Below are 243,166 nucleotides of genomic sequence, written 5' to 3'. Positions count from 1 at the left end.
TGGGTCATATAGCTAAGCTATTTAAAAATCCTAAAGGATGATGCTGTTAAAGTGCTGCACTCAATATTTCAGCAAATTTGGAAAACTCAGCAGTGGCCACAGGACTGGAAAAGGTGTTTTTATTCCAATCCCAAAGAAAGGCAACGCCAAAGAATGTTCAAACTATCATACAATTATGCTCATTTCACATACTAGCAAGGTAGTGATCAAAATACTTCAAGCTAGGCTTCAGCAGTACGTGAACTGAGAACTTCCATATGTACAAGGTGGATTTAGAAAAGGCAGAGGAATGAGAGATCAAATTGCCAACATCCGTTAGATCATAGAGAAAGCAAGAGAATTCCAGAAAAACATCTACTTCTGCTTCTTTGACTACACTAAAGCCTTCAACTGTGGATTACAGCTTCCCAGGTGGTGTTAGTGGTTTAAAAAAAAAAAAAACCCACCTGCCAATGCAGGAGACATAACAGATCTGGGTTCGATCCTTGGGTCGGGAAGGTCCCTTGGAGGAGGAAATGGCAATCCACTCTAGTATTCCTGCCTGGAGAATTCTGGCAATATTCCTGTCTGGAGAATGGACATTCAGTCCACTGGAGAATGGACAGTCCATATGTCCAATGGACATGTCCGCAAAGAGTCGGACATGACTGAAGCGAATTAGCGTGCACATGGAAAATTCTTAAAGGGATGGGAATACCAGATCACCTTACTTGTCTCCTAATAAACCTGTATGCAGGTAAAGAAGCAACAATCAAAACTGGACATGGAACAACAGACTGGTTCAAAATTGAAAAAGCAATATGTCAAGGCTGTATGTCGCCACCCTGCTTCTCTAGCTTATATGCAAAATACATCATATGAAATGCTGAGCTGGATGAATCACAAGCTGGAATCAAAATTGCTGGGAGAGATATCAACAACCTCAGGTATGTAGAATGACACCACTCTAATGGCAGAAAGTGAAGAAGAACTAAAGAGCCTCTTGATGCGGGTGAAAGAGAAGAGTGAAAAAGCTGGTTTAAACTCAGCATTCAGAAAACTAAGATCATGGCATCTGGACCCATTACTTCATGGCAAATAGATGTGGGGAAAGGGAAAATAACAATAGATTTTGTTTTCTTGGGCTCCAAAATAACTGCAGATGGTGAATGCATCCATAAAATTAAAAGACGCTTGCTCCTTGAAAGAAAAGCTATGACAAACTTAGATAGTATATTAAAAAGCAGAGGCTTCACTTTGACACCTAAGGTTTGTGTAGTCAAACCTATGGTTTTTCCAGTAGTCATGTAGGGGTGAGAGATCTGGACAATAAAAAAGGTTGAGTACCAAAGAATTAATGCCTTCTAACTGTGGTGCTGGAGAAGACTCTTGAGAGTCCCCTTGGACTGCAAGGAGATCAAACTAGTCCATCCTAAAGGAAGTCAGCCCTGAATATTTATCAGAAGGACTGGTGATGAAGCTTAAGCTCCAATACTTTGGCTACCTGATGTGAACAGTGGACTCACTGGAAAAGACCCTGATGCTGGGAAAGACTGAGGGCAGGAGGAGATGGCAGGATGGCATCATGGGCCCAATGGACATGAGTTGGAGCAAACTCCCAGAGATAGTGAAGGACAGGCATGCTTCAGTCCACGGGGTCACAGAGTTGGAGGGGATTTAGGGACTGAATAAAAACAAACTGTAGAATAAGTCAATGAACACGTATTTAATACTCTTTAAAAACATAAATCTGTGGAAAATTCTTCAAGAGATGGGAACACCAGACCACCTTACCTGCCTCCTGAGAAATCTGTATGCAGGTCAAGAAGCAACAGTTAGAACTGGACATGGAACAACAGACTGGTTCCAAATTGGGAAAGAAGTACGTCAAGGCTGTATGATTGCCACCCTGTTTATTTAACTTCTATGCAGAGTACATCATGTGAAATGCCAGGCTGGATGAAGCACAAGCTGGAATCAAGATTGGTGGGAGAAATATCAATAACCTCAGATATGCAGATGATACCACCCTTATGGCAGAAAGTGAAGAACTAAAGAGCCTGTTGATGAAAGTGAAAGACAGTGAAAAAGTTGGCTTAAAACTTAACATTCAGAAAACTAAGATCATGGCATCCGGTCCCATCACTTCATGGCAAATAGACGGGGAAACAATGGAAACAGTGACTGGCTTTATTTTGGGGGGCTCTAAATCACTGCAGATGGTGACTGCAGCCATGAAATTAAGATGCTTGCTCTTTGGAAGAAATGCTATGACCAACCTAGACAGCATTAAAAAGCAGAGACATAACTTTGCCAACAAAGGTCCATCTAGTCAAAGCTATGGTTTTTCCAGTAGTCACGTATGGATGTGAGAGTTGGACTATAAGGAAAGCTGAGCACCAAAGAATTGATGCTTTTGAACTGTGGTGTTGGAGAAGACTCTTGAGAGTTCCTTGGACTGCAAGAAGATCCAACCAGTCCATCCTAAAGGAAATCAGTCCTGAATAGTCATTGGAAGGACTGATGCTGAAGCTTGGCTACCTGATGTGAAGAACTGACTCATTGGAAAAGACCCTGATGCTGGAAAAGACCCTGATGCTGGGAAAGACTGAAGGCGGGAGAAGGGGATGTCAGAGGATGAGATGGTTGGATGGTATTACCGACTCCATGGACATGATTTTGAGTAAATTCCAGTAGTTAGTGATGGTCAGGGAGGCCTGGCTTGCTGCAATTCAGTTCAGTTCAGTTCAGTCGCTCAGTCGTGTCTGACTCTTTGCAACCCCATGAATCGCAGCACGCCAGGCCTCCCTGTCCATCACCAACTCCTGGAGTTCACCCAGACTCACGTCTATCGAGTCAGTGATGCCATCCAGCCATCTCATCCTCTGTCGTCCCCTTCTCCTCCTGCCCCCAATCCCTCCCAGCATCAGAGTCTTTTCCAATGAGTCAACTCTTCGCATGAGGTGGCCAAAGTACTGGAGTTTCAGCTTTAGCATCATTCCTTCCAAAGAAATTCCAGGGCTGATCTCCTTCAGAATGGACTGGTTGTATCTCCTTGCAGTCCAAGGGACTCTCAAGCAAATAGTCGGACACGACTGAGCGACTGAACTGAACTGAAGCATTTAAAACATAGACATGAGTGAAACAAACGTCTTTTAAATCTCGTTCACAATCCTAGGACGACAATTGCCTTCACCTTTCTTCTTTCAGGAGCATTTCGTTCTCTGGGTGATTTACAGTTCACCTACTACCGTCTGAGACGTCGCCCAACCCTTTGAGGCGAGGTTGAGACGCCCTGCTTGCCGTCGTCCCGGCCCCATTTCGCCGCAAGGCCTCCTGGGAGTGGTAGTCCCCAGTCTGGCCGCTCCGACGATAGTAGCGAGGTGCGCCGGTCCGCGGAACTACAGGGGGCGGTACGCAGGTCCAGGCTCTTCCGACTCGCCTTTCCCTCCCCGCCTGCGCGCCCGCCCCAGCTATCATGGCGGCTCCCTTGGCCTTGGTACTGGTGGTGGCCGTGACCGTGCGGGCGGCCTTGTTCCGCTCCAGTCTGGCCGAGTTCATCTCGGAGCGGGTGGAGGTGGTGTCCCCACTGAGCTCTTGGAAGAGAGGTGAGGCCACCGGCTCGAGTAGGCGGTCAGGTCCCGCCTGTGCGCTCCTGGCCTCTGTGAATGGAAGGCTGGGGGCATTGGCCGCAAGCTCGATTCTGAGGGAACTGACCCACTCAAGCGTACTTAGAGAAGGCGGGAGAGCGGGGCTGCTGGGAGGAGGGAGCGTGGGGCAATGGTGAGGTTGGGGCCCTACAGGCCGGTCACTTGCGGGGTGGGGATCTGAGGGGGTGTGTCCCACACGGGTTTTGCGCTGAGAGGCGTGATCTGAGGAAGGGTCAGGATGAGGGAAGTGCATGCTGGCTGGAGTGGGATTTGGCGGGAGATTCGCACATGATGCTCCCTGGGGTGTGGGGTGGCTGTGAGGGGAGCCCAGTGCGGGGACCAATCCTGCCTAAGCGAGGAAAGGGTGTGAGTGAGTGTGCTTAGAAGCCTGTTCTCCGTCTGGGACTTGCAGTGCAGTTTTTCCTACTGTGTCTTCCTAGGTCTTGCAGTTCTTCATAGAACAGTGTTTTATATTAAAGGGACAGAATTTGGGCCAAAGGATCCACAGGCTAATGGGAGAAATAGATAATTATAAGCATTTGTGGAAAGTGTACTTCCTGTGTACATCCAGTTCCTTCCTTGGAGTTCTGATCTTGAAGAAAGCATCCCCTCCTTTTCCAGTTTCTTAAGGCTATGGAATTTGAGCTAACTCTTGAAGGAAGCAGAGTTTGGAAAGGGAGATTAGAGAAAGGGAAGTTCCAGGTAGAAGATAAACAGGATCAAGAAATGTTGAAGGAAGTGAACATATCCAAAGTAGGTGAGTAATGGGATGGGGGTGAGGTTAGGGCCAGAGTTTGAAGATTTTTCTAAAAAACTTTCTTCCTAAAGTATAATAAACTTAGAGCTCAAGAAATTTTTTACAAACTGTCTACATCCATGTAGGCAGCACCCAGATCAACAAACAGAACAGCACCACAGAAGTCCCCTTTCATGTTCTCAAACTTTAAATGCTAGAGTTTTAATATTATCCCATAGCTTCCCTGTTGACTCAGATGGTAAGGAATCCACCTGCAATGCAGGAGACCCAGATTCGATTCCTGGTTCAGGAAGATCCCCTGGAGAAGGAAATGGCAGTGTACTCCATTCTTGCCTGGAAAATCCCATGGACTGAGGAGCCTGGCAAGCTACAGTCTATGGGGTCACAACAGTCAGACATGACTTAGCAACTGAATCACCACTACCACCCTTTACCCAGCTTCTTGTCCTGCTAATATCCTACATAATCATAGTACAATGACCTAAACCAGAAAATTAACATTGATACAATACCATTAACTAACCTACAGAATTTTTACCAGTTGTTCCACAGATGTCCTTTCTCTGGTCCAAGATCCCATCATGATCCCATATTGCATTTAATCGTTGTCTATCCTTAGTCTCTTCCTATCTGGGATGCTTCCTCCTTCATGTTGTTGTTCAGTCACTCAGTTGTGTCTGACTCTTTGCAACCCCATGGACTGTAGCAGGCCAGGCTTCCCTGTCCTTCACCATCACCTGGAGCTTGCTCAAACTCATGTCCATTGAGTCAGTGATGCCATCCAGTCATCTTGTCCTCTGTCACCCCCTTCTCCTCCTGCCTTCAATCTTTCCTAGGATCAGAGTCTTTTCCAGTGAGTCGGCCAGTTATTTTGTCTCTCAGTTTAGGTTTTCTTGATGTTTCCTCATGATGAGATTGAAGTTAGGTTTTTTGGGTAAGAACCACATTTTTGGCATAAACACCACAGAAGTTTTTTTATCTCCATCATTATGAATCATGTCAGGAGGAACTTGATATTGATAATGTTAACTGGTCAGCATATTACTGGTGATATTAAGGTAGGTCACTTGAGAAAGATAGTGAATGCCAGGTTTACCCACATAAGTTTTTATTTTTCTCCTTGGAAATACTGTTTCCAGTCATATTTTTACCCACTAATTTTTAGTATCCATTATTGACACTTGCCTTTCATGATTATTACTGTGGGATCTGCCAAATGGTGATTATCTATTTTCATCTTTCCTCTACATTTGACATTTACACTTCTCTATAAGGAAGAGTTTTCTTTTCTCTTTTACCTGTTTATTCAATTATTAATAGCGAAGTATGATTTCTAACTATAAAGTGCTTTTCTCTATCCACCCATACATATATGTATAAAGGAAAGGAAAGGAGAGCAAAGTCGCTCAGTCGTGTCTGACTTTTTGTGATCCCATGGACTGTAGCCTATTAGGCTCCTCCATCCATGGGATTTTCCAGGCAAGAGTGCTGGAGTGGATTGCCATTTCTTTCTCCAGGGGATATTCCTGACCTAGGAATCGAACCCAGATCTCCTGCATTGCGGGCAGACGCTTTACCGTCTGAGCCACCAGGGAAGCCTACATATATGTATACACTTCTTAATTCATTTACATACATATCCATTAATGAAACATTAATGAAATATTAATTTTTAATATTTTAGTACTCTGAGCATAATAAGGAACATATTTCTCTGGGCACTTGTCCAGTTATTTCCCCCGATAAACTACCCTAAGAACAATCGTTTCTGGATCAAGAGGCACACACTTGAAAATACATGTTGCTTGTAGAAAAGTTAATAACAAATGTCACTCAAACAGTCAGCATATGAGAACAACTGCCCATTTTCCTATTCCACATTTCTCACAGCTTCTAATTTGTTATTTGGCTGTTTTTTGCAATGGAGCAGAATATGTAGAAGTGAAACACTTGTTATTATTTATTTATTTGGCAGGGGCTTGCAGAATCTTAGTTTTCTGCCCAGGGATTGAACCTGGGCCTCTGGCAGGAAAGTGCCAAGTCCATACCACCGGACCACCAGGGAATTTGCAAACAAAACCCTTTTTAGCATGGGTGGAAGTTAGAAGAAGATTGAAGGAATGTTAAGGTTTAATATAAAATTTTTTCATAATGAGTGTTGCCCCACAATGAAAAGAGTTGCTCTGTAGGGAAGAAGGTTCACCATCATCTGAAATCAAGACTTAAAATCACTTGCTGGGAATGAGGTAAAATGGGGTTAAACAAATTGGGAAGCCCTTCTTGTTCTTGGGAGTTATCTAGCACTTTGGTTTATGGCCAGTCTGCATATGTCTCTAAAGTAAGAGTGAATTTGGATGTCTTACTTTTCAGTGGTTGAAGGCCTCTCACTGTTGGACTTGGGAGTGTCTCCTTATTCTGGAGCAGTATTTCATGAAGTAAGTGTTTTTGCTTTCTTTTCTGGGTACTAAGAGTAGTTTATAGTCACAGATGCCAAACCTAACCTCTGTTTTGTACAAACATTTAAAAAGATCTATTTTTGAAAATCATATTTAGAAACAGCCCCTTTTTTTAGATGTCTTCTGCTTAAGAAGAGGGTTTCACAATTGCAGTGGAAATGATCCAGATTTAGATTGTAATTTGGGGAAGCAGATGAGACTTCTGTGGAAGTTACCATTTTTGTTGGCAGATAAGTTGTAAACAGTTCGTAGTTCACGAATAGGTTATATGCTAATTGGCATGTAATTTGTTCTTTGGAACATGCTTTCCTGTGAAAACTGTGTCAGCAGTGTTGGTTTCTTAGAAAGCCCACCAAAGCCATTTAACCCATAAAGTTTGTTCTTAAGAATAGTAAAATCACTCTTAGGTCACTATCATCTCTTATTTGGGTTACTACAACAGCTTCCTGACAAGTCCTTCTGCATTCAGTCTTGCTCCTTTTTATTTTATCCTGTAGTCAGAGCCATCTTCCTGAAATGTGAATCTGATTTTGTCACTGTCCTGCTTGGCACTGATTTCAGGATAAAATCCAAGCACCTTAGGGTGCATACAAAGCCCTGTGGGTCCTGCTCACTCCCTCAACCACATGTCTTTCCACTTCTTCCTCCCCATTTTTTTTTTTTTTAATTTAATGTTTGGCTCTGCTGGGTCTTCACTGTTGCGTGGGCTTTCTGTCTTGGCGAGCAGGGGCTACTCTTGGTTGTAGTACTCGGGCTTCTCATCGTGATGGCTTCTTTTGCTGTGGAGCATGGGCTGTAGGCCCGAGGGCTTCAGTAGTTATAGCGCCTGGGCCCAGTAGTTGTGGCTCCTGGGCTCTAGAGCACAGGCCCTTTAGTTGTAGTGCACAGGCTTAGTTGCCCCGCAGCATGTGATCTTCTAGGACCAGAGATTGAACCCATGTCCTTGCATTGGCAGGCAAATTCCTTACCACTGAGCCACCAGGAAAGCCCCAGACCTTTTTTATTGGCTTTATCATTTAGACGTCTTCTAATTAGGCAATTTAGCCCTTAATTTTTACAACTATCTCCCTCATACCTACTTTGAGAACAGTTTTTTTGGTTCTCCTATCTAGTCTTTTTAAAGCATTCAACTTGGTTCTCATGGAGATAACAACTCTTTTGTATTCATACTTCGTTATCTTTGTATTACTGTCTAATTGAACCACAATAATAAGAACTGCTAGCAGAAACAGGTTAGGAAAAATTTGAGACTCTTTGAAAGTGAAAGTGAGGTCGCTCAGTCGTGTCCCACTCTTTGGGACCCCATGGACTGTAGCCTACGAAACTCCTCCGTCCATGGGATTTTCCAGGCAAGAATACTAGAGTGGGTCGCCATTTCCTTCTCCAAGGGAACTTCCCGACCCAGGGATCGAACCCCGGTCTCCCACATTGTAGGCAGACGCTTTTACCATCTGAGCCACCAGGGAAGTCTCTATGAGACTATGAGCACACAATTCAGAAATTGGGAACAGAAATATACAAACATAGCCTAGTAGCCAGGAGACCTCAGTGTGCTGTGTGCCTTAGGCAGTATGTTTTCTACAGAATAGGAACCCCTGACAGAGTTCTGACATGGTTTTATTATGCTTCAGTACCATATTCTCTCTTGCCTATGTCTTTGTTCGTGCTGTTGTCTTTTTATAGAGGGCCATTCTTCTCTCTTTTTGTGGTTGACCCTGCTGTTCAGATACTAGCTTAGGTTTTGCCTCCTCCAGGAAGCCATCCCTCATCACCTTAGACTAAGTTAGATGTTTCTCCTGTATCTTTCAAAGCATCTTGTGCTTATCCTTTTCATGACTCGTATCATACTCTTGAAACTGCCTCTGTACTTGTTTTACCCATTATGATATGTGCTGCTTAGAACGTGTTCTGGCATCTTTTGATCACTTATTCCTAGTGCCTCGCTCTGTATCTGCATATGTATTCCAACCCCTTCTTCCCTTCTCTCTTTCCTTTAACAAAGAGTTATTAAGTACACACCAAATGCCAGCGACCCTGCTAGATGCTAGGGGTATAAAACAAGACACAGTCCTTGGCATTATTATTCTCATATTTTTGAGAGAAACAGACAATAAGTTAGTAAAAAGAGCAAAGAATATTGCCAAGGATAAAGAAAATAATTTCATCATGATGAAAGGGTCAGTTTATCAAGAAGACATAACAGTCCTGATGCTTACGCACCTAATAGAGTTTCAGAGTACATGAAGATGGATAGAACTGCAAGGAGAAATCGACAGATCTCCAGTTATAGTCTGAGATTTCAGTATCGCTCTGTAAGTGATTGATAGAACAAGCAGACAGAGTCAACAAGGATAGAGAAAACTTGAACAATACACCAACCATTTTGACTTCATTGACATTTACAGAACATTCCATCCAGTAACAGCAAAATACATAATCCCTTCAAGTGTGTATTTGCAAGATAGATCATATTCTGAGAAATAAAACAGGCTCAATAAATTTAATAAAAGGATTGACGTCATACAAAGTATATTCTCTGACCACAGTGGAATCAAATGAAAAATTAATACCAGAAAGATACCTGGAAATCCCCGAGTATTTGCAAGCTAAGTAACATATTCCTCAATAACCCATGATCAAAGAAGAAATCAGAAGGGAAATTAGTATTTTGAATGAATGAAAATGAAAACGCAGCCTATCAAAATATGTGGGAAATTTATGATGTAAAATGCCTATATTAAAAAAGAAGAAAGTCTCAAATCATTGACCTCGGTTTCTATCTTAAGAAACTAGAAAAAGAAGATAACTCAAAAGTAAGCAGAATAAAAGGAATAATAACTACCTGAATGGAAACAAATGAAACAGAAAACAGAAAGTATGGAAAGGCATAGAAATACAGTTGGTCCTTTGGAATGAACAGTAAAATAGGTGAACATTTGGGAATGGTAGATATGTTCACCATCTTGATTGTGGTAATGCTTTCATGGGTGTATACATAGGTCAGAACATGTCAAGTTGTATATCTTTTTTATACCAACTATACCTCCATAACGGAGAAGGCAATGGCACCCCACTCCAGTACTCTTGCCTGGAAAATCCCATGGATGGAGGAGCCTGGTAGGTTGCAGTCCATGGGGTCGCTAAGAGTCGGACACGACTGAGCAACTTCACTGTCACTTTTCACTTTCATGCATTGGAGAAGGAAATGGCAACCCACTCCAGTGTTCCTGCCTGGAGAATCCCAGGGATGGGGGAGCCTGGTGGGCTGCCGTCTATGGGGTCACACAGAGTCGGACACGACTGAAGCGACTTAGCAGCAGCAGCAGCATACCTCCATAAAGTTAAATTTTTTTAAATGTGATTTCACTTTAATGGTAAGTTCAGTTCACTTCAGTTCAGTCACTCAGTTGTGTCCGACTCTTTGCTACCCCAGGAACCCCAGCACGCCAGTCCTCCCTGTCCATCACCAACTCCCGGAGTCCACCCAAACCCATGTCCATTGAGTCGGTGATGCCATCCAACCATCTCATCCTCTGTTGTCCCCTTCTCCTCCTGCCCTCAGTCTTTCCCAGTATCAGGGTCTTTTCAAATCAGTCAGCTCTTCGCATCAGGTGGCCAAAGTATTGGAGTTTCAGCTTCAACATCAGTCCTTCCAATGAACACCCAGGACTGATCTTTAGGATGGACTGGTTGGATCTCCTTGCAGTCCAAGGAACTCTCAAGAGTCTTCTCCAACACCACTGTTCAAAAGCATCAATTCTTCGGCGCTCAGCTTTCTTTATAGTCCAACTCTCACATCCATACATGACCATTGGAAAAACTATAACCTTGACTAGATGGACCTTTGTTGGCAAAGTAATGTCTCTGCTTTTGAATATGCTGTCTAGGTTGGTCATAACTTTCCTTATAAGGAGTAAGCGTCTTTTAATTTCATGGCAGCAGTCACCATCTGCAGTGATTTTGGAGCCCAGAAAAATAAAGTCAGCTGTTGTTTCCACTGTTTCCCCATCTATTTGCCATGAAGTGATGGGACCAGATGCCATGATCTTAGTTTTCTGAATGTTGAGCTTTAAGCCAACTTTTTCACTCTCCTCTTTCACTTTCATCAAGACGCTCTTTAGTTTTTCTTCGCTTTCTGCCATAAGGGTGATATCATCTGCATATCTGAGGTTATTGGTATTTCTCCCAGCAATCTTGATTCCAGCTTGTGCTTCCTCCAGCCCAGCGTTTCTCATGATGTACTCTGCATAGAAGTTAAATAAGCAGGGTGACAATATACAGCCTTGACGTACTCCTTTTCCTACTTGGAACGAGTCTGTTGTCCCATGTCCAGTCCTAACTGTTGCTTCCTGACCTGCATATAGGTTTCTCAAGAGGCAGGTCAGGTGGTCTAGTATTCCTATCTCTTTCAGAATTTTCCACAGTTGATTGTGATCCACACAGTCAAAGGCTTTGGCATAGTCAATAAAGCAGAAATATATATTTTTCTGGAACTCTTGCTTTTTCGATGATCCAGAGGACGTTGGCAATTTGATCTCTGGTTCCTCTGCCTTTTCTAAAACAAGTTTGAACCTCTGGAAGTTCATAGTTCACATATTGCCAAAGCCTGGCTTGGAGAATTTTAAGCATTACTTTACTACCATGTGAGATGAGTGCAATTGTGCGGTAGTTTGATGTTAAGTTTGATGTGGTAGTTAAATGGTAAGTATATATAGAAAAATAAAGCTGAGTAAAAGGATAAAGCGGAGAAGGCAATGGCACCCCACTCCAGTACTCTTGCCTGGAAAATCCCATGGATGGAGGAGCCTGGTAGGCTGCAGTCCATGGGGTCGCTAAGAGTTGGGCACGACGGAGTGACTTCACTTTCACTTTTCACTTTCATGCATTGGAGAAGGAAATGGCAACCCACTCCAGTGTTCTTGCCTGGAGAATCCCAGGGACGGGGGAGCCTGGTGGGCTGCCGTCTACAGGATCGCACAGAGTCGGACACAACTGAAGCGACTTAGCAGCAGCAGCAGCAGCAAAAGGATAAAGAGTGGTGGTCATATATATGACTATTTTAGTGTGTTCAGGGAAGGCACTTGAGGAAGTGAAATTTGAATAAGAGATCTAAATGAATCAAGCAAGCCATATGATGGCCCTGATTTGGGAATGAGTTTGGCATTTGTGAGTTGCAGAAAGATGATCAGTGTTGCTAAGGCAGAATGAGCAAAGGAGAATAATAGAGATAAGTTGTAAGAAATTAGGGGCCTGATGATACAGGACTTTTTGTAGACATGGTTAGAAGTTTGGATTTTCTTTCAATCTCTATATCTCCCTATCTGTCTTGGTATCTTTTCTTTTCCACTTTTATTGAGATGTAATTGACATACAACACTGTGTAAGTTTTATACAGCATGATTTAACTTTTATCCATTATGAAATGATGACCACAGTAGATACATTAATGAAATAGAAATGGTTTTTCCCTTGTGATGCAAACTCTTAGGATTTACTTTCTTAACAACTTTCATTTATAACTATAGAAGTGCTACCTATATTTATCATTTATTGTACATTACATCCTTAGATAGAACTTATTTATTTTATAACTGAAAATTTGTACCTTTTGACTATCTTTATCCAGTTTTCCCTCCTACTCTGATCTCTCTTTTCTTTTTGAAGTATATTTTACGTGCAACACTGTGTTAGTTCCCAGTGTATGACATAGTGACTACATATTTGTATACATTTTTAAGTGCTCACCATAAGTCTAGTTGTCATTTATCAATATACAAGGAGATTCAGTTCAGTTCAGTCACTTAGTTGTGTCTGACTCTTTGTGACCTCATGGATTGCAGCACGCCAGGCTTCCCTGTCCATCACCAGCTCCTGGAGCTTGCTCAGGCTTATGTACCATTGAGTCGGTGGTGCCATCCAACCATCTTATCCTCTGTCGTCCCCTTCTCCTGCTTTCGATCTTTCCCAGCATCAGGGTCTTTTTCCATTGAGTCAGTTCTTTGCATCAGGTGGTCAAAGTATTGGAGCTTCAGCTTCAGCATCAGTCCTTCCAATGAATATTCAGGACTAATTTCCTTTAGGATTGACTGGTTTGATCTCCAAGGTACTCTCGGGAGTCTTCTCCAATACCACATTACATGATTACTAATCATGTTCCCCATGCTGTACATTTCAGACCTGTGACTCATTTATTTTTCAACTGAAAGTTTGTGCTTCTTAATCTCCCTCACCTATTTCTCTCCTCCTTTACCCCTCGTCTTTATCTATCTTTTAATAAAATTGTTTTATTTAATTTTTTGTTTGTTTGTTTTTAATGTCCAGTGTTTGTAAGATGAGCGCCTGAGCTTCCTCCTGTATAAGATAAATTGGGCTACTTCTTGTCTAATTTGGTTTCTGGAAAAACTTCATTCACATTCTTAATGGTTACTGATCAAATGGAACCGTGTTCATCATCTTCTCTAGCTGTCTCCTATTCCTTAGTCCTGGCCTTTGAGAGAAACAACTCAGAACAGTATTTGCATCTTTTTCTTTAGCCTCCAACTGAATAGTATATTTATGCTGTGACATGGGAACCTGTAAGGAATTAAACTTCTTTCCAAAGTCATCTGCCACGCCAGCCTTCACATTGGTCTTGTAGTAAGCCCAGTCAGAGCAGGTGGATTCTCAGGTAGAGTAGCCAACCTGGAGGTGAGGGTCTCAATCCAGGATTTCAGGGAGGTAGCAGTGGCCTTGTGATTTTGGGGTATGATCTCCCCAGTTAACAGCTTCCATTGTAGACTTTCTCTGGGGGAAGCCATGTCATGACCAACCTTAAGGAAGCCTTTGTGTTGTGGAACTGAATCTTGTTGTCAACACCCATATGAGTAAGCTTGGAGCAGATACTTAAGCTCTTTTAGATACTGCAGCCCTAGCTGACAGCTTGGCTTCAATCTCACGAGAGACTCTGTGCCAGAACCACCCAGTTAAGCCATTCCTGGATTCCTGACTCTTAGGCACTGTGTGAGGTAATAAATGTGTACTGTTTTAAGCTATTAAGTTTTTGGATAATTTGTTACACAGAAATAGATAACAGATATCTAGAGAGTGAATTTACATAAAGAAGAATTAGAGGACCTGGAGCTATCCAGTACATCAAGGTTGGGAAGGGAAAGAGGTACTAGCAAATAGAGCTGAAAGGGTGGAAAATCAAGAGAATGTAGTTCATGGAAGCTAAATGCTTTAAGGAAGGAGTAAAAACTATGTCAGAACTTACTAGGTGGCTCAGTGGTATAGAATCTGCCTGCCAAGCAGGAGACGTGGGTTTGATCCCTGAGTTGGGAATGATCCCCTGGAGAAGGAAATGGCAAACCACTCCAGTATCTTTCCTGCAAAATCCCATGGACAGAGGGGCCTACTGGGCTACAGTCCATGGAGTAGCAAAGAGTTGGACATGACTTAGCTACTAAACAACAACAAAAACGATGTCAAATGCTATTTCAAGGTTGAGAAAATTTAGACTAAAAATTGATGATTAATTTGCCAAAATTGAGATCTTTGGCAGCAATAATTTCAGTGGAGTATAGGGACAAGCGACTTACTGACATACATTGAGGGAAAGATGGAAAGACACAGTAGAGACAACCTTTTTGAGGAGTTTCAGTCTAAAGGAGGGCAGAGAAATGGTATGGAAGCTGGATAGAGATGTCTAGTGAAGATTTTTAAAATATGAAGATCTGCATATTGAATGCTGATGGGAAGAATTCTGTGGATACGAAGTTGAGAATGTAAGAAAGATCAAATGAGCAGTGTCTTTGAGGAGGTCAGAAGGAATGGGATCCAGTTGACAGGTGAAGGATTTGGTTTTAAATAGGAAGAATGGAACTTCCTCCATTGTTAATATAAGAAAAGTAGAGAGTATAAGTATAGATAGAGGAAATTGATCAACTGGGTAGTGGGAAAATAAGGTGGTTCTCATGTAATTGCTTCTCTTTTCTCAGTGAAATAAGAAATGTTGGCTATAAGTGAGAATGGGGGAGGGGAGTTGGACTATGCAGTTAAACTAACTGCTATGTACTTGTTAGTTCATTGAGGAAACAAGCCCCGGTGCTGATAGACTTTTTGAGAACAGTTTGTTCTGTTCTATTTAGTGCCATTCTAAACTATCTGAAGCATCAAAACATTTCAAAAGTAGGCTATTGGTAATATAAATATCAAGTTGCTACCTCTTACAGACAAAGATAAATGCGAAAAAGAATCCATTAGTAGATAGTTGTAAAAGTTTAATTCTTTGAGAACTTTGAAAGGCAAGGCTGAGGCCCCTATTTTCAAAAGGAGGTAAAAAGTTGATCTCAGGTAGCTAACATATTGAGGTTTACTGTGTGCTAGGCACTATGCTGAGTACTTTGTGAATGTTACCAGTTAATTCTCCCAAGAACTATGTGAAATAGGTCACTATATGTGTTTTATGGCTGAAGAAACTAGAAACTAATGCTCAGAGGGCAAACAACCTGCCCAGAGTGGAACCTGGTAGAACATTTTAAGACAAAAAAACATTGTTAGAGGCAAAGAGAATTATTTTTAATAATTGATCAACACCCAGATGATACAGTAATTCTACACTTAAATTCATCTAACTACATAGCTTCAAAATCTATAAAAGTGACATGACTAAAAGAAGAAATAGACAAACCCACAGTCATAGAGGGATATTTTAACATATGTGTCTCAGTCTCTGATATAACAAACAGACCAGAAAATCATAGTAGATTTGAACAAATGCTTAACAAACAACCTAGAGGTCATCCATAAAATGTCACACCAAAAAATGTTAATATGCACATTCTTTTCAATTGTGTGTGGAACACTTATAAAATTGACCATATGATGGAACACAAAGCAGGTCACAACACATTTTAAGTGATTGAAATCATTGAAAATACATAGTATTTTCTATGACTATAATAATAAATACATTACAAAAATATAAAAAGGAAAGTTTAAAATAATTGGAAATTAAACACTATACACTTTAGTCTCAAAGAAAAAAATCTCAGCGGAAATTTGAGTATTTTAAACTGAAGGTGATAAAACAACATATCAAAATTTGTATGATACAGCTAAAGCCATACCCAAAGGAAAATTGATTGCTTTGACCCTTGAACAACATAAGTTTGAACTGCATAGGTAGGTTCACTTATATACAGATTTTTTTTTTCTAATAAATATGTACTGCAGTACTGCACAATCTGAGGTTGGTTAAATTTGAGGCTGGAGAACCATGGGTATGGAGGGCCAACTATAAAATTATACTCAGATTTTTTTACTGCATGGGAGCCAGTACTACTAACCCCCATGTTGTTGGAGGGTTGGCCATGTTAGGAAGGCAGAAGATCTAATATCAGTGATCTGGGTATCATTAGAAAAAGATAAAGTGATTATCCCCATAAAAGTTTGAAGAAAGAATTGTATAAAGTTTAGAGATTAGTGAAGTCCACTTCAGTTCAGTCATGTCTGACTCTTTGTGACCTCATGAACTGCAGCACGCCGGGCCTCCCTATCCATCACCAACTCCCGGAGTCCACCCAAACCCATGTCCATTGAGTCGGTGATGCCATCCAACCATCTCATCCTCTGTTGTCCCCTTCTCCTCCTGCCCTCAATCTTTCCCAGCATCAGGGTCTTTTCAAATGAGTCAGCTCTTCGCATCAGGTGGCCAAAGTATTGGAGTTTCAGCTTCAAAATCAGTCCTTCCAATGAACACCCAGGACTGATCTCCTTTAGCATGGACTGGTTGGATCTCCTTGCAGTCCAAGGGACTCTCAAGAGCCTTCTCCAACACCACAGTTCAAAAGCATCAATTCTTCAGCGCTCAGCTTTCTTTATAGTCCCAACTCTCACATCCATACATGACCACTGAAAAAACCATAGCCTTGATTAGATGGAACTTGTTGACAAAGTAATGTCTCTGGTTTTTAATATGCTGTCTAGGTTGGTCATAACTTTCCTTCCAAGGAGTAAGCGTCTTTTAATTTCATGGCTGCAATCACCACCTGCAGTGATTTTGGAGCCCAGAAAAATAAAGTCTGACACTGTTTCCACTGTTTCCCCATCTATTTACCATGAAGTGATGGGACCAGATGCCATGATCTTAGTTTTCTGAATGTTGAGCTTTAAGCCAACTTTTTCACTCTCCTCTTTCACTTTCATCAAGACGCTTTTTAGTTCCTCTTCACTTTCTGCCATAAGGGTGGTGTCATCTGCATATCTGAGGTTATTGATATTTCTCCTGGCAGTCTTGATTCCAGCTTGTGCTTCCTCCAGCCCAGGATTTCTCATGATGTACTCTGCATAGAAGTTAAATAAGCAGGGTGACAATATACAGCCTTGACATACTCCTTTTCCTATTTGGAACCAGTCTGTTGTCCCATGTCCAGTTCTAACTGTTGCTTCCTGACCTGCATACAGACTTCTCAAGAGGCAGGTCAGGTAGTACTAGGGAAGCATATTTAAAATGTACTCGATTTTGTTTATTCTCTTTAGTCATTTCAGCAGATAGTTAGTACAGTGGCACAAAATGATTCAAGTGATACTAAATAATTCTCCCTTATATGTATGTTGGCAAACTAGCATAGAACATTATTCAAAGAAGAGATTTTTCTTGACAGAATAGCCTCTTTCCTATCCCCTACTCTGGAAACTGACAATAGTAAGATTTAATTTCTTTGTTTTTCTCCTGCAGACTCCATTAATAATATACCTCTTTCATTTTCTGATTGACTATGCTGAATTGGTATTTATGGTAAGTAACTTTCTACATAAAATCAATATGTATGTGTTTTTTTTTATGTATGTGTTTTTAAAATCCTTTATCCTCTTGCTTTTAAGAAAAAAAATCTATTTCAGGAGCTCAGAAATTTCTCAGAACATAAAAGCAAAAAGCTATTTTAAATGTGGATTCACGAGATTGTGATAGTATAATGGATGTGTGAGGAGTCGTCTCTGACATCTGACCAGTTCTAATTCATTCTACTTTAAAATTTTCATTTCTGGACTTTGTAGTCTTGAATTTCTAGCTTCAAGATTCTATGATTATCTTTAATCATGGCGCCAGTGGAGAGGGCATCCTGAATTTCCTAAGCATTCTGCCAAGGGATTTTGTGAAGAGGACATAGGCCAGATGAGACTTTCAGGGTGAGAACCTTAAAATTAAGACAATGGGGCTGTGTTTTGAGTGCAGTGGTTTGAAACACTTGCCTGATCTAGAGTTGAAAATCTGGGTCAAGTAAGAGGTCTACTGAGGTCTTCCTTTATAATTATAATGGCTGTGGCTTATTGAGGACATACTGTATACTAAGCACTTGACCTGGGTCAGCCCTGCAAAGCAATGGGTATTATTCTCCTTTCATAGAAAACTAAAATACCTTGCAATTACAGAACAGATATGGGACGCCAAACTTGATGTAAGCCTGGGTCCTAATCCTCAGAATTTTCTGGTCAGATCTCCCTGAAAAGGCTTTATCTTTGTGGTCAAAGTGAGGGTTGACTTTCTGCCTGATTATAAGAATTTAGTACTAGATAGTCTACCGCCATCCAATAACTCCAGACTCTGGTGGCATTCCATTACTCCTACACTTAGTAGGTTCATTTCCTCTTATTTCTCTTTCTTCTGACAGATCACTGATGCACTCACTGCCATTGCCCTGTATTTTGCAATCCAGGACTTCAATAAAGTTGTGGTGAGTAGTCAGTGGGTGGGACAAAGGTCGTGTACTGAAAGATCAACTGCCTTAAAATCCTAAGAAGTGGGAGTGAAGCTTCTGTCTTGTTCAACCATCCCTGGAATGGCCAAACCCAAACCAACATCTTACTTACAGAAAGGTCAGCTTAATCTTTGTGGCTTAGTATTCACTTACATATCCAAGTTCAGACTTTCTGGAGCAAATGCAGTTGAGTTGCTGTTACATTATTTAAGACCCTTAAAAATCCTCCATTGCTTTCACCAGTATTTCTTTCTAAAGGGAAATGAGTATAGCTTTTAACTCACTGTCTTATGCCTGTCCAAGGTAAAACTGGATTCTCAATATAGTTTCTGTTACCCTGCATAGAACAATCTTAATTGGAAAATTTGACATGTATTAAATGCCTGTTAAAAGCCATATGTAATAGCCCAGGGGAATTGTGTATTGGGTTCATTCTCATTTTCCTAGGTTCTGAGAGAGTTAACAGATTAACCATGTATACTATTCATGCAGTTATTTTAAAAATTGGCTGCAGTCCTCATTGACTGGCTGGGAGCCACTGAGAGGATTTAGACTGTAGTGAGTGAAGGCTGCATCCCATTGGTATTGTCTGTTTATGCTTCATTTTCACTTTGGTTATCAAGCCATAGAGTCAGAATTAGCTGTTTGCATTTCTGTGCACTGGTCATCAATAACATAAACTTGTTGAATTCTGGAATTTAAGACCTTAAAGAGATTTTTAAAATATCTAAACTGAGGGTTCTTACTTGGAGTCCATTTTCAGGTTTAATGGGTCTACACACATCCTTAAAATGTGAAAAATTGTGTGTGTGTGTACTATGCCTTTTTTTTTCCAAGAAGAAAGTCCATATTTGTTACTAGCGCTCAAGGAGTCCTTGATTTCACTGCTTAAAGAATTAAGAAATACGTTCTAGAAACTAAATATCACTAAGACCAGGGAGTATATATCTTAAACTAATGGAGCATTTGTGACAACATGGATGAACCTTGAGGACATTTTGCTAAATAAAATAAATCAGAGAAAAACAAATACTGTGTGATCTCATTTATATGTGGAATCTAAAAAAGTCGAATTCGTAGGATAGAATATATTGGTGGTTGCCAGGGGCTGGGGGTGGGGAAAATGGAGAGATGTTGGTCAAAGGGTACAAATTTCCAGATACAAGATAATTATGTTCCAGAGATCTACTATGCAGCATAGTAACTCCAATTAACAATATCATACTGTTACTTGAAAGTTGCTAAGAGAATAGACCTTAAATGTACTCTCATTCCCCTCCAGCCACACACATAATTATGCAAGGTGATAGACGTGTTAACTAACCTTATTGTAATAATCATTTTGCAATATGCATGTATAGCCTTAAGCTTATACCATCATGTATACCTTAAGTTTATATAATGTTATGTGTCAATTATATATCAAGAAAGCTGGAAGAGAACAGAAAAAATTTGGGGGCTAATGTAGAGTGCTTTAGGGTTTCCCAGGTGACTCAGTGGTAAAGAATTCACCTGCCAATGCAGGAGACTGGGGTTCTCTCATTCCCAAAGACTTGGGAAGATCCTTTGGAGGAGGAAATAGCAACCCACTCCAGTCTTCTTGCCTGGAAAATTCCATGGACAGAGGAGCCTGGAGAACTACACTCCATGAGATCTCAAAGAGTCGGACACGACAGCACACACACACACACAGAATGCTTTAACAGGATTCCCTGGAAGGCCAGTGGTGAAATGACTGGGTGTGAGATTTCTAAGCAGAGGAATTCAAAGATAAAATAGCAGTAGTTATTTTCTTCTCCCAAGATAGATTGTGTATGTAAACTCCAATCTTTGTTCTTTGAAGTTACATGCTAAAATATTTAGGGGTGAAGGGCCATGATATCTGTGACTTAATTTAAAATGGTTTTGGAAAAAAATGCATCTGGTGTGTGTTTTTGTCTGTGTGTGTAGAGATAAAATGTGGAAGTGTTAACAGTTGGTGGATCTAGGTGTTTTATTGAATTGTTCTTTCAACTTTTCTATAGTTTGAAAGTTTTTAAGATAAAACACTGGAGGAAAAAATAGAAAATAGATCCATGTCTATACTCACCAGTGTGTGTGTATGTTTGTATGTATATGGGATATATGTAAATATCTAAGGGAGGGTTGGTAGCTTTCATCTAAGAACACAATCAACCATATCTGTGTTCTTAGATGAAACAGATGTTCATCTGTGTTCTTGTGTTTTAATGAAAGCTGATTAGAGATACTAACATCATATGTATTCCTTTTTTTTCCCCTGATCAATTGTCATATACTCCAGTTAAAATAATTTTTAATGGGAGGAGAAGCTTATAGGGAAATAAACTAGATTTCAGTGAGTTTCCTAACAAGTCATGCTTTAGTGTCAGTAAAAGAGATACTTTTAATTTAGAGGGCCAATAATTTCAATTCAGTCTTGCTGGAATTTGAGACTTTTTATCCCTGGTAATGAAGCTGTAGTAGTAGTAGTAGTAGTAGTAGTAGTGTTAGTTGCTCAGTTGGGTCCAACTCTTTGCCACCCCGTGGACTGTAACCCACCAGGCTCCTCTAGAGTGGTAGCCATTCCCTTCTCCAGGGAGAAGTCTTCTCAGGAAGACCCAGGGCTTGAACCCAGATCTCCTGCATTGCCGGCAGATTCTGTAACGTCTGAGCCACCAGGGAAGCCCATCTGCACCCAAATGCATCCTGGAAAACTACGGTAGAGAGGGAAGACTGCATCCCCACCCCCATCTCCAGCTTCAGCATGTGAAATATGGGTGCTGATTGATTGTGACCAGTTGATTCACATGATATTTTACGTCTGCTTTGCTTGACAAAAGCAAAATTGGTCTAGCCTGTCCTCTGCTGAGATTGTGCTCATTTGGAATTCAGAATTCATGTTAGAAAGCTGCAGGTGGTTTGATAGGTAGTGATAAAAACCTCCATCCTCTGATATGCTTAGAGGGTTGTGAATTTGGAGGGTAGCTTCCTGAATTTGAAAGGTGTTGAGGCTAACAGTTGAAGGTGTAGTGAGTGTGGACGATTCATTCCCTACCCTCCACCCTAGGTTTTGGGGATGCAAACGTGTGTAGACACAGCTTCAGTGATTAGAAAAAGCTCTTTATTTGGAGTAGGGGAATTATGTCCTTGAAAAAACCAATTTTCCAAGGGACAAGGAAATGGCTGCATGGAGTAGTGGGTGAAAGGGAAGGAAAACTCCACCCTGGAGATTTTTTAATTCAGAAAAATATAATTTTTAATTATATTAAAATTCAGCAGAATATTTAATTCTGCTGAAGTATATAGAAAAGCTGATTCATGATTATAAAGGTAACACATCCAGGCAATTAATTTTTAGGTCACTTTTAATCTCTCCTGTGATAGCTGTATATCTCATTGTTGTGGCTGTTGAATATATCTAGAAATACATTGATACTTATCTTTGGATTTTAAATTGTACTCCTTAACCCCATTTATTTTTATACTTCTGATATTTTCTTGGTGTGCGTTTAGTTTTCCTCATATTCTTAGACACTCTTCTTTCTCTAACTGGGATGCATGGGGATGTTTTAAAGGAATTTTGTCTGTGCGTCAGAGCTCTGAGTCAATATTGAGCCTCTGAGGCCAGGCATAATGGCAGCTGTGCTGATGAGATTAGGGGAGACGAAGAGAGAGCCAGCAGAGTGTCTGGGGACTGGTGAGCTGACTACCCTTCTCTAGTGGAGACTCTCCTTGCATAAAATCTTTCTGTTTTAAAGTAGTTTGGAAGGTTGGGGTTACACGGAAATATTCTTTCCTTTTTGGCACTTGTCACCTTTGCCCAGGACCTCCACATCCCTGTTTAACTGCCTCCTCACTTTAGCTGTTCTGCTGGCTGGCTTCCAGCCTGGGGAGTGGGCCTGCATTCCCACCTGTCTCTCCGGCTGCTCCTGGGTGAACTCCCTGTTTCCTTTTAATAGCCTGTCTTTGTGGCGCTCTTGCCCTCCAGGTGGCCTTCTTTTTGCAGTTGAACTCCAGAACCCCAGCTAGTGGGGCCTCCGTCCTTCCACCCCTGCTGCAGCTGTCTTCATGAAATGCTTTGTTTGCTGAGCCAGCCCCCTTCTCTGATAAAAGCACCTTAGTTTATATTTTGCCCTTTTAATTAAATAACCCCAGCTGTGAATGGCAGCATAAATCCTACTGATGATAATTCCTACCACTTAACTTGGACTCCCAGAGATGATCAAAGGGAGGCTTTTGAAGTTTGTTCAGGTTTTCTGATTAAGCCTCAGCCTGAACCTGTGCAGGAAATCTGGGGTTACCTGTGTTCCTGTGATGATCCTGAGATTTTCTTTTGAACTGAAAGATGGCTCTTAAAATTTTTTTTTTAATTTTAAAATTTAAATATCCAATACATGAAAAAACATGTAAAAAAATATTACGTACTCTGAACCTATTTCAGCTTAAAATGTAAAATGTTTCACATGTAGTTGACTCTCTTGATACTTTCATCTCCTTACTCCCCTTCTCACCAGTTACCACTGTTCTGATTTTGGTGTTTATCAAACACATGGTCCTAACTTTTTCTGCATTTGTAAATATCCCTAAATAGTATATAGTATTTTTTGCATGCTTGTAACTTTATGTAAGTAGTATAACGCAATATATATTCTGTTGCCATCTGTGTTTTCATCCTTAAATCTTTAATGACACACTACTTTAGCTTCTCTGAATTACTGTTTTATAACAGGTTACAGCATTGATTTTATACTAAGATCATTAAGTCAGTAGGGGTACCCATTTGGGGTTCAGAGGCTTTTTTCTTTTTAATATTTATTTACTTAATTGCCTGCACCAGGTCTTCGTTGCAGTATGTGGGATCTAGTTCCCTGACCAGGGATCGAACTTGGGCCCTCTGCATTGGGAGCTCAGAATCTTAGCCACTGGACCACCAGGGAAGTCCCTCAGAGGCTTTTTCTATCTTTAGTTTGACCCATGTTTGCTTATAGGGTTGCCTAACATTTTTTCGTTCTAGAACACACCCATGAACTTGTTGGGATACACACAAGGGAAGGCGAGAGCTTTCCACCTCCATCTCACTGCCTCTTAACTATCCAGCTGCCCAGCCATACCCAGCCCTTCTCCTCTTCATCATGGTCATTTCCCACTTCCTCTGTGGAAGTCAAAAACTTCATGGGACTTTGCTGGTGGTCCAGTGGCTAAGACTGTGAGCTCACAATGCAGGGGGCGCAAGTTCAGTCCCTGGTTGGGGAACTAGTTCCCACACACCACAACTAAGAGTTCGGATGCTGCAATGAAAATCAAAGAGCATGTATGCCAGCCAAAAGATACATATATATATATACATATATACACATAAATATATATAAACAACTTCAAATAGGATAGCACAGAAGAAAACCCAGGACACTGTGACATTCAGGGGGGTCATTCCACTTTGCATGAAAATTGTTCACTTTGATGAAACTTTGAAATCCTTGGGCAACTGATGATATCTTTTAAAAATGACTAAAAATTGACTTGCCATTCAATCATTCAGTCAGCCATTCAATAGTTATTGTTAGCTCACTGTGCCAGGTATTGGCAAATAAACATGGTCCCTGCCTTCATGGAACTTACAGTCTGCTGAAGGAGAAAGATGTTAGTCACATAAATAAATAAAAAAGTTCTAACCGTAAACACTGTTAGGAGATTTTTACAGTTAGGGCGGTGGAGAGTGTGCCTTCCTGAGGAAGTGATGATTTAACTGGGAGCTCAAAGACTGTGTGGGAGTTAACTGGGAAGAGAGAAGAGGTCGTTCAGGTTAAATACAGAGGCCTGGGAACAGGAGAAGGGTGGCATGTTCATGGTGCTTGAACCCAGAAAGTGAGAGGTGTGGGGAGTGGGTGTGAGCTGAGCCTGGAGAAGTAGGGCCAGGCAAGGCAGGCCACGTGGGGGAAGGACTTTTGTCTTCAATCTAAAATCAGTGGGAAGTTACTACTTATTTCATGTTTTGTTTTTTTTTCAGTTTAAAAAGCAGAAACTCCTTCTAGAACTAGACCAGTATGCCCCCGATGTGGCCGAACTCATCCGAACCCCTATGGAAATGCGTTACATCCCTCTGAAAGTGGCCATGTTGTAAGTATCCTCTGACCAAACGGGGCTCAGAGCCAACAAACGCAAGGAAAATCTGATGAGACTTTCTCATGTTGTTTGTTGTATTTTTGGAGATTTGGAGTCTTAGTCATCAAGTGTTTGCTATAGTTCTGTTGCACAGCTGGGGTTCTGGCCAGGAAAAGAGACAGAGCCATTCTGTCTCTTTTGGGACAAAGCCTCACACAGGCACACGCACAATCAACCCTTCACAGATGCTTTTTCACTCGATGCTGATCTGGGTTCCAGCCTCCATGTAACCAGTATTTCTAAAAACAATAACAACAAAAAATTTTTCAGTTGTAATATATGGGTTGCAGAAAATTCTGGTCTTTATGCAGCTGTTATTCCAAGCAACTCCTATGTCTCATGTAGAATTTACTCCCTCATTTGTAGTTCAGAAAACTGAATTGAAGTGCCAAACAGACCCATCCCAGCTGGGTAACGAGCGTGGGCGAGTAGAACTTACTGAACTGAGGTTCTATGGAAGAATTCTCTAGGGGTACCAGTGCTGCCTGTAACTTTAATTCTTTCAGGTTATTCCTGTTTATGTTGCTGAGATAGGCAAATAGGAATAATTATTCAGTCAACTGATAGTAAATGTTAATAATACACTTGTTCCTAAGGATACACAGTAAACAAGGCAGACCAGTTTCCTCATGGAAAGATATGACCTTAGAACGTCAGATTTAGAAGGGGTCTTATGAGGACAGTTTATTCAACCCTCTGCCTTGTGTGTGACTCTCCCATTCAGTATTCCAGATAGGTGGCTGTGTAGCTGCTTCTTGAACATCACCTGCTATTTAGAAATGGCATTTTTCCCCCTTCCCACCAAGCACATTTGAGGTGTCAGTTCATATCTATGTATTTCAGAAATATTGGTGGGAACTACCTAATAGAAACAGAGGTTTGGCAGCATTACGAATGCCTTATAGACTCGGGGTAGTTTTGTAATAGCAGCAGTCATTTTCTTAAAGGTTGTGTAACAAATCTGTCTATAATTGCTAGAAAAAAAATTAACAATTTCTGGGCTGTTGGCTTTAGAACTGATAATCTTACAGCTCTGAGAGGTATTGGATTTAAGGTCTTTATTTGTGAATAATAATTATAATCTCTTCCTGAGACACTGGCATGTTTCTTCCCATCTGATAATCAGAATTATGTAACTGTTCTCCCTTTTCACTGTGTCTGCCAGGAAACTCCTCAGAGCCAGATTTAAAGCTGATTATTACAATGCTGTAGAAGACCTATTTGTTCTTCTTTCCCTGATCTTGGCTTTTTCCTTTTATTTATGTTTTCCCTGGTCTTAATTCTTTATTTTAATTTTGCTCTCACTTCTATCATCTGTTCTCATTTGAGCTACTTCAGATCTTTTGTGGAAGCAAGATAAAAATAAATAAAAATACAGTTATGACTGTTAAGATTTCCCTGTTCATTGTTACAAATTCATTTTTTTCAGTTCATTCCTTCCCACCTCAGGAAAAGACTGTTTCAGTTAATTCCTTGCCAGTGGAAGTTCAAGCCGTCCTGTGAAGTTCAGTGGCCACTAGCTTGTGTGCGACTCTCCTATTCTCCTGTTGTTGAATTCAGCAGACACTTATTATTCTGTCCTTTGGGTCTGGCTTGGTGGATGTAGCTTGACTGTCAAGAGGACTAACCTTAAATCACTCTCACCTCTTGAATGGGGGTAACCTATGTTAGAGTTTAGGAACCTGATTGAGGAAAAAGTAGTTTCCTATTTTTCAGAGACAAGTATAGCCATTCCTAAAATATATGGCTCTGTGGGAATTAGTAGAATTTTTATAATTTTTGAAGCCTGAAGTAATAGAAAATGTAGACTTTAGAGCCAGAAAGATGTGATTTTGAATGTATTTATTAGCTTGTAAAACCTTAACCTTGTTACTTAACCACTGAGTTTTGGTTTTCTCATCTGCAAAATGGGAATAATGTTATTGCTGGTTTCTAGAATCTATGTGATGATGAAATATGATGGTTTTCATATAAAACACACGGCAAAGAATAAGCAGTAAACGTTCAGTGCCTTTTATTCACTGGCCACAACCCCACTCCATCCTCTTTTACTTAGGAGAACTCATTTCTAAGATGTTGCCTTCCTTTCAGTATGCTTTTAGTAAGCCTCAAGAACTTTCTGTCTATGGTGGCCAGGACTCCCTGGTCCTTTGACCAGGATTACTAATGTCAGATATGTGTGTTTTTCTCCAGCTATCTTTTAAATCCCTACACGGTCTTGTCTTGTGTTGCCAAGTCTACCTGCGCCATCAACAACACCCTCATTGCTTTCTTCATTTTGGCTACAATGAAAGGTAAGGCCCCAAAGGAAAGAACAAACCTCAGTTCCGGATTTGTGCAGGGCTTTTTGTAACACTTATGCAGTGGATTAAAAACAAAAAACAGCATTCAAAAAGATTTTTTAAAACTATACAAGTAGTATAATATTATTGTAGAAATTTCAGATAAGCCAAGAGAAAAAATTAAAACATCCTGATTCTACCACTCAGAGAGTCACCGTTAACATAGTTTGAACAAAAACAAGAAAATTCTAAAAGGCTTACAGTGAGAACAGCGGCACTATGCCTCCTTCTTCCTATCCCTAGTTCAAGTTCTTTGAAGGAGCTAATTTTTTTTTGCTTGTATCTATTTCCATGTTTGTAAATAAGACCTAGTATTGCTGTTTGGTAAATTATGAATTTTAGACATTATCTATTGTTGATTCTCATTATGGGAGATAACAATTTAGCTCTTTGATACCTGTTTCTTTGCTGGTGCTCCCTGCAGTGGAAAAGTGGAATCTTAACCGCTGGACCACCAGGGAAGTCCCTCACAGCTTTGATTAAATCAGTAGTTAGTACCTATGTTTTATGACAGTATAGGTATTATTCACTACTGGGAAAAGTAGTAACCATGGTTATTTTTTCTATCTTGTACAACCTTTTTATTTTTTTTTAATTGTGGAATTTTTGCTTGTTTTTGTTGTGCTTAATCCTTTTGTACCAATCACTGTTTTTTCCCCCAGTTGCTCTGCTAGATCTTTCAAGTGCCTAATAATACAGACATGCCTCAGAGATATTGTGGGTTTGGTTCCAGATCACAGCAATAAAGCAAATATTGCAATCAAGTGAGTCAGGAATTTTTTGGTTTCCTAGTACCTATAAAAGTTATGTCTACATTATACTATATTCTGTTAAGTATGCAATAACATTATATCTAAAACAATGTACATAGCTTAATTTAAACATAGTTTATTGGTTAAAAAAAAAAAAATTAGCCCCACACAAGAGAATCAGCTTGTCCTTTGAAGCCAAGCATTGACTTCCCCTCTCTAGCTCTGAAAGTCTCGATGGCATCTTCTTCTGAAAGAAGACTGCTTCCTCTATGTTGAGAATCTATTGTTTGTTTTTTTAATTGCTTTTATTTATTTATTTAGTTGTAGCATGCAGGATCATCCATCTTCGTTGCAGCATGTGAAGTCTTCAATTGTGGCATGTGAGGTCTTACAGCATGTGGGATCTTAGTTCCTGATCAGGGATGGAACCCAGGCCTCCTGCTTTGATCTGATTTGCATGTTTTATTTTCTGTTGATTTTTTCCATCATTTTTACTTCCTTTTTCTGGAATACTTCCTTGTTTTTATCTTTTGACTCTTATATGGAATTTTTGATTGTTATTTTATACTTTCAAGTTCTTTGTTGGTCTCCAGTTGTTTCTCTGAGGCATCATTCTTATTTTGTCACACAGTGTCCTTTCTAAGCTGAGTTTTCTTGTTTTGTTTTTGTTTTTAGTTTCTGTTTGTTCTAAGCATGATCCCTTTGTCTTCCTGGACTCCCCCACTTCCCCCCCAATCCATGGCTGCCTATTTTTTTTTACTGTTTATCTGAGGTCTATCTTTCATGTGGGGAGATTTTCTCTTATTTATAGTGATCCTTAGCTGTCTGCTTATTATTTAAGGATATTATACTAACTTGTTGATTTGAGATTGTGTACATGGGCAAGACTTGTTGATGGATCATTCTCACTGTAGCAAGATCAGACAGCTGGCTGACTTTTTTTGATGGAGGGATCCCTAAATGTCATCATTTATAGGTTTTCTTTTCCTCTGAATGTATTTAGTTTTTCCACAGAGGAATCTTCCAGTTCCCTGCATAAGGGTAGCAGGGTTAGAGTTGCAGTAGGGTAGGGGGTTCATGTGATCAACTGTCTGGAGTTGTGAGAGCAGTAGCAGGGGAGGTGGCTGGTTGAAATACATAAATTTTTTTAAATTGAAGGATAATTGCTTTACAGTGTTGTTTCTACTCTACAATAACATGAATCAGCTATGTGTGTGCTCAGTCACTCAGTCATGTCCGACTCTTTGCGACCCCATGGACTGTAGCCAGCCAGGCTCCTCTGTCCATGGGGTACTCCAGGCAAGAATACTAGAGTGGGTTGCCATTTCCTACTCCAGGGATGCATCAGCTATAAGTATGCATGTATCCCCTCCCTCTTGAGGCTCCCTCCTACCCACCCCTCTACGTCATCACACAGCACCAAGCTGAGCTCCCTGTGTTATACAGAAGCTTCCCACTAGCCATCTGTTTTACACATGGTATTGGATATATGTCAGTTACTCTCTCAGTTTGTCCCACCCTCTCCTTCCGCTGCTGTGTGCACAAGTCTATTCTCCATGTTTTCCTGCCTTGTAAAATAGGTTCATCAGTACCGTTTTTTCTAAATCCCATATGTATGTGTTAATATACAGTATTTGTTTTTCTCTTTCTGACTTATATTTTTGTGTAATCTCATTACTACTTTTTAGTCCACACTTCTCTTTAGCCTATTACTGTGCTTAATATCCCTTGACCTGTGCCTCTTTAGTTAATTTTCTCCAGAACTATAGTCTCTAGGGGTGGAGTAGAATGAAGGATGAGGGTGTGTAGAGGTAGTCAACTGACTGATTGCACATAGTTGAGATGAGACCTGGGGTTCTGGCTGGTCTGTACAAAACCTTTCAGTTTGATTTTCATCTCTGTAACTTAGCCCACCTGCCAGGGTATCTGATACCTTCAAGGTGCATTTCTCAGAATGGGGTGAATTGGCCTGATTTTTATTGGTATTCATCTCTGCAGGCCATTAAGTTGTAAACTCTTCCATATTGCTCATTTATCCCTCTTCCTCCTCCTTTTTAAAAACAATAGTTTTTGTTAATGCATCTTAATATTGTTTCATTTTTAAAAATATTTGTTTGACTGCATCAGGTTTTAGTTGCGGCATGTGGGATGTTTTTTGTTTCACGTGGGACCTTCTGTTGCCGCACCCAGGTTCTCTAGTTGTGGTGTGAGGGCTCAGGAGCACGCAGGCTCAGTAGTTGTGGCCCACAGGCTTAATCGCTCTGCCACATGTGGGATCTTAGTTCCCTGACCAGGATGGAACCCAAATCTCCTGCATTGCAAGGCAAATTCCTAACCACTGGACCATCAGGGATGTCCCCTCTTCTTCCTGCTTTTATTTATTTATTTTTTTCTCTTTTTTTTTTTCCTTTTTTTTTTTCTCTCTCTTTTTTTTTTTTCTTCTTCCTGCTTTTAATGTTTCCACTATTACATGAAAATTTGTTTTACTATAACCTCTTCTCCAGTTTTTTGTGATTTAAGACAATTTTTAGTGCTTTATTGTCATTTCAGTGAGGTTTTTGGAGGGAACAATGATATACATGTGATTTGTTGTTGTTGTGCAGTCCCTAAGTCATGTTCGACTCTTTGCAACCCCATGGACTGCAGCACGCCAGGCTTCCCTGTCCTTCACTGTCTCACAGAGTTTGCTCAAACTCATGTTCACTGAGTCGGTGATGCCATCCAGCCATCTCATCCTCTGTTGATTAGCATTAGAGGTATATATTTCCAGATTTTCCCCCCATTTTCCTTTTAGACTTTTAAATATATCAATTAACTGTTGCCACAAAAATGTTATTTGACAAAGCACTCCAAAACTCAGTGGCTTAAAATAACAGTACACATTTACTTCACTCGTCTGTCTGTAAGTCAGCTAGGTGTCAGCTGACCTAGGTTGGATGTGGCTAGACAGTCTGTTGGTTTCATTGGGGCTCATTCATGCATCAACAGCTGGCTGTAGTCGGCTAATCTAGGCTGGGCTTTTCTCCACATGTCTGTCATCCTCATGGACCAGGGGACTAATTTAAGTATATTCTTCTCATACTGATGTCAGAGACACAACTGTTGAGGCTTGAGCTTTTGACGTTTCTGGTTGTATCACATGATGCAGACATATATGTCTGAGGTCAGGGGTAGATACTTCCCCATTCACAGTGGGAGTGCCCTGCAAAGTTATATGGCAAAGAGCCTGGACATAGGGAGGGGTAAAGAATTGGCACCAAAAATACAGCCTGCCGCAAACGTCAATAAACATTTAGTCTGTCATTTTTCATGGCTGCTTACTGTTCCATTGTGTTGACCAATAAATAGAAATTCTTTAACCAACTTCTACTATTAAATGTCTAGTTAACAGTTTTCAGTTTTCAGCTGTTTAAATAGTATTACAGTTAATTTTCCTTCTTTTTTTTAATTAAAAAAATTTTTTTGGCTTCATCACCAGGCATAGTTCCCCAACCAGGGATCAAACCCTGCCCCCAGCAGTGAAAGTGCTGAGTCTTAACCACTGGACCGCCAGGGAATTCCCATACAGTTAATTCTATAATGTAATTTCTAATAGTAATTTTCACACCCATGTACAATTATTTTCTTACCACAGAAATAGAGTCCTAGAAATAGAACTTCTGTGTCACAGGCTGTATACCTTCTTTAGGATTTCTGAAATTTATCACTAAATTGCCTTCAAGAGTTTTACCAACTTATACTGCCATAAGAAGTGTATGAGAGCCCTTGTTTCCCTACATTATTGCTGAATAGTTTACACACTTAGGGAACAAAGACTCAAAAGTAACACATAGAGCCTTTTACTTAGAGTTTACTTATGGAAAGTACTTGTGTCTTTTTAAGACATTGCTTCTCTTGGAGTGGTTGTGGTGGTTTTTCTGTAGGTTATTTAGTTTAACTTACTGTCAGATTACTTGAAATGACTCTTTGCTGTCTGTGAACACTCCCTACCTTAGTTCCTGTTTCCGAGTGTCTTATCTCACACAGATTCATTTATCAAGGTGCTTGGTGTCCATTAAAGTAAGAACTATCACCTGGCAGAAGGGATTGAACACTGGCCTTTGGAAATGTCACCTTTAAAATAGCTGAGGAATTTCCCTGTCAGTCCAGTGCTTAAGACTCCTTGCTTCTAATGCAGGGGGTGAAAGTTCTATACCTGGTCAGGGAAATAAGATCTCACATGCCACATGGTATGCCCAGAACATTAAAAAAAAAAATAGCCAAGCACAAAGGTAGAAAGGCTGAAGCCATGCCCTCTGAGGTATGTACAATAGGAGTCTCACACAAAAATGTGAAGTATATCATTTGAAGAACACCTTTCGTAAGACGTCTTAGGTCAATGAAAAGATTTTGAGGGGGGAAAAATCATATTAAAAAGTTATATATAACTCTTTGGCAGCCACACTGTTTTTGATTCCACAGAAAAAATTTATTATGTCACTCCAGATTTCTGTCAAGTGAATTTTATAAACTTTTTTGTGATACTGTATGCACAATTTTGTTTTACTTTTATTATTTGTTTCATATGAATCATGTATGATATTGGTCACATATTTGTTAGTTTCTTTAAATCTAAATTTAAGTTTTTTAAGTTTTAGGAGTAGTTCAAGTACTTGGTAAAAATAAAAGAAGTTCAAACATATAAAATGAGAAGTAAAAGTCTTTTATCATCCCACCCTACCCAACCTCCTCTTCCACTCCTCAGGTATACTTGTCATGGGATCCCAGGCCTTCCCTTTTGCTAGACACCTAAGTTATTTTCCATTGTTGGTGGCTATAAATAGAGACCGTCACAAGTAACATTTCTAATCTGTTAAAATATTTCCAGAATTTTATTTTAGTTAGGTCTCCGAACTATTCTAACTCTTTGAGTATATTAGTAATCTCTATTAACAGTATACACAAAGTTAGTTCATTTATAAAATTTGCAACTCTTATTTCTACATTTCACATTTGTACCACATAATTAGATATTTAATGAAATTAATGATGGAATAATTCATTAAAGATGAAAACAGTTGGGAGAATTCACAAAAGAAGGGATATAAATGACTAAAAACGATGAAATACTCAGCTCCATAGATAACTAATCAGTTCAGTTCAGTTCAGTCACTCAGTCATGTCCGACTCTTTGTGATCCCATGGACTGCAGCACGCCAGGCTTCCCTGTCTGTCACCAACTCCCGAAGCTTACTCAAAATCATGTCCATTGAGTCAGTGATGCCATGCAACCATCTCATCCTCTGTCATCCCCTTCTCCTCCCTCCTTCAGTCCTTCACAGCATCAGGGTCTTTTTCCAATGAGTCAGTCCTTTGCATCAGGTGGCCAAAATATTGGAGCTTCAACTTCAGCATCAGTCCTTCCAATGAATATTCAGGACTGATTTTCTTTAGGATAGACTGGTCGGTTGTAGTTCAAGGGACTCTCAAGAGTCTTCTCCAACACCACGGTTCAAAAGCATCAGTTCTTTGGCGCTCAGCTTTCTTTATGGTCCAACTCTCACATCCATACATGACTACTGGAAAAACCATAGCTTTGACTAGACAGACCTTTGTTGGCAAAGTAATGTCTCTGCTTTTTTTGTTTATTTATTTTTTTTTAAATTTTATTTTATTTTTAAACTTTACAATATTGTATTAGTTTTGCCAAATATTGAAATGAATCCGCCACAGGTATACATGTGTTCCCCATCCTCCCTTCTCCCTCCCCATACCATCCCTCTGGGTCGTCCCAGTGCACCAGCCGTAAGCATCCAGTATCGTGCATTGAACCTGGACTGGCGACTCGTTTCATATATGATATTATACATGTTTCAATGTCATTCTCCTAGATCTTCCCAACCTCTCCCTCTCCCACAGAGTCCATAAGACTGTTCTATACATCAGTGTCTCTTTCGCTGTCTCGTATACAGGGTTATTGTTACTGTCTTTCTAAATTCCATATATATGCGTTAGTATACTGTATTGGTGTTTTTCTTTCTGGCTTACTTCACTCTATATAATAGGCTCCAGTTTCATCCACCGGGAAAACTGGTCAACCACTTGTAAAAGAATGAAACTGGAACACTTTCTAACACCATACACAAAAATAAACTCAAAATGGATTAAAGATCTAAACATAAGACCAGAAACTATAAAACCCCTAGAGGAGAACATAGGCAAAACACTCTCTGACATACATCACAGCAGGATCCTCTATGACCCACCTCCCAGAATATTGGAAATAAAAGCAAAAATAAACAAATGGGACCTAATTAAACTTAAAAGCTTCTGCACAACAAAGTCTCTGCTTTTTAATATGCTGTCTAGGTTGGTCGTAGCTTTTCTTCCAAGGAGCAAGTGTCTTTTAATTTCATGGCTGTAGTCACCATCTGCAGTGATTTTGTGATACCGTTCAATATCACAGTAATTCAACTCTGTGCCTCAGCCAGTAATGCTGAAGAATCTGAAGTTGAATGGTTCTATGAAGACCTACAAGACCTTCTAGAAGTAACACTCAAAAAAGATGTCATTTTCATTATAGGGGACTGGAATGTAAAGGTAGGAAGTCAAGAGATACCTGGAGTAACAGGGAAATTTGGCCTTGGGGTACAGAATGAACCAGGGCAAAGGCTTAACAGAGTTTTGCAAGGAGAATGCACTGGTCATAGCAAACACCCTCTTCCACAAACACAAGAGAAGACTCTACATATGGACATCACCAGATGGTCAATACCAAAATCAGATTGATTATATTCTTTGCAGCCAAAGATGGAGAAGCTCTATACAATCAGCAAAACAAGACTGGGAGCTGACTGTGGCTCAGATCATGAACTCCTTATTGCCAAATTCAGACTTAAATTGAAGAAAATAGGGAAAACCACTGGACCATTCAGGTATGACCTAAATCACATCCCTTAATGATTATACAGTGGAAGTGACAAATAGATTCAAGGGATTAGATCTGATAGAGTGCCTGAAGAACTATGAACGGAGGTTAGTGACCTTATACAGGAGGCAGGGATCAAGACCATCCCCAAGAAAAAGAAATGCAAAAAGACAAAATGGTTATCTGAGGAGGCCTTACAAATAGCTGAGAAAAGAAGAGAAGCTAAAGGCAAAGGAGAAAAAGAAAGATATATCCATTTGAATGCAGAGTTCCAAAGAATAGCAAGGAGAGATAAGAAAGCCTTCCTCAGTGATCAATGCAAGAAAAACAATAGAAAAACAATAGAATGGGAAAGACCAGAGCTCTCGTCAGAAAATTAGAGATACCAAGGGAATATTTCACAATATGGGCACAATAAAGGACAGAAATGGTAAGGACCTAACAGAAGCAGAAGATATTAAGAAAAGGTGGCAAGAATACACAGAAGAACTATACAAAAAAGATTTTCATGACCCAGATAACCACGATGGTGTGATCACTCAACTAGAGCCAGACATCCTGTAGTGTGAAGTCAAGCGGGCCTTAGCAAGCATTGTTACGAACAAAGCTAGTGGAGGTGATGGAATTCCAGTTGAGCTGTGTCAAATCCTAAAAGATGATGCTGTGAAAGTGCTGCACTCAATTATGCCAGCAAAGTTGGAAAACTCAGCAGTATCCACAGGACTGGAAAAGGTCAGTTTTCATTCCAATCCCAAAGAAAGGCAATTCCAAAGAATGTTCAAACTATCGCACAATTGCACTCATCTCACATTCTAGCAAAGTAATGCTCAAAATCCTCCAAGCCAGGCTTCAATAATACGTGAACTGTGAACTTCCAGATGTTCAAGCTGGATTTAGAAAAGGCAGAGGAACCAGAAATCAAATTGCCAACATCCATTGGATCATCAAAAAAGCAAGAGAGTTCCAGAAAAAATATCTACTTCTGCTTTATTGACTATGCCAAAGCCTTTGACTGTGTGGATCACAACAAACTGTGAAAAATTCTGAAAGAGATGGGACTACCAGACCATCTGACCTGCCTCCTGAGAAATCTGTATGCAAGTCAAGAAGCAACAGTTAGGACTAGACATAGACTGGTTCCAGATTGGGAAAGGAGTACATCAAGGTTGTATATTGTCACCCTGCTTATTTAACTTCTATGCAGAGTACATCCTGTGAAATGCTGGACTGGATGAAGCACAAACTGGAATCAGGGTTGCAGGGAGAAATCAATAACCTCAGATATTAATTATTAGATAACTAATAAAGCAAAGCAAATTGAAAACACAGAGAGAGAAGTGGCTTTTTTTATTCCCTTTCAAATTGGCAAAGATTTTAGAAGATAATTCTCAGTGCTGGCAAAGTGCTGTCAAATTGGCATTTTCCCACATCTCAAGTTGACTTATAAATTGGTACAACCCTCTTGAGAAGCAATTTGGCAGTAAAATGTTTGTACTTTAATGAATTTTAGTTTTGATAACCTAATTCCAAAATAATGCAGAATTATAGACCAGGCTTTATGATACAAAGTCATTAATTAAGGATTATTTATAATAGAAAAATTGGAAACTACTTCAAAATAGAGGAATGACTGAGTAAAACATATTTGCCCATGTAATTAAAGAAAATACAATTTACCCATGCACATATTTAATAATAATTCTAAATTATGTGAGAGTACATTTATTTTTTAAAACTGAGTACAAAATTATATATTTTAATAAAATATAGTCTCAACTATGTGAAAACCACAGCACAAATAGAAAACAGATTCCAAAAGAGTAGTACTTGTTTCTAGTAGAGTAAGTTCATGAGTAATTTTTGTTTCTTCCTCCAAGTTTCTTTAATGAGCACATAATTTAAAATAAAGTAACTTAATTGACGAGGGACCGTGGAAGTTAACTTAGTATCTGTCTTCCCAGACTTTGATGGAGCAGGTGTCCCCTCAGAAGGGAGTGGCCTCATTTGCTTTGTCCCCTTGACTCCTTCTTGCCCTCCCTTGACTTCCTGTGTGTCAGGCCAGGGTTGTCTGGGATACGTCAAGAGCCACAGGCCACGACAAGGTCCAGGCCAGTGTATTGTGATGTCCTTGTTGGGGTGTTGGCCTGGAAACTCAGGTCTGTAGGCAGGGTTGATATTAGTTTAGTGAAGTGGCTTTGGTTTCAGTTCAGAGGTTGGAGCTTTGGTGAAGGAGTACTCTGCCTATCTGTGAGCTAGTTAAAATACTCCATCCCTCTGAAGTTGTCTTCATTAGGTTTTCACAAGGAAAACATACAGATGTTAATAGGTATCCTGCCTGTTCACTGTGGTTGTTTGTCCACAGTGAGATGCTCCAGACTGGAAATTCCTGAGGTTTGCCGCCTAAGGACCCTTCCAACTGTCCTTATTCCACCAAAAGAGGCCTGGATGACAGCACTTGCTTCCCAAGGGAAAAGAAAGATCAGTACTACCAGAGGTAGTCCAGAGTAAGAGCTCAGGCTCTTCTGATGTCAGACAGATGTCAACAAAAAATGTTGCCTTCAAAATCAGAAAATAAAGGGTGTTGCAGCCCTCAAGCCATCACATTCCAGCTGCCCTGAAAGTGAATCCAGAAAGAACTCAGGATAGAAACAGGATGACCCATCTGGTGGCCAGTGCTGCAGCCACTCTCCCCCTTTTCCCCCCTTACCCCCAGACAGTGTACCCTGAGGAGACTCAGGGTGAGAATGTCCCCACCCAGGTAGCTGAGGTGCATATCAAAGGAATGATTTCAGTGAGACTCTTGCATCTGCTTTTTTTAAGAAAAGTGCTAAATTCCTTAACTTGAGGTATATAGTTTTCTTTCATTAACAGGAGACTTTTGATGTTCAAATTACCTGGTCTTTGTTTCAAAAACTACTATAGGGTACATGTATATTCATGTCTGAGTCCCTTCACTGTTCACCTGAGACTATCACAACATTGTTAATCAGCTATACCCTAATACAAAATAAAGTTTAAAACAAAAAAACTGCTATATATCCTGGCTCTTCCCTTACTTCTTCGGAAGCAGTCTCTGAGAGCTATCTGAGATGGTTTGTCTCAAGCTTAAGTCCTCAGTCTTGTCCACCAAATAAAATATAAATCTCAACTTTTTAGGTTGTGCATTTTTTTTAGTGAGACAGACCTGGTGGCTAATTGTAGCTCCAGCCCTTCCTGACAGTATCACCTCAAGTAAGTGACTTAACTGTTTGGGGCCTCAGTTTCCTTGTCTATAACATGGGGACTGAAACAATCTCTACTGTGTAAAGGGAACATAAAGAATGAATGAGATGGTAATGTGAAACAGTGTAGTATAGGGGCAGGTACTGGATGCTCAGTAAGTAGTGGTGCTGATTGTTACTCTTAATATTATCTTCCTATTTAAAAGACCCCTCAGGATAGACAGGGTCTCCTTGAGTCTTCTGGAAAGGACTGGGAGAAGGTTAAAAGGAGAGGGTCTCTTCCTGGAGCCCTGGAAGAACATGGCAGAGTGGTGATCCTGAGCCCTGATGAACCCATCACTTCCGTATGCGGTTCCTCTCGGTAACCTTTTCACAGGCCCAAGGACCCTAGGATGAACCAGCCTGGGATTTTGTCAGATCAACCCAACTTCGAAACCTGTTTGTGCTGAGGCCTTACCAGTGCTGAGGCCTCAGGCAAATCACACAGCCTCTAGAGCTTCGGTTTGATCACACAGATAAGATCAGCCTCATGGATTAGTGGAGGAATAAACAAGAAACTTCACTGGAGCTTTAGGACTTCCCTGGTAAAGCATCTGTCTACAGTGCGGGAGACCTGGGTTCAATCTCTGGGTTGGGAAGATCCTCTGGAGAAGGAAATGGCAACCCACTCCAGTACTATTGCCTGGAAAATCCCATGGACAGAGGAGCCTGGTAGGCTACAGTCCGTGGAGTCCCAAAGAGTCAGACACGACTGAGCGACTTCACTTTCACTTTAAGTTTCAAACAAGAAACAAAAACCCAATAGTTGCCTATTGTGATGTTAGTTGCCTGTTGCTCTGTTGTAATGTTAATAATACAGTCATGGACTGAGGTCAAGAAGGTAGCATAGTGATGCAGTTAAAAGACTAGGGGCTCTGGAATGCGACTGTCTTGGTTCATATTCTGTTACTGTTCACCAGTTTGGGACCCCTTGGCCAATAACATCTCTGTCCTTCAGTTGACTTATGTGTAGAATGGGGATAGAAATAGTACCCACTTCATGGAATTATTGGAAGGACTAAATGACTTAATAGGTTTAAAGTGCTTATAGTTGTGGCTGGAACAGAATATATGCTCAGTGAATTATCGTCGTCATCATCACCAATATGGATGGACCACTCTGAGAAAGCCTGCACTGTCGAAAGAATACTGGGCGGGGAGGCTGGAACGTTGAGCCAGGCCCCAGTCCCTCCTCCTGCCCAGTTGTCTCGCTTGCTGTTCAGGTCCTAGTGCAACTTCCTCTTCTGAATGTCCTTGGGACCTCAGTCCTTTTGACCACATTCCAGTCTGTCCCATTGCCTATTCTAGTACAGAATAGAATATTCTATTCTGTTTGTGTCACCTGCTTCTGTTTGTGTCCCAGTCTCTCTCTCTTTTTTTTTTTTAATTCAGTCTTCTTGGTATAGTTTGTCCTGGTTAGATGAGCAGTATGCCCTAGCTCTTGCCCAAATGAGGCTGCCACTTCATTATTATTTGAAATACCATGCCCAGGCTTGTAGACATGTTCTTGAATGATTGTGCAAGCTAAGCCTTCCTTGATTTGACCCCTACCTACTTGCTTGCTGAGACTGTTTTTGGCCACACTGCGTGGCATGTGGGGTCTTAGTTCTCCGACTAGGGATTGAATCCCTGCCTCTTGCACTGGAAGCACAGTCTTAAGCACTGGACCACCAGGGAAGTCCCTTGCTGAGACTTCTTAGATTATAACTTTTTGTTGAAGTACAACATACAGAAAAGAGCACAAATCATTAGTGTACAGTTGAATGAATTTTCATAAGATGATGAGTAACCAACATATTAAGAAACAGGATGTTACCAACATTCACAAAAGTCCCTTTTGCACCCTCTTCCAGCCACTCCTTCCAACTCTGTTTTGCCATGTTGAGCTAATTACGATCCTCATCCCTCCACCCCCAGTATACCATTCTTCCCCTACCCTCCTGCCTGTGTAATTGCTGTTCCCTTGGACTGCCAGGCCTCACCTACTCATTGTTTAAAACTCAGGTGTCATCTTCTCCTAATGGATTCTGAATACTTGCACTGTACTTTCCTCCCATATTTTGTCATTGTTTACTGGGAGCTCCCTCAGGACAGAAACTGTCTGAGTCATCAGTCTTCTGCACTCAGCACAGGCTTGGCATAGAACTGGCAGTCCAGAAACGTTTGCATATTGTATTGTTGTTGTTCTGTCTCTGAGTTGTGTCCGACTCTTTGTGACCCCATGGACTGCAGCACGCTAGCCTTCCTTGTCCTTTACTGTCTCTCAGAGTTTGCTCAAACTCATGTCTGTTGAGTCAGTGATGCCATCCAACCATCTCACTTTCTTCAGCCCTCTTCTCCTGCCCTCAGTCTTTCCCAGCATCAGGGTCTTTTCCAGTGAGTTGGCTCTTTGCATCAGGTGGCCAAAAGATTGTAGCTTCAGCATCAGTCCTTCCAATGAATATTCAGGGTTGATTTCCTTTAGGATTGACTGGTTTGATCTCCTGCCAGTCCAAAGGACTCTCAAGAGTGTCTAAAATATTTGAAGACACCTTTTATTTTTATCTTTCCTGACCCTGTCCCAAGCACATACCATCCTCCTGCCTTCCTAATTCACTCTTCTTGCCTCTTCTAGTTTTTTTAAAAAACCATGTCAGCCCTGTCTGAGTCTCTCGTGTGCCTCCACTCTCCCCCCTCACTGTTGCTCAGACTGTGCGTGTGCCCCATCCACACATGCCCTAGCCTCCCACACACCAGGCTCCTGACTATTGCAGGACCACGTTTCTGCCCCCAGACCAGAGGCCTCAGTCTTATAATAGTTTGCTCCACATCCTCTGTGCTGGCCGCCTGCCACAGGTCCTCAACTGCTATTCTGCAGGGTCTGTTTTATTTAAAAGTCAGAATCTATGGTAAGTGGCTTATGGCTTAGATGGTAAAGAATCTGCCTGTAATGCAGGAGACCTGGGTTCAATCCCTGGGTTGGGAAGATCCCCTAGAGAAGGGAATGGCAACCCACTCCAGTATTCTTGCCTGGAGAATTCTGTGGACAGAAGAGCCTGGAGGGCTACAGTCCATGGGATCGCAAGGAGTCAGATATGACTGAATGACTAACACTAGATGTTTCATTACTCTGTATTCTATACTTCATAAGTTTTCCTTTCTCAAGAACATTGGTCTCAATTAGACTTAAGGTGATCATTTCACAATATGTAGAAATATCAAATCATTATGTTGTACATCTAAAACTTATGTAATGTTATATGTCAATTAAATCTCAATTAAAAAAAAAAGGAAATTGATTTTCTCCTAAGATTTTAAAAAAAGTTTTCAGGGGAACTTCCTGGTGGTCCAATGATTAGGACTTTGCCCTTTCACTTTGGAGGGTGTGGGTTTGATCTCTGGTCCAGGAGCTAAAATCCCACAAGCTGCACAGTGCAGCCAAATAAAAACAAGATAATTACAAAAATAAAAAGGATTTCACATGTATCACTGAATGATATTCATTCATTCACCATGTGGGTGAGGTATTGTACTAAGATGCTAGAGATTCTAAGTTAAGAGAGGTTTATTGTCTTTGATTAACTCACAGACACATGAGAGAAAAATATTAGCAAATTATTAGAAGAGTGTCAGTACTGAATGAGAGTGTTGAATGAGTAAGAAAATGGGCACTGGAATCAGCTGAGTGATCCCATTACTTAACGTGATACATTATCTTTGTTTCTGTACCTTGGTTTCTTCACCTAAAGAGCTTTGACATACAGAGGATAGGTGCCTAGCCCCTAGTAAGTGATGGGTAAATGGTAGCTATACTTGACTGTCATTAGCATCTCTGCTTAGGCCTCATAGAGGAAGTAACATTTCAACTGGTCACTACAGGATGGGTCTGTACTAGAAGGAGGACAGAGAAGGACAGCTAAGAAATAGCCTGAGAATGGACACAGAAGAATGAAAGGGCATGATGTTTTTAGACACTGGGGAATGATCCAGTGTAGCTGAAGAACAGAGGATGTGTAGGGATGGTGAGAGATGAAGCTCGGGAAATAAGACCCAGATAGTGAAGGGTCTTTTTAAAAATTAATTAATTAATTATTTGGCTGAGCCAGGACTTAGTTGTGGTGCACAGGATCTTCTATCTTCATAGCTACATGTGGGATCTTTACTTGCAGCATGGGAACTTCTAGTTGGGGCATGTGGGATCTAGTTCTCTGACCAGGGATCAAACCCGGGCCCCCTGCATTAGGAGTATGGAGTCTTAGCCACGGGACCTCCAGGGAAGTTCTCGTTGAAGGGTCTTGTTTGCTGCTGTTTGGACATAATCTGATAGATGAAATAGAACCCTGAGAAGTCTTTTAAGAGGGGCTTGTCACAATCTAAACTGTCTTTTAGATGTTTCCTTCTGGTACTTCTGTACCAGGATGGATTGGATGGGAGGGAGGTGGGGAGACCCCTGAGAAGGAAGAAGAACCTGCTAAAAACTGGTGAGAGAAGATAAGAGTGCGAATTGCAGTGATGGCTATTCCAGAGGTGGGTCAGTGGGGCGTGGTGACTGGTGGTAAGATTGTGAGAGCAGGAGGGTTGAAGAAGAGCTGCAATGTCCAGAGAGCTGCTGATGCCGCATACTGGTAGAGGGACTAGCGGAAGGAACAGATTTTTCCTTCCTAATTATTTCATCAAAGGAGAAAGACTGCTTCTTCCTGATCTTGGAAGCAAGTATTCTAAAACTCACAAATCCATTCTTTAGCTTGGGGCAGTTTCTTCTCTATTGGGCCTTATAAATAGTTAGCTGCTCCAGACAAATAATTACTGATCTCGGGTGCTTAGGGCAGATGGTGGCTTTGTTTCTTTCACTCCCTGGAGTCTCTTGGGAGAGAGGGGGTGAAAGCCATGTGTTTGTTTTCACCACATTTGTAAGAATGAATGGAGTTGAAACATTACCCCTCCTCTGTTAACAGACCCTTGGGCCTCTTCTCACTCCCAGGGCCATTAATCTCTGTAGAAAACAGTGTTAAATTTAAAAGTTCTTGGGACTTCCTTGGTGCTCCAGTGGTTAAGAATACACCTTCCAGTGCAGGGGACACAGGTTCTATCCCTGATCAGGGAACTAAGATCCCATGTGCCGAGGGGCAACTAAGCCCATGCCACCGCAACTACTGAGCCGACAATGCTCTGCAGCTAGAGAGAAGCCTGTTTGCCACAATGAAAGATCCTGCATGCTGCAACTAAGACCTGACACAGCTAAATTTTTTTTTTTTCCCCAAAAGTTCATTCCAGCTTTTCCCCTTTCTTTGCTGGTTTCCCACAAAATATCATTCACCTTTTTGCCCTGGTCAAGGAATTCTGAGTCCCCCTAGCTGTTGGACTCCAGAATAGGACCTTGCCCACCACTACCATCTCCCTATCTTAGAATTGACCCAGTTCTGGTTCTAGCTGTGTGGGGGCCTCTGCTGGTAACATAGCTTGGCTGGGCACGATCTGTCCCTGCTCAGTCATAATTATAAGTACCGTGGATATAGGCCGTCATGCTGGCATTAGTCAACAATAGCCCATTCTGTTGGAGAAGGCAATGGCACCCCACTCCAGTACTCTTGCCTGGAAAATCCCATGGATGGAGGAGCCTGGTAGGCTGCAGTCCATGGGATCGGCTAAGAGTCGGACACAACTGAGCGACTTCACTTTGACTTTTCACTTTCATGCATTGGAGAAGGAAATGGCAACCCACTCCAGTATTCTTGCCTAGAGAATCCCAGGGATGGGGGAGCCTGGTGGGCTGCCGTCTATGGGGTCGCACAGAGTCAGACACAACTGAAGCGACTTAGCAGCAGCAGCAGCAGCCCATTCTATAGGGTTCTGTCCCTGGTCTTTTACTTCCAGCTTCCTCTTTTCTTTCCACTTTCTTTCAACGAGGAATTGTTTTCAGCTGGTGAATTTCATTGGCTTGAAGTGTGGAGCACCCAAAGTTATTTTCTCCATCACTCTCCAGTGAAGTAGTCGCTTTCATAACCCTCCCTCTTCCAAGGTGGCTCTCAGATGTTCCAAGTATAGATCTTCCTTGATTTATAATGAAGTTATGTCCCAGTAAACCCATCACAGGTTGAACATATCCTAAGTCAAAGCTACATTGAGTACACCTCACCTACTGAACATTGTAGCTTAGTTTAACCTAGCCTACCTTACATGTGCTCAGGACACCTACATGAGCCTACAGTTGGGTGGGCAAAATCATCCAACACAAAGCCTATTTTATAATAAAGTGTTGAATATTCATGCAATTTATTGAATCTGTGCTGAAAGTGAAAAGCAGAATAGTTGAATGGATGCAAGTGTGTTGATTGTTTAACCTCGAGATTGACTGGTTGACTGGGAGCTGCGGCTGCTGCTGCTCACCATCACTAGTCTGGGGAAAAATAATATTCAAAATTAGAAGTATGGTTTCTGCTGAATGTTTATCACTTTTGTACCATAAAAAAAAAACCGCAAGTCAAACCACTATGCGTAGACCACATTAGTGGGCAGAAAAGTCCTATGGAACAGCTCCTTCTGTTTATTTCTGGAGCTGAGTTGGGAGAGGGTAAAATTCCCTAGACTGAGTGGAGTGAATAGTTCCTTCTTTTATGAAACACCTTTGAGAGGATGTCTGTTTTCTTTTCAGTAAAAGTTGACCCCACACTAATAAGAGTGACCACGAGCAACATTATTTGATGAAATATTACCGTTATAGATACCAGCCTTGGACCATCATTTGATCTCTACTGATTTCTGGGCCACTCTCGAATCTCTGTGGTAAACTAGGTATCTCTAGCTTTGATTTTAGGGTACTCCTTTATCTTAAACCATCTGAAAGGCAATAGCTACTTGGTTTTTAAAAATATATATCAGTTTTTTCTTACATCCATCTAGTTTTTTTAAACTGAAGTATAATTGATTTACAATGTTGTAGTTTGTATCTGCTAATCTCAAAGTCCTAACTTAACCCTCTGTCATCCCTTTTCCCTCTTTGGTAACAGTAAGTTAGTTTTCTGTGTCTGTGTGTCTTTCTGTTTCATAAATAAGTTCATTCGTGTCATATTTTAGATTCCACATATAAATGATATCGTATGGTATTCATCTTTCTAACTTAGATGATCATCTCTTGGTCCATCCATGTTGCTGCAAATGGCGTTATTTCATTCTTATGGCTCAGTAGTATTCTGTTGAGTGTATATACCACATCTTCTTTCCTTATTTATCTGTTGGTGGACATTTAGGTTGTTTCAATGTCTTGTAAATAGTGCTGCTGTTAATATTGGAGTGCATGTATCTTTTTGAATTAGAGTTTTCTCCAGATACACACCCAGAAGTGGGATTTTTGGATTATATGGCAACTCTATTTTTAGCTTTTTAAGGAACCTCCATACATGTGTTTGTTGGTCATTTGTATGTCTTCTTTGGAGAAATATCTGTATAAGTCTTCTGCTCATTTTTTGATTGGTTTTTTTTTTTTGTTATTAAATTGTGTGAGCTGTTTATATATTTTGGAAATTAATCCCTTGTCAATTGTATCATTTAGAAATATTTTCTCCCAGTCCGTAGGTTGTCTTTTTGTTTTGTTTATGATTTCCTTTGCTGTACAAAAGCTTATAAATTTGATTAGGTTCTATTTGTTTATTTTTGCTTTCTTTTCTATTACCTTGGGAGACAAGATATCTGTTTTTTTTTCTGAATACAAAAACAAAGGATCCTTCTAGGAAGTTTAGAAAATACAGAGAAGCAAAAATGAAAAATCACCATAATCCAACCACCCAGAGGAAAACACTGAAATTTGTGGCCTAACCACTTAGGTTTTTTAAAAATATATTTATGTATATTTTTTAAAGAGGTTATAGCATGTATCTCTTTTATGATCTTCAATTAATAGAATGGTATAAGTATATCTCCATGTCATTGAAAATTCTTTATAACATCATATTTAGTAATTCCATAGTGGCCCATTTTATGCAGAGAATAGAGAATAGCGGCCCATTTTATGTAGAATATTAATAAAGATAAATATATTTTAATCTGAAAAAATAAAAAGCATATACAAAAGGAAAGGATATTATAAAAATAGTGATGGAGTGTTGCAACAATCAAAAGTATAGGTTTCAGGGACTTCCCTGGTGATTCAGTGGTTAGGGCTCTATGCTTCCACTGAGGGGGTCCAGGTTTGATCCCTGGTTGGGGAACAAAGGTCCTGCATGCTGCCCATTGCGACCCCCCAAAAAAGTATAGGTTTCACAGCTCTGAATCTCATAAGCAATAACTGTAAGCTTAATAAACTGTTTAGTTAAATAGGACATGGGTGTTAACAGACTAGATCTTTTTATTCATCTTTGGGCTGAAGTTTTGTAAAATCTTTCTGGGTCTGAAAATTTTACAAGAAATATACCTGTGGTGTTGTTAAAGGTAAGTGGTTTTGAGTTTCTTGGTTTCCTTTTATTAGAAATTAAGCCAAGAAGTTCTCACTCTTGTGAGTTTGCATACATCTTAGGCACCAAGGAGACATTTGACAGATTATTTGACAGCAGTTATTGGAAGTTTCTTGTTTGGGGGGACTGGTTGAATTGAATCCTAATCGATGTGCCTGGATTAGTCCATGTATTTATTTCTTTTTACAGGTAGTGCCCTCCTCAGTGCTATCTTTCTTGCCTTAGCAACGTACCAGTCTCTGTACCCACTCACCTTGTTTGTCCCAGGACTCCTCTATCTCCTCCAGGTAAGCACTTGCTGGTCAGAAGCCAACACTCAGGTGACCTTTAATACACAGCATGGTCCTTGCTTAGGGGAAAGAAGGGCATGGCACAATAAAGGCTGTGGGACTGCGTCCCCAGTTCACATTTGCTTGCTTCTCCTTGAAAACACAAAGAAACTTGACTAACTTTAAACAAAGTGAACCCTTGGGTAGCCATTTCCTTCTCCAGGGGATCTTCCTGATCCAGGGATCGAACCCAGGTCTCCTGCATTGCAGGCAGGTTCTTTATCTGAGCTACCAGGGAACCCCCAATGATCATTATGTTCTAATTATACATATCATTGCAAATGTATCAGTGCATTTCATTTTTATGTTTGTAATTGGGATCCTTGCATTCTTTTTTTTTTTTTTTGCCTAATATTCACAGATCCTTCTCTGAGCCCATTTCTTTAACTTTTTTTTTGTATAACAACACTGCCTTTGTAAGGTTCTTATGAATTTAATGTTGTGCGTGTACCTGATGCAATGCCTGGACCATAGTGGGAGATCAGTAGTTTAGTTGAAGAATGCAAACTGCTAATATTTACTGAGAACTTACTACTTGTTGGTCACTATGCTGAGCACTCTCCAGGCTTCATCTCATTTCAACCACAGAAGAACTTTAACAGGTCGGTCATATTATAAGCTGTGTATTAATCTACTAGTAATGATATTAGACACATACATTGCAGCTAGAATGTATGGCAGTTTAATCACTTGCCTGAGGTCACATGGCCAGCAAGTGACTGCTGAGATGTGAGCTTGGGCAGAGCCTGCTCTTAAGCATCTGTCTTTTCTACTCAAGTAAGAATATACACATCTCCTCAAGAGCAAGTAGCTGCTTACAGGTCCTGCATGGTTCCAAATCCATTCTTAGAAGGAAACATTTCATGAAAGGGTATGGAGGGCAATGCCATGATTCAAACCAAGAAATGTCTGTTTTCAGAACCCTTGTTCTTAATTATAAAATTTCTGTGCAACTGTTGCTGAAACTGAGTGTGTACCTCTGTTTACTGAAATAGGCCATGTGTGCTTGTCCTTTTAAGTGACTTCCTCATGTATCTTTTGGCTGATGTGTACAGTGGCACATGGTTAGCTTAGTCTTTCTCCTATTTGGGGAATTTGAGAGCTGCCCTAGTTGTCACTAATATAAGTAGTATAGACATTTAATTTCCTTAAGGTGTGTTCTTCCAGCTAAATTTTTAGCACCAAAAGTGTGAGAAATTTTATAGTTTTTTTATGCAAGACCACACTGCTCACCAGAAATCTGGAGCCAATCTGTGGGGCCACCATCAGCGTCTAAAGTGAACCACTTCCTCCCAGGCCACCAGCACTGGCTTTTCAAATTTGATTTATGATTGTTAGTTTAATAGCTATATCATCATCCTGTGAAGTTATTTTACTTTGACTTGCTTTCTAGCTTCTTGTAGAAAGCAGACATCTTACATAACAGTATGTTGTTGGTTATTTCCTTTCTTGCTTCATATTTACAGTTTATTCTTTAGAAGATCTGAGCACCACAAAGAATGCATTGCAACCAGAATTTCTGTACAACTATTTATCAAATTAATACTATAAAAGTATATTTACTGACACACATGAACTGACCAAAAAATTTTAAGTGGCTTGTTAAGCCAAATACTAAATACTATGTTACGTAAAATAGCTCTTATTTAAAACTTAAGGAAATTCTGTCCTGACAACAGTGGACAGTGTGGCTGAGTCATGGAGTCTAGCTACTCAAGTGGTCACTTTGTTCAGCTCCTCCCTCCACAAATATGGACTGAGCATCCGGAGTCAGTATGCTAGACACTCTGGGAGACTCTGCAGATAAAAAGCCTTTAATAAAGGTTGCTGAGCAGGAAGTCCTAAAGGAAGACAGCTCTGGCAGCAGCCTGGGTTGGATTGGAGTGAGGAGGAGCTGAGGTTGGGAAGAGTTTGGCCATCGTATTAGGTCGAGTCAGAGGACTTGACTAGGGGCCCAGATCAGTGTCACGGGAAATGGAGAGATGAGGGACTAGATGCAGAATTCTAGGAGGTAGAATTGGCTGTGTGGCAGCTCTGTATATGTGGTGAACAGGACTGGAAAGAGTGAGATAAACTACAGGACCCATTTATGTAGAAATTACACATACTATATTTATGTGTTTTTATCTAAGTGTATGAAGTGGCCTTGAAAGGCAGTAGGGCCTTGTGAGGCACAGTAGTACATTTGGAAAATCAATCCAATGACATCCGGGAAATAAACCCACTTGTTTAAATATGAGGAAGGGTGGGAACCATAAGCAGCCCAGGATAAGGCAGGTCCAGGACAGCCTGGGATGCCTCAAGTGAGTTGAGTTCCTGTGGATCACTGTGTTTAGGCTACATACTGAATGGCCACCTAGTGGGGAGCTGTAGCAAAGCTGTAAGCATCATATGGGTAGTTAGACCTGATAGTCTTAAAAATCCTTTCATCCCCCTAATTGAATTGGATTTGATAACCACAGGAAAATGATACATCTGCTCTTGAGGTTATATTTTTCTAGAGTTTTTAAAGCCCTCTATAGACACATACATCCATCTAGGAGAGATTATGTCATTTATGTGAGAGCACAGGCTCGACTGGTACATCTTAATGGATGGAGAGCAAAATAGTATTGAAGACTAATGGGGAACTTCCTTTGGTGGTCCAGTGGTTAAGACTTTACACTTCCAATGCAGGGGACCCAGGTTCAGTCCCTCATCAGGGAACTAGATCCCACACGCTGCAACTAAGATCCATGCAGCCAAATAAATAAAAATAATATTATTTATTTATTTTTAATTGGAGGATAATTGCTTTGCAATGTTGTGTTGGTTTCTGCCATGCATCGACATGAATCAGCCATCGGTATACACATGTCTCTTCCCTCTTGAACCTCTCTCCCATCTCCCACCTGATCCTACCCCCTCTTGATTGTCACAGAGCAAGGGTTTGAGCTCCCTGCATTATACAGCAAATTCCCACTGGCTGTCTATTTTACATATGGTAATGTATATGTTACCAAATACAGGCTCTTGGTTCATCCACCTCACTGGAACTGACTCAAATCTATTCATTTTTATGGCTGGGTAATATTCCATTGTATATATGTACCACAACTTCTTTATCCATTCATTCGATGATGGACATCTAGGTTGCTTTCATGGCCTGGCTATTGTAAATAGTACTACAGTGAACACTGGGGTACATGTGTCTTTAAGAATGGTTTTCTCAGGGTATATGCCCAGTACTGGGATTGCTGGGTCATATGATAGTTTTATTTCTAGTTTCTTTAAAGAACTCTCCATACTGTTCTCCATAGTGACTCTTATCAATTTACATTCCCACCAGCAGTGCAAGAGGATTCCCTTTTCTCCACATCCTCTCCAGCATTTATTGTTTGTAGATGTTTTGATGATGGCCATTCTGACCGGTGTGAGGTCATGGTCATCATTGTAGTTTTGATTTGCATTGCTCTAATAGTGAGCAGTGTTGAGCACCTTTTCATGTGTTGATCAGCCATCTGTACATCTTCTTTGAGGAGATGTCTGTTTAGGTCTTCTGCCCAGTTTTTGATTGAGTTGTTTGTTTTAATAATAATTTTTAAAATGTGACTAAATTTATTATATTCTGAGTATCAAAAGAATAATTACTGCAAGTAATTGTAAAACACTGAAGAAAAGTCTCTGTGTCTATAGTGATGCTCAGAAAAGGGGGGAAGAGAGAAAAATGCACATGCCATCATTAAATATGGCTCTTTTATCAATTTTTTTTACTCTGAAAATCAGTACTTAGAAGAAAAAAACTAAGCAATTACCCTTTCTTCTTAAAATGAGCTATAATTCTTCCCTAGTTAATGAAGGAAAGTTCTTTACAGAAAACTGCCAGCTTATAACTGCAGAAGGAAGGCTAGAATGGGTAATCATCAGTGAAATGATTAAATCTAGCAAAGATCATCATTGGATGCTAAAATCATTAGATGAAAGATTTTTTGGAGAACAGAGTATTTGCATCCTCATGGTGCCATAATAGTACCCCCTCCTACCTCTAAATTATTGGCTAAAAGCAAAGGGAAAATTGAATCTTTACAAAGGAGTGCTGTGGCAGTCACCACCTTAACCAGGTAATCCAGCTCAGTATCACTTATGGTGAAATGCCTTGACATGATGTGCTTCATGATGTCATCAGTTCAGAGCACACAGCATCACCTCCAAGGTATTTTTACCCAGAATGTTTACTTCGATTAAGCCTTTAGATATGACTTCTGATTTTTAGGAAGTACAAGAGCAGAAAAGCGAAAGAAAGCGAAGTCGCTCAGTCGTGTCCGACTCTGCGACCCCATGGACTGTAGCCTACCAGGCTCCTCAGTCCATGGAATTTTCCAGGCAAGAGTACTGGAGTGGGTTGCCATTTCCTTCTCCAGGGGATCTTCCTGACCCAGGGATCGAACCCGGGTCTCCCACATTGCAGGCAGATGCTTTACCGTCTGAGCCACAAGAGCAGAAGCACAAGTTAAATGATACTATCATTTAAACAATGGAAGGAAATACTCGACCAACCAAAATATAGGACAATCAAAATATAGAGATATAGACAGCTGGTCTACATCTCTTCAAAAAGTCAATGTCATAAAAAAGAAAAAGTGAAGGGACTGTTCTAGATGAAAGAGACAGTAATTGACTGAAATGGGTGAGTCTTGATTGAACTCTGGTTTGGAAAAAATAGTTATAAAAGATGTTTGGAGGATATTCAGAATATTTTTGAAGATAGATATTAGATGATTATAGGAAATTGTTGATTTCTTGGATTGAGAAGAGTATTATAGTATATAGGAGCATGTCCTTATTTTTAGAAGCTATATGCAGGAATATTTGGGGGAGAAATGTCATGTGTAGGAAATTCATACACACAGAAAAGTTTATATATAGCAGGGTATTAATATTTAATCTAGATGACAGCCATCTGGTTGATTATTGTATTATTTTTTCAACTTTTCTATGTGAGAATTTTATAATGCAAAGGAGAGACATTAGAATACAGGCTCTGAAGTTGGCTTGGCTTGGCTTCTGATAAGCTCTGTGACCCTGGGAAGTGACTACTTAACTTCTGTATGTCTCAGTTTCCTCGTCTGTAAAATGCAGATAATACAGTAGTAGCTACTGCAAAGGGTTAATACATGTCTAGTATGTAGAACAGAGTATGACATGAGTTCAATAGATATTAGTTATGGTTATTAGTATTTAAATGTTCTTAAAAAGGACATGGTCACCAGTGTGGAGATATGTGAGGTGATAGGGAGAAGAGAGGGCTTCCCTGGTAGCTCAGGAATCTGCCTGCAATGCAGGAGACCCCAGTTTGATTCCTGGGTCGGGAAGATCCCCTGGAGAAAGGATAGGCCACCCACTGCAGTATTCTTGGGCTTCCCTGGTGGCTCAGACAGTAAGAATCCACCTGCAATGAGGGAGACCTGGGTTCGATCCCTGGGTTGGGAGGATCCCCTGGAGGAGTGGGCAACCCACTCCAGTATTCTTGCCTAGAGAATCCCCACGGGCAGAGGAGCATGGCAGGCTACAGTCTATGGGGTCGCAAGGAGTCAGACATGATTGAGCGACTAAGCACAGCACAGGGAGAGGAGAAAATAATTCATTTTTTAGAGTCAAAAGAACTATAAGCATTAGTTTGAAATTACACCTTTGACACTGCAGATCTGCCTCCATCCTGCTGGTCGTATTTCTAGAGGGTACAAGAGGCAGGTGGTGGACATGCTCATGTCTGATCAGCGCCAGAGGCAAAGCTGTTTTTCCCTTTCCTACATGAGATGCAGAGAGGCTTCATGATCAAAGGCAGGGGATGCTGCAGCTGGCTCCCTGGTGAGTCACTTCTGAGAATGGTAGTTTGAGCCCATCTGGTCCCTTCCCCCAACTTTACTCTTCTCTGACCTTGGCTTAGGGCCTAGTTTCCAAATTAGAGAAAAGCTTAAAATGTTATGCTCTGATCACATGCAGAAGAAAACAGCCCTAGAGCGCCCAGGACCAAGAGGCTGCAGTGAAGGATGGGCCAAGTGCACAGGACCTCAAGGCTGAAGCTGTGAAGCCGACAGAGGGAGGTTCCTGGTGCAGTCAGGAAAGTTTCTATTCCCTTCCTTCTTTTTGCTTGGGATTCCTTAGAGCGTTTGAGGTCCTTATTTTCTTTGAAAGGGTATAACAGAAACCAGGGTGAAATAACCTTCTGAGTGTTCTTATGGTTTTTGCTTTAATCTGATCTGACCCCTGGAGGCAGAAATGGCAACCCCACTCCAGTATTCTTGCTTGAAAAATCCCATGGACAGAGGATCCTGGCGGGCTACAGTTCATGGAGATGCAAAGAGTTGGACACGACAGAGCCACTGAGCATGCACGCATGCAATCTGACCTCTCTTGTCTTTGAAAAATTAACCCTGTGATTTCTGTATTTCTGGAGCTTGGAGCAGATCACGTGGCACTGGCTTGTACTAAAGAAGCCAAATCCAACCAGGTCTTTCTTGATAACAGGGCACTTCCCCAGGATTTCTGCAGGGCCTTGTTTTGAATTTTCGCCTCTTACTCCTCCTTTCCCAGCCAGTTTCTGTTCATTCTCCTGCTTCCAGGAGAGTGACCAAGGTAGAGGTGGCAGTGTTCTTAGCTTCCTTTCTTTTTGGAACAGGTGAAAATGAGGGTAAGGGGTTGATCATGCATTTGCAATAAACTTTTTTACCAGTTCTATTGCCTCAAATATACCTAATCATGTAAAATATATCTTCTGGGTCTCAGCCTGAGATTTCAATAGCTTAGATATAAAGACTTTTGTTAGATTTCAGTTCTCTTTGAGAGTTTTGTTTTTTCTGATTACTGATTTTTTCCTTTTTTCACCATGTCCTAGAAAGAAAATAGTTTCTGTATAGAAAAATGCCTTTCTCCCTGTACTTTAGAGAGTTAATGGGGAGGGCAATAATTATACATTTCTCCCCTTCCTTATTATAGTTTGGCTTTTCCTGAAGCAATCTGAGAATTCTCTTACTTCTCTAAATATTTTTACGTGTTAGCAACGGTGTGACTTCTGGGATATAATGACACACTGGTTTAATTTTTCAGGTTAAAGGTACACATAGCCCATGGACCACATCTGTCCCACAGATGTGTTTTATGTAACCTTAGTGTTTAATTCGATTATTCGTTGTCATTATTTTTAAAATTCATGTTAAAATGTATATTTCTGGCTTCTTTTGAAAAATTGGAAGATCTGGCTTTTAGTTTAGCGCCTTAGTTTTCCACAGTCCATATGCTTCATCTCTGTTACACTTCACTCATTTGTTACATGCCTGGCTTCTCTAGGTATTTGAGTATGTGTGTTTATATTCACTGAAAGATCTAGAAACAATGACCAACCCAGTATCAGTGATTATCCTTGACGCTCAGATTGTAATCTTTACTATTTTTAGCCCCTGAAAGAAACTAGGGTTTCTTAGAGTAATGGCTGACTTTAGGTTGAGGGCAGGAAGTGTGCAGGATAATCCTGGAACACTGTGTTATCAGAAAACAAGGGAACTGCCAAAGACTCTTGTGGAATCTAAAAAAATAGTACAAATAAATGTATATGCAAAACAGAAACAGACCCACAGATAACAGAAGACAAACTTGAGGTTACTAAAGGGGTAGAGGGAAGTGGGGAGGGACAAATTAAGGGCATGAGATTAACAGATGTGAACTACTACATTTAAAATAGATAAGCAATAAAGATATACTGTATAGCACAGGGACTTATACTTAATATCTTGTAATAACCTATAGTGGAATGTAATCTGCAGGAATACTGAATCACTATGATGTACACCTAAAACCAGCACAATATTGTAAATAACTGTACTTAAATTTAAAAATCTGATACAAATGTTTTTTTAATGAGCAAGGTTAAAGTATAAAAGCATGCATATTTAGATGGAAAGCTGTTAAGAAATACAAGGAAGTGAGTACTATAAAAACCAGGAAAAATTGTTACTTTGAGGGAAGAGGGGATTCTGGTTGGGACAGGGCACAGAGAGAAACTTAGGGAGTGACATGAAGTCTCTGTCTCTCTCGACCTCATGAACGTTTGCTTGATAATCATTCACTAAGTTTTATATTGGTTTTATGTATTTTGTATTTTACTTTTACAGTGAAAAGTTTTAAAAAGTTGATGAGAATGTTTAGGTCATCACCCTTTCAACCCTTCCTACTTACGTACTTTTCACTTTAAGGTAGCATTTGCTACTGAGCAAGATAGGTGAGCAAAAGGAATGCTCATTTGTTCACTGAGAAATTTGTAGTGTGGACCTCTAGATTAAGTTTGGCTGGAGTATTTATAAATAACAAGCTATCAAAGGATTGCCTGAGTTTCTTTTTTCAAAAATTTTAGGTATGCCTTGCTTTAATGTAACAGAAGTAGTTCTAAAAGATGACTTAATCTTTAAGCAAGGCAAGTTTTTATAAATAGACTCGGTAAATATTCCACATTATATTTTCAGAGCTCTGTTCACTAAAGCAAACCCGATTCCAAGACCAAGTCTTAAAAATTATACCTAAAATTTAATACACATAATCACAGATTTGCCAGGGGCAAGGAGGGGATCATTTCCTACTCCTAACAACAATAGCACTTTAGGTCCAATAAAGCACTGAGAATATGGTAGCAAGCAAAAAAAGGAAAGAATTTATTACCTTAAGGGTCTAAAGTTACTAACACCAAGGCCACTACTTATTTTTTCTACATACCCACTATTAATTAATACATATTCAAGGATACAATTCAGGGGATGTGAAAACTTGGCAACAAACATTGACTCATCAGTGAAATCCTTTACTAGTTTATTCTGACAGTTTCTAACTCTCTGAGAGGCTCTAAGCTATTTGAATATCTTAAGCTTCCCGTGCCTCTCGAGGCTGGGAGACTGTAAACAATCGTATGCATAGCTGCAGGAGTCCGGGTAAACTTGTCAGGCGAGTTAGAGAGCCATCAGAGGGGTTTGGATTTAAACACTCCTAATTGCCCAGGAACTTTATTAATTGGAGCTGTAAGTTAACTCTTTGACAGAGAGAGCGAGATGGTGGTAGGGGACAGCCCCCAGTAAAGTCAGAGGTGAGAGCACAAAGCAATAAAGTAGGCAGACTCTGGTTTTTTGGGGGGTAGATGCTCGAGAATATCCGGGCGGACTCCTGAGGCTCGATCCCGCCTTTGCGTATGCCGAGCCTCCTTCCTCATGACCTTTGTCACGAGTGGAATGCCTCACCGGCTCCCGGCACCAAGTCTTAAAAATTATACCTAAAATTTAATACACATAATCACAGATTTGCCAGGGGCAAGGAGGGGATCATTTCCTACTCCTAACAACAATAGCACTTTAGGTCCAATAAAGCACTGAGAATATGATAGCAAGCAAAAACTGGGAGGCTCTCACGGGATTCGCCAAGTTAGAAAAGCCTCATATGTTGGGTATATGCTTCAGAGGTCTACAAAGAGACCACTTTGAACAGTCTACCTGATTCAGTTCTTCATGGCATTCTCACTTCCCAGCTTATTTCTTTTTAAATGTCATTTAGCAGGTAGGAAGGGTTTTTGTTTGTTTTGTTTTGTTTTTCTTCCATGGGTTGTGGTTTCTTCCCTCCCTCCCTTTCTTCCTTCTAGGCTAGATGGCAGTATTTTTCAGGAAGAAGAGAAGATAAAAATTATCAAAGGCAGGTAGAAGTCTAGAAGGGAACTCAGAACCTAGGCGGCTTACTCTTTAAATGTGTCTATGAATGCCTCTTCTTTGTTGAATTATTTTCCATCCCCAGAAATGTACTATTTTCTGAAAACTTTGTTCTTTTGGTGCAGCATTGTCAATAGAACCTTTTGTGATGATGAATATATTGTATATCTGTATACTGTCGACATAGTAGTCAGGAGCCTCATGTGGCAGTTGAACACCTGCAGTGTGCTAGTGAGACTGAGAAACTGAATTTTTAATTTTAATTAATTTCCATTAATTTAAATTTAAATAATCACATGTGACTAGGAGACAGCACAGTTTGAAGGTAAGAGTAACCCAGTGGTTAGGACTCTGAGTTCCCATTGCAGGGGACACAGGGATTTGATACCTGGCAGGGGTGGGGGACTAATATCCAAAATATCATGTATGAAACGAGATGCCAGTCCAGGTTCAATGCACGATACTGGATGCATGGGGCTAGAGCACTGGGACGACCCAGAGGGATGGTATGGGGAGGGAGGAGGGAGGAGGGTTCAGGATGGGAAACACATGTATACCTGTGGTGGATTCATTTTGATATTTGGCAAAACTAATACAATTATGTAAAGTTTAAAAATAAAACAAAAAAAAAAAAAGAGGAGCGCTAAGTATGTGCAAGCTTAGAGAGCAGCCATAGGGTTGATCCGTTTCCTTTCCTCTCATGTTTGTTAACACTAATGTTATCTCTGTTCTCTTGACTGACTTCCCACTCTCCTTAAAGTCATTACCATGGAGTTATATATAATGTCTTTATAACTTGTCTTAAAATACTTGTGCATAGGCCATCTGACATTATACATGTGCCAGTTAGTTTCAGCCTCAACTTTAGGGGCAGTGAGTTACTTTGAAGAAGCATCCATGCACTGTGGTACTCAACTAGCTTTGCATCAGAAAGGCCGTGCTCCACAAGTGGCTGCCATCCCTGCTTCCATAGCTTGAGCTGCACCTTCGCTGACTACGGCACAGTTAATGTCAGAGCAGATTGGATTTTTGTTGGTGAGATTAGTTGAATATCAGAAGTAGGCACTCATAGGTGAAATCGAAATATTCAAAAGAAGTGGAATGAACTAAAACATTTTAGATACTTCCTATATTTGCATGAGGAGGAAATAAGAATCTAGGAAAATCTGTAACTTCTTCCATTGGAGATGGTGCCTGAGGCTTAGTTCCTAACTGATCCTGTGTCTAGCTTTCTCTAGGTAACATTTCTGGTTACCTAATGCGACCCTAAGGGCAACAGAAGCTTATCTCTGGGATATTGTCACTTCTGCCTTGAGTGAACCTTCCTTGCAAGTGGTGATTGCAACAACTGATAGGGGAGAGAGCTGGGACTTAATCAGCCTTCTGCAGTGGTTTGTGTAAACTGTTGTGTGCTTGCTTGCTAATGGATATTTGTTTAATAAATGTTGCTAAGGGTGCCAGAATCTAGACTGAAACTTGCTTTCTTTGTGGTAAGATCCTAGAGGAGGAGCTAACCCTTACACATCTGAAACTTTTTTCAAGGCAACTGTCAAGAACCTATGAGTAATAACCAAAATGGCCGCTGAATTGCATGCTTGAAGTAGTTAAACGTGTAGCACCATATGTTTAAGGTATACAGTACAGAGATTGAATCGCATACGTCATGAAATGATTACCATAATACGTTTAGTAAACATCATCATCTCATACAGATACAAAAGAAAAAAATTTTTTTCCCTTGTGATGAGAACTTTTAGGATTTACTCCCTTAACAACTTTATTATACAACATCCAGCAGTGTTAATTATATTTATCGTGTTGTACATTACATCCCTAGGACTTATTTATCTTATAACCGGAAGTTTGTACCTTTGACTATCTTCATCCAGTTCTCCCTTCCCTATTCCCCACTCTGGTGACCACAAATCTGATCTCTTTTGCTATGAGTTTGTTTTTTGTTTGTTTTTGAAGTATAATTGACCTACAACACTATGTTAGTCCCTGGCCCACAGCATAGTGTTTCAATATTTCTATACATTACAAAATGATTATCATGGCCGTTTGTTTGTTAGCTGTATACCCTGCTAACTTCACTGAATTATCTTATTGTTTGTTATTTTTATCATGAGTAGTTGTTGCATGTATCTAGATACTGATCTTAGTTATTTAAGCTGTTTGTGATACACTATCAATAGCTTTCGTTATCTTAACTAACCTTACATTTTTGTAATAAACCCAACCTAGTACTCTTGCCTGGAAAATCCCATGGATGGAGGAGCCTGGTAGGCTGCAGTCCATGGGGTCGCTAAGAGTCGGACACGACTGAGAGACTTCACTTTCACTTTTCCCTTTCATGCATTGGAGGAGGAAATGGCAACCCACTCCAGTGTTCTTGCCTGGAGAATCCCAGGGACGGCGGGGCCTTGTGGGCTGCCGTCTGTGGGGTCGCACAGAGTCGGACACGACTGAAGCGACTTAGCAGCAGCAGCAGCAGTCATAATACAACGTTATGGTAATCGTTTTCTTATATTGCTGAATTAGACAATATTGCACCTAGCATTTTTGCTTTTGTGTTGGTAGTTGATTTTAGTAGCAAGGTTATATTTGCTGTGAAAATGTTAATGTAAGATTAGAATCACCTGCTTCTTGAATGTTGGTAGAATTTTCCTGTAAAACTGGCTTGGCCTGCTCTTTTTTTTTTAATGGGAAAAAATTTCATTGCTAATCCATTTTCTTAAATGGTTATGCTGCTGTTATTCTTTACGGCATCTTCACCAGGAGTAGATTCAGTCTCGAGAAACCACTTTCTTTGCTCATCCATGAGAAACAGCTCCTCATCTGATCAAGTTTTATCATGAGATTGCAGCAGTTCAGTCTCATCTTCAGGCTCCACTTCTAGTTGTCTTGCTATTTCTACCACCTCTGCAGTTACTTTCTCTACTGAAGACCTGAAGGCCTCTAAGTCCTCCATGAGGGTTGGAGTCAGCTTCTTCCAGACTCCTATCAATTTTAATATTTTGACCTCCCCATGAATCTTGAATATTCTTACTGATCTAGAATCCTTTCCAGATGGTTTTCAATTCACTTTGCCCAGATCCAAAAGAGAAGTCACTATCTGTGGCAGTTATAGACTTACAAAATGTTTTTCTTTTTTTAAAAGTAATTTTAGTTACTTATTTTAATTTTTGGCTAAGCTGGGTCTTCATTGCTATGTGGATATTTCTCTAGTTGCAGCTAGCGGATCTCTCTCTAATTGCGGTACTCAGGCTTCTTACTGGGCGCTCAGGCTTCTTCTCTTCTCTTCACCTAGAGCCTGCAGAGCACAGGCTCTGCATGGCATGTGGCATCTTTCCCGACCAGAGATTGAACCCATGTGTCTCCTGCATTGGCAGGCAGATTCTTTGCCACTGAGTCACCAGGGAAGCCCCCAAAATGTATTTCTTATATAATAAGATTTGAAAGTTGAAATGACTCCTTGATCCATGGGATGCAAAATGAATGTGTGGTGAAAGTGAAAGTCACTCAGTCGTGTCCAGCTCTTTGCGACCCATGGACTATACAGTCCAAGAAATTCTCCAGGCCAGAATACTGGAGTGGGTAGCCATTCCCTTCTCCAGGGGATCTTTCCAACCCAGGTCTCCCACATTGCGGGCAGATTCTTTACTGGCTGAGCCACGAGGGAAGCCCAAGGATACTGGAGTGAGTAGCCTATCCCTTCTCCAGTGGATCTTCCCAACCCAGGAATCGAACCGGGATCTCCTGCATTGCAGGCAGATTCTTTACCAACTACCAGGAAAGCCCCATGCATGTGTGTTAGCAGGTATGAAAAGAACATTAATCTCATTGTTCATCTCCATCAGAGCTCTTGGATGACCAGGTACATTGTCAATGAGCAGTAATATTTTGAAAGGAAACCCTTTTTTTTTTTTTCAGAGCAATAGGTCTCAACATTTTAAGTAGGCTTAAAATATTCAGTAAACCATGTTGTAGAGATGTGCTGTCATCCAGTCTTTGTGTTTCCATTAGTAGAAAGAGTGTTTGCAAAGTCAATTTAGAATCATTTTTAAGGGCCCTAGGATTTGAGGAATGGTAGATGAACATTGGCTTCAACTTAGTCACCAGCTGCATTGGCCCCTAATAAGAGAGCTGGCCTGATCTTTGAAGCTTTGGAGCCAGGCATTGACTTCTCCTCTCTGAATGTCCTAGATGGCATCTTCCTGCAGTGTAAGTCTGTTTCGTCTACGTTGAAAATCTGTTGTTCAGTGTAGCCACCTTCGTTAATTCTCTTAGGTAGATCTTCTGGATGACTTGTTGGAACTTCTACATCAACACTTATGGCTTCACCTTGCACTTCTGTGTTACAGAGATGGACTTCTTTTCTTAAACTTCATGAACCAATCTCTGCTAGCTTCAAACTTTTCTTCTACAGGTTTGACTCCTCTCTAAGCCTTCATAGGATTAAAGAGAGTTGGGCCTTGCTCTGGATAACACTTTGGCTTAAGGCAATGTTGTGGCTGGTCTCCACATCAGCAGTAAGGCTGTTTTGCATTCTTATAATTCATGTATTCACTGGAGTAGTGCTTTTCATTCCTTTCAAGAACTGTACCTTTGGATACACAGCTTGGCTAACTGTTCGGTGCAAAAGGCCTAGCTTTCACCCTATCCCAGCTTTTGATGTACCTTCCTTAATTATTTGTCCCTTTTGATTGTGGCTCAGCTGGTAAAGAATCCGCCTGCAGTGCAAGAGACCTGGGTTCAATCCCTGGGTTGGGAAGATCCCATGGAGAAGGGAAAGGCTACCCATTTCAGTATTCTGGCCTAGAGAATTCCATGGACTATACAGTCCATGGATTGCAAAGAGTTGGACAAGACTGAGCAACTTTCACTTTTGATTTTAAGTAAGAAACCTGCAGTGCTTCCTTTGACTTGAACACTTAAAGGCCATCGTAGGGTTATTAGTTGGCTTAATTTTGATATTATTATGTCTCAGGGGAATAGGGAGGCCTGAGAAGAGGGAGAGAAGCGGGAACAGTTGGTGAGCGGAGCAATCAGAATACACACAACGTTTATCAGTTAAGTTAGCCTCTTGTATGAGTGTGTAGTTCATTGTTCACCTCGACAATTACAATAGTAACATCAAAGACCCCTGATCACAGATCTCTATAACAAACATAATAATGATGAAAAAGTTTGAAATTTTGCAAGAATTGCCGAATGTGACACAGAGACACAAAGTGAGCAAATGCTTTTGGATAAATGGTGCCCATAGGGTTGCCACAGACCTTCAGTTTGTGATAAACAGTATCTGTGAAATCTATGAAGTGCAGTAAGCCAAAGCACAATAAAGAAAATGAAGTATGCCTGTGTCGTAACTTTGTTTTCTGTTTCCACAGATTCTACTCTTACCTTTATTATTTCCTTCCTTCTTTTGAAGTTTATTCTGTTCTTTTTATAAAATCTTAAAATGGATGTTTGTTTATTTTCAGCCTTGTATTCAATAAGTTTATATGGGGATTTCCCTGGTGGTCCAGTGGCTAGGACTTCATGCTTCCACTGCAGGGGGACACAGGTTCAATCCCTGGTCAGGGAACTGAGATCTTATAAGCCACGCTGTGCAACCACACACACACACACAAAGTTTATATGGTTGTGTTTCCCTCAGAGTACTGTTTTACCTACATAAGATATTTTCATAACCATTAATTTCTAATATCAAAGCTTTCTATTATCATTCCTTCTTTGACTCCTGAGTTATTTACAAAAGTGTTTAAAATTTTCCTAATGTGTTTTTAGATTACCTTTTTATTAATGATTTTGACCAGTTACATTATGGTCAGAGAATGGGATCTGTATGGTATAGATTCTTTATTTAAAGTTTGTTGATATTGCTTTGGGGCCTGATTAAGCTATGTGGTCTTTTTTTTTAGCTGTGTCAGGTCTTAGTTGCGGCATGTGGGGCATTTGTTGTGCTGTGCAGGATCTTCCATTGCCGCACATGGACTCTCTAGTTGTGCCTCACAGGCCCAGTAGTTGCAGTACTTGGGCTTAGATGCTCTGTGGCGTGTGGAATCTTAGCTCTGTGACCAGGGATTGAACCCGCATCCCCTGCATTGCAAGGTGGATTCTTAACCACTGGACCACCAGGGAAGTCCTTGTGGTCAGTTTTTACTAATCCCCCAAAATGTTTTATGGGCAATGGCACCCCACTCCAGTACTCTTGCCTAGAAAATCTCATGGATGGAGGAACCTGGTAGGCTGCAGTCCATGGGGTCTCTAAGAGTCGGACACGACTGAGCGACTTCACTTTGACTTTTCACTTTTATACATTGGAGGAGGAAATGGCAACCCACTCCACTGTTCTTGCCTGGAGAATCCCAGGGGCAGGGGAGCCTGGTGGGCTGCCGTCTATGGGGTCGCACAGAGTCGGACACAACTGAAGCGACTTAGCAGCAGCAACAGCAAAATATTTTAAATGAATGTGAATTCTCTAAGCACGTTGTTTTATATAAATGTATTTTTTTAATACCTCTTTGTTTATTTGGATTTTTAATGTCCATCAGCAATATTTTATAGTTTATATATTACATATTTTATAGTGTGCATACCTTGTACTTAATATTTGTTAATTTTATTTTTAAGTATTTTTTCTCTTTTACACTATAGTGAATGGAATTGTCTGCTTAATTTCAATTTTGAATTGCTCGTTAAAGTATATAGAAATGCAGTTGATCTGGGTATACTAATCTGTTAGTATGGGATGTTACATTAATTGATTTTTCAGGTGTTAAATCAACTGTGGTGGACATAATCTTAATGTGGCCTCCATGATCTCTACATACTAATGTTAATCACAATCCCTTTGAGTATGAACAAAACCAGTGACTTGCTTCTGATAAATAGAATACTGTAAATATGACTCAATGTAAGGAATTATAAATTTGTTTTGTAAGATCTTAGGTGAACAAGTTCATGAAGTATGCTATTCATATTTCTATTTCATTATGATTTTTGTCTATTAGATCTACCAGTTATCCGCTGATGGTGGATTTGTGTATTTTTCCTCTGTAACTCTGTCCATGTTTGTTCTATATATTTTGAGATTGTGTTATTAGGTACATACAAGTTTAGAATGGTAATATCTTTCTGATGGCACTTTTATCATGATAGAACATCTTTATCTCTACAATACTTTTTATGTTAAAGTCTATTTTATCTGGTAACAATAACCAAACTAATTTTCTTTTGGTTAGTGTTTACCTGGGCTCAGAAGCTAAAGAATCTGCCTGCAAGTTGGGAAACCTGGGTTCTATCCCAGTTTCAGGAAGATCCCCTGGAGAAGGGAATGGCTACCCACTCCAGTATTCTTGCCTGGAGAATTCCATGGACAGAGGAGCCTGGCAGACTACAGTCCATGGGGTTGCAAAGAGTCAGACATGACTGAGTGACTAACATTTTCACTTTACCTAACATATCTTTTCAGTCCTTAGATTTTTCACCTATTCTGTATCCTGTGTTTTTTTGCGGGAAGGATCTTAAAGTTGACTCATAACTGCTCTTTGTCTTTGAGATCCTTAAGTGTACCTTTCTGCCTTCTCTCCTAGCGGCAGTACATACCTGTGAAAGTGAAGAGCAAAGCCTTTTGGATCTTCTTTTGGGAGTACGCCATGATGTATATGGGAAGTCTAGTGGTAGTCGTTTGCCTCTCCTTCTTCCTTCTTAGTTCCTGGGATTTCATTCCTGCAGTCTATGGCTTCATGTAAGTAATGCCCCCATTAGAAAACTCTGGAAGCTGATTTAGTTTTCACAGCTCCATCTGGAATCAGAGGGAGAACAAGCAGAGGCCACATCTAGAGCAGTGGTCCTCACATTGGTGTGTACCATAATCACCGCAGGGCTTGAACACCCAGGATGCTGGGCCCCACCTCCATAGGTTCTGATTAAGTAAATCTAGGGTAAGTGAAAGGTTGTTGCTGAGCCGTGAAAGACGTCAGGATTCTTGGCCTCCAGAGGAGAGGAATTCAATCCGGGGCCAGTGATGAGGCTTGATCGCTCAGAGCTCTTGTGTAATAAAGTTTTATTAAAGTATAAAAGAGATAGAGAAAGCTTCTGACATAGACGTCAGAAGGGGGCAGAAAGAGTGCCTCCCTGCTAGCCTTTAGCACTCTTGCCTGGAAAATCCCATGGACGGAGGAGCCTAGTGGGCTACAGTCCATGGGGTCGCTAAGAGTCGGACACGACTGAGTGACTTCACTTTCACTTTTATGCATTGGAGAAGGAAATGGCAACCCACTCCAGTGTTCTTGCCTGGAGAATCCCAGGGACGGGGGAGCCTTGTGGGCTGCCGTCTCTGGGGTCACACAGAGTCAGACACGACTGAAGCGACTTAGCAGCAGCAGCAGCATATACCTATCAGCAAGCTGTTAATTAGAGAAAGGAGATGTCTCAAAACTCAGAGTGGCACCAGGCCCCTCACCCACAACATCCATTTTGAGATAACATTGGCACCAGGTGAGTCATCCTGTGCCACAGAACGATTGACATGAATCTTGAAGAAAGGCAGGTTTCCAGGTAAATAGATTCATTAACATAGATTAGGAGAACAATTTTATGAGTAAAACATACTGGTTTGTCAAGTTGGTTCTGAGTCTTAGGCGGAACCAACTTGAAGACAGATTCTAGGGTAAATACATAGTTCACTAACATAGCTTAAGAAAAATATTTCCATAAGAAATACACATTGGTTAGCTCAAGGTTTGAGAAAAGTTAAGTTCAGGAGGAACCAAGTGTCGTCATGGCAACACAGAATTTTAAGAGAAACTTCCTTTTAATTTTGTATAGAGAAGGGGAAAAAGCTGACACTTGTAGTTTGTTTCCTCCTGCCGGTTAAGACAGAAATAAAAACACGTCTGACACTTGCAGCCTGTTTCCTCTGCTTGGAGACCCCTGGCCTTCCTGCCTGTTACACTCTCATTAGGACCCCAGAATTTGCATATCTATATATATAAATTTTCAGGTGGTACGATGCTGCCAATCTGAGGAACACACTTCAAGAACCACTGGTTTAATCTAAGTCAATTAAAGAACACTCTCTGGGAACATCCAAAGCACTTATCAGCCTCGAACTAGAAGGTTTCGATTCAGTCCCAAACAGGAATGGATGTATTTATTCCTCTATTGGAAAAGGGTCTCCAACAGTTTTAAAATAAAGCCACCTTCCATATGTCAAGGGACTTCCGTGGTGGCTTAGATGGTAAAGAATCCACCTGCAAAGTAGGAGACCTAGGTTTGATCTCTGGATAGGGAAGATCCCCTGGAGAAGAAGAATACCACTCCAATATTCTTGCCTAGAGAATTCCATGGACAGAGGAGGGGTGGGCTGCAGTCCGTGGGGTCACAGAGAGTTGGACATGACTGAGTGACTTAGCACTTTCAATATGTCAAACTTATAGAGAAAATCAAAATGGGTTTGCAAGATGAATTCTGCAGATATTTCCAAATATCCTCTCTGTGGTCTGCTGAGGAGGATACCTGCTCAGGCCTGAAGGAACTCACAGCCCAGAGGGTCATGGACACTTAACCCCACCAGGGTGGGAAGGAGGTCTGTGGCTGGCTTCCCTTTGGGATTCTGAGCTGCTTATTTATGTTCAATCCTGGCTGAGCCTAACAGTGACTTAATAACCTTCAGTTTCTCATGCTCTGCCTCCCAGAAGAGTTTGTAATGCCTGATGAAAAACTTTTCCTAGTTTTCTGCTGGTGTACAGATTGTGTTCATTACCTTATTTCACAGAAAAGGAAATATAGTTACAGCAAGAAGCAAAGACTTGCCAGGTGGAGGCCTTCTTCAGTGAAATCTGACCATGAATCATGGTCTTGTCTGAAAGCTGACCATGAACCATAGCCTCTGTCTTCCTTTCCATGCTTCCCTTGTGCTTTTAAAACTGAATTCTGAAAGAGATGGGAATACCACTCCACCTGAGCTGCCTCTTGAGAAATCTGTATGCAGGTTAGGAAGCAACAGGTAGAACTGGACATGGAACAACAGACTGGTTCCAAATAGGAAAAGGAGTACGTCAAGGCTGTATATTGTCACCCTGCTTATTTAACTTATATGCAGAGTACACCATGAGAAACGCTGGACTGGAAGAAACACAAGCTGGAATCAAGATTGCCGGGAGAAATATCAATAACCTCAGATATGCAGATGACACCACCCTTATGGCAGAAAGTGAAGAGGAACTAAAAAGCCTCTTGATGAAAGTGAAAGAGGAGAGTGAAAAAGTTGGCTTAAAGCTCAACATTAAGAAAACGAAGATCATGGCATCTGGTCCCATCACTTCATGGCAAATAGATGGGAAAACAGTGGAAACAGTGTCAGACTTTATTTTTGGGGGGCTCCAAAATTACTGCAGATGGTGACTGAGCCATGAAATTAAAAGACACTTACTCCTTGGAAGGAAAGTTATGACCGACCTAGATAGCATATTCAAAAGCAGAGACATTACTTTGCCAACAAAGGTTCGTCTAGTCAAGGCTATGGTTTTTCCTGTGGTCATGTATGGATGTGAGAGTTGGACTGTGAAGAAGGCTGAGTGCCAAAGAACTGATGCTTTTGAAGTGTGGTGTTGGAGAAGACACTTGAGAGTCCCTTGGACTGCAAGGAGATCCAACCAGTCCATTCTGAAGGAGATCAGCCAGCGCTGGGATTTCTTTGGAAGGAATGATACTAAAGCTGAAACTCCAGTACTTTGGCTACCTCATGCGAAGAGTTGACTCATTGGAAAAGACCCTGATGCTGGGAGGGATTGGGGGCAGGAGGAGAAGGGGACGACAGAGGATGAGATGGCTGGATGGCATCACTGACTCAATGGACGTGAGTCTGAGTGAACTCCGAGAGTTCGTGATGGACAGGGAGGGAGGCCTGGCGTGCTGCGATTCATGGGGTCGCAAAGAGTTGGACACGACTGAGCGACTGAACTGAATTGACATCCGTTTCAACCCCATATGTATGTTTTTAATGTTATGTAAGATTTTTAGAACAGCCAGAATTGTAACCCATCTTTATCTTATATCATCAGACAAAAAGTTTTCCAGCTAAACCCCATTTCTCCAGCAAGGTCTGGGATCATTGCTAGAACCTGGCAGTGGTTCCTTGGACCCCTGGAAGTCTCACTTCTGTGTGAGGAACTCAGTCTTCTGGCTCCTGCTGTATGCATCTGGAGAAAGAATGGGCAGTAACAGGATCTTTGAGCTTTTCCCCTAGACAAATCCTTAGAATGCTCAAAATAGGTTAGAGGAACATATTTCAAACCCATTCCTCTTTTGTGACAGTGCTAGGTATCTCCTGGTTTTGAGCATACGTATCTGGGGCAGGAAAAGAAGGGGCTGGTCTTTTGATTTCTAGCATGAATTCCTGCCTTGTTTCAGATCTCTGCTGCATGCCAGAGTTTGGCTCAGGTGATCCTTTTTATGGGTTATTTGTCTCTGGGTCTCTGCCCCTTGCTTTTGTTAATTACCTATATCCGGGGTGCCCAGAGAGCCCCTCACATCCTGATCTCTTTGGAGACAGAGTCTTCCTTGACTGCCTAGCAGTGACCAAAACCTTCAGGAGAAAAGCAGGTCAAAGCAGGTTGTTTCTAACTTGGTTCTGTTTTTTCTCTCCCTTTGTTTTCTTCATTCCAGACTTTCTGTTCCAGATCTCACCCCGAACATTGGCCTCTTCTGGTACTTTTTTGCAGAGATGTTTGAGCACTTCAGCCTCTTCTTTGTGTGTGTGTTTCAGATCAACGTCTTCTTCTACACCATCCCTTTAGCTATAAAGCTAAAGTAAGTAGTTGGACCTACTGAGTTTTTGTCCCCGGAGTCATTTGTAGCTTTATAGATGTCCTTCTCACTCGGGCATCTGCTATTGGGTTTGAGGCATTTATGCCCAGGGAACCTCACCCTGAGTTGCTTCAGTGACTGTGCCCTGCAGCAGAGTGACACACACGGTGCCAGCTGTAGGGGCAGTGCTTTGGAGCCCCATATGCCCCTGGCCTCACTTTGGGGTACTTGAACCCACATTGCCACTGAGCCCAGTTACTGTTTTATTTGTGTGTATATATCACAATTTATTTTATTCTATATCTTTTTTCATTTTTAAAAAATATATTTTAATTGAAAGGTATTTGCTTTATGATATTGTGTTGGTTTCTGCCATACATCAACATTAATCAGCCATAGGTATACATATGTGCCCTCACTATTGAACCTCCCGGCCACCTCCCCAGTCACTGTTTTAGACAAGAGCAGGATTGGGGTGGGGACGATATCCTTGGAAAAAGAGGATCTTGCTGGGAGTCCTCTAGCTGTGTCCCAGGGGGCTCAGGAGGTGTTAGTTGGGGGGCTGGTCACCTGCAGCTCTGATCAACTTCCCTCCAATGGATTGCCTATGGCATACCCTTCTGCAGAGTAAGAGAGCTAACATGTGTTGTCCATCCCACCTTTTTGAGTTATATTCATGCCTAACCCTTCAAGCAACTCTTGGAGGTAGGCGTTATGTTACTGTCACTTCCGTTTGCTAGTCGAGGAAATTGCTGTTTAGAGAGGTGAAATTATTTTCCCAGAGTCACACAGCCAGTTAGCAATGGAGCTGGGGTTACCAGGTTTGTTCGGCCCCAGAATTTATGCTCAGACCTCTGCACCTTGCCAAGCTCCTGAGATCACACATAGTATTAAATAGCTCCTGGAAATAGTTCTGTTATCCTAGCTTCAGAGAGGGGCAAACAGGCACCAGTCAGCATAGATACAGCTGGGTGGTCCAGGGAGGTAGAGGGCTGGATTTAGATTTCAAGAGCTTGAGTTCTTTGCTCTGACCTTCCATTCATTCTCCATGGCAGTGAACCAAGGCACACGGTTCCCTGTCTGTAAAGCTCAGAGCTGATGTTCCCTTCTTATAACATGGCCTTGGCCTGGCATCCGACAGAAAAAGCCTTCTTTCTTGGCCTGACAGGCTCCAGAATTCTGGCAGCCTTCCTCAGCCAGGCTCTCCAGCTGTCTGTGGTCCATATGTCCTACCCGCGTTCTGGTCAGGCCTGGGTCTGGGCTGAAAGAAGCAGGGAACCCGGCACACCTGTCCTCACGCGTGTAGCCTGTTCTCCAGCACCTCCTATTGTCGGCGTGTGAAAGGCCACAGATAGCTCCTGGGGGCCACCGCCATCTTGTGACACCCCCCCCAACCCCCACCAAGGGCCACAGAGCTGTGGGAACAGAAGGTGTGAAGATACCTGACCTCCCTCTCGGCTGCCCTCTTGTGTCTGGATCCAGTTCCACTCCAGCCCCTGCAGTGCCAGCTTTGTGAGAACAGGGCCACCGGTCACCGCTCCCCAGGGGCTCTTGCAGGAGGTTCTGGTGTCCGTATTTGTTTTTATATATTTATGTATTTATTACTTTTGCCTCTGCTGGGTCTCTGTTGCTGTACAGGCTTTTCTTTATTTCTGGCGAGTGGGGGCTACACTCCAGTTAGGATGCGCTAGCTTGTCATTGCGGTGGTCTCTTGCTGCGGAGCACAGGCTCTAGGCACACGGGCTTCAATAGTTGTGGCTGGGGGGATCAGTAGTTGCGGCTCTCTGGCTTTAGAGTGTGGACTCAGTAGTTGTGTCGCACGGGCTTAGGTGCGCTGCAGCATGTGGAATCATCCTAGACAAGGGATTGAACCCCTGTCCCCTGTGTTGGCAGGTGGATCCTTTACCACTGAGCTACCAGGGAAGTCTCAATGTTGTGTGGGTTTTGTTTTGTTTTGTTTTTTAAAGAAACTCTTTATTTGGTATTGGAGTAGAGCCAACTAACAATTTTGCGATAGTTTCAGGTGAACAGCAAAGGGACTCAGCCATACATTCACCATGTCTTTTGGTACCACCTTGTCATTAGCCTTTTCCTGGAAATGGTGCAGCTGTTACCAGCTACCTAAAAAGCCCAAACCAACGACTTGGATGAGCCGTAGGAAAATGCTCACTGAGATAGCCACACCCTTCCTAGAGATTACAAGACTGCGTGAGTTTGCAGTCAGAAACTTTGACTCAGAAACTTTTTTTTAGTTTCTGAGTCATTTGCCTCATAGTAGTATTTGGGTGTGTACAAATTTGTCTCCACATCTCAGATTTACATCCATTGAGTGACCTGACCTTGGATCTACAAGGCAAGAATGCCGTTAACCTGAAGACACCCTCCTGAGCTGGGCGTTAACCTGAAGACACCCTTCTGGGTCCTGTGCAGAAGTGGGCCATGTGCGCGTTGCTCAGACCTGAGGAGGCTGCACATCTGGCTTCTTCCTGGCAGATTCTCTTCTGCACTCAGTCAGCTCTTGGAGGAGCACTGGAGGCTGAGTTCTGTCTCAGCCTTCCTGATCAGAGCTGGTCCTGCTGGGCACTCGGGAGAATAGCACCGGTGGTGCTTAGGCGCTCTGGAGACAAGCCACTCCATCACTTTCGAACTCTCTTATGTTCTCTGAACCTGATTTCCTCATCCACAAAGTGCAGTGACAGCATTGCCTCCTTCCAGGTGCGAGGTAGTGAGGATCGTGTGTGATGATGCAGGAAAAGATGCCTAGCACAGAACTGAGCACAAGTGAAGGTTCAGGAAATGGCAGCCAGTCTTACTGGTTTAAGGGGACTAGAGCTCTAGTTCCAGCCCCTCCCTCCCCAATTAAATTTCATTTTTATTTATTTGGCTGCATTAGGTCTTAGTTGCAGCATGCAAACTCTTAGTCATGGCTTGTGGGATCTAGTTTGGGAGCACAGAGCCTTAGCACTGGACCGCCAGAAAATTCCCCAGTTCCAGCCTTTAAGAGCAAAAAGTTGCATGCAGCCATTTCTGGAAAGGAGCTCATCACAGCTAAAGATCTGTAGTCCCCACTGACCCTGTTGTCAGAGAAAACAAGCATCAGCCAGGAGGTACTTCCTGCCCTGGTCCAGTGTCAGGGGCCTCTGGCAAGGGTGCTGCCTAATTACTCTGACAACAGTCATTTAAACCCAGTAATAGAGGCCGCTGACTTCATTTGTTTTCCTCCTCTGGGCTCCTGGGGGAAGGCCCGGAGCTGCGGGGGGTGGGGGTTGATGGGAAGTGTCTCTGTGGGCTGTGTCTCTAGTGTGTGCTAGGTTCTTCTCACTACCTGTGGGTATCTTTGGGTCCCTGCAGTTTTTTGCCCTCCTGCTGGGCCTGGCCCTGTGTTTTGTGGGTGGTGGAGCCTGCCCTGCGTAAAGTCCCCTGGAGAGTGTATTTGGGTTTCAGGGCTGGGGTGAGGAGACTCTGGGGTGGGCCTGGTCCCTGACTGACCTCTGCATCTCTCTCTCTCTGCCCCGCCTCGCCCCAGGGAGCACCCTATCTTCTTCATGTTCATCCAGATCGCCATCATCGCCATCTTCAAGTCCTACCCGACGGTGGGGGATGTGGCGCTCTACATGGCCTTCTTCCCCGTGTGGAACCATCTCTACAGATGTGAGTACCCCCACCTCGCACCCTCTGGCACAGGTTTGTGTCATCTCGCCCTGGATGAAAATAGCTGGTGGTTAGGAATGGACAGGCATTTTTTGGACACCTGCTGTGCCAGCAGTGACATGAAGCACAATATCTGCCCCTCGGTACTACACACAAATGGTAATAATAAAAAGAACCAGCATTTATTGAGCACTGACTGTACCTGGTTGCTGTGGTTCTAAGAATGTTACGTGCATCAGCTCATTTTATCTTCACACCAGACTTTGAGGAAAAGTATCCCCGTTTGCAGATGAGAAAACTAGGGCACAGAAAGATAGCGTCGCTTGTTCAAGGGCGCAAGACTGGTAAGTAGAAGGGCTGGCATTGGCATCCAAATGCAGGAGCCTCCAGCCAGCACTGCCCAGTAGGGCTTTCTGTGATGGTAGACATGCCCTGTATCTGCCCAGTCCGATAGAGTAACCACGAGTGTGACTGGGGAGCTGAATTTTTAATCTAATTTAAAGAAGCCACACATGGCTAGTGCTGTCATCTGGACAGTGTGGCTTTCAGCCATTTCCCCGTGCTGCACCGTAGACGTCCTGCCTGCTGCGAGACCCGTTCAAGCTCTTCCTCCGAAGTCGGCCTAGTGCCGACCAGTTGTTCTTTCTAGTATTTCCTGCTGTTGCCCTGAGTCAGGCTCTGTGTCCTCTGGGTTCTTTACACTGTTTGTGGGCTCCCTAAGAGTAGCCTCATGACTCACCCCTGTGTCCCCAGCACCCAGGATTACACCTGATGACACACAGAACAACATAACAAATGTTCAAATGTTTGTGGATGGGGTTTTTTTTTAATAGTTTTTATTGGAGTTTAGTTGATTTATAATATTGTGTTAGTTTCAGGTATATAGCAAAGTGGATCAATTATACATACACATACATCCACTCCTTTTTTAGATTCTTTTCCTATACAGGCTATTAGAGAGCTCCCGGTGCTGTACAGTAGGTCCTTATTAGTTATCTATTTTATATATGGTAGTGTTATGTATCGGAGAAGGCAATGGCACCCCACTCCAGTACTCTTGCCTGGAAAATCCCATGGACGGAGGAGCCTGGTAGGTTGCAGTCCATGGGGTCGCGAAGAGTCGGACATGACTGAGCGACTTCACTTTCACTTTTCACTTTCATGCACTGGAGAAGGAAATGGCAACCCACTCCAGTGTTCTTGCCTGGAGAGTCCCAGGGACGGGGGAGCCTGTTCGGCTGCCATCTCTGGGGTCTCGAAGAGTCGGACATGACTGAAGCGACTTAGCAGTAGTAGTAGTGTTGTGTATATGTCAGTCCCAATCTCTGTGTATGGGATTTTTGGACCTCCCTAATAAAGAGGCAGTGCCAGTGGCCCAACACCACCTGATTCTCTAAAACAGGAAGGGAGCTGCAGAACTTTCCTTGCACAGCAATAAACCTGGGGAGGACAGGCCTCAGAGGAAATGTCTTTATTGTTGTTTTGGGGCTGCTGAGTATCAAGCAGGAAGTGAAACTGACCAGCTGCTGGAAAGAAACCTGTCTATAGGAGTGGGCCTCTGAGCAAAGGTAAACAGGTGAGTGGGCAGGACAAGCAGGACTGCTCCTCCAGGTGGGGCAGTGACCAGTGAAGCAGATCAGAAGCAGGAAGTAGCATCTTCTGCTTGTGGCATCCTCATTGAACAGACAAGAATCACCCAGTTCACCCAGTAGAGGGGTCTCAGAGTCAGCCTGGGGCCCCTTGGCAAGTCCCAAAGGCACAGAACATGTGAACATACCCTAGTTTGTGATGGGATGAGTCTGGGGACGTTGGTCCTCTTTCCCCTAAGATGGAGTTGCTCTGGCAGGCTCTCCCACAGAGGGTGTCTCCCTCAGGTGAGATCTTTCATCCCATATTGCTAAACAGAGTCTGGAGCCAGACAGTCTTGAGTCTGAATTCTGGCTTTCCCATTACTAGCAAGTCGTTTAACTTTTCTGAGTCTCCCGTTTTTTCATCTGTCAGAATATCTTTCAGGGGTGTTTGAGGTCTGAGAAAGAATAAATGTAAATAGCCCCACTGTTGTTATTAGTAGTATTAATTACACAGGGAGGTCTCCTGCATAGTTTCATGATCAAAGCTTCAGGCTTGATAACCAGAGTTACTCAGAGTCATTGAAATAAACATATTTTTCAAAACTTGAACTATTTTATGCCCTCTGGGGTGATGATGCACAAAAAATAAGGATGGGGTTTCCGGAAACCTGGATGAGCTAATAGATGCTGTTGTTGGCTCACTGGGCGAGTTGAGCTTGTCTGAAGGGCCCGCAGACAGCGTTGGCTGCCAGGCGCAGCTCCTGCAGTAGAGAACGCTCAGACTTGGCGTGTCTGTTTTGGGCAAGACAACTATGAGTCATTCTGTTTGTCCAGGGCATCTTCAGCCTGGTCGTGTGGATGTGCGAGTGGAGACCTTGTGAGGTCTTTACACCTAGGTTGAATATACTCAGACTTCTAATGTGTTTAAGAATTCGGTTTAGACATGAGTTACCAGTGTCAGCATGCCTGCTCACACATTCGCTGTTTTGTTTTCCTATCCTGCTTAGTAGGGAAGAGAGGCACATGGGCCCTCCCCCGAGTGCAGGTCCCAGATGCTGGGACTCTGCGGAACTTGGGGCCAGGATGAGTCACACAGACACACAAGCGTGGTGTTAGGGAACAGCCTGCTGGCAGGGCCCATGCCAGCCTGCAGTGGTCGAGCTCAAAGAGCCAGTTACCAAAGGGCTGGATTTTGTGTGTATGTGTCCTTCATGTTTTCTTTTTTAGTATTAATTATTATATACAGATAAAGGAATATTGATTTTAAAATATGCATTTGTTATTTAAAAAATATACAATAAATTTCCATGTGCCCAGCACCTAGTTTAAGAAAAGAAACAGCACCATGAGCTTTGAAGTCCCTAAGTCCCTTCTGTGCCCCTCCTGATGGGACTGGATTCTTCCAGTGGAATTTTATTTCTCAATACCTGAGGCTCAGAGAGGGAAAGTGACTTGCCTGAGGTTTCGGTTTGTCAGTGATGGAGCCAGAGATCAGAGGAAGTCACCCAGGGAACTTGGTGGGAAATCTGATTCCATCTGGCCCAGCACGGCGGATGAAGGGTCACCTGGTCACCTCTGACATCTCCAACACACCGTGGTGCTGGAACAGGCTGTCCTGTGCCCTGGGTCCCTGGCTCTATCTGCTCTGGCGTATAGCTGGAATCCTCAGGCCAGTCAGCCAGCAAGAGTGAGTAGCAGCTCCGAAGTCCTGCAAAGGTCACCACAGGCCAGAAGCCAGTTGGATGTGGTGACCGTTCCTCGGGGCACAGGGGAAGCATTGTCACAGCTTTTTGCGATTGCCCCCAGGAGGCGCGTGTGAACCTCTCTCAGTCTACGCACTTGGTCACCTCCTTGTCACCCGTTCTAAAATACAGAGTGACTGGAGACATGGAGCAAAGACCCACCTGGACTGTCAGACCACAGGAGTTTTATTTTAGGAATACTGTGTATTCTTTTCAGCAAAATAATTACCCAGAAATCAGAAAGAACCACTGAAGGACTTCCCTAGTGATCCATTAGCTATGAATCCAGCTTCCAGTGCAAGGGACAGAGGTTTGATTCTTGGTAGGGGAACTAGGATCCACATACCTCAGGCCTACTGAGCCCAAGCACCTCAACTAGAGAGAAACGTATTTGCTGCAGTGAAGACCCAATGAAGAAAAAGAAATAATTAAAAAAAAAAAACCTCTGAAAGTATTAAGAGTGTTTTGTTTTATTTTTTAAAGAAAGAACCATTGAGAAAAGTATGTAAATAGTGATGAAGTGGAGGAATGGTAAATAGACGTATCCTGGGCTTCCCTTTACCAGGCTCAGCTGGTAAAGAATCCACCTACAATGCTGGACACCTGGGTTCAATCCCTGTGTTGGGAAGATCCCCTGGAAAAGGAAAAGGCTCCCCACTCCAGTATTCTGGTCTGGAGAATTCCATGGACTGTCTAGTCCATAGGATTGCAAAGAGTCAGACACAACTGCGTGATCTTCACTCACTTCATCTCTTTTCTTGAGGTTGTAACTTTGTTTAATAATAACTCTCAGTGCAGACATCTTTCTCCCCAGACTTCTGTTTCTGGGAGTAAGACTGAGGCCTCTTAGAGTTCTCCAAGAGGCTTGAGTCAGGGCTTTGATTTCTCAGCTTTGAAAACCCAGAAATGTGGAAATTGTAGATCAGAAGAGGGCACCTTGCAAGCCCTCCAAGCCAGTGTTTCCAAATCATGGGATTTCAGGGACTACTAGCATTTAAAAAAAAATCCTGGTGACAGAGTTCCCAACTTTTTATTTTACTGAAGACACTAAAACAGTCAACTACTGGCCATTTGTCTCGATTTTATAAAAGAAAGGACTTTTTAAACAGCAGCCAGCAGCAAGACACCTGTAATTACTCAATAAAGAATGAAGCTTAAGTTGAAAACATTCAGCTCTAACAAGATCTCTGAACTACCTTGGCCTGGTTATTCTCACTGTGACACTGACAAGTGAAGTCTCTGCTGCAGACCAGCACAGGCCTCTTATGGGGCAGAGGTCTGCCACTGTAACCCAGTGGCTCACAGCTTTGGCTGCATATTGGAATCACCAGGGAAGCTTGTAGAAACAGATATGGATGCCTGGGCCCCACCCCTGGGGCTCCCTAGGTGAGCTCATTTTACAACCAGAATTGAGAACCTTGGCTGTAATCCAGTCCCCTTTCCAACGCCTGAACCCCCAGTATAGCATTTCAGCCAAGTCATTGTACAGCTGAGATAAGAGGCCTTAAGGTTCAGGAGTTTCCCCATCTCTTAAATATCTCTGAACTCTGACTTTGGAGAAGGGATTTCCTGAAGGTCAGGATCAGAGAGAGGAGGGGAACCTCTATTGACTGAGTGCCTGCGGAGAATCAGACCTAAGCTTTTATTAATCACTCAGTTTTTTTTTTAAGGTATTCTAGTTAATTAATTTTAAATATTTATTTTATTTAAAAATACAATAAAATAGGACTCTCTCTCCGCGTGCGTCGTTCTTTTCTTTTTCTCTCTCTCTCACTTTCCTGCTATCTTCTAAATAAAATAGAGCTGTAACACTGAAAAAAAATACAATAAAATATAAAGAAACAAAAATGGCATATAATCCTGCTGTCAGATATCTACTGTTGAATTAAAAGGGGGAAAATCACAATGGTAGGTCAGTGGCCCCAGCTTTTTGGCACTAGGGACTGGTTTCATGGAAGACAATTTTTCCATAGATGGAGTGGGGAGGGATGGTTTAGGTTATATAATATAATATAGAATATATATATATAATATAATATAGAATATATAAGATATGTATTCTGTATTATATATAGAATATATAAATTGCATATTATATAAATAAATATAATAATGCATTACATTATTGTGCACTTTATTTCTATTATATCAGCTCCACCTCAGCTCATCAGGCATTAGATCCCAGAGTCTGGAGACCCCTGTGTTAGACAGAATAATGCCCCCTCCTTGCTCCCGACAAATATGTCACCTCATCATCCCCAGAACTTGTGACTAGATCACCTTACATGACAGATGGCCTGCAGATGGGGAGAGTATCCTAGATTATCCAGGTGGGCCCAATGTAATCACAGGTGCTCTTAAGAGCAGAAGTAGGCAGTCGGGTACATGGGCGGTCTCTACGCACCACTCAGCTTTGCTGTGAACCTAAAACTGCTCTAAAAACTAAAGTCCGTTAAAAAAAAAAAAAAGCGGAAGAGGGAGGCAGAAGAGGAGGTCATAATGATACGACATGAGAAGGACTCAATCCGACATTGCTGGTTGAGGATGGGAGTCCTGAGCCAGAAATGCCGACAGCCTCCGGGTGCTGCGAAGGCCAGCAAGTGGATTCTCCCCTAGAGCCACCAGAGCCTGTGGACTTCCGTCCTCCCAGACTGTAAGACAATGCATTATATTGTTTAAGCCACTAAATTTGTGATCATTTGTTACCATAGCAATAGAAAACACACAGTAATACATCCTTGCTAGCTTTTCCACAACTTGTTTAATTCATGGAACACTCCATGAAGTAGGCATTTTAGCCCTATTTTAGAGATGGGGAAGCTGAGATTCTGAGAAACTTGCTGGCAGAGCAGGAATTGTTTTTAAAATTATTTATTTGGCTTCATTGGTCTCACTGCAGCTTGCCGGATTTTCATGTGGTGCATGGGGGGCTTCTAAAAGCAGTGCGCGGGCTTGTGGGATCCTAGTTCCCCAGCCATGGAGTGAATATGCATTCCCTGTATTGCAGGGCATATTCCTAACCACTGGACCACCAGGAAAGTCCCTAGGAATTTTAACCCAGGTCTCTCTGAGGCCTGTGCCCCACTCTCAGGCTGCCTTACCCCAGTGGAACTCTGCCTGCTGGCCTGCCCGCAGACCACTGTGTGTAGCCGGTCCTCCCAGGGGCTTCGGGGGAGCTTCTCCCTGGTGAGATTCTGGTTCCCTCAGGGAGTAGGGGGATGATGGTAAAGAGGGAGGGTATCAAAGAGAGATCATCTAAGGAAGAGTGAGGGACATTTGAAAAGCAAGGCAGGGGACCTAAGATATGAACTGAGGAGAATGGAAAATGTGTTTCCTAAGACCTGGGCTGTGGCACCCTAGAGACACTGAGGGGTTGGTGCTGCCATTCGTATCTATGATCCACAGAGGTCAGAAAGCACCCTGCTTGGGGCCAGGAGAGGAGTTACTCACGGACACCCTGGGATTGGGGGTTTAAGGGCAGTGTCTTGCTGAAGTTCCCCCGCCTCTTGCAGTGCCCAGAGGCATTCACAGCATTACTGACTGTAGCCAGTTGAGCCCAGAGTTGGAGGTAGAGTCCAAGTCTAGTACCTCCCATGGAAGGAGGCAGAAGGAGCCATTGCCAAGGATCTGAGGTTGTGTCTTGTGTGTGTGTGTTGGGGTGGGGAAGCAGGGGCATTCTGCCTTTGAGCTCCACCAAGCTTTTCCTGGGCCTCTCTGTGCTGGGGGCCATCACCGCAAGGGACCCAAAGAGAGTCAGTGCCAGGCTAATGGTGACCATGTGTCTTTGCAGTCCTGCTAATGGTGACCATCTTCTTTGCAGTTCTGCGAAACATATTTGTCCTCGCCTGTATCATCATCATCTGCTCCCTGCTCTTCCCTGTCCTGTGGCATCTCTGGATTTACGCAGGAAGTGCCAACTCCAACTTCTTTTATGCCATCACACTGACCTTCAACATTGGGCAGGTAAGAGTTAAGGACAGCCCAGCAACAGGGATTCATTTTGCAGCCTCAAACATTCTACCTGGGCCCTGGGTTCTGCCAACAGGTGTTTGGACGTGAACGAGGGGCAGTTCTTCCCCTCAAGTAGCTCGAGGTTCTGTAGAGAAGGTAGGGCAGTAAGAGCAGTGGGGGAAGCTGAACTTGGCTAACGTTTATTGCATTGAATTCTCACAGCAAGCCTGTGAGACAGTGATCCCTGTTTTACAAATGGGAACCAAGGCTCACAGAGATTGTCGATTGCCCAAGGTCATTGGAGGAGCCAGGAACCAAGTTCGGGGAAGGCTTGGTATATTGCTGATCCTGCTCACGGCACCAGTTGTCTCGCTGTATCTCACTGTGCAAACTATTAGTTGAACCCAGGATAGGCAAGGCGCAAGCTAAGAGGGTGGAAGAAGACGCGAGGAGCCGTAGGAACTGCAGACACATTTATTCTCTTCTGGCTGGTGCAGCAGACTCAGCAGCAGCCATAACATCACATAACCCACTGGCTTTCCAGGTGGGGCTTATATGTAGTTACAGAACAGAAGGAGCCCATGGCCACGCAAGTACCTCGTGATGCACATGAGCAGGGCTCTCAGTGATCTCAGCTGTTACATCATCATTGTTTACAAAACGTGGGGCAAGAACGAGAGACCATGGGGTGAGAGCCTGACCGCACCATCCTGGCTAGTGTGCTCTTCCCCTATGCTCTGCTTTCCTTCGCTTCCTGGACTGCGGTCCCCAGGGTGAGAGCGGTTTGTGAGGGTGGGGAGGGGAGACTTTGCGGACTTTGGAGCAGCAGGAGCAAAGGCAGAGTCCTTAGGAGAGAAGTAGTTTAGCCAGAGAGGAGGCCGAGAGGCCATCCTAGAATGAGAAGGACCAGCATGGAACTCCGACCTGGAGACAGCCTCTCCCTTGGGGCCATGGAGCAGTGGTTCTCTGCATCAGAGTCACTGCAGGAAGCTTGTTAAAAAAAAATGCAGATTCCTTGTTAAGGTGTTTTTAAGTCCTGTGTTTATGCTACAGCTGTCACAATTACATGGCTTTGATTTTTTTAAAGCAGATTCCCTGATCCCACTCCCAGAGGTGTTGATTGGATTTTGTTTTTTTAAAATATCTATTTGGCTGCACCAGGATCTTTAGTTGTGGCACTCAGGATCTAGTTCCCTGATCAGGGATCGCACCTAGGCCCCTTGCATTGATTGGGAGCGTGGAGTCTTAGCCACCGGACTGCCAGGAAGTCCTTGGATTTTGTATTTTTAACAAGTTCTCCAGCGATTCTGTTGCAGGTTGTCCTAGCACACTTCTCTGAGGGTCCCTCGTTCACCATGCTGTGTTCCCTCAGATCAGCTGTGTCCTAATTGTCAAGGTCTTATGAGAATCACTTGTGCCGTTCACCATTTCAATTGCAATTGGCACAGCCTGGCATTTCCTGTGCATAATGGACGAATGGGAAGCACGGCTCGCTAGAGAGACCAGTGATGCCAGTGAATAATCCCCACGGAGACTTTTTGTCTCCAAGGTTAGCTGCTGGGAAAGAAGAAGGGAGTTAGGGCTCTTGCAATGAGTGATGGGTCTGGTATTTCCTGCATGGATGTTTTTGGACAACTCATGTCCAGCCTGGCTATTTATCTTAGTTTGTGCACAGCAGGAAGAGAGATGGAGAGCCCTGTAGGCTGGGTGGGAGCAAGCCAGGGAATCTGTTCTGCCTGTCACACACGCAGGTTACTGTTGGTGGATACTCAGCATCTCCTGCCTCTGTCCACACAAACAGAAATCTGCAGGCTGCAAATTTCTTGAAGTACCTTGAAGAAATTCAAAAAGTTGTTCTGGCTCTTCTCTCTTGCTAAAATCTCCTTCCTTTTCCTTTGAAAGTGATGACTGGCATGGGGCCTGCCCTGGGCCTCTGGGGGGCTTGGCAAGCTCCACTGAAATAGTCCACAGCTTGTTGTCAGGTCTTCAGGTCACTGTGGGTCAGGAATACAGTTGCAGTGGTATGAAGTATCCATGGAACTTTCCAGATAACAGCTTTCTGTCCTGTGGCTGTCTTTATGAGAAAACGGTGTCTGAAAATGTTATGGGAAATGTCTACAAGTCGTCAGGTGCCGCGAAGCCAGGAGAAACTGAATTGTTGGAAAAAGGAGGAAGTGGTTAGAGGTAGGAACCAAGGCCAGCTGGATGAAGAGTGTTAGAGGCTGAGCTATGGAGAAACACTGGGTTGATCTCTTGGCATTGAACTTTATCTTAAAAAAAAAAAAAAAACTCTTTAAAATGCATTTTTAATCATATGAGTGAATTCATTACTGCCGGGGAAAAGAAGACAAAATAGAAGCATATGAGATGTAAAGTAAAGCCTGCGTCTCCTCTTGTCCTGTGGCAGATGTGATTGTTAGAATCAGTTTGGTGTGTGTCTTTGCAAGCTTCCTCTGTGTGGTAAGAGACTTATAGCTCTAAGTCCACATGCAAACGTAAAGACATCCCACGCTGAGTACTGTTCTTTAACTGGCTGTTTTTCCACTTGATAATTTTACCTTGAGATCACTTTTTTTTTTTTACGGCTCCGTGATAACCCATTCTGTGGCAGGATGTCCTGTGATTTATGTGACTAATAGGCCGCTACTGATGGACATTGACGTTGCTTCTGGTGACTCGATGTTATAAATGGAAGAACCCTGCGTATCTCCTCACATCCTCTTGCGCACACATGCCAGTATTTTCTAGGATGGATTCCAGGTGATGGGATTTACTGGGTCAGAGGGCGTAAGCATTATATGTTTTGGCAGATTTTGCCAAGTTGCCCTTCAGACAGGTCATGCCAGCCTCCAGGCCTCCTGGCAGTGGGCCAGGTGTCTTGAAGCTGGCCGTTTGTTCAGGCATCCAGCATGCCTGTTTCGTCGACCTCCTTGGTCTGGGCTTTGTGCTCTGAGCCAGAGACAGGTCTGTTGGGTCAAATGCTTCCTGGGACTGCTGGCTCCGGGTTTTGTTGTTGCTGCCGCCACTGGATCACTCAAGGGGCATATCAGAGGGGGCACTTACTCACCAAGGCAGTCCTTAGAGTCACATTCTTGTCCCAGAGCATGAACTGAGCTACAAGAGCGCCCCTTGTTGTGAGGGTCTGCCTCCCCTGCCCTCCAGCCTGTTGGGAGCCGCAAAGTGCAAATGGACATTTAGAAGTTCATAGCAGTTAATGGTCACCTCCCCAGAGAGATCTTCTGTGAGGTTTCCCTGCCCCGCGGTCTCTGTCTTGGCATTCTGCGTGTTCCCTTCATAGCACTTACCCAGTTTATAACTCTACATAATTTACCTGCTTCTCCCTCTGCCTCTCCCACCAGCCTGTGAGCTTCACGAAGGCAGAAATCCACCTCCTACCCACTGCAGGGTCCCCAGCTACCCAGTCAGTGCTTGGCACAGGGCAGTTGTTTAGCAGATGTTTGTGGGATGATTGAACCAAAGAGAGCCAGGGAGAACATCATGTGATTAATGGCCAGATGTGCAGAGTATAACCACTGTAGGAATCCAAAGAGAGCAAGATCAACTTTCCTGTTGAGTGGTCAGGGAAAGCCTTAGGGGACAAGAGTGGGGGCTGGGCCTTCCAGACTCAGAAGGAAGGGGAGGTGGGCGGAGTGGGGGCCAGGTCACCCCCACTGGCTAAGGTCGAGGGGTGGCAGCTCTGTCCCGCTCTTGCCAGATCCTGGTCTCAATGGCCGGTGAAGCCCCTTCATGTTGTCCACAGCCCTAGCCAGTGCAGCCTCTGTCTGACCTACAGTTAGTGCTTCTGGTGAGCTGTGTGGCATTCGGAGGGTGTCCTCAGTCCCTCAGCCTGCTCTTCCCAGCTCTTCTACCTGCAGCAGTGCCTGATAGTCACCTGGTCTTTATTCTCCCCTCCCTGGGCAAGACAGAGCAAAGCTGTCGTGGGAACCAGATGAGTACGGATTTTCAGCAGGTGAAAATCCATTGCTGAGTCTGGAGCTGAATGTAGAGCGCATCTCAGCCTGAAGATTTTAAATCCTGCTCTGTTTGAGTTGGTCAGTTCCATGTTTCATAATAGAACAAATCATCAGTAATTATTAATGATACTAGCAGGTAAACCAGTGACTTAGGCCCCATCCTTTCCTCGGAACCATGAAGTATTTTTTAGCCTGTGGCACAGAACATTTGCTGATTATAATTGTGCCTGAGAGTCAGTAACCAGGAAATGACAACGGGAAACCATCCATAGGTACGTAAGAGGTGTGTCTGTTCTTACATGTACACGTGCCAGAGAGAAGGAGGGATTAGATGGATAGATTGACTGAGGTCCCCCACTCTGCCACTGTATGACCTTCAGCAAGTGACCTCCGGGTCACAGGTGATAACCTCACCTCTGGTGGGGCAGGGTGAGAGGATTTGTATGTTGACACGTGTTGACATGGGAGCTAGGATGAGCAAGGTGCTCTTCAAATACCCAGAGCAAATCCCTAAGAAAGCACTCAGACCTAGAAACCAAGGGAAAGAGAGCAATCTTTCTCTCTCTCTTTTTTTAAAAAATAAAAAAAAACCCTTTTTTTCTGCAATTCAGAGACGAGCAGAAGGAAAATGTTGTCATCTAGGATTTGTTGTCTAGTTGCTTCAGTCGTGTTTGACTCTTTTGCAACCCCACAGACTGTCGCCCACCAGGCTCCTCTATCCATGGGATTTCCCAGGCAAGAATACAGGAGTGGGTTGCTGTTTCCTTCTCCATGGGATCTTCCTGACCCAGGGATCAAACCCGAGTCTTCTGCATTGGCAGGTGGATTCTTTACCGCTGAGCCAGATTATGTGTAAACAAAAAGGAATGTTTAAATTTAGCTGTTTTAAGAGGAAGGTAAGGTGTCCCACTTGCCCTAATTCAACTTAAAAACAGGTAACATAAGGAAATCTTCCCCTAGAGTTATGATTAATAGTGGCTCATGTTGAAAGAGCTCTTACTGGGGAGCAAGCCCAAGTGATCCCTTTAATCTTCTGGATCACATGCTTGTCCAGCCTCCTGGACCTTTCCCTGTGTGTTGAAATGACCTCGTCTGCTCGTGGAGGAGTTTTATTTGTGTGTGTGTGTTTTATTGTTGGAGAAGGAAACGGCAACCCACTCCAGTACTCTTGCCTGGAAAATCCCATGGACGGAGAAGCCTGGTAGGCTTGGGGTCATGGACAGTAGTCCATGGGGTCGCAAAGAGTCGGACACGACTGAGCGACTTTACTTACTCGTGTTTATTGTTGGCAGCATGATGAAAGTATGACTTTTTTTTTTCTTTTTAATGAAACCTCTCCATGATCTTTCCTTGTTCACTCATGTGGAAGCTCATTCAGTCCTGTGTGTCCTTCTGGGAAAGGGAATCTGCCTTCCCCAGTGAGAAAAAATGTGGGGCAGGTTGTGCAGGTCACCAGCGGTCCAGTGGTGTGGAGCCTGTGTTTATGGACAGGGGACTGCCAGGTTCATTCTTGTGGTGGTATATGGCCCTGGCTGGGAGGCCTGCTCCTCCTGACGTGAGGCGCCAGTGGCCCAGGCGGGAGCCCTCATCCTTGTCCAGCCGTGTGTGCGTGGGTGCTCTCTCTCCTCAGCTGCTAGCGTTTTGTCCACATCTTAGCTCATTCTTTTGTCCCTCCCATCCTCAGACTTAACACTCAGCATCCCAGACTTGTCTTTCACAGGCCCTTTCCCTCTCTCTTACCCTCACAACCAGAGAGACAGAAAAAGCCTGGACTGAGTACAGGGGTGTCAAGGCCAACAGGAACTCCACAGTGCCTCCCAGCCCCCTCCCTGCCCAGCTCACTGGCCCTGGGCAAGTCACATAACTTCGTGTCTAGTTGATTGATTTGTAAATATTAACTAGGTGCCAGGCACCCTGCTAGGGGTATGTGAGACACAGCCCTGCTTCCCAGAAGCTCTGCTGTCTGTGGGAGAGAAAGAAAAGGAAATGGGCGGGACCAGGGCAGGGTGACTGTGCTGGGAGCTCAGAGCTGGTGGTTAAGGATGCTTCTGCGAGGACGCCGCCTCTAAGTGGAGTCCTGCAGGACGTGCCAGGTTCAAACCAGGTTCTGAGAGGTGAGGCCTGGGGGTGAGAGCCCGTGAGGGAGCTGGTGTGGAATGCAGTTCTGTAGGACCAGCACGTGCCACCTAATAGGGAATGAGGCCATTTCAAGACAGCTGTGGTCAGAGCCAGAAGTTATGCTGAGGACCAGGCTGAGCTGTCAGTCTGAAGTGAAGACACTTGAGACCAGACTTGTGCTCTGAAAACCTCCCTCTGCCAGGAAGGGAAGAGATCAGGAGTGTGAGCTGGAATCTGGAGCACAGGGAGGGGGCTGTTGAGACCTGGTAAGAGCAGCTGGTAGCCTCAGTGTCCCCAGCCTGGAACAGGGTCGTGAGTGGAGAGTATGGAAGTGAGTGGGGAAAACTTGGATGAATTGGAAAGTGCCGCCTAGATGATAACTGCCTTCATAACCAGCTATGGTCTACCTTCGTGACCTTCCCGACCCTGAAGCTGAGATCCAGTGATTTCCCTACTGTTTTGCATCTTTAGAACTTCAGAGGGTGGGGCCGCTTCCCCACCATCTCTTCCCACGCCTGTCCACTCAGGCCTGAGTTGCCTGGTCACACCTAAGCCCTGTCCAGCTCCACAAGTCTGCCCTTGGCCCTTCCTGCCCCCATTAAATCCCCGTTTCCTAGATCCCAGGCAGCAAGCGTGGGGGCTGAGGCACTGTGATTGTCAGTGATGACAGCCACGGGAGTTCTCCCAGTCGTGGCTGTCAGGTATCAGCATCCCCAACACAATGAGACCTGGGGAACCAGCACATGCCTGGGGTTCCCTGCCTCTCCAGGACACTGCAGCCCAGGGCTGTTGGCCATGACTGCAATCCTGAGCCCCATGGCTTCTAGATGTGCTGCCTTAATTGCTGACTCTCATGTCTCATATGCTCGTTTTGTCTTTTCTCAAGAAACTGTCTCCTTGGCTCAGTGACACAGTTGTGAACTGGGAGCACAGCTCTGGGCCTAGTGGATATGAAGCGTGAGCACAGGGCCACAGCAGGACCCAGCATATGTGGGTGCAGACCCCTGAGAAGGGTTGTGGGGGCCAGGATGGACTAGCATTTGGGCCTCAGGCAGGCAGGATAGACACTGCAGCCCCAACGTGTCACTTACTCCCTAGTGATCCTGGGCAAGACCCTTGACCTCTGAGTCTGCTCATCTCTGAGGCTTATAAGCCCTGCCCAGGGTATTGTGACAGTTCCTGAGTGTGTGTATTAGTTGCTCAGTCGTGTCCGATTCTTGCAACCCCATAGACTAGCCCGCCAGGCTGCTCTGCCCATGGGATTTCCCAGCAAGAATACTGGAGTGGGTTGCCATTTCCTCTTCCAGGGGATCTTCCCAACCCAAGAATTGAACCCGCATCCCCTGGGTCTCCTGCATTGCAGGCAGGTTCTCCAACTGCTGAGCCACTGATGTGCTAATTGTTAAAGGACCCGGCCCAGGGCAGAGACTCAGGAGTTGGTTTCCTGGTCTCTCCTCACTCCCACCCTGTGGTGGAGCGTGTTCTGACCATTTCATACCACTTCTGATCTACCCACTCTGTCCTCGGCCGCCTTTTATCAGCTGCTCCATTAAATCTTCATCTTCTGGGACATCCCTGGTGGTCCAGTGGTTAGGACTCGGTGCTTTCACTGCCAGGGCCTGGATTTGATCCCTGGTCAGGAAACTAGTATCCTACAAGCCACTCAGCACGACTGTCTCTCTGTCTGTCTGTCTGTATCTTCATCATGACCCAGAGCTGCCAGTGAGAGGAATGTGGTCTGACTGAGCCCTCACGGGGGCAGGATGCCAACCACATGCTGGGTCTGGGGTCCCACAGCTGGAGCAGATGCCACCCTGTTTAGGGGGGAGGCAATGGGAAGTGACTTCACTTCAGGGATCAAGGAACTAAGCGTGGGGGTTGGGGGAAGACTCTGGGGGTGGGAGATGGAGACATTGCCTCTCCAGGGATGAGAAGGAGCCCTTTGGGAGAAAGATCATCCTAGCCCAGGGGTGGGGCTTGCACAGAAGCACCAAGGTGTGGCCCCGGCTGTGTTTGGGGCTTTGGGGACACGCAGGTGCAGCACAGGGAGAGGGGAGCACTGGAGGCTTCTGAGCGGGCAAGTGAGAGGCTTTCATGGTGTGTGTGTGTGTATGAGAGAGAGTCTGAGTGAGTGTGTGTGTGTGTGACCCCTAAGGGGCCAGGAGGATGAGGGAGGGCTTCAAGCAAGAGGGGGCTGAGTTGGAATTCTGAGGGAAATTGGTGGCAACTGGTGGTTGATGGCAAGTGAGGCCAAGGGGCTCAGCTGTGGTCGCTGAGGGCAGCTTTAACAGGCTGCTCCATTAGAGCAGAGCAGCTCCAGCAGCGTGGGTCAGCGTGTGGTGTATGATGCCTGACGGTCTGGGTTTGGAGCCTGTCTCTGACACTTGCTGGTTGTACGACTTTGGTCAAGTTACTTGAAGAACCTTTTGTTTCTTTGTTCTAAGATAGGATAATTATGTACCTACAATGAAGGTTTATTGCAAGACGTAACTGTTTTAACACGAGTGAAGTGCTTAAATGAATGCCTGAGTATTATCAGCATTCTTATTAATGAGAATAAAATACTGTAATGGCAGCGTTTATCAGCACTGGTGCTTTTCTCCTCCCGGACACTGACCTTTGCAGTTCTAACCACTAACTACCTTAGAAAGCATTCAGTTCCTACATCATGTAATTCTCACTTTCATGTAATAAACTGGAAATCCTGCAACTCGGTTTTTGGGGGTTTTTGTGGCCGTGCTGCTTGGCTTGTGGGATCTCAGTTCTCCTGACCAGGGGTTAAACTCAGGCCACCGCTAGGTCACCAGGGAACTCCCCACAACCAGGTTTTCATACTCCATAAAAACATTTTTCACTTTTGTTTTCACATTAAAGCCATTAAAACATTTTAAAAAACCAGAAGAATGGGTTGCTCTTCAGGTCTCTGGAAGCACAGAGGGACAGAGCAGGGACCAGGGGGCCACGACTGTGAGGAATAAACTAGAGTTATCATTCATTGTACGGACGTGGACAGTGCTGCACAGGGAGGGAGGGGGCAGTGGCTCACACAGGTTCACACAGCCGCCGACTTGGCCAGGCTCCTCTCCCGACTTGCCCTGCTCAGATGGGGCAAAGGGGCGCTGGGTCTGCAGGTACGATGTCAGCTGAATCCCAGGGCCTCAGGGAAATCCCTTCTCCTCAGCCCACATGGAAAGCCTTGAGGTCAAACGAGGCTTTCTCAGCCAGCCTGTGACGGCTGGGGGCTTCCCTCAGAGAGCGCAGAGCCTCTAGGCCAGTGTGTCCCCGACATGCCCTCTCCCTGGGGGCAGAGGCAGGGCACCCACTGAGGACTTCGATCCCAGAAAACCAAGCCAACACGCAGGACTCTGTCCCTCACACCACACTCCCCTGTTGCTTTATTATGAAAAGTTTCACACATACAAACAAAGTTGAAAGATTTAACCTTGAACACCTGTATATCTACCACCTGGACCTCAGCATTACCATTTTCTTATACTTGGGTGATCACAAATGATCCATTTCTCAATCCATCTTATTTCTGTAATGTATTCAAAGTGAAATACAGACATCAGTACATTTCCTGCCAAATATTTCAGCATGTGTATTGTTAACCAGAGCTCAAAACTTATATTTTTCTTATGTGAAATTTACATACAGTGAAAAACACAAATCTTTAAAAAAAACTTTATATTGACATATAGTTGATTTATAATATTGTGTTAATTTCTGCTGTACAGCAAAGTGATTCAGTTATACACATATACATTTTTTTTTCTCGGCTGCTCTGTGGCATGCGGAATCTTAGTTCCCTGACCAGGGATTGAACCCGTGCCCCTGCAATGGAAGTGTGAAGTCTCAGCTGCTGGACCACCAAAGAAGTCCCTATCTTTCTTAATGTTCTTTTCCATTGGGCTTATCACAGGATATCGAGTGCAGCTCCCTGTGCTGTGTAGTAGAACCTTGTCATTCCATTCTGTATGGAACAGTTTGCCTCTGCTGGCCGCAAACTCCCACCCAGCTCCTCCCCGCCACTCTCTTGCCAGCGCGAGTCTGCTCTCTGTGTGTGTTTCTGTTTTGTAGATAAGTCCATATTATCATATTTTAGATTCCACATATAAATGATACATGATACTTGTCTTCTGACTTACTTCATTTAGTATAATGACCTCTAGTTCCATCCGTGTTGCTACAAACGGGCATCATTTAGTTCTTTTTGTTTTGGCCAAGTAGTGTTCTGTTGACTGTGTGTGTTCTGTACCTGTTCATCTACCGATGGCATTTAGGTTTCCACGTCTCGGCTGTTGGGAACGGTGCTGCTGTGGACGTGTATAGTTTTTGAATTATGGTTTTTATTTCTGGATATGTGCCCAGGAGCACAACTGCTGGCTCATATGGCAGCTCTGTTTTTAAGTTTTCTGAGGAAGCTCCATATTGTTTTCCATAGTGGCTGCACCAACTTCCATTTCCACCGACAGTATAGGAGGGTTCTCTTTTCTCCACACCCTCTTCAGAACATTTGTTATTTGTGGACTTCTTAATGGTGGCCATTCTGACCAGTGTGAGGTGATATCTCATGGTAGTTTTGACTTTCTTTTCTCTAATAGCGACGTTGAGCATCTTTTCATGTGCCTGTTGGCCATCTGTATGTCGTCTTTGGAGAAATGTCTATTTAGTCCTCCTGCTCATTTTTCGGTTGGGTTGCTTTTTGTTGTTGAACTGTATAAGCTGTATATTTTGGAAATTAAGCTGTTGTCAGTCACATCATTGGCAACTGTTTTCTCCCGTTCTGTAGGTTGTCTCCATTTTGTTTGTGGTTTCCTTTGCTGTACAGAAACCTGTAAGCTTGATTAGGTCCCATTTGTCTGTCTTTGCTTTTATTTCTATTCCCTTGGGAGACTGACCTAAGAAAACATTGGCACAATTTATGTCAGAGAATGTTGCCTGTGTTCCAGTTTTATGGTGTCATGTCTGATGTTTAAGTCTTGAAGCTGTTTTGAGTTTATTTTTGTGTATGGTGGGAGGATGTGTTCTTCCTGCTGACTTCATGCAGCTGTCCAGCTTTCCCAACACCCCTTGCTGAAGAGGTTGTCTTTCCCCATTGTATATTCTCACCTCCTGTGTTGAAAATTAATTGACTGTAGGTGTGTGGATTTACTTCTCGGCTTTCTTTTCTGTTGATCCATATCTTCTTTTGTGATAGTATCATGACACTTTGATTACTGTAGCTTTTGTAGTATTATCTGAAGTCTGGGACGGTTATGCCTCCTGCTTTGTTCTCTTTCCTCAAAATTGCTTTGGCAGTTCTGGGTCTTGCATGGTTCCATATAAGTTTTAGGATTATTTGTTCTAGTTCTGTGAAAAATGTCATGGGTAACTTGATAAGGGATCACATTATATCTGTAGATTGTTTTGGGTAGCATGCCATTTTAACAATATTAATTCTTCCAGTTCAACAGCATGAGATATTTTTCCATTTCATCGAGTCATCTTCAATTTCCTTTATTAATGGTAAAACACAAATCTTCATGTACATTTCCTGAAGCCTTCTTTCAGTCAGCAAGATATTTTTGAGGCTCATTCATGTTGTTGCATATAACAATAATACATTGCTTTTTAAAATGTGTAAATGTTGGAATAATTTTATAGTGCAGAGAATTTCCATATGCCCCCCACCTAGTCTCCCATGTTAACATAGTGCCACAGTGCGCGCATGCTCAGTTGCTTCAGTCCTGTCCAGCCCTTTGCAACCCTATGCACTGAGCCCACCAGGCTCCTCTGTCCGTGGGGATTCTCTAGGCAAGAATACTGGAGTGGGTTGCCATGCCCTCCTCTGGGGGATCTTCCCCACCCAGGGATCAAACCCATGACTCTTATGTCTCTGGCATTGGCAGGCAGGTTCTTTACTGCTGAGCCACTGGTGAAGCCCCAGTACCGTGGTATGTTTGTCCAAACCAAGAAACTGACCCTGGTCTGTTACGACGAAGCAAACCCCAGATCTGATGTGAATTTCCCCAGTTTTCCCTTGATGTCTTCATTTTCCCCCAGGATCAGGCCCGGTACCACACTGCATTAGTAGTCACGTCTCCCCTGTGTCCTCCGCTCATGCTCTCTTTCCTCATTTCCCTTGACACGGACAGTCTTGAGGTATCCTGGCCAGGTATCCCAGAAGAGTGTCCCCTCTGGGTTTGTCTGATGCTTTTCTCATCATGAGGCCACATTTAAGGTTTTTGGAAAGCTCAGGCAGTATACACTGGCCACACTTCATGCTGTTTACCCTTCATCATTTGGTTAGGATAGTGTTTGCCAGGCTTCTCCAGTGCGGAGTTGCTATTTTCTCTTTTCCCTGTTCTTTGGAAGTGAGTCACGAAGTCTAGCCTAAGCTCAGGGGCAGGGGGTGGCGAGTGAGCAAGAATTGAATTCCTCCTCCTAAGGGGAGAGTCTCTATGTATATTATTTGGAATTCTCTTGAAAGGTCCAAAAAGAATTCTCCATTTATTTATTTATTCAGTCATTTATTGACTGATTGTTTTTAATTGGATTTTAATTTTTATCACCATAACTTGAATATATAATTTACAAAGTTTAGGCTTATAAGGAAAAAGAATAGCTCCTTAAGGTCTTACAGTTATTTGCTCTGGTACTTCTAGATTACTACTCTTTCTTTTCTTCCAGTTTATATTAAGTTGAATCATATCAAATTGTTAATACTCAACCATTTTTGATCTGCATAAATGGCAGTTTCATATGGTTCAAACTAATAACCTAGTATTTTGACTTCCTATTTGGCCAGTTGATTATGTGTGACATTGGAGTTCTTTTGTTATGAACTGTGACTCTGCACCTGCCGTCATCTGACCTGGCTCAGGGATCAGTCCCCACCAGCTCCAGGCTCTCTTCCCCAGGCACTTGGACCTGGGTGAGAAAGCAACTGCTGGGGGTGAGGACCGCCCTTGCTGTGGTAACTGTGCCCCACAGGCAGTTATGGGACAAGGCCTCAGGGCCTCTGCCCTGACAGCCTCAGCGGCAGGCTTCTGGGCCTTTTACACACTGGGCCCCAGATGTATCGCCTTGCAGGGTGATGACCACCAGTCCAGCTCTCCCAGTACAGCCTTAGGCCAACTAACTCTTGGTGCCTCAGTTTCCTCGTCTGTAAGATGGGTTCCATCAGCCTTCTAGATGAGTTCCTGCGGTGACAGAATGGCAGGTCGTGGTCCTGAGGCCATTGATGGTGTGGGTTCCGAGGGCCTCCCCCAGACCCCTCTGTGCTCTCTTTCTTGCCCACATGTGAGGGAGGCTTTCCAGGACAGGGGCCTGGGGGGTCTGAGGCTGAGACCCCAGGCTCCACCGCCCACCTCTGACTTGCCTTTAGACCCTAGCCAGGTGCTCCTCCAGCTCCAGGCTTACATCTCCCCATCTGTGTTGAGGTGGTTGGTGTGGATAGCCTGAAAAGCTTTTAAGTGCGTGAGAACTGGTGGTGTCTGCAGAGGTGAGCCCCTCTCCCCACATCCATCCTGTTTCAGGCAGCAGAGGTCCTGGGGGCTTAGGATGAATGGAATTGTTAAGACTGCAGGTCCAGGGTTCGGGGGCCTTGGCAAATCCCTGTTCACTTCAGGGCATCAGGGAGAGGAGGTGGTGGACTGAGCTGCTAGGGCCCTCTCAGTTCTGGGGCTGAGAGAGGACAGACAGACCAAGCCAGGCACAGACACCATGATGGCAGAATCACTCTGGACTCTGCCCAGGCCAGAGGAGGAGCTGTGGTCATCAGGCAGTCCCACAGATGAAGGCAGAACTGCAATTTGGATGGGTCTGTGCTACCATAGAAGTGAATGGTTTCAAGACCCAATCTGGGGTGTGAGGGAGGCTTCCCTGAAGAAGTGATCCTTTCTGAGCCTGAAGGGCAAGCAGGTGTTGACGAGATGAAAGGGAAAGAGAACATTTCAGGCAGAGGAAACAGCAAAGATCCGGCACTGGGAGGGAAGAAGCCAGTGTGGCTGGAGCTGGGTGAGATGGAGCACGGGAGAGGCTGAAGCAGACACGCCAGGTGCAAGGCCTTGGCCCCAGAGAGTTTGATCTTCACCCGAAGAGCCATGGAGCGCCTTTACAAGGCCTTAAGCTGGAAAGTAGCATGACCAGATTTGTGTTTTGAAAAGCAACCTCTGCTGCTAGGGTGGGGCAGGCGGGAGGTTTGAGGTCAGGAAGCCCAGAGAGGAGACTACTGTTGTTCGTATGACAGTGGCTTTGTCTGGGGTGATATCTGTGGGGACAGACAGAAACAGAACCAATAGGCTTGGGGGCTTGGTGTGGGGAAGAGACGAGTCTGCTGATTCTGTGGCCTGAATACCTGGATGGAAGATGGGGGATATAGGTTCCCAGTGGGAGAAGCAGGTTTGACAGGGGACACGGCTGGGGTGAAAGGGCCAGTGGGCACCCAGGTGAGATGGAAGGGCACCAGTGTAGAGCTAAGGCCAGGGCTTGGGTTGGAAGACCATGGTGGAGGAGGTAGGGCAACTTCTGAGGGGCCAGTGAGACCCTGCAGGTTCAAGTGTATGCCCTGAGATGGGGGGGTTCCTTGGGCAGCATCTCCCCAACACCTACCTGGCCCCTCAGTGACCCAAGGTTCAGGGGCAGGTATCATGAAACTTCTCACAACCTCTCTCTCCCCCTAGATCCTACTCATCTCCGATTATTTCTACGCCTTCCTGCGGCGCGAATACTACCTCACACACGGCCTCTACCTGACCGCCAAGGACGGCACGGAGGCCATGCTTGTGCTCAAGTAGGCCTGGCTGGGCACAAGGCTGCACAGACTTCTGGGGTGAAAGGGCCAGCAGCTGGGCCAAGCCCTCTAACCAGAGTTGCCAGTAGGCAAGACCAAGGGCAGATGAGGTTTGAGTCCAAGGTGACGACTACCAGTGAGGAGCCAAGGCCAGTAGCAAGGTCTGTGGGGAAGTCACCAGGAGCATCTCCCCTTGGATCGCCCACTTTGTGGCTCTGCATACCAAGGAGCCCTCCCTCCCAAGCAGGAAAGGGGATGAAGCAGGTGAGCAGGGTTTGTTAGGTTGTGGCTACTTAATAAATGTTTTTTGTTACAAACACATCTACCTGGAACCACACTGCACTCTTGGAAGGGGTGGGCATGACCCATAATACTGCCGTGGGGCACTACACACAGGTGTGGGTTTCCTGAGAGCGCTGAGTCCACAGAACATAGGTCTGTGTGCGGGCCAGCCAAAAATGGTGTGGGGCAGTCCTCTCCCCACCCCCCAGCCCTTCCCAGTCCCCAAGCAGCTGGAGGCAGAGGGCCAGGCAGGCCTGAGCAATCTTTATTCTGCAGAGGGACAGTGACCACAGATCCATACACCACATCAAGACCAGGTGAGCCCGGGGCCAGTCCTTTAGGGGTGGGCAGGTCCAGGCAGGGGCAGCGCCTCAGGTCGGGGAGGGGCAGATGGGCAGACAGGCAGGGGCCTAAAAAAAAAAGACAAACCACACAGAGCAGGGGTGCTGGGGGCTGCTCCCCACTCTCCCCAATCCCAGCCAGCACCCAGAAGAGCAACCCCCTAACATGACTGGGCCAGGATCCACCCAGGGGCAGAGGAGGTGCAGTTGGTACCCCCTGGCTAGGAGGTGGCACCTCTGCCCCACCCACCAGGGGCAGGAGCAGAGGCAGCTCAGTTCAGGTGTGAGGAGCTCCCTGGGCAGAGCCTGACAGGGCCCCCCCATGCCCAAGCCAACCCCCCCCTACTGCTGGCTCAGAAGCCGAAGGTTTCCTGGGAGGCGTAGACCATGTAGAGGAAGCCATCCTCGTCCTTCTCCTGCTCGTAGATGTCCGCGATGGGCGTGGACACGCTCACCATGCTGTGCTGGTTCACCAGCAGGAAGAAGGCCTGAGTGGGGTTGAGCTGCAGGCGGCGCCTGAGGGGGGCGGGAGGCAAGCACACTGTGAGGGGCCTGGATGTTGGGGAGCACAGCCTGAACCCCTCCCCAAAATGACCCTGATCCTCCATTTCACACCCATCCCAGGCCCTTCTAGAGGCAGTTACCTCTGACTGGACACTGACCCCAGCCTTGACCTTGACCTTTCCCAACCTCCCCAGAACAGGGACCCAGCTCCCGGTCCCATACCCCACCTCCACCCCTTCCTTCGCCGAAAGACCCAGCGCCCTGCCTGATCCCAGCAGAACCCAAGTCCCCCCTCTGACAGCTGCTGCCCGCGCACCGGATGATTTTGACCAACTCGCTCATGTTGACATGGTCCGGGACCAGGAACTTGGTCTTGTCCAGGACCGGCAGCTGCTTCTCACCCTTGTAGCGCTCGATTATCACCTAGGAGCCGGGTGGGACGGGGGACGCGTAAGCCCGAGTTGGGGCCTGGGTCGGGCCGGAATGGGAGGGGGCGGAGGGACTCACCGGGATTTTGCTGGGGTGCTGCTCGCGGATCTGCTGCACCTCTTTACAGCGGTCGGCTACGGACAACGGGCGGGTATGAGGCCGGGCCGAGGTTCCGCCCCGCGGGTACCCGAGGGGCGGCCCCGACCCCGCCCCGCCTCCTCGAAGCTCCCGCCCCCGAGGGCCGTCGGGCCCCGCGGCCCAGGCACAACACAGAGATGGGAGGCAGAGGCCCCGGCCCAGGCCCGAGCCGGCTTCCCAGCCCGGGGGTCCAGCCCGCGCCTGACGTCACGGAGCTGACGTCACCTGTGGCAGTCGGGTCTGTCGGCCAACACCCCCAACCCCCACACCCCAACCCGCGCTCGCAGATCGCCCGCTGGGCCTCACCAAAGCTTCGCCGCTGCTTGAAAGGCCGGTCTGAGGGCATCGCGCCGGCCCGGCGGGGCGCGCAGGCCGGACCTCCGGGGCGCGCGACGCAGGGATGTGGCTGCGGTCCGGGGGCTCCGGGGGCTCCGCGCCTCGCGCACAAGGGCTCCGGGGCTCGCGCTGAGCCCGGCGGCGTCGGCTCGGGGAGGTAACTCGCCCGGGTGACGTCAGGTCACAACATTCCTTAAAGGGGAGGCCGGCGCGCCGCTCCCATTGGGCCGACGCAAAATCTACCCGCCCGGACCCGTGACGTCACGGCGCAGAGAGCCTGTATTCCCGGCCCCGCGCCGCGAAGGGGCGGGGGCTCCCAGGGCGCGTCACAGTCCTGTGACGTCACAGCCTGCGCAGGGGCGGGCGCGGAGGGGCGCCGTCTCCCTAAGGCCGGGTCTGAGGGGAGGCTGCAAATCCTGCGAGGCCAACGCGGTTGGGGGAGCAGACTCGGAGCTCCGCCGGCGGGAGGGGCGGGGCCGGGCTGCGGCACAGCATCCTTCTGCTGTCCCCACCGTCACTGTGTCATCTGACAGCGCTCACAGCCTGTTCCGTCCTGGGACGGTAGGAGGCACTGGGGATGACAGCACTAAAACACACGGCCTTGGCTTTGTGGCGTTCTCGGTTAGAGAAAGATAAAGGTGGTCGGGGTGGGGGATTGACACATGAGACACTTGGAGCAAGACACTACAAAGGAGCTTGAAAGTTTTACATGGAATTTCTAGAATTGAAAAACAGCGCTATTAAAGTCAAGTTCTCAAAGGATGAGGCAAGAAAGCCTATTAGATACAGCAGAAGAGAAAATCACTGAACTGGATGGAAGAGCAGAAGCAATGAGGAGAAAACAAGCCAGATGGAACATATAAAAGAGGAAGGGACAGGAATGGTAAAGTGAGAACTCGGGTCCAGTCAGCATTCCAGGAGAGAAGAGAATGTGCGAGAGGCAATTCCTGAACAACTTCCAAAATTGATTAAAGATGAGGAGCCTCACCTAAAATCCGGAACAGAATAAATAAAAATAAATCTCATCTAAACACTTTGTTCCATCCCTGGGTCAGGAAGATCCAATGGAGAAGGAAATGGCAATCCATTCCAGTACTGTTGCCTGGAAAATCCCATGGACAGAGGAGCCTGGTAGGCTACAGTCCATGGGGTCGCAAAGAGTCAGACACGACTGAGCGACTTCACTTTAAATACTTTGTAGTGAATTTGCAGAACTCTAAAGGGAAGAAATTAGAAAAATGGCAAGTAACTAAACTGATAAGCATGGAAGTCTATCTGAACAAGCACTTGCCATAGAACATGAATGGTGACAGTTTGTGGAGAGCAGAGCAAGGAGCAGGACATGATCACAGGTAGGACTGGAGAGGGTGGTCAGAATTTAAGTGTTCTGAGAAGCTTCATTTATTTGAGAAGAGGAGGATAAAGATAATTAGTAATTACCTGGCTTTGTAAAGTCAAGTATGTATTTCCAAACACTTCAGAAGGTAAATAGTATTTCCAAACACTAAAATAGAAAGTAACGAAATATAGAAATGATCCCTGAAAGTATAGTCTTAAGACTAAAGACATTATTAGTGATGAAGAGGGTCAACACATAATGATGGAAAGAATAATTTTCTAAGGAGATAGAACAATTCCAAACGTGTGTTAGAGGTTAAAAAAAAAAGGCTGAAAGAATATGAAGCAAAAGTGACAGGATACAAAGAGATATGGCCATATCCTTCATCACAGTGGGCGATTTAAGACCTTGTTCAGTAACTGATAGACCAGTCGAAGAAGGATACAGAAGATTTTAATACTATTAATAATTCTGGTAGAAACTTGAACCCAATATATTACTTTCAGGCACACAGGAATCATTTATCTTAAAAAATGACCTGATTACTAGGCCCCAAGACAAATCTCAATAGATATCAAATAATCAATTTTATACAGACCATGTTCTCTGACCACAAACAAGAGCAGAGTAAACTCTAGGTCTTCAGATATTTAAAACACTTATAGAAAACTCTTAAAGATGAAATCATATGGAAATGAAAACTACTTGGGTCAAAATAAAAATGAGAATACATATAAAAACTCCAGGTTGAGGGTATGGGGAACTAAAGCAGAATTTAAAAGATCTTTATTAGTGATATTAGGTAAAAAGAAATACGGAAAATTTATGAGCAGAGTGTCAAAGAATTTTAGAATGCAGTAAGTGTAAACCCAAAGAAAGTGGAAGATAATGAAGAGCAGAAATTGAAGAAATAGAAAACAGAAACACTAATATGGGCCACAAAACAAAGCTGGATCCTTCAAAAGACCAATAAAATAATGTGCAAAAGGGCTTCCCAGTAGTTCAGACGGTAAAGAATCTGCCTGCGATGCAGGAAACCCAGGTTCGATCCCTGGGTTGGGATGATCCCCTGGAGAAGGGAATGGCAACCCACTCCAGTATTCTTGCCTGGAGAATTCCATGGACAGACCATGAGGTCGAAAAGAGTCGGACACGACTGAGCAACTAACAAAATGTACAAAAGGGATATAACAGCAGAAATGACAAAATAAGATTATAAACTTTATACCAATACATTAAAAAATTAGAATAAATGGACAGTTTTCTAGAAAAAAGATAGTTTGCCAATACCAATTTAAAAAGAAGTAGACAACCAAGTAGCCATATACAAAAAATGAGTCCAGATGGTTTTCTAGTTCTCCCAACATAAAAATAAAAAAACTCAAACTTGTGTCAAATATTATACTTAACGGTAAAACACCATGCTCCATGGTAAATGTTAAGCATTATTCTCTTTAGAGACAGGAACAAAATTTTGAATCATATCATTGAACAAAATGTAATATTGCTTGGAGGGCCCAGCCAGAGCATCAAGACAAGAAAGGAGCAAAACTATCATCCATAGCCAGAAAACCCAAAGGAATCTACAAACAATGAAAGACTGCTAATTACTATAGTCTAAAAACATACAATAGTAAGTTTTAGGGTAGTACAGGAAAATGAGAGCTCTTTACACTGCTGATGAGAAGTGTAAATCATTTCCGCTTCACTGGAGAGCAATTTGACAAAATCTGCCCACACTGAAGATGCTCATATCCTGCAGTCCAGATGTACACGTGAGCCCAAAGAAACACAGTTAGGTGTGTTTGTTGGAACATTCTCCTAATGGCTAAAAAAGGGGGCAGGCACCTGAATGTCTAATCATTAAGTATCCTGTGTAACAGAACAACAGAATGTTCCTGTAGTGAAAGAGGGAGAGACAGGGTCAGCCATCAGATATTTTCAACTTTGCAGGCCGTATGGTCTCTGGAAGCCATGCGGTTCTGTTGGAGTGCAGAAACAGGCCTAAACAATCTGAATGGCCATGGCTGTGTCCCAGTAATGTTTATTTGCTAAAACAGACAAATTTGGCCTGAGGGCTGTAGTTTGCTGACTCTTGATCTAGAGCTGTGTGTCAAAGTGGACACATCCCACATACACAAAGTTGCAGGAGATTGTGATGAGAACCACTAAGAGCAGCTGGAAGAATTAGGTCAGCCATGGCCTTGAGGAAGTGGCTACACCTTTCTTTTGTCAGGCTAAGCCTTTGGGATAACCCATTCTCAAATCCCAAGGTCTCTGCTCCATCTTCCTCCTACCTGGCCAGTCAGCAGCAGGCTGACACCCCCTCCACCAGTCCTCTGGTCACTCTCCTCACTGCTTGTCTCTGCATCTTCCCTGAAGCCAAAGGCCTGGCATGTGTTATGTCTCTAGATGGAAGTCTAGCAGACATCTCAGACTTGACCTACTCAAGATGAACCCATCATCTTCCCCAAAATAGACTCTAATTGTGATCTTCCCTGACTCCATCTGTCATCTTTGACTCCTTTCTTTCCCACACCTCCTCATCCTATCTATGCCCACAACCTTGTAGTTCTACATTCAGAGTAGCTCCAGAATCTTAGCACTTCTTTCCGCTTCCACTCCTGCCACTCAGGTCAGAGCCATCATCACCTCTTGCCTGTCTTCTTCCATGTTTCCTCCCTGGTCTCCTTGCTTTGGCCTTGCCCACTTGAGACTGGTCTCACTACAATGACAAGAATCCTCATGGGCACACAGGTGTTGGATCAGGTTATTCCTACACCCCAATCGTTAGAAATCAAAGGCTGAACAGTTAGCCCGTGAGGCCTGTAGGATCTTCCTCCCTGTTGCTTCTCTAGGTTTATCTACCTCACTCTTGCCCTCTTGGCCTCAACTGCACTGGCGGCCTTCTATCACAATTCTGGGAATCCCCCAGGACATTTCTGCACTTACTGGTCTCTGCCTGGAGCGCTCATTTCCAAGGTCTCCTCAAGGGAAGCCTTCCTGAATGATCTTACTGAATATTGCAGTTCCCACCCCAGTGACTATACTCCCTCCTAGTACTTGCTTAATTTTCCCCAGAGCAGTTATCACCTTCTAATATATGTTTTCCTAACCATTTTATGATGAAAAATTTCAAGCAAATAGAACACCTGAAATAACTGTTCAATGACCTCCCATATTCTCACCAGGTACATTCTACATCTAACACTTAGTTCATTACTATCTGTCCATCCATCCATTTTTCTTTTTTTTTTTTAATTTTATCTTTTTGATGTATTTCAGTAAGTTGCAATTCAACATCCATTGATGATAAAAATCTCAACCAAGTGGGTACAGAGGGACCATACCTCAGTGTAATAAAGATCATATATGACTAGCCCTTAGCTAACATCATACTCAAAGCTGAAAACTTTTCCTCTAAAATCAGGAACAAGACAAGCACATTCCCACTCTCACTGCATTTATTCAACATAGTATTGGAAGTCCTAGCCAGAGATTATGCAATAAAAATAAATGAAAGCTATTCAAATCACAAAGAAAAAAGTAAAACTGTCACTCTTTGGAGATGACATGGTATTATACATACAAAATACGAAAGATGCCACCAAAAAACTGTTAGAAAGAATAAACAAATTCAGTAAAGTTGCAGGATACAAAATCAATATATAAAAATCTGTTGCATTTCTAATATACTAAAATGAATTATCAGAAAGAGAAATTAAGAATAAAAAAACAGTTCCATTTAAACTTGCATCAAAAAGGATGAATTACATTGGCGTTAAATTTAAGGAGGTGAAAGACCTGTACCCTGAAAATTAGAAGACACTAATGAAGGAAACTGAAGACCCAATAAATGGAAAGACATGCTGTGCTCATTAGGACTGGGAGAGTTAATACTGTTAAAATGTGTATACTACCCAAAGCAATCTACAGACTCAATGCAAGCCCTATTAAAACTACCATGGCCTTTTTCACAGAAATAGAACAAAAGACTATGAATAGCCAAAGCAATTTGAAAAAGAAAATGGGACGCATCACACTCCTTGATTTCAAACTACATTACAAAGCTATAATAAAATAGTATCACATAAATCAATGGAACAAAATAGCCCAGAAATAAACCAATGCTTACTTATCTAGTCAACTTACCTACAAAGAAACCAAGAATACACAGTGGACAAAGGACAGTCTTCCTGGGGCAACTGGACAGCCACGTGCACAAGAATGACACCAGACACAAAAATCAACTCAGAATAAAGACTGGACTGTAATTCCTGAAACCATAAAACTCCTAGAAGACAACATAGATGGTAAGGTCCTTGACATCAGTTTTGGTGATGATTTTCTTTTTTGGCTATGCTGCATGGCATGTGGGATCTTAGTTCCCCTACCAGGGACTGAGTCCACGCCCTCTGCACTGGAAACATGGAGTCTTAGCCGCAGGACAGCCAGAGAAGTCCCCGTGGCAATGATTTTTTGGAATTGACACCAAAAGCAAAGTCGACAGAAGCAAAAATAAACAGCTGGAACTATATCAAACTTAAAAGCACTGTACATCAACAAAATGAAAAGAAACCTACCAAATAGGAGAAAATTTATACAATAAATTTTAGGTGTTTTGGATATAAAGGGTTTCTATCCAAAATATGTACATAATTCCTATGACTCAACAGTAACAAGCAATCCAATTAAAAAAATGGGCAGAGGACCTGAGTAGACATTTTTTTCCAAAAAAGATGTACAGATGGCCAACACATACATGATAAGGTGCTTGTATCACTAATCATCTGCTGCTGCTGCTAAGTCACTTCAGTCGTGTCCGACTCTGTGTGACTCCATAGACGGCAACCCACCAGGCCCCTGTCCCTGGGATTCTCCAGGCAAGAACACTGGAGTGGGTTGCCATTTCCTTCTTCAATGCATGAAAGTGAAAAGTGAAAGTGAAGTCTCTCAGTCGTGTCCGACCCTCAGCGACCCCACGGACTGCAGCCTACCAGGCTCCTCCGTCCATGGGATTTCCCAGGCAGGAGTACTGGAGTGGGGTGCCATCGCCTTCTTCGCACTAATCATCAGGGAAATGCAAATCAAAACCATGGAGATGGCAGCTCACAACTGTTAGAACGGCTATTCTCAAGATAAGAATTAACAAGTGTTGGTGAGGATGTGAAAAAAAGAGAAGCCTTGTGCACTGTTGGTGGGAAAGTAAATTGGTCCCAACAACTATGGAAAACACCGTGGAGGCTCCTCAAAAAACAAAAAGTAGAACTATCACATGATCCAGCAATTCCACTTCTGAGTATTTATCCAAAGAAAGTAGAATCACTATCTTGAAAAGATAAAAGTACCCCTTATGTTCACTGCAGGCTTCCCAGGGGGCTCGGTGGTAAAGAATCTGCTTGCCAAGTAGGAGACACGGGTTCAATCCCTGGGTTGGGAAAATCCCCTGAGAAGGAAATGGCAACCCACTCCATTATTCTTGCCTGGGAAATCCCATGGATAGAGGATCCTGGTGGGCTACAGGCCATGGGGTCGCCCCAGAGTTGGACACGACTGAACGACCAAACAACAACAGCGCTCACTGCAGCACTGTTTACAGTAGCCAAGATATGGATACACCTAAGTGTCCATCAACAGATACAGATAAAGAAAGTATGGCATCTATACATACGCACAAAAAATGGAAAATATTCCATTATTCAGTCATAAAAAAGGAAGGAAATCTTGTCATTTTTGACAACATGGATGGACCATAATTTCACTTCTGTGTGAAATCCAAAAGCAAGAAAGGGGCTTCCCTGGTGGTCCAGTGGTTAGGAATCCACCTAGCACCGCAGGGGACACACGCTCAATCCCTGGTAGGGGAACTAAGATCCCACTTGCCGAGGAGCCACTAAGCCCATGTGCCACAAGTACTGCGCCCACGCACCACAACTAGAGAGCTTATGCACCACAAGGAAAGATTCTCCTGACCCAAGGAAGATCCTGCATGCCACAGCTGAGACCGGAAGCAGCCAAATAAACTTTTTTTTTTTTTTTAATGAAAAGCAAGGAAATAAAGGGAATTCCCTGGCAGTCCAGTGGCAAGGACTCTGCGCTCTCACTGCTAAGGGCCCAGCTTTGATCCCTGGTCAGGAAACTAAAATCCTGCAAGCCATGAGGTGTGGAGGAAAAAAAAACACCAAGTAAATAAAACAAAAAAACAGATTCACAGATACTGAGAACAGAGCAGATAGGTGGTAGCCAGAGGTTAGGGATGGTTAAAATAAACATAAAAGTCATGGGGATATAATGTACAGCGTGGTGACTATTGAAGGCAGGAGAAGGGGCAGCAGAGGATGAGATGGTTGGATGGCATCACTGACTGGATGGACATCAAACACTGACTCAAGCAAACTCCTGAAGATAGTGAAGGACAGGGAAGCCTGGGGTGCAACAGTCCAGCAGAGTCAGACACGACTGAGCGACGGAACAACAATGGAGACTGTGGTTAATAATACTGTATACTTGAAATTTCCTCAAAGAGTAGACCTTAAAGTTCCCGTGACAAGAAAAAAAATTCTGTAACTATGTATGGTGATAGATGTTAACTCGACTGTGCTGATCATTCCCAATGTACAAATATTGAATCAGGCTGCACACCTGGAACTAACACAGTGTCCCATTTTAGATTCCTGTCAATGAAATGTGAGAGTTCCAATCGCTCTGCTTCCTTCTTGATATCTGGTGTTGCCAGTTTTTTAAATTTTGCCATTATGATGGTCATGTAGTAATAGCTCATTGTGGGCTTAAATTTAATATGCTATATAATTTTACAAATGTATTTTATTTCTCTTTCCCACTAATATGTAAGCCCCTTAAGGGCAGCATTTCCTACATATTTGGCCCCTGCTCTCTCCTGGCCCCTAGACAGAATATAGCATGTGGCACATGCTTAGTAAATACCTGTTGGGTGGGGACCTCTCCTCTGAGCACCCACTGTGTCATCTCTCAGAGACACGTCCTATCTAAGGGGTGGTCTCCCACCCACACCAGGAGCAGAGCCTGAGTCTGGGCTGAGCACTGATGCTGGGCACTCAGGGCTCAGAGAAGACTGGTGAGCAAACAGTGTCAGCTCTGGGCAGTGCCTCTTCTGTGCTGTCGTGTCGTTTCTGCCTGGGACTCATGGGCCTGAGGAACGGCAGAGCTGGCCTTGGCTGTCACGTGAGGGTGGAACAACCCCTGGTCTGGTTGGCCACCAGTTACGTTATGACCCGGCAGGTTCCTTCTCTGAGCCTCTGTTTGTTCCTTTACTCAACAGCAGACAGATCTGGGTTTAAAGTAGTTTTATTACTTATAGCATAACTTGGAACAAAATCTTTTTTTCTTTTTTCCCTCTTTTGGGAGATCTTAACTTAATCTTGCAACTCTTCTGTTGCATTTATTCCCTTCATATTTTTTTTATCTTTCTAAAGTTCTTATGATATTTTTGTTTTAGCCTCCTATACTCTTAACCAGGGCATGAAGGACTATGCCAGAGGTTCTCAACCCTAGCTGTATGTCACAAAAACCCAAGGAGCTTTTACAAACTGAGCTTACTCTCAGGGATTATGATTAAATTGGCCTAGGGTGGGGCCCAAGCATAGCTTGGTTTTTGTTTTGCAATTGGCCGTCTCATCTTCACTAGAAATAAGCTCTTGCCACTGTCTCCTTTATGTCTAGACTGGGACCTAGTGCATAGCAGGCATTCACTAGTAACTGAATGAACAAAGCACTCTTTTGCAAAGGGAGTTTGCAAAATAAAAACAAGTTTTAGGTAGTCTGCTGTTTTTGCTCATGATATTTTTCCTAAATATATATGAAAACCTATTACCTGAAAGCCAAAAAACAATCTTGAGTGTCAAAACAGTGCTTAAGCCCAGAGAATTAAAAATGATGAAATTCCCTATTCCATCTCACCTTTAGGCAAGTCTTCAACAACATACATCTTGTGAACGAGGATGTTAAAATGGGATTATTTTCATCTCAGTTTCTGCTGAGACCCCAAGGCAATACTTGCCATATGCCAGGAGGGGAACAGGACGAACGCAGGACTGCAAGACAAAGCAGCCCACAGTGAATTCACACTTCCGCCTGATCTTATCCCACCAAAGAGCTAGAAATCCGAGGACAATTTTTAGAAGCTGTGGAATTTGCTGGAGTCTCACCACGGATGGAGGGAGGTGGGAGGGTGATTCTGCTTAACCTTGAATCAACAGAGGGGGCGTGTGCGGAGAGGACCCTGAGAACCAGGAGTCTAAAGGAAAGTTACAGGGGGCCAGCCAGAGAGAATGCATTATCCAAGTAAGGGAATGGAAGGTTGGGCCTGCAGGATGGAAGGTAACGGGGCTGGGGGGACAAGAGCCAGAGTTTTGAAAACATGTTAATGTACGGCAAAACCAATACAATATTGTAAAGTAAAAAAAAAAAAACAAAACCGAGTAGAATGCACCGGAAGCACAAGCATCAGCTTTGAACACACACCAGGCTCCGAGAGGAAGAAGCCAGTTCACAATACTGATAAAGCATGAACTTTCCTCATCTCACTCCCCTCTTTGCAAATAAGACAGTACAAGGTGGGGAAATAGGCCAGTCAAGCACTTGCTGTTCCCTCCACTGCCAGGGGCAAGGCTGGCAGCGCACCCAGCCTGAGGAAGGGGCAGCTTCTATCCCAAACACCTTTTAGTCATTTTGTTACACTGGACCGGACACATCATCTGCTGACGGGGGAAGCCCAGGACTTGCCCTATGTTCCATCCAGGGGCCGGGGAAGAGCAAGCCCCAGGGAATAAAGTTAAAGGCCTGGGAGACCCAGGTAAAGGTGCCCGTTGATCCAGCTGGGCTTGTTTAACATAATGGTAGGCCCAGTTCTTTGAATGTGTTTGTGTTATTTTCTTAATTGAATATGATTCATCAGTTTAAGCTCACCCTGGATTTCGTCTACCAATTTGATGTACCTGCCAATTTAATGATTTCTACCTATCGAATGACTTCTATAAAATCTTCAAATTTAATGATTTGATCTTTGCTGCAATGATCCAATTCATGAGATCTCCATTTCTTTGTTCTTTTTTGGGTAATTCATGAGAACTTGGATTTGGTGCAGAAAGATGATTTAGGATTCTCAATGAAAAAATGCACAAAAAGAACAGTTGGGTTTGAGTCAAATATACGAAAGGGGAGAAAACCTGTAATTCCTGGAGTGTTTTTAGGACTCATTTCTGAAGAAAAGGCAATACCAGCTCAGAGAGAAATATCCGAATTCCAGAACAGCAGCAGGGGCTGAGGAAAGATAAATGGTGAAGGGAGGCCACCACTTACCTGAACTGCAGGCCCCGTTTGGGGAGCCCAGCGACAGCATGGAGGGTGAAGATCACACCTGAAGGCAATCAGACAGGGGCCGCCTCTGGTGAGCAGAGGTGGAGATGGCCTGGGCAGCAGCAGGAGAGAGCTTTTAGGGTGGAAGTGATCTCGAAGGGCTTGGGGGCGGGCGCTGGACTGACAGGTGCAAGCATTTGTTACTTCAGTGGTAAACTTGAGGTCTCTGCATTTCACTGTACGCAAATCTTACCGACTCTCCAAAAAGGGCAAACACACTAGTTAATGACACGCATGTGTAGTGTTCAGGAGCGTGCACTGCCTGCAGCTGTACTTCAAAATCTGGAGAAGGCGATGGCACCCAACTCCAGCACTCTTGCCTGGAGAATCCTGCGGATGGAGGAGCCTGGTGGGCTGCAGTCCATGGGGTCCGAAAGAGTTGGACACGACTGAGCGACTTCACTTTGACTTTTCACTTTCATGCATTGGAGAAGGAAATGGCAACCCACTCCAGTGTTCTTGCCTGGAGAGTCCCAGGGACAGGGGAGCCTGGTGGGCTGCCGTCTATGGGGTCGCACAGAGTCGGACACGACTGAAGTGACTTAGCAGCAGCAGCAGTACTTCGAAATGCACCCAAAAACTCAACAGATGGATGGATAGAGGGAGCAATGGCTGGTTATGTGATAAACACAGCAAAATGTTACTTGTAGCAATTATAGAATTAAATAGAGAATATAAAATTATTTCAACTTCTCTAAGAATATTCAGGACTTCCTTCATGGTCCAGTGGTTAAGAGTCTGTGCTCCCACTGCAGGAGGTGTGGGTTCGATCCCTGGTTGGGGAACTAAGATCCTGCATGCTGCTTCATGCAGTCAAAAAACAGTTTTTTCTTCCCCATAATGCTGGGAATAGAAACACCCTGTTATTTGGGCAAATATACTTCTGAAACCCAGAAGCCATGCTCCTCCAGTGTCAGTTTCTAACCTTAGCGGTTATTTTATTCCCGTACACTTACTACTTTTAAGTACAGAAAACACTAGGATACTCGCATGTGTTATAGCATTATTTAGTGGAATGAATCCAAGGCAAGCTTCCCAGGTGGGTTCCACTGCCCAGGGGATTAGGAGGTGGAGCATCATTATGTTCATAGACCATCTGGTTTTCCACAAAGCCAGAGGGAGCCCAAACTTTCCTCGGAGCCTGGAGGGAAGTTTTATGATGGTGAATTTTAAGGCAAACAAGAGGGAGCGGTCGGGGAACTAAATGCAGGGAGGAGGGCCAGGTCCCCAAACCATTTCCAAACTCCTGCCCTGGAGCCAGACCTCCTATAATCCTGTAATAGAAACCTGGCCTCCCCTCTGGGGTAATTTGTCAATCAGACCATCTTCCCCTGCTACTCTTTTTGAAGAAACTCAAGATAGAAGGACAGGAGAACCTTAGATTTGAATCCAAGTCTCAATAGCCTCTGAGAACAAAGACAATGGTGGTCACATCGCACTTCCTCTCGAGCCCTGATCAGTGTCGTCTGTGATCACTGCCTCCCGGCCCACAGTGACAGGGCGAGCACGCAGTGACTGCCCAGAGGATCAGGTGTGCTTGAAGATTTGGGGGAAAGTATTTAAAAGGATTATTCCTATACTAAGACAAACAGATTATGAAGTGCAAAGTTCTTATGACCTTCCACTAGAACAGATTTTGAAGAAATTTTGCTGAGCCCTTATAAACTACACCTCCAGGCTCCCAAGGGTACACTCCCCTGGGAGTGCTCTGTGACGGAAACTTCACTGGAAAATTTAGCAAAGCATTTTTGTTGGATGGACACACACTGGAGATGGAGGTTACTGCTGGGGAAGGGAGCAGGACAAGGAGGGGGAAAGCTTTATAGTTGAAACCTTTTACTTCTGTCAGCCAGTGGTAGTCATCTTAGTCGTGTTTGACTCTCTGTGACCCCATGGGCGGTAGCCCACCATCCTTTGTAGATGGAATTCTCCAGGCAAGAATACTGGAGTGGGTTGCCATTCCCTTCTCTCAGGGGATCTTCCCCACCTAGGGATCCAACCCACGTCTCCTGCATTGCAGGGGGATTTTTATCATCTGAGCCACCAGGGAAGCCCTTTTCCTCTGTAACAAGAAACAAAGACAAAAACAAACCCTAACAAAAATACAGTTTCTGGAGGGAAAAACCCCAGAGTGCTGCTGGGTGACCAGTGGCCTACAGCTTGGCTTCATTGAGTGGTGAACGCACCCCCAACCCCATTCCGCGCCTTAAGGGAAGGCAGATGCTTACTCAGGGTGAGCACATGGGTGAACCAGACCACTTAGGATTTCTAGGGAAGGCAATATGGAAACAGCAGAGCTGCTGGAGTCAGAGGCCTGTGCTCCGTCCATGAGATCTCAGGCAAGCCATTCCAGAGAACCCAACTTCCTCACCGTTAAGATGCTGTACCACCCCATCTGCAGCAAACTGCAAAGGTGACATGGGCCACACCTGGCACTCAACAGATTTCGCTCTCCTTTCCCTAGTGAAGCGCAGTCGGAAAAAAAATCTTTCAAAACACTGATGGGCGTGGGAAACGATAAAAGGGATGGCGAGGGACAAGAGGCCCAGAAACCAGGACACCAGTTATAAACCGTGTCCGGCTCAGCAAGTGTGGCCACAGGTGCTGAAGGAGCACAGAGCACCCCCAGGCTGCGGGCGGCGCGGGTTCAGCCTCCAGACCATGTGATCACACAGGAAGCAAGACCTTTTCAACCCCGTGTTTAAAGACACACAGCCAGCCGGGTAAGCATTCTGGTTATTTTTAGTTAAAGAAAAACAGCCTTTTCCAAGGGCGACAAAGTCAGAAGGAAACGGGGCGTGGGCTTCTCACAAGCTCTTGCTCCAAAACCTGGACGTGATTCTCCTCCCGGAAAATCAGAGGCAGCTGGCCAGGAATGATGCTGGGGGGAGGGGCTGCAGCCCACCGGGTCACGGACCAGCCTGGGAGGGCTCCAACGTGCCTTCCACGTGCCCGTCAATGGACATGATTAACGCTATTATTCTTGAGGGGCATTAAATTAAGGAATGACGCAGGGAGCCAAGAAAGCAGCTTATTCAGTTGGATTCTGAATCACAATCAGGAAATAGTCTTTATCTGCAAGAGAGGAAACATGAGAAAAAGAATCACTAACTGTAAAATGGGAGAAAAACACACCACAAAGCCAATAAATCATTCAATCACCAACTGTAAAATGCTGGTGGGGTGAAGAGGGATAAAAAGCATCAACGCTCAGGCTGCTTGCTGTGGCTGGGGAAACAAGATGAACCCGCATGTTTCCTGTGCAGGCTTCTGCACACGCTATAGGGAAGCAGGCTCCTTACCCTGCCCAGCAGTGGCGCTTGGCAGACCATCCTCATTTCTAATCTTCCCAGTACCAACAGGGAGGTAGGGTTATCAAGTTTTTTGCATTGGGAAATTCAGGTTCAGAGTTTAAATGAACTGCCTACAGTACTGGTTCTCCAACTACAGAGTGCTGGAATAACCTGGTGGGCTGTTTAAAACAACACAGATGGCCCCACTCCAAGGGCTTCGGACTCACTGGGCCTGGGGTCCGTGGGTCCGAAATGTAAAAATCTGCATTTTAACAAGCTCCAGGTGATGCTGATGCTCCAGGTCCTGGGAGAGCCACTTGTTTAAGGTTACCAGGACAGTTAGTATCCAAGATGGAATTCTAACCTCAACCCTGCTAGTCTTGGGTTAATGTCAGTTCTGTCACAACTTCAGTTGCTGGCCTTCCAGAACCTTCTGGACTAGAAAATTTCAAAGGCACCTGAGTTCCAGCTCTGGGGATTGAGCCAGTCAGAAGGAATGTCCGTTATGAAATCATAGCAAGTCCAAGTCCTCTGGGGTGAGCCTGACTGCCTCTCATTTTACAGAAGAGGAAATGGGAGAAGCAGGGTGTTTAAACCTTGCCCACTTAATAATCACACTCAAACATTTACCAAGGCTTCCCTATGCTGGCTCTGGGTTGATCCCTTCTCAAACAGCATCTCAGTGAATCCTCGAATTACTCTATGAGGCAGGGACCGGTGTTTTCTTATTTTTACTACTGAGAACACTAAGGCTCAGAGAATTAAATGACTTGGCCAAGCCAAGGCTAATATGCCAGGTGGGAGAGCTGAGTTTGACTCAGGTGCTGGGCACCTCTGGTCTGCCTCTTGCTGAACACGTGAAAACCTTGGCCATGTCTGCTTTGTGTCTGTTCAGATTCAAGCCTAAACCTTGCTTCTTCCCTTGACGATGGACATCTCGGAAGGAGCAGCTATTATATGACCAAGTCTCATGGCTAAGCAATCTGTGTAAGTGAAAAATCACAAATAAAAATAGAAATAACAAGCTACCAACAAAACTAATGAATAGATACTATTAGCAATACCCATGTCTTTTCTTTCAAATAACCAGGCTCCACATTCAGTAACAGCACTCCAGTGCTTTGTGGGAAGTCGTGTGTTAAGGCTTGACTGCCCTGTTCCAAGCAGACATTCTTAGAAGCTTTAAGCCAGGAAATGCTGTCTATGGAGAGTCTGGCGATTTGGAGACATCTGTCCTTGCTTCACACTGTGGGCTCCCAGGTGGGGCATGAGGTCTGCTCCGACTTGGAGGGTTGGCAGCCTGACTTTTAGGGGAGGGGAGGTTTGTCTGTAACCACGCAGCATGAAGTCTTGAGAGGGATTTGAGTTTAAATCTGATCTCAAGCTTTTCTGCTGACCTCGTGCCAACATATTCAACCAGATGAGGCATCTCCGAATACCAGAGCAGGACCGTCCCCTGCCAGACATTTTACAGAGATGGAAACAGGTTCACTGGTGCTCTGTTATTTGCTTAAGGTTGGACTCGTAAGAGGTGAAGCTGGGAAAATAGCTGGCATGCCCGCTGCGGTCTATTTTCTGACAGAATCAGAGACCTCATCATTGGTTGGCCTGAGACCCATTAGAGAATGATTATGTTGATAAACAATGTATGTATGTCTTTGGAATAAATGACTCTGAAGTTATTCTATGTTTTCACTTGTGACTGACCTGCTCTGTCCCCAGCCCTCTAGGGAGAGTCCCCAGGAGACCGGGGGCCCCCGTGACTGGCTCTATGGGGCTCTCCTTCACAGCCTTCCAAACAGCTCCACTGGGCCTGGACAGGCCTGGGGACAGGAGTGGTGATGCTCTGCCACAAGGAGGGGCTGGCCCCTCTCAAATGACCTCAGAATTCTGCAGCCAGCCTCCTCGCCGCCTGTGTGGCAAGCCCAGGGCCAGTCACTGTGCCAGCCCTCCCCCTGCCCTCCTTCGTCCAGGCCCCCAATCACAATCCTATTACTGACTGCCTTGAAGAAACCTCCGCTCACTAAGTCCAGTCCAGACAGCTGAGTTTGGCACCTGAGGCCTTCTAAATCGGACCATACACATCACCTCCCCTCCTTCCTACACACATCCTGCTGCTCTAGACAGGCTGCACTGCAGCCATCTCCAACACCTCATGCACACTCACCTCGGGGCTCAGCCACCAAGGGGATGGTGAGAGAGGAGTAACTGCAAACAGTGCTGGAGGATCCGTCTACCACAGCAGGCCGTGCATGAGAGTGAAGTGGGGCAGGGCAGGTGGCCCTGCTGACCCCTCCTGTGGCCCCAGTGCTTAGGGGCACCTCCCAGGGTGAGCATCTCGTCACCCTGAGAACAGATGCTAAGACACAGTCCCCAGGTACTTCATGTGAAAACAAAGCAATCCCTTCCCATGCTGGAGGAAAGACTGTCTGCATGGGGACCACAGAAACAGGACTGTATTTAAGAAGTGGGCAAATTAATGTTTTTTTGTTTTTTTTTTTTAGAATGAATGAGTGCATGGTGGTTTTGCCTCACACTTTGGTTTAGAATCACTGCATTCTTTTTTCTTTGGGCACAGCTCCAACTCCACCCCCCCAACTCCCACCCCACTCGCTTCCCCTTCACCTGTGCCCTCCTCTGGGAAGCCTTTGCTGACTGCCACAAGCAAGCCTAATCACGCCCTCCTCCATGTGCCCAAATGCTCCTTGAGTTCCCCCAAATCATGACTGAACCACACACACACACACACACACTTAGATGTCTATCTCCCCCATGACACCATAATTCCCTACTAGGGCCCAGAACCCAGGACAGGGTCTGCCTAGAGTCACTGTGAATGAGGACTTGCTGGGGATGCCAGCTGGGCCAGGCCAGCCGATGAGACACTCAAATCTGTGCCTTCTGCTCTCAGGCCTTTCTGTGGAACCCATGGACACACCCACACCCGAAGCCTTCCCGATAGCTACCAAGCATGGAATGAGGGTCTGCTCTCAAGTGGGGGTGGGGAAGACCCCTTACCTGGTGCAACCATAATTTCATTTTTCTTGGAGCGAATTCGAAGGAAAGTGAGGTCATTCTGGGGGTCAATTTCGCGCACGGTGCTCCGGGCCTTCAAGATGAAGTTGTGCATGAGGTTGGCGTACTGTGTGGTGGTGGGATTGTCCATGGTGCTCTTGATGGGAATGCCTGCGGGGAGAGCAGAGACTGAGCAGAACCCTGGGAGTGCCTTTCTGCCCTGCTCCCAGCCCCACGCCCAGAAGTCCAGAGCCTAGACTGGCAGTTAACAGCCATCGCCCAGTGTTCACTGAGGACTTGACAGGCAAGTGCTGGGCACTTGAAGGATGCTAGCTCCAGTTCCCAGAAATGCTCTAAGGATGGTGTCACCATCTTTACTTGTCAACCAGGCAACAGAAACTCTGAGCAATGAGGTAGCCTGCTGAGGTCTCACAGCAGATGAACACAAGCAGTGGGGCCAGGATTCCAGTGAAGGCCTGCTGGCTTCACTGCTGGGCTCCCTTCACAGGGCCACATACTGACTGGTTTCCAGCAACAGAAGGATAGACTATCACTCATAACACTGAGAATATGAACAAAGAGAACAGTTCCTACCAATCTGTAAATACTGAAAAGTACAAGAAGGAAGGTCAGCCTGTGCCAAGACAGAACCATCACTAGTGTGTTGCTCCAGTTCCTAACAAGGAAGGCTTAGGCTCAGGCATAAACACACTGTCTACACACAAGACGGTGCCCCACGTTAAAGCCTGTTTCTCTGTCTGTACACACCCTTGTAAACAGCGTTGCTACTACTTTCAAAGAGCCCACAAGTGGCCATTCCACAGGGTTAATCATTCCCCTCTTGCTGGGGACTCAGGCTGCATTTTTTACTTAATCACCTCGTACTGAACAACATCCTGCACCAAGCCTTTTCTGTTTTGAGGACTGCTTCCTTGCGATGAACTATTAAATGGCCCGCCTCACTGGACGGTACCTGTTGTCATGGAGGTGAGGAATGGGGCTTAGCTTGAGACACCTCAGGCCACAGCTAGGTCATCAGGTGCCTATGAATCACTGTAACATGTCAGCCAGAGGCTCCATCGATGGCCCCGAGTGCTCACAGTGCACAGGCTCTTGTTCCCAGCGTGGCCCAAGTCGCTCCCCACACACCAGTGGCTGGATTTCGGCTCTAGGACCCTGCCATCTGGCCTATAACTGACCAGCCAAAGGCACAGCCAAAGACAGTCAACCGCAGACCTACCCATGGGTGGCAAAGAAGCTGACCAAACCTTGTCTTATTATGGCACAGTGAGTGTAGGCAGAAGAGGGCATGGGAGCAAGAGAAGCTGTGAGTCAGAGGCTGCTCTGAGCCAAGTGGAGTCATGAGGACAGGTTGCAGTGATCACTTGCCTCTAAAGGAGAAGATGACCAGGTCACCAGGGCAGATGTTGTGTCCTGGGTGGCAACCAGGTGCCCACCAGGGCCCCACGAGGCCTCATTCAGTGGTGGAACCTTCCTCGGGACAGCAGTATAAGCAGTTGAGGGGATGACCAGTAGGAACTCTGAAGTCGAGGACCTGGGCTTCTCCCCTGGCTCTGCCCCTTCCTGGCTAGGTGACCTTACACAAGTGATCTAACCTAGGCCTCCACTTCCTTATCTGTAAAATAATGCCTGTGCTTCACCGTGCTGCTGGGAGGGCTAAATGTGTCTTAATTCATCTGGAAATATTGAGCAAAAGCATGCACAGAGTAGCACAGAGTAAGTGCTGATTTATTACTGACATTACCCATGCTATAAACCCCATCCCCAGGTAACCTGAGGGGCCAGTCTTGAGGCATGGCAAAGTCTGGGGGTGGGTGGGGGCAAAGCTCTTGGCTTTCTTTTTGTATTCCATCAGGCCACCTTCTCTCAGGCGCCTCTGCCTGGAACTGTCTTTCCCTTCCCTGCTCTCTCCTGACTCCCGCTGTCCCTCACGTCTCCCTCCACCCCCGGACATGGTCAGCGCCCCCATTCTATAGTCCCAGCACCATGCCACTGTCCTGCAGGGCAGTTACTCGAGTCTGAGATCATGCCTGCACGGGAGTGATCCTGACGCCTGTCCCCAGCAGACTGGACGCTCCCGAAGGGCCAGAGGCAGATCTGATGTGCTCACCAGTGTCTTTGGGGAGACTGCATCAAATATTTATGACTGTTGTTAAAAAATGAGTAGACACAGGTGTGCTTTTAGTAGTTCAAATATACTGACATGAGTGTGATCACATGTCTACCAAGTGAGAAGGCGTGTAAGGGAGAAAAGAAACTAAGCTCTTGTTGGCTCACTGTAAAAACGAAAGAAAACATGGAGCCGGCAGGGTGGGAGCCGGGGGCAGGGACCAACATGGGGGACAGTTTCAAACAAGCACAAGAGAGAAGTCCAGACTCACAGGATGCCAGAGCTGGGAAGCACCTCAAAGACAGCCTAGTGAGTAGCTGGCCGACTGCAGGCCGTGGCCTCCACAAACGGGGGCTGAGCGCCTGCAGTGGTGGCTGGCGCCTCAAAGCCGTGATTTTGAATCTGGGGCTCAGATCTGTCAGGTTGTATAGCCAGGTCCGCCCACCAACCCCCCTCATCAATCAACAATTAAAACACATTAATAAAACTTAACAGGTATTTATTGAGAACCAACTTTGTGTCAGCATTACTGCGGGTGCTGGGGATACAGAAATGATCACAAGAGATAAAGCTCTGCCCTCAGGGATTTACACATTTGAGACTTTTATTTTGCCCTGTGTGGGTAGCAGCAGATGGCAGGGGTCTGGAGGGTACAAATAGGATGTTCCTTACATTCCATTCTTGGTTAAGTCTGCTTAAAGGTACATTTTTATTATGAAACATCATTTAAATCTGGCCAAGGGTGAGACATCACCAGGCAGTGGCAGGTGGTTGGTAAATGACTGGGACAAGAGCATGTCCTGATTTCAGGGGTGGGGAACAATCCCTCCGGGCTGAGCTGGTCAGGGAGGACATCCTGCTGGAAGAGGCAGCTGAACTGAATCACGGAGATGGAAAGCTCCAGAGGAGTATCAGAGATCCCTAATACAATCACCCTGACTGAACACCTCTAATGCAAGCCTTCAGAGGGGCTAAGGGCCCCCCAGAGCAGTGAGTTCTGACCACCTCCATCTGTGGCTGGGTGATCCAGGGCAGGTCAACCTGATTGCTCTCAGCTTCTGGTTTGTCATCTGAAAAATGGGCAAATGTCCCTACTTTGCAGAAATGTGTGAAATGTAAATGAGAATCTGAAGTGGGAGATCTATGAATGGACCACAAATTAAAAAACACACAGGGAATTTCCAGGTGGTCCAGTGGTTAGGACACTACACTTCCACTGCAGAGAGCATAGGTTCGATCCCTGGTCAGGGAACTAAGATCCTGCATGCTGTGTGGCTCGGCCATCAAAAAAACAAGCAAACAAATAGACGGATAAATAAATAAACACAAATGCAAGGATTTTTGACATTCATGTGGCATTTACTATACATCAGGCACTGTTCTAAAAGCTTCCCTCAGAAAAAGACAGTGTGGCTGTCCACATTTTACAGATGAGGAAACAAGCTGAGAGGCTAAGAGACTTGTCTAGGATCACATAGTTGATAAGAAAGTAGAGTCAGGATTCATGCCCAGGCAGTCTGGTTCCACATTCCGTATTCTTAGCTACTGTGCCATACTGCCACATTAGTATACAAAAAATAAGTGCTCATCAGTATCAAAAAGGTAAGAAGTTGGGGCTCTATTTTCCTAATGAAAAAGCTCAACTTTGGGGGCAGTTTTACACAAGAATGAAGGCTTGTGGTCTGGAATACTGGTGGAAGTCTAGGGGGTCCCAGCTGGGGAGTCAGCCCCTGGGGCTGTTTCTCCCCAGCTGGGGTCAAAAATGTCTATTTACAGAAGAGTCTCATACCAAGTCTTCTGGGTCTTAGAGCAAGAAGCTCCTTGGAGCAAGGACCAAGGAAGCAGCTCGAGGCTGCTAGGTTCTGAAGAGGGGAAGGGAAAGCCCTGGCCACCCAGCTGATTAGTGGTGGACCTGAGACGCCTCCCATAGTGTCCTCAGGCTCCCCACCCCGCTGCCTCCTTTGAGTGCAGTGAGCACACGGTTTAATGAGAGCCTGACAAAGCTGGGGCACACATCCTACCTAGCTATGCGCTGGCCGGGGTCTGACGACTTGGAAAACAACATTCTAACTGAGGACACGCCACCTTCAATTTGTCACCCTTGGTGACTTTCATTCTGCTCTATTTAAGCAGGCACTGTTGAGAATTCTGCCGTTCCAAAATAAGGCCCAGAATGACAATGCAAATACACAGAGACTCTCGAGGCGCGTCAAACAAAGCCAAGTTGGCTGGATGCATTGCGTTAGAGAACGGGGCAGGGGGGCCCAGTTGGGTGACCCTGGACATAGCCTGGGACTGAGTCCAGCAGCCACTCTCTGGTCCTTCATGGAACCCTGTGGGAGAAAGAGCCCAAGTGCGCTCGGACAGACTTGGGATGAAATCTTGGCTCCATAATGGCAGGAAAATGGAATTTCTAGACTCACTTTTCTCCACTGGAAAATGGAGACAACAGAGCCGCTTCAAGGAATGACAGAAACGATCTGTCTGTGAAGCACCAGCCCGTGGCCTGGCAGAGAACAGGTGTGTGATAATATCGGTCTCCTTCTTCATCACGTCTACTGCGGTTTGGGAAAAATTAGCATCTGTACACTTTAACAGTTGTTGAAATAATGTCCCAGAAGAGGAAGGAAAACTATAGGCCCAAAGCAGTTGACAGCAGTGAGAGACAGCAAAAGAGAAGCAGAGACAACATAAACGGGGGATGGAGAATGAACACGGGACTTGAGCTAAAAAGTCTGCGTATGTAAACCACGGAGCAAAATCAAAACCCCGAACAGAAACTCATGAGTAAACAGAGGCAAGAGAGTGACAACTGTAATTATGACCAAGAGAAAAGGCACTGGACAAGGGCTGACTGAAGAAGTGTGGCACTCTGAAAAGAATGACGTGTCAGGGCAGTGGGGTAGGGAGGATTTTTCCTTTTTTTAAATTTAGAATTCTAGTAATAGTGCTCGGAAACTGGAGGTGATTTAAAAAATAAATAAATAAAAGGATGAGAACTAGATCAGGTACATGAGAGGTTTAGTAAAAAGCAACTGTTATGCCGTGTTAGGCTCTTTTCTGGGGGCCGGCCTGCACTCAGCTCATGGCTGGAAGGAGGGTGTACCTTCTGTGTTTACCACGATGATTCCCTGCACGCCCTTCTGGCTCTGGAGTCGCTTCAGGGTCTCCTCCACCTCTGCCTGCCAGAGAGAATAAGACCAAGGTTAGAGTGGTCAGGAAGCCTGGATCAACTCCCTTGTACCCCCAGCAGATGAATCACACTTCCCAACAACAGACAGGTAACACCCAGGCACGTGGCACCTCCTGCAAGCTCCCCGGGACTACCTAGAACAGCCCCGAGGCCACCACCAGCATCAAAACCAACACATTCCCGGTGTGGGGCGGGGCTGCTCCCTCTGCCCACCAGGGGCTCTCTGCCCCCCACTTAGGGAGCAGAACTCAAATACTATTCCCAGGAGTATAGGCACATCCATGACTCAGCTATTTGGTACAGCTGGGGGACAAACCAGAGGAAACTCATGATTTGAAAAATTCCAAATGGAGGTGTCTAACAGGAAGGAGATACACTGTCATTTGTCACCCGGAGGTGGTCTGGGTGGGCTACTCTGGCACATGCGACTTGTAAACCGAGTGGACAATCAGACTGTGAGTCCTCACCTCGCCAGGCAAGACCTTCTCCGTAATTACTCCCATCTCTTCCACCCTTCCCTCCACTCTCCACCTGTATGTCCATATCTCCCTGCCTCCACAGCTTTTACCAAACAAGGCCTCTTCTTCGCTGAAATCCAACAAATTCTTCAGGATCATCTTAGATATCACGTCACGTCCTCCAAGCCTTTACTGATTCCAATGCAGTGGCCTTTGGCCATTTCCAACGGACTCCCTGAACTCTTGACTGTATCTCTCTGGGAATCAGTAGGTGCTGTTTGACTTAAAGTCTCTCTAATGGTCTGCAGAGCAGGGGCTCAATGAACAACTGTTAAACTGAACTAGGCCTAACTCCCCCTGTGGATGGAAACTGGCCTTCAAGTGTGTTTGTTCTCAGGAGGTCCCTTCTAGACCCATCCAGAATCTAGTGCAAAGCTCCTCACAGGCTGAGGGTCAGACACAGAGGCTCTGTTCACCAAGAGAGTGGTACCCCGCCCTCACAGGCTGATGAGCTGGCCCAGAGGAGGAGCTTCTCAACAGAGGATGGAGACAGCACAAAGAAAGATTGTTTTTCTAGTAGGCCCGAGCCTCACAATCCAGTCACTGCCACCCACTCTCCACTGACGTGTGAATACTCTCAGATGCTGAAGGAAGGGCAAACAAGTTCCTCCTACAAAATGGCAAAGAGCCGGACGCCTCTGTAATCTGGAGCCTTGGTAAAAGGACACGGCTAGCTATGTGGACTGAAAGCACAATGCAGTGGGTTGTGCGTGGATGAGATCTTAATTCATTCATCGGACTTTCACTGAGCTCCGACCACACGCTATTCTGGAGAGGAGTGATAAAGTATTATATGATAGTGGTCAATACTACACAGCACTCAACCTGCCCTGGTAACCCTCCTGGAAATTCATCCTAAGGAAACGATCCGAGAAAACTAAGGGCAAGATGTTTGCTGCAATGACACCTTCAATAACAAAAAGCAGGAAGAGCCAAAACTGCCCAACATTTAGGGAAAACATCAAGGGGATTACGAATGTCCATTCACAGGAATGTAACACATTAACAATGGTGACCAAAATATTTATAACACCTTAAAAAGAAAGTACTTGGGAAATGGTATCCACATGAAAACAAGAAGAGGGCTAGAAGGATCATGAATGAAATAAAAAGCCACACTAAGAGTAGAGAATTATAGATAAGGTTTTTTTTTTTTTTTTAACAGCCTCTTTTACTCTACTATATTATTTTTATTTAAAAACATTTTTTAACCCATCTCTCTGTGTATCCAAGAGATCACAGATCTCTGACTTGGGACTATAGAGCTCTGACATTCTCAACATTGTAAGAATAAGAATACATAAGAATAACTAGGATGGCAGTTTAGGACATTTCAATCAACGTGCAATCAAACTAGGGATGGGGAAAGCTAAAGATGGAAGAATTGAAGTCCAAAATACCCCTAGAGGTTGGAAAGTGAGGCTGAAATGAAAAAGATGAAATTTTGTAAGACAAGTTAATCATCAATAACTGTATGGGAATCTTCTATGTGTCAGATGTTGTTTGAGGTCTAGGGGTGTTGTGCTGGACAAAATACAACAAAAACCCTGTCCTCATGAAGCTGATTTTGGGGGTGGAGTGGGGGGAGGAATCGGACATTAAGCAAAAGCATAAATAAAATACAAATGTCAGATTCAGTAGGGATGGGGGATCTGGAAAGCAAGGGGCTGATGGCAATTTTAAACAAGGTGGTCAGAGAAGGCCTCACTAAGGTGATAGTTGAGTAGAGACCTGAAAGGAAACAAAGGAGCTAACCAGGTGGATTTCCAGGGAGAGTGTTCCAGAAAAAATGCAAAGGGGCCACTGTGGCTGAGGGCAGTGAGTGGCAGGCAGCCAGAGGAGAGGGAGGCAGGATCAGACAAGATTTCAGTGGTGTTGTAGACCAGAGTGATGACTTTGGTTTTTAAAGGCAGGGGGTGTGAGGAGCTGCTAGCAGGTTTCTGGGTGAGCAATGACATGATCTGTTTCATAAGGATGTCCTGGCTGCTGTGTGGAGAACGGACTGCAGGGGGCAAGCACAGCCCGCCTGAGCCCAGCCTGGCTTGGTGAGTGCAGCTTCTTCTGAAAGCAGGCAACCTCCTCTCCCTTACTCACCACTAGATGTAACTAACTCCCAAGTCTCTGGACTCCGCTCATGAGCCTCCTGTGGGAGGCCTGCTCTGGACACCTGCCCCTCTTCTAGGTACCCAAGGCACCCTGACTCCACGGCACTTATCAGCAATGAGTGTAACTGTCTGTTCTGCTTATCTCCTCCTGCTGCTGCTGCTAAGTCGCTTCAGTCGTGTCCGACTCTGTGCGACCCCATTCTCCAGGCAAGAGTACTAGAGTGGGGTGCCATTGCCTTCTCCGATCTCTTCCTCCAGACCCAAGGAAACCTGGGAGCAGGAACCCAGCCTTTGTAATACCAGTACCTGGTACAGCTCAACAGATACTGGAGGAACAAATAAAAACCATTTCCTCAACTGTGTTTTACAAAATCAACCTTTTTAAGTATAGTACCCTGGGCTTACAGTACCCAGCATGATGACTGAGGGTTTATATGATCCTAAATTTAATGAGACCCAATCACTGAGATCTAGCTGCTTAAAAGGTAAACATGCTTACCAAGAAAGAGAGGACACACAAGTATACCTGACCTACTCAGTATCTGCTACAGGTCAGATATTAGGATGAATGTCTTCAGACACATCTCATCATCTGAACCTTACATGGTTAGTATGAGATCCATTTTACAAGGAGGAAACCAAGGTTCAGAAAGGAGAAGCATTTTGCCCAAGGACACACAGCAGGTCAAGAGAAGAGTTGAATACGCCACTAACCACAAATGAAGATGTCCCCATCCTCACGAGTTCAGATTTTGGTACAAGAGACTTTCAAAAACAAGTGGCAATATTCTTGCAGCGTACAGGGACGGGGGAGGGGGGGCCGGGGTGGGCAGGGGGATGTTTCTTGGATGAGTGTGGTCAGGAACACCCGAGGATGTAATCCTTAAGCCAAGAACTAAACGATGGGAAAGAAAAGTACTCCAGAAAGCAGCATGAAAACTAACACAGTGAAATCGGAAGCAGTTCGGCACGTTCGAGGAGTAGAGAATCGGTGTTGGAAGGTTTGATTCTCTGCTAATCTGACAGGCAAAACCCAAATAACAGAAAGTCAACCTTTCTTTAATTTTTAAGAATTATCAGCGAGGGGACTCCCTGATGGTCCAGTGGTTAAGAATCTGCCTTGCAATGCAGGCGATGTGAGTTTGATCCTCAGACAGGGAACTAAGATCCCACGTGCCATGGAACCATGACTATTACGCCCCCTGGCCTGGAGAGTCTGTGCCCTGCAACGAAGTTCCCACATGCCACAACTAAGACCCAACACAGCCAAATAAATAAATATATGTTAAAAAAAAAAGAATTATCAATGAGGCTGGTTAAAACAAAACAAAACAAAACAAAACTTATCAGTGAAGTTAAGCTAGAATTTGACTGTCTGCATCTCTCCTTTTTCAAGTCTTTTGCTTTTTCTACTAATTTTATTGATTTTCAAAAACTCTTAAGTTAGAAATTTTAGATTTCTGCCCATCATATAAATTACACTTCCCCCACTTTTCTAATTTAAGTTTACATTGTTTTTCAATAATCAGAGGTTCTGAATTTTTAAGTAATCAAACTTAATAAAAACTTTTCCCTGGAAGACTAGAGAATTCATTTCTCCAACCTGACCACAGCTAGTAGGGTGGGGTTAGGCCTGGGGGAGTGGGGGTCATGAGGTCTACAGGAGGCAGTAGGCACCTGCCTTCAGGAGAAACTGCTTAAAACAAATGTCAGGTTCAGCCCTGAAGGAGCTACGAGACAGCAAAAGAGACACTGATATACAGAACAGTCTTATGGACTCTGTGGGAGAGGGAGAGGGTGGGAAGATTTGGGAGAATGGCATTGAAACATGTATAATATCATGTATGAAACGAGTTGCCAGTCCAGGTTCGATGCACGGTACTGGATGCTTGGGGCTGGTGCACTGGGACGACCCAGAGGGATGGTATGGGGAGGGAGGAGGGTTCAGGATGGGGAACACGTGTATACCTGTGGCGGATTCATTTCGATATTTGGCAAAACCAATACAATATTGTAAAGTTTAAAAATAAAATTAAATTAAAAAAAAAAAAAGAAAGAAAGAAAACAAATGATGCCAAAAAGACAGGAGCAGCCACAGCAACATTAGCAGACGCAAGAGGAATCCCAGCCAGGCATTCAAGTCATGCCACCTTTGTCTCTAAAGTCTGTTATCCCTGCAGTGCTAGCCGACTGGTACCAGATATATCTAAGTGAATATGTAGCCCCTCGGGGTTGGCTCACATCTCCAAATTCCTGCCTTGCTCCTAGAAAGAGCCTGGCTGGGATCCTCAGCACCCGAGTCTTTATTTGTATTAACATGGGAGTCTGCACCAGAGAAGGGACCAGGCTCCTGGGTTCTCTAATTTCTAGGTGCATGCTGCTGACAGACCAAAAAACACTCCAAACAAATAAAAAAACAAGTAGCAGTAAAACTCCAGGATTATTCGTTGGTTTGGCACGGGAGGGATAACCATTGAAGCAAATGATTCACAAAGAAACTGTGACCAATGTGATGACCAAGTATAAAAAAGTTTTACTTTCTATTAAACAAAAACAAATTACAAGGAGGGGACAACATCTGCATCAAATACAACAGACAAAAGAGTAATTTCAAAACATCACACAGAATGATTAAGAAAAACAGCAAGTCTCCAAAAATTAAGTGGGCAAAAAGGATAAGAGGAGAAAATATACCTCAGAGAAACCACAAACACAAGAAAAATGTTCAACGTTCCCTGTAAATAAAGACATGAAAATTACAGCAATGCCGAGGTTATGTTTTTGAACGTTGGCAGTTATTACGGCAAAACTGGTACAAAGGCAGTAAGACCTTTTGGGAAAGCTACAGGACAACACTATTATGAGAACCGTATGTGCTGAGCCCCTTGCTTCAAATTCTTTGAGAATTTCTCCTAAGGAAATAATCTAATAAATGTGGGGGAAAAAAAGAAAGAAAAACAAACTACACATTCAGAGACATTCATCACAGCGCTATCTCTATTAGTGAAGAACTAGACGCAACCCAAATGTATACTGGGGGAATGCTTTGGCAAATTATGATAAAAATATTTCATTGATTATTATGTAGTCACTAAAAATCATTCATTACAAAGAGAGATAGCAACAAAGTTATATGTCTTTGGGTATTAAAACAAACAGAAACAAAAAACTAGCAGGTATATCTTGAATGTGAATACATGAACAAAGAGGAAGGAGAATGTACGAAGATGAAAATACTTGTGTGGCGGAGTAAAACTGGGTGCTAATTACAGCCGATTTTTATATCACCAGCGTAAAGGGCAATTTGTCATTTTCTACCAAAATGTTCATGGGGTCGCAAAGAGTCGGACATGACGGAGCGACTCACACACACCCCCAAAATGTTAAAATGCGCACGCCAGAGTATCACTGCTACAGAACGCTACATAAACACGAGCATGAGTGGGACAAAAAAAAAAAAACAGTACTGCAGCATTGTCTGGAGTGAAAAACTGTTCACCATCTAAATGGATATAATGCAACGGAATAGGAAAACTGCCCTATAAAAGGATAAAATAGACTTGTATGTATCAACATGAAAAATATTTGGCATTTTTTAATGAACAAAGTTAAAAAATGAGATTATACATATAACCTAAAGTAAGCTTGTGTGTGTGCTTGCTTAGTCATGTCCAACTCTTTCCGACCCCACGGACTGTAGCCCGCCAGGCTCCTCTGTCCATGAAATTGCTACTCCGAGGGATCCTCCCAACCCAGGAATCGAATCCTTGTCTCTTGCACTGGCTTAATATGTATAAATACACAAGTTCCAATTTCATGTAATAAACATGTTATATACAAATGTGCTTATGCACTAAACAAATCTGGAAGAAGACGTATCCAACTGTCAACAGTGATCAGCAAAGGGGAGTGAGATGGGGACTACATACACTTTTCTAAGTTACATATTTCGGTAATGCTTGAATTTGTTAAAACATGCATCTAAAGTATGTTTTGCTTTTATGAATATAAATACACAATAGCATGGTATAGGTTGCAGGAAGCTCTGATTCGTGTAAGAAAAAGGTGTCTCATATATATATATATATGAAAAGCTATGACAAACCTAGAGAAAGCTATGACATAGTTAGAAAACCTAGACGTTGCTAGAAAAGCTGACAAACCTAGACAGCATGTTAAAAAGCAGAGACACTACTTTGCCAACAAAGGTCCATCTACTCAAAACTATGGTTTTTCCAGTAGTCATGTATGGATGTGAGAGTTGGACTATAAGGAAAGCTGAGCACCGAATAATTGATGCTTTTGAACTGTGGTGCTGGAAAAGACTCTTGAGAGTCCCTTGGACTGCAAGAAGATCAAACAAGTCAATCCTGAAGGAAATCAGTCCTGAATATTCATTGGGAGGACTGATGCTGAAGCTGAAACTCCAATACTTTGGCCACCTGATGCAAAGAACTGACTCTTTGGAAAAGACCCTGATGCTGGCAAAGATTGAAGGCAGGAGGAGAGGGGGACAACAGAGGATGAAATGGTTGGATGGCATCACCGACTCAATGGACATGAGTTTGAGCAAGCTCCAGGAGTTGGTGATGGACAGAGAAGCCTGGTGTGCTACAGTCCATGGGGTCACAAAGAGTCCGACACGACTGAGCAACTGAACTGATATATACATAAAGATATAATAAAACAAACTAACAGTGTTTGTTTCTGAAGGAGACCTAGGTTGGGGGGTCACAGTCGGGTGGGAAATCTATTTTTCACTTATATCTTCTCAGATTTTCTTTCTAACTGTGTGTAAGATCTATCTGTTAAAAGTTAATTTATTTTTTTACAGTTTACAAAGTGATGTGAAAGATGAAGTTACTTCCTCTATACTATAAACTAGCTAACTTTATAAAGCAAAGTACATTGCTAAACTATATAGAGGAAAAACTGAAGAGAAAAAGACTAATGGTAATATACCTAATCATAAGTCGTTACTTAACTCCAGATCATGGCATTGTTTCTTATTCCTTTTCCATTTTTCTTATAGTCTTTAAATACTTATATAAGATTTTTAAAAACCATTCACAGGTTTTAATGTGGGAACGGTTTTAAACCTGATTTAAAGGACTTCTCAAAGTTGGGAGGATTAAAAACACAAGAAAACAAACCTGTAAAGTCGTAATGAGCCCACAGTTCCAGCCAGTAGGGCAAGAACCCCAAGGGTGGATCCCGCTCGTTTCTGACTCATGCATCATGTCCCAGCGGCTCGAAAGAATCACGGGGACACAAAGGCAGCAATCAAGACTCTAGGGTTCAAATCCACCTCCGCCATTTCCTGGGGCAAGACACTTAGCTTCACTGGGTTTTAGATTCCAAGTATGTAAAACGGAGATAATCGGTGTACCCACTTATCTATGTAGGTACACCTACATAGTTATGGGGTGTACCTACATGTAGGTATGGGGAGGCGTTTAGCAGAGCCAGACACGAATTAAGCTTCCTGTAAATGTAATCATTACAGTTATAGTCGCGCAACAAGGTCCAGGATGCTAGGATGCAGGGGTTTGTGGGCAGGCCTCTCCACCTCCGTCCACCCTGAGCCTAGGCCTAAACAATTGCTTCCGGTCAAGGGACTGCCGGATCCGGTGGCCCCGCCTCAGTCCCTTCTGAGTCTGAAGGCCCGCACCGCCCCAGTTCCGCCCTCCAAACTGCTCGGGCCCGGCCCCGCCCAGCCCCACGGATGCCCAGCCAGGCGCTCAGAGCCGTCCCCGGAGGATGGAAGGGCAGTCTCAGGGTGGTGGAAAGTCGTGCTCGGCCACCTCCCGGGCGCCTGCCACAAGCTCCCGGCGGACACTCACCATCTCGAACCGATCCGGTAGCTCCGCGTCGCCGGCCCTCAGCCCGGTCCCGCAGCCTTTCTGCGCCTGCGCACAACTCCCTGTCAAGGCGGACAGCCTCGGTAGCCTATCAGAAACCAGCGTAGGACGGCGGGGTAGGCGGGTCTTAGTCAGCTCCCTCAGGGCTCGAGGGGAATTTGCCTTATGCAGTCAGAAAGTGAACGGCAAGAGCGCAAAGGAGAAAATTCCGAACTCCCACTGTGCCGAAAAGACGCTGGTTCGCGTTGTTGGAAGAGGCTTTCAACCCTCAACCGAAGTCTTGAGTTGGCTCTGGGTGGAGGGTGATTAGCGATTCTGAAGGCGAGGACTGGGGGTGCTGAGGCCTGTGCTCTCAGGTTGAGGCAAAAACAAGGCGCGAAGCCCAGATGCTCTAAAAACGCTAGAAAACCTGGAGTTCGGTCTGGAGTCAAGCGTCCTTGGGGGTCTCCAGAGCGACTCACTTGGGAATATTCCATGCAGGCTCTGAGAAGTGATCAAGGCTAGCCTGGCAGTCTGCATACTTTGAATCCCCGTGTTCCCTTGGAGAAGCCATTTTACATTTCTGTGCTCCCTCACCTTCCTGGAGCCCTGTGTTGTTCCCTCCGTCACAAAACTGTGTTCTCTTGCAGGAAATGATTTACTAATTAGAGAACCTCGTGCCACGTTACTGGGCTGACACCCTCCCTAACTCCAGTAGACTCAGTTTAGTGTCTTCTCGTCACTGGAGCTTGCTGGGTTTCAACACAGATGATCTAGCTCCCAAATTTCTTTTCACCGTAGCCTCAGTTGGGGAGGACTTGGTTCTCTTTCCATGGGCGTCTGCACGTTAACAGGACTAAATGTAGTTGACTTTACAATGAGTAAACCTGGCAGCCACCGTGTTAATCAGAGTGTCCAGGTTAACATAGCTGGAAACAGGACATATTCATACGTGCCCTTTGATACCATGCACCAAGGGCACGCCACCTCCGGTTTTGTTTTTTTTTCCACAAAAACCCATGGCCTTAACTATGAGAAAATATTAAACTTGAGGGGCATTCTACAATGTGCCCGGAAATACTCTTCAAAAAAAACCAAGGTCATGAAAGACTAGGAACGAATGAGGAACTGTCACAGATTGGACGAGACTGAGAAAAACACTGGTGGAAAAACTGGTGACAGCTGTATAAAGGTTTGAAAAGTTTAGTATAAAAGTTGTGTTATTTTATTGATGGTCAAGTTTTTATAATTGTACCAAGTTATATGGGATGTTAACATTAGGGAAAGCCTGGGTGAAGGGTTGTGCAGGAGTTCTCTGTACTGTTTTTGCAACAGTTCTGTAAATCTGAAATCATTTCAATGTAAAGTTTTTTTAAAAAAGGATTGGACACAAAGAAATGGTTATTGAATGCGGGAAACATTAGAAAATTGTTTAGCAAGGGGAAGAAAGATACAGTGACTGGACCCCAAGATAAGCACAGGAGTATCATCATCTTACATATGGTGAACCAGACTGAAGGGTGAATGAATTGAACAAGATCATAATCATAAAAGCAGAAAAAAAAAAAAAAGAGTATGGCCTATAGTTCATGTGACTGGCTGGAGCCAGAGTAAGAATTGAGGAGGCGTTGGAAGGAACTGGAAGGAGTTAAGGCTTTGAGTGATAGGCTTTGAGTTTTGGAATTAATATTCTGTGGAATGGAGGAACCACTGCGGAGAACTACTTGAGACTTGAGTCTTCCACAGATCTTTCTGAGGCAGCACAAACGGACTGGGAGAATGAAATGACAAGTTGCTACAGTCAATGAGGGTAGGGATGAAGGATGTGGGCTGTGGCAATGGGGGCAGCTCTGAAAGAAATGATTCTCAAGTTTTGGAGATGGACTTAACAGGATTTGAAGACCAATTAGATGGAACTAGTTATGGAAGACTCCCAGACTTGCTGTTAAGTAGAAGTATAGCAAAATGTTTAAGCACACAGTCTTTGGAGTCAGACAGTCCTGGATTCCAACTTGTACTCTTGCCATGTAACAGCTAAGGACACTTGTAGCTTCTCAATCATCTTGAACCTATTTTCTGTAAAACAGAGATGATCATTCGTCTATGAAAGTGACCAGGAACACTAAATGACAGTGCATGTTACATATCTGAGTGTTTGGGATATAGTAATAAATGCTGAGAGTTGTCCTGGAGTAAGTGAATAGAGGTGTGATACTGGTTGCTAGGACAGACAAGACAAACAGAAGAGGTCTGAATTAGAAATGAGGAAAGTAACAGCATGGTTGTTTTCACTTATCTGCAGGAGTAACTAAAAATTTTCAAGGTCCCTTCCTTGTGCGTTGCTTTGAGGAAACCCTGATGCTCACAGCATCTTTGCCCAATGGGCATGGGGGACCAATACTGTCCTTCCTAGGTCTCCACTTAAGACCTGAAAGATTCCCATGGATCCTCCCCTTCAGTGTCCTGACCACAAAGAAGCTTTACAGACACATGGAAACTGACCAATGAAATGAGCTGGGAGTGACAGCAGTTTCTGTTCTGGAGTTCTACAACATGAGATCCTCTTCCTAGAAGTCCAGAGACTAGCAGCCAGTCAGCCACAGCTGAGTCCCAGTTTGATGCTTTGAAGAGTTTGGTGCTGGAAAGCCAAATGTTCAGTAAAAATAACTACTTATTTTCCCAGGGAGGATTTCCTCATGCTGGGGGAAACACATCTTCCCTCTTTACCTTAGCAACGGCGAAACTAGAGCTTCCTAGCTGCTTATATAGGACAGATTAAAGACGATAAGGTCTACTTTGAAGGATTTCCAAGGAACCTGTCTTTCAGTCACTGCTAGATCACCATATTAAAAAAAAAAAAAAAAACCCACTTCCCTTAGCGTCTTTCCACTGGGTCAATTTTAAATCACAGAATGACCACTTGGTTTCCTAATAAGAAAAAGTCTTGTTAGCTAGCTGGTGATTCTCTATTGAGCACCCATGGCTGAGATCCTGTCTTAGGGCACCCTTAGTTGTGCCAGAAAAGTAGACATCTTCATCTTGGTTCTCTTCAACACAGGCACCAAATCCAGTCTCACCCGAGTCTTTCTAGTTTTTCTCCCATCTACTTCAAGCACAGACAGGCAGTAACTTGCCCATGTACAAAAGCAGAGGGGGAGAAATCTATACATCCTGGTCACATAAAAGGCCTCCCTGCAGGTGGGAAAAACTTTATTCAAGACTAATATCAAAGTGTACAAAGGAAGGACCAGAAAGTTTAATTGTAAACAGTCTTACATCTTTTAGGAAACACAAGTGAGGGAGCCCACTGCAGGACCTCTGTAACAGCACTTGACTCCCTATATGGTACTTGTAGAGTTACCTGAGTATTTGAAATTACAATTTAAGAAAACAAAGGAACTCCAATACAATAATATACAATCCAGTGCTGCTATTCCATTTTTGGTTAACAAAAGCATAGCATATATACAAATAATTCTGAAAGCAACTAAAAAAAAAAAATGCGGGGGGGCTGGAGATGCCAACAATATTAAATAGATGTAGTTAACTTAAAGGAATTTAAAAGGATGGATTTACATCCAAAACAAGGAGGGATATAAAAACAGAAGTCTAATTCCATAAGTCATCCCTAGTAACATTTCAAGTTATTAACCAGGTAAATAAAAAATTGGCAGAGTGGGCCTAATTGACATAGTTGATTTAGGATGAACCTCTATGAGCTGGTGAGTCATGTTTCACTAAAATTTCTGATGAAATGACACTGGTATGTCAATCTCTTGATGAAAAATTAGTACCCGAACTTTTAAATAGAGTTATTGTAAGTCTTATGAAATTAAAATTCTCCTGCACTCTGATTTAAGATCATAAAAGCCAGAGCAAGAATTCATTATTATGAGCTGCTGGACCAGTTTTAAATCAATCTATTTGATAAAACAAGTAAGGTCCTTCCCTCCTCACCCAGGCTATGTGAAACGCTGCCTTCCCCAACCTCCCAAAAGAGCAGAAGAATAATAATAAGGCAATTGCTCATTTTACTTTGTTTTTATTTCAACATAACATGCAGTAAAAAAATTAACAGGATTTATTAGCATTTACAATGCTTACAAAGAAAAAGGACTCTAAAAGCAATTTAGTTCAGATTTAAGAAATCACTCTAATTAAACACTTACAATAAATCTATTTCCAAATGATCAGTTTGGACCAAAATTTAAGATAGCATTTGGTAGATATTTATGTCTGCTGTCTATCTGCAGTATTTTTATATAACCTCTGATTCTTGGGATATCCAGCCCCCATTTTCCTAACACAGCAGGGAAAGACATATACAGGTGGCCATTTAAATTAAAGGAAGAAATGGAGTAAGGGAGATCCCAGGCTGCAAAAATATATACAAGCATTTACCTTTTCCAGAACTAAACATTTCTTCCATAAAAATATTAATAGCCAAGCCCTATAGAACTAGGGCCGGGACTACTTCATATATAACTATTCTGTATTTTAAAAATATAGGGCAGAAAGCCTTTTGGATGATATTTATACATTTTCGCACAATATTTCTAGGTCCCTAAATGAATCATCAAGCATGTAGAACAAAAAAGTCTACTTTCTTACATTATCTCTTAATTTAATCTCATAAATCTCTAGTAAATATTGTAGGTAACTACATTTCAATATGAGCATTCACCTCAATAGGAAGTCTTTATAGAAGGTTTAATCTCCATAGCCATATATTACCAAAGTTCAGACATGTAACGAATGGGTAGTTGGCAGACATTCGCTCTGTAAGACAAAGCAATAGTGTTTTTTGCCCCCTACCAACAAAAAGGCAGAGTCACTTTGAAAACTAGGGCTTTTAGAGACCATAGTACATTTCCTAGACTATGTAGAATAAAATCAAAATTAAGATAGGACTGGGGGTAGCCCAATCTCTCCCTTCACACTAACGACTTCTGGATGAGGCAACCCTTTCACTCACATGTCTGCTTTATGATGGCAGTGTTTTAGAATACAGATATACAAGTTAAAAAATGTTTTTGTCGTTATTTCAAGATAAGAGTAGTTAGGGACAAAACCCCCCATTTCCTTTCCAAATAGAACAGGGGTTTGCTATTTGCTTATTTTTGGCTCAATGCTACTTTTTCATGCTATGCTACTGAAACCTGCCAAAGTCCCTATTTCATGAGAATTAGGTTATGAGTTCAGTTATGATAGGCACTCAGCTGGCTTAGGCTTTCTCCCACTGTCCTCTGACAGCAGTCATCTTGCTAAGTCTAAGCAGGCTAAGTTAAAAAAAATTACCACAGAGAAGGTCAAAGTGCATTAATCAGTTACTAACAGAGCAATCTAATGTTAAATAGTCATGGGAAAAACCTGTTAAAATTGTTAGACGTGAACAGAAAATTCAAATCAGGACAAGACAGAATGGAAGTAACTATTATAACATTTGTCAGATAAATTGTCAATCTGTGAAGTTTTAATTCACACAGACAATACATTTCTGTGGTTACTAGAAATGTATTGCTGTAAATGCATTTACTCACTTTTTTAACCAGTACCACAGCTCTTCCTCCCTAATGAAAATGAAAATGATTTTATAGATATTTTCATTGACCTCTACTTGGATTAGAAAGCACTCTAATTTGAACTCCTTAGCAGGAGTTAAATGTAACTGGAATTGTTGGATTATGATAAAATTTAAAGATGGAATTGATATACAGGAACACACAAAAACTGTCAATGGCCTTCGATAAAGTCACCCAAATTAATTTCAAAAATTGGCTAACTTTTTTTTTTCCTCTACAGTGAAGGCAGCATAGTGTCAGTATTGTTTGTCAAGTTTAGTATTTGCGAGGCAATTAAAACAATCAAATTTCTAAGTGAAGTCATTTGCAGACCGGGACCAACTTCTCCACAAAACTACTTTGTGGAGAGATACAAGAGTCTAGCATCTCTTTTCTAGGGATAACATCAAATGATGCATGGATTTCATGCTCCGAAAAGGAAAAACAACAGTCAGGCCAGGCTGAAAGAAGAGGGAGAGCACAAGCCGGAAGTTTGCTCACAACCCCAGAAGCTGGGCTGTTTTAAACAAATACCTCTTTCCATGAGGCTTAATAGGTAGATCCTACATATTTTAGTTACCATGGAAATTCCCTGCATATTTTCAGAATCTCTAAAAGAAAAAAAACCTAAGTGAGACTTCTGAGACACAAATTTTTTGTTAAGGAAACAATCTAGTGGAATAAGACAAGGCAGATTTCATTGCTGTGTTAATCTCATGGTAAGTAAGGTTTATGACTAAGTCATTTGCAGATCTGATTTCTGAAAACACTGAGAAGAAACCCAGAATCACTGGGAGATAAATCTCAATGATAACATTAATTTACTTACACTCAAGATAACTCTCTAAACAGTCACAGTCCAATTTTACAAGTGTGCAATAGGCAAAGAAGGAAAAGGACAAACGTTGCAAATAAATTCTTGTCCTTTGGTGGTGCAGGCTCTCAGAATTCACTCTTGTCCAAAGCCTTCTGTTTCTTCAATAGCAAATAACAGCTTTTCCTTCAGTTGCTCATAGCTCTTGTAGGGTGGCAGGTCCAGGCGGTTAAAACTAAAAGTAAGAATTGTTACCTTGAGAAAAGGATATATACTAACAATGGTTTCAAAGCCAGGCAAAATTAGGTTGAAATCTCAGCTCCATCACTGGGCCCTTGGGCACCTGTTTTATTTTTTTACTTTTCCAAGTCTGTTTTTTTTCTTTGGTAAAATGAAAGTTAACAGTACTTACCTCTCAGGATTCAATAAAGAAGAAATAAGCATATATAGCATAGTACCAGATGCTCAATAGGTACGCAGTAAAATGCCAGACCTCTTAAACTTTCCCATTTACTCTATAATCAAACATGGTCAGCAAACGTTTGCTGTTTGGGCTAGATGGTAAATATTAATACTTTAGGCTTTGTGGGTCATAGGTCTCTTATCAAAAGGTTTTAAATATACCCCATTAACAATAAAAATATTTTCTGCTCTCATATCTAATATGCTGGTCCTACTGACTTTCTTTTATTCTTAACTATGAATTTTAAAAGGTATCTTCTAATTTGGGGGCATATTAAGGACACTTTCACAAGGTAACAGGCAGTGAATCTGCCCTAAAGCCTTGGCCTTCTGCTATAGTTTTAGGATAAGGTGCAGGTGGACACTTGGCGGGCTTCCCAGGTGGCTCAGTTGCAAAAAAGCTGCCTGCCAATGCAGGAGACACAGGAGACACAGGTTCGATCCCTGGGTGGGTCGGGAAGATACCCTGGAGGAGGAAATGGCAACCCACTCTAGTATTCTTCCTGGGAAAATTTCATGAACAAAAGAGGCTAGAAGGCTACAGTAAATCCATGGGATCACAAAGTGTCAGTCATGACTGAGCACTCACTCAACAGATATTTGGTAACAGAAGAAATAATGTTTCCACAAAGGGAAAATAAATTTAGTTATAGAAATGAACAAATAAAAACATGGAACTTGAAAAAGTAATGAGACTAGTTTTCATGCATGACTGAGATAAGCTGTTCACAATAATGTAATGGCACAGTGTGTTCCAAGTTTAAAAAAAGTGACAAAAGGTCAAATCAAAATACATGTGTACAAGATGAGTATAAGACAATCAACTGTATCTCGATATACTAGCAATGAATAATCTTAAGTGAAATTAAGAAAATAATTCCATTTATAATAGTTTCTTAAAGAATAAAATACTTAGGAATAAATTTTTCAGAAGAAAAGCAGGACTTACGTAATAAAAACTACAAAACACTGTTGAAATACATCAGACATCTAAATAAAGGGAAAGACACCTGATATTCATGAGTCAGAAGACAATACTGTTAGGATGGCAATACTCCCCCAAACTAACTAATCAATTTGTATCAAAATCCCAGCTGATCTCTTTGCAGAATTGGACAAGCTGATCCTACAATTCATATGGAAATCCAAAGGACCCAGAAGAGCAGAAACAATCTTGAAAAAAGTTGGAGAATGCATATCTAATATCAAAACTTACTGAAAAGATATAATAATCAACAAAATGTTACTGTCACTGTGAACAAATATTATAGATCAATGGAAAAGAAGTGAGAATTCAAAAATAAACCCGTGTATTTATGGTCAACTGATTCTTCAACAAACATGCCAAGCTGTTTTAAAAAGTCGTATTAATGAAAATACAGAAGAGCACACAAGAGAGCATAAAAAGGGCAGATAGGAAAAATACACAAATGTCCGGCAAGGTCTATATATGACTACTGAAAGTCTCACAAAATAAAGTGCAGATATTGTTGGCATTACATTGAATTCCAACATTTTGTATTTAAGATTAGGGTTTTTAGTTTTGTACATTTTTGGTAATGTGGTTAAACTACATTTATAATAAGAAAACATTATTTCTGTCACTGTGCTAAGAGTCTCTCTCTATAGCTACCTAGATTTGATTTCTTCCTCTGCCTACAGAGAAATGTTAAAGTGTTTTCTAAATATCACATTTCAAAAAAAAAAATGCAGTGGTGAGAAAAGGGATTAACTGTAAATTGGTAACAGAGATTGTTTTGGGGTGACAGAAATACTCTAAAACTGGATTGTAGTGATGGTTACTTCTTTGAAAATCTACTAAATATTACTAGATTAAAATGGGTAATTTTTTTGTTACATAAATTATGTCACTAAAGCTGTTAAAAATAATTCAATACCATGGAGAAAATATTTCATTTCTAATTTGTAACATGCTTTAGTATATACAAGATAAGTGAGAAAAGGATATTTTCTACACTTTTTAAAATTTTTATTTTGGAGAAGAGTTGATTAACATTGTTGTGTTAGTTTCAGGTGAATAGTAAAGAGTTTCAGTTATACACAAACACTCTTTCTGATTTTACTTACCAGGTATGACTTCTAGGCAACCAATTTTCTTTCCCGACTTTTTCAATGCAGAACTTCTGTGGCCCATTGCTCCCTAAAATATAGTGAAATCATCAACAGCTTGATAGTGTAATGGTTCTCAAATTGCTATCCCCAATTCAGCTGTATCAGCATCACCAGGGAACTTAACGAATCACAAATACACAGGCCCCAACTGAACTGAATCAAAAATTCTAGGGGTGAGGCTCAGCAACAATATTTTAACAAGCTTCCAGATGATTCTGATGAGTACTCAATTTGAGAACCATATTGTTAATGCATGCTAAGGAGGAGAAAATGCAGTTTCATCTACACCCCTTAGCTAGAACACCAGAATGCTGTAATTAATAATATCTCACATTACAAGGCATAAAAAGTTTAATTTCAATTTTAAACAGGGAAACTAAAACTCACTGTCTTATAAAATTTGATTTAAATAGAAAACTGTGAAAACTTTAGAAAATGTAAACTACCTAATGAATTCAATAGGTCCTGTAGGGTGTGCCCTGACACACTTTTTACCCAATTCTTGCCTCTCATTTATCTCGAGTCGGCTGTTAATGGTTATCTTTTAGTACTGGTTTTCTCAAAACATCACTGCTGCCCCTCAGCAGCATTTATTGGTGGTCACAATTGGAAGTACTACTGGACTTCTGAATAAGACAGCGCCAGGCACACTTAATGTTCTGCCATGTGTAAAATAAGTCAAGCCAAAGAATTTTCTCATGTTCCACCTGACTAAACACAATACAAATATAAATTGGTAGTACTTTTGCATCTACTAACACTGAAGTGTTTTCTTAAGTAGTTATGTGAAAAGCCCAGTATGGTCATTATGAAACAGGATAGCTAAAATAATAATTAAGCTTGAAATTATTAGTTTATGTACTGCACATTCTCTCAATATATTATAACATTTCTAGCCACACAGATGACAAGTTTAATAGTGCTAATTAGTATATAACAGTAGAGTCTGGATTTTTTTTTTTTTTTTTTTGATGATCTCATGAATCTTTATTTATAAAATTGGGAGGAATACTGGATTTGATCCACAGCTGCAGTATGCCAGACCTGTTTAAGGAGTTCATAATTCTTTTGGTTTCTTATTATTCAGTATATATACCTATTAGCTTCCCTGGAAATAATTTCTGCAGGTCAATGAATATCTACTATAACATGATTAGAAAGCAAAATGATATATCAGTTCAGTTCAGTCACTCAGTCGTGTCCGACTGTCTGCAACTCCATGGACTGCAGCATGCCAGGCTTCCCTGTCCACCGCCAACTGCCAGAGCCCGCCCAAACTCATGTCCATTGAGTCAGTGATGCCCTCCAACCATTGCATCCTTTATCATCCACCTCTCCTCCTGCCTTCAGTCCTTCCCAATATCAGGATATTTTCCAGTGAGGCAGTTCTTTGCATTTCTTTTGGATTTCTTTTAATAGACTGAATCAAATATCAAAATAGAGAAATATGAAATGAAGGATTCACAGTGAATTTCAATGATAAAGGCTATTTGACAAATAATACCAGTTACCCTGGATGTTTTCTAAAATTTTATGGACTTGTAAGACATCATTTGTAAACATAAACTGAAATTTTAGGCTGTCAATGGTTTCAATCTTACTGACAACTACCCCTAAACCAAACAACCTTCATGTAGACTCCGCACGTTTATTCCTATTTTTCAACCTATTTCAACTTTAAAAAGGTCTGAGGTCTTTTAAATATCAGAGCCTTGGCTTATACTGGAATTCCATGATTAGACATTATACTTTAAGTTCTACCTCATTTTTCCTCTACTTTAATCAGCTATATTTTGGCAGGTATATTATCCTTATTTCATTTAGGCTATTTCCCTCTTTCTCTTACACGTATTTTTTTTGTCTATTATTTTTTACCTTTTCTATCTGTTCTTTCATATTTCAGTAATTCTTATATACAAAGAGCTTCTGACCTTCTCTTAGATCAGCTCATTTAAACAGGAACAACTTTTTGTGTCTTCTAACAGTTTCCCAGATATACATGTACTGAAATAAATATAATTTCTTCATAAATCACTTAAAAACTTCTAGATATTACAGTTAGTGTTATGTTCATGTATTTTTGGGAGGTTGTAGATACATTTCATATCTACCAACTTCATTATATAATATTAAAGATATGTTACAAAAATGGGATATTAGACCTGTTAAGGTCAAGATCCACCAGATTTAATTATTATATACTTTACTCTTACAACTTTATTTTCCTATACTGGGTGGAAGGGAGGTTAAACTAATTGTCCTCTAAAATTTGATGAATCACAATTTCACTGTCTTCCAAAAGTATCCTTCTGTATTGCTTCAGACTACTCCACCCAATCCTAATATTATTTCTAAGAGCAGACCTAGTTCTTATTTTTTTAATAATCAAGTTCCCAGTTTTTATTGAGAAACTTGTAGCAATTTTTTTCTTCCTTTTAGTCACTATTCCTTAACCTCTCCAAACCCCAACATGGTCTCTCTCTTTCAAACTAGAGAGCATTCTCAAAGGTGCCCCTCTCCAAAAATGTACTTAGAAATTATCCTTTTTGAGACTTCTTTCTCTGGAGCACTAGATAAAAACTTCCCTTCTATATTGCTTCGGAGAGACTAAAATATTTTTCTTTTTTACTCCCTGGCCTCTCCTCTGCCTCTAGGGTAGTTCTATCTCAACCCTAAATACAGATGTTTTTAAGCATCAGCTCTCTATTCTTTGTATTCTATTTCTGCACAAGCCCATCCATTCTCACAGCTTCACTGCTCTTATGAGCCTACTTTCTCTAACTCTTACCTCTAAACTCAACACCTATAAAACTGTCCTCTCATTGAAATTTTCTACTTGGTTGTCTGACAGTCACCTTACACTTAGCAGATTCCTTACACTTCACAACTTCTCCATGTTGCATAAAATGTAAGCATTCTTCCTTTATATTTAATCTTCTAATCAAGTCTTATTTCTACCTTTGGAACTCCTCTTATTTCTACTTTTTCCATCCCTATTTTCTCTCTTAAGATCAGTTTTTTATCATAGCTCTAATGGTTTCTTCCTATTTCCACGCTTTTCTATTTGCATGCTATACTATCAAGTCTTCTAAAATGCAGCTTCAACAAATTCTATCTTCAAAAAGCTCCCAGAGCTTCCAAAACCCTAAGTAATGTCCAAATTCTTTTGGTCTGGTTTTTAAAGTCTTGAACTGGTTCAACATACTATCCAAAATCGTCTACTTGATCTACTTATGTCTTTACCTTTTGGCCATGCCACAGGGCACGTGGGCTCCTAGTCCCCCGGACAGTGATCGTACCCGCGTCCCTTGTGTGGGCAGTGCTGAGTCTTCACCACTGGACTGCCAGGGAGTCACCTACTTGATTCTTTAATTCTGACTCTCTTTTTCCAGCAGACTTAAGGATTCCAACTTCTATCCTCCCATGCTACTTGCATATTGTTAGTGTTAAATAAAGACCTGAATTTACTTATTATTTAATCACAAAATATTCTTATAGTCATTCATTTCTAAACAACATATAATTTAATCAGTGACTATTATGTGACAGGTAATAGAAATAAAAAGATGGAAGATATGGATCTATATCTCAAGCAGCTCCAGGTATAACAGGGAAGAGTGGTAAATAAGTCATTAAAATATAATACAAACAATAGTGCCTGGCTCACAGGAAACACTGAAATGTTTGCCAAATGAATGAAAAATGTGGAGTCTAGGCTAAGAATTAAACATTTTTGAGAGAAGGATTACAAAGTGATTTAAAAGTTGACACAAATCCTGGTTAACTATATCTAATTAAGAAAATAGCTATACTTTGTTATTTCTGATATACTGTATACACATTAGGGTAACAGCAGCGTGATCCTGTAGACATACCCATGAGGTCAGCAAATCCTCCAACTGGCAGTCGGCAGGTCCCAGTAACAAACTGCAAAAGTCGCATTCTCTTCTCATTATCGATTTCTTTAACAAACTGTTAAAAGCACATTTAAAGAGATACATAGGTCATATGCGTTTAGAATACTAAAAAGGAAAAAAAGATCATTTCATATCTTAGTTGAACTGCGAGGGTTAGATGCACCAGAAAATGCACCTATCACCGTGGGTGGTAGGCCTTCTCCCTGCTTGTCAAAAGCCCCACTCATCAGCCCCCTCCACCAACACCAATCCTAGTACCACAAGCTTATAGGTAAAGAGAAGAGTGCCCTGGGCTCGAGAGCACCCTACTCGTGCAGCCTCAAGATCAGCTCTTCTAGGGCACCCCTCCTTTTACCCCTAGATCTGCCTGTCCAACAGACATACATGTGGTTACAAAGGATGCAGAGTTTGAGTTAGAACAGACTTTTTGGTTTTATGAACAAACGAAATTAAGCTCACAAATTCTGACCTGGATATATCCCAGGAATGTTCTTCTTTCAATGTTCTTTATGTTTTGGTGTAGCTATGTGTTGCCAGAATTATGTGGTTTTTAACTCCTACAACCCTGACTCAAAGCATTAAGTTTCTAGAGAATGCTTTCTAGCCTGCAGCACAAGAATTTTGGCTCAGCCAAATTTTTTGTAAAGAATTTTTATCTTACTGTACTAACTTATAGAAGCTTGGTCATTTCAGCTTGAGTTTTTTTCTAATTTATTTTTAATTGAAGGATAATTACAATATTGTATTGGTTTCTGGCATACATCAACATGGGTCATCCAGAAGTATACAAATGTCCCTTCCCTTCTTATGAGGTTCTTTACATAAAAAGCAGGCATTAAAAAAAAACTTTTTTTTACTGTGGTTAAATATATATAAAATAAAAATTTACCATTTTAAGTATACAATTCAATGACACTAAACATATTCACACTGTTGTGTAACCATTGCCACCATTTCCAGAACTTTAGTTTACCAAACAAAAACTCATTTCTTTAAACTTACCTCCTTGCTTCTGCCTTCTCCCCTGTCCTTGGTAAACTCTATTCTACTTTCTGTCTCTATAAATTTGCTTATTCTAGATACTTCATGTAAGTGGAATCATACAATATTTGTCCTTTTGTGGCTGTCTTATTTCACTTAGCATTATATCCTTAAGGTTCACCCATGCTATAGCCTGTGTTAGAATTTCCTTTCTAACGTTGGACAATATTGCATTGTATGTACATACCACATTTTGTTTATCCAATCATCTGTTGATGGACATTTTAAGTTGCTTCCACCTTTTGGCTAATATAGATAATGCTGATTATGAACATAGTTATATGATAAGTATCTGAGTTCCTGCCTTAAATTCTTTTGGGTATGACCAAAAGAATATATTGTTGAACCATAAGGTAATTCTATGTTTAACATTTTGAGGACCCACCAAACTGTTTTCCATAGTGGTATACCATTTTATATTGTCACCAGCAATGTAGGAGGAATCCCAATTTCTCCACATCCTTACCAAGGATGAATAACTTTTTTTTTTAATAACACCTTAAATGGGTGTTATTAAACACCTTAATGGGTGTACATCTCACTTTCATTTTGATTTGCACTTTTCTAATGATTAGTGAGCAATTTTTCAGATACTTATAGAAGAAATTTTTGAGGAGACACCATTATGATTCCAAACCAAGGGCCTCTAAGTTCTAAACATTAAATAATTCTTAATGAGATACGAATAATTAATGAAAATCATAGTTCAGACAATTCTATACAATCCTCAAAGCATTTAGATCAAATACAGGGGAATGTTATTATCTGGCGTTATCTTATTCTCTAGGCGAAGGTGCAAGGCGTGTGTTGCTTACTTGGCAATAGTCAAAGAATGCTGTATTCACTTATTACAATGCATAGAATGGAATGAGGACCCTGAACATACTGGTACATTTTATTCTATGACTCATTTCCATATGTGGTAAGCATTTTCTACAAAGTTATGGTTTATCTTCCAAAAGAAAGAAACTGAGACAAACCTGCCAAAACCACATGATTTGTTTACTTGTCCTGGTATAGTGACGGTAGATGGCATGTCTTTGCCAATCATTCAAATCAATCTCTTGCATCCCACATAAAAGAACCTTTAGGGATAAAAAAGACAAATAGTTTCTTTAGGTAAATGTACAACCTATATAAAAATACTAAACATAGATAAGACTAATATTAAACGATTTTCAAAAATTAATCAGGAGGCTTTAGCTAAAAATGTGTGTGTCAAGAATTTCATCAAAATTTTAGCTATATTACTTATAAAAGTTGAGTTTCCATGTTTGGTACAATATATACACATATTCAGGTGAATAAGTTCCTCACTGGGCAGAGGTTCTAATATCTTTGGCAAAATTTTATATTTTTGGATAAATTATAGACTTTTAACTACTGGGGATTCTTCAGAAACATACTGCCAGAACAAAAAAATATTACTGCCATTGGAAAGATAGTGAAGTGAGTTGAAAACAGATACGTGAAAGCGTTATTTACCAGCATGCTTCAGAGGAAAGGAGAACTCATTACCTCTAATTCCTTTGCATCGAAGTACTGTAAATACTGCTGGGGAAGAATTTCATTAAAGCCCTCAAAGAAAGCTTGCGTCTGTTCTTCAACACCACGAGACAATCTCCATTCAGCTACCATTCTGGTAAATAATTATAAAAAAAGATGATGAGGAAGTTTAGATTTTACCTTTAAATTTTGAGTATAAAAATAATTTTTAAAAACTTTATTATGAAGAGTGTCAAATACATATGAGTAAAATAAATGAACCCTATGTACAGATATCTCAGCTTCAAGACAATACCAATCTTATTTCATTATGCTTCTATCCATACCCTAGACAGCATGTAATTTCATCTGAAACAAGTATTTGAGTATATATTTCTATTAGTCTTTTTTTAAAAAACAAACTATATTTCTATCATCACACAAAAAAGGTAACAATAATTCCTTTACATCAAATATTCAATGCTCAACTTCTACTGATTGACTCAAATTTTTGGACATACTGACTGTATCAGATTCAATTTTCTTCAAATTTTCATCTACAAAGACACATATCAATATGAACAGTCAAAATCACACCAAATAAAAAACTTTCTGCTTTGTTACAGAATGATTTTAATGAGCAAACAAACATATTTTAGGCATTTGATTACTTGATGACAATTTCAGACAACACAAGTTCTAAAGTTTATTAAACTCTGAAATTTTGGAAAATAGCAATGTTGGTTGTATTGGACTAATCTCCCTGGTGATTATAATTACAAACACTGGGCAAATTATAGATATCAAATGTCTGAAGGCATCAGAGAGAAACCAAAGGCAGGCAGAAACTGGTGGGGACAAGATTCTTGAAGGAGGCTGGCACTCTGGAGCAGAGCCACATTTACTACACTTTTCCTCTGAGGGCACTGACCAGTTTACAAAGAGCACAGGAAAATGAAACTCAAATTAAAAGCAACGGTATCACTGGGCTGTGGAGATATAAGGTTAACAGCTTAAAGCTGCCAAAGCAGCTACAGAAAAATCCCTGAAAGAAAAAAGACAGAGGGTGTTCTGAAATCTGTACTTCAAATACACTTCAAATCCTTAACTGACTCCTAAATACACATGTGCAAAATGATGAGATGCCAGGGAACCCTGTCCAGTGAACAACTGGAGAGTCAAAGACCCAATCAGAAATTTTGGTAGTCACCTAGTGCTGTAGAGACAGAATTTAAATTTAATTCTCACAAGTTATATGGAAAATACCTGGGCTTTCCACTGTAAGGACTATGGAACCATATTCTAAGGAATAAAGAATATGTTTTAGGATTAAAAGCAAAATGGAAATACAGGAGCTCTAGCAAGCATCCACAAAATGAATGTGATCTGTCCTTAACTTTTTGTCAAAACAAAACTCAATATACTTCAAAGAAAAAAAAAAGAATTCAGAGTCTCTACCATGTATTATCCATAATGAAAAAATGACTGCATGTGCAAAGAAGCTGAAAAATGTGACTCAAAAGAGAAAAAAGTCCATAAATAGTAACTGGGAAAACTGATAGCTCAAATGTTTAAGTTAGTAAATACTTTAAAAAAACTAGTAAAATGTGTTAAATAATTTAGAGGACAAGATGGACAAACTGTATGAAGAGATGAAGATTCTCAACACAGAAACTCTTGAAAGAACCAAATGGAAATTTAAGAATATCTGAAATGAAAATTTAATTGGATGAGTTTAAGAGCACTGTATTCAAAGACAAATCAATCAAAATGGCCCAAACTGAATCACAGAGAAAATGAAAAAAATACAACCACCACCTGGGATAATATCAAAGGTTAAATATACATGTAACTGAAGTCTCTGAAGTATGAAAGAAGGAACCAAAGGAAAAGGAACATCTATAGAAAGAACAAAAATTTTCCGTAACTGCTAAAATGGCATCAATCACAAGAAGCTTACAAAATGCCAGAAAGAATAAATATAAAAGCAATCACAATTAGATACATCAGAATAAAAATGCTTAAAAAACAAAATCTTTTAAAAGCCAGAGAAGAAAGCATATACTTCATCCAGAAAATAAAAACAATGGCTCACATCAACAAAAACAGAAGCCAATAATGGAATAACACCATTGAAAGAAAGTGCTAAAAAAACCACAAAACTACAAACCTAGAATTCTAAATCGAGTGCAAATATCCTTCAAATATTGAAGGTGACATACAAGTATTTTCGGATAAAAGCTGAGACAATTCACTGCCAGCAAGCACACATTAACAGAAATGGTGAAGGAAGTTTTTAAAGCTGAAGGGAAATGATCCCAGGTGAAAAAAAATGTAACTGCAGAAAGAAATGAAGAAAACTAGAAATGGTAATGTGAGTAAATATAAAAGACTACTATTCCTTAATTTCTTTTAAAATATATTGATTTCTTAAAGCAAGAAAATAGTATTACGGGGTTATAAACATCAGAAATACAATGATAAAAATAGCACAAATGGCTGAAGTGAGATAAAATTATACTATTATGAGCCTCTTATATTAGTATATTAGTACAATGTTACACATATGAATATAGCAGTATAAAATTAATTAAAAAGTGGCAAGTTAAGGATGTATATTTTCATTAGAACAATCATTAAAAAATTAAAGAGGTATAGTGAAGAAAAACACCAAAGATATACGAAAAGAAAACTAGAAATTATTAATACAAAGGACGGCAGGAAAGGAGGAACAAAAGAAATTGGGAAAAAGAAGAAACAAATAGCAAGGTGGCAAACTTAAGTCCAATCATGTCAGTAACAACATTCAACTTAAATGTACTAATTGCAATTAAAAATAAAGATTATCAGACTGGATAAAAATAATAAGACCTAAGAATATTCTGCTTATAAGAAACATACTTTAAACAGAAAGACAAAGGATTGAAAATAAAGCATAGAGGAAGATATGTCATGCAAATATTAATCACAAGAAAGCTGGAGAGGATATTTTAATATTTGAAAAGTAGAAAAACAGGCAAGAGATCCAGAAGCAGGAATTCAAACAGCAGCAGTTATATGAAATCTCACCCATATCTGACAGAACTGTTGCTGAGAATATGTGAGTGAACTAATAACTCGAGACTAAAAGTATGAAAGCAAAGCATAAGAGAATACACTAAGAAAATCATTTTACTTAAAAATTTTACCTGATCTTTCAATATTCCCCACAAAAACATCTGCATATAAAATTGAGATTGTTTTCAATGCCATGATGTTAGACAGCATAGTAGTTACAGAACTGGTATTTAAAAGGGTGAGCCAACACTGCTTCTACCCTTCAAACTTTCACTTCTGGAGAAAAACTGAAAGGTCTATCTGTTCAAATTTCTTTTCTGTTACTTTATAAATCTTCATATTTCTGGTTACACTGAAAAATACCATAAAGGGGAGATGAAACTCGTCAACATCCACTAGACTAATTCTTTGGAAGGCTTACAGTTTGAATTAACCTTCATGGTAGTCCCTCTACCCTGCTGCCTCCTCAAGAATCCATCCTACCTTTCACGTGCTTTACTGTCAGACTTGTTACAAAGAAATTTATACTGTCTATTGAACTTAGTCCTTAATTTCTTGTCACCTGGCTTCTATATCTACCACTGGGCTATAGTTCTAACTGTTATAAGGATTATCGTAACTTACTAGCCACCACATTGTGTAAAGGTTCATTTTCCTTGACTTCTGAAGTACAGGACATGGCAAAGGGGCTACTAATCCTGAGCTTCCTGACGGAACCACACACTATGGCAACTCTATTCACCATTTGTGACTTGTGCTTTCCATCCTGTACATTGCTTCCAAGAACTTTTGCTCTATTTCTACATAACTGAATGCTTCCCAAACATCAAGTCTCAAATTAACTATCATCAGATTCCAGTTCCATGATTATAACGAGATAAAGCAATGTCTCCTATAGTATTTGTTCCTCTCAATGTACTTACAAGATAGGAAGTGGTGAATTGTGTCCTTAATAACATACAATCAGGTCTGATAATAATTAGTATAAAGACAAATAATACTTTTTGAAATACTGTATACTAGTACATATATAGTCCAACAGAAAGGCTAAAAACCATGCCAAAAAGAGCATTCTCTCTTACCTGATATATTCCTCTTTATTTTCTTCTGTTACAAGAATATTGCCACCATTGGGTTTCAAATCATGACTCTTGATTTCACCTAAGATTTCTTTATCAACGGAGAAATACATTTCCAAACCACACTCCTCAATATTGTTTTCTCTGCCCAAATGAAAGTAACACTGTTACACTAATTTAATCATTTAAGGTTCTTTTTTAAAACTAAAGGACTATGTTCTTCAGTAATTAATGTTTTAGTCACTAAGTCTTGTCCAACTCTTCTGCGACATCATGGATTACAGCCTGCCAGTCTCCTCTATCCATGGGATTCTCCAGGCAAGAATACTGGAGTGGGGTGCCAATTCATTCTCCAGGGGATCTTCCCAACTCAGGGGTCAAATCCTTGTCTTCCTGCATAGGCAGGTGGATTCTTTACCACTGAGCCACCTGGGAAGCAATATGTTCTTCAACAATTATTGTTAAACTGTAACATCAGAATAACAAAGCTGGAACATGATGCTCTAATAGTCATATTTTGCCTAACATTTTTGGGTATATTTCTATAAAAATAATCAATCATACTGAATAATGAGACAGATATAACGTAAATCATGTAAATTCAGTAAACCAATTACATGCTTACAGTCTGAATACATTGCCAACACTATAATGAAAGCATACAGACTAGAGACTTCCCTGGTGGTCCAGTGGCTAAGACTTCAATGGAGAGGGCCCAGGTTCAATCCCTGGTCCGGGGAACTAGATCCCACATGCTGCAACTAAAAGATCCCGCATGCCCCAAAGAAGACCAAAGATCCCGTGTGCCACAACTGAGACCCAGCAAAGCCAAAGAAATACTTTTTTAAAAAGAAAACATATAGATTATATTTTGATAATTAAAAGGAAACAAACTTACTTAACCCAGATGAGAGAATTGTAAAATTCTGGATCAATCGATTCTAAATCCTTCAGTCCAACTGGTTTATTCAAGATACGCTTATAGAATGGCAAAGAAAAACCTGTGTCTATGAATTTCCCATGGAACAGAGCCTATGCAAGAAGAAAACAATCCATAATTTTATAACAGTCAGTACTTCAGAATGTTAAGATGAGTTCTTCAGTTAAAAGACAAATAAAACAAACTCCCCATCATACAATCTATTATGGAATATTTCTAGGAAAAGGGAAGATATAAGAACCCAATCTTAAGACATGTCAGTGATGAGAAAATTTCAAACGAGAAAGTTAAAGGCACAATGCTTTATTTAGTATTGCTGAATTAGCAAAGTAAATACAGCTCTCCACTTGCACTTACCATAGCAATAAACCTGCCAATAAAACGAAAATATTTCAGGTGATCTGGATTGATGTAAGAAGCGGGGTTTATCTGCAAGCAGTAGTTATCCTTCCCTGCATATTCAAACAGGCAATACATTGGGTTCAACACCTCATGTGACAAAAGAAAGAACCATTCTCTGAAACCAAAAGAAAATTTAGGGTGAAAAATCTTGTAAGTAACCATACCAATAAATCAAAGAGAAGTGCTATAAAGCTCTCAGGAATCTATACTCCTCACGTGGTGATATTTCTCTAGTCTCACACTGATTTTTACAGCTTCTGTACAAACCACCATCTATTTTGCAAAGATATTTACACATTGCTTATTTCAAAGAATCTAAGACATCGTTGACTTTAAAGACAACATTTGATGAACCACTAAAAAAAATTTCCAACTGTAATACACATCTCAGTTTCAGAGATGTTAAAATATGAAAACTTTAGTCTTAGAATCAGTGAAATACTCAACATAGGCAGGTTTAAACTTCACTGTTGACCCATGTGGTTAGAGTAGCTGAAACAAGTCTAACATTATTCCATTCATGTCCAAGCCCCTCAGTGATGCTCATTAAGTGCTACCGCTCTCTTAAATATGAAAAAACTTCCAATATCACAGAGGCAATAAAACACTTAATTCAAGCTATTCATTCATTAGAAAAATACACTGAGAAGCTCTAATTCAAATGCTGTGAAAGTATCAACCAACACTAACGTAAGATTATAGTTACTAACTATGTAACAGGGGTGAGGATCTGGCAGAACAGTAGGCAGAGTGAATCTGGGGCAATTTATCAGTTCATGCCCAAGATTTCTTTTTTTGTTGATTTATGGCCTCTGCTGGTAATCCTGCTTATACTTAATACTACTAGTTAATTTTCTAGCTAGGAATGGATGATTACCCTCCTCCTGAATTATCTTTAAACAAAATTAAATGTTTCTACTCATATTTTTATTTACCTGTGATTACTTCATACATTTTGAAATATGAACTTTGAAACAAAACCTAAGTAAAAACAACTAAAATGCAGTGACCAGTTAGTGACTCCACAAAGACTCAGGGTCTGAAGTAGGGTATTAATAAACTATATTTCTATACAGCAATCCCAGAGAAGCAGTTATGATCACTCTTATTATACAGATGAAGGTAGTTGCCCCAAGTCATACTACTAAGTACAGAAAAAGGATTCAAACGCAATCTTGACTTCAAAATCCTTGGCTTTTTGTAAGGCCACTGATATGCAAATTTTTAACCCTGTATAATATATCGTTATGGAATAAGCAAAGCAACTTGCTGCTTGAGTCCGTCTTCCAGGGTTTGATTAGAAGCTTCAACATTAAGAAAAGAGAATTTAAAATTTCAAGTCCTATTTTACATAGCCTTCTATACTCTCAAAACAGATATATATATATATATTAAACTCAGTTGGGAACTGAATGACTATTATTTCTATCAAGAGTCTGTGTTGGGGAACGTGACCTGAACACTCTAGGGCCTTGTATGTTTTACGGAACAGATATGATGCAGTCAACTGAACACTGGCTTCTAGTTCGAAGATGTGAAACTTACATCCAGGCTCTACAACTTAGTTATGTGTCTCTGGTGACTCTCTATACCTCATTATTACCTGGAAAATTCTCTCACAGAATTATCCTGATGAATAAATGAGTGATGTGGGTGAAATCAACTAGCAGTACCTTAGAGAGAGAAGTATTGAATTAATGGTTTTTGAAGTTTTATAACTGCAACATTTAATAAAGGTACAAAAATTTGCTACATTTCATTTTCCTGAAATAGAAAATTGAGAAAATACTTGCAAGCAAAGTGTAATGATACCTTTGGAGGAAAGGAACTAAGTTCTGAGTATTCATATTATCACTACCTTGCTACACCTCCATAATCTAAACCTTCTTCTCCTGGAAAAATCACCCACAAACGTCTTCGCAGATCTTGAGGACTGAAGCTCATTATCTACCAAAAAATAAAGGTATAAGAATTGGTAAAAGTAGAAACACCTTAATCATTTACTTCCGGGTTAGAAATCTCCTTCAGTATAAGTAACTGAAATTCCTCAGGACATAGAATAGTGTTTGTAGTTTGGTCAATTTCACACATACAGAAAATAAAGTTTCATAGTATTTTATAAATTACACATATCTATATTTCTGTATACTTTATATATAATTTTCTTTTAAATGATCCTACCACTGACAAAATTCTTCTTCTCAATTGCTTAGAGCAGAGTAACTGTGACCACGATCAGAGGTTAGGTCCTTATTTGGTTTGGGCCAGGTTTCAGTTTATTTTATACCCAAAAGGTACACATAATAGCTAATTGGCTAACTTGGAAATGAAAAACAGTGGCTGTGACAGAACAGTTACCTTGGAAACTCATTCTCAGTGGAAAACTGGAAAAACTGCTCAAAGTTTGTACTCTACTACAGTAGTTAATATGATCATCTTCATATTTTTAGGACAGTGCCATTACTGAGCGACAGTGGAGAGGTCAGTCAGGTTCTTCCTTTTTAAAAGTATTTAAATACTTACCCAAAATTGGGCATGTAGATTACAAACATTACTCTTAGGGGAAAAAAATGACATGGAGAGAAGAAAGTCCATACAGTGATTCTATTTTATGAAGGGACAATGAACAATTTTAAGAATGAACAATCAAATTTAAATATCTAGAGAGGCCCAGGAAGTGACCTGCTTATTCTAAGGATCTCTCAGTTTCTATACTTTCATGAATTCATATCCCACATGAAACAAATAATTTGATGCTTATGACAAATGTTCTACAAATACTATAGGCTAGAAATATACCAATGGAAATGAGATATAAGTTAAAATTATCTTGTTCATTTCTTGTTCCTTCTGGTTATTCTTTGTCCCTGTGGCTGCTCCCCAAACCGTAGGATAGTCCCTGATCTTGTTTGCGGTTCCCCTTTAAATAATACCCTTTAACAAATGTCTAATATGAAGGAGGGCTTTGCAGATGGTGCTAGTGGTAAAGAACCCGACTACCAATGCAGGAGATGTAAGAGACACAGGTTCAACCCCTGGGTAGGGAATATCCCCTTGAGGAAGGCATGGAAACCCACTCTAGTATTCTTGCCTGGAGAATCCCATGGGCAGAGAAGCCTGGCAGGGTCGCAAAGAGTCAGACATGACTGAAGTGACTTAGCACACCCAGCACACAAGATGAAGGAAAAAAAATGTTTCTCCTGCCATTTCCCCCATAAACAGTTCTGCTGTGTCAAAAAACACACCACCTTAAACAACTTTATCCAAACATTATGAAGAAAATCTGATGTTAATTTTGTTATATGTCACTCTTCCAAACACATTTTTAAGTTATTTCACATTTATTGGATGGGTGTACAATCTAGGGTAAGAATTTTTAAAAACTGTTTTAGCACCACCTGGTCTGTCATTCTGCAAAAGTCTCCACGTGTCAAATGCTAAAGGGACATTTACTCATGTCTGCATCTTTTCAGCACTGCTATCATCAAGTCATGCTCCAAGAAACTGGCTCACCAGGGACTGACCACTCAGTGACTACATACTGGTTATGAACATGAAAAGAAGAAACAGTCAACAGTGGGACAGAGAATGGCCTTGGAGCTTTGCTTACATCAGACCAAGAGAAGGACTCATAATTCCCTAAAGTGGCCTTAGTCAAGCTCTGTTCCTAAAAAACTATCTGCTCCTGCTTAGCAGGATGCCAACCGGCATTTCCCTTCAATGTTAATAACTGAGGTTCCATAAGTAAAGAATATAATTGTTTCTGAAAGTAAGCAGACAGCCATTGTCAACTATCTCAGTCTTTTTTCTGTTTGCATGCAGTTTGGCACTTCGTAATGCTGTAGCTACCAAAATTATCATAAAGGTTTGATAATAAAGAATCACATCCACATCTGTCCATAAAACAAGAATGAACTGGAAGTTTTCATATTAAGATATTTTTCATACAACAATCACTTAATGTTTGAGTGCGTACTCAGGTTGCTTCAGTCATGTCCAACTCTTTGCAACCCTATGGACTGTAGCCTGCCAAGCTTCTCTGTCCATGGGATTCTCAAGGCAGGAATTCTCAAGGCAAGAATTCTCAAGTGGGTTGCCATGCTCTCCTCCAGGAGATCTTTCCAACCCAGGATTCGAACCCATGTCTCCTGAGACTCCTGTATTGCAGGTAGATTCTTTATGGGCTGAACTACCAGGGAAGCCCAATCACTTAATACTTAACTGCACTGGTTGGTAAACAAAGTTGTAAAATAGACCAAGCAGTAAATTAACTCAGGTTCTAAGGACAACTAAAACATTTGAGACTACTCCTGAGAACATTATTTTTAGATACTGTCATCAATGACCAATTACACTTTTTACTACATAAATAAACTCTTAAAATTATAAGAATAAATATGCTTATTGTAAAAATGCAAGTAATACAGAAGTATAAATATAAATTCTCCCTCTCTTTCTCTATCTGGAGCCAACAATGTTCATATGAACTTTGTTCATATGGAACTTTGGTAGACATTTATCTACCTATTTTCTTACTTAAATATCTATTTCAAATCAAATACTGAATTTAGAAATGGAAACATGAAACTAGTATTAAATTAATATGACATTTCAAAAGCACAGAACATACACATACACAAAACACACACACACAAAGCTATCTGTATTTTCCTAAATTTTAAATACTAAGGAATCTGATGATGAAATTAGACTTAAAAAATTCAAGGACTTCATCTCAAAAAATTGCAGAGTTCAGATTAAACTGCCAGCACCAAAAGGTTTTGGGTTAGAAGCCAGGGGGCAAACCATTAAGTGAATAAAACAGTACCTGCTGAAAGGAATCCTCAAACAATGTTTTTCTTGTCACTGTAATCTTTATGTGCTGTGGCATGGCCAGTTGCTGAAATATAAGAATGTCTTAAGTCAACTCTCACCATTAAAATGGCCTATCAAAAAACCAAAAGAATAAAGTTTTACTTACTTTTTTTCATTTATAGTAACAAGTAGACTATGAATATGAATTTTTATTTAATAATGTTTAACCGTACATTTGTGAGTATTCATGCTAACTACAGATCATCTGATATATAAAAAACAGAAGAAAGCAAGATGTTGTACACACCAGTGATTACTTAATGAGTCAAATTTTTACTTAAATTTTCAAATTTCCTTCTCCAGGGGATCTTCCCAACCCAGGGATCGAACCTGGGTCTCCCGCATTGTAGGCAGACACTTTACCATCTGAGCTACCAGGAGAGATCTAAATTTTCAAAAAGCTAATTCAAATTGTTTTGGGTTACATGGGCCCAATTAATTATAAGAGTTTGAAGTTTAAAAACATTCATCACAGTCACACTTGGACTAGTGCATTAATTTTACTGAGAACCCATAAAGAAACCACTAATTCACTAAACATTTATATTAAAAATAACTGATCATGTCTGTTAAAAATATTCTGAATATAATCACATATGTGTAATAATGTATCTATCAAAGTAACACATACATATGGATCTATTAAAGTCATATCAAATGCTAGATACGAAAGGAGCTGGTTACAATTTAAACACCAGAAAACGTTGTAACTCATTTGAAGATTTCTCCAACTTGAAAATAATGAGTACTGAAATGAGCAGCAAGGCTTCCTTATTGAAATGGTTTCAAATTTATTCTTCTGGACAAGAGAAGTCATAAATTATCTAAGTGATAAATCTATTTCTTGAATCTAAAAATAGAAAAATTCTAACCCTTCCATATTTTACCTGTTTGTCCATACGTTAATTAATTCTACAATCACTGATTGTGTAAGCAACATAATAAAAGGAGTACAGAAATACAGTACTGGTACTAACCTGACACCAGAAACGGAAATATTGAACCTTTGCCTTGAAGTCCCGTACATAGGCTATCTGGGGTCCATTGTCTCTGAGGAAGAATGTTAATATGACATAAATCTGATTGTAAGATAAAATACTGAAGGAAAACACAATATCACACTCCCTAAGTACTTAGTAGTTAAATACAAAAATGTCCCAGTACAACATACTCCTAAAACCACCTTAAAAATGAAATATTCCCCATGACTACTTTTAAAGAAGAAAACAGAAATACACTTTGATCTTTTTAAAGCTGCTGTTTCTGAGATTCTCTCTTCTATTCAGCCAAATATAAACAGGGCTAGGTAAAGGAGGTTTTGTCCGAGAAGGGCATCTATTCCCAAATTCACTCCCCTTTCTCCTTAATAGAATCTTGAGATTTACTTGGGCAGACTGCTACCTAGGATAAAAACACTTCCCAGTGTGGCTGTGTGACTTAACTATGGCTAGTGATCTTAAGTGGAAGTGCTATTGAATAGGACTTCCAGGAAGGAAGGCTCTTTTAAAGAGAGCTGGGATAGCTGGAAAGGGATTTTCTTCCCCCTTTCCAATTTGTTCTTCTTCCATATCCCAGCTTGGAGTGGGACTATGACAGCTGAAGCTTCAAGCAGCTATCACAAACTATTAGGTGACTCTCATAAAGATGATAGTCTGGCATGGCAGGACAGAAAGAAAGAAGCTCAGATCACTGATGACACTGTGGGCTTTCAAACGGCCTGGACTTCACACCACAAGATTATTTGCTTTTTCCCTGAGCTACTGTTAACTTCATTTTCTTAATGTTTAATGTAGAAATACAATTGATTTTATATATTGACTTTGTATCTGGCAACACTTAAATTCACTTGCTAGTTCTAGTAGTTTTCCTAGATTCCATATGATTTTTATACAGACAATTGTGTTACCTGTGATCTGCGTGAAAAGAGTTTTACTTCTTTCCTTTCAATTTTATTTCTTTCACATCTCACAGGACTACCAACACAATGTTGAATTTGGAAGTAGTGACAGAAGAAATACTTGTCCTATTCCTGATCGTAAGAGGTATTTTGCCATTAATCTTATACAGATACTGTTTTTCAGATAAGAAAGTTTCTAAGGCAGCTGAAAGTTCATAGTAAACTAGCACTGTATTTTGTATACTCTGTACATTGCTTTTTCTCCTTTAATCTTTAATGTGCTGAATTAAATTGGTTTAATATACAAATAAATAAATTTGTTTAATATACAAAATTCAATCAATCTTGCATGGGGAGGAGGGACTCCACATGACGATAGTGTAATATCCCTCCTGTATTTCGCTGGACTTAATTTGCCATTATTTTGGTAAAGATGCTTACATCTATGTTCATAAAAATATTACTCAATAATTTTCATATACGGTTTTTGGCTGATTATGGTATCATACGATGAGATACCACTTCATACTAACTAGGATGGCATTATACACACCATGTACAGATGTGAGAGTTGGACCATAAAGAAGGCTGAGCAGCAAAGAACTGATGCTTTCAAATCGTGCTGGAGAAGACTCTTGAGAGTCCCTTGAACAGCAAGGAGGTCAAACCAGTCAATCCTAAAGAAAATCAACCCTAAATATTCACTGGAAGGGCTGAAGCTGAAGTTCCAATACTTCGGCCACCTGATATAAAGAGCCGATTCACTGGAAAAGACCCTGATGCTGGGAAAGATTGAAGGCAAAGAAGGTGGGAGAGGATGAGATGGTTAGATAGCATCACAGATTCAATGGACATGGATGTGAGCAAACTCCAGGAGATGGTGAAGGACAGGGAAGCCTGTCATGCTGCAGTCTATGGGGTCGCAGAGTTGGACACGACTTAACAACTGAACACCACCACCACACATACACATACACACAGAGTAACAACGGTTGGCACTGATGTGGAAAACCTGGAACCCCATCTGCTCTACCAGTAAGAACCTTAGAACAGTATGCCCACTGTGGAAAAGTCTGGCAATGCCTCAAAAAACCACAGAATTATCATTTGATTCAACAATTCTGAGTATATACACAAAAGAACTGAAAGCAAGGACTTAAAGAGATATTTGTACACTCATGTTCACAGTATCATTCACAATAGCCAAAAGGTGGAAATAACTCAAATGTCCATGAGCCACGTGTATACACGAAATACAGTAACACATAAAATGGATTATTATTCAGCCTTAAAAAGGAATGACGAAGAAAGCAATGGCAACCCACTCCAGTACTCTTGCCTGGCAAATCCCATGGACAGAGGAGCCTGGTGGGCTGCAGTCCATGGGGTCGCTAGGAGTCAGACACGACTGAGTGACTTCAATTTCACTTTCATGCATTGGAGAAGGCAATGGCAACCCACTCCAGTGTTCTTGCCTGGAGAATCCCAGGGACAGGGGAGCCTGGTGGGCTGCTGTTTCTGGGACTGCACAGAGTCGGACACAACTGAAGTGACTTAGCAACAGCAAAAAGGAATGAAATTCCGATAAGAGCTAAAACATGGATGAACCTTGGGAACATGATGCTAAGTGAAAGAAGCCAGTTCCAAAGGACAAATTATATGATTAGTCAAATCACAGGGACAGAAGGTAGAATGGTATTTATCAGGGACTGGGGGAGAACAAGATTGAAGACTTTACTGAGTACAGAATATCAGTACAGGATGATAAAAAAAAGTATTAGAGATGGACGGTGGTGATGGTTGCACAACAATTAGTGTACTTAATGCCACTAAGATGTACACCTAAAATGTTCAACTTTGTTATGTCTATTTGATCACACACACACAAAAAACCCAAACAAAACACATTAAACAAACATAGTTACTTTTCAAAAATGAAAAAGAAAAATAAAGGAGCCTTCAAGTTAAAAGGTGATAGAAATGAAAGAAAGCGGATATCAGAAATCAGGTATTAATTGGTGAGCAGTACTGTATTGATAATTTCTAAACACTTTCATTTAGTGCTGTGTTAACAGATAAAAATAGTAAGAACTGCATTTTTCAGCAATTGATATCTTTACATCAAAATCTTAGGAATCAGTTTTACTTTTAATCAAAACATTTAGAAAACTTACAAGGCAGATTTTCCGGTGCGGGGATCTATATAGGTGGTTGTTCTTCTATTGTGGTCCACAAAATACGGAATTCCGTCTACCGTGAATCTCATTTCCCAGCCTTCAGGTAAGGGCTTTTCATTTAATTGACTATATAAAACAGAAAAATATATAAATAAATAAAAAATGTTTAAGAGTTCCTTGTTTGCCAAGTACAGAAACTAAACATACCCATAAATGCAGTAGGCATCTTCTAGAAAACCAGTTAGTCTAGCATTTTCCAGCGGTTTACTAAAATCCTACAGGCATGTTAAACACGTGAACAGATCTATCAACCAGTCTTCTCTCATCTACGCTGCCTGGATTATCTACCTGCCTAAACATCTCAGGGTAACCAAGCTCCACCAACTCTGCCTTACAACTTTCATGTTCATTCGTCACAGCTTTCAATCCCTAGTACCATCCTTGTTGTGGTTCTGTTGTTTAGTTGCTAAGCTGTGTCTGACTCTGCAACCCCATGGACTGTAGCACACCAGGCTTCCCTGTCTTTTACTATCTCCCAGAGTTTGCTAACTCATATCCACTGGGTTGGTGATGCTATCTAACCATCTCATCCTCTGCCGCCTTCAGTCCTTCTAATGCATATTTAGGGTTGATTTCCTTACTCTGGCTCTATTTATCTTTTAAACTTTCAAAATAGCCACTTAAAAGGTTTTCCTGCTTTGAGTCTCACTCTGGTCCTTGACTCATTTCATATTGCTGACAGAATACCAAAACAGAGATCTGAACAAATCTATTCTCTTCTAAAGTGGTATCATTATTCATCACTAACCAAATACAAGATCTAAACTCCTCCCTTTGGCCCTCACTTGGCCCCTATGCTGCACCCTCTATGCTCCATTGCAGTTTTACCTCTGCATTCTATCTCAAGTCCCTTCCATGAGCCCTGTGTAGTAGACGGCTACTCACCATTTCCCAAGACATTCTGCCAAACCTCCAAGTGAAGACTTTTCCCTTGTCCAGAATCTCTATTATTCCTGTTAAGGCAACTCAAATCTTTCTAAGGGAGTATGCCTACCCACTTACTTAATACCTGTCTTAAGATCTTGCTTAAGCTCTTTAAACTTCAACGTTTCAAGTTTTATTCATATTTTCCAATTCATTTTTGTCTATTCTCCAGTTTCAATTTTCTCATCTGGTGGGTTTGGTGAGATGATGGAACAATGGAAATGTTCAAGTTCACATCAGAAAGGAAGAAAAGGAGGGGTTGGTAGCATTTAATCTCATTGTTTTAGAGAGCACTATTGCTGACAGGGGTGTCACTTTCCACAAGTTTACTTCAGAAGAACAAAAGGCTTAGAATCACCGCCTACAACAATATTTTGTGAACCACACCAAAAAGTTAACATTTAACTGTATTCACAGAACTACATGCAAACGTCAGACAGACTATCTAAAACTTTTAAGAAGATAACACTTCTCATTTGTTGTAATCATATTTGCAAGACAGCATCAGTAATAAGTTGACTTGAAAACAAATTGGATAGAACTGGCTCATTGGTATTATTTGTAAAAATATGATTCTTATTTCCACTCTGAAACTTTAAAAGGTTCAAGGGGGAATGAAAAATGATAGCAAATTAGAGAAAGGTGATGTGGTCTAGTCTATCCTTAGTGATAGAATTTTAAAATTAAAAATGTTACCTATGAAATTCTTAATTATTACTTTTTAAGAAACTGAAAATACATATTTTTAAAGTTGAAAGTTAAGTACTGTATTTATTTAGGCTGCTCTCTGTTGCTGCACATGGGCTTTCTCTAACTGTGTTGAGCGGGAGCTATTCTCTAGTTGCAGTCTAAAGGCCTCTTGTTCTGGTGGCTTCTGTTACTGTGGAACACGGGCTCTAGGCACACGGGTTTCAATAGTTCTGGTGCACAAACTTAGCTGCTCTGCATCATGTGGGATCTTCCCAGACCAGGGACTGAACCCATGTCCCCTGGCACTGGCAGATGGATTCTATCCACTGGACCACCAGGGAAGTCCCCCAAATATTTAAAGTTAAATACTATAAATATATAAAATGTGATCTGCTGGTACCCAGAAATAGATTTTAAATTTAAAGCATACCTTTAAAATAGAGGTTCTTAAAACTCTGACCTATGTGAGACATGAAGATTTAATCACACCCAAATAGAGATCAGACCTCTGCCCTCAGCTACTGGGAAAAGATCTCTACGCCTCTGGAATATCCTGCCTGTCAAGAGTATCTCTGAAGATACTTTGAAGCCCCTTTGAAGCTTAGGGTCTTCAAACATCAGACCGCCAATCAGGTGGTTTATAAAGGAGGCTTTGGGATATATGCCATTATTAGCTCTGACCTCTGGAATAAACTAGACACTAAAAAGTATTAGCCCATCTTTGGGGAAGAACTGGAAACTGAAGGTTAGCTTTGCAGGCAGTACATGATGGAGCCCCAATAAAATACTCTGGTACTAGAAAGGTGAGATTCCCTGGTTGGTAATATTCAACACATACTATATTCCACATCAATTCTGGGTATCTGGAACCCTTCTCAGGCTCTGCCCTAAACACCTCTTCCTTCTATTGTTCTAATTTATATCCTTTACCAGTAACAAATGTGGCTGTGAGTATAAAAGGTTTCAATGAGTTCAAGTCTCTCTAGTGAGGTATTAAACCTGAAAGTCGTTGGGGAGATGCCCTAAATTTGTAGTCAGTCTCAAGTGAAAGTACCCCTGGAGACCTCCCCGCTTGTTGCTAATATCTTGCATGCTAAGTCACTTCGGTCATGTCCAACTGCTTGTGACCCCACAGACTGCAGCCCACCAGGGTCCTCCAGGCAAGAATACTAGAGTGGGTTGCAGTGCCCTCCTCCAGAGGGTATTCCTGACCCAGGGACAGAGCCAGTGTTTCTTACGTCTCCTATATTTTAGGCAGATTCTTTACCACTAGTACCACCTGGGAAGCCCCACCAGTTGGTGTGCCTATATAAATATTTCTTTTAAAAACGTAAGATTTTAAAGCAGCATAAAATGATATAAAATCTTATGTTTCTATGTATAAGACAAATTTCTGTTGTTCAAGTCACTCCATATGTAGTACTGTTAAAGCAGCTCTAGCAAACTAATACAGTATCCCAACGTCACAAAGACAATTCTACATACATAGTAAATATTAAAAAGACAAGCTTGTAATAATGTATCCCTTTAGTGACACATTAACCAGCAAGTTCTTGTAATGATGTATGTAAACAATATTTTGAAATATCTGCAACAACTGCAGAATGGTATGTAAAAATATCTGGGATTTCTACTGGTGGCAAAGTCCTAGGATTGTTAATTCTACTATAGATGTGACCTACAATCATAATGGAAAGAACACTCAGTTTCAGGTAAAGGTTTGGACCTTGGTCCTGCACACACGAACATGTCTTTCCCCCCTCTAAGTCATAGACACCCTGAATTCTACTGAGAGATCTCAGCTTGCAAAACCCTGCTTTAGAATTAGTAAGCTGGTCTTATAACAAACAGGTAATTTTGGGGGGGGGATGTAACAGTATATTTTTTTCTCTTTCTAAAATATGTGGGTGATTAAGACCTTTGGGGAAAGAATATGTAAGTCTGATCTTTTTCATAAATGAGTTGGAAATACGGTATAATCTTTAAGAGGTTATCTGTATACTAATAACTACGAGTTCTTACCCTTGATTTCTGGGGTCTTCCCATTGTGTAATACGAGTGTTGTGGTTGACAAAATATACTCTACCATTGCTGTCCGTTCTCTTCTCTTTAAAACAGAAAGAAAAAAAAAAGGCAAAGTGTTATCGAGTTGGCATAGTCTTCTTCCTCAAATTAAGATGAGCTGATTTTGCTATTTTTCACTGCACTGTTGATTTTGTGGTTTTTAAATCATAACTTTAAAAGCTTTAATTTATTCTTTCGCTACTAAATCTACATACTTACTCAAGTTATACAAATATCGTTATATCCTAGAAACTAAACAGATATAATTCACAATATCCTGCCCACAGAATCTTTCTGTTCAACCTAATCAACAGCAAGAATAATTAACTGTTTTAAATTTGCATACATGACCTTATATTAACCTTAACAGTCCCACAGAGTAGGTAGTTTTAATTTATCTTAAAGATAAGGATTTTCAGATAGGCTAAATGATCTGCCCCTAATCTCAGAATTAAGTAGTAGCTAGACTCTAGCTGATGCAGGATGGAAACTGACATCTCCATTCAGAGATTTTTTTTTTCATATCGTACCATCTCACTTCTGAAAATATAATGGGGTATGTAACTTAACTGCTTCTTTGTTATGTGCTGAGTCACTGAGTTGTGTCTGACTTTTTGTGACCCCATGGACTATAGCCCGCCAAGCTCCTCTGTCCATAGCATTCTTCAGGCAAAAATACTTAAGAGGGTAGCTATTCCCTTCTCCTGACCCAGGGATCAAACCTGGGTCTTCTGCATTGCGGGTGAATTCTTTACCATCTGAGTCACCAGGGAAACCTGTTTCTTTGCTATACGCTAGGTATTACTTAACTAGAGAAGACACTATTTCAAAATACATCCTGTTTCTTAAAACAACCAGTTTCCTATCCTAAATATCTACAGTAACGTTTTACAACAGAGTTGGGCAGCAGGGCTCAACTCTTTAATTTACTGTATCTGTATCTGAAGCAGTGTGTTTCCCCACCTTCATCTTGTTTTAGGATTCCCCTAGTTCTCTTATACCCATTCTACACAATTGTTCTGCTTCTCTGAGCTTTCTCACTAAGTTTAGAAGATGCGTAGATGTAATTTTCTTTTAATAACCAAGTAGCTTTGAAATTTTAATATTAACATTAGTTCTGCTGTTTTGAATTACTGTTTTCTCTGCTCCATTACAAATTAATTATTAAAAGATAGGTCTCTTCCAGTGTCTAAATCTTTTAAATTTGGCCAAGATGTCTCAAAATGAACACTTAAGTAATCAATATTATAAAATGGATTCCCACTTTTTAAAAAGCATGGTTACCTTAAAATTAGACATTAAAAAAAAAATTAAGCTTAACTCCATGGTGAGAAAACCAATTTTTATTCCTATGGTTTGAAAGTTCATGTCTATTTACCAAACAACACTTAAGTAAAACTTCTGGACTTTTCTTTAAGCAAGATATTGCAGAATGAGTCTTAGGCTAAATTATATAGCCTTGTCAAGGTAGTGTTTGGTAACTTTGAACTTCTCTCCAGCACTGAATCCATGATCTCAAGAAGCAGTGATGATACTGGGGTAGGGGGTGGAAGGTGGGGGTAAGGCTGGTGCTGGGAAAGAAGGGATATATTGGTGAGTATCATGAATCTGCTCCTGACAGCTCTGCTACTTTCTCTACCAGCTAGCCTAAAACGGAAACAAAACTTCTGGAATATATAAAATATAAGAAATGGACTCTGCATCTTGTGACACAGCTTAAATACAGAAAATGGACTCTGCATCTTGTGAAACACCCTAGATAGTAACAATGGCTTTGCTGGTCAAGACACCTAGAGTGTGGAAACATGTAACCAACTTTAAGAACTGTCTCTGAGGCAAAAAGAAGCATCCACAGTACTATAGCTAGCTACATAATAAATAAAAAAGTAAGTCAATGTTCCAGATAGTTTAAATTTAAATCTTAAATACACTTACAGAATTTATAAATTTCTTATACACCAACAATCTTAAGTAACTTTTGTAATCTAAAATTAACATCATAAGTGCCTAGCTGAGTATATATTTATCTATTAACTGCCATATAAGTTCAGATTTCAGGGCCAGAGATTCTCTCAAAAACCTAACATGAACAGAGTCACTGCCTGGGTTCTCCTAGGGGTCTGAGGTCTGAGAACCCTGGTGAGTTACTAACCTCAGCTAAGGACACCCTCATCTTACCCATAGTCATTGTTTATTGAATGGTGGCATGAAGCTAGGGATGGCATGGAGATTTCCCATTTTTTTCTTTTCAGATAAACAGATTTAAGGCTTTGGAGTAGTTTTGTCTTATTCCAAAACTTTTTTTGGGCGTGCTTTGGTTTTTATCATTTTTAAATGTCTTATCCAAACAATTTCTCTTTTCAATGAAAAATTTGAATAATACTTTTTTGACATTTTAAATATTTAGTTTGTGCACTTAGATTACACCTCACACATTTGTAGTTCTGTGACTTTACTAGGTAGGCTTTCTAAATAAAAGCTTAAAAACATTTCAAAACAAAAACAAAACTCCATCAAAAGCTAACATGAGGTAAGATAAAGTGGATAGAAAACTTAAAAGAATAAGGAAACCATACAAATCACTAGTCAAGTGGTTTTTAAAGTAGTGTATTCCTAACGTAGTTATTCTTCTGTTGTTATAAAACTATAGGTCTTTGATGTTGGTCTTTTAGTTAGCAATAAACTTAAACTTAGCTTAAATAGACTGTACAGTTGTATAAAGTCATAAAAAGTATTGTATGAACAATGAGTGAGGTTTCAAACTCCTATAATGGTAGTTGAATATTCATTGTATTTTCTTGTGAACCATGTTTAATGGTTGTACCTCAAATCAGAAAACAAAATGAAGTGCTTAGGTAGGTTAACAAAATGGTTTTACCCAGGGAAAAAAAAAGAAAACTTATTTCTATGTTTGTTCTAAGTATATAGTGCTGATACCAGCATTTCTTGGAATAGGCTGTAAAGACCAAAACTTCAAAGATGGGACCTCAAACTTGCAAACTGAAGGTTCATGTGCTTAATGAGATGTGCTGTGATTACAGAGCTGATTTCTTACTTTGTTGAAAAATCACATGGTAAACAATTCTGAAATGACTGAACACCAAACCTGAATACACATCAAACCATTTCCTGACCTGATGAATAAGGCACTGAACAACAGAAGCTTCCTGATGTTCTATGTATTCTTTCATAGGAACTCTGAAAATGAGAAGACAGCTTTGTACTTGATGGGTAAACCAGCTATAAAAAGCCCTATTAGACTATATTGTTGAACCAAAAGCATTCTTTGTTCTCCAGCCTCTATAGTTTCCATGTGTTATAAATTCTTCACTGTCAGTTTCTAAGATAGTAATGTCTAGTCCAAGCGTACAAAAGTCTAAAAGGGTGAGGAAGTGGGATTTAAAAATACATGGCATCACAAAAATAATGCTGACAATTTCAGAACATCAACATAGGCTATAAACTGGGATTTTATTTCCTGGATCAATGATGAGGGTCTATCAGGTGCTTCTCATTTAATATCAGAGCCATCCCTGGTTCCACAAGGACTAGCTCTGCAGGAAAGGCTTTTCAAATAAAGGCAACACAGACTGCAATTCATGCTTCTATGAACATGAAACAATTTTTCTTAACAGCTACCCTAGAGAAGGTACAAACTAGTTTGTGTTTCTAACAAAAGCCAATCAGGTCAAGGTTTTTCTGCAATACAATCAAGAGGATTAATATACAACCTACAGATGTTTCAGTCCAACAGCTTCTCTTCTGTAACATGAATGTAAAACAACTCCTGAAATAAAGCTGAGAAGACCATTCATGTCAGGGAATGCAACCAAACAGCTCTAGTTCGGTATGTCTAAGAACATTTTTTTCTAAAGTACTTCATAACAATCATACACTGTCCATTATAAGGTCCCACAGAGCCAAAAGACCCCTTACATCAAACTACCAGACACTGGTGAATAAAGACCTTCACCACTTTCATATGCCTTCCTTTTGTTTTATAAGCTAGTAACAATAATAGTTATAACTATGAACTATTGCATTTTTTATCTCTGATTCACAGGAATGTTAAGGATAAATTACTTAAAGGGCAATTGTTGTTCAGCTGCTCAGTCGTGTCTGACTCTCTGCAACCACATGGACTGCAGCATGCCAGGCTTCCCTGTCCTTTACTATCTCCCTGAGTCTGCCCAAACTTGTTCATTGACTCAATGATGACATCCAGTCATCTCATCCTCTATCGCCTTCCTTCTCCTCCTACCCTCAATCTTTCTCAGCATCAGGGTCTTTTCCAATGAGTCAGCTCTTCACAACAGGTGGCCAAAGTACTGGAGCTTCAGCTTCAGCAAAGTCCTTCCAACAAATATTCAGAGTTGATATCCTTTAGGACTGGTTTGATCTCCTTGCTGTCCAAGGGACTCTCAAGAGTCTTCTCCAGCACCAATTTGAAAGCATCAATTCCTTGGCACTCAGCCTTCTTTATGGTCCAACACTCACATCCATACATGACTACTGGAAAAACCATTGCTTTGACTACATGGACCTTTGTCAGCAAAATGACGTCTCTGCTTTTTAATAGGCAGTCTAGGTTGGTCATAGCTTTTCTTCCAAGGAGCAAATGTCTTTTAATTTCATGGCTGCAGTCACCATCTGTAGTGATTTTGGAAACCAAGAAAATAAAGTCTGTCACTGTTTCCATTTTTTTCCCATCTACTTGCCATGGGACCAGATGCCATGATCTTAGTTTTCTGAATGCTGAGTTTAAAACCAGCTTTTTCACTCACTCTTTCACTTTCAAGAGGCTCTTCAATTCCTCTCCCTTTCTGCCATTAGGGTAGTGTCATCTGTATATCTGAGGTTATTGGTACTTCTCCTGGCAATCTTGATTCTAGCTTGAGCTTCATCCAGCCTGTTCACATGATGTACTCTGAATATAAGTTAAATAAGCAGGGTGACAATATACAGTCTTTACAGATTCCTTTCCCAATTTTCAACCAGTTTGTTGTTTTCATGTCCAGTTCTAATTATTGCTTCTTGACCTGCATACAGGTTTCTCAGGAGGCAGGTGAGGTGGTCTGATATTCCTATCTCTTGAAGAATTTTCCACAGTTTGTTGTGATCCACACAGTCAAAGGCTTTATTTAGTGTAGTCAGTGAAGCAGAAGTAAATGCTTTTCTGGAATTTCTTGCTTTTTCTATGATCCAATGGATGTTGGCAATTTGATCTCTGGTTTATCTGCCTTTTCTAAATCTAGCTTGTACATCTCGAAGTTCTTGGTTCACATGATGTTGAAGGCTAGCTTGAAGGATTTTGAGCATGACCTTCTTACACACAAAATGAATGCAATGGTGTGGTACTTTGAACATTCTTTGGCATTGCCCTTCATTGACCTTTTCCAGTGCAGTGGTCCAAATTTGCTGATATAGTGAGTGTAGCACTTTAACAGCACCATCTTTTAGGATTTGAAATAGCTCAGCTAGAATTCCATCACGTCCACTAGCTTTGTTGGTAGTAATGCCTCCTAAGGCCCACTTGACTTCACAGTCTAGGATGTCCAGCTTTAGGTGTATGGTCACACCATCATGGTTATCTGGGTCATTAAGACCTTTTTTGCACAGTTCTTCTGTGTATTCTGTGGTAAGTGAAAGTCGCTCAGTCCGACTCTTTGCGACCCCATGGACTATACAGTTCCATAGAATTCTCTAGGCCAGAATACTGGAGTGGGTAGCCTTTCCCTCCTCCAGGGGATCTTCCCAACCCAGGGATTGAACCCAGGTCTCCGGTATTGCAGGTGGACTCTTTATCAGCTGAGCCGTAACTCAAAGGCAGGCTTAAACAGCCAATTTCATTTATTGCCCAGATTCATGTGACCTTGACATCAATTTTTTCCCCTCCATTCCTAAAACAATGCTAGAGCAATCTATCAAACTGGTGTTTCCCAACAAGACTACCTAGAATTATTACTTTCTGAAATATCTGCAGCTCTTGAAGACAGAACTTCAACTGGTTCCATAAATGGTTCTACTCTGCTGTTTTCCACTTTCTATTGATATATAGTCTTTCTCTTCCATGCAGAACTGTTTCTATATTGTCATGTTTATTCTAGAAATGTACTATAGCTCTATGACTTATATAACACATATGATATAATCTGGTAGGGCAGGCTCATCTTAAGGTCTAATAACAAAGGTTTAATAACTAAGGCACTTGATAACAGAGCTTACTCAGGTACTGCACGGTGCAGGACACAGTCAGTACCCTACCACACTCCCTCTTCCACTGTTCTTTCAGATAACATTGACTCTATCAACCTCTGAACTGTGTTTTAAAAGCACAAATATGATCAAAATCATCTTTAAAGCTTTCTATTTTGAAATAAGTATTATAGTATGAAGCAAAAAGTGTTCAAGAATCTCACATACCCGTCAATCAGTTTACCCCAATGATGACATCTTATGTCATCAATGATAGCAGAGTATCAAAATCAGGAAACTGACACTGATACATAACTGTTGACTATAAACTTAACTCAGTCTTTATTAATTTTTAAAGTTTGAATTCATTTCTGTAATATATAGTTCTATACACTTTTATTCCATGTACAGATCTGTATGATCACCACCATAGTCAAGGGACAGAACTATTCCACCACTATGTAAGAACCACTCATGTTAACTCCTGTATTTGGAACCACCTACCAGTCAGTGGCTATCTCCTGGCAACTACTAATCTATTTCTCATCTCTATAGTTTTGTCATTTTAAGAATGTTATATAAGTTGAATCATATTTAGAACATAATCTTTTGAAATGAATTTTTTTCACTAAGCATAATGCTCTAGAGGTCCATCCAGATTTTCCTAGGTATCATAATCCAGTCCTTCTTATGCTGAGTGGGCAAAATACTTTTAAATTTTATAAGAGTAACTTAGAACATTTGGGGAATTTAATGCCTATTTGGCACTCCAAATTAAACAAAGACACCCAAAAAGCTTCTCAGATATCCACTCAAGCAAGAGCAAGGTTTATCATCCATTCATAAATACGTAATTGTTAAAATGACTGAATTTAATTAAAAAAAAAAATCCATGTGACTTACCCCAACCAGGCGGCAGGGGACCCAGGGGATCAAATTCTTTATTTTGTGATGTAGCAAACAAATCTTGATTCTAAAAAGAACCATCCCCAAAATGGTTAAATAACTAACAGATAATTGGAAAGCAAGCTTATGAATTCTGATAAGCCTTTCCCTGGCCATGTGCAACATAACATACTCTTAAACAGTCCACATCTTAGAGAAGTATGAATGAAAGTCAAGAACGAAAGTCAATGCATTCTCATGAAAAAAAAAAAAATAATAATAATCTGTCAATATTTGAACCTATCTGATATTTAAGTATTACAAGTAATTTTACACCCAAATTGACCACTGTTCCCCTTACTTAGCTTTAAATCAGTAAATTAGAGAAATATATAAACCTTACAAAAGTCACTTAAGAATAATAGTACTCAGTCATCAGCTGGCTGAGAAAAATCTTATATTTCTAACCCCAAAATCGTGAGAAGAGAGTTGGAGGAATATGAAGAATAGGCTATCAGATGAGCAAAAGGAAAGAATTTCAGTTTGGAAGGCATTGATAAGCCTAGAACTGTAGAGAAGATTTCAAAAATTCATTTGAAATTATCACACTGGTGGAGAGAGAGGTCTGGCTAGATAAAAGGAAAATAGGAGTCAACCACTGGAAAAAGAGAAGCAAAAGTCATACTGAGTGTGTAGGATGAAGGGTTAATGAGTGTGTTTCAGTTTAAATATGTAATAAAGTGGGGGATACTTTGTGGTCTCTCAGTAAGATGCGGTTAAACCCTTTCTTCTGTTAAGGCAAATAAATAATAGACTAATTGCTTTAAAAATTATGGGGAAAAATACATAAGTAAAATAAGATAGTATACCCCATGTACCCAGCAACAAGATTCAACAGTAACCAAAACTGCTAACATTTATTTTTCTTTCATATTCTTTGCTGCATCATTTCACTATTTTAGTATGCCTAAAATTTGTGAACATTTTCTTATACAATCACAGTATCATTATTACACCTACCAAAGAATCTATGTTAATTTTATCATCTAATACACAATCTGTAATTAAATGCCTCTGGCTACTTACTGGATTGAATCAGAATCCAAAATCATCATATTGCATATTGGTCTAGTCTCTTAAGTCTAAATTTATGGCAGTTTCCTCTACTGTTGGTCTTTTTCGCTCCATATCATTGATTTATTATGGAAACTGAGTTAACTGACTAAAAAGTTTTAAAAGCATATGAGAGATACTCTATTTCTCATAAAAGCTCACAGAAGATAGACTGGTCAAGGACTGGCCCTGCTCCTGACAGACAACAGTAACTAAAAAATAGGGAATAGGGAAGCCAAGGAGAAACACTATACAAGGTTTGAACCTTGTTAACAGTTTGGAGCAGTTTAGCATATGACAAACTGCTCTGATAATTTTTCTAAGACCTAAGCCTATCGCACTGACTTTCCCTGGACAGATAAGCTAAGAACAGGCACAATGAAGCCATGGGCCAGAGCCATTATACAATGACCCATCATCAACCATATCCATTCTGAGCTTAAAAATACTGAGTTTATGAGCATCTGCTGCCCTATAACCAGGGTCAGAACAAAGGCCACTTCACCTACCAAATAAACAGATTTTCTTAACAACACCTCACCACTTTTTAAGTAGCTAGCATTAAGAATGTTAAATTCAGTTCATAACTAAAACAGGCTGTTTAAGTTCTTTGTAATTTAGAACCACTCTATAACAAGAGTGAAGAGTAGGAATGTAGACAGGAGAAAAGAAAAAATGGTTCAGGAATAAAAGCTGCAATTCAAGAAAAGTTTGTTAGAGTATCAAATCGGTTAAGTTACAACGAAGCAATACACAATGTGGGTGCTTTAGGAATTTTCTAACTGTCTTTAAAAAGAGGATTTTAAAAGATCATATACTAGACACAAAAGGCCAATAGGCACATGAAAAATGCTCAACACCACTAATCAAAACCACAATGAGAGATAACCTCACACCCATCAGAATGCTTATTATCACAAATGTCACAAATAACAAATGTGGCAAGGATGTACAGAAAAAGGGAATCCTGTATATTACTGGCAGAAATGTAAACTGATGCAGCTACTTTGAAATACAGTATGGAGATTCCTCAGAAGATTAAAAATAGGAAGTTCTCTGGTGGTTCAATGGTTAAGATTTCATGCTTCCACTGCAGAGGGCCTGGGTTCAATCCTTGACTGGAGAACTAAGTGCATGGCACGGCCAAAAAAACCCTAAAAACAACAAAAAGACTAAAAGAGACCTACCATATGATAGAACAACTCAACTCATGGATATACATATATATATCTGAATTTAAAAAAATATATGCACCCCATGTTCACAGTAGCATTATTTATAATAGCCAAGAAAGATATAGAAGCAATATTAAGTGTTTCATCAACAGATGAATAACTGAAGACTATATAGCACATATATACAATGGAATACTATTCGGCCCCCCACAAAAAATGGCATTTTTCCATCTGCAACAAAGTGGATGAACCTGGAGGGTATGATGTTTAGTGAAGTAAGTCAGAGAAAGACAAATACTGTATGTTATCACCTCTATATATGGAATCTAAAACTACAAAAACTAAAACAAATGAATAATCAAAATAGAAACAGATTCATAGGGAGAACAAGCTAATGGTTACCAGTGGGAAGAGGGAAGCAGGACACTGGTGGATTAAAAGGTAAAAAACTACTACATATAAAATAAATAAGCTTCAAGAATATATTATATAGCACAGGAAATAGAGCCAATACAGTAATTTTAAATGTTACATAATCTATACAAATTTGAATAACTATGTTGTGTACCTGAAACTAATAAAATGTTGTAAACCAACCATACTTCAATAAAAATAAAAGATCATGTATTCTAAAATGCACATCTGCATTTGTGGATAGAAATGCAGGGAGAGAAAAGAGAGAAAAGATTTAAAAAAAAGATGAACACTGACATTTCTATGCATTTAATATGTACCCCCAAAATTTGGAACTTTATCTTACAGAATCCTCAAAAACAAAAAAACCTGAGGTAATTTTATCTATGGATCTACTGTATAGATAAAGTAAATGAGTCTTGATGAGGTTAAGGAACTTACTCAAAATCAAACAGAGAAAGTAACTGTGGAACCAGGATTCGAACCCAGATGTGTCTGACTCCAAAGCCCATGCTCTTTCTCATGTGGAAACTAGCTTTAAAGAAGGCAAGCCAGCTAGACATTCAAACCTAAAAGAAATTTGGCCAAGTATACCGAAGATGATTATAATTTAGAAAGAAAGGAAGATGTAAAACATGGAAAAAAAAAGAAAACTCTAACAGACGAGACAAAAATTAATTTCACTTCTAAAACCACCAGGAAGGGAAAACATTGACAACTGTCTACAGAAGTTGGCAGGAAAAACTGTTACATGAAAGAAAGTTATCTTAGTCATAATCAGGTGGTAAAGCGAAAGCTGCTCAGCAAGGTGCAAATTTATCTACATTGGTGAGTGGTAACTATTCTGATGACAAAGTCCAAGAAACAGAAATATGGAGAAAAGGCAAAATGGTAATGCCTAATGAAAACAAGAATTTATTTTGATAGATTCTAACAGAGATGATACTGATGGCAGTAGAAGGGGAGAGAGGGGAATGGAGAGGGTCAGCTTCTCTTGAACTCTTGGTGAGTTGGTTTATGTAAATTTAAAAGATTTCCAGAAAGGAGACATTTTGATACCAAAGATAATATGGCTTCCAAGTCATAATATATTTAACATAATTTTATAAGGAATCAAACTTCTTTAATCTTCTCAAGCACTAAATAATGTATTGTATAAATTTTACCTTTACATGTTACAAAATGATTCAATTCTATCATGAGTTTCACTTGAGTCAGGTGCTGTTAGACCCAAACAGTCTAATGTTCTGCTAAGCTAGGCAGTATCCAATTCAGAACTGTTTGAATTCTTTTTACACTGCTTGGATTTATTTTTTATTATTCCTTTGTAAACAAATTTTAAGTTGTCGGAAAACTTCTTTTCTGCCAGTAACAAAGCAAAGGAAGTTGAATTTTAGGAAATTTTAAAAAGAAAAGAATAAATCACCTACATAGTCTGTGGGAAACAAGGTCGAAAAATAATAATATCATCAATAGCAACAACTGGGTTGCCATCCTATTTGTACTTTCTTTTTAGTGCTTTACATTTTATATGTAAGAAAACGTTAAAACTCCACCCTCATTAAGGTTATAAAGCCAAGTACATATGCTCACCCCATAAATGAACCTCTGGTTAAACTGCTGCATAGCTCCCTGAAGTTGACTACGCTGGAGCTGCCATTGTTCATAGTTCCGGACTGATTCCAGTGTTGGCCTCTGCCACGTTGTTGTTCTTGTGAAATGGTCAACATAATAAATACGTCCCATGTTGTCAACCCGCCGCTCCCAGCTATATCAGGATAAAAACAACTGAATTCAACAAATATTTATGAAACAGTTAAGAATTAAGTGGGACTTCATTTTAGCCCTGGTACAGATCTGGTAAGATTTTACCTTGCACAACTACTTTTCAATTACCTGAAGTCTTTTATATGTATGTACTTTACAGTTTTTAAAAACTTATTTACTTATTATTTTTTGGTTGCACTAGGTCTTTGTTGCTGTGTAGGTTTTCTCTAGGTGCAGAGTGGGGGCTACTCTCCAATTGCAATGCATGGGCTTCTCCTGTTGTGGAACACGGGCTCTAGAGCATACGAGCTCAGCAGAGCTCAGGAGTTGCAACATGTAGGCTCAGTAGCTACGGCTTGTAGGGTTCTACAGCACGGGCTCGGTAGTTGTAGCACATGAGCTTAACTGCTCCAAAGCATGTGGAATCTTCCTGGGCCACGGATTGAACCCATATACCCAATGTTTGTGACGCTATAGACCATAGCCTGCCAGTTCCTCTGTCCAGGGGATTCTTCAGGCAAGAATACTAGAGTGGGTTGCCATGCCCTTCTCTAGGGGATCTCCCTGACCTGGGGCTCGAACCCATGTCTCTTATGTCTCCTGCACTGGCAGGTGGGTTCTTTACCACTAGCGCCACCTGGGAAGCCCCATAGATGTAGTCTATAGTTCTTAATACTTTTTTTTTCCAATTCAGACACTTACCCAGGAGGTAGAGGTTCTGGTCTATCCCACGTTGTTCTTTTTTCAATATGATCTACATAGTAAACTCGCCCATGCTGGTCCACTCTCTGCTCCCAACTTAAACACAAAATTTAAAAAGGCTGATAAGCTACATGTATGAGTTGCCTGGTTGTTTAATCCCAGAGTTGAGACAAATGACCATTTCAGTACATAAAGCAGATACCAAAAGAATTTAGGAATAAAGTCAAGAAATGTTATCCTGAGGGTAACAGAGGATGAGATTTCTCTTGCTTAAGTGTCTGCTCGAGGAGATGTCTTCTATTTCTAAAGAGGCTGAGGCAATGCACTGAGGTGACAAAATCTGTTTCAATCTGATCAGAGTATACACAGAACTTGAGTGGAAAAGAAAACTGTAATTATTGTTACAAAATCTGAAGAAAGACTGAGAGCTGTTAAATGAAGGGCAAAGGACAGTTTGGGTTCTAGAAAAGTTGAAATCAAAGAATAAGACTATCAGATGTGCTCCTGCAGGCTTAAGGACAAAGGCAACCTGGGTATTCTAGTTTCCTTGGTAGGTTTATCCAAAGTAAAAAAGACAGGAATAAACCAATAAGAGTTTAGAAAAACCAATTACTTCTAAGAGAACTGACCCAGATTCTCTTCACTAATCCCCGACACAAAGAATTTTCTAATCTGGCTTTCAAAAATGAAAATGGCCTAACTACCCACATAAATAATATAGTCTCTTCTAGCAATTAAAATCCTCATCATGAGTTTCTTAATTTATCACCTAGTTAATTTTGATTAGCATTCTGAACTGCCACAATGTATCTGTGTATAACTATTCAGTATTATTAATTTTAAAAATAAGTAGAGATGTACATGAGATTGAGTTGCAGTTTTTCAGTTTCCTAAATTCAACTCTGCCATGATTTTACAATGGCAAAGAAATAAAATATAAGTGATATTTTCCCTTCAAAGAAAAGGCAACCTGAATTAGGCAACTATTTTATTACTTGGCCTTGGTAAGTTCCTAAGGCTCAGTCCTTCTTTAAAAAAATTTTTTTTTGCTTCCAGTTGGCTTTAAAATGAGGGAGTAATTTCAAATATGGCAAGCTATTTTGTTCAGTTTGACTCTAGACTTCCCAACACACATGCATAACCACAGTGATATTTTTTTTAAAAGAATCGAATTCAGTACTATTTTCCTTATTAGTAAGTCTATGCAGAAGCCTAAAGAAAACGTTAACCAAAAACAATTACTCACCCAGGTGGGAGGGGAGCTTGAGGTACAGGATTTAATGGTCTAGGGCCTGCACCTCCAGATATAGTAAGAGGAATTATTAATCCAGATGTTGCTCCTTCAGATGTACTTGAATTTGTATTTGTTGGTGGCAGAGAGCCTGTACTAGAGCCATCACTTTCAGAAGTGGTAGATGGTGAGCCATTGACAGATGCTTTAAGATTTGAGGAAAACAGAAAAACAATTTTTAGAAATTTAAAATCAGGATAGAATTTTAAATAAAAAGGTAGACAATAGATGTTTCTATTTCTAACATCTAATTATAGATGTTTCTATTTTTACTACATGAAATGTTGACTTGCATGATTTTTGCTTTAAAAATCCAAGTATCATTTACCATTGTTAGGTTATTTGCCAATTACTGATTGTCTTTTTTAAAAGCATATAATAAGAATAAGCAAACAGATCCTTGACTCTATGAAATGCTTATGTCAACACAGGTACACACACACAGAGAAAGGTACAATCTTATCTGTACTGCCTATACTTTTTATAACACACGTGTGATTTCTGCCCCCCTCCTGCTTTTAGGCACACTTAGAATCTCAGTTTCCTAAACCCAGGCCACAACGGTGAAAGCCCCGAATCCTAACTACTAGGCCACCAGGGAACTCACAGCACACACGTGATTTTCATTCTTAGCAGAGCATCTGCCTCAACCCTGGTGGAAAAGCTTAGGGAACAGGCCATATCTTAATTAACTATAGAAAGACTATTCTTGGCCAAAAACTTAAATGTAAAAATTTAGCTTGAAAATCAACCTACCAGTGTCTCTTAACACTTATCTGAGGATCAATTCCCAAATAGAATTTTATAATAAACAGTACTGAGATCTATATCCCTAGTGTACGGCTGGAATACACACCTGGTCTACGTGGGGTAGGTGGAGGTGGTCGTGAAGGTCTTGGAGGCCTAGAAGGTTTAAAACCGCCATTTGAGAGTGATGGAGAATTATTCCCATTGATCCTCCTATTTTCACCAGACCCTGCATCCTCAGGGTCATCTGATCCACTTGCGTTCGCTCTGGGTAAAAAGGCAGGGAAGGGAATAAGAATGTTCTTTAAAATTAACAGAAAACCAACAGGAGGACCACAACTTTTAGAGCTTGAGAAAAGCTTCCTAATTTCTGGCCAGCCCTACCAAATGCATAAACAGCTCTTATGGCAGACGTACATACAGCTTCTCAGAGCACATCTAAAAAGAGAGTGAGGAGTTACTGAAGGGTACAGAGATAGTTAGGAGACTATTCCGATCCCAAAGAAAGGCAATGCCAAAGAATGCTCAAACTACCACACAATTGCACTCATCTCACACGCTAGTAAAGTAATGCTCAAAATTCTCCAAGCCAGGCTTTAGCAATACGTGAACCCTGAACTTCCTGATGTTTAAGCTGGTTTTAAAAAGGCAGAGGAATCAGAGATCAAATTGCCAACATCCGCTGGATCATGGAAAAAGCAAAAGAGTTCCAAAAAAACATCTATTTCTGCTTTATTGACTATGCCAAAGCCTCTGACTGTGTGGATCACAATAAACTGTGGAAAATTCTGAAAGAGATGGGAATACCAGACCACCTGACCTGCCTCTTGAGAAATCTGTATGCAGGTCAGGAAGCAACAGTTAGAACTGGACATGGAACAACAGACTGGTTCCAAATAGGAAAGGGAGTACATCAAGGCTGTATATTATCACCCTGTTTATTTAACTTATATGTAGAGTACATCATGAGAAACGCTGGGCTGGAAGAACCACAAGCTGGAATCAAGATTGCTGGGAGAAATATCAATAACCTCAGATATGCAGATGATACCACCCTTAAGGCAGAAAGTGAAGAGGAATTAAAAAGCCTCTTGATGAAAGTGAAAGTGGGGAGTGAAAAAGTTGGCTTAAAGCTCAACATTCAGAAAACGAAGATCGTGGCATCTGGTCCCATCACTTCATGGGAAATAGATGGGGAAACAGTGGAAACAGTGTCAGACCTTATTTTTTGGGGCTCCAAAATCACTGCAGATGGTGACTGCAGCCATGAAATTAAAAGACGCTTACTCCTTGGAAGGAAAGTTATGACCAACCTAGATAGCATATTCAAAAGCAGAGACATTACTTCGCCAACAAAGGTCCGTCTAGTCAAGGCTATGGTTTTTCCAGTGGTCATGTATGGATGTGAGAGTTGGACTGTGAAGAGGGCTGAGTGCCGAAGAATTGATGCTTTTGAACTGTGGTGCTGGAGAAGACTCTTGAGAGTCCCTCAGACTGCAAGGAGATCCAACCAATCCATTCTGAAGGAGATCAGCCCTGGGATTTCTTTGGAAGGATTGATGCTGAGGCTGAAACTCCAGTACTTTGGCCACCTCATGCGAAGAGTTGACTCATTGGAAAAGACCCTGATGCTGGGAGGGATTGGGGGCAGGAGGAGAAGGGGACGACAGAGGATGAGATGGCTGGATGGCATCACTGACTCGATGGACGTGAGTATGAGTGAACTCTGGGAGTTGGTGATGGACAGGGAGGCCTAGCGTGCTGCGATTCCTGGGGTCGTAAAGAGTCAGACACGACTGAGCGACTGAACTGAATTGATTCAGAACGGTAAGGTATGCTGGTTCAGATTTCAAATAACTCTTCAGAAAGGGCACTATTTTATCACAACCACAGATAACCTTGTCATCATTTTCTTGGTTTTCATTAGCTCTTTAATATTTAGGTCTGGAACAAGGCTGACTGTTCCACAGCAGGAGAAGGAAGTACACTTACTTCCAAGAGCTAGGTGCTCTCCTTCTACCCCAGAAAATGTTATACAAAATGTTCCAAGTGATCTAGAACAGAGGTGTCCACAGACTTTTTTTTCTTTTTTTTTTTAGTTTAATTTTATTTTTAAACTTTACAATATTGTATTGGTTTCGCCAAATATTGAAATGAATCTGCCACAGGTATACATGTGTTCCCCATCCTGAACCCTCCTCCCTCCCCATACCATCCCTCTGGGTCGTCCCAGTGCACCAGCCCCAAGCATCCAGTATCGCATCGAACCTGGACTGGCGACTCGTTCCATATATGATATTATACATATTTCAATGCCATTCTCCCAAATCATCCCACCCTCTCCCTCTCCCACAGAGTCCAAAAGACTGTTCTATACATCAGTGTCTCTTTTGCTATCTCATATACAGGGTTATTGTTACCATTGGTGGGAATGCAAACTAGTATAGCCACTATGGAGAACAGTGTGGAGATTCCTTAAAAAACTGGAAATAGAACTGCCTTATGATCCAGCAATCCCACTGCTGGGCATACATACTGAGGAAACCAGAATTGAAAGAGACACGTGTACCCCAATGTTCATCGCAGCACTGTTTATAATAGCCAGGACATGGAAGCAACCTAGATGTCCATCAACAGATGAATGGATAAGAAAGCTGTGGTACATATACCCAATGGAGTATTACTCAGCCATTCAAAAGAATACATTTGAATCAGTTCTAATGAGGTGGATGAAACTGGAGCCTATTATACAGAGTGAAGTAAGCCAGAAAGAAAAACACCAATACAGTATACTAACACAGACTTTTTTTAAAGGAACTATCATTTCTTCTGAGCAATGTCTTCAGTTGGAGAGAAAGAAAGGGGGGAGAACACGAACAGGAATGTCAGATATAAAGTTACTGCTGTTGCTACTGCTAAGTTGCTTCAGTGTCCGACTCTGTGTGACCCCATAGACGGCAGCCCACCAGGCTCCCCCGTCCCTCGGATTCTCCAGGTAAGAACACTGGAGTGGGGTGCCATACAAAGTTACTACTGTTGGTTAAATATAGCCAATTCCTTTTCCCAGGGGAATCATTGATTACAAGGCAGAGCATGAATTAGCTAGTTTGGAGATGATTCAGCTAAAGCTCTGATAACCTACTACCTGGTAAGTGGAAACCACTACACTGCACTAATTCATACCCTGGACCTTGTGGCAATCCTGAATAAAATTTAATAGATTCAAGAAACCAAAACAAAGGCAGTACCATGTATTAAATCATCTTCACATTATGGTCCCCAGAAATCAAAGAACGATATTTGGACCAGAGGCAAGCACAGTTCACAGGAGCCTGTTAGAAACACACAATCTTGGACTTCACTCCTGATGCACTATATAAGAGAGAGTGTTTTAACAAGATCTCCAGATGATCTGTGTGAACAGTAGGGCATGACACATACTGCTGTGGGCATTCCTCAAATGGTTATTCTGAATGAACAGAAAAGCTCAGTCACCAATTAGGTGCTGACTGCCTGTAGGAAGACCAAGCAACCTCAGAACATGAACAGAATGCAGTAAGAGTCAGCTCTGACACACTGCTTCCCCTCCCCTAGATGATGAGTCTTAAACTCCTTTCGAGTTGTACACCTTTTTGAGACTCTGAGTATTGCCTCTCTACACTACTTTAAGATGGGAATGGGTGAATTTAATTCAGATGACCGTTGTATCTACTAATGTGGGCAAGAATCCCTTAGAAGAAATGAAGTAGCCTTCACAGTCAACAAAAGAGTTCAAAATGCAGTACTTGAGTGTAATCTCTGAAACGACAGAGCAATCTTGGTTCGTTTTCAAGACAAACCATTCAATAACACAGTAATCCAAGTCTATGCCCCAACCACTAATGCCAAAGAAGTTGAACGGTTCTATGAAGACCTACAAGACTTTACAGAACACACACCAAAAAAAGACATCCTTTTTACCATAGGGTAGTGAAATGCTAAAATAGGAACTTAAGAGACACCTGGAGTAACAAGCAAATTTGGCCTTAGAGTACAAAATGAAGCAAGGCAAAGGCTAACGGTGTTTTGCCAAGAGAATGCACTAGTCAGAGCAAACAACCTCTTTCAACAACACAAGAGATGACTCTACATGTGGACATCACCAGATGGTCAATACCAAAATCAGATTGATCATATTTTTGCAGCCAAAGATGGAGAAGCTCTATACAGTCAGCAAAACAAGACTGGTAGCTGACTGTGGCTCAGATCATGAAAGCCTTATTGCAAAATTCAGACTTAAATTGAAGAAAATAGGGAAAACCACTAGACCATTCAAGTATGACCTAAATCAACTCCCTTATGATTATACACTGGGAATAACAAATAGATTCATGGGAGTAAATCTGATATAGTACCTGAAGAACTACAGACAGAAGTTCGTGACATTGAACAGGAAGCAGTGATCAAGACCATCTCACCAAGAAAAAGAAATGCAAAAAGGCAAAATGCTTGTTTGAGGAGACCTTACAAATAGCTGAGAAAAGAAGAGAAGCTAAAGGCAAAGCAGAAAAGGAAAGATACACCCATCTGAATGCAGAGTTCCAAATAATAGCAAGGAGAGATAAGAAAGGCTTCCTCAGTGATCAATGCAAAGAAATAGAGGAAAATAATAGAATGGGAAAGACTAGAGAACTTTTCAAGAAAACTAGAGATACCAAGGGAACATTTCAAGCAAAGATGGGCACAATAAAGGACAGAAGTGGTATGGACCTAACAGAAGCACAAGCCAGAAGTACACAAAAAAGTTCTAATGACCAGGAAAACCAAGATGGTGTGATAGCTCACCTAGAGACAGACATCCTGGAATGCGAAGTCAAGTGGGCCTTAGGAAGCATCACTACGAACAAAGCTGGTAGATGTGACTGAATTCCAGCTAAGCTATTTGAAACTAAAAGATGACACTGTTAAAGTGTTGCATACACTCTATCAGCAAATTTGGAAAGCTCAGCTGTGGCCACAGGACAGAAAAAGGTCAGTTTTCCTTTCAATCCCAAAGAAGGGCAACACCAAAGAATGTTCAAACTACTGCACAACTGCATTCATTTCACATGCTAGCAAGGTAATGCTCAAAATCCTCCAAGCTAGGTTTCAACAATACATTAACCAAGAACTTCCAGATATACAAGCTGGATTTAGAAAAGGCAGAGGAACCAGAGATCAAATTGTCAACACCCACTGGATCATGGGAAAAGCAAGGGAATTCCAGAAAAACATCTAATTCTGCTTCACTGACTATGCTAAAGTCTCTGACTGTGTGAATCACAACAAACTGGAAAATTCCTAACGAGATGGTAATACCAGACCACCTTACCTGCCTCCTGAGAAATCTGTATGGAGGTCAAGAAGCATCAATTTGAACTGGACATGGAACAACAGACTAGTTCAAAATTGGTAAAGTAGTACGTCAAGGCTGTATATTGTCACCCTGCTTATTTAACTTATATACAGAATACATCAAGTGAAATGCTGGGCTGGATAAAGCACAAGCTGGAATCAAGATTGCTGGGAGAAGTATCAGTAACCTCAGATATGCAGATGACATCACCCTTATGGCAGAAAGTGAAGAGGAACTAAAGGGCCTCTTGAAGAAGGTGAAAGAGAGTGAAAAAGTTGGCTCAAAACTCAACATTCATAAAACTAAGATCATGGCATTGGCCCCATCACTTCATAGCAAATAGATGGGGAAACAGTAGAAACAGTGACAGACTTTATTTTCTTGGTCTCCAAAATCACTACAGATGGTGACTGGAGCCATGAAATTAAAGACATTTGCTCCCTGGAAGAAAAGCTATGATAAACGTAGACAGCATATTAAAAAGCAGAGATATTACTTTGGTGACAAAGTTCTGTATAGTCAAAGCTACGGTTTTTCCAGTAGTCATGTATGGATGTGAGAATTTCACCATAAAGAAGGCTGAGCACCAAAGAATTGATGCTTTCAAACTGTGGTGCTGGAGAAGACTCTTGAGAGTCCCTTGGACTGAGAGGAGAGCCAATCAGTCAATCCTAAAGGAAATCAACCCTGATATTCATTGGAAGGACTGATGCTGAAGCTGAAACTGCAATACTTTGGCCACCTGATGTGAAGAGCTGACTTACTGGAAAAAGACTCTGATGCTGGAAAGATTGAGGGCATGAGAAGGGGACAAAGAGATGGTTGAATGGCATCACCAACTCAATGGACATGAGCTTGAGCAAACTCTGAGAGACAGTGAAGGCCAGAGAAGCCTGGCATGCTGCAGTCCATGGGGTCACAAAGAGTTGAACACAACTGAATGACTGAACAACAACAATATACTATACAAAGTTGTCAATGTGAACTTATCACCATTATATTGAAAAGCAATTAGCTACAAATTTAGTGCTACCATGGCTTTGCTCTTTGCTTGTCTTACAAGTCTATTTATCTCACCATACATATTTACCTGATCTATTAGTATATGTAAGTTTAGATGTTTAGGAACAAGATAAAGAATCCTGAGAACCCAGATGCTAATACATTCTAAGGTTATAATATGCAAATCAATGATTAACAATCAGGAAGGCACTTTGAAAAACAAAATCTTGAACATTAAGCATCAGTCACCTTGGTAATTCATAAAAGTGACAGAAGACAACACTGAGAAATACAAAATATCCAGACATGCTATGGGGGAAAGGAGACCATCAGAACTATGTTGATGATACATGTAGTGCTTGATTTAAACAAAAAAGTAGAAAAACCTAAAGCTGTTTAGTAAACTTCTTAAATGTCTGGCGGGGGGAGGTTTTTGCCTTTTTCACTGGACACATGCCCAAGTGATGAAGTCAGCAAACAAAAGCAAAGGGTTCACTGCCATGATTCCTGTAGAGCAACATTTAAACAGCATGTGACAAACAAACCCATCATCTAAGAGGCATGCTCTCTGGAAAACGCTAATGCAAAGGAATTCATGCTTAACACAAAGACATGCTCAAAGATCAGTCTGGCAATCTCATAAACCCAGAAGACATTGTCCCTCAGGTTATTTGTAACAATGACTCACTTGGGAAAACATAAAGCATTAAATGAATAAATAGCATGAAGCCAGGGCTCTAGCAATGCCTTTGCAAGAAATTTACAGCTGTCTAGAGTGGTTTCATAAAGTATTTTAAGAAAGATTCACAAAAATGAAATAGAGTGGTGTAACACAACCTTTCAACACACTACAAAATTGTATCACATTCTCGCTAATGTAAAAGTATGGGTTTATTATGCAAAAGAGGACCAAAGAACACTGAAATATTAAAACATCTTTATGAGGGACATTTCATGACTTCAAAAAAAAACTTAAGAAAAAAATAAAACTAAAAAGAAACACAAAAACATAGGATGTCTTCTGGTCTACCGAGAGAGTTATTAATTTTTAAAACCTTTTCTATCTTTAATCACAGTGAGAAAATTAGAGCCCAGCTTTCCTGGAAAAGGAAACAGTCCAACAATGACCTTAGGATTCTAAACTTCCCTACCTTTGGGAAAGTGCCAATATATTCACTTTGTATAAGCTGAAGAACTATTAGTGTTTGGGTACCTCTGGCCTACATTACAGAACTGCAGTCATATAAGCTAAGGCTCTTGAATTTTCCATGAATATTTCCTTTCTTACCTAGAGCTCTGAAATTTGACACATTTTTATATCAATTTGAACTTGAAGTTTTGACAAAAATGAAATTTATTCATTCTCCCTTGTTTCTCTCTGCATTCTATGATATGTAATAAGTGAACTCTTACCTTGTTTCATCCTTGGGCCTGGAGCCATCATCATTGTGTGAAGCACCTTTAACAACATTAAAAGTTAGACAGAAAATGAATTTCAAGAAGTCGTACGTACATTTTACCTAAAGATGCTTTGTAAACAAAACCCTTCATTGTATCTTTCTAGTAACAAAGATTGGGTTCGATCCCTGGGTTGGGAAGATAATCCTGGAGGAGAGCATGGCAACCCATTCCAGTATTCTTGCCAGGAAAATCCCACGGACAGAGGAGCCTGGCAGGCTACGGTCTATGATGTCGTGAAGCATCGGAGATGACTGAAGAGACTGAGCATGCATGTAGTAAAGAACATGCTGGAATGGAGTTAAAGTCCAACATGATATTTAAAAGGAAAATAAGATAAATGTTCACATGACTGAGAAGTTTTATCAAAATTGAGCAAATGATTATTTTTTGTCTGTGTGCAAATGATCGTTTTGTATAAGAGATGGTAATGAGTCAAGGTATATTACTCACGTGCTACTTCTGCCTAAATGTCTTATTTATTTACTTACTTATTTAGCTAGCTAGTTGGCTGCACCAGGTCTTAGTTGCAGTACACAGGAAAGTTGAAGATTTTCGTTGTGGCATACAGGATCTCTAGTTGTGGCATACAAACTCTTAGTTGTGGCTTTGTTGCCCTGTGGTATGTGGGATCTAGTTCCCTGACCAAGGATGGAACCTGGGGCCTCTACTGGGAGTGTGGAGTACTAGCCAATGAACCACCAGAGAAGTCCCCATTTGCTTGATTCTAATTCAAATGTATTTTAGTCATCTTTTGTATTCCAATTACCTCCCTCTAAAAGTGCAGGATAATGAGAAGATTTTGAAAATAGAAAAATCAGTAATATCTTTCTTACGCAAAGGCCCTGAAAATAGCTTCAAGAATAGAAAAGGCACAAATGGGTCTCAAAGTGGCCAAAACAAATGCTACAACAGTCATACTTTCTTCAAGTTTTATTCATGAAATATCCTTAGGATTCAGTAAGGAACTGTGATACAGAGGGAGAATACTATAGGTAGGCACAGACTGCAGCAAAAGTAGTATACAGAGAAGTTTAAAAAACTATGAAATGCAAAAAGAACAAGTTTAACAGCCTAGGTCCACTGAGTTAAAGAACAACAGTCCCTGAATACAGTCCCAACTTTCAAAGAGTGAAATCATCACTATACTACTCCAAAGAAGTAATGGATTACTTCATTAAAAAGATGCTGAGTCACCACTATATTATTACTATATCATACTCAGCAAGGTGGGCAAGTGTCTCAAGATTTTATTTTAAAAAATGGTACAGGTGGATAGATAAAATGTGGTACATCTGTGCAATTTAAAACTATGCAGTAATAAAAAGCAACAGACTACTGAAACATTCTACATCACTGATAAACCTGAAATGACATTATCTATGCTAAGTGAAAGAAGCCTGACACAAAGACTACCTATTGTTATGATTCCATCTATATGAATGTGTCAACTCTGAACCAGTATAACCAATTCAGAAATTTCTTTCTACCCTCATTAACCCCAAAGAACCAATATGGAAGATATAACCAGGACTATCTTGAAGGTTCTGCTATTAAAAAAAGGTCATGAATTAGAAAGGAAGTAGGAAGTCTTCCAAAGTAGAAACAGAAGTATAACAGCACCTGATCACTGCAAAATGCTCCATAATACAGTTTCTAGGTAAACAGAGAGCTCTGTCAGACTAACCAAGGAGACCATTAACCTGTGCTTTGTCTTGACAATCTGTGTTCCAGGTGAAAATACACTTATTGGCAAATAAGGGATGGAAATATCTAAAGGAAATCCACTGAGAGGTGGTTTTATTAAGCATGCTACATCTCATATTTATTCCCTTTAACACTAGTAAACCATAAACTGTAAAATACATCAACATAAAACAAATCACAAAAATGGTTTTGTCATTATTTCAACTCAAAGACAGCTCAGTAAACGTAGCCTACAAAAATGGAAGAGGAATGGCTAACGATTCCAGCTTGTACTGGCCTGTCTGGTATAGTACTAAGGATTTTGAGTCAAATTTAAACTAAATCAGACACTGCTACAGACAGTAAACTATGTCTGCCACCGGCACTGGAGAAGGTGTAGCATCAAATGTGCCATATTAACTGCCACTGTTGGCCTACAGAATGGCTACTTTATAAATCAATTTATCACTCTCAGAGACAACAATGATTTGGCTTATATTTGGCTAGCTTTTCAACTCTTAGTTCCTAATAGAAACAATGTACTGAAAGTTTAAAATGAAAAATGTCTCTTTATAAAATGGAAATAAAATCATTTCTTTATGTGGAAAAGAATGGCAATAATTACAACATACTTTACAGTCACTAGTTTAAGAAGAAAAGACCCTATATATTTCCCTGGTGGTCCAGTGGCTAAGACTCTGTGCTCCCAATGCAGGGGGCCTGGGTTCAATCGCTAGTTAGGGGAACTAGATCCCATATGCTACAACTAAAGATCCTGCATGCCACAATGAAGATGGAAGATCCTGTGTGCTACAGCTGGTACTCAGCACAGCCAAATAAATAAAAATGAATTTTTTTTTTAAGTGATTACTTACTTTCTGAACATGCAGTTTCACCATTGGCAACAACTTCAGACTCTAGTTGCAGCCCATCAAGACAGACTGACAAATCTCCTATTGTCTCTGCTGGTTCTTTGTCACCTACAAGCTGTAAAGTCACAACTACTTCCTCAACTGGAAGAGAATAAAATTACAGAAAATGGTCACTTTTTTTTTAAGTCATAACTGTTAAAAACATAACTGTCAGAAAATTTATATTTATATGTAGACATATTGTTTTAATACACTTCACCCAAGGTTTCAGGCCTTTTCATGCCAAAAACATTTTTAAAAATAGAACAAAATTTCCTAGTGCTTAATATCCACAATGTAAGATACTAAATGGGGCTTCTCAGGTGGCTCAGTGAGTGGTAAAGAATCCGCCTGCCAATGCAGTAGATGTCTGATCCCTGCATTGAGAAGATCCCCTGGAAAAGGAAATGGCAACTCACTCCAGTATTCCTTCCTGGGAAATCCCATGGAGAGAGGAGCCAAGCAGGCTATAGTCCATGGAATCACAAGAGAGTTGGACACAAGAGCTTAGTAACGAAACAACAAACAAAAACACTAAATAGCTCAATCATCTCACTTATTATATTCATTCTCTTCTTCAAAATGAGCCATCAGGACAACTAAGACTACTCAGCAAGGTATGTCTGAATTATATGGAGTGAAAACATAATTTAAGAATGAATTTTTTCTTATAAATCCTAAATGAAGAAATAAAATTCTTAGAAGTATGCTTTAGATACTCAAGGGATTAAAAGTCTGTTTTAAAATCATGATATATTAATTAAAATAAGTATGTTGCAAGTTTTTATGTATCTATAGAAAACAAAGATCATGGCATCTGGTCCCATCACTTCATGGGAAATAGATGGGGAAACAGTGGAAACAGTGTCAGACTTTTATTTTTGGGGGCTCCAAAATCACTGCAGATGGTGATTGTACCCATGAAATTAAAAGATCTTACTCCTTGGAAGGAAAGTTATGACCAACCTAGATAGCATATTCAAAAGCAGAGACATTACTTTGCCAACAAAGGTCTGTCTAGTCAAGGCTATGGTTTTTCCAGCGGTCACGTATGGATGTGAGAGTTGGACTGTGAAGAGGGCTGAGTGCCGAAGAATTGATGCTTTTGAACTGTGGTGTTGGAGAAGACTCTTGAGAGTCCCTTGGACTGCAAGGAGATCCAACCAGTCCATTCTGAAGGAGATCAGCCCTGGGATTTCTTTGGAGGGAATGATGCTAAAGCTGAAAACTCCAGTACTTTGGCCACCTCATGCAAAGAGTTGACTCATTGGAAAAGACTCTGATGCTGGGAGGGATTAGGGGCAGGAGGAGAAGGGGACGACAGAGGATGAGATGGCTGGATGGCATCACTGACTCGATGGACGTGAGTCTGAGTGAACTCTGGGAGTTGGTGATGGACACGGAAGCCTGGTGTGCTGAGATTCCTGGGGTCGCAAAGAGTCGGACATGACTGAGCGACTGAACTGAACTGATCTATCAAAAGAGAGGTATACACATATAAATAAAACCATCTAAAATAAAATCATCTCTGCTCTATTTCTTTTCCATAATTGAGTACAGCCTTCAATAAATATCTATCTACTAAATTTATTATTTAAATAAATTTAAATAATATTTATTTAAAATACTGGATCCAAAATGAATGGCCAAACCAGATATTAAGAATGCATTAAAGAGTTCAAGCTTTATCTCTGTAGTAATGTTACAACCATGTAAACTTAAAAACAAATAGTGAACAGTCATTTTCTCCACATTTAGCACATGAATTTCTTGCAAAATAACAAAAGCTGAGCTTATTCTTATTTTCACATACATACGTTTCATATTGTTTGACTTTAATGTTTCATAGATATCCAATCCAGCAGTTCCCAACAAAACATCAGATTTCAGTGTCTGGTGACTCCACACACGAAAATGTAATTTACTCACAGGGGTGACAATACTACAAATGAAAAAAAAAAAAGGTGAAAAAAGTATTTCCTTTAATATCACAATGGAATTCTAAATAAATTACAATTAAAATATCACCACGTATCTTACAGTTTACAACCAATATTGCCTGTATTCTATAATCTTATGAAAAACATATCTGAATGCTACAGGTTTGCATGGTCATCTTCATGCACTGGTGACCTATAGGAACGATTACACGTATGTATTATCAACAAAAGTAAAAGTGCTCATCATGCTACAAACTGTTGAAAAATAATTTTATTTTAGTAGTACAAAAAGCTGAAGCTGAAGCTCCAATACTTTGGCCACCTGGTGCAAAGAACTGACTCATTAGAAAAGACCCTGATGCTGGGAAAGATTGAAGGCAGGAGGAGAAGGGGACGACAGAGGATGAGATGGTTGGATGGCATCACCAATGCGATGGACGTGAGTTTGAGCAAGCTCTGGGAGTTGGTGATAGACAGGGAGGCCTGGCATGCTATTCACAGGGTCACAAAGAGACACGACTGAGAGACTGAAACGAACTGAGTACAAAAAAGTGATTTATACAAAAAATTAAATTCTTATTTTATGTCAGGTAGTGTGCTGAGCTTAGGATTATTTCATTTAATCTTCACAGTAACCCTGAGGTGAGAATATCACTTCATCTTCACATACAGAAGCTGATATTCAGAGAATAAGCAAATTGCCAACTATCACACAGCCAGTTGGTGATGGACTGTAATCTGAACAAAAATCTATCATTAAAATTTGTATTAAGAATGTTCTCAGTAAGCTACTTAAGGATTTCAGGATTATATTATCCCATGTTTCACACTGCTAGAGGCAAAGTGTCCAGGACAACTGTCAAATAAGGCCAGACCTTGCTAAATGCCAATACAGAATAGAAATTTGAATTTGCAATAAGCTGTATAAACACTATTTCAATTAGAAAAACAGAACACTATATAACCTATGATAGTCCTATGGTTCAAGGCTGTAAGATTTTCCTGACCAGGGACAGAACTCATGCCCCCCGCAGTGGAAGTGCAGAGTCCTAACCACTAGACCACCAAGGAATTCCCAGTGGCTGCTGCTGCTGCTGCTAAGTCGCTTCAGTCGTGTCCGACTCTGTGCGACCCCATAGACGGCAGCCCACCAGGCTCCCGCATCCCTGGGATTCTCCAGGCAAGAACCCTGGAGTGGGTTGCCATTTCCTTCTCCAATGCAGGAAAGTGAAAAGTGAAAGGGAAGTCACTCAGTCATGTCCGACTCTTCGCGACCCCATGGACTGCACCCCACCAGGCCCCTCCGTCCATGGGATTTTCCAGGCAAGAGTGCTGGAGTGGGGTGCCACTGCCTTCTCCCAGTGGCAGATACTGTAACCAAACTAAGAAACTTTCACCTAATCATTGCCCCTCTTTGGTACAATGTATTCATTCTCTTTCAAAACTTTCAAAAATTGCAGGTTACTTTCAGGAGAACATATATTAAATATTAAGAGAACATTTCTCTGTTAGTCATCTGAGTAATTATAATGGGGATGGAATAAAAGTTAATAAATTTAATTTTATTAAATTTGAAAGATAAACTCTGCCATCAAAGATGGCAGATTATTTCAGTTCAATTCTTGAGACAAGTACGGAAAGCATGATACCTAACAATGGAAGCTGTGTTAAAATTGCAGGCCAATCTCCTGCAACTTAAAAATTCAGAAGTAAGTGTTTCCCTCCAAATATGGCTGAAGAGCACTACCATATAGGGCTACAAGGAGAGCTTTTTTTCTTAACTTTTAAACCACTAAGTTCATGTTGCTATCAGCTCAAGAGCCTGAAAGCATATTTATAGTAAGCACAGTTAGCAGTTGGTAGAAAATAGATGAGTATTCAGCCTATTATTCTGAACATCTCCAGTCGTTATTGGAGCCTGTGGCCTTTTGAAGGTTTGTTTTTAAAAAAATGTTACTCACACACAGTTTTCATCTAGATCAAATCTCTAATGTGGCACTAATTAAAAATGAAGTCTAAGAAACATTAATGTTGAAATAAATACAGATGAGAAACATTAGAATGATACTTCTGAAAATAGGTGTCAAGATGATCTTTGGAAAATTCTTAAGTTTCATTTATTTGTTCAAAATCATTGTTAAATACAAGATGCCCTAGAACTTCAAAAATCCATGTTAAAGATTAATGTAGGTATATCCAATTTGTTTTGTCATTTATTAGAAATATTGTTCACAGAGGCATGCATCATGTGAAGAGAAGAGCTTATCACTTCAGGTGTCTCATCTCACCATTTAAAAATAAAACATTTTTAGTAACAGGTTTGTTTTTCTAAGAGAAAAAAATGAACAATTTCAAATGTTAGGGAATGAAAGCAATTTGTCTACATTTGATAAAATAACAACTGGTTATATTTTGAACTATGCTTTAATATATAACATACTGTATTATTTTAAAAATATATTGTATTATTTTAAAATCTATTTGTTGATAAATCATACATTTTCTTCCATTTTAGTAGAAAAAGTTTAAAAATTAACCTATAATTCCCTTCAACCTATTATGCTTTTCTTACCAACATTTAGGGCTTTGTCAATTAGTGCTGAAATTGAGCTATGTCCCACGTCTATGAATTTAAATGACAGATAAAAACACCAACACACAGATATATGCACAGGAATGTATACTGCACTGTCTAACAGCATGTTAGAAATCAACTGTATAGGGAACTAGTAAAATTAATCACAGTCCATCCACATTAAACAGTATTATATAGTTATATTAGGGATGTTAGACCTGTACATACTCAAAAAAAAAGGATGTAAAATATCATGTAGGAAACGAGTTGCCAGTCCAGGTTCGATGCACGATGCTGGATGCTTGGGGCTGGTGCACTGGACAGCCCAGAGGGTTGGTATGGGGAGGGAGGAGGGAGGAGGGTTCAGGATGGGGAACACATGTATACCTGTGGCGGATTCATTTTGATTTTTGGCAAAACTAATACAATTATGTAAAGATTAAAAATAAAATAAAATTAGAAAAAAAAATGTATGTTTAACATAAAAATAGGGTGATAGAACAAAATGTATAATTTTTCTAAAGAAAAAAAAAAGTGGGTAGGTTTTGTGTGGGCACTGTAATTAAAAAAAACACAAAATTAAATTTTGTTTAAAACTAAAATTTAAAATAAAAATTAAATAATAAAAAATGAAGTGAGTTCCTGATATCCCTCTATTTCCAACCTAAATTAAGGAAAGAGCTGCTAATATTTCTGGGCCCATAACCCTGGGATCCAGAGAAGGCAATGGCAACCCACTCCAGTACTCTTGCCTGGAAAATCCCATGGGCAGAGGAGCCTGGTAGGCTACGGTCCATGGGGTCACTAAGAGTCGGACACGACTGAGCGATTTCACTTTCATGCACTGGAGAAGGAAATGGCAACCCACTCCAGTGTTCTTGCCTGGAGAATCCCAGGGACGGGGGAGCCTGGTGGGCTGCCATCTATGGAGTAGCACAAAGTCGGACACAACTGAAGCAACTTAGCAGCAGCAGCAAACCTGGGATCTCTCAGCTACTATTTAGTGGCAACAGAGATACCATCAACAACTAAACAAGAATGCAATGAAAAGGAGAAACTGGGAAAAAAAATAATTAAAGAGAAACAAGACTAAAAGAACAAGGAGGGTAAAATTAAGAGGAAGGAGGAACAAAAAAAAAGTGAAAAACTTTCTAAAAGCTGCATTTCTGCTGACCTATTAAACAAAATATACCACAGAAAATACTTTCAAACCTACACTGTAAGAGGCTGCTTCCATTTGGGACTGTTCGTATTGTTGCATTTTTCTGTCTTCTTTGACTGTCCATCTACTGTGACTTCCACATAAGGACTTGGCCCAAACCAATTCTTTTTATTTTCTTTAAGTTTTGCTGAAATGACTAAATAAAAGAGAAAATATTTCAGTATTCAAGATGTTAGTCCATCCTTCAAATCAATTTAATTTCACAAAGATTAAACAGAGCATTATTTTTACTCAAGAGAAACAAAGCCATTTGCTCTAAAATATTCACAAATTTTATTCACAGATGACCTGTGTATTTCTTACCATCTTATTAAAAAATATAGGACTTCTCACCCATCCACCCAAATTCCCATCAGTAGTATCACTAGTCTCAGAGATCTTGAGGTCAATAAAAAGTACATTGACAAACTTGGTAAACAAATATGTGAATGCCTACCATCTATCAGATATTACTGCTCTAAACCCTGGACAGAACAGTTTATAATTAGAGATAAGTCCTTGTGATGAAAAACAGCCTAAGGTGGCAGAATATGAGTTGGTAGTAAAGAAGTTTTCTAAGGATATGGTACTTTCAAGCAACCATCTAAGGGACAAGGAGCTATCTATCCATGTCAAGATCAAAGGTAGGAAGAAGGGAACATTAAGAAAACAGTACAAAAGCTTTGATCTAAGAAAAGTAGAGCAAACAGAGAAAAATGGTAAATAAAGTGAGATCACATTTGGCTTTGCAAGCCAAGATAAGGAATTTGGATTTTATTCTAAGCATGCTAGAAAGCCACTGAAGGAAGAGTTACAAACTAAGATTATGTCTAGCATCTCATATATCTCTCATTACCTTAGCAAGAGCTTCTTACATCCTGAGCCTAAGTTAGTCACCACTGCCATAAAACATAAAACAGCCTTGTCCCAGCCTTGTGTGGAAGGAAGGCACCAAGAGTAGATTCGAATCTAGAACACCCCACAGCTTCCACAGGAGACAACTCACTGGTCCCCTATAAATGAGATGACCACAGCCAAAGAATTATTTTACTACCTGGATATCTACTCTAACAGCAAAGTTCAGAGATGCCAGTGCCTATCAAGACTAACAGGCCCTTGCGAGTTGCTAGGAAAGTTTATACAGGAGCTACGCAAGAAGTGCAGTATACAGTCCAACACATAGACAATCTGGGCACTCTAGCAGGCACAGTCCCAAGTGGTGGCCCTGAATCCCCCAACTTCACTTTGATCTAATATTTTACTTCTGTCCTTTTACACTTAAGAGACTGCTACAGCCATCTAAGAAACAGTAGGTTAGACTAGGGTGGTGAACATGGATATGGGGAGGAATAAATATTTTCTAATGAGAATCAACAGGATTAGGTTACATTAGTGAGCTACGGAAAAGAAGCAAGGATATCTCCTGTGTTTCTGGCATGAGTAACTGGATAGAAGGTGGTATCATTGAATAAGATGGAAAAGATCTAGGAAAGAACAAGTTTGAGGAGGGTGGCATGGGCAGGAAATCAAGTGTATTATAACGGATGTATAAATTTGAGATGCTCATGAGACATCAAAGTGGAAACACTAAGCAAAATGTCTTTTTCAGAACAGAAAATGCTTAAGTGGGGATCAGACCTATCTCTGACTAATATGTACTATAAAGCCCTACTACTTAATACAAAACCTAATTTAATCACAGGATTGCCCCAGAAAAATCCCTATTTTTAATACATTTGTGGTCTGAGAAAAGGTGAAACAGCCCATACAGTCATGCATAAGTTCATTTTGTTTCAGGGGCTCTTGTGATCCTCTAAAACTGATTAAGCCTAGAACAAAGAGCAATGCAGCTATCCTGAGTGGCTTTTTAGGATTCAAACTTTGGAAAGCTATTTACCACATAATCCCACTCAACCCCACGAGAGCCATTTTAGGAAACTTTAAATGGGAAAATAAAAAGAGTAAGGGAAACTAACACCAACTGTTAGTGTTTTACTGTGTCTGGCACCTAAATATTATGATTTTGACTCTCACAACTGTTCTGCAAGACAGGTATTATCATCTTAATTTTTACACATAAAAAAAGAACAAGATCAACAGAATTTAAAAGTTTATCCAACAGTCACAGCAAAGCTTGGACAGGAGAAATTATGTTAAGTGTTCAAATCTCAAAGTTTAGATTGCACAAAACTTTCATTACAGTCCTAACATTGTAAAATAGATCAATGTACTACTTCCTAAAATTTAAATTCCCAAGGTAAATTAAAAGATTATGAATTATAAACTAGAAGAAAATTAATCAGAAAAATGTCAGTATCATCCGTCACCTGGGCTACACCTAAAGGCCTCTAACAACTGTCTATTTTTACTCTCACTTCTCCAGCCCAATTCCTCATAGCTACTAGAATTGTGAACAGATGTGACCGTGTCAATACTTTTCAATGATTCCCTAACGCCTGAAAAATGAAGTTTAAATTCTTCTGGGGCATTTTATGTTGCTTACTATGTACTTTTACAGCCTCTTCCTATACAAAATCCCACACAGGCCCCTAGTGTTCTAACCACTCTTACCTGTTTGCTGTCCCTCATAAGGACCATGTACTTTGACTGCTCATATGTGCTACTTCCCTCCACTCATAATGATCCTTTTTCCTTTTCATCCAACACAATTCTACTTCCTGAGTTGTCTTTAATCTCTTCTCTTTGAAGGGTTCTTTAAATCTAACAAGTCAAAATTGTTCTATGCTTGCACAGCATTTTCTTATCTATATATGGCTCCTGTTGCTTTTCATTCAGTCTTAGTTCTTAGTAGGTTTATTAGTTTTTACTTATTTAACTCAACCTGCAATCCCCTTCATGGCAAGGTATAGCAAGTGTGTATATTTAATAACTTCCTCTTCAATATGAAATAAAAGTTTTGACAATTTAAATATAAAGACAGTAAAAATAAATGAATAAATGTAAAGAAAGTAAAAGTGAATCCTTGGCTTATTCAACTTATTTTGGGAATCAGAAGGCTGTAAGGAACAAGGTAAAACAAATAAGGGTGGGGAGATCACCACACTTAAGTTAAGGGTGCTAAGTTATGATTAGCAACATGATGAACTGATAGGAGATAAAACCAGTTATGCAAGGATTACCCTCTGTGGTCAGAAGTCATGAGAGGCCAAAAGAGGCCTCTGTAGCAGAACCATGGCTTGTCTGGGCAGAACTGGATATAAACTCTTGACTTTAAATTTAAAGTATGAAGGACCCTCCTGGTCTCTAAGCATTGGGAGCTAAATATATGGTGTTCTAGTAAATCTGGAAAAATACAGTAAGGTTTAATTTCAGTTTGTAAGAACTGAAATAAGATGGTTTCTCTTCCTCAAATGATGAGCTCTGAGTCAGGACTGAGACTAAGAAATTTCTAGGAAATACCAAAGTACTTGTTCTGCCCATGTAAGTATAATACTAGCATACAGTAAGCATCAAAACACAGATAAGCTTAGTATAATAGCTGAAGTTAGGTGCAGAACATAATTAAACAGGAAATGGCTAAAGACAGGGAAGGATGTAAGAAAACAGACTTATGTCCAAGGTAAAGGAACAGGCCACAGAATTAGAGATAAAGACTAAAGAATGATCCAGGAAATCAACTTATTCTGGGAATCAGAAGGCTATAAGGAACAAGGTTAAAACAAACAAGGGTGCTGAGATCAAGTTATGATTAGCAATATGATGAACTCTCAAAAACATTTAAGAGTAAGTAGGCATTTCTGATTTCCTGCTATAATTTTTGTAACTATCTGATAAGTTACAAAAGGATCTGCCCAACACAAGAATCAATACAGGTACATTCAATACTCAACAAAAGTGTTAAGAAATCACTTCAATGCCAAGAGAAGTTCCCAAGGGGATGCTTCATATAGTACCTTGATCAATGAAAGCATAGCACAAAAGACCACCTTTCTACTCCAGTTCAAATTGGAACAGCAAAATGGCTATTCATGTTATTTCTATAAATTAAGAGTCAAATCATAGAAAGTGTGACTAATGAACTGGCATGATTTTAAAGTTTAAGGTGTAAATGTGTAAATATAAGACATCAGGAAATAATTATCAATTAAGTTTAGTGAACATTCATCACCTCATATAGATACAAAATTAAAGAACTAGAAAAGGAATTTTTTTCCTTGTGAGAACTCAATCACTTGTGATGAGGTATACTTTATTTTATGTAAATTCTGAAAAAGAAAAGCAAGGCTGCCTTTCCCTTGATGTTCCTATAAAGAATTATGTGAAATTAAAACACATCAAGTTCTCTAAACAATCTATTTATCAACACAGTATCAATTTATGAATTAATTTTTTAAAACTCTTGCTACAACTTATATAAGTTTTTATTAAAACTTATTATAAGGTATCATTTATCTGAAATAAATTTTCTACTTGCCATCATCTGGTAAGGAAAAGCAATTAGCAAATGTATATACCGTAAACAAACTATGTACATGCACATGTAATGTATGTATGACAGAAAGAGTTAAAGAAATAAATTTGAGCAGGACCACAGAGTAACATTTTAACTTTTGACACTAAATTTCCCCATCAGTCTTTTACAGTAACTTTCTAAAACACCAATCCAGTTTACTGCTCTTTGTTAAAAACTCTGCTTACTTCCCAGGTCCCTTAGCAATGACTTTTTTTTTCTTTTGGCAGCTTTGACTCATGTGAAGGAGATGGCCCATTCCTGTGAATTCTCACAGGTCCCTACTCTGCAGCAGTGGCTTTTAGGGATGTCGAGGGAAGCCTCGGCATTTCCCTCCTTCAGGCCATTTGCTCTGTCATGTTCATTGCTGAAAGATCCTTTTATACCTTTCTACTTTTTAAATAGTAGCAATGCTTCAAGCACCACTTTCTTCCACAGCAACTCTAGTCAAATACTACCCCTTTTTCCTGACCAAAGTCATTATCTCTTGCCATTACCATATACCAGGGCATATATTTTATACTTGCATATTTATGCCTTTCTTGAATTTTAGAAGTGTTGAGGCAGCTTACCAAAATAAAATAAAAAAACAAAAAATTCAAATACTGTAGCTAATCCATTAATACAGAGTAAAAAATACAACGTCAATTAAAGTGACTTGTGGGAAAAAACACTTTGTTCTGAGGTTTCTAGCACCAAAAGCAAAGTAAACAGTGAATTACAAAGGACACTTGATTGTAGTCAATTTGGCACTCTACTGTTTATTATCTGTTGTTCTCCATATCTGCCATATCTAATGATGTCTTTGCTAAATATATAACTTTTATCCATAATTCACGATGGCTGTTTTTGTTAAAAATGCTTTTGCCCTATACTTGTACATTCTCAGAATTTTTAGACTCAAGATTAAAAGCTTATAAATGGCTAAGAATTATGTCTTCTTGAGGTGCATTTAGGCATTAAGTGTTTTTCTTCCCGTGACGGTCACAATAGCAAAGATAGTTAGCTTATGCAAAGAAAAGTCGAAAGGAATATAACTTAAATCTCGTTGCTCAGATGATAAAGAATCTGCCTACAATGCAGGAGACCCAGCCAGGCTCGATCCCTGGGTCAGGAAGATCCCCTGGAGAAGGGAATGACTACTCACTCCAGTATTCTTGCCTGGAGAATTCCATGAACAGAGGAGCCTGGTGGGCTGTAGTCCAAGGGATCGAAAAGAGTAGGACACGACTGAGAAGCTAACACTTTCACTTTTTCTTTCCTCACATTACTATTTTAAATTGCTGACTTTTTAAAAATAAAAAGCATGTATATTGCTTACATAACTTGAAAAGCTGACACTAATAAATTCTTTAAATCAAAAATTTTAACTTAAGCTGTCCCCTAAAAAAAAGTCTTAAGAAGCCTGGCCCAATGTAAAACAGCTACACAGACTAGACTGAAGATGGGGAGAAAGTCAAAGTGTTAGTTGCTCAGTCGTGTCCGATTCTTTGCAATCCCATGGACTATAGCCTTCCAGACTCTTCTGTATATGAAATTTTCCAGGCAAGAATACTAAAGTGGTAGCCATTCCCTTCTCCAAAGGATTTTCCTGACCCAGGGATTGAACCAAGGTCCCCTGCACTGCAGGCAGATTCTTTATCATCTGAGCCACCAGGGATGGGGAAGGGAGAAACAACTAGAATCTGGCTTTGGCAAAGAAATATTAGAATCTTTCATTGAAAATCAGACATCACTAAGAAGAGACTGGAGTCAGTGAAAAGAATTCCCAAGAATAAATTCTAGCATGCTTTCAACTTAAGAAGGTGTTACTTTTATATAACTCAAATACTTTTAGGTTTCTAGAAAGATAATAATACAGTTTATAACTTTATATTCATACTCTAGAGCTGGATGTAAGCCAGGTACAGTATTAACAGAAACTAATATAATCAATAAATGCCATTAAATTAAAAGGAGAAAGACTAAGTTTCCATTGTGTAATAGACACATGCTTGTCTAAAGAAAAATCCAGTGCCTCACTTTGGCTAGTACAAATGGTTTCTATAAAAAGACCCTACAAAGAGATCATATGGAGCCTGACTGTGAAAGGTCTTAGCCCAGTTTTAAAGAAATTCACTAACATAGCCAAGGAGAAGCACTGAAGGTTTTTGAGCAGGTACAAATTAGGTGGCATTTAAGAAACATGAATTTGAAAGTGATCCACTTGGTTAGTATGGTTAGAGGAAAAAAACAGGTATTAGGAAAGTAATAAGAGCAACCAAAAAATTTAAATAGGCATTTCTCAAAAAAAGATATACAAATGTCTAATAATAAGCACATGAAAAAAATGCTCATCATCACTAACCATCAGGGAAATGAATTCAAACTCTTGAGATACTATGTCACATCCATTACAATGTCTCTAACCAAAAAGATAAGCATTCCAAGGATGTTTACAAAACTGTAACCCTCATACATGACTGCTGGGAATACAAATTGGTCTGATGCTTTGAAAATTAATTTGGAATTCCTCACAATGCTAAATGTGGGTATTACATGACCCAGTCACTCTACTCCCAGGAACACACTCAAGAAAACTGAAAACATACAACTTCACAAACAGTTATACACAAATGTTCATAGCATTATTCCTAATAGCCAAAAAGTGGAACCAACCCAAACACCCATCAACTGATAAATGGATAAAGTATTTCCACATATGGAATAGTATTTGGCAATAAAAAGAAATTAAACACTAATGCATGCTACAACAGGGATGAATCTTGAAAACAATATAAATGAAAAAAGTCAAGAGACAAAGGCCACACATTTTGAGTCTATTTCTATGAAACCAAAGTAGGCAAAGCTATAGAGAAAAATAATTAAGCTAGGGCTGAAGGTGGCTGGGGAATATGGGGCAGGGGTTTCTTTCTGGAATGGTGAAAATGTTCTAAAATTGACTGGTGATGGTTGCACAACTCTGAGAATGTATTAACAATCACTGACCTCTAAATGAGTAAACTGTATAGTATGTGAATTAGCTCTCAACAAAGCTAAAAAAATCCAAATCAAAATAAAAAACAATAGCAACTGCCCAAGCATGTTTAACAAACCCAAATTGTATACCATACCCAATAACAACCTGAAATTAAAATGTTATTTTTTATATATCTACACATTATGTTCATTTATTCATTCAGCAAATACTAATTCAACACCTGATATGTAACAGCCACTAAAGGTTTTCTTCTCAGAAGATTTTTTATTGATGGTGAAAGTGAAGTTAAAGTCACTCAGTCGTATCCGACTCTTTGCGACCCCATGGACTACACAGTCACAGAAATTCTCCAGGATTCTGGAGTGGGTGGCGGGGTAGGGGTGGGGGGACACAAAGAGAATGAGGGAAGTAATGCAGTAGATCTTTTTAAGACTTACCAGTGATCTGAAGTTGTGATTTCATGGTCAAACTACCCATTGAACCAAGCTGTGATCCACTGTCAGACATATCACCAACAGGAAGGCAAACCTGAACAGGGCAAAGGAAACACTGTGAACGTCAAAAATTCCCACTTGAAAAATATGTAAATGCTAACCAGGCCATTTCCACGTCCCACTGAAGACCACAAAATAACCAGTGGCCTTCACACTGCTAAAATTCTAGTATCCATCCTGCACTAAACTATCAGCAAAATCTGAAATGGTTGAATTTCTTTCTTCTGTGGTTTACTTTCTTCTTTTAGTTCCCAAGACACATTCTCGAGGTTTATGTCCTACCTTACTGATTATTCCATCTTAATCTTCTTTGATGATTCCTTCTGGTCTCTCTACCCTCTTAATACTGGAATGTCCTAGGGCTCAGTTATTGGTTCCCTCTTCTCTCATATCTTCATATTCATTTCCTCAAGGATATCAACCAGTGTTATGGCTTTAAATATCATCTATATACCAACAAGTCCCAACTTTACATTTCTATCCCAGATTTCACTCCTGAATTATAAACAGCAACTTCACTTGGTATCTAAAAGATATTCTAAACTAATACGTCAAAAACGGAACCCCTGATGTCCTCTGTGAACTATCTCAGTTGAAGGCAATTTCATCCTTTCAGATGCTCAAGCTAAAAACAATGGAGTTATTCTTGACTCCTTTGTTCATATGTCCCTTCCCATCTGCTGACAAATTCTAATGTCTCTATTTGCAAAATACACCTAGAATCCAGCCATTTCTCATCACCTCTATCATCAATCTATTCATAGCCACCTGACAGCTATCTTCTTCCTAAATTATGCCCCTCTCCTAGATTAACCTAAAGTGACCCCATGGACCGTACAGTCCATGGAATTCTCCAGGCCAGAATACTGGAGTGGGTAGCCTTTCCCTTCTCCAGATGATCTTCCCAACCCAGGGATCGAACCCACGTCTCCCACATTGCAGGCAGATTCTTTACCAGCTAGAGCCACAAGGGAAACCCAGATTAACCTAAAAGGTCTCCCGTTTTCCATCCTTGTCCAGCCTCAGTACCTATTCTTAACACAACCTGGATGACTTTAAGATGTTAAAAAGTTCTTCAAATTTTCCCATTTTACTCGAGTGAAAGACCCTATATGATACATGCTTCCACTGCTCCCTACCTTCTGATCTTATTTCCCCTCTACTTTCCGCCCCTACTCAGGCACCTACCTATTATTTTTCAAACATGCCAGCACATTCTCGCCTTAAGACCTTTGTTCTACTTGTTTTCTTCACAATATTAACAGTCTGTTCCACCTATCCTGATCATTTTTTTTCTTCTACAGACAATGTGATCTTTTGACATACCACATAATTGACTTGGTTATTATGTTTATTGGTTTTGACTCTCTGGGCTAGAATATAAACTCCATGTGAGCAGGAATCATTTTTTTGGTTCACTGATAAAACCCAGAATCCCAAAACAGTGCCTGACACATTGCAAACACTTAAACATCTGATCTGTGAAAGGAACAAAGATGGCTCCTGAATTATACTAAAATAAACAACCCTAACATATCTTCTTCAGTCCATAGTCTCAGAAGAGTTAATCCTCATGTGGTAAGGCATGCTCTACATAACAGAGATTTTATAACAAAATCAGGACACTTGGGCTTGATTCCTGGCTACAACACTTATTGTATGATACTATATGAGTTATGTAACCTCTCTAGGTCTCAGTTTCCTGTCAGAGAAACGGGGATAACACCATCTCTACCTCACAAGGTTGTTGAAAGACTGAATGATTATGTATGTGGGGGGAAAATGCTACGAATGTTAATTATTCATACTGTCAGAATTTAACTAAATCTGTTTTTAAAATAAAATGTTCTTAGGCTTTTGGGGACTTGATAAAATATCAGGAATATTTTGAGTGGGTCAAAGATTAAAGTAAAATTTACTTAAGCACTCACTATCTGCCAGGTCCTATGTAAGAAATACATAAATACAATAAGGCAAACAAAGTAACCTGAAACTGTAAACATGTCTACAGTATTCATACAAAATTAGGCTTCCATTCCCTGGTGGTCCAGGGGTTAGGACCACTTGCAATGCAAGGGCATGAGTTCGATCCCTGGTCAGGGAACCAGAATCCCATATGCTGAGGAGACAGGGAGGGAGGGACGGACAGATGTAGGGAGGAAGGAAAAAGAATATGTTCAAAGCTAAAATTCTGGCAGCCTTAACTCAAATGACTAGCTCATTCCCTTGGCTTGGTCTGTATATTTTTTCCCTTCACTTTCTATGTCTACTTAAATTGCACCATTTCGGATGTTTTATACAATTTACTAAAAGGGCCATTTATTTTAAATACAGAAGGCATACATCATAAATAAAGCCATTAGTAGTCACCCAGAATATAAAGGCACTGAGGTGTACCATAAAAGTCAACAGAGCACTGCACAGGATATTCTTCTGATGCAAACTACTTGTTACAGAAAGAGTCCTCAAAGACATCATTACCACATATGTATAGTTATTTTCTCCTCAATACTGAAAAGACTCTTCACCACAGAATTATGACATCAAGATAAGGAAATTAAGAGGCAGTGAGAAAAGTCCAACAACTGGATGCTGATTTTATGCATGATAAAGTATTATTCTAGTTGCTGATCTACAGCAACAGTTTATTGCTGGAAAAATACCCTTTTAAATAGTATAGATTATTCTAAATTAACATTATAAAGTTGCAAAGAAAATAAATTCAAAATCATAATAAAATGTATTTTAAAAACACAATTTCATGTAAAGAAGACTAATGAAAGTACAGACTACAAACATTTTTAGAAACAGTGATTCTCTCCAGATAATTAATCATTGTGATAGAACTGTGAGATGCTTTGCAAAAACATGCTGATAATTTTAATAATGTATGTTCTAGTTCACGTTAGTTTCATATAATAAAAATTATTTTAAATCTCTAAGAATAAAAAAACACACCACTTGTATAATAAAGACAAATCATAGAAACCTTAGTATTAATTGGCAACCAGTTAAATAATCACAAATTCATACCACAGAAAACTATGCAACAATTAGAACTTACTAGTAACTGAAGTGTAAAGATTTCAAGAACATTTAAGTTACAGAATATATATAATGTAATCTGTTTTGCAAATAAAAACAAAATGCATATCCCTATAGGTAAATATAAATAAAGGCAGAAAAAGTATCCATCCCAAACTGGTAATAGTGGCTACCCTTCTGTGTACTAAAGAAGGAAGTCATGGGGAACTTGTGGTTTTTTATGTATTATTTGAGTTTAAAAAGAAAATATATACCATACTTGTACAATTTGAAATATACCTCAAGACTAAGTAGATAGAGAATCTACACTTCAAAGCCCATCTTCTCGCCTGAGCGCCAGACTCCTAGGCCTAACCTTTACAATTGTCTGCATTACTAAAATGACTAAGGTGAAACTCTGCCTGGCTCAACAGCAGCACCATTCACCCACGTGCTCAAGCCAAAGCTATGAGCATTAAATCTTTCCCTCATCTAGTTGTAAAGATTCTATCTGCAAAATATACCCTACTATATACCCTATATGCTTACTTTTCTTTTAACTACATTAGCCCAAGCCACAACCAGCCCTTCCCTGTCAACAAACTATTACAAGTCACTAAATAAGGCCCCCTGCCTCTGCATTTGCTCCTTCTCCCTCTCAGCCATTTCCCATCAAAGTTAGTGTACTCTTCTAAACATTAAAATTAGATCTTGTTCTACTCTGCTTAAATATCCAATAATTGCCTATCTCACCTAAAATAGAATCCAAATTCCTCACTCTGGCTTATAGAAGCTCCACTTCATTTCATACATGACCTACTTTCTTGAGTTCTCCTCTCCTTAACATTCTCCTCCTTAGCCACTGTAAATCTGGATTCTATTTCTCAAACACACTAAAGTCATTCTGGACTTATAGGCTTACACTAACTGTTCCCTCTGCTGAGAATGTTTTTTCCACTTATCTTTAAATAACTAACATCTTGCATTCAGCCCTCAAGTTAATACTCAGGTCTTCCCTGACTGACCAGTATAATGTAGCCATACTATTACTTTCTACCACATCACTGAAATTTTCCTGACTTTTTAAATTAATTTTATTAATTTCTACAAAGGTAGGCAACCTTGTCTGCCTTGCTAATCAGTACCTTAAATATTCTACAGTTTTAATTAACTAATGCCCACAATTTATATTAAGGGTCACTCTTTATGAACCTTATACGGTCCTAAGGATATTGAAAAATGCATAACTGCCACGTATTCAATAGTATAGTATCACAGAGAATAATCTCACAACTCTAAAAATCCCGTGCTTCCCCTATTCATTCTTCTTCCCTCAATAAGAACTTCTGGCAACCACTTATCTTTTTACTGTCTCTACAGTTTTGCTTCTCCCAGAATGTTAGATAGTGGAATCACACAATTTAAGAGCCTCAGCCTGGCTTCTTGGTACTACGATTAAAGTTTCCTCCGTATCTTTTCAGAGCTTGACAGTTTTTTTTTAATTTGCTGAATAAACATTTCACATGTGTTTATTCCTCTGTGCATCCATGTGCCTGTTGAAGGGTGTTAGATGCTTCCAGCCTCTGGCAGTTATGAATAAAACTGCTATAAATACTATCGTGCACGTTCTTTGTGTATGTAAGTCTTCTACTCAATTGGGTAAAGAGGACTACAATTACAGGATGATAAGGGTAAACCTATGCTTTAGCTCTGTAAGCAACTGCCAAATCATCTTCCAAAGTGGCTGTACCACTTTGCATTCCAATTAGAACTGAAGGAAAATTTCTACTGCTCCATATCCTCACAAGCATTTGATATTGTCAGAATTTAGTATTTCTGGAATTTAGCCAATCTAATAGGTGTACAACAATGTTTCACTAGTGGCTTAGTTTGTAATTCCCATGTGACATGATGTTGAGCATCTTTTCGTATGTTTGATTATTTACCATCTATGTACACTGTTTCATGAGCTATCTGTTCAGATATTTTACTCATTATTTGTTTTCTTACTGTTGCATTTTAAGAGTTATTTGTGTATCTTAAATATAAGCCCTTTACATGTTTTGCAAACATTTTCTCACAGCCTATGGCTTCTCTTTTCATTTTGTTAACAGTGTAAAGGTGCTGGTTGCTAATTCCCACAAGTCTCAAGTTGAGTGCTGTGGGTGGGTTCCCCACACCAACAACCAATTCTCCAATGCTAACTGGGTGTCCTACAGTTTAATAATAATCAGATAGGAAATAAATATGACATAGTTTTATGTATTAAAAAAAATTTTCACCAAAAAATCCATTAGAAATAAAATACACTAAAGTTGCAGGGTACAAAAAAAAAAAAATCAATATATAAAAGTCTATTCTATACACTAACAACAAATCATCAGAAAGCAATTAAGAAAAACAATCCCATGTACAACTGTAACAAAAAGAATATCTAGGAATAAATTTAACCAGCTAGGTGTAAGACCATCTTTCACTGAAAACTAAAGACATTACTGAAAGAAAATGAACACAACACAAAGAAATGTAAAGGTATGTGGGCTCATGGATTAGAAGAATTTAACATTTTTAAATGTCCATATGACCTAAAGCAATCTACAGAGTCAATGCAATCCCTATCAAAATCCCAATGACATTTTTCACAGAAACAGAAGAACAAAAAAATCCTAAAATTTGTATGGAACCACAAAAGGCCCCAAATAGCCAAACCAATCCTGAGGGGGGGTAGGGGGAAACAAAGCTGAAGTATCATTCACTCTGATTTCATATTATATTAAAAAGTGACAGTAATCAAAACAGCATGGTATTGTCCAAGTAACATACAAATCAATGGAACAGAATTGAGAGTTCAGAAATAAACACACACATAAATGGACAATGAATACACAACTCAAGAGAAAAGAACACACAATGGAGAATAGAGAGTCTCTTCAATAAATGATGTTGGAAAAACTGGTCATGCAATAGAATGAAACTAGACCACCAGCTTATACCATACAAAAAGTCAACTCAAAATAGATTAAGGACTTGAATGTAATACCTGAAATCATAAAACTCTTAGCTGTGAACATCACTAAATATTAGGGAAATGTAAATCAAAACCACAAATGAGATACCATCTCACACCATTAGAGTAAGTATTATCAAAAAGGCAAGAAATAACAAGTGTTAGGATGTTGAGAAAAGGGAATCCTTGTATAGTTTGTGGGAGTGCAAATTACTGTAGCCACTATTGAAAACAGTATGGAGAGTTCTCAAAAATTAAGAATATGATCCAGTTATTCCACTTCTAGGTATTTATCCAAAAAATTCAAAAGCATCTATTTTGAAAAGATGTATGTGTACCCATGTTCAATCCAGCACTACACACAAGACCTAAGATACGTAAACAACCTAAGCTGCCATCCGTGAGTGACTGGATAGAAAAGGTGTAGTGTGTGTTTAAAACAAGGGAATGCTACTCGGCTTAAAAAAAAAATTTTTTTTAAGAGAGGAAATTTTGCCATTTGCAACAACATGGATAGACCTGGAAGGTATTATGCTAGTGAAATAAGACAGAAAAAGGCAAATACTGTATGATTTCTTTCATATGTGTGTTGGGGGTGTGTGGGGGAGTGAGTACACAAAACCAAACAAAAATAAGCACACAGAGAGAACAGAATAGTCGTTAGCAGAAATTAAGTGTGGGAAGGGCAAAATGGATAAAGGAAGTCAAGTGCATGGTGATGAATGGAAACTAAACCCGTGGTAGTTAGCATGTTGCAGTGTATACAGAAGTCAAAATATAATTTTGTACGCTTGAATCTTAAATGTTATAAACCGATTTTATATCAATCAATCAGTGAGAAGGTTGTCTGTCAAACCACTAATCTAACAGAATAGACTTCAGAGACCATACAAGACAAAGAAAACAGGACTATACAAAAATTAGTCTGAAACAATCAATTAAATGACAACAGCAGGCAGCAACAAGAAACTATGAGATGGGAGAAGAATCTGGTATTTCCAGAGCCACCACATTATAACATTCAAAGTGTTTCATTTTCATACCAACAAACTGAATTCAACAGCACATTAAAAGGATTAATACATCATGACCAAGTAGGATTGATTAATCCCTGGGATGCAAGATGGGGTCAACATACAAAAATAAATAAATCAGTGTGACCAACAAGGACCTACTCTGTAGCACAGGGAACTCTACTCAATATTCTGTGATAACCCATATAAGAATCTAAAAAAGGATGAAAATATATATAACTGAATCATTTGCTGTATACCTGAAACTAACAACACTGTAAATCATCTATACTCCAATAAAATTAAAATATTTTTTAAAAAATAAAGAAAATCAATGTGTTATACCACATTACAATAAAGGATAAAAACCACATGCACATCACAACTAATGCAGAAGAGCATTTGACAAAATTCAGTACTGTTTCATTAAAAAGCTGTCAGATTAGGAACAGAATTACCTCAACAAAATAAAATATGTTTTACATATGAAAAAGCCCACAACTAACATCACACTCAACAGTGAAAATCTGAAATCTTTTCTTCTAATACTAGGACAAGATAGGATGCGCACTCTCAGCATTTCTAGTCAACATAGTACTAGAAGTCCTAGCCAAAGCAATTAAGGCATTAAAAAAAAAAGAAAAGAAAAATTGGAAAGAAACAAGGAAAATTATCTGTCCCCAGATGACATGATTTTATTAAAAAAAGAAAGAAAAAACTATAAAAGTTCCAAACAGGAGATTCCCTGGTGGTCCATGCTTCCAATGCAGAGGGCACAGGTTCAATCCCTAGTTGGGGAACTAAGATCCCACATGCTGCATGGTCCAGCCAATAATAACCAAAAAAAAGAGAGATTAGAAGTGTTAGCAAGGATGTGGAGAAAGTGGACCCCTTGTACACAGTTGGTGAATCTCTTATACTGAATACAGAGGCAAAAATCATCAACAAAACACAAACAAATTGAATTAAGTAATATTCCATGACCAAGTGGAATTTATGCCAAAAATACAAGCTTGGATAAATATCCAGAAATCAATTAATGTAATATATATTACATAGACATATTAGAACAGAGTACAAAAACAGTATCACCATCTCAACGCACAAAAGGCATTTGACACAACTCACCCTTTCATGGTAAAAACACTCAAGAAACCAGAAGTAAAAGAGAACTTCCTCGACCTGAAAAAGTGCATCTAATTAAAAAAAAACAAACAAAAACTATAGCTTCAGTTCAGTTCAGTCGCTCAGTCATGTCCAACTCTTTGCGACCCCATGGACTGCAGCACACCAGGCTTCCCTGTGCATCACCATCTCCCAGAGCTTACTTATACTCATGTCCATCAAGTCGGTGATGCCATCCAACCATCTCACCCTCTGTTGTCCCCTTCTCCTCCCATCTTCAATCTTTCCCAGTATCAGGGTCTTTTCCAATGAGTCGGTTCTTCTCATCAGTGGCCAAAGTATTGGAGTTTCAGCTTCAGCAACATTCCTTCCAGTGGATATTCAGGACTGATTTCCTTTAGGATGGACTGGTTGGATCTCCTTTGCAGTCCAAGGGACTCTCAAGAGTCTTCTCCAGCACCACCGTTCAAAAGCATCAATTCTTCCGCGCTCAGCTTTCTTTATAGTCCAACTCTCACATCCATACATGACTACTGGAAAAACCACAGCTTTGACTAGACAGAACTTTGTTGGCAAAGTAATGTCTCTGCTTACATCCTGCTGCTGCTGCTGCTGCTGCTAAGTTGCTTCAGTTGTGTCCGACTCTGTGCGACCCCAGAGACAGCACCCGACCAGGCTCCCCCGTCCCTGGGATTCTCCAGGCAAGAGTACTGGAGTGGGTTACCATTGCCTTCTCCAGCTTACATCCTACTTAACGGTAAAAGATTGAATGCTCTCCCCCTAAAATCAAGAACAAGAAAGAATGCCAGCCCTCATCATTTTTATTCAAAGGTTCTAGCCAGTGTAACTTGGCAACAAAATCAAACAAAAGGCATATGGACTGCAGAGAAAGAAGTAAAACTACCTTTATTTGAACATGATCTGATCTTGTGTTCAGAAAGATAGAATAACTTAGAAATTATTAAACAAGAGGGAACCACGGCCCAGGTTCAAAAAATTTCCAAATACACTATGGGTAGATTGTGAATGACTATGTGGTCAGTCACTTAGTTAACAAAGAACAATATATAATATTAAGTAAGCACTATCACATGCATTCCAGTTATTAGATGGAAGAAAGCTTTCAATCTGCTGCTCTTTAAAGTTTTTCTGTAAAGGGCCAGAAAGTAAACATTTCAGAGTTGGGGGCCATATGATCTCTGTAACAAATGCTCAACTGCCATTGTACTGTGACAGTGTGACAGAGAACACATAAAAAGGGGGCTATCCCAATAAAACTTTATTTATTAAAAAAAAAAAAAAACAAACAGCAGGCCAGATTCCTTCCACGAGTCATAGTTTGCTAACACATGATCTCGAGCATTAAAGTGAAAAACTGTTAACACCCTACATACATCACACTCATGGCATAAAACTGGGAAGTATGGAAGAGGCAAAAAAATTTCTTAAGACATTAGAATAAAACAGTTGGACATGGGTGGAATATCTTATAATTAAACTTTACTTTACATCTTCCTCATTATGTCTATTACTACTCCCTTCATTTGCTTCTTCCTGTACTATCTTACTCATTTCAGTATTTCTCCTTGCCTCACCTCAATCTGTCCACATAGTGTTATCAAAGGATTTCTAAGATGAACTTTCTACACAACTCTGATGATCTGCCATGTTCCTGCTTTGCCTATTATCTTATTTCACATGCCATTCTCCCATACACACCCTATGCTCCAATCATAGAAAATTATTCATCATTCTCCAAAATGCCATCTGTTTAATACTTCTGTGATTTACTTATCCTGTTCCGTTAAAACTTCGCCCCACTATTTCCTTAAATTTCTGGTCATCTGGTCTTCTCTTAACCTTCAATATTCTGCTCAAGCATCTCATCTGGTAGCCTTCCTTAAACTAGAAAGCAGAAACAATTCTTCTAGTCTACTCTATAGCATGCATTCCAAAAGATACTGCTGCTAAGTCGCTTCCGTCGTGTCCGACTCTGTTCGACCCCATAGACGGCAGCTCACCAGGCTCCCCCGTCCCTGGGATTCTCCAGGCAAGAACACTGGAGTGGGTTGCCATTTCCTTCTCCAATGCAGGAAAGTAAAAAGTGAAAGGGAAGTCGCTCAGTCGTGTCTGACTCTGAGCAACCCCATTGACTGCAGCCTACCAGGCTCCTTCGTCCATGGGATTTTCCAGGCAAGAGTACTGGAGTGGGGTGCCATTGCCTTCTCCGCCAAAAGATACTATAATATGGTAATTAAGTGTGCAGGCTTTGGAGTCAAATAGATCTAGATCCACGTGTCTCCACATCCTCCAAAGACTATTTCTAAAGCCAATTTCAACTTTGCCTCCATTTAAAGCTTTAAAATTCACAGAAACGGAGATAGGTGACTATGAATTTCCTATGAAAAACTGACTTTTCACATGATTTTTTTAAAACGCTTTCACAATCGAATACACTGTAGAGCCTGTATCTTCACCTTGTAAACCACTGTGATTTGAGTCAATGAAGATAGCAATTTGAATCTAAAATCTAGTACAATATTAAAATAATCCATTATTTATTAGTCTTGTCAGGTACTGCTGCTAAGCTGCTTCAGTCGTGTCTGACTCTGTGCGACCCCATAGACGGCAGCCCAACAGGCTCTGCCGTCACTGGGATTCTCCAGGCAAGAACACTGGAGTGGGTTGCCATTTCCTTCTCCATTGCGTGAAAGTGAAGTTGCTCAGTCGCAACCAACTCATAGCGACCCCATGGAATGCAGCCCACCAGGCTCCTCCATCCATGGGATTTTCTAGGCAAGAGTACTGGACTGGGGTGCCATTGCCTTCTCCAAAGAAACTTAAAACAGGGCCAATTCTTAACACTTTCTTATCATTTATTTTGAGTAATGTTTACTATCACATTAGAAAAATGTGACTGAATGTCTAATGTAAAAAGAAGGTGCTAAAACATTGCCAGCAATAAAAACTAACCTTAACATCTTCATGAAAGGCAGTGGGGAAAAAAAACGTGGAAAGACACACATTTCACAAGATTATTTCAGTAACATCTTATCCCATAAGTAACAAACAGAGAAACTACATTTCTAGCCTTATTTTAAAATATGTATCCTATTTATAAATAAATCATTAAATAACCAGGGCATTATGAAATCTGCTTGGGTTTCTTTTCAGAAATAACACATCCAACATAATCAGTTATTTTTATAGGCCATGTCTAATTTATCCTACAAAACTTGATAATTTTATATACGCCTGTAATTTCTTAAAAGAAGCCACCAAAAAGACATTTCAGAAAACACACAAAACCAGTAAGGAGAAAAACTGCTTGCTGAAGCAGAAAGTACGGAGTTCAAAGAGCTAAAACACACAGTGGTATTCAGAGAACTAAAACCAAATGAAGCTAAACTCTCAGCCTTACTAAAACACAAAAGCATACATGGTAACTAAATATTGAGTAGTCTCCCATGGATAGGGCCACTCAGCCATGCTCCCAAACCCCTACTCAAGTGAAAGAGCTACATATCAAAAGACCTGTTTTGAAAAATCTGTCCTCATTCACCAGCCACTACAATGCAGAATGGACTCCAGCCTCAACCCAGTTGGAAGTGGAAACATGGGGGTTTGAAGTAGTTCTGGTGTATGCAACCAGTAGCCACATTACCCAGCTGAGCTGAAAACGAATTCCTGTTCACTGGGGTCACAGAAGCAAAGACTATAAGAGCAATGTTTAGATCTCATTCTCCACTAATGATAGCAAAGGAGCTAACTCTGGCATATGGGTTGACAAAGATACTGGCAGAGGGATTAAGAGTTCTTTGGGTTGGGGTAGAAAGCAAATGCTAATTCCCATAACAATTTCTCAACAAAAGGAGAGAAACTAACTCAGATCCACTCACAACAGGGAAAAACTGCTTTCCTATTTACTGGAAAAAGTTACTTTAACAGGGTAGCAGGATGTAGACCATCCCCTATCCCCCACAACAGTGACACTTTGGCTCTGAACATCATGTAATGATCTCAGATAATCCAGAGTTCTTCCCCATCTTCCAGCCAAATCGGAATCCAGTGTGAATTCTAAAGCACAGGCATAAAAAGACAATTATCTTACTCAAAGAGAAACATGAAGTGAAGTCGCTCAGTTGTGTCTGACTCTTTGCGACCCCATGGACTGTATGTAGCCTACCAGGCTCCTCCATCCATGGAATTTTCTAGGCAAGAATTCTGGAGTGGGTTGCCATTTCCTTCTCCAGGAGGATCTTCCCGACCCAGGGATTGAACCCGGATATCCCACATTGCAAGCAGATGCTTTACCGTCCGAGCCACCAGGGAATCCCAAAGAAAAACAACATAAGAAGGTACAATTTTCAAGGTTCAACAGTATAAAAGAGCTGAAGGAAATTGGCACCAGAACTGTAACTTTTAACATTCATTTGTTGGTTTGAACTTTGCATCTAGTATTACAGAAGGCAATTTTTCTCCCAGTTCTCCCAAACAGCTTTCGGATAAACATCTTAGTATTAACTATTATTATAAGCTGTGTCCTGGCTTTGACTATTTACTGCTAGAGTTTAAAGGATTTAACATGCCTCAATAAATATAACTACTGTTGTACTACTCTAAATATTGCTCTCTTCTGCCAAACGTCTTGTGCGAAACTATACAACTCGATTAAATATAAAGCTGAATTTCCTGGTGTTCAAGAACTCTTGTTTCTGACTATCTCTTAAAACCCATAAATTCTCCTCAAAATAAGACTCTGGATAGCCACCATCTCATCCTTCTAACAAACCTTTCTCAGATCATTTTTACACATTGTTTAAGAATTATCAGTCTTCCCTGGTAGTACAGTGATTAAGAATCCACCTTCTGATACAAGGGACACAGATTTGATCCCTGTTCCAGAAAGATTCCACATGCCACTGAGCAACCACTGAAGCCCAGGTGCCTAGAACCTGTGCTTCACACCAAGAAAAGCCACAGCGATGAGAAGTCTGCACACTGCAACTAGAGAGTAGCTCCTGCTCACGGCAACTAGAGAAAGCCTGAGAGCAGCAACAAAGACACAGGGAAGCCAAAGTAAACATTTTTTTTAAAAAGAGAATTATTAAGAAAACTAGATGTCAATAATGAGCTAATAAATAATGTCTATGTATACTACATAAACAAATTTATGCATTTATATTAAAAGAACTAAAAAGGATAGTTTTAAATATTGTATTAAAAATCCAGGAAAAAAAATCAGAATCATTTATTTCCAAGAGTTCTAAACATTGGGGTCAGAGTGAGTAAGTGAAGTCACTCAGTCGTGTCCGACTCTTTGCGACCTCGTGGACTATAGCCTATCGGGCTCCTCCGTCCATGGGATTCTCCAGTTAAGAATACTGGAGTGGGTTGTCATTTGGGACAAATAACCATTTATCCATTAGGAAACAAACAGGATTATGAAAGCAGGGTCAATTTTACATTCCAGTTTGGGCCTGCAAATTTTCACCTTAGTATTCTATTTCAAGACTACCTCCTCTCAAAAAAATCTATAAACAATAAATTCTGGAGACTATGTGCAAAAAATGGAACTGTTTGCACTGCTGGTGGGAATGTAAACTGATACAGCCACTATGGAGAACAGTATGGAGGTTCCTTAAACTAAAAATAGAGCTACCATATGACTCAGCAATCCCACTACTGGGCATATACCCTGAGAAAACCATAATTCAAAAAGACACAAGTGGCTCTCTTCCCTTCTGTGGCCATCGCTGAAGCGCTAGCGGCCAAAATGAAGTTCAATCCCTTTGTGACTTCTGACCGAAGCAAGAATCGAAAAAGACATTTCAATGTGCCTTCCCACATTCGCAGGAAAATTATGTCTTCTCCTCTTTCTAAAGAGCTAAGACAGAAGTACAACGTTCGATCCATGCCCATCCGAAAGGATGATGAAGTTCAGGTTGTACGAGGGCACTACAAAGGGCAGCAAATTGGCAAAGTAGTCCAGGTTTACAGGAAGAAACACGTCATCTACATTGAACGAGTGCAGCGGGAGAAGGCTAATGGCACAACTGTCCACGTGGGCATTCACCCCAGCAAGGTGGTTATCACCAGACTAAAACTGGACAAAGACCGCAAAAAGATCCTCGAACGTAAAGCCAAATCTCGCCAAGTAGGAAAGGAAAAGGGCAAATATAAGGAAGAAACAATTGAGAAGATGCAAGAATAAAGTCATCTTGTCTACAGCTTTCATTAAAAACTGTTAAAATGAAAAAAAAAAAAAAAGACACAAGTGCCCCAATGTTCACTGCAGCACTATTTACAATAGCCAGAACATGGAAGCAATCTAAATCTCCATCGACAGACAGATGGATAAAGAAGATGTGAAACATAAATATATGGGATAGTAGCCGTTAAAGAGGAACAAATTGGGTCATTTGTAGTAATGTAGATCAACCTAGAGTCTGTCATACAGAGTGAAGTCAGAAAAAAGAAAAATAAATATTGTATATTAATGTATATATGTAGAATCTAGGAAGATGGTACGTATAAACTTATATGCAGGGCAGGAACAGAGACCAGACATGGGGACATGGGAGAAAGGGGAGGGTGGGACAAACCGAGAGAGTAGCACTGACATGTACACACTACCATGCATAGAACAGATAGCTAGTGGGAAGCTGTAGAGCACAGGAGCTCAGTTTCATGTTCTATGATGACCTAAGGGGTGAGATGGGGGATGGGAAGGAGGCGCAGGAAGGAGGGGATATATGTATGTATATAGCTAATTCACTTTGTTGTACAGCAGAAACTAACACAATATTGCAAAGGAATTATACTCCAATTAAAAAAAAATTTACAAAGACTACCTCCTCTGAGTCCCAAAGGAACTGAATAAAATATCATTTCAAAGAAAGCAAAATACCACACACATCTTATTTGTTTTTACAGATAAATGCATGGGAATCCAGCAAAGTTAAATGGAGTGCCCAATCAGGCAAAGATTTCTTAGCTGTGACACCAAAAGTACCATCCACAAAAGATAAAATTGAGAAATTAAGCCTTATTAAAATTAGGAACTTCTCCTCTTCAAAAGACACCATTAAGAAAATGAAAAAACAAGCAAAAGGCTGGGAGAATATATCTCTAAGATGTAACACTTATCTGATAAAGGGCTTATATCCAGAATTCACAGAGAACTCTTGTAATTCAATAATAGACAAACAATCCAATCAAAATGAATGGTCCAAGGTCAGAACAGAAGATGCAGCCAAAAACTGAGATCTCTATGTTAATTTCATGATTTAAAACTACAGTTCCATAACTGCTGCTGCTAAGTCGCTTCAGTTGTGTCCGACTGTGCGACCCCATAGATGGCAGCGCGTCAGGCTCCTCCGTCCCTGGGATTCTCCAGGCAAGAGTACTGGAGTGGGGTGCCATTGCCTTCTCCAATGTATGAAAGTGAAAAGTGAAAGTGAAGTCGCTCAGTCGTGTCCAACTCTTAGCGATCCCACGGACTGCAGCCTACCAAGGCTCCTCCGTCCATGGGATTTTCCAGGCAAGAGTACTGGAGTTGGGTGCCATCGCCTTCTACAGTTCCATAACTGAGCCTCCCGAAAAAAAAGAAAAGAAAAGAGCAACAGGGAAACAAATGGAAAAAAAAAAATCTATGTCACTGCATACCTGAACTTACTCAGTTTGGTCCATTTCAAAATTATTTAAATATGGAGTCTAGGACCACTCTCAAATCCCTCTTGAACAACAAAAAAGGCCCTAATAAATAGCACAAAAAAGAAATTCAAAATCATCACACAAAAATCAAGCAATCGCCAGGACATGGAAGCAACCTAGATGTCCATCAGCAGATGAATGGATAAGAAAGCTATGGTACATATATACAATGGAGTATTACTCAGCCATTCAAAAGAATACATTTGAATCAGTTCTAATGAGGTGGATGAAACTGGAGACTATTATACAGAGTGAAGTAAGCCAGAAAGAAAAACACCAATACAGTATACTAATGCATATATATGGAATTTAGAAAGATGGTAACAATAACCCTGTATACGAGACAGCAAAAGAGACACTGATGTATAGAACAGTCTTTTGGACTCTGTTGGAGAGGGAGAGGGTGGGATGATTCGGGAGAATGGCATTGAAACATGTATAACATCATATATGAAACAAGTCGCCAGACCAGTTTCAATGCATGATACTGGATGCTTGGGGCTAGTGCACTGGGACGACCCAGAGTGATGGTATGGGGAGGGGGGAGGGAGGAGGGTTCAAGATGGGGAACATGTGTATACCTGTGGCAGATTCATGTTGATATATAGCAAAACCAATACAATATTGTAAAGTTAAAAAATAAAAGAAAAAAAAAGTAATCACTGAAATGATTAAAACAGACTTCTTCCTTTTCAGAATTACAAAAGGTAAAATATTTGTCTGGATACCTCAGGCTGATTTATATTTTCTTAGGCAAGCAGTAGCAACAGCAAGTCCTGTAAGAGTGAAATTTCTTTTAATAAGATATTAAAAGATATTTTCCTTCTCCAAAATAAAATCTGGATGACACAGGGACTTCTTTGCCTAAAGCTTAATCCTTTATAAATGTTTACCCCACCCAAGTAAATGGTTAAAAGAGAATATAGAATCATAAAACCAAAGAAAATGTAATGAAAATCCTGCCCCAACCAACCTTTATCTTTCCAGAAAGCACTACTTTTAATATTTTATCAAACATTCATTTACTGAGGGACTATATATTAGAGAATGGTTCTAACTGCTTTGTCAATAACAGGAAAGAAGGAGGAATAGCACAAGACCCAGTAGATGTAGCCAGTAGCCTACAAGATAATTAAGACACTAAAAAATCAAACAACCCAGTTTAAAAACGGGCAATGAAACTGAATAGACATTTCTGCAAAGAAGATATACAAATAGCATAGGAAAAGAAAGTACCACTAATTACTAGAGAAATGCAAATAAAAACCTCAACGAGATACCACTTCTCTCATCATTAGAATGACTATTCTTTAAAAAAAGAAAAGAAGTGAAATGAAATGTTGTCATGGGTGTAAAAAATTGGAACTCTTGAGAACTGCTGGTGAGAATGTACTAAGGCATAGCGGCTGGGGAAAACACTATGGCGGATACTAAAAAAAATTAACATGGAATTACTAACAATAAGGTCCTACTATATAGCACAGGGAACTATACTCAATATCCTGGGATAAACCATGTTGTTGTTGTTGAGTTGTTAAGTCGTGTCTGACTCTCTGTGACCCGGTGGACTGTAGCCTGCCAGGCTCCTCTGTCCGTGGGATTTCCCAGGCAAGAAAACTGGAGTGGAATGCCACTTCCTTCTCCAGGATATCATCTTGAACCAGGGATCAAACCTGAGTCTCGTGCATGGCAGCCAGATTCTTTACCACTGAGCCTCCTGGGAAGCACTGGGATAAACCATAATGGAAAAGAACATAAAAAAGAATGTACACATGTGCATAATTGAGTCATTTTGCTGTACAGCAGAAATTAACATTTGTAAATCAATTATATTTCAATTAAAAAATAAATTTTAGAAAACCCACCATGAAATTACTACTTGATCCACCAGTTCCACTTCTGAGAATACACCTAAAGAACTGAAAGGAGGGACTTGAACAGATATTTATGCAGCCACATTCATAACATCATTATTCACAATAGCCAAAAGGTAATCCAAAAGGCCATTTACAGATGAACGGATAAACAAAATGTGATTATACACATAAAATGGGATGTTACTCAGCTTTTTAGAAAGGAATGGAATTCTGAAACATGCTACAACATGAACTTTGAAGACACTGTGCTAAGTTAAAAAGCCAGACACAAAGGACAAATATTGTATGATTCCATTGATATGAAGTAGCAAGAATAGTCAAATTCTATAGAGACAAAAATTAACACAGTGATTACCAGGGAGGGGAATGGCATTATTAATAACACATACAGAGTTTCAGTTTGGAATGATAAATTCTGGAGATGCATAGTGATAATAGGTATGCAGCATGGGAATATGTTTAATATCACTGAATTAAACACTTAAAATGGTTGCAGTTGTAAATTTTATGCATATTTTACCAACATGTTATGCATATTTTACAATGACAAAAAATAATCAGGATAAATAAGTCTATCATTTTCTTTGCCCCTTATTAATGAAAATATCAATTTAAACAGTAAAATCAAGAAAGCAGACTGAACATCTATGCTCCATCTCCATACTCTCCCAAAACTCCAACAAGAAAAAATAAAGGAAAAAAGTTTAAATCCTGAAGGGCAAAGAGAAAGGGAGAGTAGATGACTGCACATCAATGTCAGCAACATTCTGGACAATAAAAAGCAACAGGAGCCAGGTTCTATACATTTCAATACATACATTAACAGTTTTTAATTAAGACCTATAGTAATTATCTCTCCTTCCAGAAATTCAAGGGTAAAAGATAATCTAGGATTTCCCTTTTACTAGCTTTCCACAGAAGCAAATGCAGCTAATCCTCTTCGATATTCCTTTCCTTCCAAAGCAGACCCCCAATTAAATGAACCATCTAAAAATCTCTTTAAATTTTCAAAACAAATGAACTTCAAAATCTAGGTTAGACCATGCTTCAAAAGTTCAAAAAACAAATTCTCTTTGCATTAAATAAGACTTGGATTTAGCTCAATTTGATCTTTTTACTGCATTTCTAGATGGCTGCAATTCTGTCTACTTTTCACAGGCTCAGTTCAGTGTTCTTATTCATTGATGAGGGAAAAGTTGCTGTCTCTCAAATATTCTGAATATTCAGGCTCTAACACACCTTAAAGCTCAACATTCAGAAAACTAAGATCATGTCATCTGGTCCCATCACTTCATGGGAAATAGATGGGGAAACAGTGGAAACAGTGTCAGATTTTATTTTTCTGGGCTCCAAAATCACTGCAGATGGTGACTGCAGCCATGAAATTAAAAGACACTTACTCCTTGGAAGGAAAGTTATGACCAACCTAGATAGCATATTCAAAAGCAGAGACATTACTTTGCCAACAAAGGTCCGTCTAGTCAAGGCTATGGTTTTTCCTGTGGTCATGTATGGATGTGAGAGTTGGACTGTGAAGAAAGCTGACCACCAAAGAACTGATCCTTTTGAACTGTGGTGTTGGAGAAAACTCTTGAGAGTCCCTTGGACTGCAAGGGGATCTAACCAGTCCATTCTAAAGGAGATCAGTCCTGGGTGTTCATTGGAAGGACTGATGCTAAAGCTGAAACTCCAGTACTTTGGCCACCTCATGCGAAGAGTTGACTCATTGGAAAAGACTCTGATGCTGGGAGGGATTGGGGGCAGGAGAAGGGGACAACAGAGGATGAGATGGCTGGATGGCATCACCGACTCGATGGACATGAGTTTGAGTGAACTCCAGGAGTTGGTGATGGACAGGGAGGCCTGGTGTGCTGCGATTCATGGGGTCGCAGAGAGTCGGACACGACTGAGCGACTAAACTGAACACACTATTAGATTTACTTATTAAAAAGATTACTTAAAATAACTACATTTTGCATTTTAGTCAAGAATAAGAAGTTAACTTTCCTGTATATGTCAAGAAATGTTTCATGAGAAAAGTATAACCAGAACCAAAGGCCTACTGAAAATTAAATCCTGAAAATCACTTTCTCAGGCTATATAAACACATTTCATGTTTCTACATTTATCAGTTTTAAACATTCTGAATCATAAATTAATTACTGTGTCACATTTCTGCAACAAAATTCTACATCTTTTCCGTGAGAAAACCTTTTGTTACTGTATCCAAACCTTGGTAAATAAAAAAAATTCCATGTTTAAAGTCTACAGAAGAGGTTAATCAAGATGACCAAAAATGCTAAACTAGAAATGTAATAAGCAATTGAACTACTTTGATTTTACCTTTTCTATTCTTTTAAAGCTGGGAAATTATGAGACTATATACATGATCCACCATTAAAGAGAGTGCCACGGCTGAGAGTAATGAAGATCCTTATGAAAACGGAGGGGTAGCCTCTTCAGTATTATCCTCACATATCCCAATTATTACAAAAGAACAAATATGAGAAGAGCTTTCAAAATCTGCATCTTTACTGCAGCGTCCCACTGCCACAGGGTGACCCAAATACAAGCTTTTGTCCCTCGCTTTCCATTCTCACTACAACCTCCCTAGCCTGGTCTCCCTGCCTCCGGACCCTACCAACCCTAATAAACACTGTAGACTTCAATATTAACAAAATAAATTTCATAAAATACCACTTCATCCTACCAGTCAATAGGACTTAAGTTTATTCTAAAATAAGAAGACTGCTGAAGGGCAGCAGAGTATATTACCCCAAAATATGCCACTTTGGCATAAGAATTATTCTGAGCTAAAGAATCAAAACTCAGCTGCAAAAGCTGTTTACCTCTCTCCTTCCCACAACTGCCTACATTTACACTGGAAAGGAGGCCTGTACCAAGAAGAGAATTATTACCAGAAAATATCTTTTTACCTAAGAAACTTAACTGCAGGGACTTCACTGGTTGTCCAGTGGCTAACGCTCCACACTCCCAATGCAGGGGGCCTGGGTTTGATCCCTGGTCAGGAAACTAGATCCCATAAGCTGCAACTAAGAGTTCCCATGCTACAACTAAAACATTCCGAATGCAGCAACTAAGACTCAGCACAGCCAAATAAATGATTTTAGAAAGAAAGAAAGAAAGAAAACTTAACTAATTAAGTAATAGGGCAACCTTTATTTTCCAAACATCTCCTCTCCTCTTCCCTTTGTATCACCAGCCCCTACTCCTTTTCCTTATAAGGCTCAGGATATGTATATAAGCCCCTATTATGGCTGCCTTTTGGGTCTCAGTTTTGAGGCTCCCATACTGTATTTAGAAAATTTGTTTTTCTGTTGTTAATCTATCTTACAGCAATTATTAGACCAAAGAACCTGAAAGGGAAGAAGAGAAATTATTTTGCCTCTACACTGATCTCTTCATTTTTCTAAACTTTCTATTCTTACTGGGACCACACAAACCCTCTTCAGATTAATTTAAATTCACTGTACTTTCTTTCACCATCTTAAGTTCATTCCTGCCATTTTCCCATTCTGAATCCCAGTTTTAAATAACTTCCCTCCTCCTCTTTGCCTTAATTTTTCTGTTTATGCCTCATTCAGCCCTAGATAGCAGTAAGGTATCGCTTGAACTTTAAAAATCTCTATGTGAGTAAGGAGTCTCTTTCCAGAGAGCAGTGAACATGGGTTATGCAGCAAAAAGTCAAGCCCCAGATCAGAGGTTACAGAACAGCAACCCACAAGACAAAGTCTGCCCACAGTGGTGAATTTGTCTGGCTCACAGCATTTTTATGAATTCATTACGTTGCCAACATTTAAAAATAAAAATTTCTCACAAAATCTGAAATTCCAGCTTCTCTTCATAAAAAAGATGTTCAGGTCACACTTCATCTATATGCCTCCTCCCCTACCTCCTGCTAGATCGATAGTGAGCCAACAGTAAATTATATATTTTAAAATGATAAATCTCACCTCAATTTTTTAAAAAAAGTAAACCAAAGCTGCCTAAGAGCTGCCCCACTGGAGTAACATGAATTCCCTAAACCACTTAAGTCCCAATCTGCTCTACTATTACTATTTAAATCTAGCCCTTATAGGCATCTGACTTTACAGTGCTCCCCTTATATACATTTACTGAATGAATAAATTAAGATGATAATTTTAAGACAGACAAGGTTGGTGATGATAATTTTAGAACAGACAAGGTTGGTGATGATGATAATGTGATAATGATAACAACAACACTGGCAATTAACATTTCCTGCTTTATTGTGAACCAACTATTGTTCAAGCAAAAATATATTATCTCATTTAATCCATACAAAAACCCTATGGATATACACTATTATTATTCTCGATTTATAAATGAAAAAACTAAGGCACAGAGAAGTGAAGCAACTCAGCCAAGGTCACATTACCAGTACACTCAAGGTACAGCGAAAATTCAAAATCAGATAGTCTTACTCCAGGGAACACTGTTAATCCCTACAATATGATTCCTTTAGACTACCATCCTTTCTTCTGTGACCAACTGAATTAACTGCCTGGAACGAAGACTCAAGAGACTAAATTTTAGAGCCTATTCTTTCTTTGCACAAATGACTAAGAAGCAAACCAAAGTTCACCTAAATGCAGATGGCATTTTTGAATTTTTTCCCTCACCTTAAAAGAAAACTTTCTCTGTAACTGAAATATTAAGGAATCCAATCAAACTATGTATTTGTTATGAGACTGTTCCTGGAGTAAGGTAAGCTCAATAATGAGATGAATCCTTAGTTCAAAACTACAAAGTGATGATATAGCACAAAACTCTTCTCTTTCTTGGGGTAGAAGGATATATCTATGAGAGTAAACAGTGTGCAGACATGAAAAAAATTAAGTTTCTTGAGGGTAGGAACCGCTTTTTTCCATGAGTCCCTGCAGTTAGCATATATTCAGTTGTAATAAAGGAACCAAGAAATCCAAACATCTTAAGTTGAAATGCAATGAAATCCTTATTATAGCATTTATCATCTTGCTTTTTTACAATAATTACTAGTGAACAGTTTTATTTTCCTCACAGAAACACAAAATCCTTGAGGTAGAGTATCCCTTGGAAACTAGCATAACAGGGCTCAATAAACGCTTGCTTAATATTACAAGCTCAACATTTCTATACTTAGATTTCCTGCAGGTCTCTCAACCTATGTTTAAAGCAGAAAGAGAATTCCTTGGTGGTCTAGTGGTTAGGACTCCGAGCTTCCACTGCAGGGGGGAGTGAAGATCTTACTACCTGCATGGCCCAGCTAAAAATAAAAAATAAAGTAGAATTTAAAATGGCTTCTCATTTACAAAGCAATGGATGCTTTGAAGTCCTATTATAAGATATTTTTGAGACCAGTCCCACATTGTATCAACAAAGCCCTGAAAAACTGGTGACCTGGCATAAGCAGCACAAAGAATAATCAAAGAGCTGGAAGGAGAAAACATCATGTTCATATCTTCAGTAGAAAGTAATGTAGTCCACAGACTTAAGCAAATTGCTCAAGATCATAGAAATTAAGTAACAAGCAGTATCAAGGCCAGAACACATATTTCCTGAATGCTGGCCCAGTTTTCTTTCCACAAAGAACTACTCTGTGAGCTCAGGATGAAATGGATACTTTTAGAAATATTTTAAAGATATTTGGTATGGAGGATGATCTTCCCCAGTACATAACTTTTTATGAGGTATTATACCACCACTAAAGATATGAAATTTACCTTGTTCCAGTCATTGCAGATAACGCCATCCTTTCCCCTGTTATTCTACATACTTTTTTCATTTTCATGTCTTTTCTTTCATTATCCTCTGAGAATGTTTCCTCTCACCACCTCTGATTTATCTACTTTTCCTCTTATCCACTTCCTTTCTCTAGTATCTCACAAAGCACCCTACCATCTCCTTTTCTCTTCGTAACTATTTAAAAAAAAAAAAAAAAAAAACCCACAGATTAATCACACATTTGATTATAGCACTGACCTGGGATACCATAATAAGCAAGCCATAGCCTTGGTCTCTTGGCATTTATGAGGCAATTTGTTAACAAAAATATAAACTAAACACAAAGGGTCACACAATTTTACTATGATTTTACAATGGGGACAAGAAGCTTAAGTACGGATGGGACACTTATATGAAGAGATGTGGTAATAACAGTCGAAAGGTTAGGGTTAAGCAAATGAAAGGGATCCTCTTTCCTATACAGCTTTCTCACCAACCAATTCATGTGCTCTACTTCATTTACTCCCTATTCTCTTACTGCTTGACTTTTCCTGTGCTCTACTTTTTCTCTTAACCAGCAGACTTCCTTTTCTTCTTCCTGGTCTTTTTTTTTTTTTTTTTCTCTCCTGATCTTTTAAGATGAATCTGTCCTGTCCTGTTTTCCTTTTCAGTATTATTGCCAACTCCTCCCACCTTATAGATCTGGATAATGGCTTAAGATGGGAATTCACTTTTTTCTAAAGATTTAATATGTATTATTTTATTTGATCCTCACAACAATGCCAGGGAGGCAGGCAGAAATCAACATAACTATTTTACAGATATATAAACTAAGTCTTGCCAAGATTAAATACTTTGCCAACAATCAAATTTGTCAGTAGAAAAATAAAATCAGAACCCAGACCTTTTCTTTCCAAGTCCTCTATTCTTTTTCCATTGAACTATATTGTTTTCTTTTTAATTCCTACACATTTTAACCATATATGTGCACATGTATGGACAAGTATAGAGATAAATGTTTCTAAAACAGCACAAGTGAGAAAAGTATATGACTGTATAAGGAAGCTAGAAAAACAGAAAAGTCAAAGGACCCAAATTAAGAATACAATGTAGCTCACAGGCTAATCCTTGTAGAGGCAGCTATGGGTTTCAGATCCAAAAGGAAACTATGTCTTCAACCAACTGATGTAGCCAGCATCAACACTGGTCTCTCCCCATACTTCCCACAGCTGTTAACAGGACCTGCGCTCACCCTCAGCACCATTTCTGACCCCCACTATCTCTCACAGGCATGCCACCATACCTGAAGTTTTCACCGTTTGAAGTCACTTCTTTGGATTAAGGCGCTGTCTCCAGAAGGCCACGGTTAAATGCATGTTACCTGAGAAAGGAAGGAGGATCCATTAACACATTACTCCTATGGTTAAACACATCAGATCAGCAATGACCTTTGGAATAGGACAGCACAATGTCCTTTAAAAAGTTTCATAGGATAGATAATTTTTGATGGAGCAGGCAGGATAATAAGGTTAAATTGGGAAGAAAATGACTCACGCATACAATAGGGTAACTCCCCACCTGCGTATAGCTACATAGCAAAATGAGGATGGCCATATAAATACATACTCTACCTTTTGAGGTCACAGTAAGGACTATCCCTGCAACTTGGAAGCTCCTAGGGATACGAAAAGAAAAAGTACTCCAAGGATCTGAGTATAGTCAATTCTGTACAGAAGCAAAGAGCTGAGCTGGCAGCAGTCCTCCAAGGACAGTACACTGCTAGACTGAAAGAGGACAGAAAAGAGGAACAGCTTCTGGTTAACTACTTCTAGTTGTGAGACTAGTTTCCAGCCCAACATTTTTAGCAGAGGACTGACCTCTCAATGAGAAAATGCTGCAATTCAATTCTTCAACCCCACTTGCTAATTTATACTGACTCAAAGCCAGTATCATTTACAGCCACAAAAATCAACATGCCTAAAAAAAAAAAAAAATCAACATGCCTTTACTGAGTGCATATTATAAGCCCAAAATTTGGCTAGGTGCCATAAAGATGAGGTTGCGGGGGTGGGGCTTTAATACACTTTTGCCTTAACCCATACAACAGGGTAACTCCCCACCTGCGTATAACTACATCACAAAATGAGGATGGCCATATAAATACATACTCTACCTTTTGAGGTCACAGTAAGGACTATCCCCGCAACTTGGAAGAAACCAATCCCCTAAACCCAAAACAGAGAAGGGTGAGGAACAAGAAAAGAAGGCGGAGGGTGGCTATTTTTCTGTGAGTATAAACACAAATTTCCTAAGCCAGAATGAATACAACTCACTTCTAGGCCAAAGTTCCTTGTTAAACTCTTAACTAAACAGTCAAGAGGCACAGGCTAGAAATACTTTTTTCTTTTGGTCTAATACCAAAAGCTCTTTAGTAGCACACATTCATCTTGGTACACTGGAGAACAGACTAAGAGTTACAAAACTTGGTTCTACTTTTAGCTCTGATTCTTTGTTTAAAAAACAAAACAAAACAGAAAAGGTTGGATTAGTCCAAGAATAGCATATACCTGGCACATATATTGATACTAACCACTAGATAACTAGTGTCCACAGGGGTTATCACTAATCAATCATAACTCACTTTCCCAGAGAACCCTTATGATTAAAATCCTTCTCAACACAGGGCTTCTGGCAGCTACTTCAAGTGAAAGTTGGCCCATAAATCAAAATACATCTGCTACTGTGGACTAGATATTCTCTACAATCTCTTCCAACTCTTTCTTTTAACATGTATTATTTATTTGGGGTCTCAGATGTGGTATGTAGGATCTTTAGTTGCAGAATGTGGGATCCAGTTCTCAGACCTGGGATCAAACACAGGACCCTTGCATTGGGAGCACAGAGTCTTGGCCACTGGACCACCAGGGGAGTCCCCCAACTCTAAAATTCTAAAACCAAGTTTCTGAAGGTGGGAGAAAAAACACTTCCCAACAAGCTCATAAATCAATAGCACTGATAGCCATAATTTCAGTCTAGTCTCTAAATCCTACAAATTGCATCAAGGATGCTAACAACAAATTCTGATACCATTAACATATGTAACTGTGCAATATTACTCTGATTTGCTAATGGGTTCTTTTGACAGAAAAGGAACCTTTTACCCAGACTGGCCCTAAAGAAATCCTCATACAAAAATAGGACAATTTTGCACTGCTGCTGCTGCTAAGTCGCTTCAGTCGTGTCCGATTCTGTGTGACCCCATAGACGGCAGCCCACCAGGCTCCCCCGTCCCTGGGATTCTCCAGGCAAGAACACTGGAGTGGGTTGCCATTTCCTTCTCCAATGCATGAAAGTGAAAAGTGAAAGTGAAGCCGCTCAGTCGTGTCCGACTCTTGGAGACCCCATGGACTGCAGCCTACCAAGGCTCCTCCGTCCATGGGATTTTCCAGGCAAGAGTACTGGAGTGGGGTGCCATTAACTAAATTTAATCTCTTAATCATGCCCACAGCCTCTCACTGAGGAAGATCTGTAGAGCTCACTTCTCACCTAAGCCACTGAAACAGCCACTCTTCTGTCCTTTCACTTTTGTCACAAAGCAATCTTCCTAAAGCAAACATGTACTCGATATCATTTTCCTGTTTAAAAATCTGCATCTATTGCTAACAACATAAAACAAGTTTTTTTCTTGCCTCACATCCCTAATGCTCTTCTTCCCCATCCCACTCCCTGCTCCCTTTTATCTTCCTCAATCCTGTGTTTGCTAACAGTATTGAGGTGTTTCCTCTGCCCTGTCCTTCCCTTTCTCCATCACAATAACACTTCAGCTAAGACCCAACTTCAGCTTGAAGCAGATTCTTCCTCAAATCAATCAGACACAACTGATTACTTCCTCTTCCATCTCAAAGCTTTTGGTTTATTCAAAGTATTGTCTCAACGGTTTCCAAAACCATCAAAATTGCCTGAGGCAAGTTTTAATCCTCAAGGCCGACCCAAACGTATTAAATCAATCTCAGGAAGTAAGGCTCTGAAATTTCTACTTTTAAAAAAGCTGCCCTGATTTTTCTAATGACCAAATTTGGGGGCTACTGGTTTGTCTCTTCCAGTTGGTGTAAAGATGTTTCTTTAAGGAACGGAAAAATGATTTACTCTAGAATACACTGAGGAATTATCCTGCACTTATTTCATATCCTTGTTGACTTGACTCATATGCTGAAGATGAAGGAATTCCTTTCGGAATCACACCCAAAAAACATACCCACTGTTCAAAACAGCAGGTGAATTTCCACCTTCATTTCTAAATCTTAAAAATGAAGTAACTGTAACCTGAGTAAACCTATGAATACACAATGAAGACTCTCACCAGACCTGCTCTGAGAACTTTATTTCGGCCGAGAAACAACTCCCTAGCCCATTTTGAGGGTAGAAATACACTGCCTCTAGTACTTCCCTAAGATCTAATTATATTAGGAATACATGCACGACTCCAACTAAGTACAGTGACAGATGGTTGGCTCAAGTGCCTCGTTAATTTTCAGAGGAAAATTCCCTGAAATGTCTCTTCCTTCCCCACCCCTCCCAAAAAATATACTGAAGCTGTAGAATAATTAACAAGATACAAAAATAAGCAAGAAAACAAGGTGAGTTGTTACTGGAGAATCGTGGATTTCGGGTAGTTTGCAAATCCACCAGGTTACATCGCTAACTTGAGGCCCAGCGTCTACCTGGGGCGTAGAGATCCTGTGTTTCGCTCTACGTCGCGGCCCGGAGCAAAGTCTAAGAACTTGAGTTCCCCACTAAGTCCTGTCCTCATCACGACTACTTTTTTCTTCTCTCCGCTAAAGAAAAGGGCACTTTCAGGAGGAAGGGCAGTGACAGCTCCACGTCTGCAAAACTCGGCGCCGGCGGGGCCGCTGCGGTGGCGGCGGCGAGCGCGGAGGACGACGCCGGGGCCGGGACCACCACGCTGGGGGACAATAGACGGAGGGGAATGGAAGAGAGAAGAGAGGCAGCCACTGTACTTGGCCCCTCTCGCTAGTGGGGGCTCCAAAAAGTCTCGGGAAGGGCAGCGGGTGGCAGGTGGGCCCGGCCGCCGCCCCTCGCAGGGCCACGTCGCCCGCCCCGGCCGCTGCCGCGGGGCCCCTCGCGTAGGCCGGGCCGCAGGAGCGCAGCCCCCGGGCGGGGCTGACGGGCTCTGGGCTGGACCCCGGGGGCGCCCGCTGCGGCCCAGTTCTCTCAGAACTTGGCGCCCGCGAGGCGAGGGGCTCCGAACGTCTGAGCCCAACAGTGGCCGCTCGGGGCTTCCAGATGACCCACCCCGCCCCCCACCCCTCCTCCCGGCCCCTGCCACTAGCCCGAGCTCCCCGAGACCCCACGGGCACCGGCTCTGAGGGAAGAGGAAGCAGCCGCGGCTCGGGTCCCGGCTGACGCGCCGCACTCCTCTACCTCTCGCTCTCCTCCGACATATTCAGCCAGGACCCTCCCTCTCCCCAAAATTGCCTCCAGTCCGCCCGCGGGTTTTTACCGGGACTCGGGGCGGCGGCTACTCTTCAGTCCCTCGACTAAGATGGCAGCCGGTCCCGAGCCCGGACCACAGCTCTTAGAACGAGTTGGCGGCCAACGCGCAGGCGCGTCCAGCTCCGGAGCTATCAGGACTACAAGCCCTAGAAGTCCTTGCGCACTAACCAGCTGCCGGCAGGAAAAGCTAGCAGAGGCTGGTGAGCGCAGCTAAATCCGAGCTTGCATTTAGCTAGGTGGGAGGGACTCTTGGATTACTCCCGGTCAGTTCAGTTCAGTCGCTCAGTCGTGTCCGACTCTTTGCAACCCCATGAATTGCAGCACGCCAGGCCTCCCTGTCCATCACCAACTCCCAGAGTTCACTCAAATTCATGTCCATCGAGTCGGTGATGCCATCCAGCCATCTCATCCTCTGTCTTCCCCTTATCCTCCTGCCCCCAATCCTCCCAGCATCAGAGTCTTTTCCGATGAGTCAACTCTTCGCATGAGGTGGCCAAAGTACTGGAGTTTCAGCTTTAGCATCATTCCTTCCAAAGAAATCCCAGGGCTGATCTCCTTCAGAATGGACTGGTTGGATCTCCTTGCAGTCCAAGGGACTCTCAAGAGTTTTCTCCAACACCACAGTTCAAAAGCATCAATTCTTCGGCGCTCAGCTTTCTTCACAGTCCAACTCTCACATACATACATGACCACAGGAAAAACCATAGCCTTGACTAGACGGACCTTTGTTGGCAAAGTAATATCTCTGCTTTTGAATATGCTATCTATGCTATGCTATGCTAAGTCACTTCAGTTGTGTCCGACTCTGTGCGACCCCATAGACGGCAGCCTACCAGGCTCCCCTGTCCCTGGGATTCTCCAGGCAAGAACACTGGAGTGGGTTGCCATTTCCTTCTTCAATGCATGAAAGTGAAAAGTGAAAGTGAAGTCGCTCAGTCGTGTCCGACCCTTAGCGACCCCATGGACTGCAGCCTACCAGGCTCCTCCGTCCGTGGGATTTTCCAGGCAAGAGTACTGGATTGGGGTGCCATTGCCTTCTCCGGAATATGCTATCTAGGTTGGTCATTACTTTCCTTCCAAGGAGTAAGCGTCTTTTAATTTCATGGCTGCAATCACCATCTGCAGTGATTTTAGAGCCCCCAAAAATAAAGTCTGACACTGTTTCCACTGTTTCTCCATCTATTTCCCATGAAGTGATGGGACCAGATGCCATGATCTTCGTTTTCTGAATGTTGAGCTTTAAGCCAACTTTTTCACTCTCCTCTTTAACTTTCATCAAGAGGCTTTTGAGTTCCTCTTCACTTTCTGCCATAAGGGTGGTGTCATCTGCATATCTGAGGTTATTGATATTTCTCCCAGCAATCTTGATTCCAGCTTGTGGTTCTTCCAGCCCAGCGTTTCTCATGATGTACTCTGCATATAAGTTAAATAAGCAGGGTGACAATATACAGCTTTGACGTACTCCCTTTCCTATTTGGAACCAGTCTGTTGGTCCATGGCCAGTTCTAACTGTTGCTTCCTGACCTGCATATAGGTTTCTCAAGAGGCAGGTCAGGTGGTCTGGTATTCCCATCTCTTTCAGAATTTTCCACAGTTTATTGTGATCCACACAGTCAGAGGCTTTGGCATAGTCAATAAAGCAGAAATAGATGTTTTTCTGGAACTCTCTTGTTTTTTCCATGATCCAGCAGATGTTGGCAATTTGATCTCTGGTTCCTCTGCCTTTTCTAAAACCAGCTTGAACATCTGGAAGTTCACGGTTCACGTATTGCTGAAGACTGGCTTGGAGAATTTTAAGGATTACTTTACTAGCGTGTGAGATGAGTACAATTGTGTGGTAGTTTCAGCATTCTTTGGCATTGCCTTTCTTTGGGATTGGAATGAAAACTGACCTTTTCCAGTCCTGTGGCCACTGCTGAGTTTTCCAAATTTGCTGGCATATTGAGTGCAACACAGCACGGTACCTCTAGGCTTTTTAAAAAACCCTCCTGGTCTCACACCAGAACCTCTCAACAGTATAGCTACAGATCCAAAACTCTAGTGTGCATCAGAATCACCTGAAGGGCTTGTTAAAACATAGACTACTGGGCCCCACCCCCAGAGTTTCTAATTCAGCAGATCTGAGATAGGATCTAATCATTTTAATAATTTGCATTTCTAACAAGCTCTCCAACGTGCTACTAGTAGGAGATCACACTTTGAGAATCACTGAACCGTATCTTAGTCCTTAAGAAACTACACTCGGGAGTTACATTGATTGGATTCAATTCCACCTTTTAACAGTGTACACTTAGGGATGATAAAAATAGCTTACATGTAAGTAGTGCCAACATGGCAGGTGTTCTTAGAGCTGATCAATAAGCTCCTCTTATCCTCACAACGAATATATGAGGGAACTACCTTCATTTTCCTCACTTTACAGATGCACAAACCAAGTCACAAGCTAGATAAGAACCCAGGCAGTCTGGCTTCAGATTCCAACCTCTTCCTTCATAGATTGTTTGTGAGATTTAATAGGCCGTGGAAGTAAACTCAGAGGCACAACTAAGTGCTTAGTAATTAGTGACCTTTGCTATTATTGTATAGCATGTTTCCTTCTAATAAAAATAGTATTTTACCATTTAGAAAGTCACTTACACTTTTCAAAGTACTTTCAAGTCCTCCGTTGTCAGTGTTTCCTGCAATATACCTTAGGAAAGCATGCTAAAGATACAGATTCCTATAACCCTACCCCATTCATATCATCTAGTGCTGTGGTTCTCAAGCTTCAGTGCCCATCAGAATCACCTGGAGGACTTAAACCACAGACTGCTGGGCTCCACCTTCACAATTTCCAATTCCGTAACTCTGAGGTCTGACCACAGTGTTTGCATTTTCGACCACAGATCACACTTGGACCATCACTGTGGTAAGGCAGTGTTTCTCACCTTTTTTGAGATTATCATCTTGGTAAGGAACAATTTTACACTTTTTTTTTGGAGGGGGGGTGGGCATGCCACTCTGCATTTAGAATCTTAGTTCCCCCAATGAGGATCAAACCCATGCCCCCTACAGAGGACATGGAGTCTTAACAACTGGATCACCAGCGAAGTCCTACTAGACGTTTTTTCCCTAAATTCCCTCATGAAATTTTTTTTTTTCCCTCATGAAATTTTAATGTCACAAATATACTTTTTATCAATTTATGTACCATGTATCTGAGCTTTTACCAAAAAAATTTTGAGTGGGGAGGAATTCCCTGGCTATGCAGTGGTTAGGACTCTGCACACTCACGGCCGAGGGTACAGGTTCAATTCATGTTCTGGGAACTAAGATCCCTTCAAGCTGAGAAGGGCATGCAAACAAACAAATTTTTTAAACATACATGTATTTTAATGTCCTCTGCACCCCCACAATCAATTTTTGTCCTATTGAGAATACATACTCTGCGGGATGTGGGTTTTTAACTAGTGCCCCAGGTGATTCTTCACAGTAGACAGAATGCACTGTACCTTTAAAGTATAAGGTATTTTTATGCCTGGGCTTCCCAGGTGGCTCAGTGGTAAAGAATCTGCCAATGCAGGAGTTGTAGATTCGAACCCCCTAGGAGTTGTAGATTCCCTGGGTCAGGAAGATCCCCTGGAAAATGAAATGGCAACCCACTCCAGTACTTTTGCCTGGGAAATCCAATGGACAGAGGAGCCTGGCAGGTTACACTCCATGGGGTCGGACACAACTTAGCAACTAAAACAAACATTTTTATGTCCATTATACAAAGAGGGAAATGAGTCTCAAGTAAATTAGATGAGTGGTCCAAGATCACTCAGCCAGGAACCAGGGATTCAACAGAAGTCCTCCGGCACCACATTCTGTCTTCATACACAATTTTTAAACTATATAATGTTATGCAAAACTAATGTATAGTGTTTGAAGTCAGGATAGTGATTACCCTTGTCCTTAGTCACTCAGTCGTGTCTGACTCTTTGTGACTCCACAGACTGTAGCCCGCCAGGCTCCTCTGTCCATGGGACTCTCCAGACAAGAATACTGGAATGGGTTGCCATGCCCTCCTCCAAGGGATCTTCCCAACCCAGGGATCAAACCCAGGTCTCCCACATTGAAGGCGGATTCTTTACTGTCTAAGCCACCAGGGAAGCCCAGTGATTACCTTTAAGAGGAGGTAAAAACAGGAAGGAGACCCAAAAGGGGGTTTTGGGGGCTGGCAAAAATGTTCTGTGTCTTGATCTGAGTGCTGGTACACTGGTAGGTTCACTTTGTGAACATTTGTCAAGCTGCATATTTATGATTTGTGTAGATTTGTGTAGTTTTCTGTGTATTATGTGTCAAGAAAAGTTTATGTAAAGCAAATATATGTTTTAAATGTATATTCATTTTATTCCCAAAACGCATCTCTTTCTACTACATACCAGCTTCTCAAACTTTAGAGTGCATCAGAATCAGCTGGAGGGCATATTGAAACCCAGATTGCCAAGTAACACCCCCAGAATCTCTTAAGTTCTGGAATCAGACCCAAGAATTTGCATTTCAAAGTCGGACACAGCTTAGCTACTGAACAACAATAAACAAGCGCCTAGGTGATGCTGACGCCTAGGGATCACATTTTGAGAACGACTATGCTGGGTGGTCTATGCTATCCTAATGTTCTTGCTCATGCCAACAGGATGGATTAGCTCTGATCTGGGAGGCAGACCTAGTGGAATTAATGTCAGGCTTCTTCAGAGCCACATGGACCAAGGATCTAGTACTATCAATATCTTACTTCAGGGGTTTTCGGGAAATCCCCTGAACCTCAGTGGCCAAAGCTCTAAATGGGAATAATAGATACTACCTCCTGAGATGTTGTGAAAATTCTAGGAAATCCAGGGCAGATATTTAGTTGATAGGTTCTCCAAGGAGGGCCCAAGGTTAGTAAGGGCAGAGAATCCCAGCCTGGACATTTACTCATCTCCCATGCTGTGTAGCTCTGGCTCCCAAGTTCCCTGATTCAAAAGCCAGTCTATTCTTGGCCTGGTCAGAATGCAGGACTGGTGGCTAATAAAGCCTTGAGCCACCTACACCCTCCTTCTGCCTTGGACAGCCAGGTCAGCCTAGGACAGGACCCAGCCCTGCTAGAGCAGGGGCAGGAAGCCTGGGAAAAGCCTCCATCAGCAAGGGAAGGGGTTTCCCAGGTCTCTGGAGAGAGAAGGAAGCAGAGATGCAGAACTGGAAGGAGTGGGAAGAGAAAACCCAGCAACCCACATGCCACCTGTCTCTTATTGACTTTCCCTGTAGAACACTTAGTCACGCTGCTAGTCACGCTGCTGTCCCCCACTTCCCTGAAGCCATTCTGCATTCCGCTGCCAGAGGAGGTAGGGAAAGACTTGAAAAGTGGCAGAACTGTGTGTTGATGGAGAGAGCACACTGGATGGAGCTTCTGGGAACCTCAGACATGGATCCAAAGAAACCACTGAAAACCTAGGTCGTGGCTCATCGTTTTCCCTGTTTAAGACTGTTTTGTCATCTGCAAAATGAGGAGCACAAGTTCCATCCCTGATCACCCTTAGTCATCCCCTCCAGGTAGGGTTGCCAGATTTAGAAAATAAAAATGTAGGATGCTCAGTTAAATTTGAACTGCAAGTAAAAAATGAATAATTTTTAATACAAATTTGTGACAAAAGCTGCATGTAACATTCTTATACTAATTTTTTGCATCGTTTATCTAAAATTCAAATTGAACTGGGCACCACATATTTTATTTGACAAACTTACTTTCAGGGCTTTACATACTTATTTCACTGGGGTAGTGAACTTAAATGCCTCCAATGGCCAGTAAGGGAAAATAAAAAATAACAGCTAACATCTACATTTACATTTTTAATTATCAAATAGGATCCTACGTGTTTGTATGCACTATCTCACTGAAATATCCCAGCAAGCCAGGTGGGGCACTCAGTTTCCTCATCCATGACATGGGAATAGTAATATGCTCCATCTTCTGGGATGTTGTGAGAATTAAATGAGCTAATGCCTATAAAATACTTAGAATGGTGCCAAGTAAACACACAGTAAACACTAGCTATAATTTGTCCCATTGTGCTCATAGAGAAACAGAGTAACCAGCCCGTGGTTTTACCTAGCAAGTGGCAGAGCCAAGGTTGGAACTCAGATCTATAACAATGGCAAAAATTCAAATTATTTAAAACTCCTGTGTTTTAAATGAACAGGAAAATGGATCAACTGTGGTCAATTTACAGAATGGAATATACGTGACAAAGTACACAGCTGATGTTCAACTCATTCATAACTACCATTATTATAAAGCCAAGAGATGTAAACAATTCAGAAACACATTTTGAGACTTCCCTGGTGGTCCAGTGGCTAAAACATTGATGCAGGGGGCCTGGGTTCCATCCCTGGTAAGGAAACTAGATCTCATATGCTGCCACTAGGAGTTCTCAAGCTGCAATGAAGAATGAAGATCCCGTGTACCACAGCTAAGACCCGGTGCAACCAAATAAATTATTTTTAAAATATTTTAGAATTTTATTTTTTTATGTTTGGCTGTGGTGGATCTTCATTGCTGCTTGGGCTTTTCTCTCGCTGCAGCGAGTGAGGTTGTGGCGCACCGGCTTCTCACTGTCGTGGCTTCCCTTGTTGCGGAGCTCAGGCTCTAGAGCACAGTCTCAGTAGTTGTGCTGCATGGACTTTAGCTGCGCTGAGGCATGTGGGATCTTCCCGGATCAGAGATTCGACCTGCGTCTCCTGCATTGGAAAAGGCAGATTCTTTACCACTGAGCCGCCAGGGAAGCCCTAAAGAAAGCTTTTAGAAAGAAAAAATGCATTTCTTCAACCAATATTCAGAATGCATAATGGGTAAAATTATGCATTTTCATTCATATGAAAAACATGTTTTAATACATTCACTGCCAATTACAAAAAGCACAGTATTGTAGTGTTTATAAACTTCTGCCACAATTTGATGCTATTTATTCTAAACAGGCATTATTAGGTCCCAAAGGATATTTTCATAAGTTGGTTATTTGGAGCACAAATGTATTTCCCTATTAATTAAAGAACATTATAATGGTTGATTATGACCTTGGTATGCCCATCAAACCTTTTAATATTATGCAGCTGAATTGTTGTACAAATAAAATAGGCATCAAAAAACTACTATGACACAAAATAGATAAGTATCAGACATTATGCTAAAAGAAAGTACAAACTGTATGATTCTATTTGTATGCTGTTCTAGAACAGGTAAAACCTAATCAATGGTGAAAGAAATGACAATATCGGTTGCTTCTAGAGAGAGAAAATTTTCTCAGGTGTTGAAAATGTGTTTTCAATATCTTGTTAGAGGTGTAGATTACATGTCTGCAACCCACTCCAGTATTCTTGCCTGGAGAATCCCAGGGACAGGGGAGCCTGGTGGGCTGCCGTCTATGGGGTCGCACAGAGTTGGACACGACTGAAGCGACTTAGCAGCAGCATGCATTTGTCAAAACATAGTAAATGATACACTTGAGATCTATGTTTATCATTGCATGTAAAATGAACCTAAAAAAAAGAACAAACCTCAAAACAAATACTGAACTCTAGTTAATGACAGCCATACTGAAATGTTTAAAGGTAGCATGAACTCTGCAGCTTCCTTGTAATAAGATGGATGAGTAGAGTAATGAAGGAATTAATATATGACAAAGTGTATATAGCAGTTAACCATACATGTCTTTAAACTGTTCTGTTTGAAAATATTCATAATAAAATGTTGGTGGAGGTAGGGGAACTCCTACCAAGCAAAATGTGGTCTGTCTTCAGGGGTGGATTTGTAATCTCTGATCCATTCGCACGCATCTCCATCTCCTGCCTGTTTTTCCCCTTTGAGCTACAAAACAGCACGATCTCATTTCTAAAATCTTCCTCTCACAGCTTCTGTCCTAATATTTCTCCTAACTGGGTTCCAGTCTGCTCCCTACTATTTACTTGCTGTATGACCTGGCCTCTCAGGGTCTCTTCTGACAGATGGTGATTAGGGTATGTAACTTTTATCTAAAGGTAACAGACTGAATATTTTAAAAATTAAAGATAAAAATAAATAAATAAATGCATCAGATTCAGCCATTCAACCTTATAAGATTTCCTTCCTCTCTAAACCATAAGCCCTTCAAGGGCAAGGTACCCATCTTATCCATTCCTGTATTTTCTCTGGCATACAGTAACACCTTAAGGGTGCTCAGAAAACACTTCAATGAAAATTTCTTTGTAAATTTTGAGAGGAGACAGAGACACATGTATTGAGTGCCCACTGGGTACCCTGAATGAGATGTGCCTATATTCATCCCCAATGAGGTAGGAAGTATTGTGATGACCACTTTTCTAAGGAGGAAACAGTTTCAGAAGGGTTAGGAGACTTGCCAAAATTCACAGAGAATGCAAGAAATAGACCTGGGATTTAAACCCAGGACTGTCTCTTTCAACTACTTAACAACTGCCTCTTCTTGAATCAGTGTAAAAAAAAGAGACTTTATGCTTTTCTGTAACCTTCAAATTTTCTGTACTGAATATAGAAGTAAAAAAAAGAATGTTATAAAAATAAATAGCCATAAGGAGCTCTCAACACCTCCTGCAGTTTTTGGAGGACTTAGATTCAGATGAGCGTTTGCAGGACTGAAGAACTCCCTTAGATAATAAACAGCATGGCAGAGTTTCTCCTAATCCTCATTATCCCCAATTTCCTCTTTTCTTGCTCTCAAACGTAGAGTTGTCCTTCTCCTAGGAAAGCTCCACAGTTACAGACTGTAGATCAGAATCATTGCTTGCCCACAGTTCTCACTGGAAATGTCTATCCTAAACTGGAATATACCTGTCTTTAAAAAAATTATAGTCACATCTACAAATTCCTCAAGCAAAGATGAAATCAAGAGATAAGCATCCAGGTCACATTATGCGAGATGGGAAGGTATCATCAAACAAGAAACACTCTTGGGAATCTTAGAACTCAGCCTTGATTCGGGTAAACTTCAGAGGCAATAAAGGAACTGCAGAGACATAGGAACATGTGACTTTGTTTTCGGTCCTTGAGGACCTTCTGAACTTGGAGGGAGGAGGGGCAGGCCCTAAAAGGTCAAATGCTTCAGTCACATGTGTTCAGGATGCTTCCTCAACCGTGAAATAGGACTAACAGTAATACCTCGCCTCTTAAGGTGGTGGGGAGGATAAAATAAGAGAACATTAATACAAAACAGGATCATAGTAAGTGTTTCATTAAAGTTAGTGCTTCATTTTTCACATGAGACACCTGTGTGCCAGAGGGGTGAGGACTTGCCTGAGATCAACTAGTAACTGCAAGAAGCAGAATTCAAATGTGGTCAGCCTGACTCTAGAGCCCTCAGTCTTCACCTTTAAGCCAGTACCTTCCAAGGAGTTGTGCACTGATGGATATGCACAAACTGATTTTAGGTGGTGCCAAAAGTGGTCATCAAAAAAAAACAAACAAAAAAACCCTTTTCATTTTGAAAAATTTCAAAGATACAAAAAGAAAATAGTATAATGAATTGCCAGCTTCACCCAGCTTCAAATAGCAGCTCATTAACAATAGCTTTCATCTGTTACCTCTGCTGATGGCTTATTTTGAAGCAAATCCCAGACATCACATTCTTTCATACATAACTCTTTTGGTAGGTTTGGTATGGTAATCTTTTAAAAAATTATGTTATTGAAGTATGCTATGCTAAGTCACTTCAGTCGTGTCTGACTCTGTGCAACCCCATAGATGGCAGCCCACCAGGCTCCCCCGTCCCTGGGATTCTCCAGGCAAGAACACTGGAGTGGGCTGCCATTTCCTTCTCCAATGCATGAAAGTGAAAAGTGAAAGTGAAGTCACTCAGTCGCGTCCGACTCTTAGCGACCCCATGGATTGCAGCCTACCAGGCTCCTCCGTCCATGGGATTTTCCAAGCAAGAGTACTGGAGTGGGGTGCCATTGTCTTCTCCGTTATTGAAGTATAGTTGATTTAAAATGTTGTGTTAATTTCTGTTGTACAGCAAAGTGATTGTTACACATGTATATACATTACTTTTCATATTTTAATTTATATATTTTTGGCTGTGCTGGGTCTTTGATGCTGCATGTACTCTTTCTCTAGTTGTGGTGCTTAGGGTTCTCAGTGCAGTGGCTTCTCTCGTTGCAGAGCATAGGCTCCAGGTGTGTGGGCTTCTGTATTAATAGTCATAGCACTCAGGCACAGTAGTTCTGGCTAACAAGCTCCACGGCATGTGGGATCTTCCCAGACCAGGGATCAAACCTGTGTCCCCTGCATTGGCAGGCAGATTCTTAACCACTGGACCACCAGAGATTTTCCGTTATGGTTTATCACAGGATATTGAATACAGTTCCCTGTGCTATACAGAGGAACTTTGTTATTTATCCATTCTCTATATAATAGTTTGCATCTGCTTATCTCCAACTTCCAGTCCATCCTTCTCCCAACACCCTCCCAACAAAAATTTCCTAAAACTTGCTAATAAGAAGACAAACAACCCCATTTTAAAAGGGGCAATGGATATGAACAAATTTCACTAAAGAAGTTATAAGAATAAGCACTTGAAAAAAATGCCTAACATCTTTAGCCATTAGTGAAAACCAAAATGAGATGCCATTTTACACCCACTGGCACCCCACTCCAGTACTGTTGCCTGGAAAATCCCATGGACGGAGGAGCCTGTTAGGCTGCAGTCCATGGGGTTGCTAAGAGTCAGACATGACTGAGCGATTTCACTTTCTCTTTGTACTTCATGCATTGGAGAAGGAAATGGCAACCCACTCCAGTGTTCTTGCCTAGAGAATCCCAGGACGGGGGAGCCTGGTGGGCTGCCGTCTATGGGGTCACACAGAGTTGGACACGACTGAAGCGACTTAGCAGCAGCAGCAGCAGAGCAGTTATTTTTTAAAAAAAGACAGTAACAAACGGCAAGAATGTGGAGAAACAGGAAGTCTCCTACATTGCTAATAGAAATGTAAAATGGTTCAGCCACTTTGGAAAATAGTCTGCTGGTTTCTTAAAAAGCTAGGCATAAATTTCTCATAGGACCCAACAATTTCACTTCTGTGTATCTACACAAATGAAAAAATGAATGCCAATGGCTTGCATATGAATGTTCACAGCAGAATTATTCATAATAGCCAGAAAGTGGAGGGAAAAACTTACATGTCAATCAATTGATGAGTGAATTTTTAAAATGTGTTATATACGTACAACGGAGAAGGCAATGGCAACCCACTCCAGTACTCTTGCCTAGAAAACCCCATGGACGGAGGAGCCTGGTAGGCTGCAGTCCATGGGGTCGCTAAGGGCACGACTGAGCGACTTTACTTTCACTTTTCACTTTCATGCACTGGAGAAGGAAATGGCAACCCACTCCAGTGTTCTTGCCTGAAGAATCCCAGGGACAGAGGAGCCTAGTGGGCTGCAGTCTATGGGGTCACACAGAGTCGGACATGACTGAAGTGACTTAGCAGCAGCAGCAGCATATATGTACAATGGAATATTATTCAGTAATAAAAAAAGAAATGAGCTATTGATAAATGCTATGTCATGAATGAACCTGAAACTAAACATTAAACTAAAGCAAAGTCAGACACAAATGATCACATATTGCATATTTAATTCCATGTATTTGAAATGTCCAGAAAAGGCAAATTTATAGAGATAGGTTTTGATGAGGGATTTCCTGGGACAGAAGATAGAAATGAGAATTAGCCCATGTAAATGACCATGAGGGGTCTCAGTAGAGTGATGAAATTTCCTAAAAATAGTTTCTGATAAGGACTGAAAAACTCAGTAAATTTACTACAAATCATTGAATTGCATCTTTAAAATGGGTAGATTTTTAAATCGGTATGCCAGTTACAACTTTTATGAAGTTGTTTTAAAAAACACACATGCCAGTTGTTCCAGCAGTTCCATTCCTAAGAGTTATCCTTTCAATAAATAGGCAGTGAGCAAAATAGCAGGTGAACATGTGACTGATTCATCGTAACATTGTTTATAATAGGAAAAGACTGGAAATAAGGACAAAGTCCATCAGTAGGAGATAAAATAAATTATGGTACTAGAAAACTATGCCAGTCTTAAAAAAAAAAGCATATGTACTGATATGAAACCATCTCAAATTTATTTTATTTAGGGAATAAGGTCTAAATATTCGGTAGAAAATAACAACAGATTACATATTCATTTGCTTGTATATGTATAGAACGTCTCTGGACTATAGAAAGGAAGAGAGTGAGATTGGATGTCTTTTAAAGGAATTGAGTGGCTGGGGGACAAAAGTAGAAGGAAAACATTTTCATATTTTTTGAATAATGTATCAGATATCTATATTAGCTATTTGAAATTTTAAAAAAATTTTAAAGAAGTAAAATTATTACTAAAAAGTGGGTTGATTTATTTAAAGAAAAATATGAGTAAGTCTCATCATAAAGCATATACAGACAAGGACAAAGCACTAAGGCAGGATGTGGACAAGTGTGGCTGGGAGCCAGCCCAGGGCCATCTATCACAGGGGCCAGCCAGGGCCTGTCTACCTCGTGGCTCCACACCTCCCTCAGCCTCACCTGGGGCTGGAGAAGGACAGAGGCTGAGCCCTGAGCCCTGAGCCTTCCAGACACTGTGCAGCACAGTAGTCACAAAAGTTGCCCAGTATTTGTGACTGCTTCCTGAGAGGGTCAGAATGGGCTCCTGTCACAAGCACAGAGTTCCCAGTCAGCAGGCTGCATTACAGTCCTGCTGCCACTGGGACGGTGAGGCCACCTGGGTCTCTTGGACACCCAAGGCCATCCTTTAGTCCCAGAGAGAGAAAGAGCAAGAGCGTTTCTCCCATTCCTTTGCAGTTGAGGTGTAGAGCTCAGGATATGGAGTCAATCTCGGTTTTGCTGTTTATTTGCTGTGTGACCTCAGGCATGTCACTTACCTCCTCTGAGCCTCTGTTTCCTCATTGTAAACATGGAAACGATACTTTTAGAAAAACATATTGATGAATAAAGCAATACATGGATAAGGGAACAACTCAAATGTTATCAGTAGGAAAATGAATAAAATAAATCATGCCATGTTTATACAATGGAATACATATAGCAATAAAAAGAACAAATCATTACTACAGGCAAAAGCATAGATGAACTGCACAAACATAATGAGTGAGGGCTTCCCTGGTGGCTCAGAGGTAAAGAATCTGCCTGCCAATGCAGGAGACTCAGGTTCGATCCCTGGGTCAGGAAGATCCCCTGGAGAAGGAATTGGCAACCTACTCCAGGGTTCTTGCCTGGAGAATCCCATAGACAGAGGAGCCTGGCGGGCTAAGTCCATGGGTCTCAAAAGAGTCAGACACAGCTTAGTGATTAACAACAACAATGAGCGAAAGAAGTCAGACAAAAAGAATACACAGCATAAAAAATGTACTTTTTAATGTTTAATAACAGGTAAAACAAACATGAGGTGACAGAGGTAAGAATACTGGTTACTCTGGAGCAGCAAGAATTAGCTGGGAGGGGCGCCTCCCTCACGCCCCACGTGGGGCAACTAAGAGCTCACACGCAGCAAGCGTGTGATGTCATGTGCCAGAACAAAGAGAGACGATCCCACGTGCTGCAACGAAGGTGCAGCCAAATAAATAAAGAAAAATATTTGTAAAAATATAGACAGAGGAAATGAAGAACACAGTATTCAAGAGGATGGTTACCCTGGTCAGGAAAACAGTTGGGTGGGGAGGAGGGTATAGGGTTAGATGCAGGTTATTGTCTAGGCTCTGCAGTTTGATATGGTATGGTAGATTCACAAATGCCTGAATCATTCCTTTAAAAAATAAGTTAGGGCTTCCCTGGTGGCTCAGTAGTAAAGAATCTGCCTGCCACTGCAGGAGATGAGGGCATGATCCCTGATCTGGGAAGACCCCACATGCCTCGTGGCAACTAAGCCCCTGCGCCACAACTGTGGAGCCCACAGGCCGCAGCTCCTGAAGCCTGAGCGCCCTAGAGCCCATGCTGCGCAATAAGTGAAGTCACCGCAATGAGAAACCCGTGCACCCAACTAGAAAAGCCCTCACAGCAACGAAGACCCAGCATAGCCGATAAATAAATAAATACAAAGCAAGAAAATTTCAAAAAATTAAAAACTAATTAAACAACTCAAAGATAATTTTAAAATAATACAAGGGACACAAACACCTGATAGGGTTGTTGAAGGGTGTATCAGTCATGATTCTTAGTCGCAGAACAAAACAAAGATACAGTATATTAACACATCCATACGGAATTTAGAAAGACGGTAAAGACAACCCTGTATGCAAGACGGCAAAAGAAAACACAGATGTAAAGAACAGACTTTTAGACTCTGTGGGAGAAGGCGAGGGTGGGATGATTTGAGAGAATAGCATTGAAGCATGTACATTACCATATGTAAAATACATCTATTTTACATATCCAAGTTCCATGCATGAAGCAGGGCACTCAAAGCCAGTGCTCTGGGACAACCCAGAGGGATGGAATAGGGAGGGAGGTGGGAGGGAGGTTCAGGATGGGGGAGACACATGTGCACCCCTGGCTGATTCATGTCGATGTATGGCAAAAATCACCACAATATTGTAAAGTAATTAGCCTCCAATTAAAATTAAAAAAAAAAACAAACTCAAAACTCTCCTCAGTTTGAACAGGAAAGAAATTTATTAAAGGATGTCGGATGGCTTAGAGAATCTCCATGAGTGCCTGAGCACCAGGCACTGGGGACCGTGTACTGTTCGGAACAACTCTAAAATTCCCGAGGAGAGATGCCAGGGTTGGAGTTGTGGGACACAGACACTACAGCTTTCTCTGCCAACCCTGAGCTCTGAATGCTGCCAACAGCTACTACTCAGCACCTCTCTGTGTGAAGTAGCAGCAATATTTTACATGTCAGGTGGTGCTAGTGGTCAAGAATCCACCTGCCAATGCAGGAGGCCCAAGAGATGCGGGTTCAGTCCCTGGGTCAGGAAGATCCCCTGGAGAAGGGCATGGCAACCCACTCCAGTATTCTTGCCTGGAGAATCCCATGGGCAGAGGAACCTGGCAGGCTACAATCTATAGGGTTGCAAAGAGTCGGAGACGACTGAGCAACTGAGCACAGCACACACACACACATATACTTAAATATATATACGCTTGTTCATTTGTTTGTTTAGGGGTGTGTGGACATGTGTATGAAATCATGCGTGTTAAGGGCTAGTCCAGATGCTA

The 243,166-nt window shown here is 41.1% G+C and overlaps 5 protein-coding genes across 9 annotated transcripts; 2 read left to right on the top strand and 3 right to left on the bottom strand.

Annotated features, from left to right (window-relative positions):
* Positions 1–3,427: 3,427 nt before the first annotated feature.
* PIGU (phosphatidylinositol glycan anchor biosynthesis class U) lies at positions 3,428–94,409 on the top strand. The gene is made up of 12 exons (XM_005900433.3): positions 3,428–3,587; positions 6,757–6,821; positions 17,560–17,619; positions 18,494–18,556; positions 24,588–24,697; positions 26,936–27,036; positions 46,619–46,716; positions 64,076–64,230; positions 68,154–68,297; positions 71,821–71,945; positions 79,079–79,221; positions 93,968–94,409. The coding sequence occupies exons 1-12, from the start codon at positions 3,458–3,460 to the stop codon at positions 94,079–94,081; spliced, it is 1,308 nt and encodes a 435-aa protein (XP_005900495.2). The 5' UTR covers positions 3,428–3,457; the 3' UTR covers positions 94,082–94,409.
* Positions 94,410–94,602: 193 nt separating this feature from the next.
* MAP1LC3A (microtubule associated protein 1 light chain 3 alpha) lies at positions 94,603–96,326 on the bottom strand. Of its 2 annotated transcripts, XM_070381611.1 has the most exons (5): positions 96,078–96,324; positions 95,712–95,767; positions 95,521–95,627; positions 95,047–95,216; positions 94,603–94,769 (listed from the first exon to the last, which is right to left on the bottom strand). In XM_070381611.1, the coding sequence occupies exons 1-4, from the start codon at positions 96,115–96,117 to the stop codon at positions 95,054–95,056; spliced, it is 366 nt and encodes a 121-aa protein (XP_070237712.1). In that variant the 5' UTR covers positions 96,118–96,324; the 3' UTR covers positions 94,603–94,769; positions 95,047–95,053. The 2 variants fall into 2 exon arrangements, with proteins under 2 accessions (XP_070237712.1, XP_070237711.1); XM_070381610.1 differs by having other exon boundaries at positions 94,603–95,216; positions 96,078–96,326.
* Positions 96,327–109,566: 13,240 nt separating this feature from the next.
* On the bottom strand, positions 109,567–127,021 carry DYNLRB1 (dynein light chain roadblock-type 1). Of its 2 annotated transcripts, none has more exons than XM_005900435.3 (4): positions 126,941–127,021; positions 118,388–118,463; positions 113,154–113,321; positions 109,567–109,917 (listed from the first exon to the last, which is right to left on the bottom strand). In XM_005900435.3, the coding sequence occupies exons 1-4, from the start codon at positions 126,941–126,943 to the stop codon at positions 109,874–109,876; spliced, it is 291 nt and encodes a 96-aa protein (XP_005900497.1). In that variant the 5' UTR covers positions 126,944–127,021; the 3' UTR covers positions 109,567–109,873. The 2 variants fall into 2 exon arrangements, with proteins under 2 accessions (XP_005900497.1, XP_014335162.1); XM_014479676.2 differs by lacking the exon at positions 126,941–127,021 and adding an exon at positions 126,251–126,654.
* Positions 127,022–130,145: 3,124 nt separating this feature from the next.
* ITCH (itchy E3 ubiquitin protein ligase) lies at positions 130,146–228,047 on the bottom strand. Of its 3 annotated transcripts, none has more exons than XM_070381607.1 (25): positions 227,925–228,047; positions 223,707–223,784; positions 198,840–198,930; positions 190,967–191,108; positions 187,053–187,177; positions 185,200–185,337; positions 182,594–182,639; positions 174,914–175,071; positions 174,013–174,202; positions 172,767–172,862; positions 171,891–172,065; positions 167,614–167,683; positions 160,474–160,558; positions 156,775–156,903; positions 153,681–153,753; positions 152,657–152,728; positions 149,687–149,775; positions 147,784–147,943; positions 147,385–147,518; positions 146,490–146,630; positions 142,384–142,504; positions 141,846–141,950; positions 139,783–139,879; positions 135,863–135,935; positions 130,146–133,547 (listed from the first exon to the last, which is right to left on the bottom strand). In XM_070381607.1, exons 3-25 carry the CDS (start codon positions 198,907–198,909, stop codon positions 133,448–133,450), a joined length of 2,589 nt encoding a protein of 862 aa, XP_070237708.1. In that variant the 5' UTR covers positions 198,910–198,930; positions 223,707–223,784; positions 227,925–228,047; the 3' UTR covers positions 130,146–133,447. The 3 variants fall into 3 exon arrangements, with proteins under 3 accessions (XP_070237708.1, XP_070237709.1, XP_070237710.1); XM_070381608.1 differs by lacking the exon at positions 227,925–228,047 and adding an exon at positions 224,035–224,180; XM_070381609.1 differs by lacking the exons at positions 190,967–191,108; positions 223,707–223,784; positions 227,925–228,047.
* LOC102266867 (large ribosomal subunit protein uL24) lies at positions 212,795–213,335 on the top strand. The gene has a single exon (XM_005900437.3). It carries the CDS (start codon positions 212,842–212,844, stop codon positions 213,277–213,279), a length of 438 nt encoding a protein of 145 aa, XP_005900499.2. The 5' UTR covers positions 212,795–212,841; the 3' UTR covers positions 213,280–213,335.
* Positions 228,048–243,166: the final 15,119 nt, after the last annotated feature.

The sequence above is a fragment of the Bos mutus genome, chromosome 13, assembly GCF_027580195.1.
Source record: "Bos mutus isolate GX-2022 chromosome 13, NWIPB_WYAK_1.1, whole genome shotgun sequence".
Classification (NCBI taxonomy): Eukaryota; Metazoa; Chordata; class Mammalia; order Artiodactyla; family Bovidae; genus Bos; species Bos mutus.
Note: the sequence above shows the minus strand (reverse complement) of the source record. Positions and strands in the feature narration are given on the sequence as shown.

Bases quoted from the DNA above. Each gene is read 5' to 3' on its own strand.
- PIGU (XM_005900433.3), top strand. From the start codon at position 3,458: ATGGCGGCTCCCTTGGCCTTGGTACTGGTGGTGGCCGTGACCGTGCGG. The intron at 3,588-6,756 runs GTGAGGCCACCG...CTTACTTTTCAG, and splicing joins ACTGAGCTCTTGGAAGAGAG to TGGTTGAAGGCCTCTCACTG. The intron at 27,037-46,618 runs GTAAGGCCCCAA...TTCTTTTTACAG, and splicing joins CATTTTGGCTACAATGAAAG to GTAGTGCCCTCCTCAGTGCT.
- MAP1LC3A (XM_070381610.1), bottom strand. From the start codon at position 96,117: ATGCCCTCAGACCGGCCTTTCAAGCAGCGGCGAAGCTTTG. The intron at 95,628-95,711 runs GTGAGTCCCTCC...CCCGGCTCCTAG, and splicing joins AGCACCCCAGCAAAATCCCG to GTGATAATCGAGCGCTACAA. The intron at 95,217-95,520 runs GTGCGCGGGCAG...CGCCCCCCTCAG, and splicing joins GAGTTGGTCAAAATCATCCG to GCGCCGCCTGCAGCTCAACC.
- DYNLRB1 (XM_014479676.2), bottom strand. From the start codon at position 126,337: ATGATGCATGAGTCAGAAACGAGCGGGATCCACCCTTGGGGTTCTTGC. The intron at 118,464-126,250 runs GTTTGTTTTCTT...TCTCTCTGGCAG, and splicing joins GGCTCATTACGACTTTACAG to GCAGAGGTGGAGGAGACCCT. The intron at 109,918-113,153 runs GTAAGGGGTCTT...CCTCTCTTGCAG, and splicing joins TGAAATTATGGTTGCACCAG to ATAAAGACTATTTCCTGATT.
- LOC102266867 (XM_005900437.3), top strand. From the start codon at position 212,842: ATGAAGTTCAATCCCTTTGTGACTTCTGACCGAAGCAAGAATCGAAAA.
- ITCH (XM_070381607.1), bottom strand. From the start codon at position 198,909: ATGTCTGACAGTGGATCACAGCTTGGTTCAATGGGTAGTTTGACCATG. The intron at 141,951-142,383 runs GTAATGAGTTCT...TTATCCCTAAAG, and splicing joins TCGATGCAAAGGAATTAGAG to GTTCTTTTATGTGGGATGCA. The intron at 139,880-141,845 runs GTTTGTCTCAGT...TGCTTTTAACAG, and splicing joins AAATCATGTGGTTTTGGCAG to TTTGTTAAAGAAATCGATAA.